Raw genomic sequence first — 288,358 nt, 5'->3', positions numbered from 1 at the left:
GTTTAAAAGGAGGGCTATAATTGTGAATGACTTTATGCGTGGGTTATGTATGACAAGTGGTGTGGAATTTGTGGATGTGTGGAGTGAGTTTGATGGGCGAAAGGATCTATATAAGATGGATGGCTTGCATTTGAATGGTTACGGTGTAAGAAGACTTGAGAAAGTGTTGCTGAATGTAGTGGATGTGCAAATTCAGGGAAACTAGATTTGTTAGGGGGGGGGGAGTAGAGATACAGTCCTTATGGAGGCAGTTGAATGTAAGAATGAATATAATATGCCAGAGCAAATAAGGTCAACAAATCTGAGTGGGATAGTTAATATAAGGCATCAAGGTAGGGTTGGGGCTAATGGGGGTCTTAAATTCATGTACACTAATACTAGGAGTATTAGGAACAAGAAGGAAGAGTTTTTGGCTATGGTTGGCACTTCCAGACCACAGGTTATAGGTATTAGTGAAACATGGCTGACTGTAGATGATATAACTAGTGGGATTGAATGTGATGGGTATAGTGTGTTCAGGAATGACAGAGAGAATAAAATGAGAGGAGGAGTATTGTTGATGATAGCTGATGAGCTCCAGCCAAGGAGAATAGAAGTTGAATTGCAGGATAGAGAAAAGAGTACATTTGAGGCCATTTGGTGTGAGATTGTGGCTAGCAGAACTAAATATACAATTGGGTGCTGCTATAGACCAGGTGATGGAAAAGATGGTGGTGACAGTATGCACAAGCAAATAGAAGAAATGGGTGGAAGGAGGGTGATTATTATGGGAGATTTCAACTATGGTCGCATTAATTGGAGTGAGGAGAGGACACACGGGAGGAAGGAACTGGATTTTATGCGGTTATTAAGGGATAACTATCTGCGACAGCATGTAATGGAAAATACTAGGGGTCAGAGAGTGCTTGACCTAGTAATTACATCTGAGGATTTGGCTGTAACAAATATGACCACATTGCCACCAATCGGTGAGAGTGATCATAGGGTCTTAACTTGGGAGGTGGCTAAAGGTGTAGAATTTTCAATTAAGACAGGGTACATGTGGAATTATCGGGCTGGAAAGTATGACAAGCTTAGGAGTTTGATTGGTTCAATGCCATGGCATGTACAACTGCAAGGACTAGAAGTTAATAGTGCATGGGAGGTAGTTAAGAAGTGCTTGCATGAAGCAATGGCTGACTGTATACCTAGAGTCCGAATAATAAATCAGGTAGGGGTTAAATGGATGAATAACACCATTAAGCTTGAGTTGCAAAAAAAGAAACAACTATGGAGGGAATTTAAGGAGAAGGGTGACCGGCAGGCACACGAACGGTATAAAGCGCAGGCCAGAAGGGTGACGAGTGTGGTAAGAAAAGCAAAAAAGGATTACGAAAGAACATTGGCCATGCAGGCTAAAGAGAATCCTAAACAGTTTTTTAGATATGTAGCAAGTAAAAGGAAAAATGTACATGGCAGATTGATTTTAAAGAATGCCGATGGTAGGGAGGTAACTGAATCAGTTGAGATAGTTGAGTTACTGAGTGAGCACTTTGCAAAAGTATATCATCCAGGTGGTGACATTGCAGAAACGAATAAACCAGTAGATTATACGGGAATTGTGGTTAATGAAGTGGAGGTGAGTAGTCTATTGCATAACCTCAATGTCAATACATCTGTGGGATTGGATGGTATACCAGCTCGTGTTGTATGAGAAGCAGCTAATGAATTGTCAGTGCCCTTGACCATTTTGTTTAATTTGAGTCTCGGGTCTGGGTTGGTCCTGAGCGGGTGGAAAGAGGGGAAAATAGTTCCACTGCATAAAGGTGGTTCCAAGACTGCTGTTGTAAATTACCGACCGATTAGCATATCAGGAATCATTGTCAAGGTCTTAGAGAAATTAGTCAAGAAAAGAATACAGGATTGGATAGATGAAAATGGGATATTGTATGGGGGACAACATGGTTTTGTGAAGGGTAGATCATGCCTCAGTAACTTTCTCACGTTTTATAACACAGTGACGGCTGAACTGGATAGGGGTAATGGGTTTACAGTGATACTACTGGACCTTGCCAAGGCCTTTGATAGGATACCACATGGAACCCTAATCAGTAAACTGGAGCAGATGGGTATAGATATAGGGTTGGTGAGATGGATAAGAGGGTGGTTGAAGGAGAGATATCAAAGAGTGGTTTATTCAGGAGTGGAGTCTAAAAGACGTCTTGTGACTAGTGGAGTGCCACAGGGCTCTGTTCTTGGACCACTGCTTTTCAATTTGTTCATCAATGATATTGGAAAGGATCTGAGAGGAAGTGTTCACTTGTTTGCTGATGATGCAAAGTTGGGTAGAGCAATTGTGAGTGCACAAGATGTCAAAATTTTACAGGATGATTTGGATAGTTTGGAGGACTGGGCTAGGAAAAATGGATGTCAATTTAATGTGGCAAAGTGTAAGGTTATGCACTTTGGGGTGAAATGAATAGCAGCAGTATATCGCATTGGTGGAATCATACTCCAGGAGATTGATGAGGCCAGGGATTTGGGAGTGTTGGTGGATAGGGAGTTGAAGTTTAGGGGGCACATTGCAAAAGTAACTAAAACAGCTCACCAAATCACTTGGCTTCTGAAAAATACTTTAACATGCAGAGACGAACAAGTTCTTGTTCCTCTGTATCGAGCCTTGATAAGACCCCATCTGGACTTCTGTGCCCAGCTATGGGCACCAGGGTTTCTTCGTGATGGGGAGGAAGTGGAGAGGGTCCAGAGACGAGTGACCAAGATGATAGCAGGTCTGTGGAATGAACCTTATGAGAATAGGTTGAAGATTTGTGGGTTGCAGAAATTGGACGATAGGCGAAGGAGGGGTGATATGATTGAGACATTCAAATTACTGAAGGGTTTTTATAGGATTGATCCAGAAGATATTTTTGAAAATATGACTGGTGGTGGGAGGACTAGGGGCCATGCATGGAAGCTGGGCAAGAGCGTGGTTGACAAGGGTGTTAGAGCTAGGTTCTTTACTTGGAGAGTGGTAAATGAGTGGAATAAGCTTCCAGAGTCTGTTGTGGGTGCTACGACCGTGAATGAGTTCAAGGCAAGGTATGATAGATACTGTGTGAATGTTGAATAGTTGTTCTTGACATGATGTTAGGGCCTCCCTCGATGAGTCTGTCGACTCCTTGGAGTTTCCCGGAACAATAATAATAATATTAATAATATTTAATACATAGTTTTTACAACTGTACTTCATATCAAAATAATAAATGAACAAATAAATATTAATAAACATAACTTGAAAGAAATCATATGAATAGCATATTATTAGTCTGATGAGCAAATTTGGCTTAGGGAATGGTAGATTATGTTGGACTCTGAATGAAGTATTAATAATTTCCAGTTCTCCTCATTCAGAATCCAACACTACCTTTTACAAATCCATTCTGTGCACCATACATTATTGTATTCCTATTGACCATTGTTTGATTTTACCTTTAACCAAACTTTTCCAATGCTTTAACTGTCACTCCAGATGTTAAAATTGGTTCTGTAATTTGCTACTTCTGTCTTGAAGCTGCCTTTATGTAATGGAACTATCTACTATCTTGCCCATTTTTTCCCACTCCCTTGGAACCTTGCCAGAGCTGAGACTTAAGATTAAGCAACTTCATCATAGGCACTGATGAAGCACTTATGTGCTATGTGAATGTGCAAGAGAACATGAGCCAACATGCCATCCATTTCTACTGCTGTGTTCATTCCCCCCTCCCTCCAAATTTGCTGAGCACCTCCTGTTCATCTATCTACTTCATTTCTGACATCAGTCTGTCACATCAGCAACTGCAAAATCCTCCACTTAGATGACACATCTTTGCAAAGTGATCACTCACCAACTCAACTATTTCTTTTGCTTCTGTCACTTTCCAGTCATCAGCATTGATTAGTCATTCTTCATAATCATTCTCCTCTCTTACTTACTACATAATGGATATAACTTTTAAATTTACTTTGGCTTGCTTAGCTAATTTTTTCTCATAATCTGATTTTGGCCTTTCTTGCCATATTAGTTAACCTTCTTGCTTGCACCTTGCACTGCTACTCATGAGTATGTTGATCACTGCTTTCTTTATCTTCTCTTCGTGTTTTTTTTTTTGTTTGTTTTTCCTAAGCTGTTGCTTTATATCTTTGCTCATCCACTTAACCTCCATTCGGTTTGTCCTCCTGACTGTGAATATTCAGTCTGATACTGCTTCTCTCAATCCCTGACCACTTCCCATGCACTACTCACATTGTTTTCTTGTATCTTCATAAGTCATTGCACTGCTCCAAGATGCCTCCTAATTCTTTCATAATTACCAGCTTTACAGCAACCCTTTCTTGACAGAGAATACACCTGGTCACCTCCATGATATGCTGTTTCCAGTGATTATCCCTTGGCAACTGTATAAATTCCACTTCCTTCCTGCCATGTCTCCCATAGTTGAAGTACCTCATAATCATTGCTTGTCTTGCACTCGTGTTAATTTGCTGATGCATGGTATCCACATCTTCCTGTGGACCTTCTGGTCTATCGCATTAAAACCAACAAGATGTTTTGTCTTGTTGACATCTATCTTGCACCAGATGGTCTCAAATGAATCATCTCATTTGGACCTAAAATCGTCTTTAACTAATTTTCTTGGTTGAAGTTTTTCAACTATCATCAGCAATACCCTACCTCCTGTTCTCATCCCTCTGTCTTTCCTGAAAATGCAATACTCTTTGCATTCTATCTCTGTAACTATCATTTTCTGTCATCTGGGTCTTATTATGCTTATACTTTTTTTGCTATTATTCATTTTCAAATTGCTTTTTTATGAATCTCCACGAGAGGCTGCAAAGTCTACAGCAAATCAGTGCTGTGTGTGTACGCAGTAGTCGAGAGAAAAGTAATTGCTTGTTATTCTTCCAGAGCTGGAGGTTGTCGTCTTTAGGGAAATACTTTGTTGAAGGAAGGTTGTTCCATAGAACACAAGTAAATGGAAGGATGAATGGGAGCAATGAATTTTGGCGATTTTTCTGTTGAACAGCACTTGTGGAAATATTTATAGAAGGGAGAGGTGGTGGTGGCGGCCAGAGAGAATAGCTATCAATCAGCTGAACTGCCCTCTTCTGGACCAGAATTTAGAGAGAGAGAGATTTTATCCCAAATGTGAGAGCAAGATTCTAAGGTAGATGTGTGTATTTAATAGTTAATAGTTGCACTTTGAAAGTAATGTCTTATGTGGAAAAGGTTATCAAGATTTTTAGAAGTGATGTGTTTGTGCCAGAAAAGGCCAGGGGGAAGTATCATTCTGAGAAATTGTCAAGCTGAACATCATCAAAGGTAGGCGAGAAGTAATTTAGGTTTTTTATTAGTGAGAGAGAAAAGAAAAATATTTTGGACACATTGATTGTGAGTAGGTTATGATCCACCCATTGAAGGATAGCATGGGGCTGACACTGTTATATATATATTTGTGTGTAATATTATAAGAGCACTTTTCACTCGTCCTACTTGTACAAAATCGTATGAGTAGGATAAGTGGAAAGTGCTCTTATCAGTAAAACTGTGGATGGAGTTTGAGGTTGGTGAAAAAATAGTCTTTATGTATACATGAATGAGAGGGGATGAGTGAAATAACAGAGGCCTGCATTAATAGAATCTGAAGAAAATTTCCTCTACCATTATGCAGTATAAATGGCCTGGCAGAAAACTGGCATTTCAATTAAAGACAAAAGCCAGACCATAAGATGGCAAGTTGCTGAGAAGCTTTCAGTGCCAAATACTCTCACATATCTTGGAAATGACTGCAACAGCACACATTTCTCCAAACCTATGTTATGGCTTCAGAGGTGGATGATATAGACGATTGGCTATGAATCCTGACTAATGGAATCTAGATCAATGGTAACTGATTAGTTGATTATTCTCTGGCTGTTGAAGATGACTGGCAGTGACTTTCTCCATTACCAGACGATATTGAGGAGAGAGCAAAGTTGATTGATGGTAGAACTTTTTTGAAAGCTCTGTGAGCTTGCTTCCATGATGTAGGGTGGATGCTAGCTGAGTATGATACACTATAGAGATAAAGAACAAATGTTAGTTCAGAGGTACATCTTTTGATGGGTACTATCAGGATCTTGAAGCTGTTTTTGGTATCCAGGTTGATCAAGGTTATGTCTTCACAGAAGGCTATATCAGGGCATGCAGTGCAATATTCCAGGTAAAATGGAAGATAATTTGCCTTATTTGTCTATGCAGGAATTGGATGAGAAAGGTTGGGGAAATGTATCATAGCCGATGTTGATTCTAAAAGTAGTCTCTCAAACTTATAGCGACTTCTATGCAGCGTAGATGTCTTCCATTTATGAGCATTAGTAATTTTGATAAATTCATTATATTTTTTTCTAATAACTATATTTACAGTTTAAGCAGAAAATCTAAAATGAGATGTAATAATTGTTATCAGGGAAGAATTTCATTTAAAAGAGAATCCTCACGAATGAAAAAAATATTTTCTCCTTTTATGAACTGAATGCACATTCATTCATCCATCTTCATTGAATCATAGAAAAACTCTGGGATGACCTACCATGATTTACAAGGATTGGTGAAGTTATTAGTAATGCCTTAGAATACCAAAGTATAACATTGGTATTCTAAGGCATTACTTGAAGACCTGACACATAACATATTTGCTTTGGAAAAAGTTTCTGATAAATCAGGGGTGGTAGTGAAGATTTTGGAAAAATTGATTAGGGCTTGCTTTCAGAAATGGGTTAACAGTGAATCTCTACTTTGCAATGAACAGCATGGACTTACTAAGGGAGGCATGTTTTCGAAACTTCCTCACATTCTATAATAATGTTACCATTGAACGAACTAGACAAGGGGAATGGATATACCATGTTACTTCTGGATTTTACTAAGATTTTTGACAAAATACAGCATGGAAGACTGTTGCATAAATTGGGAATATGGGTTTGGATTATAAAATATTAGCATGGATAAGAGGATGGCTGACTAACATATCAAAAAGTGGTATATGGGAGTGTGAGTCTACAAGATTTAAGGTAACTAGTGATGTTCCACAAGGATCAGTGCTTGGTCCACTGTTATTTAATCTGTTCATTGATATTGGAAAGAATTTGACAGGTGACATACAACTATATGCTGATGATGCAAAGAAGCAGGGTAATCAGGAGTGTTGCTGATATGCAGTACTTGCAGAATGATTTGAATAGGTTTGAATTGTGGGCATGTGCAAGTGGATGCCATTTCATCATCATCAAATTCCTGCCATGTACCCTCAAGGGGTGTACAGGATATGATAGTACTATATGAAAAATTTACATCATTACGACCTATCTACAATTTTCCTCCAAATCAGTCTTTTACTTGTCAAGACTCCAACATTACCAGATCTTATATTTCTATCGTCTAAGACATTTTGTACCGTATCAATTCACCTATATCTTGGTCTTCCTCTGGGTCAACATTGAAATGGCATCGAAAACTTGGATGCCATTTCAATGTTGATAAATGTAAGGTGTGATCAGATATCCAATGTTGTATTACGGTATGCCTACAGATATGAGCCCCCTCGACACTTCTGCATGTCAACAGAAAGAGAATCCATTCCGATAATAGGGCAAACAATCCATATTGTGGGATGAGTTGTTTATTATTACAAGTCGAAAAATTAACTTCTTTTATGAACATTGTAATTTTTAAAGTGGTAACTATTTTCCTTGTATAACAGTTGGAAAATTTTACCTATAAAGCACGTGATTTCGCGTGTTGGCAACCAATTCGTTCATCGCCTTATTTCTTTCTCCCCTTCAACATGAATCAACTATTCTTGGCACAAAGCCAAGCGAAGCTCTAGCAAGTGTGGGCGTACTATATATATATATATATATTGGTGGGATTATGCTAGAAGAAACTGATCAAGCTTAGGGATCTTGGAGTATTCGTAGACAGGAAGTTAATCATGTTCAAGGATCATATAGCAAAACAACTCGGAGAATAATTACAATGCTGAAACAAATCTTGACGTAAAGATAAGGAAGTCATTTTGTTTCTTTACAAGGCCCTTGATAAGTCTTCACTTGGACTATTGTGTGCAGGTCTGGTCTCCTGGTTTGTGTTATGATTCTGATACAATGGAGAGAGTGCAAAGGAGAGTGCTAAAAGTGATATCAGGATTCTGGAATATTGATCACGAAGACAGATTGAGAAATTGTAGAGTACAGACACCAGCAAACAGGAGAAAGAGGGGGTGATATGATTGACTTACAAACCTACTGAAAGGGTCATACAAGATTTCAGTTGATGGAATTTTTAATTTTATGGAGGGATTTAGCTGACCAAATTGTATTCTTATTGGTTAAACCAAAATACAAAATGATGGTACAACATGACAAAATTTCATGCCAGCTGGGGCGTCGCCCGGTTAAACAAAGCCCCCCCCCCTTTGTTTTTGCCAGGGAACCAGGGCGAACAGCGAAAAGTCAGCTATTTGAAGAAATCTGAAAATGCACCACAACTCAACATCACCAGTTTAAAGATCGGTACTATCAACATAAGAAGCCTGAATGACAAAGAAATGGAGGTAGCTGAGGAATTAGATAAGTACTTGATCGACATAATAGGGGTGACTGAAACAAAAAGGACAAAAACTGGTGAGATCTTTCTGAGCAATAAATACAAAATGTTATATTCAGGCAATGACAATCAAGGAAAAGAAGGAGTAGCCATAATATTCAACACAAAATACGAGGCTAATCTTCTTGAATGGCAGTCAGTCTCAAGTGGAGTAATGTGGGCAAATATGAGAATGGGGAACTGGACAATGAGACTTATTTGTGCCTATGGTCCCACAGAAGGTTTTACTAAGGTATAAGTGGAGGAATTTTTTGAGGCTTTAGAAAAAGCAACTGACACAATGATAGAAAAATTAGAACTCCATGGTGGACACAGGAAGTTAAAGAGGCAGTGAAGGAAAAGAAGAAAGCATATCAAAAGTTCCTGGCAAATAAGTCAGCTTGTGCTCTTAGAGAATACAGAGACAGATGTAAGAAAGCTAAACAGTGTGTAAAACTAGCTAAAGAAAAGTCATGGGAGGACTCTGACAAGAACATAGAAAATAAATATCAAGAAGGTGGCAAAATATTCTGGAGGTTGTTGAAAAAGCTTAGGAATGGACGAAAGAGTGCAGTAAAAGGAGTTAGAGATGATAAAGGTGACATGAAAACGGGAGAAAAAGATACCCTTGAGATATGGAGTAATTACTTTGAAAAACTGCTAAATGAAACAAGCAGTGATGACAGCACAGTGATAAAAAAAAAACACTGACCAGGCATGCAGTCAGGAATACATATCCATACTTGAAGTAGAAAAAGCCATCAAAGGCTTGAAATGTGGAAAGGCAGCAGGAGTAGATGATATTCGACCAGAAATGCTGACGTATGGTGGTATAAAAGTCTTGCAGTGGCCGCACTGCATAGTTCAGAATGCATGGACAGAGGGATGAATTCCCGATGTTAGATGATAGCTCTCATAGTACCCATGTATAAAAAAAGGGAAATAAAACTGAATGTGAGAATTATAGAGGTATATCACTACTGAGTGTTCCTGGTAAGATCTATACAAGTATACTTCAGAAACGGTTGAGAAGAATTGTAGAAGAAAAGTTTGGTGAAGAACAAGCTGGATTCCGGCCAAATAGAGGCTGTCAGGATCAGTTCTTCACTTTACGACAAATAGTGGAGAAATCATGGGAATATAACAAAGATCTGTATTTAAGTTTTGTCGATTTGGAAAAGGCATATGACAAGGTGCCAAGAGAGAAGCTATGCAATATGCTACAGTTATATGGTGCAATGGGGCATTATATCAAGCAATACTTAGTCTTTATTTGAGTTAGAAGTCAGCAATTAGAATTGAAGGAAGTACAGGAAGATGGCTTAATGTTAAATCTGGTGATACAACGATGTACATTATCCCCTCTGTTATTCATTTTCTATACAGATCACATTATGAAAGAAAGTGCTATTAAACGTGATATCGAAATTGGAGATGTTAATGTCAGCTCTTTGCTTTATGCGGACAATGTTATACTTCTAAATAAATCGTCTACTAGTCTGCAAGATTCTTTGACTAAATTGAATAACTGTTGTAATAGATATGATATGAAGGTCAGCAATAAAAAGACAAAGACATTGAAAATGTCAACTGTGTTGTGAATGGAGAACCTGTGGAACAAGTAAAACATTTCAGCTACTTAGGCACGATTTTTAGTGAAGATGGCAAATTAAATATAGAAATAGACAACAGAATCAACAAAGCTGGTATGGTAGGAAGTCAGTTGAATAAATTCATATGAAAAAAGATAGAAATTAGTCGGAACACTAAATTAGCTGTATACAAGACAGTGTTCAAACCAGTTTTAACTTATGGATCTGAGAGCTGGGTCAGAAGTAAAACCCTTGACCAAAGACTAGAGACCACGGATATGAGAGTCCTGAGAAAGATTAGAGGCATGAACAGATTGCATCAATGGCAATATCATATTAAATATGAGGATATTAGGAAAGAACTTGACATTGTCAACATCCAGGAATGCGTTAGCAGAGCTAATCTCAGGTGGTATGGTCACTTAAACAGAATGGATGAGGTAAGATTAGTAAAACAAGTGTTTTCTGCCATGTTGGCAGCAAAACGACCCAGAGGAAGACCAAGATATAGGTGGATTGATACGGTTCAAAATGCCTTAGATGATAGAAATATAAGATCTGATAATGTTGGAGTCTTGACAAGTAACAATCTGATTTGGAGGAAAATTGTAGATAGAAAGCTAGTAACGATGTAATTTTTCATGTAGTACTATTATATCCTGTACATCCCTTGAGGGTACATGGCAGGAAATTGATGATGATGAGTGAAAGGACAAGAAGGTGTCCTTGGAAGTTATGAATGAATGCTTCTAAGAGGGGGGGGGGTGACAGCTAGATTTTTCTCTCATAGAGTCTGCATGATTGGAATCGATTATTGTCATTAGAAGTTATGTATGCAAGCAGTGTGAATGAATTCAAGAACAAGTATGAAAGCTGGTGTGTGTGTAATATGTGGACTCGTTGATGAGTCCCTGACTCCATAGATCTCTCTTAATAATAAATCTTACAAATTAGACTTAGGTGTTGACATTTATTCATATTAGTGCTTTACAGTATAAACACCAGAACAAAATGTTTTAATTAAAAATTTGTTATATATCTTATTTAATAATATTGGTGGATTAACTAACATCTTTGGAGAGTGCAAATTATAGTTGTGAAGACACGCAGTACTCAGATTGTTGCATATTGTTTTTCTGTAGTAGTTTAATTATGCTGTATATGTCCTGCAGTTGTAACTTGTGCTCTAAAGATGCTGGTTTGAAATCCAACGAAATATTTATTTTGTTCTTCTAGTGCTTTATGTTATGAATGGGTGCCATTACATTAATTTCAGTATAATTTAATACAAAAATTATATTGAAATTATATATACCTTTAAAGTTGAAGAAATATTCTTTATACTGATAGTTTAAGAAATTCCTTTTAATTATTTAAATAGTCTTCTCTCACTGTAGTAAATTCAGTTTAGGTGGATAGTTTGTTTAATGAATTTCGTTCAGAATAATATTTTGCGGCTTAGTTTTGGTCTACATTTCTTGTTGAGCACTGCTGTCTCTGAGAAATTATTTAAAGTAAAAATGTCAGAAAGGAAGGTTTTTTTTTTAATCTTGTCTAATCATTATAGATTATCTGCATTAATTGGGTATTAAAGAATTATATGGTTGAACTGTCTGTATAGAAAGTGTGAGCAAAATAGCATGCATTACAACTATTGCCTGTGATATGTAACAGTAGATGAGCAAATATGAGAGCGGAAGTATATGGGGGGGGGGTATTGTTTATCCTCAATAGATTCTAAATAAATTCAAGGATTTTCAAGGAAGGAGTTTGCATAAATACTACCCAAAATTGGACCCCACAGGAGGCTGTGAACCTATAGTACTCTGCATGCCAAAGGTTAGATAATCCAGGCATCCTACTTTAGCAATTAAATATGCTTTTTCCAACTTACTTGAGCCTCGAATAAAGGTCATGGTCTCACCTGCACACTGAAATTTGTTTCAATAAATTTGTTTATTGCATCAGCTAATCAGGTTGCACTTTTTAGAATTGTTTGCTATTGTTTATTTGCCATCCTGTTTGTGTGGTCTTGTACTGATGGTGCCTATGATACTTAGGCGAAAATTCTATATTAATAAATTTTTATGTGAGTTTTCTTCCATTTTTATAATTCTTTTCACCAGGCACTAAACTCAACGAGTTGACTTCGTGAAAATGCCTAGTTCATACTAATATTGCAATAGTTTTAATAATTTTTGCATAAAATGGAAAAGAAAATACCAATCTAATTGCATTTTCTTGTTTTTTCCTCTTTTCAGTTTATATGACACTAAAATTGTTATTATGGCCCTCGGAATAAGTGCAAGTTGCTGTTTAGCCATTTCCATTTTCTCATGCTATTCAAAGGTAAGAATGTTTGTATAGTAGTTCGCAAAACAGATGATGTCCATTCAACTGAACAATTTAAATCTAAATTAAAGCATACAACACCATACATTTGCCATACCACTGGAATATATTTTTTACTAAATGATTTAAGGAAATTACAACGTCACCTAGGATATATATTAAAATAAATTTTAATATACTTCAATATTTCGGCAATGTCACGTTGCCATTTTCAAGAAACTTAAGAACAAGACACGTGCACGCAGGCACAGCAAACATTAAGTGAGGAAGAAGCAGGAAGCTATTATTTCTCCTAAAGTCCTAATGGTGCCCCCCCTAGCAGGCAATGTTGGTATTCTTGGGCGATTGGGCTGAGGTCTTCTGATGTAGGTTTCCCAAATTTGAGGCAGTCTCATGCAGCCAAATTTGTTGAGGTTTGGATTGTTTCTTAGGGCTGAAGCCGATTCCATGAAAAGCCTTTCATATTTGTATTTACTATGGTGTATTATCGTAGCTTTCTTCCACTGTATTCTATGGCAGGTATCCAGCGCATGGTCAGCAAGACCAGAGTGGCTGTATTGGTGAAACCGGATGTAGTCCTTGTGTTCTGAGATTCTGATATTGACTGTCCTGCCTGTTTGGCCAAAGTAGGACAGCTTACAGCTGCAAGGGACCTGGTATACACCAGGTAGGTTTAGAGGGGGAGGTTGGTCTTTAGTAGAGTGGATAAGGGATGCCAATTTTTTATATAGTCTGTAACAAGAAGTTAAGTCATGTTTTTTTAGGATTTTTGTAATTTTTTCCAAGGTGCCTCGGATATAGGGTATGGTGATGGATTTAGAGTAATCCTTGTTGTGGGGGGGTTACTGGTTTCAATATTTTTTTGGGGGGGTAGCCATTGGCTGAGAAAGTGTTGAGAATGTGGTTAGGGCATTGTCATTTGAGCAGATAAGTTTAGCCCTGTTGTGTAGTGTCTTAATGACTCCATATTGTTGCGAGGAGGGGTGGTGAGATTGTTGGTGAATGTATCTGCCTGACTGCATGAGACTGCCTCAAATTTGGGAAACCTATACAGAAGACCTCAGCCCAATCGCCCAAGAATACCAACATTGCCTGCAGGAGGCCATTAGGACTTAAGGAGAAATAATAGCTTCCTGCTTCTTCCTCACTTACTGTTTGCTGTTCCTGTGTGCACGTGTCTTGTTCTTAAGTTTCTTGAAAATGGCAATGTGACGTTGCTGAAATATTGAAGTATATTAAAATTTATTTTAATGTATATCCTAGTTGACGTTGTAATTTCCTTAAATCATTTAAAAAATGCATAACCAACGTCTAAGCCTTTCCACAAGAACCCCGGAATATAATCGTTTGCCAGAATATTTTTTAACTTTTGAGTGATCAGAACCTAGGAAGTGTGTCATTCCTAACTGCATAACATTGAATATCATTGAAAGCTGGAGCTGAGTCAAATGCTATCCATAGATACAAGTCGAAAATGTGCATTAACTCACATTTTCAAATGGTTTTTCATGCTAGGAATAACCAGCATGACAAATGCTCACATTTTATGTGATCTTCTTTGTTTCTTTATTTGGAATGCTGATACCATGCATTACTTATTTCCTGAAAGGAGGGAGGGAAAAAAATGATAGTCAAGATATTGTAGCATTTTTTGTTTAGGATCTAATTTTTTTAATCAAAAATCATTTGTTAAAACAGATTTTTAACTGAAAAGCAAGTTAGCTGATCACATATTGAGGTGACATGGTTTTTCGTTAAAATGAACAAACCTGAATTTTGATCGTCTGGTCCTGCTAACATGGAGTGAAGTGTTTAAGAGTAAGTGCATAATTTGTTTATAGTGGCACAATGACCAACATCAGTCAACATTATGTATTGGGGGTAGGGAAGAAGGTGGTATGATGAAATAACGTTTGAATAGATACATACTAAGTATGCAGAATTCTGTAATATCTTGTCAGATGCAGAAATCATTTGTAGAGAAAATAGTTATTGTTGGGTTTGGGAGGTTAAAGGAAATCAAGTATCTTGCACTTTACTTGAAATTTGTCTGCCCTACTTTCCTCCCCCACCACACACTTGGGGGGGGGGTTTCTCTTATCCTTCCCTGGCATCTACTAAAATTTGTATAAATTTTGCTGATACAAACAGTTATCATGTTTTGGTACTATCTAAAGGGAAGAACATCAAAAAGTACATAAGGTGGGACTTTCAGTTAATGGAAAAAAATTCACCTTCCCACACAAAATAGATTCAAGAGTCAGAGACTTTCCGAATCATAGCAGCTGACTAATGTTCTCTACCTGAACATTTATAGTTCCCAAAGCTGCTAGAAAATTAGGACAACCAAGATCAACAAATCGGAATGCTTAGATTGAGACTAACAAAAATGCTAATTATATTTTCGGCACATGGAAACTCTTGACTATGTAAAGTAATAGAATGTATAATGTTCTGATGTAAATGGGACATTATTTCAAGCAATACATGGTCTCTAAGCTGTAAGTAAACAGTTAGACTTGGAGGTACAGGAAGATGGTTTGAGGTAAAATCAGGTGTGCAAGAATGGTGCACATTATCTCCACTGTTATTCATTATCTGTATGGATCACATTATGATGGAAAGTGGTATTAAATCTGATACCAAAATTGGTGGTGATATATTTCAGAATAAATCAAGTATAAGTCTGCAAGATTCCCTGACTAAACTGAATAATTATCGTAATAAATGTATGAAAATCAGCAATAAAATACAATGACAATAAAAATAGGCAGAAACATTGAAAACATCAACTATATCCTGAATGTGGAACCTATAGAACAAGTCGAACATTTCAGCTATGTTGAAAGTTTTGAAAATGGTAATTAAATATGGAAATAGACAACAGAATTAGTAAAACTGGTATGGTAGGAAATCAACTAAATAAATTTATATGGAATAAGAAAGAAATTAGTCAAAACACTAAATTAGCTGTGTACAAGATGGTGTTCAAACCAATTTTAACTTATGGATTAATCCATAAGTTACAATTGGATATGGATATTATGGTTAGAAATAAAATACTTGATGAAAGACTGGATCCGTCTGATATGAGAGTTCTGAGAAGATTAGTGGAGTGAACAGATGGCATCAATGGCAGTATCACATTAAAAATGAGAATATTAGGAAAGAACTTGCCATTGTTAGCATTCAGGAATTATTTAGTAGAGCTAATGTCAGGTGGTATGGGCACTTAAATGGAATGGGAGAAAAAAAGATTAGCAAAACAAGTGTTCTTTTCCAGTTTGGCAGGGAATAGACCCAGAAGAAGACCAAGATGTAATTGATTTATTCAGTAAAAATTTCTTAAAAGATAGGAATATGATATTTGATATTGGAATCTTGACAGTTTACAGTTTAATTTGGAGGAAAATTGTTGATTTGAAGTTAGTAATGGTTGACACACCTGATAATCATAGTTTTATGATTGACACACCTGAAAAAAAAAATTCTTTCTTGTTCTTTCTAATCAAGAAAAGCCTTCTGTCCTCTTACAATGGTTTCCATGTGTAACTGCAAGGAAGAAAACACTTGCCACGTGGTTTTGATAGACTGGGATTTGAATTATTTATTCACCTTCAGCTTTGAAGCAAGGACTTTTCATTTGAAGGTGAGTTAGGCCTGTAGCATACAAAATCAGCATGCTTTTTCTTCTTGGAAAAAGGTTTTTATTGTTGCAAAAATAATCAAACTAGTTAAAGATCACATGTAATTCAGGCCAGTTGCTACCTTATGCCTAGGCCAATACTACCTTTATTTCTTTTACTATCCAAATGTTGTCTCCCTTTTTATTTGCAAAATTTACTCTTTCTGGGGGGAGGGACTTTCCAGGAAATGAAAAATTTGTGACAGCCACTACATTTAAAGCACTAACTCAGATAAGCTGTTATTCCTTTCTCGCTGTTATGCAAAACATAGTAACTTGTGTATAATACACAAATATAGGTTTGCTACCACTTTTATAAATCTCTTATAGTGATTTTGTAAAAATTCGATGCAACAAGAATAAATTTAGTATAACGAACGCATTGAGTTTTTACAGTTAGGCAGAACCCAGAACACCTGTAAATAGTCCTTTCTTTTAACATTTTTGTATTGTGTATAACATATGTACAGCCTAACGGGAATTAGCTATCTTTTTGAACAAAAGATGCAACACTTTCAAGGATAAGGGAAACACTCTACACTCTGAACGCCATTTGAAAGTTTGTTTACGAGTTCAACCCTAAGTGACCTCAAGGTCAATGCAAAAAGGGAGTGGCAAAATTCAAACGGATGTTCTGCTTACTGACTTAATGAGATTAGAACACAACGAAGACGGAGAAGAAAGGGCTTGTCGAAGGTTCCAGAAACCAGGAATCATATGACAATGTAAGGGGGTTCGTGTAAGTGCACGCAAGGAGTGCACGGGGTTTAGAAAACTGAACCTAGGGTCTCGAAACTGATGAAATATAAGATGGGACTTCCAGAAACACAGAGTTTTTTTTTTTTTTGGCACAGAGAAGAAACGAGCATAAGTGGAGACGATGTGATAGAAGGCCTGAGAGTGATGTCCTGACATGACAAGGAGGGAAGCCATGCCGCGAGCCGTCATTCAGCCGAGAAGCGTAGCTGACCAGGGGACGAATCAGCTGAGGTACTGCCGAACTTGTCAATGTGCTGTTCCGCTTATCTAAGTCCATGAAGGCCCTGACAATTTGCGACCCTTCGCCGGTGTATCAACACGCCGATAAATCGTCATCCACATCCCACGAGACAACCTGATGAACGGCCGGTATCCCAAGGATCTGAAGGAGGAGAGATCGAAAACACGAGACGAAGAAAAGAAAATATAGGAGGTCACAGCCAATGGAATCCGAGAGTGCAACCCAACAGAAGACAGCCCATGTGAGTTAAATTATTGTTTTGTTTTGACTGTGCGAAGCTATAAGAATAGGTTGTACAAATTGGAAAAATTTGCATGTATAGGAACGCGAATAGCTAGAATAAGCGGGAAACATTGATATAAATGGTAAGTGAGAAAAGGTCCAGGACTGCAAAGCAAACGATTAACTTGCGGACGATTAAGAGATTTTTGTTGTGGGAGATTTAATAACCTACTGGAAGTACTATATTTCTTGCACCATATTGAGGCATGGATGACGCAGTCAAAAAAATCTAAATAAATTTTTCCATTGCTCTCAGGTAGAAAGAGTATAGAATACAGAAGGTTGGAATCTACAGAAAAAAAAGAGGAACGTGTAAGATTAAGTGACAATATTATAAAATAAAATCCCCCGATTACAAAAGGCAAAATAAAAATCCAGGATAAGGATATATAAGAAAAAACTCATAATTTTACAATGGCGCAGTAACAACAGGATTAGATTAGAGACCCCACCATAATTTTACAATTTGATCTTAGAAGTACCTTTAAAATACCTGGAAAGTTTTGTTTCAGTTGCTTTGTTTGTTTTCTGATGATGTCAGATCTCAAAAAACAATAGCTAATTAAAGTGATAGATATTCTGCTGGATGATTTAAACAGTTTGATAGCATGGACACATAATAATGATTGTCATTTTAGTGTGTGATAGAGTGGGTTATGCACTTTGGGATATAAAGATTTTAAGCTATGCAGGGCATGTTCAGAAACTAAAGTTTTGATTATGCATACTTTGATGTTAGTCCAGGAGTGGGGATATGCCTTGCATAGTGATGTCATAGGGGTCAAGAAGTATTCATGTACAATGGATATCTTGTCAGTTTCCATCTGTTAAGTTTACTGTCATTTTTGAAATGAGTACAAAATCCAAAAATCCTGCCATTTGTGATATTACATTTCAGTGATTAAATTTTTGAATACCAAAAATTGTGTCTGGCTGAAGTTTATTAGTAAGTTTAGTGTATGGAGAGAATGCCATGAGTTGAGAGAATAGTGAGAATGTATCATAGGATCTTTTCTGAAGGAAAGATGAATTTATGAATGGCAGCATAATGGATCTTAAAAGGTAAAGATGTTAAATTAACGCAGACATTTTCCTCCAGGAAGATCACATGCACCATGTTATAGGACATGAGTTTTTGCTCATTGACTTTATGCATCAAGGAACAACAATAAATGCATGTTTACTGTGAGACTTTAAAAGGGGGGGGGGAATTGTAGCAGTGTGAGAGACCTTGTCTTTTGTTTCAACAACTCTAGAGTTGCTTTAATTCACAAGAATGCAAAACCACACAATGGTGCACGCATATGTGCCAGTTGAAACAGTTTGGCCAGGAAGTTTTCTAACATGCATCCTATAGCCCTGATCTTGCATCACTAACTTAAGTTTTTTTCCTCCACTTGAAAGATTTTTAATAGTTTAATAATTCAACAGCAGTAATGGTATGAAGATGGCCATGCAGGATTGGGTCAAAATGCTTGTGGCAGACTACTTTGACAAGGGGATACAAAAACATGTATCCTGACATAAAATTTTGGCTCAGTATAGGGAAGAATATGTGGAGAACTACTTGACAGTATGTGTAAACTTTTGATAGTAAAGTGATATTGAAAATGTTGTCATTTCATTTATTTACAACCAATTTGGAACTTGTCTTCTGGATATGAGTTGTATTTTGCTGAGAGAATTGGACTGCAGAAAATTGATTGTAGGTTGGACAAGGAGGCTGAACTTCAGATGCCATATTTAGATGGGCAAAATGGTTCAAAGGATCATTTGGATGTTAAAGAACACATTGACAAGTAGAGATGTGGAGGTTATTATTCATCTTTAGAGAAGAAAAAAAAATTTTTTTTTCTCCATATGGCTATGTCTTGACTGCTGTACATAGGTTTGACCACCTGAATTTTCTGCAGATGAGAAAGTGGTGGAGATGATCCAGGTGAGTGACTAGGATAGTGACAAGTCTGTAGAATGCTCCTTATGATGATAGATTGAAGGTAGGTAGATTACAGAGTTCAGCTGATAGACAGAAAAGAGAAGACATGATAGAAACATGATTGATCTAGAACCTTTTCACTGCATAAGTAGTCATAGAATAAGGGATAACTATGGGGTTATGGTAATATATTTTATATTGATCTCATACACGAGAAATCAAAGGGCCTATAAGCGCATTAGTGCTATGTTTTGTGGGGATACACGTAAGAACTGAGATAGAGGTATGCTGACTTTATCCCTTTTTTTTTTTTTTTTTTTTTGCTGAGTTGCAGGCTGTAGCTGTTTGAAAATACTTCATGAGGAAGGCTGTTACAGAGGACAGAGTGTTACATGTGCAAAAAGAGGAGAATCAAGTTCAGTGAGTTGCACTGAACATGAATGCTGTGTAGCTGCTGCTCTAGTATTAACAGGTGCAACAGTGGAGTAATGATGGTTACATAGAAGTACTCATAGAACAGACAGTGCTGAAAAATTTCACCTGTGAGATAGAGGTTGAAGAGAATCTGTAAGAGAGGGATCATCTGTGAGTTGAATTTGCTGTCCTCTGGACAACATCAAGAATATTAAAGGAAGTTCAGGTGCACCTGCCCCAACATGTGAGCAGTGTTCTAAGAGTCACTGATTAATGGGTAGATTTGGGATTTGCACGGAGATAAGAGTTGGGTGGGTGTAAAATAGCATCTTGAATGAAGGAGAATGACTAGTTTTGTGGATGCTGAGGAAGCTATTGATGTGATGTATGCCAGGAGAGATTAGAGGTAAATGTTAGTCTAGGCAAAGAGATCTGATCCTGTCTAGTAATGCGTGTATTACTGAGGGTAAAGGTAGGTGAACTGAGGTCTGTTTGTAGAAAGTTTATTCACTTGGTTATAAATTTAAATTAGACTGGCTAAGAAATTTATATTCTTCTTTAATCCTTTATCCAAGTGTAAGCAAACAAAGTTTGTGTGCGTGAAGTATTTTCATGACAAATAATGTGATAAACATTTTCGCTATTGTATGAGGAAATATGACTTGTGCATTACTTCTTCAGCCTTGGTATCTTTTCTGGGTCTGGCTCCCACTGATGAGACCTCAGTAAAGGTCGAAAGTGGCAGGTCTGATTAGTGTCCATAACGCATAGTATTATACATGTTTGAAAGAATGTTCTTTGTATTATGGAATATTAAGGTAATTAATTGGAAGTCATTAGCCTGTACATACAAGTCACTTAGTAATGGAGATACTTCACATGCAAACTCTATTTGTTTACACTTGAATAAAGGATTAAACAAGAATATAATTTCTTTGCCAGTTTAATTTAATTGAAATATCTTTTTCAGTTAAATAGATAAATTAAAAAAGACAAGGAAAAAAGGCAAGATTGCATTTTGAAGGCATTGAATGGTTCATAGATCAATGCTTAAGGCTCTTGATATTGAAGCCCGGGATGTCCAAGCACTGCATTGTTTGTCAAATGAGTAGAATGAATGAAGAGTACAATGATCTGTGAATATGATTAGTAGTGATTGCGAGTAGGTCATTTATGTACAGAAAGAGAGTAGGTGATAAGACAGCCCCAGGGCATGCCTGCATTGATGGTGCAGCTCAAAGAGCTGCACCATCAATGCAGCCATCCACCATGACATGCAGTGAATGACCAGAGAGAAAGCTATCCATTTACTAAGGGTCAGGTAGACCAAAGAATGGCAATTTGTTTAGCAGACCTTGATGTCAGGCACGATCTTAAGCTCAGGAAATGTCAAGACTGACAGCACAAGCTTTTCCATGTGTTCAGTGGTGGTGGATGTAAGTTATGAGGTTAGCTGTGAATCTTGAATGGCAAAATCCATACTGGTGGTCACTGATTAATTGGTGGACTTCTAGACAGTGGAGAAGTTTGCAATTGATGCTTTCTCCAGTATTTTGGAGAGAAATTAGGTGATATGATTAGTCAGTAGTTTGATGGTAGACTTCTTCCTTTCTTTTCTTTGGATTTAGCTGGATATTTGATTGCTTCTACACATTTGGATAAGTACGAGCTATGTATAAAAAGATTGTAAAGATGATACAGGACAGGTGTTAGCTCTTGAAAGTGTTTGAGAATAATTGGAGAGATGTCATTAGGACCAGAATTCTGATTTTTTTTTTTTTTTTTTTTTTTTTTTTTTTTTTTTTTTTTGCCACAAAATTACAGGAGTGATATGTTGTTTAATTCAGATATGGTAGAAGGTGATTTGCCTTGTCATCTGTGCAGGAGGTCGAGGAAAAGAGTAATGCTAGGTCAGCTTTATCCTTGGGTGAAGTAGCAGTGGTACTGTCAAGATGAAAGAGAGGTTGGAAGTGAGTGCAGATGAACAGAAGTTGCATCCAATAGTCTTAGCAAAGGACCAGAAGACATGGCTTCTGTTTAGACAGGAGGCAAGTTTTCTGTTATTAGCTTTATGAAATCGGATTTGTATGTTGACTGTTTTGCATTTGTTGCTTGCTTTATTTCTCTTCATATAGGCTGAGTATGAAGTTAGGATTCCTGATGCGAGACACCCATGGTTAACTATATCATTTTTTCTTGAACTGCTTTATGATTTCTGCTGAATGAGGACTTGAAAAGTGAATAAGGATTTTATGTAGAATGGGAATTGAATGCTTTCATACTAAGGATAATTTCTGACTCATTGGAAGCAGGTATTAGGGTCAGATGAGCGGAAGCAATATTCAGACCATGGAAAGGATGTAGAAATTCAAGAGGTCATCCCACTTGGCACCTCTGTGTAGTTCAGGAGGAGATGAGGTTGAGAGTTTTGAGGATGGATATTCTGTGACAGACCTTCACAAGATTGTTGTCTGAGTTGCTGAGAGGATAGGTAATCCCTATGGTGTATCTTGAAGGAGAAACTGGTAAAAAGAAATACAGAGTATTGGAAGTGTGAAGAGGGGTTATCAAGAATTTGTGTCGGTAGATGGACAGTTTGCATTAGGTTATTGCTTATAGCAAAAGCTTCTGCCTCTCCTCCAGTTTGGTTGGTGTTGGAAAAGGAGAGCCAGTTGGAATTGAAAATAGTCAAGTTGCCTAGGAAGATAATCTCACTATTTGGAAACTGGATTGCAGATGGTAGTTTCATGGAAAGTATAAAGAGGTCTTGAGTGGTTATCAGAGTTTGGAGACTGGTAAATGCAACAAATGAATGTTACTAAATGGAGCAAGGAAACCATGAGCCAGAGAAAGTCAAAAGCAGGGGATTCTAAATTAGTCATTCTCTGGCAAGCAGTGTGAGATCTTACCAAGGCACAGATACCACTCTTGTGATGAAATTGTGAAGTGTTTAATTTGAGCATTAAAAGTGGACAGTAGTAAATGTACCTGCAATCTGGGTTTTTGTCAGGAGTAAGATATCAGGTCTGGATGACTGCAAGTGACAGTGAATGTCATTTATGTTCCTGTTAATAATTCCACATAGTGAGCTTTGTGAGGAATGCCACAAAGTGAGATTAGTGAAGTTGTAAGACTGAACTTTATTTTTTTTAAGGGCAAAGAAAGTGGAAAGAGAGATGGTTGTAAGTTGTTTTTTTTTTTCACTCAATGAATTAAGGAGAGAAATGATAGGTGTTTTGTGAACAGCAGTTAGTGTTGGCCTCGTGATGAGTTTTGCTCTTAACCGAGATGCTCACATGATATAAGTGTGTTTTTCTCATGATAATTTCACCCACAAAAGGTTGAAAGTTAATACCATATGTTGAAGCTGAGGAAAAGTAATATAACATGTAGGCTAAGAATTAGATAATCTCAATCCTACTCTAAAGACCACACCTGATGCTGTTTTTTTCAAGCCACTTCAGTAATCTGATAAGTAGAGTGGCTGTCTCATAGTGGACAGTGAAAATCATGCAGTAAAAACATTTACAAATGTGTGGCACAGTGGGATTAGAATCTATGTCCCATAGGTTGGAGAGTAGACACTATCCACTCCACCACCAGTTCAGTAAGAATGTGAGCACATATTTATTGTAATCCTACAAGGTTTTTCGACCTAAAGTACTTTAGTGGTTGGACAGAAAATTGAAAAAAAAAAAACCTTTTTAGTAATGAAGGGGATACAAATCCTTTGATGTTTATCTGCCAGTAAGCGAAACTCTAAGAGCTAGGACTAAGATCTATGAGTTTCATGCCGAAAAACTATCGGCAAATCCAAGTGTAAGTAACCACTTGGTAGTATACTTGGATTTGCCGATAGTTTTTCGGTATGAAACTCATAGATCTTAATCCTAGTTCTTAGAGTTTCACTTACTGGCAGAATAATGAAGGGGATTTGTATCCCCTTCATTATTATTAAGGTTGCCAGAAAAATAGCCTTTTGGCTTTTATTCTATGTTATAAACCCTTTTAGTATTGGATTTGAAGAACTGCAGATTTTTACTTGTAGGAATTGCATAAAGAGATTGGTTAAAGGACCAACAGTAAAGGAAATAATTTTTTTGTGTGAATAGCCAGTTTCAGTTTTGATGAGACTAATTCTGTTTATGCCAGTCCTGATGAACAGTGATCTTGGAAAATTCTGTGATAAATGCAAGCAGAGGAAATTGATTTGTGCAGAAGAATGAATTATTTAAAGATGGGTCATTAATCAATCTAATTGCTGTATTCTACATCAATGAAAGAATTTTTAGGCTACACTTGTAATGGCACAACTGCAAATGTGAGAACAGTATTATATTTAGACAAATTTGTGATTTTAATTTATATGTAATGCCTGCAGTGAAAGGCAACCAAATTTTGATGCCAAGGTGTGCAATACGTGTGATATTTTTATATACCAAGAAAGACTGGAAGTTAGATTCATCCTAAAAAGAATTTGTCTTGCATATATTTGTTTGTTGTCCCAACTAAGATAAGAAGGAAGTGAGATAAGCATGCACACCACTATGATTTATATTCTATATATGGATCACATTATGAAGAAAAGTGGTATTATGCATAGTATCAGAATTGGAGATGTTAAATTGGCTGTTTACTTGATATCCAGATGTTATATACTCCTAAATAGCCCAGTACAGGTCTCCAGAATTTCCTTAACTGAACTCAACTCATTGAATAACTGCTAAACTGAATAACAAAAATGCAGAAGAGATTAGAATATAGGAAAAACCTTGCTTAACGCAATTAATCCATAAATTAATGTGTTCTAAGTGAAATTGCATTATGCAAATACAATAAACAATAGGAATAATTATAATTCATCCATCAGTAAGCGTAAATTTGGGAGATAAAAAATTACAGTATAAGCTTTGTTAGAGGATAAAATCATCAAAGTTAATAAAAATCAGTTGCTTAAATTTTTATTTAATGTCTAAATATTTGATCGTGCTCAACTTTTTCATCTTGTCATGCAATTTGCAATAGCTGGCAATTGCTTTATCGTGATTTCAGCAGACTTCAAAGCTTCATTCCATATCAGGATCAGCATCGAACAAAATTTCCTTGGCATACTCAATGTGATTGAAAACTAGCTCAAGTTCTTTTACAGTTAACTTCTTAAAGTCATAACATTCTCTTCTTGTTCGTACTCCTTATCTTCTTCATATACACTCTGTTCTTCTAGTTGAAGGAGATCATTCTCACTTAACTGTTCTGAATGGGAATCGAGCAAGTTTCTCACATCTTCATTATCCAGTTCATTAAATCCAAGTTCTTTTCCAATTGTGCTGGTTTCTTCAAAATGTTAGATCTTGGATTTGTGCACGATAAAGTAACATAGGCTTGAGTTTAAAGTCTCCTTCTGCATTGTCTCCTAATAAGAGCATAAGATGATCTTTTGATACTTTGTATTCTGGTTGAGATGCTTCAGTTTTAGCTAGGAAAGCTTTTGTTGGCATACACTTCCAAAAGAGACCAATTTTGTCGATGTCGAATATTTGCTGATCATTATAATCACTCTCCTGAATTATCCTTTGCAATTTTTCACAAAACTTGGCCACATAATCTTTATCAGCACTAGCAGATTCCCCAATTATTCTTATGTTATGCAGTCCAATTCGATTTTTAAAACAGTCAAACCATCCTAAACTCGCAGTAAAGCTTTCGCATTTCTCTAGAAATTTGGTCTCTTTCAATGAGGTAAAAATATTGAGAGCTTTTGCCTGAATATTCCCTGTACTAAGATGTATTCTCTTTTTGGTTATAATCCTCAATCCAGAGTGATAGAAATGCTCCATCTCGATCATTAAATGGCTTCTATTTCGGGTGATCTGCATGCTTAAAGAAACAGTAGCAACTTTTCCTTGTTCTTTGCTGTTATTTAATATAGTCCAAACTGTAGACCTGCTGTATCCCAGGTCTTGCACAATCATTGTATTACTAGCACTATTTTCGTGTCTCTTAATGACTTCCTGCTTTTCTGCTCTCTGCAGATTGCGACAAAAAATTTTGCATAACGTAAAAAAATCACATTAACTGATTAATCATTCACTTAAAGCAGGAAATAGTATCATTTCACTTAATCACACTAACTGATTATTGTGCATATTGAATTCACATTAAGCTGGGTTTTCCTGTACTGAATAATCAGCTGCATTCTGAATCAGGGAACCTCTAGAAAAAGTAAATCATTTGAGCTATTTAGGCACAATTTTTAGTGAGAGGTGGCAAATTAAGTATGGAAATAGACAACAGAATGAGCAAAGCTGGCATGGTAAGAAGTCGAAAGAAATTTATATGGAATAAGATAGAAATTAGCTATAGAATAACACGTATACCACAGTAAATAACTTTTTATTATGTAAATATTTTGTCTTTTGTATCATAAAACATCGTCAGTACATTCCTATTGAACAACAATAGGAATTGAATTCAAAAATCAGTAATGCACATGTGCTTAAATTGGAATCCCTCTAGGTATACACCTAAGTAGTCCAATAATTTTAATCATAGATTAAAATTATTGGACTGAAATTAAAATTAAATTATAGTAGATAAATTATTTAATATAATTGTGGATAACGATTTCCCAAACTTCTGGAATAGTGAGACAGTCATTCCAAATAAGATTAGGTCTATGAAGTAATGCTTTTTCAGCACTTTCTTTATTATAAACGTTCATGTTTATATATGGATCTATGTAGTAGCTTAGCATTTTTCCATTGGATCCTGAATATTCCATGTTGCACAAGGCCAGATTTGTGAGGTTTTGATAAGGTGGATGATACTTTGTATATGCCAGGTAGCATCATTGGTGAGTTTGTCTTTTGGAGAAGGTAGCAAGTTGTGAATTTGGTTGATAGGTTTTGTAGGTAGCAGTGAGTTGATATTTCTTCATAATTTTTGCTAAACATTCAGAGATGCCTTTAATATATCATATAGAAATCCTATGGGCTTCTTGTCTGGGTTGATTTGTAGGTTAACTATTTTTGGGGTTGTTATTTGATTATATCCATTTAGTAAGGCTGTTTTTTTTTTATAATTTCCAATTCTTGTTTTAGAGATTCTTCAGAAGAACAAATCCTGTGTGCTATGGATGCTAGAGATTTTATGATACCATATTTTTCAGATGGACGGAGAGCTGATGTATTATGGATATAACAACCTGAAAAAGTTGGTTTTAGGTAGACAGAAGACTTTTTCTAATTCTCTAATTTTCTGATTCTTTTTCTAATGTGAACTTGATATGAGGATGCAGGGTGTTGATTTTTTTTTTTTTTTTTTTTGTAGAAATGAGTAGAATTCAGGTTCTGTGTGATTCCAAACTGCAAAGATGTCATTGATGTAGCGTAGCCAAATTGTTGGTTTTGGGTCAAGAGCAAAAATTCTATCTTCTGGGCGTTCAAGAAAAAAGTTGACTAAGTTAGGTGATAATGGTGAGCCTATTGCTGTTCCTTCCTTTTGTTTATATATTTTATCTTTCCATGTGAGTAACCTGATGTGATTGCAAATTTGAATACTTTCACTCTGTCCAGTGGAAAGTTGTGGGTTAACAATTATATTGTCTCGGAGGGATGTTAGTGAAGAAAGAGACAATGTCAAAGCTTACTAACATGTGTGTATCTGCTAGTTTAATGTCTTTTATCCTTGTATGAAATTCTATGGAATTTTTCATCGAAATCGAAGTAGCTGAGTGGCCTGTGAAGGGATGGAGAAGGTTAGACAGAAATCTTGATATTTTATATGTGGGACTGCCTATAAAATCCATAACAGGTCAAGTGGACAGTTACTTTTATGTAAAATTCTATCCTTGGATTAAAACCAATAGTTTTAATCCATGAACACGTGACTGTATACCTAGAGAGATTCCAATTTAAGCATGATCCTTACAGTTTTTTTAATTGTTCCTATTGTTGTTCGATAGCGGTACTGATGATGTCTTACGAAATATTTACATAATAAAAATATTATTTACTTTGACATACATACTATTATATAGTTATGGATACCCCACAGGTTTCATTATATTAAAAAGAAAAGATAGAAATTGTTTTGGATCTGAGTGCTGAGCTAGAAATAACAGTTGACTGGAGAACTGCAAAAATGAGAGGTTTAAGGACAGTACCATCGACAGGGTGTAGCATAGAGGCAGCCTGCTTCACGGCACAGCGTAATAAGGGCACTCGTTCAGCCATATTGTGGTAGGCACCGTCGCTACACTAACAATTCCTTGAAGCATAGCAAGTGCGGAAAGAAGTTCTTCCAAGCCTTAAACTCGTTAAAAATTATTTGTGAACAGCAATGACCCAAGAAAGATTGGTTGGTCTAGCAACTATATCGATAGAGGCAGACATAGCTAATTTAGAAGAGCTTAAAAACAGTTTTATTGTGCAATATCCCCGTAGAGCAAATATTTAATTAATATTATTATGCAATCATTTTGCATTAATATTTCTCTTGTAATAAAAACAAAATAGCAATTGGAGATTTTCTTATATTTTTGTCTTATAATCCAGCGCTTCCCAAACTGTGGGCTGTGGCCCCCTTGGGGACCGTAGATTTTGTTGAGGGGGGGGGGGGCATGAAATAATGAAAACAAATTTAAAATCTTTTAAGACTAAGTAGATTTTTTTTTTATCTTAAAAGAAACGTATTTAATTTTTATTATTTTATTAATTCTTTTTGTTATTTTTTATATTTTAATGGAAAAAAATCACATTGGTGCGGGTTCACAAATTTTGCTTCCTGCGTATTTCAGCGCTTGATGAATATTAGTAAATATATTCTTATTCATATACGTTTCATTTCAAAGCAGAAATCTAAGATTGCAGTTTCAAATATTTCACCTGATATTGGTGTAGCATTGAAACACATCCAACATTAAATTGTTATTAAACTTCTTTAATGTTTTTAATTCTTTCTTTATTACTAATCCTTTTACTTTTCATGTGCTTGTACTGCAAATGTACAGTAACCATAAATCTATCTATATAAAAATATGAGATAATGTGCCATGTCAAATGTGTATGTAAGATGCTAAAAATGTATTTGCATTTGATTTTTGCAATATTCGCTGTGTATTGAATATAAATACGATAAATATTATAATAATATGTCTATTATTATGATTTTTTTTCGAGAGGGACCATGAAAATATTTCGATTCTTCCAAAGGGGGCCCTGACATCCAGAAGTTTGGGAAGCACTGTTATAATCCATTAGGGGCGATTTTAATTGTTTGTCTCGGGGTGCGATCTAATCTGATGACGGCCCTGTCTGAGGAAAACTAAGGGAGTGAAAATTCTACCATTTCATCATTCGAAGAATAATATTAAAAATGATATTAGGGAGGAACTTGACACTGTTAGCATTCAGAAATGTGTGAGCAGAGCTAATCTAAGGTGGTATGGTGGCTTAAACAGAATGAGAAATGTTAACAAAACAGGTGTTTGTAGGGATGCTAAGAAAAAGAACAAGGGTGTAGGTTGATTGATGCAGCTAAAGTGCATTAAAAGATAAGATCTGACAATATCGGGATCCTAACAGAACTAATTTGGAAAATTGTTGACAGGAAGTTAAACTTGTCATGTTGTATTGTGTCTCATGTGCATCTCGCGTGTGTGTGTGCATCCACACACATGACGTGCATGCATGTGCATATATCAAGAATGTGTTGAGATTCAAATGCCATAATAAACTGAGAAATTCTATAAAATAGTTACTGACATGAAAAAGATAAGCATCAAGTAGCCATTTGTCAGATAAAGGAAGAATGTTAAGCAGATGGGTAGAAAACACTTCCATGACTTAATGGGGGAAGGAGTGATAATGGAGTATTTTTAAATGCTCTTGTGCTACAGTACAGTAAATGAAATTGAACCTTCTGTAGATGGAAGTATCTGAAGAATTTTCAAGATGAAGAATAATTAGATTATGGTAGGTAGCAAGCAAAACTTTTTAAGAATGGAGAGTCTACTATGCAGGTTCTTCAATAAGTGGTGAATCCATATCAACCACATTGCGCATAATTGTGTTATATACTCTTTTTATCTATAATTTGTCCCTTTTAGTCTTTAAGGCTAGTTTATAGTTAACTCGTTGTTCTCTTAAATCTTTCCCCCTTCTTAACAAACAAAATCTTTGGCCGCTCTTAAGTTTAATCACGTGTAGGATTAGATCCCTAATCATTAACGTGTAGATCACGTTAATGATTAGGGCTTTGTCCTAGAATGAGACGCGCCCATTAACCATACCTTCTGAGACAGTCCACCTGATAAGCATTGACAAATTTATTTTTTAACTGTACCAGCCAATACCGAGAATAGATGAGACTCTTATCCAGGATGGCTCTCTCAGAGTGATACACAGTAACTAAACTACAGTAAGTATCTAACTTCTGTTCACTATATTCTTGCATGCAGTTGTGGTCCGCTTTTGTTAAATTATACACGTGGGTTCTTCCCGCTTAGTTCGATAATAATTTTATGAGTGGCTGTTTGAATTCATAAACCAGATCATGTAGGTACTAAGAAACATATTTATTAATTAAAGAAATGATACACGAAAGTCTTATTTCTAGATAATCTGAATCAAATTTTAGTAAGATCTCTGGTTCATTACTACTAATGAAATACATGAACAAATCTGCTTGGACCACCTCTATATGTAACCTAACATTATCTCATCACAAGTTATCACACATTCTACACTCACGTGATCACCAGTTATATCACTTAACACAACACAATTAATTCATACAAATTAAATAGAGCCCTTCTAGGCAGACAGTTCTCAAACAAAGATGGGTCTATGCCAAGTTGGAGACAGTTCCTAAAGTTCCATATAATAAGTCCACTACACAAATGTTCTTCAGAAAATGCACAATTCCTTAACCTTGAATATATAAGACGAGTCTACATTACCGTCTCTGAAATGATACTCGTTCCTTTCTTCTGCCTTGTCTGGGCATCAAGGCTTCTTCTCAGTCTGCTGCTCATCTGGTCACCTTCGATAACTGTACGGCTGGATTCTCAGTGGGAAGAGCGATATGGCTCAGGAGCATAGCCAGAACAGACTGCATCTACTTGGTTTTTCCCTCGCACGATATAGCATAGCTATCCTAGTCCAAGGAAATAGCTAGCCCTATCCCATGCGCTGCGGCAGACGACTCATACCCTCCACGGCCAGCTTGGAACTTCTCCGTTGGTGCAGACTGGACCAACGTCCGAGAGGTCAGGAAACAGGAACAAAAAAGCCTCGAGTGGGGGTTGCTTGACCTTTTTGTTTTTCATGCTCTTCCCGGCGTTTCTCGTATATCGCAATGCCCGCCAACGCGGTCACGTGGGTTTTCGTCACGGCATCCAGCTCCTTCCACTTCATTGCACTCGCTCTTGGCGTGTTTTCTTAGAAAGCGCGCTAGTTTCTCTTTCTCATAATTTCTCCTCCCTCGGCATACGTAACACTGGACGATCAAAAGGTGACCCTTGGACTCTGGCTTACAGATTTTGCTATCTTATGACACATAAAATGGGGTTCTTAAATTAATTCAATACATTAAATAATTTCTCTATCAGACCCTTATACATAACAGGTTAGGTCTTACAATTTTCTTTCATTTGTTATATAATTTCTTACTCCTATCTTAGTGTTATATACATATATATATACATTTCCAGTTTATGGCCAACACACCACATTCTCTGCCTATTTTCAAAGAGAGTTGTTCCTGAATAAAAATTAGTAATTCTTTTTCTTGGTTTATTCAGGACCCAACAATGGCACATTTTGTTGGTGAATTTTGGTAGCATATATCAGGGGAATCTGGAATTATACACTCTTACAACCCTCGAATGGTTTTGACCAGTTGACAGTAGGTGGACCAGTCCTTTAGCACAGTGGTTAGACTGTGTGTGTAACATTACTATCAATCATTTTTCAGGAAATAACAATGTATATTAAATATTAATTTTGGTGTAATTACGATATGAGTACGCAGGCAGTAACACTAGACAAATGAGTCTGAAGATTGGCAACTAAAATTGGGTCTTTAGAGTCCTCATGGCACTCCTAGTGGACTAAATTAGGTAATCTTGTCCATTGGGGTGAAGATTTGACTACAAGTGCTTCCCAAATTTGGGGCAGTTTGGTGCACGAAATTTGTTAAGGTTTGAAAAGTTTCTCAGGGCTAAGGCAGATTTGAGGAATTGCCTCTCAAATTTGTGTTTGCTGCATATTTGAGAGGCAATTCCTCTAATCTGCTTCAGCCCTGGGAGAAGGAGTGATAATGGAGGATTTTTAAATGCTCTTGCGCTACAGTACAGTAAATTAAATTGAACCTTCTCTAGATGGAAGTATCTGAAGAATCTTCAGATACTTCCATCTAAAAATAGTGCTTAACCAAGATCATCCAATTTTAGCCCACTAGCAGTGCCATTTAAGATTCTATGCCTGACTTGGGTTGCCTTTCTTCAGCCTCATTTACTCAGTGTTATTGACTCTGTGCACATATCATTGTTTTGTGATCCTTGTTGATAGCATGTAACTTTGCCAAAATATATGAAAGTATTAGTTATTATAATTAATATTTCGTATACATTTTTATTTCCTGAAAAATGATAGTTATGAATAGCCAATGCATAAACCTTTTTTACCAGAAGTTTTAACATTACTGTATCATTATACACTTTAACTACAGTAATATCTCGCTAATCCGAACCTCTTTAGTCCGAACCCTCCAGTAATCCGAACTGCGGTTTGAAAGAAAAAAAAAAGTTTTATTTATTACGTATTATTTTGTCTGCTATTATTTTTATTTAATAATTATTATTTTATCTATTATTATTTATTTTATTATTACAGTACAGTATTTTTTTTCATACTGTCGATTGTACGGTTATAGTGTAGGCCTATTTTGATTTATTGTGTTCACGTTTTCTTCGGAAGCCGTAGAACTTGAAGCAATTCAAGCATCATGGAAAAAACTGTGGCCTTCTAGAATTTACGAATATAACTACGGTGATACACAAAAAGAGGAAATTCGAAACGTACATAATTTGGTTAAAAATATAAATCCAGATGTTGAAATTTCACAAACAGATGTTACGGAATGGATTACAGGTAGAACCAAAAGTGAATTCGAAATCGAATCAGATGCTGAAATTATAAATAATGATTCTACAGGATGAATTAGAAGACGACGATGACGATAAGGAACTCAAAGAAAAAAAAAGTAAAACATGAAGAGGCAGTTGACAATTTTAATATGTGTGTATAGAATGGGGTAAGCAGAATGATACGCCATTCCAAATTTTATTGCTAATGCAGCTCCGAGAAGAAGCATTCGAAAAACGTTTATCGTCCAAGAAGCAAAAGAAAATCAGTGACTTTTTTACAAAGAAATTAAAAAAATTTTTCTTGTGTTATTTTGTGAACCTTTTTTTTGTGTTGTGTACAAGAAAGTGATATTTTGTATTAAGTTATGTTATGTACTGAACTATACGATTTTATTAAATCAGAATCCTCAACAATACAGTACATGTAAACTAAACGTTTTACTAAAATAAACTTGTATTATTTTTTTCTGTTTAACATTACGGTACAGTAGCTTTTTTTCTATAAGTTATTTCATTTATTTACAGAATTAAATTGATGTACCATTAGAATCTGATTATTTTTGTCTTTAGTGCTAGTTATTGTCTCTTGGGGGGAAAATTCGCTAATCCGAACGAGCACGGATTTTATTAGTTCGGATTAGCGAGATACCACTGTATTTGATTTTTTTTAATACTAATAATGCCTTACATTCTTTGTTGAAGTTACTTTTTGAAAGTTTTGAACAGGGTTTGAGAACATTCGGCTGAACATCGATGAGGAGGCTGTAGATATCTCAGTCAGCATCATGAATTTGTGGATGTTTCTAGGAAAAAATTGTGAAGTTTGCAGTTGTGACTTGGGACACACTAATAGCTTCTGCTTTGAGATTAGTAGAGGGGAATTGTTTGCTACAGTGAGTTTGGGTGATCCTCTTAGCATTGAAGATATCTGAGAATTATCCAGAAGCCCAGTATTCAGCATAACAGCAAACTTCTTTTAGGTACGGATCATTTCATTGTGTCAATCTATGATGCTAGTTTGGTCTCGCGTTAAACAGCAAAGTTAGTGCCCTAGTAAATGCAGAGTCCCTTGGATGAAGGAAAATAGTGCTTAACCTTTTGTGTTTTTAAAGATAAGGTTATAATTGCAGCATTTTAAAAAGGCTAGCTTGTTGATTGTTTCTTCAACAAGCTAGCCTTATGTCATCTCCCCCCTAAAAATGGCAGTATGAGTAATAATCAGTGTTATAAAAGCTTGAATACAAGACATCGTTATCCACAGATTCATTAGGACACGAAGTTCATCACTTAAGTTAGAACTAAAGTGGTATATGTAATCAAACTGTTTAATTTAAAATGGATTTTTAATTTTATAAACTTCATTTGATATTTTAAAAAAAAATTCTAAGCAGTTACTATAATTTCCCTTAATAAAATTTTATATAAAAATAATTTTTTTATTTATTTTTCAGTTTGATTTTACAATCTGTGGTGGATTTCTCTTCATAATGTGCTGGGTGCTCTTCATATTTGGAATTCTTGCCATCTTTACACACAATGACGTATGTATATCCATGAAAAAATAAGTGTGTGTGTGTGTGTGTGTGTAATGTCTATACACTGCTTGAAAAGAAGTCAGTGGACATCTCAATGGGCAAAGTGCATTGTGCCAAGTAATGAGTCACATAGTTGTAGCTTGTATAAGTTGGAGGTATATGATGCTCCTTAGTCAGTGCATCTGTGTCTGGGTGAAATGGTGGCGAGAAGGGAACTGATGGAGTTTGAAAGAGACATTACGTTAGGATGCCATGTTGCAGGCCAATCTATTCAGCAAATTGTTTACAAATTGGGCTTTCCCAGATCAACAGTCATTGACACTGTATTGAGATGGAAGCAGAGAAAGACAACTGCTAGTGCTACCCGTAGTGGACAACCCACCACTCACTGAATGTGACTATAGGGATATGACTTTAGGAATGTGACTATAGGGCTATGAAGGATAACATGTAAAAACCACTATTTGATTGCCAAATGCAGAGTTACAACATCAACTGGAACACAAATTTGCAATAAAACATTCAGAACCGAGGCTCATAACATGGCTTTCCATGATAGGACTGCAATATGCAAGTCCATGTTACCTGAATCAACATGCAGCATAGTCTTCAGTGATGCAAAGAGTGTGACAGTGGGGTATGGAAGCATAGAATGTTATTATTTTTATGGCTATTATAGCCTGTTTTGTTTAGGAGTGTCCCTAATTTTAAATACATTGGCTTTTTTCCCTCAAGACATTTTTAGGGTATTATAAGTGTATTTTAAAGGAAAATATAGCAGAATAATTTAGGAAGAAAATTTTGTACATAACTTGTTTAGATGCTAGGATGACATCATTTTCCATACTTCTACTGTTAAGTTGTTAAAAAGGGGGGGGAGAAAACATGGGGGAAGTGTTTGACGCAAGGCGGGAATAATAATTTTTTTCAAAAACCTGAGATTTTTTAAAATAATATATATATATATTATTGTACTTAAAGGCGCTTTTTTGGGGAAGGGTTTTATGGGAAAACTGAGTTGGGGAGAGCGTTAATGAGGTGCAAGCCATTTCGCTCATGTGACCATCATCGGAACATTTTCGGAATGGATGTAGGGCTATGTCACGACCGCATGTCTTTTCAAACACATGGACTATAATGAAAAGACATGCGGTTGTGACATAGTCTTACACCCATTCCGAAAAAATATATATTTTTTTCAAAATATATATATCATCATCATCAAATTCCTGCCATGTACCCTCAAGGGGGTGTACAGGATACGATAGTACTACATGAAAAATTTACATCACTACTAACTTCCTATCTACAATTTTCCTCCAGATCAGTCTGTTACCTGTGAAGACACGAATATTATCAGATCTTATATTTCTGTCGTCTAAGGCACTTTGTACCCTATCAAACCACCTATATCTTGGTCTTCCTCTGGGTCATTTTCCTCACAGAGAATACTTGTTTTGCCAATCTTTCCTCGCCCATTCTGTTTAAATGACCATACCACGTGAGATTAGCTCTGCTAAGTCATTCCTGGATGCTGACGATGTCAAATTCTTTCCTAATATCCTCATTTTTAATGTGATATTGCCATTGATGCCATCTGTTCATGCCTCTAATCTTTCTCAGGACTCGCATATCTGTGGTCTCTAGTCTTTGGTCAAGTGTTTTACTTCTAACCCAGCTCTCAGATCCATAAGTTAAAACTAGTTTGAACACTGTCTTGTATACAGCTAATTTAGTGTTCTGACTAATTTCTCTCTTATTTCATATGAATTTATTCAATTGACTTCCTACAATACCAGCTTTATTGATTCTGTTGTCTATTTCCATATTTAATTTACCATCTTCACTAAAAATCGTGCCTAAGTAGGTGAAATGTTTTGCTTGTTCCACAGGTTCTCTGGTCACAATGCAGTTGACATTTTCAACGATTTTGCCTATTTTCATAGTCTTTGTCTTCTTATTGCTGACCTTCATATCTATTACAACAGTTATTTAATTTGGTCAAGGAATCTTGCTGACTCGTAGTAGATTTATTGATAATTATAACATCGTCTGCACAAAGCAAAGAGATGACATTAACGTCTCCAATTTTGATATCATGTTTAATATGACTTTCCTTCATAATGTAATCCATATAGATAATGAATAACAGAGGGGATAATGTACATCCTTATCTCACACCAGATTTAACATTAAACCATCTTCCTGTACTTCAATTCTAACTGCTGACTTACAACTCAAATAAAGACTAAGTATTGCTTGATATAATGCTCCATTGACACCATATAACTGTAGCGTATTGAATAGTTTCTCTCTTTGCACCTTATCATATGCCTTTTCCAGATCTACAAAACTCAAATAGAGATCTTTGTTATATTCCCATGATTTCTCCACTATTTGTCGTAAAGTGAAGAACTGATACTGACAGCCTCTATTTGGCTGGAATCCAGCTTGTTCTTCACCAAGCTTTTCTTCTACAATTCTTCTCAACCGTTTCTCAAGTATACTTACATAGATCTTACCAGGAACACTCAGCAGGGAAATACCTCTATAATTCTCACATTCAGTTTTATTTCCCTTTTTATATATGGATACTATGAGAGCTCTATTCCAATCATCGGGAATTCGTCCCTCTGTCCAGTCCTGAACTATGCAGTGCAGCCACTGCAAGACTTTTATACCACCATACGTCAGCATTTCTGGTCGAATATCATCTACTTCTGCTGCCTTTCCACATTTTAAGCCTTTGATGGCTTTTTCTACCTCAAGTATGGATATGTATTCTTGACTGTATGCCTGTTGAGTGTTTTTTTACCACTGTGCTATCACTGCTTGTTTCACTTAGCAATTTCTCGAAGTAATTACTCCATACTTCAAGGATATCTTTTTCTCCCATTTTCATGTCACCTTTATCATCTCTAATTCCTTTTACATTAATCTTTCCTCCATTTCTAAGCTTCTTCAATAACCTCCAAAATATTTTGCCACCTTCTTGATATTTATTTTCTATGTTCTTGCCAAAGTCCTCCCATGACTTTTGTTTAGCTAGTTTTACACAGTGTTTAGCTTTCTTACATTTGTCTTTGTATTCTCTAAGAGCACAAGCTGACTTATTTGCCAGGAACTTTTGATATGCTTTCCTCTTTTCCTTCACTGCCTCTTTAACTTCCTGTCCACCATGGAGTTCTGATTTTTCTATCCTTGCAGACAACCTCACCACATGCTTCTCTGGCTGAATCAATCAAGGTTTTCTTCAAGACTTGCCACTGAATCACTAAAGTTTGGTTCCTGTTCTCAAACTCTTTAATTTTTTCTTCAATAATCTTTGTGTATTTTAGTCTACAGTTCACATCTGAGAGCTGCTCAACTTTTATTTGCTTTAAAACTTTCTTACATGTTATGCATTTCTATATGGATCACATTATGAAGGAAAGTGGTATTAAACATGATATCAAAATTGGAGATGGTAATGTCAGCTCTTTACTTTATGCGGATGATGTTATACTTCTAAATAAATCCGCTACAAGTCTGCAAGATTCTCTGACTAAATTTAATAGCTGTTGTAATAGATATGGTATGAAGGTCAGCAATAAAAAGACAAAGACAATGAAAATAGGTAGAATCATTGAAAATGTCAACTGTGTTGTGAATGGAGAACCTGTGGAACAAGTAAAACATTTCAGCTACTTAGGCATGATTTTTAGTGAAGATGGTAAATTAAATATAGAAATGGACAACAGAATCAACAAAGCTGGTATAGTAGGAAGTCAGTTGAATAAATTCATGTGGAATAAGAGAGAAATTAGTCGGAACACTAAATTAGCTGTATACAAGACAGTGTTCAAACTAGTTTTAACTTATGGATCTGAGACCTGGTTCCCCTGGTGAAAACACCGGGGGCCTCGTTTAATCGGGCGACGCACCAGCTGGCAAGAAATTTTGTCATGTTGTACCATCAAATTATAATTTGGTTTAAGCCAATAAGAATTAAAATTTGGTCGGCTAAATCCCAAATCGCCAGTCCGTCCTTGTTCGTTCATTAGCCAGGTAGATACCCAACAGAGTGCACCACGAGAAGGTGAGGATTGGACATTAGGTCAGAAGCCCGGGTCGGTTCTCCGCATTCCTTTAAAGGCGATGTGGAGGTCTCCTCTCAGTTATACAGCTTTGACCCTTAAGCACCCCATATATATATATATACACACAAAAAATATATATATTATTTTAAACAAACCTGGGTTTTCAAAAAAAATATTCTTCCTCCCTTGCGTGAAACATTCCCCCCTTTTTTAACAACCTAACAGCAGAAGTATGGAGAATGATGTCATCCTAGCATCTAAACAAGGTATGTACAATATTTTCTTCCTAAATTATTCTGCTATATTTTCCTTTAAAATACACTTATAATGCCCTAAAAATTTCTTGAGGAAAAAAGCCAATGTATTTAAAATAAGGGATACTCCTAAACAAAAACATGCTATAATAGCCGTAAAAATAATAGTTTTTTAAGAGGAGTAACATGGGAATTTTCCCAGAAATAAATACCTATATAGAATATTGTGTTATGGAGGAAGGAATCATACTACACCCTCTATTGAGCAGATGGATTGATGTGAGTGTGACAGATGCCTGGTGAATGTCTCTTACCAGTGTGTTTAACACCAACTATGAAATTCAGAGGTGGTGGTGGTGGTGATGATATGGTCCTGTTTTTCCTGGTTTGGCCTCGTACCTCTGTGGTGCCACAAACACTGAACTCCAAGAGGTATCTGAATATTCTAGAGTGCTTTCTTCTTTATGGCAATTCTACGGAACTGGCTATTGTTACTTTCAGCAATGCAATATACCATGTCATAAAGCTGCTGCTGTAACTGCATGGTTTATGGACCTGATCATCTCTTGACTGGCCTACACAGAGCCCTGATATCAATCCTATTGAACATCTGTGTGAAGGAGTGTAGGGTGAGGTCAAGGGATGTCTGCCAAACGAGTCCAGGCCCTCGCTACATGCCTGTAGGAAGAATGGTACAAAATTTGCACTGATCACCTATTATATGCTTGTGAAAAGTATGCAATGTAGAATTGATGCAGTGATCACAGCGAAAGGAATTCTGCATCTTATTGAGGTGGTTGCCATGGCTGTTTGTTCCTCACACTATGGTTTTTGTTGACTTCTTTCCAAGCAGTGTATGTAAATAAATATATATGTGCATATGTTTCAGACCACAAGCTAACATTATATCATGCATGAAATTGTATGGTTCACAGGTGGAAGAGAGCAAAGCATATGCATCATGTTTCTTTGTGACCAAGTATCTCCCGTCCTGAAAATGCTTCAGGTGTAAACTTTGTTTGCTTACACTTGGATAAAGGATTAAACCAAATATATAATTGGTAGCATAGCCAAGTGAAAAAACTTCCATCAAAAAAAATGATTTATTTTTAATATTGTAAAACAAAATTTATAAAGATACTATAAAATTTTACTTAATTTAAAAAATTTATCATCATTTGAATTGTATCCCACCATAAGCAATTTGTAATTGCTTATGGTAGGATACAATTTCAGTAAAATTTGGCTCTATAGTTAATTTCAATCTCAGATGCAGTTCGAAATCTATAATGCGGTTCTTCTTCTTCGTCTTAATATCTACAAGGGCTGAAAATCCAACTTCGCACAGATATGAACTTGGAAATGGAAAAATGAATCTTAGAGCTTTATCTGTTAATTCAGGAGATTCATTCTGTATTTGTAGCCAAAATGATGATAATATATTCTCATATTTAATTTTTAGGAAACCATCAGAAGCTAGTTCTAAAAGTAGTTCTTTTATTGGCGACAGACATTTTGGCGTGGATTTGTTGATATTGAAAGGGTATCTTGTCCACCTCAGGGAAATACTTTTCTAGATTCATTTGTAGGCTTTGTAAATGCTGCATGATAGTAATTTTCACATAATCGTCAATTTATTCATTTGAACCCGCTTTTGCCATAACTTCATATTTGCCAATGTGGCATTCGTTTTATCTTGGACATGAAATATAGAAATTTCCTTGTCTTGTAAAGACAATTAAGATTGTTTAATACATTAAATATATCTGCCAGGTATGCTAATTGACTGAGCCATTTCCAATTATGTAAATATTTTTTTAATTCAAGCTTTTCATCAAGAAAAACTTGTAGTTTATTCCGAAGTTCAAATAAATGAGTAAGCACTTTTCCATGAGAAAGCCAACGAACATTGGTATGGAAAAGAAGTTGTGTATGATTACTTCCTATTTCTTTGCAAAGTTGAAAGAAAAGTCTGTCATTTAGAGCAGCGCTTCCCAAACTGTGGGCCGCGGCCCCCTTAGGGACCATAGGTTTTGTTGAGGGGGCCATGAAATAATGAAAACAAATTGAAAATGTTTTAAGACTAAGTAGATTTTTTTTTATCTTAAAAGAAACGCATTTAATTTTTATTATTTATTATTTCTTTTTTGGCACTTAATGAATATTGGTAAATATATGCTTATTCATATAAGTTTTATTTCAAAGCACAAATCTAAAACATTAGTTCATTTTTAAAATCTGAGATAATGTGCCATGTCAAAAATGTATGTAAGATGCTAAAAATGTAATATTTGCATTTGATTTTTGCAATATTCGCTGTGTATGTTTTGTATTATTTAATATAAATACAATAAATATTATAATAATATATGTCTATATTACGATTTTGTTTCAAGGGGGGCCGTGAAATATTTTAATTTTTGCAAAGGGGGCTCTGACATCCAGTTGTTTGGGGAGCACTGATTTAGAGGATGGCCTTTAATGTAATTTGATTTTTACAGCTTCATCCAGAACTTTTCTTAGGTCTGTAGACATATGTGTAGCCAAAGCCTCCCTGTGTATGTAGCAGTGTGTCAACTTTGCATTGCAGCAGCTTGAATCCAGCCACAGATCTTGCTCCGTCCATGCTTATTCCGACACAACTTTTCTGATCAACCTTGTTTTGATGCATAAATGTATTTATATCGTTGAATATTTCTTCTCCTGTTGTATGTTATAGCAAACTTTTTTCCAGAATATAAAAGGTTGTCATAAATTTTTTGATTTTTTTTGTACCTAACGAACACTAGAAGATTTGCAAGATTTGTAATGTTGGTGGATTCATCGACCTGCAACGCATAACAACTCTTACGTATATTGGATAACAATGTTTGTTTTATATTTTCAGCCATTTCAGTGATTCTTTGATGAAGAGTACTATTTGAAATGCAAATCCAATTAAAAGACCTTCTTGCATTATCTCCAATCATTGCTGGCCTGGTTGGCTGAGTGTTAGCGTATCCGCTCTCCAGCTAAAAGGCTGCAGGTTCGAATCCTGCCATGGGCTTGGATGTTTGTGTTTGTCTGTGTAAATACTAGTGGTAGTGGTGGGCGGTAGATGGGGTTTTTGTAGTTGTGGTTCATTGTAGATATTGTGGGTGGTGAAGATAGTTGTAGAGTAGATGCCCTCCCTCGATCAGTCTTTGGACTCCCTGGAGGTGTCAAGTAATAATAATAATAATAATAATTTCTGCTATTATTTTTGCTGTAAGCTTGACCAAAGTTTCACCAATTGTTTCTGCTGCATCACTTTTTGCTATTAATAGCGACACACGATATGAAGCTTCTAAAGCCTTCATATTTTCACCTCCTGACACGTTCGACATCATTTTTTCCGATTCATTAAAAAATTTTTAGTTTATTTTGAAAAAATTCTACACTTTTGTCCTTGTTATTGATGTTTTGATTCAAAATGGCGATTTAAATTAGATGGTTTCTTACTCTTCATTTCCCATCCATGAAATTTCACTTTTCAAGTAATTCATATCATACTTACGAATTTTTTTCATCTTCTTCCTAGTTGGTTCTTTAGAGATGTCAGATGACACACCGTTATCAGTTTCATTTGATCCAGATACAATATCAATGTTTTCTTGTTGCCTTACAGCTACTTGTACTGCTATATTGCTTTCTTTTGTGCATTTTATAAATATAGTCCTTAACCAATTGATCCATATACTTAAGAATTTGAAAGCTAAAAAAATCACTATATTTACTTGAATATAACTCATACTTTTTTTCCCCAAAATTAAAGCTAAAAATCATTGTGCTGGCAAGATATATGCGGGGGTTTTCGGAAACAAAAGTTTTCAGGGGAAAAAAAAAAAAAGTATGACTTGCCAAGAAGCTCCTATTCGCTATCGCTACTTCCACCCTCGAGAGCAGTTTCCTTGTGTGTGCACATCAAAGTCATCCCAAATGGCATCATCTTTCTTCCCATTATTTCAAGTAATTTACAAGACTTGAGATACCTAATGAACAATCCTTCACAAATGACTAATGAAAGTGAAAGCAGAGCATGAAACAGACAGCAATGGTAGGCCAGTAGAGATAGATCAGCTATGAAGACGTGCATATGATCGGTGTGGTATTAACAAAAGATCACGCGATCCAAAGACAAGGTGACAATTGAGTTGAAATGCTAATTCTTTTCAACTGAATTCCATAATATCTTAAACACATTCACTACATATTTCTTAGTTTTAACACGTTCACGACAGGGTGGTGTCAAGCAAAACTATATGTTTGCCGGTTCAACATATGGTTTTGCTCGAGTCTATACAGCAGTTTCTGTGAGAGGGGACATGTGATTCATTAGTTAGTGCCGTTTTTATCTCAGTTGTCTCTAATTGCACTATTTGTTGAGAAATGTATTACAGTCTGAAAATGTCTCTGTATCTTATTCAGTGATACAAAAAAACAATTTGTTTTCAGTGTACGAGAGTACTCGTATACTGGCTGTTAGGGAGGGCATGTTGTTTACTGCAGAGAGCGAGTTACCTGACATGAACGTCGGGGCAATAGTAACTCCCAATTTGAGTAGGAGAATTCATACATAATATAATTTATTGAGATATATATACACATTTAAAATAATTCTTTTTTTTTCTTAATGATTCTATGTGTTAATGATGCATAGCCAAAAATTGCCACGTACCCCTGGGGTACGCATACCACACTTTAAGAAACACTGCCCTAAAGGAATACAGTGAAAAATGTAAGAGAGCTAAGCTTTGTGTAAAAGTAGCTGTGAAACCACTGACGAAGCAAGGTATGGTGCATGTGGAATGGGTCGAACTGCCCCACTGTTGTATTGGTGTGTGAGCTGTGTAACTGTTGCTGAGATACCAGTTGTGACACCTGATGCTCACCTCTAGGATCGACCATGCGAGGCTGACCAACATGGGCCCTTCTGCTGAATGGCTGTTCATGGTTAATGCAGTCCTGGTACACCCTTGATGCAGAGTAAGGAAGCAACCAAAAAAGTGCAGCTCCTTTCAAAATCCTGCCACCTGACTTCCCTGGCCCCAACTATCTGCCCATGATCAGATGGGCAGATAGTTGGGGTCACAATGTATGTACAGGGGATAGGTGTGCCCATTTATAGCAGCCACACATGACGTTGATATCATGTGGTACCTTGTTATCATGCCGAATATGTAAATCAGGGAAGGTGTTCCTAAATGCAAAACTACCTCAGGGTAGTTTCTTGTCAAGGGTAATATATATTCTGTCTTCTTTGAAAATACTGCATCATAAATTTCGAAGAATAAAGTCAAAACAACTTCATCATGATATTGGAAATTGTTAAAATAATGTATGCTATACTGTTAAGTATACCATTAATTTTCTTAGCAAACTAATTTGAATAGCCGGTTTATAGATATCTATAATAGCGTTTAAAAAAATGAATAATTATATATTAAACAATTTCTTGCAGATTTTGAATACTGTTTATGCAGCTCTGGGGGCTTTACTCTTTATGTTGGTGAGTGAATAATCATTCATATAGTTGAATTTCATATAATTTATTTATAGCAGATGCATAAAAAAAATTAGCATTTCAATAGGTATTTGTTATATACAATTATCTAAAATATTACCAGAAATATTAAATAGTTTTAATTATCTGACAAATGGGACTGACATATTGTTGATTAATACATAAATGGCAGATGCAGGATAAAAGTGCAAATTGAGTGGAAATGTTGGTTATTAATATAGTAACATTATACAACTACAGAACTTACCCAGCAAATGCATGCTTATGAATTACATTTTTAAGGTTTACTTTCTTTTACATATCTAACATCATTTTCATCATCCATTGTATTGATAAGCCTAAAGTCTTATAATTTTATTTATTTTTATTATTATTTTTTTAATCCTTCAAGTATACCCTAATTCATTGGATTCAAAGGAGACATTAGAAGGAAGAAAACTTGCAATAAGGTCATTGCCATATTTTAGTTTGTCCTTGTCAAGGTGAGATGGCAATTGGTTAATTAGTGGGAATCATTCTGGCAGAAAGCACTGACACATAAATTGCATGTAATTAAGCCTGAAATAAAGCATTTGCAGCTTAGTTTATATGGAAACGTAAGAGGAATTTGTACTTGCTAAATTCTGCATAGTTCAGTCATCTTACCATATGCTATGCTCTAGCACAGCATTTCCCAAATGGTGGGTCACGACCCCGGCACTGGGTCACGAAAGCTAAATGCCGGGTCGCCTAAAAAACTCTCGAAAATCTAGGTGTTCGTTTTTGGGTTTTCTTTTTTTCATGAAACTCTAAAATACAAGTAAATAGCGTTTAATTAATAAATTACTTGGCTTTAGTTTAATTTCTTTATATTTTTGTAAGAGTAAATGCTTCTTTGTTATAATAATAATAAATGAAAACTATGAACATTCAAATCTGTTTTATTTTACCTATTGGCCATAAAAATTTTAGTGGGTCACAAAGATGAAGTATTTTCCGGGCCACGGGGAAAAAAAAGTTTGGGAAACCTTGCTCTAGTGGAGTGCCAGCACTTTACTTAAGAAAGGAATGGTTTTATTTATCTGGCTGAGCTACATACATTCCAGTGGATCTTATCAGACTTGGACAAATTGCATGAAATGTTTGACTTTTTTTTTAGAAGCATTTATATAAACGAATTTGATCATAAATGCAGTTTAGATATGGAAGTACTTAAATTTTTTTTTATTACTTTATGTATTGCTGTAATCTTTGTATTGATCATAAGGATAACTAGTAAAAGGAGGAAAAAATAAGATCATACTGTAATCTCAGTATTACCTTTTGTCAATAAACCACAAACTAATCAATCATACACAAGTTATTTTACAAATGGAATACTGGCAATACATTCCTGGATTTGAAATGAAGTTTCATCACTTAACTTCCTCAATTTTTTCATTAGACCATCAAAGTGTCATCACACCATTATTGTTGTATTCAGTGAATATCCATTGGATGACACCTTTTGCATAAATAGCTCCAGTTTGTTGAATTCAGTTAGTTATTTGAGGCATATATTTTTGTGAAATATTTTTAGTCTCTATCTGCTCGACATCCCCCCTTGTTTGATATTTAAGCTTTAACATTAAACGACTCTTAATTAAACGTTTGCAGGTAAGACATAGATAGATAGATATAGAAAGAAAAAATATTTTCCTTAATCTTTGTTCAAATATTATGTCACTTTTATTATTAAAAGATCGTTTCTGGGGGTGGTAAAAATTTTCTCGTTCCATTCTTTACTTTGAATGTTTTCACTCCTCTATGTTTGTTGGTTCCCAGCATGTCAACACATGCATACACGATAGTAGAATTCATTCAGTTGTGGCATGACATGAAATAGACCAATCAGATTGCTGGTCATGTTAAGTTTCAACACAAAATAGCTGATAGGCATCAACAGTTATATGTAATATATAAAATGTTCATTAAAAAAACATAACAGCTACTGAATTAGGAACCTGTATGCAGATGCACGTAAACATCACTTACACAGTGTATATGCAAAATACTTGGTCACATGCATCATCTTGTGTTCTAGGTAATAATTCAATTATCAGTAATCATCAATAGTGTTGATCACAATAGGAAAAAACGAAGAATCTTGTGGAGTTTGATAAATGGCTTACTGTGGGTGCCCATCTGGCTGGAGCCATGATTTCAAAAACAGCAGAGCTGACTGGTTTGTCAAAAGGTGAGATATCCTGGGTGTTTAATCAGTGGAAAAATGACTCGCGTTGCTTGTCTAAGAGGCATACCTATGGTCTTAAGACAGCCTGTCAGAAACGAGATTGCCATCATCTCAGAAGGCATGTATGGACAAGCAGAACTTCCTGTGTGCAGCAATTGACCAAAACATTTAATGCTGGCTGTTCCCGATCCATATCTCACTAAACCATGTGCAGGAAATTGAAGAGGATCAGTATTGGCAATCATATGCCTATACGGAAGCTACTGATTTCTGCAAAGTTTCTAATTCAGTGGCCAGTATGTGTGTATATAATTTTCTTTGTTCTTCAGATTACTCATTATTTGCTGCCACTGCTCTTGCTCCTATGCATTGACAAATATGAGCCACATGCAAGTGCAGTAAGTTTCCTTTAGCTAGCATTTCATTTGAAAACTAAATTGCAAATGAAAAAAAAAGCAACATATGTCAAAATTTTATAATTAATGAAAGCATTTGACTTCTTTAATTGATTTTAGTGTACAACGTAAAAAAAGAAACCTTGCAAACATACCTGGTGGGAAAAAAAAATTGGATAATTTTACAACACCCCCCGGAAGGTATGTGTCAAGGAGTTACAATTTCTATTCTATTACAAACATCGCTCTCTGTCATTACAGGAAACTGTAGACATGTTATTTTCTCAAAGCGAGTGATGGCAACACTGCAACAATGATAAGTTCGTTAGAACAGTGCACATGTGCATTGACATTTTGGCTTGTGCCATGATATTGGCTCAGCTTTAAATAGCACGGAACGGTCCTCTTGGCCCACGGCATTTTAGAAGCTTTCTCCAAGAGAAACAGGTTGTTGCTTGCAGAGTATTAATTACTGTACGGCTGCTATTAAAATGTGTGGTTTTTCAATTCTCCTGTGGCCCTGTTGAACGTTGAAAATGCTGAAAAGTAAGTGTGATTATACAGACACTTTAAAAACTCAATTTCCGTTTTTAAAAAATCTACTAAATTGGGCAAGACTGATAAAGTGGAGTATATGGTTTGTGGTGGCTTGTTTAGCGTCGAGCATGGCAGAAAGTCCGACATTACCCAGCACATTGCTACGAAAAGATATAAATCTGCATCTCGAGATATTACAAGTGCAAAAGTCAGTGATTTCTTTACCAAGAAAGAGATGGAGGAAATGGAAAAGAATCTTGCTGCAACTTTTGCGTATCTCACGTGTTTTCACAACCAGAGTTTTCGATCAATGGATTGTACATCTAAAATAATATATAAGTTATATGATAGAAAATTTACGTGTGGGCAAACAAAAACACAAGCATGCATGGTAAGATTTACATAGTAAACCTTACTACGAACACACTTGGAAAGTTAAATCATTTTGTAAGATTGGTATATGTGATGGATGCTCATACTAAACTTTCACCCTCAGTCATAAGTGTCCCTTATTTTTTCCAATGTATCTGGGATCTCTACTGTTGGTATACTTGAAAACCATATTATAAAACCATGAACAGAAAGAGCTTTGTTTGTCTCTGAAGACGGATGCCAAAGCAGTCATTCTATTCTTAATCTTGATATGATATCATCTCCCCTCATCACTCTTGCTTGTTTGGAAAATAATGCCTTCATGTGCACAGTGCTTGGAGTGTGAGCAGCCTTGAAATGTGTCCAATCTTGTTTTTCCTCATCTTTATGTTTAGTACAGTTTAGTATATAGTAGCATATGGTTAGTTTAGATGGCATATAACACAGCATTCAGTAAATGAATTTTTTAAGCACAAAAATGTGTTATTGAAATTCACCACTGATTACAATTTTTTTTTATATTCCTTCCCATGACTTTTCTTTTTTGCAGTCTGTGCTTAATGATGCTATTCAGCCATTTAATTTGACAGAAAATTCTGTCAAGTGATTACAATTTGCTGAGAAGTCAGCTTGTAGCAGTGCCATCACATAAAGTTTGAAGGGAGAGATGTAGAGATGTTGGCAGTGCAAGGAAGATGGTCAAGGGATGTTTGCAGAAAGCAGTATAAGACTATATACAGAGTCAGGAGAATAAATAGTAGAAGTTAGATGGCTGAATAGCATCATTTAGCACAAATTGCAAAAAGGAAAAGTCGTAGGAAAGAATATAAAAAAAATTGTAATCAGTGGTGATATACTCCTTAACAGAAAATTCTGTGTATCTACAATCTTCCCAGTGAAGATCATATGATCACTTCTCTCCCCACCCACCCACCCCTCTAGTGGAGGTATCATGGCACATTCTCCCTTATGCAGAACATTGCAGTGATTGGTCACTGCAATGTTCTGCGATATGGACAGATCCAGCACTCTTGATCCTTGTGCATTCTCCATTACATGCTGTATCAAGTAATTCTCTTACTTGCCGTATAAATTTAACTTCCTTTCTCTCTCTCTCTCTCTCTCTCTACTCTAGGTCAGGCTATTAAATATTCTCCCTTATGTAGTAGCAAACAAATTAATCTGAAGAAGCCAAATTTTCATCAAGTTTTTGGTTTTTGTTCACTATTTTGGTCGAGTGCTGCTTATTTTAACTGTTTCTATGATGTTTATTAATAGTGTAAACAAGTGAACATTCATAGTGTGTTTGTTATTCATTTTTTGTAGTTATAAAATGGACACATCTCCAAGAAAGCATTCAAAAATACGTACTCTTTCTCAGCACACATTTATGACTCAAAGACAAATTCCCAATAAATGTGGTGTTGGTTTGGGTACTGTTAATGCAATTTTAAAGAGGTTTAGAGAGAGATGGGTACCTTTTTCTCCTGACAGAAAGGGAAAATGTGGGAGAAAATGGAAAACTACACTTACTCAAGATCGTTTACTAGTGTCCGAAAAAGCAAAATGAATCCAAGATTTTCTGCTGTATACAGGTAACCCTCGTATAACACGGTTTCGATATAACGCGGTCTACAAATTGCAGTAACCCTTGTTGAACGTGGTTTCAATATAAGACGGTCTACAAACTGTAGTAACCCTTTATCTTTTCATATATTTTTCAACACGTGACTTAAAAATCAAATTTTATCTTTGTTAAATTTGCGTCTTCCCGTATTGAGCATGTAGTTATAAGTAGTGAATTTATATTAGCGGAAATACCCCTTAGCGCACGCATGTACGTCGATTAGTATTTATTGTTGAAAATTGTCTTCGTTTTCTCCCAGGAAAGCACATTAAAAATCATAAGTGTGTTAATCTCAAGCTGAGCACTTTATTTTTTGGTTTTACAATATGTAATGTTTTGTTTTTTTTTATGTAAAAAAAATATTTTTATAGTAATGGCCATTTAGAGCACTTTTGCGATATCGTTGAAAACGAAATTAGTGAATTAAATGATGGAGAAATAGATTTAAATGAGGAGGAACTGGTACAATTAATAGATGACGTTGAACCAAATAGCAGGAAAAGTTCTGCCGAAGATTCTGATTATGATGAATCTGTTAAAGAATTCAGTTTAAAGAAATTAGAAGGATTGGACTTGGCAAGAAAGTTATTTTATGGATAATGATCTCCCAATGGAGCGCTCTGGAAAATTCATGAGATAATTGAATATTTGTTTAGCTCTGTATTATGAATTTAATAAAAAATTGCAGCATAGTGGTAAGCACGATCTTATTACTGACTTCTTGATAACTAAACCAACTGAAGTGTGCAATGAGAATTATACAAATGATGTCCAAGAGATTTCAAGTGATGACAACATTTGGCCACTTGTAAATAAAGAACATCTACGAAATGTTAGTTTTGAAGAGAGTGATGACGATTAAAATATACAATTTATTTTATTTTGCCTAAGACATTTATGTATTATGCGCAATGAAGTTTACGTACAATTTATAATATTTTATAATTTTATACTATGTATTTGTTTCATAGTTTATTTGTTTTCTTAACTTTAAATGAATTACCTGAATTAAATAAAAATATTTTTTGTTGGATATGTCATTGTTTATATAATCTTAAAAAAAAAAACGATTTCGGAACCTAACCCTACTTTTTCTATGTGATCTGAGTCTTGCATAACGCGATTTATATAACACGGCATTTTTGTGGACCCTATCATTCGCGTTATACGAGGGTTACCTGTACTTAAATAGAGACGGCAGCTACTGGGATTAATGTTTCTGATTTTAACAGCCCATTGAAGATTGTTGGAAGCAGGGAGGACTGCCCGTAGACCATACAACTGTTGACGAAGGCTATGCAGGACAAGAGGCTCCAATGAGCAAAAGTGTTCAGAGATTGGACTGTTGAAAAGTGGAACAAGGTCATTCTCTCATCTGAGAATGACCTTGTCCAAAGAAGCAAATACCATATGTTCGCAAATTAGCAGCTGAGAAGACTTCTGCCCATCTTCAACAAGCTCCTAAACACCCAGCTAAAAAGATGTTCTGAGGTTGTTTTACATGGTTCAGGATCACTTGTGCCTGTTGATGGTATGATGAAAAGTGACCAATACATAAAAATATTGAAGAAAAGAGTGGTTCACAGATCCAGAAAGTCAAAGAACTCATCATCCAACAGGATTTCAGTCCATGCCACACTTCAAAAAAGTTTTTTTTCAAAAATCACAACATGCAGTTGCTTCAGCTGAGAGGTAACTCTCCTGACATTAACCCAATAAGAAATTTGTGAGCCATAATAGTGAAAAAGACTTGGAAAATTAAATTCATACAAAAGATAACTTAATGCAATCCATTATATAAGTGCATGAGATGCAGAAATAAGAAAAATGTGTTCTACATTGGTCAAGTCCATGTCTAAGCGAATTAATGAACTTATTAGGAAGAGAGAAGCACATATAAATTATTAGGTAAAGTTGGAGTTTAATTTTTACTTATTTTCTTGCAAAATTAAAATTTTTCTTTACAATGTAAGTTTTCGGATTAATTTGTTCGCTGCTATATTCTCCTGGATTATAGCTGCAACCATCTTATGTGTGCCTCCATATGAAATTGGCAAACTCACCTTCATTTGGAAAGTCCATGTAAATAATCTCACAATGAGAATTGAACTCTGGTTTTTCCCATATTGTCCCTTCATTTTTCTAACTATGCTACAGTGGAAGAAATGCACCTCACACTTTGTGTGTGTGGGGGGGAGGGGGGATAGTTGTGATTCCTTCTTGTATTTAGCTCTTATGTTCTTGTATTTAGTAGTGGCAACATTTACTGGCATGCAATTAAAATACATAAAGAAACCTAATCAAATTGACCTATGTTTTGATGGAGGATATATGTTTTGAATGTTAAGACATTTTCTTTGTTTACAAAAAAATGTCTTAACATCAAAACATTTAATTGAAAACTGTTCACAGCGAAACAGTTGATTAAGTGTCACTGGAGAATGTGGTTTTTTTTTTTTTTTTTTTTGTATTGGTGAAATCATTTTTCTTATTTTAGGCTTTTTTGGTAATATTCATTCTAAAATGTACAAAAATTTTAATTTTGAATTAAGTAAACTGTTGCTTGTGTGGGGGAGCTCACTCTTCTCTTGGAGATAAACATAATTTCTACTTGTGTATTCGAATTTATTAAAAATTATGTCATACAATTCTTATATATTATCTTATTATAATATGAACACTTAAATATGTGTTCTGTTTTAGTGAAAATTTTAAAAGTTATGTTGATACTTTAAATTTTTGAATTGTGTTATTTGAATTATTTTCTAATAGTGTCTTATGGAAACTAGAAGCAAAGTAAAATTAAAGTGCAAGGTTTTCCAGGAAATTCTCAACAAGCGCTACTAGCTGTGTGCTTCATATGCTGCAATCTAATGGCAACATTGGGAAACAGCCTAGCAAAAACCACAATGCAATATTTTGCTTAGTTATTGTACTATGTCTGTTTGTGTCAGCATGTGTTTGGTGCGTCTGATTTTTTTTGTGTGTGTGTGTTTAAAATGAGTGATATTTTATGATCAACGAATTTGTGTGAAACTTTATGCCATATTGGGAAAATATTTCATGGAGACATTTGGAATGTTAAAAACTGCATTTAGGAATGAGGCTTTAGGCTGGACTCAAACTTATGAGTTGAGAAAATGTTTCAAAGATGTCTGAACTTCAGTCGAAGATGATCCCCGCTCAGAATGACTGTCAACATCGAAAATTGATGAAAATGTTGAAATGTTTGTGAAGTCATCAAAAACTCTGTCATGAGATTGTTATGCAAAATTTAGGCATGCCTTTTTTGTCTGACAATCAAAAACAAATTAGAGTTGATGTGAGCCAAGAACTTTTCAGTCAAGCTTATGAGGATGAAAACTTTTTAAAAAGCATCATTATTGGTGATGAGACATTTGTTTATGGCTATGACTTCAAAACAAAAGCTCAATTGTCACAGTGGTGAATGTTTTTTGATTCTGAGGGCATTGCTCACCATGAATCTCTTCCACAAGGCAAGACAGTGAACAAGGAGTATTATTTTGAGGTAATGCAATGTCTTCGTGGGCTATCAGAAAAAAATTGCTGATGCTTGGAAGGAAACTTGATGGATGCATTCACTATGATAATGCACTCACTCACTCACACACCATTACTATCCATCAGTTTTTGGTGAAACAGAAACAGTGGCCATCCCACAGTCTACTTACTCACTTGATCTCGTACCAGCAGACGTTTTTTTATTACCCGAATTGAAATTGACGTTGAAAGGCTGATGCTTAGAGTCCAATTGACTTGATAAAATAAAAATTGCTTGTGGAATTGCTCAATATCCTGAAAGAAGCTTCCAAGAAATGTTTCAAAGGATGAAAGAAATGCTGAAAGTGGTGTATACAGTGGAGGAGAGTACTTGGAAGGCAACAAGGCTTGAATAGCTTCTAAGTTAGACAGGAAAATTTTTATTTAAAAAGTTTGGAATTTCCTGGACAGACCTCATAAAATTCATTTAAATGCACATGTCACTGTTATTATTGACTGTTTTATATATTTAGATGCATATTCATTTAATTATTGTTTGTTGTGAATCATTTTAACTTTTTTTTTTTTTTAATTTGTTTCAGTTTTTGGCATTTGATACCCAAATGGTAATGGGTGGCAAGAGACACCAGTTGAGTCCCGAGGAGTATATCTATGCATCACTTCAGTTATATTTAGATGTAGTTTATATTTTTCTCTTTATACTCTCTTTGACTGGAAAAAAATAGACGCAAAGTGCACAAAACTTATTTGTTTTAATTTATATGACAAAAAGGAAATCACTGTCAAATATTAAACTGATTTTCACGATATCCTAAAGATCACCTATGGTGATTTATCTATTCAGTCAGGGCACAACAATCACAAAGCATGAAATGCATATTTTTCAAGTTTCTTGACTTGCACATACACAAATAGTAATCAAATTTATTATTATGTACTTGGGAGTTAGTTTTATTTTATTTTATTTTTTCATGGCCAGATTAGCTGAGCTAATGTTATGTATGTATTGTATTACCACCTAAAAACAAGAAAAATTGATCATGTAACATAGTAATATATATATATTTTGGTAAGGTATCTGTTTAGCATTGATATTTTTTTTTTTTTATTAACTGCCATTATTATGTCAGCTGAATGTTTTGAAAGATATATTAAATCATTTCTGAGTAGTCTTCCTATTTTAGAACAAATGCTACATATAATTTTTTTCATACTAGATAAATTTAGAAGCAGTTCATGTTTCATGATTTTAAAGTGAAAAATTTCTGTTAAGAAATTTACTGAAATACAGAATATTCTTAGAGCTACCACTAATACTTGAATATTAATACACCATATACATTGAAATAGTATTGATATCTCAAAATTGCATTGACTTATAAATTTTATTTTACAAGCAGATATATGAATCTTTTTAAATAAATACAAATCAACATCCTGACTTCTTTGATTCTGCTCTAGATGTTCAGCCAATCACAGTTTTTAAATCTGTGAATAATATATAACAGATATATTTCTAACACTGATTTTTCTGGACATAACTAATTTATGATGTTACACTTTACAAATTTTTCCATGTATTGAATTCCTTTATAAAAAAAAAATAAATAAATAAATAAAATAAAAAATTGATATAAATAGTATTGTGCACATATGTTAGTTACTGAATGTTCTTGTATGCAATTGTTTTTCATTAAAAAAAAAAGAAAAAGAAAAAAAAAAGAAATATATAACAGAAAATTGCACATATTCATATACACCACTAAATGGTTATTCTATAGACAAGATTTTATTTGTTGCAAATCTGTCTTATGAAATCTTATGTGTGTATATATATATATATGTTAAAAATTGTGATATATGAAAACACTTAGATTAATTGTTGTTGAAAGGTTGAAAGGAGGTCTAACAATTAATTGCATTTTTTGACATATTAAAGAATAACCTGTATCTTGATGTATAGTACTCAATATCAAATAAAATATTCAGTTGTGATATTTCTTTATTTCATAAAGTAGTGAGAATGAGAATTAACATTAGTCATTCGTTTAACTATGAAAGTTATTATGATAATTCCATCAAATAAATTTATAAGTGTAGCATTTTAGGTCATAGACGAGCTAACGGATAGATAATCCAGAAATCCTCTGCTGTAGACCACGTAGCGTATACACATTTTAAGCAACTTCTCCAATAAGCAGCAAGTGGTGGTTTCACACTAGGCAGCAAAAATCCCTATCACCTAAGTATATTTTTTGGTTGGCTAGTAGGTGGCGTTTTGTAGCATTTCCTGTGTCTAGAATTCCAAAAGCTAGGATGTTTATTTTAGAAAAACTAGAAATATAAGTCAGAAATTGTATTGGAAGTAGATTATTTTGTGGTGTTAAAACACTTAAGTTAAATTTTTTGTTAAATATGAGCTATTTAGTATGCTAATCATAGCATGTCACGTGGCACTTATGCAAAGCAGAACAATGGCATCCTAAGCATCATTCAATGAATTCAGCCAGAAGGACCAGTACAATGTCTGCAAAATATACTCATTACCAAAGATGGATGGACTTTGGTTTGAAAGCAAGAGTATTAAAGCAAGACTGAAAATGTTAAAGCAAGTGTTAGAAGTGTGGGCTATGTCAAGTGAGTGAAGTAGTAGACATAATAGGGAATATGTGTGAAAATGTGATGGTGCAGTGGAAGATAGGATTGAGAGAGAGAGAGTCAAAGTGATGATCAAAAGAATAGTAGTGTGACTGATGTGAAAAATTAAGTTTGCCATAATGAGGGAGATGATGTCATTATGCAGAGTGCTACACAGGACCAAGCATGAGCTACAGAATGCAGAAATGCAAGTTGTTCACCTGAGAACAGAAAGAAAGATGTGCAAGAAAAGAATGTTTGACTAAAAGAGAGATTAAAAAGACATTTGTATGGTGATTCTATTATAAGAGATGCTTGGTGAGATAATGATGAAATCATGCTTCCTGAGTGCAAAGATTAACAATGTTAGCCAAGGCTATTAGCAAGGTTCAGTGCTTGGCCCATTGCTGTTTAATTTGTTCATAAATGATATAGGAAGTAACCTGAAAGGACATATTCAGTTCTTTGCTGATGTGAAATTAGGTAGAGTAATAGTTAATCAAAGTGATGTGGAGAGTATAGGACGATTTAAATAGGCTATCAGTATGGGCAAAAAATATCAGTTTGATATGGAGAAATGTAGTTATGCATTTTGAGATGAATAGATTATGAGCTGTGTATCACATTGATGGCACTGTACTCCAGGAAATAGATGAAGCTATAGATTTAGGGATGGTGGTAGACAGATAAAGTATAGAGGACATTGCTAAGGTAGCCCATAAGATTATTTGGCTATTGAAGAACATTAACAAGTAGAGATAAGGAAGTTTTTATTCCTCTTTATAAAGCCTTGATATACCCGCATCTGGATTGCTGTGCTCAAATCTGATCTGCTGAGTATCTTGGGGATGAGGAAGCAGTGGAGAAGATTCAGAGGCCAGTGACCAAGATAGGAGTGGTCTGTGGAATGTTCCCTATGAAGATAGATTGATAGAGGGGATATGATAGAAACATTTAAGTTGCTTAAAGGCTTTTATAGATTGATGCAGGGGAACTGTTTCAGCACTTGGCTAGAGGAGTCAGAACAAGGGTTCATTCCTGGAAGTTGAATAAAGGTGTGGTTAGTAGGGATGCGAGGACTAGATTTTTTGTTTGGAGAGTTGTGAATGAATGGAATGGATTGCCAGTCAGTTATGAGTGCTTTGTCTATGAATGGATTCAAGGAGAGGTATGATAGATTGTGGGTCCCCACAATCTATCATATGGGTTCCCCACAATGAGTCTTCAGAGTGGTTTGCGTCCGTGTGGTTAGCCTAGTGGCTTTGCGCTTCGCAACCATATGCCTGGGGAAGGAGTGTCCTAGGTTCGATTCCCGTCGGAGACGCGAGGAGCTGAAGGATCTTCCTCAGCCATAGCCAAGTTAGGCAGTCTTTGGCGTGGACAGCAGGGTTTTTTCTGCCAGTTTATCTGGGGTTTTACATCCCGCAAGCAGGCAAACCGGCCCCGTGAACACACAGGGAGATACAGCCAAGAATACTTCGAGGCATGGGAGTGACCATTGTATCCTCGTATTTCAGTTACAAAATCCAAGCATGCTTGGAAGGTTGTGGGCCTTAAAGGCCTGTTAAAGCCATTGGGATAGGCTGGGTGGTTTGCATATCAGTGAATTTGGTGTCCAGAGTTTGGGAAATGTGCTAAGTGACATTAGATTTCAAAATTGGAGTTGGTAGAATATGCATATATTAGTGAGGCAGTTTGTATAGATGAGTGTAAGAATGTGCAAAAAAAAGTTAGTACCGCTGATTAACTAGAATTGGGATAGTTCGTATAAAGCATTAAGAACAGTGGTGGGCCTAGAGCATTATTGCATTTTGTCCCTTGGCCAGTGATTATTGACATCAGTGAGACATGGCTGACAGATCTGGTTATCAGAATAGAATGTGAAGATATAGTATTTTCAGGGAGGTTTAATAAAAAGAATTGAGGGGGATATTGATGATAGCTGGGGATGAGGAGGTGGAGAGGATCTAGATGCAAGTGACCAAGATGGTGGCAGATCTTGTGGAATGCACCTTATGAAGATATGCTGAAAATTTGTGGGTTACAGAAATTGGTTGATAGTTGGAAAAGATGTGATATGATTGATATATAGATTATATACAGATTACTGAAGTGTTTTTATCAGATTAATACACGGGGAATTTTTCATAACAGATCTAGTGGTGGGAGAACTAAGGGCCGTTTTTGGAAATTTTGAGCAAGGATGTGAGGAATGCTTGGATAGTGGTGAATGAGTGGAACTGTTTGCTAGCCTATTTTGGGCACCTGACTGACTTCAAAGTAAAGTATGATAGATATTGGCATAATGTTCAGTTCCTCAATGATTATGAATTCCATGGAGTTGTCCATATAGTGATATTTTTAGACAGGGCTCAACAAATTATGCAAAAGTCTATTTGCCATGTAAAATTTTAATTGTTCAAGATTTCCACCCCCCTCTTCTCCCTCATTTTATTAATGATATGTCTCATTAAGTCGATAGAAATTCCACAAAATTATTACTAGTGTTGTACAGTAGTTGGAGAAGTTTATTTGGTTTTATTAAAAAAAATTTTTCTATTTTGTCTCCAGCATGCAGCTGCTTGGCAACTAGTAAAATCTACCTGCTATGGAAGAGCATATTTGTCTCTATCCCTGCTTATAGGTTGCATCCATGCACCAACAAGATTTAAATCTTTATCTGTTTATTGGAAATCTGATACACTGCACTCAGCTGTTCAGGCTGGTATAAAAGCATTTCTCTTATTTCCCTGTGGGATTACTATTTTTGTTTTTACTACTTTTCTAGAAACATATTTACTGTATTTACATGATATCCAGTCTCCAAAAGCTGTAGTGGTTTTAACAGGTGAAAATAACTGGATGTTAAATGTCCTATGGTCTAGTGCGGAAAAAATGGCAACCTTGCTACGATCGAGTTAACTCGATATTTCCCCTGTCGGGGACTTTGGTACTAAATATTTTTTTCGCAGAAATCATCTCCCCATGCCTTCGAAAGTCTCAATATAAAATGTGGATACCTCCAAAGAGGGAAAGTTAATTTATGGCCACCCTGTAGATAAAGAAATTTTGCACACATTTTTTCATGATCTTATATAATTATAAAATATTTTATAATTGTGAAAATAACTCAGCATGGAGGGTCATACTGATCATTTAGTATCTCAGCAGTTAAAGGGTTAATAACAGTTGAAATTAATGAAATAATAGGGGAAAAAAATCGCATAAAATTATTAAAAATATAGTTTCTCATAAATTTAAGTGGCAAGCATCAAGAAGACCTTAGAAATTTTTCATCAGCGTTCACAGTTATATGTTGGTGCAAACCTGAGGACACAAACACTATTTCTTAAGATAAACTGCAAATTCAGACGAATCAGCTTATGCATAAAGGGGTCACATGGTAATTCAACAGGATAAAAGGCAAAAGACGGCTAAGCAAGTTGTGTGTGTGAAGGAAGATCTTTTCTTGAAGGAATAAAGTTGCAAACTTGAATGTATTGTGATGTCTCAAAGACATTTTCTAGATGATTACACATGGGGAAGAATTATTAGAAAGCTTGAAGGCTGCCGAATTACTGATATTGCCAGGGAGTTTGGAATCTCACATGATGTTGTATCCAGGCTGTGGTAGTGGTTCAAACCAATGAAATGTGTTCCAGACAAGAGGTCAACCTCTTAACAAACCATGGAGCATGAAGGCATATCTTTTGGTTATTAACAGCAAAATGTAATCGATGTCTGTTAAAGATCTGTTGCAAATCAGCTCCATTCAAGCACAGGTACCTGGATGTCTCGACAAACTGGTGAGACGTCTGTGACAAGTGGGCTGAAGGCCTGTAGTCTTGCATCTGCTTATCATAGAGCACGTTTTCAGCAGTGATGTATCCATAAAAAACAAGACACCAGTGAGCTAACGTACTCTTACAGATGAGTCATTTTAGTCTTTCCTCTGATTCTACGTGACAATCTGGCATGAAAGTGGTACTGCTTTCCATTGTGAGAATGTTCTTGAAAGAGATAGATACCGTTGTGTCGAGGTCATGGTGGGGGGAGTTATTATGCTTAGTAAATGCACTGAGCTACACTTGCTGGGAAAAAGGGCCTGTGACTAGTGAACAATATTGCAACGAGCTTCTTCAATGTCATGTTCGATTGTTCTGTGGTGATGCAGACGAATTCATTTTTATGGATGACACTGCCATACATCGTATGTGAGCAGTGGAGATATTTTTGGAGACCGAGGATATTAATTGTATTGAGTGGCTGGCGCACTCCTTAGATCTCAAACCCCATAGGACACAATAGGACGATGCATTGCTGCTCGAAATTCCACTCCAGAAAACAGACTTCTTATCCTTGCTCTGAATGAGAAGTGGGCCAGTTTGCCTCAAGAACTTCCTGAATCACTTAGTGCTAAGCATGGTACAGTGTGAGCTGCGTTGCAGTTTGGGGTGGACATATTCCATTCTGAAATGTTGGCACAGTTTTCTGTAAGCACTACCTTAATTCCTTAACTATGGGAAATTGGTAACTTTTGCAAATAAGATATTGCAATTTAATTTGTACGAAATTTATAGCACATTTTTTGTGTAAAATATAATTTATTGCCAGCATGCTAATAATATAATTTATTAGCATGCTGGCAATAAATTTATGTCCACCTTTGATTCGACATTGTGATCACACGATGGTGAATATGATAGAAGTGGAATAAATACAGGCTAGGACATGAGTATTGTGACAGAGAATGCTCCCCACTGCAAATCAGGGACAAATGGTCATCTTGTTGATGAGTCAATATTGGCATTGTCAGTGGAGGATGACATTGACAAAATTTATCCTTTTTTCCTAAGTAAAATTCCTAACAAATGCAAATATTTTATATAACAAAATCCTTGTTATTCCTGTATCTACATATTTGCAATCACTAAAAAAAAATCTGAACTCAATGTAATTTTTCAGGAAAATTAATTTCGATTATTAATAAATTCAAATATGAAATTAATTTAGGAACATATTAGAAAGTTATTAATTTTATATTCATGATCCTGTCACATAATGCAAATAAGTTTTCCCCTAACTTAACAGGTTCTATTCCCAAGCTCCTATGGATTTGGGTCTTACTATGCTATATGCATGAAAGTTAAGTTTGTATGTATTTGTATATGTGTGTAAAACTACAAAATATAGAATAAAGTTATATATATTAAAAAGATTAGTCATTTTATTCATTCACATTCATAACCTTAAAATATTGGGTTTTCTGGTATTAAATACAAGAAATCTGCAGAGGCAAAAGTCAACATATTTTAGATTCAAACAGAAAACTTTGCAAATCGTGTTCTGGAAATTAAACCCATGTTCCTCATCAATCCTTAGGTTCACTAAAGGAGCAGCAACAAATTTCCTTTGCACAAGGAAAATGACAATTATACCTGCATCTTTAACATTTGCTCTATTTCAAGCATTTTTAGTTTCAACTTTAAACCAGTCTAAAAAAAAAAACATTAACAGTTTACTCGTAAGATTCAGCTGTATCTTCTTCCAATCTTCAAACGAAAAACATAATTTGCAACAGTGAAGAGTCATCAAGATTCAATATCATGAATCCACAAAAAAAAAAAAAAAAAAAAATTCATTTCATATATTTTCTTTTATTTCCTAAAAGGAATCATTCACAACTCATTTTTCTATCCATTTTATTTTTTTACAACTGCTCTTGTATAATGTTACTGACTGGATGGGTGAAGCAAAAATGCTTTTCTTGTTCCCCTTTAAAGTGATTCAATGGATCAGGTATTATTGAGCTTTCTGCTCGCCCTCTTGGGGCATGAAGTTATGTTTTGTTTGTAGTAGAATTGATTTTGGTCTTTTATATTTGCAGTGTATTGCTTCACTGTAGTTTTTAGCTTGCTTGATCAGTGGATTTGAGTGCAAGTTTGTCTTGGAAAAGAATTTTTCAGCTGAATCATGGAGATGAGAGATGTAAGGGATGTTTACTTCTCCATAGATCTGGGAATTTCTTGTATATCATAGAGCATCCAGGATCATTCTTAGGCACTTATTCTGGATTCTTTGTAGTTTCTATATGTTAGTTTCTGAGGTATGGCTCCATGCTGGAGAAGCTTAGGTGATAACTGGGCGAATTACTTTTTTTTTCCCCTTCAAACATGCTGTATTTGGTCTCAAATATTTATGTTGCAAAACGAAAACCATCCCAAATCCATTACGAGCCACATTGCGAGAGAACAGAATATCTGTGGATACATTCAGGGTTGCTTGCAACGAAACTGCGACAAAGAATCCTCTAAAAATACCCCCCCCCATTACGGCAATCCCAAAATAGGGATTGCCGTAATGGGGGAAACACTATTTTACAGAGATTGTAAAATAATCCCTATAACCTTAGCTAAATTTAAGAAATTTGAATAATTCTACCAAACATTTCCTAAAAAAGTATGCGGGCAAGTTATTTGTGTAAAATAATTCTCAGTTTGTAACAAGCGGCACTAAACATGGTCAGAAGCGAATCTCTGTTGACGTCGAAGTTTTAAATTGGGTCATACCGTAGATATCCAAGGTACAATATACTCTTTTCCACACCACCTCCGAGGTAGAGTACGAGGCGCGCTTTTTTTAACGTGGTATCCCCCAGTAGGCCTATTCCACGAAAACATGAAATAAATTTAAATTTTGATGAAAAATTAAGTTAATTTTTCACATTAAGAATTTCATCTAATTTGTAAGCCCTTCATGGTATTGAATACGTAACGAAGAGTGAACGTCTTTCTTGCATGTGATAAACAAATTTCAACTTCTGCCTTTCGCTGATCTTGATAGTAAGACGAAAATGGAGACTGACTTGTAAACAAGTTCGTCGACATTATGGAGGAATGTGAGAACAGACTAATCAGGCTTAGTCATAGTAGCAGTGACCATGATAAGGGAATTTACATCCACTTGCGCCTATTCAGCAATGAAATTTTCTTCATCAAATGCTCCTCTCAACAGGCGAGAGAGAGAGACACGCCTGCGTTTGATTCACTTATGAGATATCTCTGGATCATCTTATGGTCGGGATGATTGTGTTCGTTGATAATTATTTCTGTTTAGAGAATCTCTAGAGAACATTCATTGGCCTTGCTATATTTGCACCTGTCTGTATTATCCAGTGACCACAAAACTGATGTGAATAGAAATTATTCATGAAAGATAATTTTCTTTTTTTTATGCAAAATGATAAACGTGGGTTTACATAAAGAAAATGTTATCTCTCGTATAATGATTTTATCATCTTAGATAGAATTAAAACCGATTAAATCTTTCCCAAGTAATGGAATTTTCTGTACTAACCGAACTTATTCACATCCCACTTTTTTTTTTTTTTTTTACAGAAAACAGTTTCATGCAATTCTGTTTATTGGTTTACCGCATATTGTTTTCAATAAGAAGATAGTAAAGGATTCCATTTGATTCTCCGTATTACTTTTTTTTTTTTTTTACATCAAAGGAAATTCAGCGGAAAATAAGCAGATTTACTGATATTGCGCCATGCATTTTGAAGAGGCTGATAATGAAAAGTTTTCATCATTAAAACTTTCATCTATCCTTTTAAAGTATGTCTCGAATGTCCATCTATTTGTGTATGCAATTTCTCATCAACCTCTCTAAAATCTCTGCAGTTAACTGTAGCGATGTCGATAGTTAACACATCACCCTTGTGCAATGCTATTATCATACATTTTTCCCATTCCTGTGGGAATTTTCCTGGGGTCAGAGTCAAACTACACAAAGGACCTAACAAATTCTGCAGAATATTCCTTTAGAGGACGTGCTGATACCCCCATCTCTCCAACTGGTGAATTCTTATCAGGTAATGCAAGTTGCAGAACCTCCTTCTCATGCACTTCTATCTCTTTATCTAATGCAGTGGTAGCTATGTGTACCATGTTACATACACTTTGGGTAGATCGATCTTGGTGGAGTGAAGACTCATTATTTGAGTTACCTTATCTGCTTCTGATACTAGGGTGCCGTCTGCATTCATTAAACTATACATCCACATTTATTCTTTCGTTTTCTTGTAGCATAACCATTAAATTCCTTTGGATTGCCTTTTTTTTCCATAGCCAATTTCTTTTCATACTCTAATTTAGCTTTTTCTACAATAATCGCAACATTTCTGCCCTTCGCTTTATATATTTCGTAACTTCTCGCAATTTTATTCTCACGATTGCCCTTGACCATTATGTTTAATTTGAGCCTCAGGACTGGGTCAGTCCCAAGGGGGTGGAAAGAGGGGAAAATAGTTCCACTGCACAAAGGTGGTTCCAAGGCTGCTGTTGAAAATTACCGGCCAATCAGCATAACAGGAATCATTATCAAGGTCTTAGAGAAAATAGTCAAGAGGAAAATACAAGATTGGATAGAAGAAAATGGGATACTGTATCGGGGACAGCATGGTTTTGTGAAGGGTAGGTCATGCCTCAGTAACTTGCTCACGTATTATAACACAGTGACGGCTGAACTGGATAAGGGTAATGGGTTTACAGTGATTCTGCTGGACCTTGCTAAGGCCTTTGACAGGATACCACATGGAATTCTAATCAGTAAATTGCAGCATATGGGAATGGACATAGGGTTGGTGAGATGGATAGGAGGGTGGTTGACGGAGAGATATCAGAGAGTGGTTTACTCAGGAGTAGAGTCCACTAGACGGCCTGTGACTAGTGGTGTACCACAAGGATCTGTTCTTGGACCACTGCTGTTTAATTTGTTCATAAATGATATAGGAAAGGATCTGAGAGGAACAGTTCATTTGTTTGCGGATGATGCGAAGTTGGGTAGGGCAATAGTGAATGCAGATGATGTCAAAATTTTGCAGGATGATTTGGATAGATTGGAGGTCTGAGCTAGGGAGAATGGATGTCAATTTAATGTGGCAAAATGTAAGGTTATACATTTTGGGGTGAAAAGATGGGAGGCAGTTTACTGCATTGGTGGAACCGTGCTCCAGGAAATTGATGAGGCACGAGATTTAGGAGTGTTGGTGGATAAGGAATTGAAATTTAGGGGACACATTGCAAAAGTGGCCAAATCAGCTCATCAAATCACTTGGTTGCTGAAGAATACGTTGACAAGCAGAGACAAGCAGGTTATTGTTCCTCTGTATCGAGCCTTGATAAGACCTCATCTCGACTACTGTGCTCAGATTTGGTCACCTAGGTTTCTTCTTGATGGGGAGGAGGTAGAGAGGATCCAGAGGCGAGTGACCAAGATGATAGCAGGTCTGTGGAATGAACCGTATGAGAACAGGTTGAGGATTTGTGGGTTGCAAAAATTGGTTGATAGGCGGAGGAGGGGAGATATGATTGAGACATTCAAATTACTGAAGGGTTTCTATAAAATTAATTCAGAAGATATTTTTGAGAACAGGGCTGGTTGTGGGAGGACTAGGGGACATCCATGGAAACTGGGCAAAAGTGTTGTTAGTAAAGGTGTTAGAGCTGGGTTCTTTACTTTTAGAGTAGTGAATGAGTGGAATGCGCTCCCTGAGTCTGTGGTGGATGCTGTGACAGTGAATGAGTTTAAGGCGAGGTATGATAGATACTGTATGAATGTCGAATAGTTGTGATGAAAATGATTTGGGGCCTCCCTCGATGAGTCTAATGACTCCCTGGAGTTGCCCGTAATAATAATAATAATAATAATAATAACCATTAAATTCCTTTGGATTGCCTTTTTTTTCCATAGCCAATTTCTTTTCATACTCTAATTTAGCTTTTTCTACAATAATCGCAACATTTCTGCCCTTCGCTTTATATATTTCGTAACTTCTCGCAATTTTATTCTCACGATATTCCTTTCACAACTTCCACTTAAGAATCTTTTTAATGAGATTGCACATCCATTTCACTCCCATTCTATTTGTTCTTCTAATTGTAGGGACACATTCAGATACTGCATCATTTAACTATCTTTTCAAAGCTTTTCATGCACTGCTAATATTCTTCCCATTCAGTAACTGATATCATGGAACCAAAGATAGCATTTTTCTCGGTTTTCATAATTTCCGCATTAGTAGTTTTGCACATAACCTGTCCTGATTGGACCATCCTTATAGTTGGCTACTTTACAGGCAATATATTATGGGATTCCTATTTTTAGGAATGATGGTTTTTTTTTTTTTTTTAGATTCCATTCAAGTTACAGCATCCTCTTCGCACTTTCTTCTTAGACTTAAATCTACATTCAACTTGACCTGTCGGGCAACTTTCTCTTTTCCATTCCAACACACTCAAAATGCCCGAACCCAAAGGTAGATACATACGTTCAGCCGATTCATAACTCATTGATACTCTTGTCCCTGCTACATCCACAAATCCCAGCTGAACTTGCATGTACATCCTTGCCGTTCTCGCAAGCTCGATTTCGTGACTCCTTGGTCAAGCGCAAATTTACTTATCGAATCACAGTGCCATTTGACTTCCTTTTTTCTTATATTTTATTTGACTTACCTTGTTACAATGCTATTGCATGTATATTTATATATTCTTATTTTTTTCTCCTAAATTCCCTTATTCTGTCTTAGTTCTTTTAAACGTTCTTATTCTTTCTCCAAGTAGGCCTGTGTAGCTCAGTGGAAGTGGTGCTTGCATCCTCTGTGCTTGGTTGCTTGAAGTCAGACTTAAGTTCAAGTCTAGTCGCCTACTGGAGGAACTTTTTCTAAGCCTTTCTTCGACCGATTCCCGAGTTAGTCGATCTCTGGCATGGGCAAGCGGGTTTTTCCTCCCGAAAACTCGGGTTTTTTTATCCCATAAACTCAAGAAAATCGACCGTAGTACCCACATTATTTCAGACAGTAAAATATCTTATTAGAGTTAGGTACCAAGAAATGGCAGCACTTGTTTGCCAGCCTCTCCATCGGCAGCTGCTATAATTAGTGATAGACATGGGCCAGCTATCTCTGATTGGCTACCGGTGGAGATTGAACTGCCCACTCTGTCTCTGAAAGCTAGATAGGGTAAGGCTTCGCCTACTCCCTATAAAGGGAATAAAAGACGTTAGCTGATTTTTTTATGATTCTTTCCAACCCCTCACTGATTTTCGAATTATTCCTTTTAATCTTCAAATTTCATTTGTTAATTTTTCTTCCTTTATGTCATCAGTATAAAAGTTCTCTTTACTTAGTCATTGGCACTTTCGACACTGCTACATTCTTTTGCTAGATTTCTGACACAATTTTTCAAATTTTTAAAAACTATCAATCCAAATTTCTCTTAAAAGATATTAATAAATGTACTGAATATAATAAAAACAGTAAAAAAAACAAAATATATAGGAAAAATACACTAAATACTCCAAAAATATTCAATAACCTTCTCCCACCAAAAAAAAAAAAAAAAAAATCAAATCACAGACGTCACACGGAATAACCTCGAACCAGACTCCAAGATTATATATATATACATATATATATATATATATATATATATACATATATATATATACATATATAAAAAAAATCAGCTAACGCCTTTTTATTCCCGTATACGGGAGTAGGCGAGGCCATTTAGCTCTATCTAACTTTTGGATACTGAGTGGGCCTGTGTAGCTCAGCGGATGTGGCGTTTGCACACCGCCGCGCTTGGCCGCACGAAGGAAGACTTGGTTTCGAGTCTAGTCGCGGACTACAGGAAATTTTTCTAAGCCTTTTTTCGACCGGTTCCCGAGTTAGTCGATCTCTGGCACGGGCAAGCAGGTTTTTCCTCCCGGAAACTCGGGTTTTTCGTCCTGTAAACTCAAGAAAATCGACCGTAGAACCCACATTATTTCAGACATTAAATATATTGTGTTAGGGTTAGAGACCACGAGATGGCGGCACATTTGAGCCGTCTCTCTTCACTGCGTACCGCTTAATTAGTGATAGCCTTGGGGCCATCTGTCTCTGATTGGTTACCAGTGGAGATTGAACTGCCCACTCAGTCTCCAAAAGTTAGATAGGGCTAAATGGCCTCGCCTACTCCCGTATACGGGAATAAAAAGGCGTTAGCTGATATTTTATATATATATATATATATATAATCTTAGAGTTATATACTTAGATTATATATACTTCTTTTTTCTTTTTCTTTACATTAACTGGTGTCTATCTGCAATAATGTTAGCTTCTGTACAATTTGTGACCAATCTTCGCAAAATAAACTAATGTTTATTTTCTTGGCATTACCAGCAACTTTCCAATAACCTTTGTTTTCGCAATGTAATCTTTTCACATTTGGTACGTTTATCCAGCGTTTATTATGCTACTCACGGATACATTCTTTCCGTTAGAGGTTTTATGCAAGCGTGTTTTCAGTCGACTCATTTTCTCGCTGGTAGGGATATTTTCAGCAACAAGTCGGAAGCATTCTCATAGCGACTATATTTCCCTTGTTCCCCTAGTATAATTAAGCTTATTTACGAAATCCATAATAATCTGGTTTCATGGACAGCAGCTAACAAGGATTGCCTTTAGTCTCTGCCTTTTTTTTTTATAATCTTGATCGTTGGCATGGAAATTGTCATTCATATCTTTATGCAAAAAAAAAAAAAAAAAAAAACAGTTAAAAAAAAGTTATGGAGTTGCTGTCTGAACACATATCCAGTTTTTTTTTTTTTTTTTTAAATTTCTTTTTGTCGTTGTTGATTTCTTTATCTCATCACTAGACACTTTCTGTTCATGAAATCTTTAATCGTATACTTTTGTGCAATCTTCTGACTGCGAGAGATATTTTGTTCATTCAATGGTCGGTGCTTCTTTCCGTTTGCCATCATTTTTAAATTTCCTTAATAAAAAAGATCTATTTCATTACTAATTCTAAAAAGTGATCCACAGAATTTCAATATAACTGACATCCTATTCATTATTATTATTATTATCATTTCAGGATTTAGACCCACTGGCATGTTCCCGTCTAATTCCATCTTTTTCTTGGTCGTTCCTGACTTCATCCTCCAACTGGGTGGTATCGAAGCACTTTTTTGGGTAATTTTAAACTGTCCACTGTTTCAATATATTGAATCCACTTATTTTGACATTCGCATGTGATTCCTATTCTCTTCTTTCCTCTGCAGTGTTTACGATCCATAATTCACTTCCGTCCCTTAAAGAGGGTTTTGCAAAACTTTATAATGTTATTCGTGTATGCTTTTGAACTTGGTTAAGTTTGAAAATACTATTTGATCATTCGCGTTATCTTTAGGGCGTTTGAAATTTTGATCTCAATGGCAACTTCTTTTGTATATGATAAAGCACATTCGATGTATTTGTAACAGTTAAGTTGCTCTAACATTTTATTTTCAATCATTATTTTACTTCTGATTGCAGATGACACTTTAAAAGCCACAATTTTTTTTTTTTTTTTTGGAAATTTTGTTTAAGGAGTCCATTTATCTGGAGTTCATCTTCGCGTCTTTCTATGATTACCTACTCATCTGCAAACAAAATGGTATTAACTATAGTTCCACGATCCGCTTTAAATGCTCGTTTTCCGCTCAATTTCTTTATCATTTCATCTACATAGATATTAAATAAGAGTGGCGGCATCGCATATCCTTGAGTGACTCCTCTCTTTATTGAATTTTGTTCTGTAACTTTTTCATTGATTCTTAGAGCTATTTGGTTGGTTTGATAGACGTTGCTTATTACAGTTGATTTGGAATGTTTAACTTCTTGAGTATGAACTCCAATTCCTTCCTGATGATTTTTTATCAAATGCTTTCTGGTAATCTACAAACTTAAATTTAAAATTCACAGTGCTTCTGCATTAGAATTTTAAATGAAAGAGCTGGATCAATCACATGATCGTTCTTATCGAAAGCCATTTTATTCTTCATAAAGTTTATCTTCTATATATGATTTAAGTTTTGAAATTAATATTGGTGCATGTAAATTATAAATAGTATTTAGGAGATTTATTCCTCTGAGTTTTCTCACTTACACTTATCGCCTTTTTTATATATTTAAATTATAATTGACTTATTTCAATTTTCTGGGATTTTTCTTGATGTCAGATATTGTTAAATAATTGTAAAAGTTATTTGACGAATACGATGCCTGCAGAATTAATAAGTTCTTTATTTATTCCATCTTCCTCAGGGAACTTCTCAGATTTACTTTGATGCATTTGCTTGTTGGATTTTAATGCAATATCATTTCTTACACTGTGTACTTATGTCAGTTTTAATTTTATTGCTGTCTTGCCGTAAGTTTTGAAAGACGTTCAACCAGGTTTTCTCTTTGCTTATTTCAAACTTTACTTTTTCTTTTACCTTTTGATTCATGCCTCATAGAATTTTGTGTGTATTTGGTCTCTTTACTCCAACAGCTCTTTCCAGTGTTGCTATAAAGTGATGCCATATTTCTCTGTTTCTTTTTCTGCATGTCTTTTTTTTTTTTTTTTTGCTGTTGCTCATTCTGTTTACAATTAAAATCATTATTAGCAGATATTAATTGTAAACACAATATCTCAAATTTATTTCTCAAATGATTTAATCATTTGAAAAATGATTAATTTCTCAAATCATTCGAGAAATTATTAAAATCGAAAACAGGACGTTTTTCGAGACTCCCAAATTAATCATGAAAGAAAGAGAAATGAGAAGGGATTTGGACGTATCTGAACATCAATCACTTTTATAATTAATTGCTGGGTATCTTACCGGAAGGAATTCATCTGGGAACACAATTGCCTTCTTAATTCCTCAAAGTCTGTCTGCATGTTCAGCTACCATCGGTTTTACGGATGTTTGTATTCTTGTTTAATTTGCAGAGCCTCCGTAGCTCAGTCAGTATAGACGAAGCCCTTTGGTCGGAAAGACCTGGGTTCGATTCCCGTCGGTTACATGAGGAACCCTTATCTGGTCTCTTTCGACGAAAGGTGAGTTATCCGGTCTTATTATGGCGGTAGGGGAATTTTTCACGGAAACTCGGGTTTTTGGGTCCCCAGAACAGGCAAACCGGTCCCGTGAGCACACATGGATTACAGTCATGAATACGTCTAGCCATATGCTGGTCCCCAGCCCGGATAAAATTGAGGGGGGGGGGCGCTTGGAGAAAGCAATGGTGAACTACCCTGTAAAAATCTCACCAGGAATACTTTGTGGGCGATGCCTGCAAGCACCTATGGTCGGAAACGCTGAAAAGGAGAATTAAGGGGGAAAAAAAAGCTTTTTTCCCCCTTAATTCAGCAATTATTGAGGCAAACCTTAGGAGGGGTTTTAAATATGTCGTCGAGGTTTTGTGAGTAATTCTATTATCAAATTCACATAACATGCTTAACTAAATATATCTCTTTTAAACGAACAAGCAAAGGTTTATCTAAACTACTTCCCAGAATTCCAGAGATTTGCGACTGTTGATGTTCATCCAGTTGTTGTTAACAAAGGCTTCTGTGATAACCGAGTTTTTAATTAAGGCGATTGCGATCTTTCTAGAATGTGAAGCGTCATTAGTTTGCTAAAAAATATAATAATAAAAAGACTCTTAAAGGAGTTCATTCGGATTGAACAGAGTTCTTCACAAATAGATATCACAAATAAATAAAGAAAATATGAATACACTTCGGAGAAAATGTATTTCTGGATTTCCTAAAGAATACTCAAGCTATTAATTTCTTATTCATTATAAAGATCATTGAGAAAATTTTCGAAGTAAAGTTTAAAAAATCATAATAATCATCAGATTGTTATGATTTTTTAATATAAAATATATTTTTATTTTAAAACAAAATAAAAATTTATAAAAAATGTTGCCTTTAAAATGACACAAAAATTAGAAAAATATGAGACAAATGATAATATTACAAGAGAAGCATATGAAAGAACTGATTCAAAAATATTGCAAAATCGTTATATAAAGTTTAATTTAATAGATAAAACTAATAAAGCAAAAAGATAAGCGATTGATTAATTAAAGAAATAAATGTGCTATGAAATTTATTAGAACCGAGAAAAATTATATAAATATAAAAGAGGAACGAGAGAAAGTATAAGAGAAATTTGCCTAAAACACCTAATAATGAAATGCATATCCAAATTATATAATATGAATGGTGAAAAGAAAAGTTTCTAAGGGGAGGAATCAATCGACCGTGAGATGCGGTGATTGATTCATTCAATCCAATACCCTTGGAGGGTAATGGATGGCAATGCTGTAGCTAATGAAGTTCTAACTGAGGCTCGGCTATTGCTGTTACCCTCCTGCCATGATCAGAGCTTTAATAGCTCAATAACACCTTATCCCTACACTGTCCTCTACAGATAACGGGGAAGATGAAAAGCATTCTTGCTTCGCCCCTTTAAGCCAGTCCTTATAAGGACTATATAAAAGTTTCTAAGTAGAGTCTGACAGTTTTTATGACAACCAGTGGTGGCTCGTGCATAGGCACTATGGAACTGCAGCAGCTCCAATTTTTCTCGATATTATTATTATTATTATTACACACTTCCATGGAGTCCAAAGACTCATCTAGGGAGGGCACCTACTCTACAGCTCAATCCACCAACTGACCGCAACTATACCAACACCATCTACCGCTGACCACCACCATTAGTATTTCCAAAAACAATCACAACATCCATGCCCACGGCGGGATTCGAACCCGCAGCCTTTTCGCTGGAGAGTGGTTGGTTACTTGTAATATTTAACTTTATCATCAACAATCTTATACGATTCTCTTATTTTGTATAAAAAATAATAAAAATTCATCTTGTAGCACTTAGGAGGGCGAAGGACGCTAGCAGCACTGTATTTACCACAGTGTCATATTGATACGCGTGCAAGCATAGTGAGATGCGAGCTATTAGCATAATGCGGCACTGTTCGTCACGCAGTTCCAGTGTTGTTTATATGCAGTTCGCACCAGTAGTAGAGTGTTCGTAGTAACACTCTACTACTTTTTACTCCGTCTCTTTAAATATTTGGACATTATAATTAAAGGATTTAATTGTAATGTCCAAAAATTGTAAATCCATTCTGTTGGAAGTTTATTTTGCACTTGGTTAGACTATAATAAATTTAGTTTAATCTTTTATCCAAGTGTAAGCAAACGAAGTTTGCACCTGAAAATATCTTCAGGACTGAGGTAAGGTGGTACATCCCTTGGAAACTCGTAGCAAAGGTGGACCAAGTCTGATCACTCCTTGTCTCAGTATCTCCCATAATGCAAAGCACATCTCCTTGCAGACATGTATACTGCCATGCATTGCTTTTGTCTTAATATTATTATTATTATTATTATTTCGGGCAACTCCAGGAGTCCTTAGACTCATCGAGGGAGGCCCTAAACATCATGTCCACACAACTATGCGATTACATTCTCACAGTATCTATCATACCTTGCCTTGAACTCGTTCACTGTAATAACACCCACAACAGACTCTGGCAGCTTATTCCACTCATTTACCACTCTAAAAGTAAAGCACCCAGCTCTAACACCCCTGCTAACCACACTCTTGCTAAGCTTCCATAGGTGTCCCCTAGTTCACCCACCACCAGTCCTGATCTCAAAAGTATCCTCTGAATTAATCCTATAGAATCCCTTTAGCAATTTGAATGTCTCAATCATATCTCCCCTCCTCCGCCTATCAACTAGTTTCTGCAACCCACAAATCTTCAACCTGTTCTCATATGGTTCATTCCATAGACCTGTTATCATCTTAGTCACTCGCCTCTGGATCCTCTCCACCTCCTCCCCATCAAGAAGGAACCGAGGTGACCAAATCTGGGCACAGTAGTCGAGATGAGGTCTTATCAAGGCTCGTTACAGAGGTACAATAACTTGTTTGCCTCTGCTCGTCAAGGTATTTTTCAACAACCAAGTGAGTTGATGAGCTGATTTAGCTACTTTTGCAATGTGCTCCCTAAACTTCATCTCCCTATCCACCAACACTCCCAAGTCCCTGGCCTCATCAATCTCTTGGAGTACAGTTCCACCAATGTGGTATACTGCTGCTAATCTTTTCACCCCAAAATGCATAACCTTACATTTTGTCACATTAAATTGACATCCATTCTCCTTAGCCCAGAACTCCAATCTATCTAAGTCATCCTGCAAGACTTTGACATCTTCTGCATTCACTATCGCCCTACCCAACTTTGCATCATCAGCGAACAAATGAACTGTCCCACTTAGACCATTCCCTATATCGTTAATGAACAGATTAAACAGCAGTGGTCCAAGAACAGAACCCTGTAGCACACCACTAGTCACAGACCGTCTTTTGGACTCTACTCCTGAATAAACTACTCTTTGATATCTCTCAAAGAGTAGTTTATTCAGGAGTAGAGTCCAAAAGACGGCTTGTGACTAGTGGTGTGCTACAGGGTTCTGTTCTTGGTCCAGCAGTATCACTGTAAACCCATTACCTTTATCCGGTTCAGCCATCACCTTGTTATAAAACTTGAGCAAGTTACTGAAGCATGATCTACCCTTCACAAAGCCATGCTGTCCCCTGTACAGTATCTCGTTTTCATCAATCCATTCCTGTATTTTTCCCTTGACTACTTTCTCCAAGACCTTGACAACGACTCCTGATATGCTGATCGGTTGGTGATTTGTAACAGCAGTCTTAGAACCTCCTTTATGCAGTGAAACTATTTTCCCCTCTTTCCACACCTTCGGGACTAAACCAGACCTGAGACAGATTAAACAACATGGTCAAGGATACTGATAATTCTTTAGCCGCTTCACGCAAGACCCGTGCCGGTATACCATCCAATCCCACAGATGTGTTCACATTAAGGTTCTGTAATAGACTATTCACCTCCACTTCATTCATCACAATTCCCGTATAAACTAATGGTTCCTTCATTTTTTCAATGTCACCACCTGGATGATATGCTTTTGCAAAGTGCGCGCTCAGTAACTCCACTATATCGACTGATTCAGTGACCTCCTTACCATCGTCATTCCTTAAAATCATTTTGCCGTTGTACAGTTTTTTTCTTGCTTGCAGCATATTGAAAGAGCTGTTTGGGATTCTCTTTTGCTTGCAAAGCTAGTTTCCTTTCATAATCCGCTTTTGTTTTTTTACCACACTCGTTACCTTTCTGGCCTGCACTTTATTCCGTTCGTGTGCCTGCAGGTCACCCCTTTCTTTAAATTCCCTCCAGAGTTGTTTCTTTTTTTGCAGCTCAAGCTTAAAGGTGTTATTCATCCATTTAACCCCTACTTGTTTTACTATTCGGACCCTAGGTATACAATCAGCCATAACCTCCTGTAAATGCTCCTTGACCCCTTCCCATGCTCTATCGACGTCCAGCCCTTGCAGTTGTACATGCCATAGCACTGATCCAAGCAATCTCCTAGGCTTGTCATACTTGTCAGCACGGTAATTCCACATATACCTTGTCTTAATCGAAAATTCCACACCTTTAGCCGCCTCCTAGGTCAAGACCTTATGATCACTCTCACCAATAGGTGGTAACATGGTCATATTCATTACAGTCAAATTCTCAGATGCTATTACCAGGTCAAGCACTCTCACACCCCTAGTATTTTCAATTACATGCTGTCTCAGATAGTTATCCCTTAATAATTGAATAAAATCCTTTTCCTTCCTCACATGTGTCCTCTCCTCCTTCCAATCAATGTTACCATAATTAAAATCCCCCATAATAATTACCCTCCTTCCACTCATTTCATCAATTTGTTTATGCATACTATCTCCACCATCTATTCCATCACCTGGTCTATAGCAGCACCCAATTGTATATTTTGTTCTGCCAGTCTCAATCTCACACCAAATAGCCTCAAATGAGCTCCTTTCACTATCCTGCGATATAACTTCAATTATCCTTGGCTGCAGCTCATCAGCTATCATCAATAACACCCCTCCCCCCCCTTTTATTCTCTCTGTCTCTCCTAAACACACTATAACCTACACATTCTATCCCACTAACTATATCATCTTTCGTCAGCCATGTTTCACTAAAATACCAATAACCTGTGGCCAGGAACAGCCAATCAATGCCAAAAATTCTTCCTTCTTGTTCCTAATACTCCTGGCATTAGTATACATGAAATGCAGATGTCCCTTTGTCCCACCCCTATCTGAATGCGTTATTCTAACTATTCCATTCCGATTTTTTGTCCATAGTGATGGCTCGGGTACATTATATACATTCTTACACTCATCTGTCTCAATGATGTCGGCACATCCACCCCCCACCTCCTTGGTAGTTCTAGTTTCCCTGGTTTTGCACATCCATTTTCACTTCATTCAGCAACACTCTTTCCAGTCTCCGCACACCAAGTCCATTCAAATGCAGGCCATCCATCTTGTATAAGTCCTTTCGCCCATCAAACTCATTCCACACGTCCACGAATTTCACACTACACCGTCTGCATAACCTGCGCATAATATCATTTGCGATTATGGCCCTCCTCCTAAACTCCCCTCTGTCATACCGCGGTAACAGACTCACCATTCTAACTCTGTCACTCTTTTCTTTCGCTACCTTTAACAATACTTTCACGTCCTCTCTCATAAAAAATTTATCACCTTTCAATTCATTCGTACCCGCCACAACTATTAATTCTTTCACCCTCTGTTTTTGCACTCTAATACTCGCACTTACATCCTGAAATTTCGCACCCGGTAAACACGATTTAGTTACACTGCCATCTATCACCCCTCTTAATAACGAATCACTATACAACACTCTTTCCTTCATTTCAGAAACTCTCTCATTCTTGCACTGTTTTTTTACGTTAGCCGAATCAATCTGGAAAGAGTTTTGCAGGTGCTGTAATTGCCGCTGCGCATTTTGTATCACTGCGCGCAACCTAGCGATCTCACTTCCTACAAATAATTCCTCATTTTTTTTTATCATTCAAACCATTTTCTCTATCTGTATGGTTTCTTTCACTCTTTCTTAGATCAGCGCTCTCATTGCCATCTTGTACATCGCAATTCTCTATCAAGCCACTATTTTCACTCACATTCTGGCAATTCTGGCTTTCTTCAACCATAACTATCGCACAACCTGACACATACTTCAACTCCTATCACCACTCTGGGTCTGCCTCTCACTGACGAGACCTCAATAACGGTCGAAACCGGTCTGGGTAGTGACCCTTCCCTTAATGCATGGCAGTATACATGTCTGCAAGGAGATGTGCTTTGTATTATGGGAGATACTGAGACAAGGAGCGATGAGAGCTTGGTCCACCTTTGCTACGAGTTTCCAAGGGATGTACCACCTTACCTTAGTCCTGAAGATATTTTCAGGCGCAAACCTCGTTTGCTTACACTTGGATAAAGGATTAAACTAAATTTATTAACGTAAACTCATTCCTTTAATTGTAATTAAAGGAATGGATTTTATTTTCAAATGAATTTTAATTATACCGAACTGTATAATTTTATCGATAATAAACAATATTGCTTCATGTTTAATTTTTTTTTTTAAATTTTTACCATAATTTTGATATTTTATCCAAACACGTATACACTCTACTTACGGTGCATATGTATATTTCGAAAGTTGCAGCACCCCCACGATTTCAAGCCACCAGCCGCCACTTGTTGTGCCAGGAGAGATCGGAGATGCAGGACAGTCCAAGACGAGAAATCTGATCGCGTTTGGATATTTCAGATGAATTACATTACGTAATTAAAATGAATTACGAATAAGTTTAAACTCATTCTTTATAAATAATTTACAGTCTAATTTGAACACTAAAATTATTCACGAACCTTTCAGATCCCTCTTTTATATTATTGTATAAAATAACTGTTATAGTAAGTAGTTAACAGAAACAATTACTCACCCCATTAATATTTTGATGAGACAGAAACTCAGTACGTTCTGGTGAAGTCTGGTATTTTAGAAGAGAATCAATTTTCACACGAATAATGACTCCAATACGTTAATAATACACAATCCTTAAACTATAAATTTCTACTTGCGGATAATAACAATGGATAGCAAGTTATTCGACATTATTTGAATCTAACAATGAAATTATTCTGATTGTGCATTGCAATAGTCTTGTCATCTGCTAATAATAATAGCTTACATCTTTAATCAATTGCATTATGGAGATATTTTAGGGTTGTTGCTTATTTAGAGGAAGAAAATCCAGATTTCTCTCTTTGTCTAAGATAACTTTGACTTATTTGAAAACTTCTAGAATGTGCCTCACATCAAATATTTCATCCTGGGTCAGAGCTTTAGCAAGGATCTCAGACATTACTTTTCGCATTACATTACATTAAAAAAAAAAAAAAAAAAGAAGAAGAAGAAGAAGAAGAAAGATTAGAGAGAAAAAAAAAAAACATTTAAGTAATACCTTCCTTCAGTGAGCCTGGCTAACTCACCTTTAATTGAGATACGGGTTCCTCACGTCATGAATGCGAATCTAACCCAGGTTTTTCCGACCAGAGGGGTTCGTCTTTATCGACTGAGCTACGGAGGCTCTTATCACCAGCTTATTTACGCTTTTGTGAGAACAAATATTTTTATTTGGAAAGGGTTGCTTATCTATATAATCATTTAATATTAAAAAATTTGGAATTTTTTGAGAAAAAGCTGAAAGTTTTTCACAGGAAAGGCTCTCTACCTTGCGCTATTTAAAATGAACGAATAAAATGACAGAGAGAGAAATTTAAGATTTCATTATTATTCTTGAAAGACAGGATAATAAATAATTTTCAGTGTCGTTTTGTGGCTAAATAACAAACCAATGTTTGCCTTTGAATGCAAGAAAGTTTCGAAAAGAACGGAAATCATTTACAACAACAACAAAAAAAAAAAAAAAAAAAAAAATGCAATTTTAATTCTATTCAATAGCCCCGCTTTTTATATTTCAATAGCAAACTTAATTTTGTTATTGGCTAAAAACTATTTTGAGCATTTATTATCCTTTCTTTTAATTACCAAATAAATAAAAATCTTTAAATTAAAAAAATCCGAATACTGCACCCTTGTTTGCAGAGCATTTTCTTTGTGTGAGAATTATTCCAATGAAATATATTTGTTTAGTGTGAACCTGTTCGCAGCTGGCAAAATTAACTCTTCAAGTTAATTTTGTCAGCCGAATTGGAGTGCGCGTTTGTCGACGAGCCTTGCCCGGATACTGCACGTACATTTTCCTTGAATTTTTTTTCTAAAACAAGGAAATCAAAAATACAAAAATTATCTTGATATACAGTATTCACTTTGAACTTCATCATTGTATATAAAGAAGAAAATACTTTTATATAAAATAATGCTGGATTTAATATCCACTTGATTTATATAACTATCCTAAAGTGTTCCAAGCCACTGACGATGGGAAATAAATGCCGTAGAGCCTTAACAGGCGTTAAAATTTACCTCATGCAAATGAAAATGGCTGAATTTCTACTAAGATTACTTTAAAATGGTTTGAAAATTCGTAATTTGTATGCGCGCGCGCGTGTGTGTGATCCTCCAGCACATTACGCATGTGTAGTCTTAACGGAAAATTACAAAGTTCTCAAACTGCACAACTGTTCAGCTTATTCTAGAGTTGAACTCCAGTAGAAGAAAATGTTAATGCAGTGTATTTAACGCCCGAATGTATGTCACTTATCCAATCCCCAAACCGGGGAATATTATGCTCCGTGAAGACAAAATCGATCAATTATTGTGAAGCATTTGTAAGATGTCTTAAATGCTACTAATCTTTTAAAGAGTTGCAAAGAGGGGGGAGAAGGTCCAACCGTAAACACTAATTGGAAAAATTCTGACATCAGTTGTAGTTTGTCTTCAGGACCGGCTTAACAGGGTAAGCAGGCGATACGTCGCATTGGGTGCTTTGAAGTGAGCAGAAAAAAAAAAACGCATTTTGATATTAGCGTTCATTAAATATGGATATATGGATACACACTAAATATATTGTAATAAATACTGCGACTTTTAATGACATTTAGCCAAAGCTGCAAGTTTTTTTTCGCTATGATATATGGGTACCAATACATGATACCAATACATGATACCCATGATCCCCTTTGGCCCGGCTCGGGCAAACGAAGTAGCGCTCGGTCCGTCGGAGCAATACTTCGCCTTGCGTTCAACAGCGGCCGTGATTCCCGAGAGCTGTAGGGTATTCCCACCTTATGTGACCGCTAATTCATAAGTAGTATAGAAATGGAAGACACGACACAACATACATTTAAAAAAAAAATCATTTTAATTAGGAAAAGATTTTTGGAAATTTTTCTAGTGTTTTTTCCTTTTTCTTTTTTTTGGGGGGGAAGGGCCCCTTGGCCCCCTCCCTGGGTGCGTCACTGTGCCTGGGAGCCTCGTAACAGGGGCGCAGTTCCTTATCGATTTTCTTTCTTTTTTTACAAGCAGTGGGCATTCGCCTGTTAGGACGTGAGGCGCGCACGTGTACTTGGCTTAGCCTCTATTACGAAGTGATATTTGGGCATTGTTTGTAAATCATCGAATTGTTGATTGCTAAACACACAGGGAATGTGTAGTTAATTCACACTGATGTAAGTAGATTCAAAATTTAACCTAAGGCTTTACAAATCAAAGAAAAATGTAACCATTTCTTTAAGTATTTATTTTTATTTTTTATCTTACCAAATTTTTTGTTCACTACAATTTTATTTAAGAATAGAACTCCTGGAACTGAATTATAAATAACTACTCTATCTAATTTTTTTTCTACTGGTTTGAAAGTTTTCACAGACCGTATTCAACGTCTATTATTTCATGAAAATTTCACTTTTATTATCGAAAACTTGTCCAGGTTATTTAAGAAAGAAATATTTGAATTAAAAAAAAAATAATAGGTGCATAAGTGTTCAGCTTTTTTTTGGGGGGGGGGAGAAGAGGACCCACCTATTCATCCTGCTGATGTTTGAAATAATTTATGTTGCAAACGCAACGCAACAGTTTGGGAGCATAATCATACAATTCTAGTTTAAAATTGAAGGCAATGTATAGCTACTTTGCCACCTATCTAAACCAGCGGTAAATGTCTTTTCCAAATATGCGGTGATTTCTTCTTTGTACTAAAATGAAATGCCAGATAATGATGATGATAAGAATAGTAAGAAGAAAAATACGTAATATTTTCTTTTTCACTGAGTGGAGATTTCAAAATGAAGTGCGATTTGTAATGTACTTTCTTTGTATGTTTTTTGAAAAGAAATTGCATGTGATTATTTTCTTGCTATTTTTGTCAACTGAATATCGGAAATAATGAGAATGACTAACAGTAGCGGATTAGAAACGTTTATGACCTCCAAGAATGAACCTGTGTTACCTGGACTTTTCTCCATTAGAAATTTCAAGTCAACATTTTGGTTGTTTCCAAGATACAGTATATATACTCGTATATCAGGGGTCTTCAACGCATGGCCCGCGGGCCACCTGTAGCCCGCGGAGCTCTTTCCGTACACCGCCGGCCATTTTGAAAAATTAACTACTTAACATTAAAACGCGAATAAATAAAAAATAATTTCAATGAAGCCCGCAGGCCACTTAGCTATACCGCGGTATTTACAATTGTAAGATGCTTTCCAGATTCACAAGGAACGCTATGCATTTGATACTTTACATAAAATCCTATAAAAATAAATATTAAATAGACATGCTTCTTCGGCCATCTGCGAGCGACAAGCGGTACTTAAGTACTGGTACTAACGTCGCAGGTAGATGGCTAAAGGAGTAGTTCGTTGGAGTGCGCTGTCTAGTGCCTTCCAGATACATCTTGAAGGTTCTCGATATTTCGTTATTTTCATATAAATACAAGAGGATTTCATCCACAGTCAGTCAGTCGTGAACAGTGTGATATTCGTGTATAACAGCATGCAAGTTCATCGTGTTTAGCCATAGCCTATTGTGGGTTTATATTGCCAGACATTTTTCATTAGTGTGAGACAGATTCAGTGGATAATAACCGTTACACGGCCATTTTGGATAATTTTTTGGGTTCACCTTCCATCACTATGGCGTCTACGAGTAAAAAACGTAAATCAAGTGATTCTTGTCGGGTTTTTAATGAAAATGGACCAATTTGTACTTTTTTGTGCCGATCGACGATAAGCCAGTGTGTTTAATTTGATGTGAGTCAGTATCAAAAGAATACAATATAAAATGACACTATGAGACAAAGCATGCGTCAAATTTCGAACACCTTCAAGGGGAGGCTTTGTGCGGACAAAGTGAACAGTCTCCAAATTGATTTAAAATGCCAGCAGAGTACGTTTAAAAGGCAGAGGGAAGAAAGCGAAGCGTGCGTCAAAGTAAGTTATATAATAGCTAAAAAAAATCAAAAGCCTTCTTTGATGGCGAGTTTGTGAAAGTGTCTCATCACTGCTGGGGATATTCTGTGCCCAAATAATAAGGAAGTGTTTAAAAAACCGAGTTTGTCTGGGGTAACTGTAGCACGACGTGTCGAAGAACTTGCCAATGACATTGAAGGAACTTTAAAAAAACTGTTGTCCGAATTTACTTGCTTTAGATGAGAGCACAGATGTGAAAGATGCAGCACAACTGGCTATCCGTGGCATTGATCAACAATTCAGCGTGACAGAAGAACTGCTACCGCTCCTACCTATGAAGGGAACGACGAAAGGCACTGATATTCTTGAAGCGGTCAAGAAAACGCTTCAGCGTTTCGATCTCAGCTTAACCAACCTCGAGGGTGTGGTAACTGATGGTGCCCCTGCTATGGTGAGAAAGAAGAAAGGGTTTGTTGCGCTTCTACGGAAAGAACCGGAATTAGAAAGACAAGATTTCGTCCATTACCACTGTTTAATCCACCAGGATGATTTGTGCGCGAAAACAATTGGATTTGAGAATGTCGTGAAAGTTATTGTGACTGTCGTCAACATTATTAGGACAAGAGGATTGAATTATCGTCAATTCCAAGAGTTTTTGACCCAACAGTGCGAAGTGAATCACAGCGATGTGATTTATTATAGTGATGTGCGGTGGATGAGCAGAGGAAAGGTTCTTAAAAGAGTCTTGGAGCGAAATACAGCAGTTCATACAAACTAAGGGGAATCCGATTGCGGAATTTAACAATCCGATGTGGATGACAGACTTTGTCTTTGTGACCGACATCTCGTTGCATATGAATGACCTAAATATAGGCTACAATCCAAAGATCAACTGGTGCACACTCTGATCACATAAAAGTTTTTGTGGCCAAGCTCAAAGTTTGAGAGGCACAACTCGCAAAAAAGACTTAACCCACTTTCAGCTGCTCGCTGAATCCAACTGTTCTTCTCTTAATGAATACGCTACAAAATTAGCCGTGTTGCGAAGTGAGTTCGAAGAGGATTTAGTAATTTTAGTAACCAACAGTCTTCTTTAGATTTATTTTCAAGGCCATTCAGTGTCAATGCTGCCGAAATGCCAGGCTCAGTACTAATAGAGCTGCTTGAACTCCAAAACAACTCTTCTTTGAGAGAAAAATTATTCAATGGGCCCTTGCTTACATTTTACAAAGACTACATTTCTGAGGACGCATTCCCCAATCTTCGCCGACATGCTTTGAAGATGTGCTTTGTTAGGAAGCACATACTTATGTGAGCAGTTCTTCTCCAAAATGAAGCATGTGAAGTCAAAGACAAGAACTCAGATTACGGACCAACATCTGGAGAATACTCTGCGCATAGCGATTGCAATTGCAATTGCAACCAGACTCATGGCGAGTCTGGCTGTAATTGGTTGAATGTGATAATATGGACACTGCGTTAGATCGCAGTGTATTTGTTTTGTAATCTAAAGCTTTAATCGAACAATTCCAATTATTAACTATTCAGTCAATGTCGATACATAAGCTGTAACCTTTAACATTTTGTATTGCATTTATATAATGTTGTAAGCATTATTATTATTTATAAACACAAACAAAATTTAATTTTGTCATTTTTTCCTTGGGAATGCTGCAGTGTAGCAGTGCTTATGTACGGGCCGCCAATGGTCTATCCAATGTAACAAAAAGCCCAGTTACCTAACATAGAACAAGGGACTGCGTTTCTTGCTATAGGCAACCGAGACGGAGCTAAGATTGCGAGATAATCTAGTTCAGTGTTTTCCTTAGCATGAAGGATTACGCATCTTCTAATGGACATGGCGGCCAATTGCACTTCTTTATCCATGTTCTTCTTTCAACAGACGCATGCACCATATCCAGATTTTGCTGGACGTATATAGACTTCCTCGTCAGTTGAGAGGTTAATATATGTTTTTCAAAGTACACATTTTTTACATAAAAATATGTTTTGATTTTTTAACCTTTAAATTTTAAGTGCATTTTTAAAAAAGTAAGGGGCACTCAACTTAAAATTGCATAGGGGCGCTAGACCCCTAGAGCCGGCACTGGTGCTAAGCATAGCACGACGTTGTGAAATTGAAATGTCTCTCCGCACAGTTTTCTGTAAGCACTGTACCGTAATTCTTTAACTACGTCCTTAGGAAATGTGTAACTTTTACCAAAAACGTATTGCAATTTAATTTGCACGAAGTTTATAATGCATTTTTTGTGTAATATAATTTATTACTATGCACAATAAATTTGTCCACATTTTGCTATCTGTAGTCATGAAAATTTTTTCATATAAAGGTAAAAAGGTAGTTTGTCCTTAGCTTTTGGACACTAGTGTATGGAAGCAGTAACTTTTAGATTGATGAATTAAAGGATTATGGAAAAAATTTTGCTATAAAGTAGTATAACATTAGACAATGAAAATTTTCAGTCATTGAATTTTGCTTAAATTTATCAATCTTTTTAGTGTCATGATTCAGTATGAAGATATCCCTATCAACATTATTATTATTAAAATCTGACCTCCATGGAGTCAGAGACTCATTGTGGGAAGTAAACACTATTACACACAATGCTCATCTAACCGTGTGTTCAACTGATTCAATGTATCTACATTCACAACACACTCAGGCAATGCATTCCACTCTCCATGCAAAGAACCTTTTCCTCACTCCTCTGCTCACACCCTCTTTATACAGTTTTCAGTAATGGCCTCTTGTTCTATTCCCCCTCCCATTCTATGAAAAATCTCTTCCATTTCAACCTGAAAACAACCCTTGATTATATGTCTCAATTATAGCCCTCCTCTTCGTGTTCACGATACTTTGCAACTTACGTTCTCTCAGTCTGTCCTCGTACTACACATTTCAAAGACCACTGACCACCTTTTTGAATCTTCTCTGAACCCTTTTCGAAAACCCAGCGACCAAATCTGTGCACAATAATCCATATAAGGCCTTACGCCATGGCATCATGACCTCTCTATTTCTGCATGTCAGGGTAATCTACATCATTGCCATTATTGAATGTGATGTCTTCACAACTTGTGCAATGTGGCCCCCGAATTTCAGGTCCTTGTCCATCATCACTCCTAGATCTCTCATCTCCTCTACTTCCTTTCAAGTTTCCCCACCAAGTGTATACTTTCCATCATTGCTTACCAAATTTTAAAACCTTACACTTTGCAACATTGAATTGGTAGTTCCATTCACGCAATCTATCTTACAACTTCTCCTGTAGGGCCATAACATCCACTTGACTCTGCATTCCTCTCCTCAATTTTGGATCATCTGCACAGACCCGTTCCATATTGGGGTGCAACGAACCCAGGCTGCACAATTTAGAGGCGGTAATGTAACATGTTATTGTACTTTGGGATCTTTTAATTTTTAATGGAAAGGGGGGGGGCAAAAAATTTTGCACCCAGGCGGCGCAAACAAACAGAACGGCTCTTCATCTGCAAACAGCTGCATATCACTAGTTGAACCCATCCTAATATCATTAACATACAAATTGAACAACAATGGTCCCAAAACTGACCCTTGTGGCACACCACTAGTGACCTTCCTCTTTCGGGATACTGCACTCCCATATACAACTTTCTGATACCTATCTGACAGCCAGTCACTGATCCAACTCAGAAGTCTATTATCCAATCCCATCTGTTTCAATTTATTTAACAGCTTATCGTGTCGCAGTCTCTCAAAAGCTTTTGCAAAATCCAAGTATACCACTGTATATGCATCTTCCCTTTCCAAGGTATTTGTCACCTTGTTATAGTACATAAGCAAGTTAGTAAAACATGATACCCCTTTAACAAACCCATGCTGATAACCACAGAGAATATTGCTGTTATCATTCCAATTCTGTATTCTACTTCTCACCAATTTCTCTAGTATCTTCACAACTCTACTTATACATATTGGCCTACAATTTGAAGCCACAGATCTTATTATTCGTGACACCAAGAAGTCCGAAGACTCATCGCGAGAGGACAACTTTCGTCACCACCGAACCTCTACTACCAATCATCTCCATCTATCACCCACCACAACTAGTATTTTTGTGTGTGTAAATTGCGTGTGTTCTGAAGGGCCGATTTGTCTGTATGCGGGATGAAAAACATGAGTTTCGGGAGAAAAACCCTGCTACCTCCGTATGAGATCGACTAACTCACCTTCGATTGAAAAAGTCCATATAAAGATTCCTTCCGTCACGACGAGAATCGAACTTAGGCCTATTCCAGTCGAAGGGCGCCATGCACCGTCGTTCTTCCAATTGCACTACAGAGGCTGTACCACCACCTTTATGTAGTGGATCAATTTTACCTTATTTTCACTCCCTTGGAACTTGTGCTGTTGTAAGACTCTTACTGAACAAGCATGCTAATGCTACTTCCAATTCCCTGGAACCTTCCCTTAAGATGCATGGTGATATGTCATCAAATTTTATCGCCTTATTGACATGAAGATTATTTCCTCAAATACGTCCTGCTCACTCACAATTAAGCCATCCTCTCCTATGTCATTTACACTTAAATCCCTTATCATTCCACCACAATCAGGATGAAACATCCTTATAAATTGATCACTGAATACCTCAACAGCAATTACCATTTTCATTCATTAACATCATCTTACCTGGATCATTTTTCCTTCTACTTGCCACATATCTAAAAAACTCTCTAGGGTTTTTCTTCACCTGGTTTGCCAATTTCTGCTCATACTGCATTTTTGTTTTCCTTCCTGGCTTGTTTTGTATACTCTTCATGTAACTGATTAATACCCTTATTCATTTTGTACTGCCTCCAAAATACCTTGTTTTTCCAGATTTTATGCTTAAGCCCCTCATTTATCAATTTAACACCTGCTTTATTCAGCATTTGGCCTTCAGAATACATACACACATTGATGCTGTTATGTATTTCTTTATCAGTTCCCATGCAGCATTTATTTCCTTACCACTCAACTCCTCGTTCCATGCTATAGCTCCAAGTTGTCTCCTAAGCCTGTCATAATCACCAGCCTGATAATTCCACATATATCCTTTCCTCACAGCAATCTATGTATGTTCAGCCACAACCCAGGTGATCACTTTCACCAACTGGAGGAAAGTGTGAAACCTCACTCACAGTTACATCCTCTGATGAAATGATCAGATCTAAAACTCTTGATGCTTGCGTGCCCTTCTTTATGTGCTGCTTGAGATAGTTATCTCTCAAAATCTCAAGAAAATAATTTCCCTTATTCCCAGATGCTATCTTTTCATTCCAATCTATACCCCCATAATTGAAATCACCCTTCCTTTGTTCACTAATTGACATCCATCCAACTAAATGACTTCCTGTCAACCTCCACATCACACCACACTGCCTCATAACCATTGCCACTATTCCCCTCTTTCATGTCTACCTTATGTGGATATTATTCCCCTGCTATCCAGCACTCCCTCTCTTTTCTTGTCCTTTCTATCATCACGAAAAATACTGTATCCTCCCATTTCTATTCCTGTTAGAATATCATCTTCATTCAACCATCTTTCACTTATAAAAATGGTTTTGGTGCAAATGAACTCAATTAGTGAAACCATTTCATCTCCTTTGGTATTTGCAAACTAAGACAACAATTCATTTTGAGGTCTATGACCAGTCCTATCCAAGCCACTTATTTGTTGAGATTTCCCTACCACATCTATCACTATTGCAAACATATTTGCTCAGTCTCAACCACTGCCATAACTAGCTTTTCTTGGGCCCTGTGCAAGATTTTATTTTTGGTCCCCTTTTTTCCTTGGAAAAATATCTTCATAAACATAATATATGTTTATGAATTGGCTGCTACAGGAGCAAAATTTAAAATGAAAATATAATACTCATTATTTGATACCCCATTTCAGGACCCCTTCGTCCCGGACTCTGTGCACCTGCCTAGTTACAGCACTGGTCTGAACTTCCCCACCCATATCGTCATCTACTCCATCTTCATACATTCATTCACTGCTACTTTCAACATCCACTCTCCCTGTCCACCCAGGCTCCGTTTCCCTCTTCCTCTTGAGATAGTTATCTCTCAAAATCTCAAGAAAATAATTTCCCTTATTCCCAAATGTTATCTTTTCATTCCAATCTATACCACCATAATTGAATGTCTCTTCAATACCACTCGCGTGATTTTTCACATCTCATCTTGCATATATCACACACCGCACTTCCACCAGCAACACTTTTCCCAGTGCACTCACTCCAAAGCCATTCAAATGCAACCCATTATTTAATCTAAATGCAATCCATTTTCTTCACACAGCTCCACTAGCATACCATTCATGATTTTGGCTCTCCGTCACAACTCATTGTCATACCTCAGCAACACATACAATCTTTCCCACTATGCTGCTATCTTTCACACTTCTCAATAACCTCCTGATATTTGTCCTCACATGCTCCTTATAACATAGTCAAACTTTTATTTCTTGTCTTCCCTTCATGTGAATTTCTGAAAATCTTCATCTTAGAGTGTTAGTAATGAATCCGTATCCTGAACAGAAATCCAGCATGTACTTAATTATTGACTTTGCCCTTTTCTTCAAATGTTTCAGCAAACATTTCTTTATACCTGGAATTCGTATCTTACTATGTTCTATAGATCTCCAAGGACTACCTTTTTCCTTTTTCTTTGTCAGTTTCCTTCTTTTAATTACTCAAATTACTGCACTTCTTTATTAGAACCCTTCCATGGGACAAGACTCAAATCAGCCTCGTTATCCACTTCTCTGTCAATCTACTTGAAATTGCCTGACATTCATTTAAATTTTATTCATGCTTTTTATGATTCCCACTCATGAAAGGTTGTAAGCCTATAATACGTTATAGGCTTACAACCTATAACGTATCATGCCTTTGTACCGTGACTGGGCTATGGATTTGTTTAAAAATTAATTTTTATAATATTTTATTTTTATGTAGTCCAGAAACCCTGCTCTAAAGACCAAATATGGAACTTTTGGTAAAAATGGTACCAAAAATCGATAACATAGCTGGCATAAAAAAAAAAAGCAAAGGCTGGTGACAAGAACATTGACCCCACCCCAAATGCCATTATATTAATAATAATATATTAAGATACAGTAATCTTCCGTTTATCTCACAATTCAATTATAAGATCAAATATTACCTGAAAGGTCATATAATTTGACCTTTCATATAAAATATATAATTTGCTTTAAATGTTAAGTGTTCTTGAATTGGGAAATCTGTTTTTATTTTTTGTATTATTAATACCATTTACACACCAATTGAGAGCCCACTTAAGTAAAATACAACTCTTTGACATTGGCTTGCTTTGGTACTGAAGAAGAGTTTTTGCCCTCTTAACATTTCAGTCTGGTTTTTGATGAGAACCAGCTTAAAGCAGCTGGCAAGCCATTGAAACCCTTATCAAAAGCACTAATAAAAGATGACTACAGACATCTGGGCAGTACTTGTCTTTATAATAGGGTAAGCTAATAAAGCAACTTGAATGCCAAAGATTATACTTGTATTCTTCTGAGCTATCTGGTTAATTTTTGGAAACTTCCAAAGTTTGTGTGTGTGTATGCATGCATATATATATATATATATATATATATATATATATATACACCTTCTGCCCAAAAAGAAAACCGAACTTTTCGAAAATAGGACAGATCTTCATTAGTGTTCTGTCAACTGTTTATGACATTTCATTAGAAGCCGAGTTATAGTGCCAAGAGTGACAGTGTGTTTTGACGAACGATCGGTCGTCACGATATTCATGCCGCACGCGACGAATTCTCCTATCAATCGCTTCAAAACTTCGAGATAAAACTCATCATTGACCGTTTGGCCAGGAACAAATTCTTTGTGGATAATGCCCTTGGAATCGTAGAAACAAATCAGCATTGTCTTTACTTTTGACTTCTCCAAGCGACTTTTTTTTCGGATGCTCTTCTTCTGGTGGTTTCCACTCAGCACTGTTTCAGGCTCATACTCAAGACACATTTCGTCACCAGTAACAATAATTTCAAGGAAGTTTGAGTCCTTACGAGCGGTTTTAATGAAGTCCTTGCAGTGTTCAATTCGATTTCGAGTTTTCTTTGATGAAATCACGCATTTTTCGATGTTAACTTTGCTCGGTCCAGCTTTTGGATGGCCTGGCTTTTCATCGTCCTCAAGCGTCTCACGACCACTTTGAAATCGCTTAAACCACTCGTAAACTTGAGTATGGGAAAAGCATTCATCACTGTGCCTTTTGAAGCATTTGATGCATTTCGGTAAAACTTTTACCAAGTTGAACACAAAAGTCAATCGCAGCCCTCTGTGTGAAACTCATTTTCCGGCCGTTCGTCAAAACACGCTGACTGTCACTCTTGGCATTATAACTCGGCTTCGGATGAAACAAATGTCATAAACAGTTGACACAACACTAATTAAGTTGCTACTTTCGATAACAAATAGACACAATAGGTGGCGCCACGTTTCTTCTATTTTTGAAAAGTTCGGTTTCTTTTTGGACAGAGGGTGTGCGTGTGTGTATATATATATTTTTTTTTGCTATGAAATAAGGATGGATATTTTTCTATTTAACATTGCTGAAATGAAGCCTTGGCATTTTATTTATTTTTTTGAATATACTATTTGTACAATTACCACACCCATCTGATATCATGAAATTTGTATTTATAGACAATTAAATACTTTGATGGTGATTGCTGTTGCTGCATATGTGACTGTTTCAATTATGCAAATAACAAGAAATTTTGATGCCGCCTTCTGTTGGAAGAGGATAATATATATGAATCACTGGATGATTCACAAAAACATGTTTAGCTATTAGATAAGTCTTTAAATTATTCTATTAAAGCTGCCCAAAAATTTTGTCAAATTAAACAAACAAACAAACAAAAAAAGCATACTGAAAAGCTATTTTTTTTTTATATGATATACATTATCTATAGAACATGCTTGCTGCTAAGTGAAGTTGCAAGTGTTTATCCTTATGATAATTAGGAAGCTAAAATTTTGCACAGATCTAGTTTGGTATGAATTATGGAAAAAAAAAATCTCAAACACAAATGTTTTCAGTAGTCCTAAAAGTTCTTCAAAAAAAAAAAAAAAACTTTTGAAAAATAAGTTTAATATCAGCTACCATTGCAGAGCACGAAACTATAAAATTGCATAATTTGGGAGGAGGGGGGGGGATGTTAGCAGAGAGAAATAAGATAAGATAAGAGAATTACATATAAAGTAATTAAGTGACACACACTATTTACACAAAGGGATCTCTTAATCAAGAGTCATGACAGTGAATCTAAGCCAAATATTGTAGCCTTCAATGATGACTCTTATTACAGTAGCCACTATGGCCAAAGTTTGATCTATGATTTTCATCAACAAAAATATTCAGCAAGACATGGCACACCAGATTTGAAGCAGGAAATCAAATTAATAAGAAAAATAAGGGAGCACTTTGAAAATAGCACCTCCCCCAATCCAACAATAATAATAATTTTCCTTCCCCCCCAAAAAAACATGATTCAAATGATTTTTTTGACAATATTTCAAATAGCGTTTTTTTTTTTTCACACACTGCTAAGGAATGTTTAATAATTCAGCCTGATTTGAAGGAGATCTCAGTTGTTTTTTCCCCCTCAGACAACTCTGCAAGTTGTATATTGTTAAGTATACAATGTGACTCATATATCATTATATATCCTCTCTGATCAAAAATATCTGGACATCCCTTCATAGTAGTAAATATGGCTATATACATCACAACCATGGCTTATACAGGAATAAAAGAAAACGGTCTTAAATCTTCATAGACAAACATAAACAAAAAAAAAATTAGCAATGCTGAGGAGCTCAGTGACTTTCAATTATCAGAGGATGTCCCTTTTCAAATGCCCCAATCAACTAAGTGATGTTACCATAAAGTGGAAAAGCCTAGGAGTAACAACATAATTGCATAGGCTACATAAAATCACAGAGTGGGAATGCTGAGTGTTGAAGGATGAGGCATGAAAAAATTGCCAGTCCACAGTTGAAACACTCCCTACTGAGTTCCAAAATGCCCTCTGAAGCAATGCCATCACTATAATTGTTTGTCTGGAGCTGAAGAACATGGGTTTCCATTGTCATACATAAGCCTAATATCAGCAAGGGCAATGCCAAGCATCATGTGGAGTAGTGAAAAACTGGAAGTCAGATGGTCAAGTTTGGGTTTGATATATGCCAGAAAAATGCTACTCGCTCAAATGTGTTCTGTCAACTTTGAAGGTTCAGTGGAGAAGGCATCATGGTCTGAGGTCGTCGTTCATGGTTCAGATTTGATCTCCTAGCTGCAGTGACAGGGAATCTTAACACTGCACCTATAGCAATTCCAGACAATTCTGTACTTCCAACTTTATGGTAACAGTTCAATGAAGGCACCTGCATCCATCCACAAAACAAGGTCTGTGCAGGAATGGATTGATGAGATAGGTGTTGAAGAATTTTGGCTGGCTTGCACAGAGCCCTAATCTCAATCCCATCAAACCCCTGTAGAATGAACTGGAACCAAATGTGAGCCAGACAATCACCTGACATCAGTGACTGCAGCAATGTAAAAATATCCAGTGGAAAGTTCCCCAAAGACTGTCACAGCAGTAAAGGGTGGACCAACTCCACATTAATGTCTTTTATGATAGAGTGAGAATTGGGATGAGCAAGCATGTAGATATTTTTAATCAGATGATGTGTGATCAACCAATTTTGACCAAATTTGGAAAAATACTGTTCTTTCCTACATTGATAAAGGTTTGATAAATAAGCTGATTAGCTAAACTCGATGAGATTAAAATGAAAGGGGGAGGGGGGGGAGAAGATTTGCAGAGATGTCTTTTCTCTGCAGACATCTCTACAGGTCTGCATCATTTAACCAAAATGATGCAGTTGTTTCCTAAGTTGTTTAAGCCCTTTTCCCTAACAGTTTCTGTGCAAATGGACCAAATAAAGGATGAGGTTATAAAGGAAGGAGAAGAAACTACATTACTCAAAGATGTTCTACAGGTCATATCATTTAAATAAGTTCAATCATTTATTCCTCAGCAGTTTTACCTACCTGCTTCATCAGTAGTTGGCTTGAAGATGCTTACTGATGAGATACAGACAATACTACAGTCTCTGAAATAACGAAGTTGACTCTGATGATGACAAACAAACTATTGAAAAATCGTGACCAAAGCTCAGCACAAATACTATGCTGAAGGAATTCACTAAAGTGAGTATTGATTATATTAGGAATTTTAATAAAGTCAGCTTCTTATCATAAACAAAAGTGACTAATACTCATGCATTAATTTATTGAATAGGTTATACTGTCATAAACGTTTCTCGAAATTAATGTTTCATAGTAAGTATTAGAGAACAGCAATCCATATAATACATAAAACACTAATTTCCAAATTACAAAATATCTTAATTTTACATATTCTAACCACGATAATAGCTTGATGTTATGACTGAAATTTTGTATTAATGTAACAAACCAAGAGCACTAATATACTGATATAATGATAATGTACGTTAAAAATAATCATTCACACAAAAAAAAATTCCTATTTATTGCAATAAAAGTTTAATTTTTTTTTAAACTTTACAAAACACATTTGAAGTACTTAATCCTCAATATCCTGCATACTCTATATATAAATACACATATGATTAATTATCTTATAAAAATTAATCAAATATATCAATATGTTCAGTTTAAGTGAAAACATTTCATAAATGTATAGAGAGGATTAGAAAAACATTTAACGTTTTCTTTTTTTTTTTTTTCATATAAATATGACTGTACATAACCAACTTACATAAGTGAAAGCAACGAAGTTTTTCATATCAAATTTACATACAAAACAATTATATGAACTAGGCAAAGTAAAAAAAAAAAGTAACATCCAGAATACCCAACAACAACATACATAAAAAATTATTATAAATAAGGCAAGGTATAAACAACCTAAAGTAATATGTACAAGCTTTCCCTCAATGGCACTATTTCGATGTATTTCATAGTTGCATTGCGCTATTGGTTCAGAACTTTGGATTGTAACAGTAATTTTTCTAATTAATTTTAAAACATAGGAATTACTCCAACACCCACTCCACCTTCATGAGCACACATGGAAGCAACAAAGTTCCATTGATTTATTTCAGGATTATAGAATTCTACTGTACTCAAGTTTGTTACTCCATCATATCCTCCAATAGCATAAAGCTTGCCACAATTTGCAACTAATGCTACTCTACTACGCATAACATTCATAGGAGATATATAACTCCACTGTTTTAGCATTGGATCGTAAACCTCTGCTGTGTGTAAGAAAGTAGAGCCATCATATCCTCCACAGACATATATTTTACCATTCAGAGTAGCAACACCAAGTCTACATCTCTTGGTCAACATTGGTGACATGGGAGTCCATTGTCCAGTCTGTGGGTCATACCTTTCAACCTAAGAATAAAAAATTTATAATTAATCCATAAAGCGATTTATAGAAATTAAATACAGTATAGCTGCATTCAAAACTAGGCTTTAAGCTAATGAGCAGTTACAACAAAAAGTATAAGAAATATCTCACAGCAATTTTTTACATAAGCATTCTGAAAACAAGAGGAAGTGGTGCAACCAAACAGGAGAATGGCTAAATTTTTAATGAGTGGCTAGTAACACACTCATTGCAGAAAATAAAATCGATAAATTATCTATTCTGAAATGTGACAAGACATCAGCCTTAGCAATGAAGTTATTTAGTAATGATAAATGTGCTGAATTTTATTTTTCAAATCAGTATAATGGAATAAGATAATTTATGTTCTTTCATTTTTACTGACAATATTACAGAAATTATTTTTATGCTATCTTCAAATGCTTATATTGAAAATCATTATGTTAAATATATTCAATTAAAAATGTTTCAAATAACATTTATTGAAATAAATATTAAGTTTTTTTTTTCTTTCCTTGGATGCTCATTCCAATAATATCAAATGCTTAACAACTGTATGTAAGACCCTGTACAGATTGATTCAAAATTTTTACTCATTTTGAAGGTTTCCAATTGTATCCTTCCCTTTGCTCCAGGGAAGGTGCTAATTTTCTACTGGTTTAAAAGTTTCACGGAGTATTCAAAATCATTTACTTCAGTTTATCATTATGACAAAAGAAATAAGGTGGTAATATGTTGTGTCTGTTGAAGCAGGTACTTTTAAAATTGAGGTATTTCTTTGCAATCTTACTATTTTAGTCACCACTTTCCTGTCCATCACTGTCTGTTGAAATTATCCTAAGTTTTACAAATACAGGCAGTCCCTGGGTTACGAATGAGATACGTTCCTGAGAATGTCTTTAAGTCGGATTCGTATGCAATTTGGATCCCTGATGATCAGTGCATGTGTGGTAATAATAATACATTGTAATACCATAATAATAATAATACCCCTGTACTGCAATCATAAGTTACAGAAACTATTGTGCTCTTTCTTTTAATTCAAACAAACAGAACATAAAAACAAACTCATACAAAAAGTTTAGATAGGAGATAGGAGAAATTTCCAAAAAGAATATTAAAGGTTGCATCAATGTCTTGCTTACTGGAAGGGGCATTTCTGAGGCAAGAAGGAGGTAGGGCTAACATTAATCGGAAGATAATGATGGAGATGGTGCTGGAGAATCAGGATTTGATTCTGTTTCTGGAGAAGGGGGACCTTAACACTGAAGTCAGTTTCTAGCAAGTCAATGACATCATTTTCATTGATGTCCAATTGCAGTGCATTGCCACTATCCACCACAGCTTTTCTGGCTTCAGCGATGCCTTCTGTAAAGCTGCAAAAATCATCCCAGAATTGAGGGCACAGTTTGTTCCACGCCACTTTATTGATTGCTTCACTTCCTCCCAAGAATCAGCAATGTTTTTAATGCATCATGGATGTTATAATTATTTCAGAACTCTCTCAAAGTCATCACACCATCTTCTGTAGCCATGACTGCTTGCGGGAATGTACGCCATAAGTAACAAGCCTTAAATGCAGAAATGACTCCCTGGTTCATTGGCTGTAGTAACGATGTAGTATTGAGTGGTAAAAATACGACTGTTACATTTAGGGTGAAGGTCATCTAAAGATGTTTGATGTCCAGGAGCATTGTCCAGCACAAGAAGAACCTTAAAGGAAATTTTCTTTTATGAACAACAGTAGAAATAAAACAGTTCAAGATCCAATCTTCAAACATGGCAAGTGTGACCCAGGTCCTTAAATTTGACTTCCAAATAATGGGAAGAGCTGCTTTAATAATGTGGCAAAGTGCGGGTTTGTTTACATGAAAGAAACTAGTTCCTGAATTATTAATTTAATTATCATTATGGGGAGCCTGTTCGTGAATACAGAATGACGTAAGTCAGAATGTCCGTAACCTGGGGACTGTCTGTACATTTCACGTTATATTTTCACCACATAAAAATCATTTATAGTTATACAAACAAGAAGTCCAGTAGTGTCCCAAAATCCTAATATTACTACTTCTACTGCTGCTGGTTGCCATTTCTGAATTTTTTAAGGGTGCTACCCAACTATTCAAACTGTAGAGATTCCAAATTATAAGTTATTTTCAAACTGATCACAAGACAATTGAAAACCTAAATCACTTGGGCAGCATATACTTAACAGCAAATTTTTAAATAAATAACTGATTATTTATGAAATAATTGTTTCATGAAATTACTTTCAATAAAGTTTTTTGAGAATGAATAAAAAAAAAATGTTTAGTCATCTAACTGTAACTATGCAAAATTAACACAAAAACTGGTTCTGCCATTTTTGCTTTCTAGGCTGATACAAGATTTACATGTAAGAATTGATTGTAAACCATTTTCTGTATACATCGACGGCATTTTTTTACCTATGGGGAGGAAAAAAAGAAGAGAAAGTTTCTCTTATTTTGTCCTGCATAGCAGACTATAATTATATGATAAAAGGATTAGCAATATAAAATTATATTGCATACTTTTAGTCTATACTCTAAAATTGTAGCCACACTGCATATAGTATAAGGAACTACAAGTTTCATGCTGTTTAGTTGTGCTGACTTTGAGATGCAGGAATAAACTAAATCCAGTTAAGTCCTCTCTTGAGTGTGAAGGATTATCACACCTCTTAATGATGATAACTGATGGCCAGCACTTATTATCCATGTTTTTCAAAATCACATGCTTCACATCCACATTTTGGTTGATGTAAAAATATGTCAAGACCAGTAAAGGAGGTTAAAGTTTATTCAAATATAGATGAAAATGTTGAAATTACTTCACATGAATAGGAAATCAGCTGGGAAAGATATATAATCCCAGCCACAAAAAATTGTGAACCTGTAGTACATTAGTGTCATTGGTGGGCTAAGAGAATTTTTTAAATCAACTGATTAATTTTTTGTATACTTTTAATTTTTTACATAATTTGGAAACCCTGCTCTAGAGAACTAAGGAACACAGTGCAATATGCATGTAAATATCACATTGTACAGTGTTCCTTGATGATGGCAATTTGTCCTTGCCAAAATATAAGTTAATTCAAATAATAAGTGCTAATTAAAGTTATTGTAATTAATATTCAGTATATATTGTAATTTCCTCAAAAAGTGCAGTTATGAAGATCTAATATATATAAGCTTTTCCACCAGAATTACCATAACCCGTGGAGATTTCATAGCACACAAAGTTCACTGTTACAGTAAGTGAAGCATACGAGACAACTGAACAGATTAGTCTTTCCAAAATGCTGCCAGGATAATAACATCATAAATCAAAACACCAGTTTAAATCACCAAAGGCTCTCCACACATACAGACACACCTTGCTCTTTTATGGGAACAAATCGGTGTCACTTGTGTTCTCCTTGGCAACATGAATGAAGCTATTTGTGTGCTAGTTGAGGAACTCGCTGCTATGCTGAATGCTGACCTTTGGATGATCCTATCAGGCATCTCTAATGCTTCAACAGCAAAAAACTGGGCACATCAGCAATGCTGGCCTGGTTGGCCAAGTGACTAGCATAACTGCTCTCCAATCAAGGTTGCAGGTTTGAATCCCGTCATGGGGATGGATGTTTGTGATGGTTTTTAGGTGGGAGATTAAATCACCACCCTGCTTATCGGAGGCCTGAAGTGGCTTGACAAAGTACCATGTTTTGTCTTTAGAGCAGGGTTTTTTGACTATGTAAATAATACATCAAAAATAAAAAGATGTATAAAATTGGATAAAAATTTTAAAAACGTATCTTTAAGTCCACCCACAGTACAAATGTACTATAGCTTGGAAATTAAATTTTCATGGGTGGGAGCAAGATAAAAAATTTTGCCAGTCTATTAAAAAACTCAACTTTCAAGTGTCAACCACGTCAGGAAAACACCATCGTAAACTTGTCATTCTTTACCCTGAAGCTATAGTACATTTGTACTGTGGGTGGACTTAAAGATACGTTTTTAAATTCTACGTTCTAAAAGATACGTTCTTAAAATTAGTGCACTCGTTAGTGGCCACAACTATAAAATTATGATCCAAATAGAACAAGGTATTCTCAACCTTCCTACCAGTGTGCTCATTTAGGTCGGACTTATGCAACCTGTGCTACAAAACTCACATCAATTTGACTATATGATTACATTTTTATTGATGTATGAATCCTTTCCTTTATGGTTACATGGTGATCAGCATTCATTATTCAAAATTATGGAAATATATGATTACATTTTTATTGATGTATGAATCCTTTCCTTTATGGTTACATGGTGATCAGCATTCATTATTCAAAATTATGGAAATAACTACTACAGTAAAACTTCAGTTTAATATAAATCAAAATAATCACATGACATTTCAACCTTCATATCAGGATCATCATCTGGACTCCAGATGTGTGTGTGTGTATATATATATATATATATATATATACACACAAAGAACTAAGCTACATTACAATCTATATGGTATGCTCAAGTTACAGTACTTTGGTCAATTACTGGCCTGACCTCTGGTTAAAAAAAAAAAAATAAATAAATAAATAATAATAAAAAAAAAAAAACAGAAAACAAAATCTTACTACATCAAAGCTAGAGTCCTGTTATTATTATTATTATCTGGGAGTTTTCCCAGAAAAAATACATATTATTATCTATTTTTTTTTACAAATAATTAAGCTAGAGAGCAACATGCTCTTACATAGTTACTCATATAAGTACTCATATAAATTAGAACAAAACAGTAGAGATGATGGCTAATAAGAGCTGAAATTATTGCTTAGAGTCCTAAAACTTGAAGAACTTAAGTGGACTGAATGTGTGCCATCCAAATTCTCAGGATTTTTATGCCACATTATTGTTAAGATTAGGATGGTTGATTGAAAAAAATTTCAATTTATGAGTACTTATATCAGTAATTAGGTAAGAGCATGTTGCTCTCTAGCTTAATATATCTCAAAAATAGATAATAATAATAATAACAGGACTCTAGATTTGATGTAAGGTTTTTTTTTTTTTTTGCCAGAGGCAGTAGTTGTAATAGTTGACCAAATTACTGTAACTTTAGCATACCATGTAGTTTGCTTCTTTGTATACTTAAATGATGACCTTGATATAAAAGCCAAAACATTGAGTGATTTTTTTTTTTTTGGTTTATATTAAACTGAAGTTTTACTACAACATGGTAGTTATTTCCATAATTTTGAATAATGAATGATGTATGTTCGACTAATCATACAATCCATAAAAGCTCTGGCAGAAAACAGGACCTTTCAATAGATCATCAACACTGTTTCCCATTGCAAATATGGGCAAAAAAGTTAAATTACTTGTCTATATCAATGTCCTAAACATGTCAGTTTACGCATGCAAAACATGAAACTCAGAAAACAAAAACAGCAACTCATGACAAATGACAAAGTTCAATTGGATTAGTTGACACAATAACCAATCACAGCCACTGATTTCTGGGTGCTATTGTCTCAGCGCACACCCTGCCTCGCCTTCTGAGTGGTTTAAAACCATTGGAATGCTAAGAATTTGACCCACTGTGCCATCTGTACATCTTTTCAAAGGTGTCCAATATTTGTGGCTGCACACCTGGGCTATTAATGCGAATGTGATGTAACGTTTACATGTCGAAAAGTGTCATCTTCACGACGCATCAGTATATTGTGTTTAATTTTTGGAGTCTTTAACAGGAATAAATGCAAAAATATAATATCAATGATATTGCTATTCAATGGGTGTACAAACTAGCACCCCCCCCCCTTGCTTCCTACCCACATTGTCAATAATATCAGACAGGATGTAGCCAGTATGCTTGACCATGCAAAAACATTGAAAACGCTACCTCTACTGCTGGAAATAAAAAAACAACAGTAGAATAGTAATCAGGACCGCCCCGTGCAGTAGCATATTTTGCTGCCCCTTCTCCCTTATTTTTTGTATAGTTTATGCCAACTCTGCTGTCCCCATGCAAATGCATCTTGCACCGTCGGTAGAGCCAGCCCTGATAGTAATTATGGGTATCCGGAGAGTTCATCAAAAGAGGCAATTTATTGAATGAAGAATTCATTGAAAATGCAATTCATAGAAAAAAACAATTCACCAAAAATTTTAACTTTTCGAAAATGCTATGATAAAAGTGATCCATTTAGAACAAATACTGAACCATGCAGAGTGAGAAAGCAATGCAACTTTAATAGGGAATAATTATAGAACAATATGGTTTCTTATTGTCTTTCTTGTCCGATAACTGTTTCATGTCTGTTCATGGGACTGATTTGCCTGTTTCCAGCAGGAAAAGCCCAGCATACACAGGCTCCATTATTATTATTGTTACTAGTAGTAATATGCGACTTCAATACAGCAATTATTATGGGATGAATAAAATTCATCCCATAATAATTCAAATAAATTATTATGGGATTTGAAATTTTTACAAGAAAATGTCGAACCGTTCCAGTTTTCAGTTCAGCTATATTCAGAGCAACAAAGAAATAACGTGTCCAAATTATGTATTACAATAACTCTCTGCATGGTTTAGTTTTTGTTCTAAATGGATCACTTTTATCATAACATTTTCGAAAAAAAGTTTCGAAACGATATTAGCAATTCTGCTTTGGCTGGATCAATTTAATGAAATTTTAGTTAAAAGTTTCAATGAATTGTCTTTTGATTAACTGTTTTTTCAATGAATTTTCATGGAATCGTAATTATGAAAGCAAATAAGGGAAATGCCACTGCAGTTTTAAATCAACAAGACTACATACGTAAACTTGCCTCTTTGCTTAGAGATTGCTCTATCTACTTATCTTACACATCAGCATGATGGATCCCATCAATATAGATTAGAGCACTTCACAGGCTCACTGAAAAAGGCCTGTGGAGATCACCAACAAACTAAAACAGCACAATTCTAGACCACCCAGATATATGGGCTACCAAAAATCCACAAACAAATTGTGCCATTACATCCCCATTTTGGATGGCACTGATTCACCCACATACAAATTAGCCAAAGTGCTCTCACCATATAGTGGCAACACTCCCTCACACATAAAAAAACTCAGTCCATTTTAAAGGCAGCATATCAAACCTCACATTCCAACACAATAACTTTATGGTTAGTTTTGATGTCTCCTCTGTGTTCACCAATGGCCCACTTAAAGATACCAAAAAAATCATTTAAGTTTATTTTATTTTTTCCCAATATCTCAGCTCTGTTTCAGTTCACCATGAACTCTGGCTATTTTGTCTGGCAACGAAAATTCTATAAACAGATAAAGGGAACAGCTGGGTTCCCCACTCTTTCTCGGCCAATTACTTCATAAAGAGAAAGCCTTTGAAGAGAAAACCTTCAACTTTTTCCCAAACAAATCCACTGTCTGGTTGCACTACATACATTATGCGTTCCCCATTTAGCCACATGGCATAGATGCTCTCAACATTTTCTTAACACATTTAAATAACCAACTTTCCAGGATTCAGTTCACCTTAGAAAAGAAATCAATAACAGTTTCCCCTTCCTACACACTTTGATTACACACCAGCATGATGAATCTCTGGCATTCTTCATTAGAGAAAGCACACGCGCATACACACACACAAACACACAGGTAGATTGTGTGGATTATAAAAATCCTATATAACTGAACTTGATCACATTCTCAACATTTTTTAGCTAATGGCTACAGTCCACACCAAATCCAAAAAATAGTAAAATCTCATTCCATATATTGAGAGCACATCAGAAAAATTAACAAAAATCTTAAAGAAATACAATCTTACAGACCATATAAGAAATTGTCATCCCTTATCCATCTAGACCGGCCAGGACAGCCAACATCAGAATTTCTGGACATGTGGACTACATCTGGTTCCACCACTACTCCTCAGCAGCAAATACAAATATTTGAGAGGTCATTCCTGGAATCTGCCTCTGCCCTAAGAAACTTCCCAAATTTGGGAAGCACTCCTCAGTCAAACAGTCAAGAGCACCTATTTTAGCCGACTAGGACTTTAGGTGTAACTGTGGTTGCCTTGCTTCAGCCTCAGTATTAAGTGCATGCATCCACATATCGTATTGTACTGTGTTCACTGATGATGGCAATTTGGCTTTGCTAAAATATCAGAGTAACCATTAAAGTTATTGTAATTAATATTCAGTACATGTTAGAATTTCCTCAAAAAGTAGTTGTGCCATAAAATTTAAAGTTAATATGATAACACAAGGAAAAGAATGATGACCTGTAATTTTTGCACTGAAATATTTGACTACTAAATTTATTATTCACTCTTTTTCTTGCATTATCATGTTAATTTGTTAAAATGAAATTAGATTAAAGTTACTTTCATTCCTCTATATAAAATATCAGTTGTATACATTCAGATCAATGAAACCACTGCACCTACCACCGAAAACAATTTTGCCAATCTTAGCTGCATATAAGATTTTGATGTGCCTATGGCATTGGTCATATAGATAAACAGGCAAATCTGAAGAAATAAGAAAGCATGAATACATCAAAGATGTAGGAAAAAGAAGTGATCAAAACTTGGGACAGTCTTTCCATTGCTAAGGGAAAAACAATGTTATCTGGAATGAGACAAAAATGTCCTACATTTTTAATGACAGTCATGTAAGAAATTCAAAACAGCTGAAATGATTCATATTCCACTCTCAGAGGAATCTAATGAATTAAATATGGTCTACTTTAATTAAGCAATTCAGACATAACAGAAAGGGATATAAAAAATGTTTACCAATTAAGCATGCTCATAACAGTATGCAAACAGGTTGTGTCTTTCAAGTATAAGAACAATTCTTATACTTAAAAATAATAACACTTCAGTCCAACATAACTGTCTAATATTTTTATTGTTAAATAAGTTAGTTCTTTCTTTTGCAATTGTTATTAGTATGAATAATCATCTACTGTGGATATACTGTGCCAATATTTTCTATTCTTTGTGTGTGTGTGTGGGGGGGGGGGGTTGTAGGTTTGTGTCCTACATAATCATCTTGAAAGATGTGAGGATTATTTTTTTAAAATGTTTTCGATAATTTTTTTTTTTGCTTATCTGAGTTAAATGTACATGATAATTCAGTAGTTGAATCATATACATATTCTTATTTTCTGTCTAAGAAAGGGAACATTATGATTTGTTTCCTTACTTTCAGATGTCACTGGCTTCTTATATTTGCCCAGGTTGAAATCATTCCTTTTCATCAAACCAAAGTTTGGCAAAGAAAAGTAACTTAAATAAAATTTGTTCTGTTTTATGCAATATATTTTGCCAAATAACTTTAGTGCTAGTTTGAGCTCACAATAAAATCATATATAAACAGCATATAAGGAACCTTTTTTTTTTTTTTTTTAAATGAAACTCCATCAAACAAGGATTAGATAAAAAAAAAATTCTGCTCTAGAAATAAATCTTTCCTCTCTGATTCTGTTTAAGTGACACTTAAGATTAGCCCTGCTAACACATTCCTGGATGCTAAGAATGTCAAGTTATTTCCTAATATTCTTGTTTATAATATGATATTGCCATTGATGCCACTGGTTTTATGCAATTTCAAGCCTTCGATAAACAGATAGTAGTGTTATCACACAGAAGCTAAAAAAGGCATTTCAGGGAAAAGAGAAAATAAACAAATAAATAAATAAATGACACAAAACGTTTTCAAGAAGGAAATCAGTATGTAGTCTTAAAGATAACTAGCAAAACTGTATGGAAGCAGATTTTACATAAAAGTAAAACAATCAATAAAACAGTGAAAAATAAGTGACAATGTTACTGGAAAAAACAAAAAACTATAAAACTGAATAAAATAATCTTGACTTTCTGCAATCCAACTATCCAGGTTGTGAAGTCATCCACCTAGGCGATCTTCATCGTACCCTTGAGGGTACGTGTCAGGAATTTTATTTCTAAACACGGAAATTTTATTTCTAATAGTGTACAGGATAAGATAGTACTACATGAAAAAATGACATCATTACTAACTTCCAAATCTACAATTTTACTCCAAATCAATCAGTTACCTGTCAAGACTCCGACATTATCAGCTCTTATATTTCTTCGTCTAAGGCACTTTTTACTGTATCAATCCACCTATATCTTGGTCTTCTTCTGGATATTTTTTCTTCCAACCTGGCAGAAAACGCTTCTTTTGCTAATCTTTGCTCTCCGATTCTGTTTAAGTGGCCAACCAGCTAAGATTAGCTCTGCTAACACATTCCTAGATGCTAAGAATGTCAAATTCTTTCCTAATATCATCATTTTCAATATGATACTGCCATTGATGCCATTTGTTCATGCTCCTAATCTTTCTCAGGACTTTCATATCTGCAGTCTCTAGTCTTTGGTCAAGTGTTTTATTTCTAACACAGCTCTCAGATCCATAAATTAAAATTGGTTTCAACACTGTCTTATATACAGATAATTTAATATTTTGACTAATTTCTTTCTTATTCCATATAAATTTATTCAGTTGACTTCCTACCATACCAGTTTTGCTAATTCTGGTGCCAATTTACATATTTAATTTACCAATTTCACTTAAAATCATCTCAACAATAAGTAGCTGAAATGTTTTACCTTCTTCTATAGATTGTTCATTCACAATGCAGTTGATATTTTCAATGCTTCTGCCTATTTTCATTGTCTTTGTCTTGTTATTGCTGACCTTCATACCAAATCTATTACAACAGTTATTCAATTTAGTCCAGAATCTTGCAAATTTGTACCGGATTTATTTAAAAGTATAACATCATCTGCATAAAGTAAAGAGATCAGATGAGATTAACATCTCCAATTTTGATGTCAGGTTTAATACAACTTTCCTTTATAATGTGATCCATCTAGATAAAGAATAACAGAGGGAATAATGTACATCCATGTCTGACACCAGATGTAACATTAAATCATCATCTTGTACTTCCTTCAGTTCTAACTGCTGACTTACAACTCAAATAAAGACCAAGCACTGCTTGATTATAATGTCCAAGTGACAGCATACAACTGTAGTGTTTTGAATAGCTTTCCTCTAGGCACCTTGTCATATGCCTTTTCCACATCTACAAAACATAAAGATAGATCTTTTCCCTTGATTTCTCAACTATTTGACATAAAGTAAAAATTTGATCCTAACACCTTCTACGAGGGCTGTTCAATAAATCCATACAAAGTCAAATAGATGGCGCCACCTGTACGTATCGAAGTTATTTTTAGTTGCTGCAACTGTTGGAGGATCACACACTAAGTTTCAGTCAGACAGATCTATTACTCTGAGTTTGGTGTTCATTTGAATTGATCAAGTACTGTGATTTGTGAAAAATGGATGAGAAAGAATTTCGTGTAGTGATTAAACATTACTTTTTGAAAGGCAAAACGGCTCAGGAAACTGAAGCTAAGCTGGATAAACATTATGGTGAGTCTGCACCTTCGATTAGAATGGTTTATAAGTGGTTTAGTAACTTTCAAAGTGGCCATATGAGCACAAGTGATGCTGAACGTTCTGGAAGCCCTGTTGAGGTCACTACTCCAGAAATTATTGAAAAAATCCATGATATGGTGATGGATGATAGAAGAGTGAAGGTGCATGAAATTGCTAAGGCTGTGGGCATCTCAAATGACCACGTACATAATATTTTACATGAACATTTACATGTGAGAAAACTACGCAAGATGGTTGCCGCGTTTGCTCAAACTGGGTCAAAAGCATCAACGTGAACTGTTGCAAGGACAGCTTGAAGCTGTTTCAACAGAATCTAGAGGAATTTTTGTGTCGTTTCGTAACAGTGGACAAAACATGGATTCATCACTACAGCCTGAGACCAAGGAACAGGCAAAACAATGGGTTTTGGCTGTTCCTTGGTCTCAGGAACAATGGGTTGCAAGCAGGGAATCTGCACCAAAGAAAGTAAAAACTGTTCCTTCAGCAGGAAAGGTTATGGCCACCGTCTTCTGGGATGCTCGTGGAATTATCTTCATAGACTTCTTGAAAAAGGACAAAACAATTACCGGAGTGTATTATGCATCTTTGCTGGATCGTTTAAATAATGAAATAAAGGAAAAATGACCACACTTCGTGAAAAAGAAGATTCTTTTTCACCACGATGATGCACCCATTCACTCTTCTGCAATTGTTACTGCAAAATTGTTCAATTTATGCCACGCAGTTTCTTTCATGAAAAAAATGGCTGGCAGGAAAGAGATTTTCATCAAACGATGAGATGATTCCCGAAACAACTGCTTATTTTGAACAGTTGGACAAATCATACTATATGGACGGGATCAAAAAACTCAAGCATCGTTGGACTGAGTGTATAGACCTCAAAGGAGACCATGTTGAAAAATAAAAAATGTTTGTCCCAAAAAAATTCTTTTCTTAATTTTTGCACAGGCTTATCGAACAACCCTCGTATTTGGCCTAGCTTGTTCTTCACTAAGTTTTCCTTCCACAATCCTTCTTACCATTTCTCAAGTATACTTGCATGCATCTTACCAGGAACACTCCTTAGGGAAATACCTCTGTAATTCTCAAATTCAGTTTTATTTTCTGTTTCATATATGGGTACTATGAGAGTTCTAATCCAATCATCAGGAATTCATCCCTCTGTCTGGACTATTCAATGCAGCAACTGTAAGACTTTTATACCTCCATACTTGAGCATTTCTGGATGAATATCATCTACTCCAGTTGCCTTTACATATTTCAGGCTTTTGATTGCTTTTTCTACTTCAAGTATATGTATTCCAGATTGCGTGCCTGTTGAGTGTTTTTTTAACATTTTGCTGTCACTGATCGTTTTATTTAGCAATATTTTGAAGGAATTACTCCGCACTTCAAGGATATCTTTTTTTCCTCCCATTTTCATATCACCTTTGTCATCTGTAATTCCTTTTACAGCACTCTTTCTGAGCTTTTTCAACAACCTTCAGAATATTTTGCACATTCTTGATATTTATTTTCTATATTCTTGCCAAAGTATTTCCATGACTTTTGTTTAGCTAGTTTTATACAGTGATTAGCTTTCTTACATTTGTCTCTGTATTCTCTATGAGTACAAACTGACTTATTCTACAGGAACTTGCGATATGATTTCTTCTTTTCCTTCACTGCCTCTTTAACTTCCTGTGTCCACCATGGAGTTCTGATTTTTCTATCCTTGCAGAAAGCCTCACCACATGCCTCTCTGGCTGAATCAGTCAATGTTTTCTTTAGGGCTTGCCACTGAATCTCCAAGGTTTGGTTCTTGTTCTCAAACTCTTTCAGTTTTTCTTCAACCATGTTTGTGTATTTTAGTCTGTGGTTCATATCTTAGAGCTGCTCAACTTTTAATTGCTTTAAAACACTTTCTTACATGTTCTTCTTTTCAACATGAAATTCAATTTTATCATGCTCAAGACTAAATGATCACTTCCAATTTTAAATTCTCTGTACACTCTGGTTTCCTGCACCAGGGAGAAAATATCAACAATAACATTGTCAATGAGACTTTTCTTATTCCTTGCCTCTTCTCTCCATGTGAATTTGTGCACATTTTTATGTTGGAACATTGTTTTAGTAATAAATAGTCCATGTCCTGAAAAGAAATCCAACGGGCATTTGCTATTAGTATTAGTTTTGCTTTTTTTCTCCCCAAATTTTCCCAAATTATTTTTGCATGTCTTATGATCATTTCCTATTCTGCTATTTAGATCCCCAACAGGACCAACTTTTCATTTTTCATTGTGTCAATTGCTTTCTCTAAAGCCTCAAAAAATTCCTCCACTTCTACCTTAGTAGAACCTTCTGTGAGACCATAGGCATAAATAAATATCATTGTCCAGTTCCCCATTCTGATATTTGCCCACAACACTCTATTTGATATTGCTTGCCATTCAAGAAGATCAGCCTTATATTTAGTGTTGAATATTATAACTGCTGCTCCTCTTGAATTGCCTGAATATAACATTTTGTATTTATTGTTCAGAAAGATCTCATTCATTTTTGTCTTTTTTGTTTCGGTCACCCCTATTATATAGATCTGGTACTTATGAAATTCCCCAGCTAGCTCCATTTCTTTCCCATTCAGACTTCTTATTCAGACAGGATTTGTGTGGTGTTTTCTTAGTCTAGGGGGATCTTGATGTTCATAACAACCAAACTGGCTTTCCTTGACCAATGTGTAAGTATTTGTCATAAGGAATGATTTGATGAAAATACATCTATAATCCTAAATACCTGATAGCTCTCTTTACCTTCCCAATACCTTGTCTTTAATTAACCAGTTCCCTTTTTAATTAAATGTTATTTATTCTATTAGCAAGACTTATACGTTGGTTAGATATAACTGGTAATTAGTTTACGGAATTAACAACGCATATAAAGTATATTAATTAAAGGTAACTTTAATGAATAACTTCTATATTTCGGCAACGTCACATTGCCATCTTCAGGAACATAAAGATATGGTATGTGCACTCAGGAACTAACACAAAGCAAATGAGGAAGAAAGCAAGAAACTAATATTGTTCCTAAAGTCCTAATGGTGCCCTCTTGCGGGCTAATTTGGTAGTCTTGGCAGTTGGGCTGAAGTTCTCATAATGAAATCCCAAATTTGGGGCAGTTTCATGCAACCAAATTTGTTGAGGTTAGGAACGTTTTTTAGAGCTGCTGAAGATTCTTTGAATAATCTTTCGTATTTAAACTTGCCGCGATGAATTATTTTTGTTTTCTTCCAACGAATTTTATGGTGGGTATCTAAGGCATGGTCTACCAGCCCAGAGCGGCTGTACTGGTGAAACCGGATGTAGTCTTGGTGTTCTGAAATCCTGATATTTGTTGTTCTGCCTGTTTGGCCAAAGTAGGACAATTTGCAGCTGCAAGGGACCTGGTATACACCAGGTAGGTCTAGGGGAAGTGGTTGGTCTTTGGTAGAGCGGATAAGGGATGCCAACTTTTTATATGGTCTGTAACAGGAAGTAAGGTCATATTTTTTGAGGATATTCGTTATTTTCTCAGAGGTGCCCTGGATGTAGGGGATGGTGATAGACTTGGTGCAATCTTTATTGTGGAGGGGGGAGGGGGGCTGTGGTTTACAGGTTTTAGTATTTTTTGGATTTTTTAGGGTTATAGCCATTGGCTAAGAAAGTGTTGAGGATGTGGTTTAGTTCAATAGTCAGGGCCTTGTCATCTGAGCAGATTAATTTTGCCCTGTTATATAGTGTTTTTATCACCCCATATTGTTGGGGGGGGGGGGGGTTGCTAGTGAATGTATCTGCCAGTGTGGGTGGGTTTTCTGTAAACAGAGAAAACCAAAGATCCATCAAGCTGGCGGGTGATTAAAGTGTCTAGGAAGGGGAGGGTGTTGTTTTCCTCTTTTTCTAAGGTGAACTGGACTCTGGGGTGTTGGTTGTTTGAGTGTGCTAGGAAGGAGTGGAGTGTGTCTGAGCCATGTGGCCAAATAGCAAACACATCATTCACATAACGAAGCCAAATAGTGGGTTTTTGTGGGGTGGAGTTTAAGGCTTTCTCTTCAAATGTCTCCATAAAGAAATTGGCCAAGGGTGGGGAAAGTGGTGAACCCATGGCTGTCCCCTCTATCTGTTTGTAGAACTTTCCTTGCCAAACGAAATAGCTTGAGTTCATTGTGAACTGAAATAGGGCTGAGATATCGGGAGGAAACTTGGCTAGGATGAGCTCAAGAGTTTCTTTGAGTGGGACATTAGTGAATAGGGAGGAGACGTCAAAACTGACCATTATGTCAGTGTGTTGGAGTGTGAGGTTTTCTATTTTCCCCCCTGTTATATAGTGTTTTTATTTTTGATAAAAACACTATATAACAGGGCAAAATTAATCTGCTCAGATGACAAGGCCCTGACTATTGAACTAAACCACATCCTCAACACTTTCTTAGCCAATGGCTATAACCCCAAAAAAATCCAAAAAATACTAAAACCTGTAAACCACAGCCCCCCCTACCCCCCCCTCCTCAATAAAGATTACACCAAGTCTATCACCATCCCCTACATCCAGGGCACCTCTGAGAAAATATCCAATATCCTCAAAAAATATGACCTTACTTCCTGTTACAGACCATATAAAAAGTTGGCATCCCTTATCCGCTCTACCAAAGATCAACCACTTCCCCTAGACCTACCTGGTGTATATACCAGGTCCCTTGCAGCTGCAAATTGTCCTACTTTGGCCAAACAGGCAGAACAACAAATATCAGGATTTCAGAACACCAAGACTACATCCGGTTTCACCAGTACAGCCGCTCTGGGCTGGCAGACCATTCCTTAGATACCCACCTTAAAATTCGTTGGAAGAAAACAAAAATAATTCATCGCAGCAAGTTTATTCAAAGAATCTTCAGCAGCTCTAAAAAACGTTCCTAACCTCAACAAATTTGGGTGCATGAAACTGCCCCAAATTTGGGAGACTTTCATTATGAGAACTTCAGCCCAACTGCCAAGACTACCAAATTAGCCCGCAAGAGAGCACCATTAGGACTTTAGGAACAATATTAGTTTCTTGCTTTCTTCCTCATTTGCTTTGTGTTAGTTCCTGAGTGCACATACCATATCTTTATGTTCCTGAAGATGGCAATGTGACGTTGCCGAAATATAGAAGTTATTCATTAAAGTTACCTTTAATTAATATACTTTATATGCGTTGTTAATTCCGTAAACTAATTACCAGTTATGTCTAACCAACGTATAAGTCTTGCTACTAGAATCATGATCATCCATGGAGATGCAATCGCACGAAAGGCCCGTCAATACGGCAAATTGAGGTTGAAGATATCGAGGCAAATAAATCGTCTGACGTTCCTAAAACGCTGCTATGGGATAACAAGGTGATCCCTAATTGTGTCAAAATGAAGCACCGTTTTACTTCCGAGAAAGCTGTACGCATTTATAACCGCACTAGTTTCGCCCTGTTAAGAGAACAAATTACCACGACGCACGTTCTCCTTGCCGATGAAAACAAAACCTTACGGGCGCTGGAGGAAGAGCTTTCGAATACACTCGGCCTTGATCTATGGTCTATACTTCATGACATCTCATGCGCATCGGCAAGAAAGGAATTCGAAAAAACACGTAGTCGGCACGTGAAAAAATACGAAAACCTGACAAAGACTTCTACTTCCATACCTCAGCCACCACTCAACACTGTAGTCAACCTCTCGTCGGCAGTTTTAAAGCCTGAAGCACTCACCGCACTTTCACGTGGTTACAATTTTGCCCTAGCTCCTAAAAGGATACCTGCTGAAGAAATCATGATCCAAATAGAGCATGGAATTCGCAACCTGCCTAACCATATCGCCAACAACGTAAGACTGGATGTAGTCGGTGTTCTCACTAAAGCCAAACCTCCAAAATCCAACTTATCCAAAAACGAATATACAGCCCTACAAGAATTGAAAAACAACAAAAAAAATAGTAATCACCAAAGCTGATAAGGGAAGCGCCACTGTGGTACTCAATCAAAAAGACTACAAAGGTAAGCTAAATTCTTTAGTACTAGACCGTACTACTTACCTCCCCATTGAATATAATCCGACCAGCTCTCAGATAGAACTATCCACCGACTCCTTAAGAAAGTCACTTCTTGGCTTGTGGAAGTCACCAACAAACTTAACCCTTATAACTCTAGACCCCCCCCCCCCCCAATTATATGGACTCCCAAAAATACATAAACAAAATGTGCCATTGCGTCCCATAGTGGATGGCACTGATTCCCCCCACATATAAATTAGCCAAACATTTAGCCAAAACGCTCACACACTACACTGGCAACACACCATCACACATAAAAAACTCAGCCCACTTTAAAGTCAGTATAGAAAACCTCACACTCCAACACACTGACATAATGGTCAGTTTTGACGTCTCCTCCCTATTCACTAATGTCCCACTCAAAGAAACCCTTGAGCTCATCCAAGCCAAGTTTCCTCCCGATATCTCAGCCCTATTTCAGTTCACAATGAACTCAGGCTATTTCGTTTGGCAAGGAAAGTTCTCCAAACAGATAGAGGGGACAGCCATGGGTTCACCATGGCTGTCCCCTCTTCAAATGGAGACATTTGAAGAGAAAGCCTTAAACTCCGCCCCACAAAAACCCACTATTTGGCTTCGTTATGTGGATGATGTGTTTGCTATTTGGCCACATGGCTCAGACACACTCCACTCCTTCCTAGCACACTTAAACAACCAACACCCCCAGAGTCCAGTTCACCTTAGAAAAAGAGGAAAACAACACCCTCCCCTTCCTAGACACTTTAATCACCCGCCAGCTTGATGGATCTTTGGTTTTCTCTGTTTACAGAAAACCCACCCACACTGGCAGATACATTCACCAGCAATCCCCCTCCCTCCTCACAACAATATGGGGTGATAAAAACACTATATAACAAGGCAAAATTAATCTGCTCAGATGACAAGGCCCTGACTATTGAACTAAACCACATCCTCAACACTTTCTTAGCCAATGACTATAACCCCAAAAAATCCAAAAAATACTAAAACCTGTAAACCACAGCCCCCCTCCACAATAAAGATTACACCAAGTCTATCTCCATCCCCTACATCCAGGGCACCTCTGAGAAAATAACCAATATCCTCAAAAAATATGACCTTACTTCCTGTTACAGACCATATAAAAAGTTGGCATCCCTTATCCGCTCTACCAAAGACCAACCACTTCCCCTAGACCTACCTGGTGTATACCAGGTCCCTTGCAGCTGCAAATTGTCCTACTTTGGCCAAACAGGCAGAACAACAAATATCAGGATTTCAGAACACCAAGACTACATCCGGTTTCACCAGTACAGCCGCTCTGGGCTGGCAGACCATGCCTTAGATACCCACCATAAAATTTGTTGGAAGAAAACAAAAATAATTCATCGCAGCAAGTTTAAATATGAAAGATTATTCAAAGAATCTTCAGCAGCTCTAAAAAACGTTCCTAACCTCAACAAATTTGGGTGCATGAAACCGCCCCAAATTTGGGAGACTTTCATTATGAGAACTTCAGCCCAACTGCCAAGACTACCAAATTAGCCCGCAAGAGGGCACCATTAGGACTTTAGGAACAATATTAGTTTCTTGCTTTCTTCCTCATTTGCTTTGTGTTAGTTCCTGAGTGCACATACCATATCTTTATGTTTCTGAAGATGGCAATGTGCCGTTGCCGAAATATAGAAGTTATTCATTAAAGTTACCTTTAATTAATATACTTTATATGCGTTGTTAATTCTGTAAACTAATTACCAGTTAAATGTTATTTAATTTTAAAAAAAAGAAGTCGGAGTGTGTTCTTAATTAATGGCAGGCAAAGTGAAATAAATATTTTATATATATGGGGGAATCTGGAAAGTTGTAATAAACACATAGAACAAAATGATATTAAAGCAACTAAAAATTTCTAGTAGCAGAGTTATGAAGGTAACTTCATCATCATCATCAAATTCCTGACTTATTAAGTCCTGATATGTTTCCTCATAAGATTAACAAGATACTATGATAGTACATAATTAACTTTATGTTTTTAATAGATTTCTATCTTCTGAATTAATCTGTTACTTCTCAGGTATCTACTACTGTTAGATTTTTAATGTGTTTCTCTCATTGATGCCATTTATTCACTCCTCTAATTTCTCTCGGATCTCTCACATTTCTGGTTTCTAGTCATTGATAACATTTATTTCTCACACAGTTTTCAGATCCATACGATAAAATTGATGTGAAGATTGTCTTAGATACTGCTGCTACTTTGGCAAATGTTCTGGCTAATATTCCTCTTTCCACATAATCTTAATTGAGTGCCAATTTGCTGTCCTCATCAAAATTGTGCATAATTAACTTAAATATTTTACTTGCTCTATAAGCCTGCTATCAGGAAGCCTGCTTGCAAGCTTCCCAATAGCAGGCTTATACAGAAAACATGCAGTTCATGTTTTCTGTATTCCTGCCTATTTTCACAGTTTTCTCCTTTATTGCTGATTGCATACCAAATTTGTTAAAGTAGTTATGCAAATTAGTTTGAGTTCTGAAGACTTTTACTGTATCTATTTAGAAGTATTTTAAAGAACTGCATTTAATATTACCAATTTGATATCAGGTTCAATGTAATTTTTCTTTATAATGTGATATGTACAGATGATGAGTAATAGTGGAGACAGTGTGGATCCTTGTTTTACGTCTGATTTTACATTAAACTAACTTAAGTACAAGCTAAATAAAGCTTTTGTAATGTCCTATTTACATCATATAATTTGAAATGTTTTTTCTCTTGGAACCTTATCATGCTGCCTTTTTCAGACCTATAAAAGTTAAATACAGAAGCACTATTTCCATGCTTTCTTCTTAAAGTAGAAATTTGACCTGAATCTAGTTTTGGTTCATTTTTACTTCTAAAATTTTCTTAAATTCTTCTCAAGTATGTATAAATTTTACCCAGAACTCTCAGCAGGGAAATTTCTCTAGAATTCTGTTGTTTTATTTTCCCCTTTAAAGATGAGCACCATGAAAGTTCTACTCCAATCATTCAGAATTTGCCCATCTGAATTACTGCAGTGTAACTTTTATACCTCCGTATATGAGCATTTCTGGTTAAGTATCATCTTCTCTCTCTCTCTGCTTTTCTATATGTGAAAAGGTTTAGATGGCTTTTCTATCAGGTATGTATTCTGCATTTCTCATGAATATTTTCAAGCCACTTATTCTCATTTTCAATTATCTTCAGTTTTATCATCTGATTCCTTTTCTGAAGTAATTTTTCCTCCCATTTCTAACCTTTTTTAAATAACCTCCAAAACATTTTGTCAAATTGATCATATTCTTCTTCAATATTCTTGTCCACTTCCCATGATTTCTGTTTAGCTGCTTTTAAAGATTAACTTTCTTATTTTTAATACTTTTACACAGCATAGCTTTCTTTCATTTTTCTATTTATTCTTCGAAGGCACCTGTTGACATGGTTGTCAGAAACTTTTAATACAATTTCTTCTTTTCCAGGACTTCCACTAACTTCTGAATCCAACACCATGTTCTGATCCCCATTCCCTAGAGATAACTTGTTTTCAAATTCTTCATATTTTCTCAAATAATATTTGTATAACATGTTTGCACTTCACCTCTGACTGATTTTGATTAATTTTAAAACCATCTATTTTTAACCTACTCAGAACAAAATGAACACTTTCTATTTAAAATCCTTATATACTCTTGCTTTCGGACTAGTCTGAAGATTTCACTATAGACAACACAGTTAATAGGACCTTTTTTTTATTTTGTGTGTGCTCTTTGTGTGTGAATTCATGCACATCGTAATGCTAATATGGTGAGTAATTACTTCTCCATGAACAGAAATCTAGCAGTTAGTAAGCATTATTATTATTAGCTTTGCTCTTTCCTCCAAATTTTCTTACAACAATTTTATAAATATAGGATTCATTTCCTACTCTGCAATTAAGGTCTCCAATAAGAACCATTTTTTTTTCTTAATGTCAGCTATCCTCTCTAATGACAAAATTTTTTTCTGCTTCTTCCCTACTTGAAACTTCTTTGGGATCATAGGCAAAAATAAGGCTCATTTTTCAATTTCCTTTGAAGTTTGCCCACACCACTCTACTTGACAATGTCTGCCATTCAAAAAGGATATATCTGTATGTATATATACTGGTGATCAAAATGCTATTAGTGAGCAATTTGTGAGCTTTATTATTATTATACAAGAATTCAAAGACTTGTGAAAAGCCCATAGTAGCAATTATCGAATATCATGTATAGCTCTCTCTTTCTCCTCAAAGTTGTTCGCTGAAAAAGCACTCATGACCACCTTTGGCAATCTATTTCACTCATTTATGACTCTCTAAGCAAAAAAATCCAACTCTTATATCTCTGCCAACTACATGCCTCACATGGGAGATCCCTCCTCTCTATTCATTCCTTCTTCTTCACACAATGGAAAATTTCTTCAGCATCTATTCTATAAAATGTCTTAAAATAGCTTATATGTTTCTATCAAATCACCTCTTCCACCTATTAGCTAAATCTTATAGCCTACAAACCTGGAATCTATCCTTACACCACTTGTACATTCCAAGAAATCTGGGTGGACCCAAATCTATGCACAGTAGCCCAGATATTGTTGTATCAAAGCCTCATAAAGAGGAATAATAATTTCGTTATTACTGTTTGTGTCAGTATGCTTCTTAACATTCAAGTGATTCTTGAGATATTTTGCCAACTTCTGAATATGTCCTCAGAACTTCAATTCATAAATCCCTAGCCTCATTAATTTCTGGCAGTTCAGTTTCATCTATGCAATAATACAAAGCCTGTAGTTTTTTCATCTCAACAGTGCATACACTGAGATACATTACAGAAGCGGTCTTTACCCAAATTATGTTTATTTAGATCATCCTATAGGATCTCTACATCACATTTATTATTTATTGCTCTTTAGTTTAGTACCAGTAGCAAACAACTGGATATTTCCCTCAAATGGTTTTTCAATATCACTGATGTACTAATTATACAGCAGTGGCAGTATAGAGACCTATGGCAGCACACAGCTGATCATCTACCTTCTCTTTGATTTAACCCTACCATATACTATTCTCTGATGTCTATTCATTAGCCACCATCTTATCTATGTCATAATCTTCATGTCTAAACTTATTTACATAACAGAGCTCCATGCAGTATCCTGTCACATGCTTTGTGAAGTACAACAATATTATGGTGTATCCATTTACTTTATTCAACTTGGCTGTCACTTTATTGTAGAAAGTGAGTAAATTACCAGGACAAGACAAGATCCTCTTCCTTCACAAATCCATGCTGTCCCCTATAAAGTATCATATTCTTATCCACCCATTTCTGAATTCTGCCCTTAACCAACTTCTCCAATTCTTTAACCAGTACTCCTGAGATATTAATGTTCTATCATTTGAAACTTCAGTGCTGGAACCCTTTGAATAATAAAACCATTTTACCCTCTTTCAAAAACATGGAACTTTACCAGTGCTGATAATTCAAACAGTCGGATTAAGTGTACTTTCTCTTTCTCATACTTTCTCTTCCACTTTTTTGTGTCTGTGTGGTTAGCCGAGTGGCTATGCGCTTCGCAACCATATGCCAGGGAAAAGAGTGTCCTGGGTTCGATTCCCATCGCCGACATGAGGAGCTTAAGGATCTTTCTCAGACATAGCTATGTTAGCCAGTCTTGGGCATGGACAGCAGGGTTTTTCCTCCTACAAGCAGGCAAATCAGCCCCATGAACACATGTAGCTATAGACATAGGACTAGCTACCTTATCCTCGGGGCGGATACGGCTTGGAAGGGCTAAAAATAGTTCCGTAACAGGCCACTAGGCCCAATACCTGAAGGGAAGAAGAAGACATTTTTGTGAAAGACAAGTTGATATCTCATCCAATCCCATAGTTGCATTTACACTGAGATTTTTCAATATCCTAAACACATCCAGTTCATATAGCTCAATTCATGTCTTCATCTCTGTTGTATTAACTCAGTAATTCAACCATTTCTTCTGCTACTTTCTTACTATCACATTCATTAAAGCTATCTTTCCTTAATCATCATTCTTTCTTTTGCCTGCCACACAGTGCAAAAAAACTCTTTGAGATTTCCCTTGGCCTGATCAGCTAACTTTCTCTCATAATTTGATTTGCTCTTCTCACCTTTCTTGCTTGTGCTTAGTACTGCATGAGTCTGCTAATTGCATTTCATCTTATATACCCTCCATAATATTTTCTTCTTTTGCATCTACTACTATGCTCTACATTCATTTAACACTCAGCTGATGTATTGTCCTAACTGGGTATGCAATCTGATACTGCTTTCCTTAAATATCCCTTGACCATTACTCATGCAATACTAACATCCTTTTCTTGTGATTTCATAAGCCATAGCAAACTGCCTCTTGCATTGGTCATAATCGCTAGTTTTGTAGTCACACATATAACTCTTCTTAATTGAAAATTCCATATGCTTAGCCATTTTTATGTCAAGACTATATGATTACTCTAACCAGTAAGAGACAAAATGGTTGCCTTCATCAGGTCCAATACTTTTAAAAACCCCATGTACTGTTAGATATTGAATGGAGAACTTCTTGACAAGTTATTCATTCAGGATCTAACATGTAAGCTTTACAAAATAACAAAGAAATTTGCACAATACCTGCTTATCAGCAGAAGGTGAGAAACACCTAAGTTGTTGTATGTGAAAGTGTATATCAGCATGTGTAATGTACTGGAATTATTTATTGTCAAACGGAAAGCTAAAATCAAGAATTATGTCAGATTAGCAATTCATGTAAAGGAATAATGGCTTAATTTATGTATTATTAAGCTATCAAAAAATCGTAAGTTGCCAGGTAAGAAATAACTAATAGGATCAACGGTCACTTCTAAGCAGCAAGTGCCTGTTGTAACACCGAAGGCTGCAGCTTACGGGGAAGGCTGACGTAAACACCTTTCCTCGAAAACAACACCTAATAGTAAGGACGGAAAGCAAGGGATCAACCTGAGGATGATGTAAGTTATGGATCGTGTGAAAAAACAATACAGAAAAAGAGGGTGCTGAGAAAGAATATTTAAGGCAATATGCGCCAAGCTCTAGGCTTTTTTTTTTTGTTTCTTCTGGGATTTTGGAGATCGAGGACTCTCGATGAGTGATTGGAGATAGGACAAGCCAAGGGTGCTGCTGAGTCGACGGACAGCCGGCCATATTCATGACTTGAACCGAGAGGTATTCCGCAGAGACCTGTACAAGAACAGCTCATGCAGAATGGTGCCAAACACTGAATGACCAACCCGAGCGAGCGGAGAAGGCTCGTAGTTCCAGCCATTTCCTGATTTGTGTCCGGTAGCAGAGAATGAAACAACTCAGTCAGTCACAAGACCTGACCCAGAACCAGCCAAGATGAAGGATGACCCGAGCAACATGTGGCAGCTAACAGACCTTCGGAGGGACTTGGTAAAGTAAAGATCCTTTCATTGTTTTATATCTTGAGATTGTTTGAAGGTAGAATTTGTAGCTTGATAAAGCAAGACTGAGGACATTTTAGAGAACTCTGACAGGATAGAGTAATTAATACAGCCAATTCTATTAAGAATTGTATAGGATAAATCTCTAACTTGTATATGATTGAAGTAGTGAAAACCCTTTGTTAATTGAGTAAATTTAACTAAGAGAGAAATGAGTTGTGAAATATCTATTTAAAGTAAATGTGAATGAAGGAACTTGACTTGAGTGTGACATTGTTTAATTATCCATTTGTATTACATGATTTTGCATATCAGTTTATGTAAGAAGGTTAGATTAGTATTGAACAGTTTGTATAGCTTAGCATAAGACATTCACTTAGCTAGCAATTCAGAAGTTTTGATAACTTAATACAAGATTTAATGTATTTTAGCATTAATAAACGTTTTGTTACTTGAACCTGAGTCTTGCCTGAATTCGAGGTGTCAAACTACCACTTGTGAAAATAGAACCAAATAGAGGGAAGGAGTTTAGATAATTATATAATTGAGATTAGATCTAAGGTCACGACTGCAAGGTACCAAGATCTATATACTTGCATGTGAATTCTAGATTAATTTCTATGCCTAAAACCTAGGAATATTTCCCTGAGCATGAATTATATTCTTGTTATAGGAAGCTGGCTGGTGCATTTAAAATATACATTTGCCACTTTCTGAAGAGGAAATATCCCTAGGAGCCAAACCGGGTTATATATTAAGGAGAAAGATATAAAATTAAGGTAGAAGGATATAGAGAGAACTGGATCATACTAAATACATACTCTAATAAAGAAACGAAAATACAGAGATGTAACAGTACCTTCCTTCACATGCTGTTTTAGGTAATTATCTAGTAATATATGCATAAATTCCAATTCCATCCCTCCAATCCATGTCCTTTATTGCTTCCAATCTATGTTTCCCAAAACTGATTATTTGTTCTGTGCTCATTAAGCTAATCTGGAATTCATATCAATATCCCCCCACAGCAGATTATGTATTTTGTTTTATTGACAAAATTTTATCACACATTGCATAATTTCTAATACACTTCCTCCCCTCAATTTTATCTTCCTACTCAACTTCTTGCTGGTTGCAATTCTTCTGCTATCATCAGCCAAACCCCCCCCCCCAAAAAAAAAGGGTACTGTGTGAATAATGGGTCTCTTGTGATTAGTCTTCTAACTTCATGGAGAAAGCCATATAATAATAATAAGGTAAAAAGTTCTATGTACATATAGATTCATATGATTCATAGGTTAATGATGATGATATGCATCTACTTTTACACACACTTGTCAAAGATATTATGAATTTAAACCACATAATGTATGCATTTCACATTCTACCTTTCAATATTTACTTTAAATTTTATTATAAATAAATAACTAAATAACTTACTGAGTCAAATATTGAAAGTCCATCATGACCACCAAGGGCATAGATGTGTCCTTCAAATGCAACAACACCTGCAGCACTTCGATGTTTAGACATACTTGTCACCATATTCCACCTAAAACATTTCAATTTCAATTCAAGACATGAAAAGTTTTAATATAAATTCTACATGTATCAAAACCAGAAGTGAGATGTCCTCACATCTGAAATGAGTTAATGAAACTCTTATAAAAAAATTACCGTATTTGCTGGCGTATAAGACGCACTCTCTTTTTTGTACACATTTTTTTAGGAAAAAACCTTTATCATTGAATATTATAATGAATTTACAGTATTTCAAATATAAAGTAATAAGTAGGTGTACTTTCAACAAATACCTAATCTAACTAGGAAAGATTACCCACCTTTTAATCTTCTTAATCATTAATGACGAATCAATGAACAATAATTTTTTCTTCATATTCAGCTGGCATCTTTTGTGATATTTCTGTTTTAGTCCGCATACATAGTTGGTTTTTCTTCATGAATCTTGAACACCATGATGTTGATCCAGTAAAGTTGGCAATCCCTCTGTTAGTGGCTAACGCTTTCGCTTGATGAATAATAATTTTTGTAGACAATGAAAGTCCCACTTTTCTGTGGTCAAAAATTCAAGTTTTCAATTTTGCCTCAAGTTCTGGCCATTTTGCAGTTCCACTCTGTAGGTTATGTTTACTGTGAGTTGCTTTTTTCAGATCCTCTTCTTGATTCTGCAAATTTCTCAGTTGGGGGTGGCCCTGAAATGCTTCTTTAAAGACCTGTTTCCATGTTTTTTAGCATACGCAATCACATGTAGCTTTAATGCAATACTGTAGCAATGCCAACGTTTTTCAGCCATAATTTGCCAAGAAATTTAGGCAAGTCACTAGGAGAAGATAATATAAACACAGAACTTATTAAATTTGCAGGTAAAGAATTTAATACCAGATTTCTAAAACTTATAAATCAAATATACAAAGAGGGAAAATTCCCAAAAAGCTGGGGTAGAGCTCTAGTGATTCCAATTTACAAAAAAGGACAAAAAACAGATTGCAATAACTATCATGCCATCAATCTCCTCAATACAGGTTATAAAATCTATGCAAAGATGTTAACAAACAAATTAATATCCTATATAGAATCACAGCTGGGAGAAGAACAGAATGGATTCCGTAAGGGAAGATCATGTATAGACTCTGCTTTTATTTTAAAAATAATTATAGAAAAACATAGAGAATACAAGATTGAAACACACATAGCTTTCATTGATTATATAAAAGTATTTGACAAAATTTTGAGAAATAAACTATGGGAAACTCTAAAGGAATATCACATTCCAAACCAACTATACAATGCTAACGGCTAAAATTTTTCACTGGTCACAACAACCGCGACAATTGGAAAGTTTAAACAAACAGGAACACAGCTATGATCGTCGATGAAAGCACATGCGCATCCACTGAACTCTACATAACTGGAATGCTCCCACACACCACAAGGAAGCAAGAAAGAAATCGCATAACTCGGAACAGAGAAAATTTCCAGAAATGAAAGAAATAAAAAATTGAGTATCAGCGTATAAGACGCATCCTGTTTTTCAGACCTATTTTCAAAGGAAAAAAGTGCGTCTTATGCGCTGTTCTCTTATATGTTTCTGGTAAGATTTATGCAAGTATACTTGAGAAACAATTAAGAAGAATTGTGGAAGAAAAGCTTGATGAAGAAGCTGGATTCAGGCCAAATAGAAGCAGTCAGAATCAGATCTTCACTTTACAACAAATAGTTGAGAAATCATGGGAACATAACAAAGATCTGTATTTAAGTTTTGTCGATCTGGAAAAGGCATATGACAAGGTGCCAAGACCGAAGCTATTCAATATGCCACAGTTATATGGTGTCAATGGGGCATTATATCAAGCAGTACTTAGTCTTTATTTGAGTTGTAAGTCAGCAGTTAGAATTGAAGGATGTACAGGAAGATAGTTTAATGTTAAATCTGGTGTCAGACAAGGATGTACATTATCCCCTCTGTTATTCATTATCTATATGGATCACATTATGAAGGAAAGTGGTATTAAACATGATATCAAAATTGGAGATGTTAATGTCAGCTCTTTGCTTTATGCAGAAGATGTTATACTTATCAATAAATCCGGTACAAGTTTGCAAGATTCCTTGACTAAATTGAATAAATGTTATAATAGATATGGTATGAAGGTCAGCAATAAAAAGACAAAGACAATGAAAATAGGTAGAATCATTGAAAATGTCAACTGTGTTGTGAATGGAGAACCTGTGGAACAAGTAAAACATTTCAGCCACTTAGGCACGATTTTTAGTGAAGATGGTAAATTAAATATAGAAATAGACAACAGAATCAACAAAGCTGGTATGGTGGGTTGAATAAATTCATATGGAATAAGATAGAAATTAGTCGGAACATTAAATTAGCTGTATACAAGACAGTGTTCAAACCAGTTTTAACTTATGGATCTGAGAGCTGGGTCAGAAGTAAAACCCTTGACCAAAGACCAGAGACTGCAGATATGAGAGTCCTGAGAAAAATTAGAGGCATGAACAGATGGCATCAATGGCAATATCATATTAAAAATGAGGATATTAGGAAAGAACTTGACACTGTCAGCATCTAGGAATGCGTTAGCAGAGATAATCTCAGGTGATATGGTCACTTAAACAGAATGGGCGAGGAGAGATTAGCAAAACAAGTGTTCTATACTAGGTTGGCAATAAAACGACCCAGAGGAAGACCAATATATAGGTGGATAAAGTCCTTAGATGATAGAAATATAAGATCTGATAATGTTGGAGTCATGACAAGTAATAGCCTGATTTGGAGGAAAAATTGTAGATAGGAAGCTAGTAATGATGTAAATTTTTCATGTAGTAGTATCATACCATGTACACTCCTTGAGGGTACATGGCAGGAATTTGATGATGATCCATATTCATAATAGATACCACAGAGGCTGTAAATATAAAAATGATGCAAGTCTACAGAAAAACGTTCATGTAAAATATATGTACATCTAAACCTCTTTATGTAAATTTTTTTTACGAGAATTGAAATGAAAAGTAATTTTTTTTATATGCGATTTTTATTCACTTTTACGCGACCAACCTAAAGTCTTAAGTTGGGAAAAAATCCATAATTCAAGAAAATTTTGAAGAATTGCATTCTCGTTTCAATTAAGAAAATTCTAAATTCTAGAAAATTCTGAGAATTTTGTAGATTTTATAATTTTAGAAATGAGAATTGCATTCTCATTTCAATTAAGAAAATTCTAAATTCTTACGAATTTCATTTATTGGGAATTCCCCGAATTACATAACTGAATGTGCATAAAAAAGCAGTTCTTAGCAGTTTGAATAGACAACACAGTTACTGCATTTTTTGCATTTGCATTTTTTAAGTGAAATCAAAATAAAAATCATGTTATAAAATTAATAATTTTGCCAAGAAATAATAAATGGTAAGCTATAATTTTCAAACTTTCATTTCATTAACCGAAGATTTTAATTCAGCCCTCTTGATGTTGCCAATAACCAAAAAAAAAAAAAAAAAAAAAGGAAAGCAGTTTCCTTGGATATGAAAATTCAAATTTTAGATCATCTTCAAACTGGGGAAGGTTCGACAGCCGTGGGTAAGCATTTTGGAGTCCGTGAATCAACTGTCAGATCTATAAAGAAAAATGAAGAGGCTTTTAGAAAAGCGGTATGTTCGGTACAAAATCGAGTGTGAAATTATCATCATACACAAGAGATGTTCTAGAAAAGGCCGAAAAAGCTTTAGTGATGTGGATAGAAGATAATGTACAATAAAGAATGCCAGTTGACGGAAATTCTATCAAGCAATCAGCATTGAGATTTTATGAACAGATTAAAAAACTGCAGCCAGATACTTCATCTCAATCAAGGAAAAAATATGAATTTCATGCAAGCAATGGTTGGCTGGCTAAGTTTATTAAAAGACATGCTCTTCATAATATAAAAATTAAAGGTGAAATGGTTTCTGCTGATGAAACAGCTGCTAAAGCATTTCCACTAAAACTTGCTAAGATAATTGAAGATGGAGGTTACACTTGTGAACAAGTTTGGAATATGGAAGAAACTGGCCTTTTCTGGAAAAAAATGCCAAACAGAACTTACGTATTAAAAATGCAAAAAACTGTTGGTGGATTCAAAGCAGCAAAGGATCGCATAACACTCCTATTTTGTTCGAACAATTTAGGAGATTGGATGTTAAAAGCACTGCTCATAAATCAATCATTAAGACCACGGCCAATGAAAGGCGTAGATTTTGTAGATTTTCAAAAATTGCCAGTTCATTGAATGGCCAGCAAAAAAGCTTGGGTAACCATTGATATTTTCACTGAGTGGTTCCATAAACATTTTGTGCCAGAAGTTAGACGCTATTTGAATGACAAGGGTCTCGAATTTAAAGTGCTTTTGATTCTTGATAATGCACCCGGTCATCCTGCCACAGAACATTCAAATGTTTTTTTTTTTTTTTTTTTCTGCCGCCCAATACCTTATCATTGCTACAACCTCTCAGGGTATAATCAGGGTATAATTGCAACTTTTAAAACATGTTATGTCAGACGAACATTTCAGTACATCTTGAACAAGTTAAATGATGATGAAACACTGTCGGTTATGGATGTGTGGAAAAAATTTTCAATTATGGATTGTATAGATCAGGTTCGATTATTGTTATCTGAATTGAGACCAGAAACTATGAATGCATGCTGGAAAGCTATTTGGCCTGCATGTGTTAAAAAGAATGCTCATGTTCCCTTCAATCATATTGCAGAATTCCCCAATATAATAAGTTTGGCATGTGAAATTGGCGGAGAAGGATTCGATGATCTTACGTCAGCAGATATTGAAGAATTGTTAATTGATAAACCTCTTAGCGAAGACGAAATAGTGGAGATTATTTCTGAGACTCCTGAAAGCGAAGAAGTTAATGATAATGATCAAGATAATCCTACTTTTACTGCTGATATAATTAAAGAAGGTCTTAAATTAAAGAAGGCCAGTAATTTAGGCAATTATTTTGCCCGACATGATCCAAATGAAGAACGTGCTGGGAAGTCTTCACGTGAGCTTAAGTTGTTAATGTCTTCATACAGAGAATTATATCGCGACTTATCTAAAGCATCAACACAGTGATTAATAACTGAGTTCATGCCTAAAACTACCTAAAACAACCAGTGGTACTTTTGTTCAAGACATGACAAGAAGAATTCCACAAGTTGAGGCGGAAGTCGATGACGATAATACCATATCTAGTAGTTCTAGCGATCTCATTTTCGTGAGACTAGAACTACTAGTCTCACGAAAATGAAAGCTTTCGCGTTTATTGTCAGAAACTGATAGTGAATAACATCATTTTTTTATAGAATCCTTAGCAAACAACTGAAATGAATGTTTTTTTTTAAGTTATTAAAATTCATTATATGTATGTGTGTTCTCCATGAAATGTAAATAAAAATCTTATGATCCTAACGAATTTAATGTTTGTTTTTTCATTATTTTGCTTATATTTCAGGTTTGGAACCAATCTTCACTTTTTTTATGGAGTCAGTAGTTCTTTTTAGGCGAATTCTATTTACACATAATTTTTAGGAACGTATCTATCGCGTAAAAAGAGGTTTAGGTGTATATTCATAATATGAAAACAGAAGACAGGAACTGGCTGAGATTAGGACTCTGTACAGGCCAGTCAGGTTCTTCAATACCCATTTCATCAAATCATTCCTGCACAGATCTCACTTTGTGGACATGGGCAATATTGTGTTGATACAGGAATGGGTCTTCCCTAAACTGCTGCCATAAAGTTGCAGACACAGAACTGTCTAGTATCAGTATAGGCCACAGCATTAAAATTCTCTGTCACTGGAACTAGGGGATGAGTCTGAACCATGAATGACAATCTCAGACTATGATCCTCCTCCACCAAACTTCACAGTTCACAGAATGCATTTTCCTGCATTGGACAAACCCAAACGTCTATCTGACTGCCAGATGATGAAGCATGGAATATCACTTCAGAGAATGTTTCCACTACTACCGAGTCCAATGGCACCACTTTACACTGCTCCACCTGATGCTTGGCATTGCCCTTGCTGATGTTAGGCTGGTGTGCAGCTGCTGCTTAAAGAGGCATTTTGGAACTTAGTAGCATTTCAGCAAAAGACAGCAATTTTTTCATGCCATGTGCTTTAGTACTTGGCAGTTCTGCTCTGTGATTTTATGTGGCCTACCAGGTTATGATTGTGGTGTTGCTGCTCTAGTAATTTCATCTAACAATAACATTACATTTGATTGATGCGGCTGCAGTAGGAGACATGTTTCTGAACTGAGTTGTTGCGAAAGTGGTATCCTATAATAATGCAGCCTTGAGTCACTGAGCTCTTCAATATGACCCATTTTACTGTTAATGTTTGTCTGTGAGGATTACAAGAGCAAGTGCTTCCTTTTATACTTGTATGAGCCATGATAGTGATATATATATATATATATATATATATCACTTCGTAGTAGTGGATAACATCCACTACTACAAGGGTGGGTGTCTGGATATTTTTGATCAGATAGCATATTTTAAACTGTCTAGGCACGTTTAAAATATTGAAGATTTTAAACAGTCTTCACAACATTCTTATAGCGAAAGCAGTTCAGTATTCTGAGGATGCCACAAAATGATTACATGCTTTATCCACTTAGGATGGATGATGGTCAACTGCTTATGTAGGTGTAAGTATCTTCCAGTGTGTGTCATTTTCTATAAACAGAAAAGAATAATGAACCATTAAACAAACAAACATAAAAAGTAAGCTTTATAGTAATGGAGATTACCTACATTTACAACCTGCAGACTTAAGATTAATGATTTATTTATTAAATTTTTTTTTTTTTTTAAAAAAAGGTTTGAATTGGAAAGTGTAACAAATCAGACATATGGATATATGTCTGATTTGTTACACTTTCTGCAGATCGTGGATGATGGTGATATTTAGTGCAGAATTTAAAATTAAGCCAAAAAATAATGAGAGATGGGAAATCAATGAGGAAAATGAAAATCAAATATGTGAGCAAAGATATATCAAAAAAGCAGAAATAAAAGCATAAATAAAATGAAATTAAGTAGACGAATTTAGAGATCATGAATTTTTTTAGATGGATAATGACCCACTTGGTAGTCACGTAACTAGTGCGTCTAGGAAGAAAAGATAGTTGTTTCTGTCTACAGTGAACTGTATAGACTTTCTATACAGTTCACTATAGAAACTGAATCTTATTAAGATTTTAATAATCTTCTGATGTCTGAATCTTCTTATTAAGGTTTTAAAGTGAACAGAATTTTTCATGAAAGAGTGATATGCCCAAGGGGGGGGGGGGTGCTCTGTTTATTGAATGGCAAGTATGTAGGTGGGAACTATCTATATTATCATCTACTAGATGAAGAGGACTATTGGATTTGTGAATTTTTGGAACTATATATATATATATAAATATATATATATATCCAAGGCTGTTTAACATAAGGTTTTAGTTTTTTGGTAATTTCTTTGTGCCCAGATTATTTGTTTGAATGACACAGCTCTTGCCGATGAACTCAGGCACACCTTTGCAATGTCTCTTTAGCAAATTGTTTACAACTCTTTTAAAATACACAAAAAGACTACATGCCACTCCCATCTTTCATATAATACACACAAGATCACAGCAAAAACTAATAATAATAGCTAAAGTTCTTCACATATCATCTCCATTCCACTTTTAAACCACACATTCAATTAGAAACCATCATAGGTTCTTCAATGGATTAGCTTCATCCTTTTCACCTCCTAGAGTGTATGTAAAGATCCTTGTGCTTGCAACTTATCCTACTCTAGACAGACTGGCAGATCTGTCTAAAAGCAATATCCACTATATTCTGTACAACAAGCCAGGACTGGCAGTAATACTCTGGATATTCTTTCACATAGAATTAAATGTAAGAAGACAACCACGATGCATAGAAGTCACTATAGGTCTGAGAAACTATTTTTGAATTCAGCACTGGCTATGAAAGACTCCCCTAAACTCAACAAATATGGCTGCATTAATTCACCAAAGATTTAACCAATGGGGGTTACGTGGATGAGTTGCAACATACAACAGAAGCTACAAAAAAGGAAACACTAAAAATAGAATACAAAGAAAAAAGATGATCAGCAAACTCATGAACACTACATAGTGCAGGCAAGAAGAGTGACTAGTATAGTAATAAAGCCTAAATAAGATTATGAAAGAAAATTAACTAAGCAGTTTAAAGTAAATCCAAAGAGTTTTTTTCACTATGCAGCAAGTAAGAGGAAGAATGATTATGGAAGAACAATTTTAATCAATGCTGATGGCATGAAGGTAACAGAAGCAGAAGAAATAATTCCATAACCAACTAATCACTTTGCAACGGTGCACCATCCAGGTGGAGATTTTGCAGTTGCTGATGGGACAGAGGATTATGTGAGAATTGAGGTAAATGAACTGGAGTTGCTCAGCACACTGAAAAATATGAATGTGAATGTAGTTGTGGGAATGAATGGCATGGTGGCCTGTGTGCTACAAGAAAGTACAAGAGAATTGATAGTGCCTCTGATGAAGTTGCTAAATCTCAGCTCTGGTAAGGTTCCAAGGGAGTGGAACAGAGGATAAGATAGTTCCATTACATCAGGGGTCGATATAACATTGTTAGGGGTCGATTCGGGCTCAGGGGTCGATAGAAAAATATAAGATATCGTTGTATGGGTAATATTTAATTCGGCTAATTTGGATTACCTCCATCCTGAATGACAACGCAATTAAGAGTGAATCGTGGGAACAGTGACATGAATAGGACCTGTAAGATGTAGCAAGGTCATGAAAATAGTTACGGAAGCCAATCAAGTAGGCCAAAATGACATATTTACCAATAAACGGATGTTTGTGTTTCCCGCTCAGCCGGCGCGGCAGGAGCGAGATTGCAACACATGCGCGGTTGCTTATTTACTTATACTTACACGTATTTGAACCCAGTCTCATTTTTGTGCATCGACATACAAGTGAGCATTAATGTTCTAAAATTCATCAACACACATATTAGGTAATATTAAAATTACGTAATAGTAAAATAGAGGGGGTCGATAAAAAGTCAAGAAATTCTTGAAGGGGTCGACGGTCAAAGAATTTCGGCGACTCCTGCATTACATAAAAGTGGCTTGAAGACAGAAGTAGCAAATTACAACCAATTAACATTTCAGGGGTGATAATTAAATTATTGGAAAAGTTGGTTAAAGGTAAGATCCAGCAAAGGGTGAATGGAAATAAAATACTCCATGGTGGGAAGTATAGCTTTGTAAAATGTAGGTATTGACTTAGTAATTCACTAATGTTTTATAATAAAGTGACAGCAGAAATAGATAAGGAAAAAGGTTACAGCAAGCAGAGATGTCACGAGGAATTTTGGTGCCTATAGCCAGGAAAGAAAATTTGCACTGTTCTAAAAAAAAAAACTTTAAAAATCTCAATTTTTGTGCATATGTAAAATTAGCACCTATGGCCAGGGCCACATTGGCCATAGCCTCACTATGCCTCTGACAGCAAGATACTGCTGGACTTTGCAAAGGCATTTGAAAGAACAATGCATGGAAAACTACTACAAAAGTTAGAACAAATGGGAATGGATAAGAAGCTGATAGCATGGATAGGGGGGGGGGGGGGGAGGTGGCTGACTGAAACACCAGAATCTAGATATGGAGTGGAATTTAGGAGAATGAGTATGACTAACGGAGTGATGACTCAAAGCTGTACACCAGTCTTTAATTTATATATTATATAGGGCAGGCCTGCACAACATACGGCCCACATGCTATTTATTTTGGCCCATCTGCCTGATTGAAATTAATTAATCATATGGTGGAATATGAAATTAGACGATTTGAATTAAATTTTTACTAAGACTCTGCAGGTTAACGTTCATGCAATTAATGTCACAATCATGTTTCTTTCAACTTGTCAATAAATTGCATTTGGAGTTATTCCCACTGTCGTATTTAATAACAAATTATTACAATTGTTTCGAGGTTTTGTTAGTGCTAGTGTCACTGTGGGGAAATTCAAAGTTACATCTCCGTGATAACGATTTGATGTCTATGAACGAGAACAAATCGTATTACACAAAGTTGGCCGTGCTTTGTAGCAATACATTACATAACTGTTATCGTAACCTGCATTATTGTGAGTTTTTCATCATTAGTTTTTTTGTAATTCATATTGTCAATCTCAACACAACATGCTTAAGTAAAAAGCGTAAAATAGATTCGAAACATTGAGCATTTAATCCTGAGTGGACAAAGTTTTTTTTTATGTTGTTTAAGGACAAAATAGTGTGCATTGTTTGCCGGGAATCTATCGCTGTGCCAAAAGAGTACAATCTAAGACATCATTTTGAATCGAAACATCCTAACCTTGGCAAGTAGAATGCAAGTGAAAAGCAAATAAAAGCAGCAGTTATTGAAAGTCCTTAGCAGTGAGCAACAAGCCTTTAAAAAAGTGACAACTGCAAATGAAGTTGCCACAAAGGTAAGCTTAAAAACATCACAAGAAATAGTTTGTGCTGGCAAATCATTTACTGAGGGAGAGTTGATAAAAAAAAAGTGTCTGATGACGTTTCCGAATTGTGTCCTGATAAGAAAAATAATTTTGAAAATATCAGTTTGTCCCGTATGACTGTTCAAGCACAGGGTGGCTGATATTACCGAGGATCTTAAAGATAACCTGCCTGCAAAAATTGGCTAGTGAATTTGTCTATTATTCACTTGCTATGGATGAAAGTACTGATGTGAAAGATACCGCACAGCTTTTAATATATGTAAGAGGCGTTAATAAGAATTTTGAGGTGACAGAGGAGCTTGCTGGTTTGTGTTCAATGAAAGGAAGAACAACAGGAAATGAGATCGCAGAAAATGTAAAGATGTATGTAACTGAAAAACTATCCTTAAATTTTAAGGTAGCAGTTTGCACTGATGGTGCCCCATCTATGTGTGGAAAAGATGCTGGTGCTGTAACATTTATTGAACAGTATGCAGGTAAACCATTGACAAAATTTCACTGCCTAATTCATCAGCAGGTATTATGTTCAAAGGTTTTGCAGTTTGATCATATGATTAAAGTAGTATTTGCTCTGGTCAACTATATTCAAGCTCAGGGTTTGAAACACAGAATGTTTCAGGTGTTTATAGAAGAAAATGATGCCGAGTACAGGGACCTACCATACCACACTGATGTACATTGGTTGAGCTGCGGTAAAGTTTTGTCACGTTTTGTCACTCTAAAAAATGAACTAGTTGAATTTTTGGAATCTCAAGAAGATATAGAAAAATTCCCAGAAATAATGGATGAAGAATGGAATCAAGATTTATTTTTCTTGTGTGACATTTTGGGTCACTTGAATGACCTTAACTTACAGCTTCAAGGAAAAAATAAGTTTGTTTTTCAGTTAATGTTTCTTATAAAGGCATTCAAAATGAAATTAAGTTTGTTTGAAGGGGGATAACTTGCTAAGGGGGATATGTAACATTTCTTAACTTGTTGACAGAATATTCCATCAAAATTTTCCCAAGCCTGACAGCTTGGGAAAATTTAAAGAGATGATAAAGCTAGAGTAAATATTTTCTGTTTTTTTGTTCAGGAGATGGACTGGTTATTACAAACACATACCTGCATAAAGAAGTGCCTAAATTCATGTGGACAGAATGAATAAATAAGAAAAGTTTTGGACTACAATAACATTATTGTTGAAAGGGATAATTTCAGACTGGTTCAGGATACAAGAGTATACAGAGTCTGAAACAGAAAGTGATGATCCCCATTTAGTGAGCAGGATTATATATAAAAACGTATGAAAGTTGTAACAAGAGTGAACAAGTTTGAAAAGAAAAACCAAACCTTAAAGACCTAATTGGCAAAATATAAAAAAATAAAAATGAAAGAATTAAGGTTTGGAGAAAGGAAATAAATACCAAGTCAGCCAGGAAAGCATGTTGCGAATTTTATTGTGAAGATAGCAAAATTGTGAAATTAAAAAGGCAATTTTTATTTTTATTTTTTAAATTAATTAAAAAGAAATTAGAGAGGCATCCCAGAAAAAGAAAGAAGGTTCTCTGGAAAAACTCACAAAAAGAGTTAACAGAATAAGCAGAACTGATATGGTGGGAAACTAGGTGCATAACTTTATATGGAACAAGACAGAAATTAGTCTGAATATCAAATTAGCAGTACAAGGTGTGAAAATTTGGAGTGATGTGATGTGAACATGACATCAATGGCAGAATCATATTCAAAATGAATATATATATATATATATATATATTCATTTTTAATATGATTCTGGTATGAAAGGTGCTCATCTTAAATCATCTGTATTCAAGGATGTGTGAACAGAAGTAACATCAAGTGGTATATTCAAGTAAACAAAATGAGAGGGGGGGGGGGAAATGCAGTAAATGCCAGCCTGGTTGGCTGAGTGGTTAGCGTATCCACTCTCCAGCCAAACGGCTGCGAGTTCAAATCCCACCATGGGCATGGATGTTTGTGATTGTCTGTGAAAATACTAGTGGTGGTGGTGGGCAGTAGATGACATTGGTGTAGATCGGTGTTTCTCAACCTGTGGTCCGCGACAATGGGACAGGTGATCCCCAGGCAGACTTAAATTAATTAAATAAATATTTTTTTTGATTATCCAAACAAAACAAATTAAAATTGAATAAGTAAACATTATTGAAATCAAATGGAGACTTAAAAAAATCAACAAATAGTATCAGAATGTTCAAAGGTAGAAGCAATAAAACTATATTGTTGTTCACTTCACCCTCCCTTGCTGTTTTGTCAGATTTGAAGTGAACATGTCTAATCCACATTTAAACCAATTGCTTGTTGTTTATTGATTTTTATTATTGAAGGTTTCCCTCCTTCAAGCAAGGCTTAGTATATCTTCAGAAGTGCTAAGTGATACTTGGACAAAGTGTGTTGTGAGTTAACCCCAGTATTTATATATTTTTTGGAAACATTTTTTTAATAATGGAAAAGTGGCTTAGAACTAGGACTCTGAAAAGAAAAGCAAATGAAACAGGTGATGCTAACTCTAATTGTAATATATGTATTGTAACGGCGAGTAAATCTGATACTATTAAAGTAGAAGAAACAAACAGTTCAAAGAAAAAATACAGTAGGAAATATAACAGTTCATATTTGGAATTCGGGTTTGCTTGGTGTGGAGATGAAAGTGAAGAGAAACCTCAATGTGTGTTTTGTGTTATGAAGTGTTGTCAAACGAGTGCATGAAACCTGCAAAACTCTGACGACATTTAGAAACTAAACATTGTGATGTGAAAAATAAACCAATTGAATTTTTTCAGCGACGCATGGGAAAGATATAGTTTCGGCCATAGGTTCCATTAATAGAAAGGCACTGGAAGCATCCCATCTCTTAAGTTTGCACATAGCACAAACAGGGAAACCTCATTCTATCGGGGAAAATTTGCTACTTCCAGCTATAAAAGATGTGGTAAAAACTATGTTTGGCAACAAGTTACTAAAAGATGTTCATTTGATTCCTCTTTCAAATGACACTCTCGGTTGCAGAATTAATGACATGGCAGGTGACGTAGAATCGCAGTAAATCTAAAGAGTTAAGAATAGCCCTCATTATGCATTACAAATAGATGAGACTACTGATGTTACAAATGATGTGCAGTTAATATGCTACATAAGATATGAGCATGATAACATTCATGATGATATTCTGTTTTGCAGAACTTTGCCATTCCGAACAACCGGAGAAGAAATATTTCACGCTCTCAATAATTACATAACACACAAAGGGATCCAATGGGAAAAATGTATAGGCTTCTGTTCAGATGGACTCGCACCCTTACAGGCAGGAATAGTGGGGTTGTTTCTATGGTCAAGTAAGTAGCTCTGGATATGAATTGGGTACATTGTTTCATACATAGGGTAGCTTAGCCTCCAAAGGAATGCCACTAGAATTTAAAAATGTGGTATACATGTTGTAAAGCTAATTTTATTAAAGCTCGACTCTGCGATGAAATGGACAGTGAATATATACAACTTTTGCTTCATTCTGAAATTCGCTGGCTTTCCAGTGGCAAAGTATTAACAAGATTACTTCAATTAAGGCACAAAGTTTTATTGTTTGTAAATGAAAGTAATTCTGATTTTGCATCACTCCTGTTGACAAAACATGGTTATCAACACTATCCTATCTTTCAGACATTTTTTCGAAATTAAATGAACTAAATCTCCCCCTTCAGGGAAATTCTTTAACTGTTTTTGATGTCTACGATAAAATAAAGGCATTCGAGAAAAAACTGGTGTTATGGATTAGTTATGTAAAAGACAAACAATTTGCACCTTTTTCAACATTGGAATCCTTTTGTGGAAAATGATATTTTTGTTGATTCTGAAATTCTGGAAAGGGTTTGTGACCACCTCAAAACTCTGAAACAGAATTTTGAAACATATTTTCCAAATAACTTTTATAAGAAATTTCTGTGGGTTTGCGATCCATTTCAGGCTTGCAGTCATGAGAATGACCTTGCATTATCGAAAAAGAACAATTAATTGAGCTTTCAAGTGACAGCGGACTTAAAATGCAATTCTGTGATCTTGGTTTGGCTCGATTTCTCGCCCTCGGTGAGAAACGAATTTCCCGAATTATCTGAAGAAGCACTGAAAATCGTCAACCTATCTTTGTGAGAAAGGATTTTCATTGCTCCTTCAAATAAAAACAAAATAGATATCGTCTTAGTGCTTGTGCCGATCTACGACTGAAGTTGACCATTATTGAGCCAGATATCCAGAAACTCTGCAAGGGTCGAGAAGCTCAACCATCTCATTAAAAGTAAGTAGTAACATAATTATATCGTATTATTTATTTGTTTAATAAAAATTAAAACTTTGTTCAATGACGATACTTTTAATCGTTTACTTCCAATTTAATTATGTTTCCATATGTATTCAAAACATGCTTTTAGATTTATTATGTTATAAAGGCACAGTTTTTCTGAAGTGTTGGTAATTCCTACATAGATTTTTAAAAAAATTACAAAAAGTCAAAACAACGTATAGGGAAATAAATTAAAAATCATATGTTTATTTTTGAAGCAAAACTTTAATTCCAACATTTTAAAATGCTATTTTTCTTGCTTTTCTGTTCACAAAACATCGATGATGACATTGTCGAAGTCTATTTCATCACTTGGTTGCTGCTTTATAGACAGTATGGCAAGATTTCTTAAACGTCATAAAAGTGCCGCCCAGGGAGGAACCCCCCCCCCCCCCCAGATAAGCCTCTGTAACTTAGTGGTCCGAAGAATTGTTTTAGGCATTTTACTGGTCCTTGGGCTTAGAAAGGTTGAGAAACACTGGTGTAAATGATGTGGTTTGCTGTAGTTGGTGAATTGAGTGCCCTCGATCAATCTCTGGACTCCTTGGAGATGTCACGTAATAATAATAATAATAATAATAATACTTGTTTTTGGTGATGGGATTGATACAGGGGACTAAAACATAACATCCGGTGATAATAGATAGCAGACAATAACATAAACTTAATTATATGGTACAAACATTGCACCTGTAATATACTCAAGAGATTTTTTGTTTTGTAGGATAGAACAGTGAAAAGCACAGAAAGTCACTTCTGGAAGCTGAGAAAAATCTGGTTAGTGGGAACTAGATTTTCACTTTGGAAAGTGAAAAAGTGAAATGGGCTACCAGAGGTGAAGAATGTATTATCAGTGAATGGGTTTAAGGAGGGGCAGGAGAATGCTGGGTACTATGTCAATAGTTAGCAGTGGACTGTCCATAATGACTCTTATGGCTATTAAAAATGGCTAATTAATAATAAAACTTTCTTGCAGATTCATTTTTTTAACGTAATTACAGTTGTATTCCTTTTGTAAATATAATAATTTCAAAATAATAACAATCACTTACTGATTAAGAAATACTTACTCATTTTTCTCTAAATTATAGCACTCTACAGTATTGAGAGAAGAAACACCATCATATCCTCCACAAACATACAAACGATTGTAAAGGGCTGCTGCTCCAACTGCACTGTAAACAAATATATTATTATTATGCTTTTATTATCAACACAGAGTGCAAAACCCACAGCACATCAGTGTCATCTGTGGTCAAACTTAGGTAAGTATAGTAAGTTACTTTACTTACATGTGGCAATTTATTAGTGACCACATATAAAGTGTATTGGTGTACATGCTACACCAAATAATTTATTATTATTACTGGCTCTTTCATGGTATTCATTACAGGAGTTCACTATTTATATCTAATACATAACAGCTTATATATATTATAAGTTATTATATTATTGATATGCATTAGAATTAATTCATATCAACTTATTCATATGGTTATACAACATATAGCAGTAGTGTTCAACCTTTTTTACTATGCGAGCTACTTTTCTATAAAAAGTTATTCGGCGATCTACTCTCTTATATAGATCATGTTCCTCCAACCTGATATCTGATTACACACAAATAAACAACTAAAAAAAAACACAACTAAAAACTTTAATTGTGTATTTAAAAATTTATTTATCACTTTTAATTATTTTAATACAACAACAACAACAACAAAAAATATATATATTGGAATAAAATATTTCTCTATTTTGGAAAACCAAAGTTAGAAAAAACAATAGATTGATTACAAACTCGCAAGTTACAGGTAATGCTGGTTGATTAAAAAAAAAAAAAGAAAAAAAAAGTTAATGTGAAATTTGGCACATTGTTTGGACCTTGCAATATTTTCATAGTCAAGTTGATATGAAGAAGTGGTCAATCGCAGACAATCATCCAAATGATCATTTGTAATTTGGTTTCTTAATTGATTTTTTATGACGGTCATATTTGAAAAAGCAGATTCTGACAAGTACATCGATCCGAAACACAATAAAAAATCTGCATATTTGTCATCGTATTTACATAATGAAATGAAGCCTGATTTATTACTTATCATTGCAGGAGCACCATCAGTAGTATTAGACACACATTTAAAAAAGCGGAAGTTTGTGTTGTTTCACAAATTCATCAAATGCCGAAAAAATGTCTTCTCCCCTAGTCCTTCCCAATAATGGTATAATTTTCAAAAGTTCTTCTTTACTTGAATAATCTTGAAATACCATGTGAATAAATACCATTAACTGAGCAATATCAGTGAAGTTGTTTGATTCATCAAACTGTAATGAAAATGTAACACACTGTTGAATGTCTGACATTAACCTGGCCTGGAAACTTTTCTCCGGCAATTAGAACTCTTCCTTTCAGCAATTTGAAACCTTCTCTGCAGCCTAGAAGTAGTCTCGAACCGAGAAGCTCCTTTCTGGAAGGGGGGGGGGTACTCCTCTCTCAAGCAACGTGAATCCAGGCAGTCTCTCTGATGGCGACTCTGGACCGGGCAGCCTCCTCTCTGACAGCAATTCTGGAACCGGGACCCGCTTTCTGCTTGCTTCAGTCCCATTTTATTAGGCCTCCTCTGAGACCTCGCATGAAGTTTGGCAACACCCAAAGAATCGGTATGAGTCTTTCATCTTAAGTTTCAAGTTCGGCACGCCTTTTGTTCTCCTCCGCTTTCTTTTGATTGTAAGTTGCCGGCCATCGGAAAGTTGTTTGAACTTTTTCTGACTGACTTCAGAGATGTTTACACTTAGAGACTGCAAACCTTTCTCATACATACAAGTTTCAATAACAATCTTTCTAATGCCGCCATGCACAGCTTCGGCGACAAAAACATTGCCTTTGTTTTTAATACGCTAACATATTCTTATTAAAGCAGTATATAAAGTTAACTTCAAAAGAGTTATTTACAAAATCATCTAATACAAACTATACCAAGAAGACAAACAAAGTTTATTTTTTTGCAATATTTACATAGGACTTAACCTAAGTAAAAAATCGATGTAATGTGCTTCGGAATATTTAATATTTAAGCTAAAATCGAGTTTTTACACTTTGCTTATAATTGTATTCACTCGGCTCACTGTTTGACTTCCACTGATCCAAATCAATTCATTTACCTGGACTTATAAGAAAATTACTGATTTGACAATTTTAACGAAAAATAAATAAACAATAGCAATAAGCTTAAAGCGAATTAAAAATAATACAAAATAATGATAAATAAAATATTATGTTTTCAGTTTTAATTAAATTTGTAAGTAAGGAGAAATACACAAGAGATCAGCCAAAAATTGCTCTGCGATCGATGGGTTGAACACCCCTGACATATAGCTAACATAGACCTTCAAGGCATCTTCCTATCTCAGGTTTCTATTAACAGTCATTCCTCAGATTAGATTACTCTTAACCTTACATCAGGTCACCCCGCAACCTGCAAAAAAAAAATATATCCAGGAAGAAAATCCCCTGCCAGTTTCATATAAGACTCATTGATTCACCTTTAAAACTTTATCCCAAAGAGTTTCTTTCATCAGTAATGAGTGATAACCTAATCAAGGAGACTGCAACCAGAGCACAAGATGCATCCATCCATCCAAGCTGAGCTGCAGAGGTACTACTATGGCTTAAGGTACTATACAGTTTATTTAATCTCATTTGTAATATATAATTTTGTATAATTTTTAAGCATTTCTTACAAACTAATATGATAATAAAAACATAATTATTCAATGAAATCCAAAACCCTTAATAAAAAAAAATTTTTTTTTTAAATCTTTTGGAGGGCTAAATTTTCCCTAAAATATATTTGTTAAGATATTTCTGTCCAAGATAAATATCTTAACAAATTTTTATAAGAATCCCAATATATCAACTAGCTTATTAGCTCTTTATACTTAAGTAGCTATACAGAGTTAGAGAACAGAGAAAAAAAAATAATGTAAGAGGTGCCTGTGAAATTTGTGAAGTGCAGCTATAACATAATGATTGATGATAAATATGAGAGGGCCAGGGGAACGGTCGTGTTTTCAGGGAGCTCCCGAAAGCTAAGTACAATTTTGAATGGAAATTAGAATATATGTTAAAAATCATAATGTAATATTGTCTAAATTTGGTAGCTTGTTGTGTCTGTGTGATTTTGGTGTAAATTCCGTAAATTAATTTAGTCTTTAAGGATACGTTTCATATATTTGAATATGGCGCCAATGCGACGTAAGATAATGGCGGCCAAAAATACGACGGCATTGTTCAAAAACTATAATATGAGAGAATTTATCCAATGTGATGTGTGTGGAATGTATGCATTCCCGAATGAGGCTGGAGTATGGATTGAAAGTGATAGTGGTGGAAGAATGTGTAGAAAGTGTATGCAAAGTGAGGAGTCGAAGTATGTGTCAGGTTGTGAGACAGTTATGGTTGAAGAAAGCCAGAATGCGAGTGAAAATAGTGGATCGATAGGGAATTGCGGTGTACAAGATGGCAAAGTGAGCGGTGATCTAAGAAAGAGCGAGAGCAATTATACAGATACTGTAGAGAAAATGGTTTGAATGATAAAAAAAATGAGGAATTATTTGTAGGAAGTGAGATCGCTAGGCTGCACGCAGTGATACAAGATGCGCAGTGGCAATTAGAGCACCTGCAAAACTCTTTCCAGAGTGATTCGGCTAACGCAAATAAACAGCGTGGGCGAGTTTCCGAAATGAAAGAGAGAGTGTTGTATGGTGACTCGTTATTAAGAGGAGTAATAGATGGGAGTGTAACTAAATCGTACTTACCGGGTGCGAAATTTAAGGATGTAAGTGAGAGCATTAGAGTGCAAAAACAGAGGGTGAAAGAAATAACAATTGTGGCTGGTACGAATGAATTGAAAGGTGATAAATTTTTTATGAGAGAGGACTTGAAAGTATTGTTAAAGGTAGCGAAAGAAAAGAGTGACAGAGTTAGAATGGTGAGTCTGTTACCGCGGTATGACAGAGAGGAGTTTAGAAGGAGGGCCATAATCGCAAATGATATTATGCGCAGGTTATGTGGACGGTGTGGTGTGGAATTTGTGGACGTGTGGAATGAGTTTGATGGGCGAAAGGACTTATACAAGATGGATGGCCTGCATTTGAATGGACTTGGTGTGCGTAGACTGGAAAAAGTGTTGCTGAATGAAGTGAAAATGGATGTGCAGAACCAGGGAAACTAGAACTACCAAGGAGGGGGGGAAGTGGATATCCAGACATCAGTGAGACAGTTGAGTGTAAAAATGTATATAATGTACCTGAGCCAGCAATAAGGACAAAAAATGGGAATGGGATATTTAGAATAACGCATCAAGATAGGGGTGGGACAAAGGGAACACTGCAATTCATGTACACTAATGCCAGGAGTATTAGGAACAAGAAGGAAGAATTTTTGGCCTTGATTGGCTCTTCCTGGCCACAGGTTATTGGCATTAGTGAAACATGGCTGACGGAAGATGATATAGTTAGTGGGATAGAATGTGTAGGTTATAGTATGTTTAGGAGGGACAGAGAGAATAAAATTGGGGGAGGGGTGTTATTGATGATAGCTGATGAACTGCAGCCAAGGAGAATTGAAGTATTGCAGGATAGTGAAAGGAGCTCATTTGAGGCTATTTGGTGTGAGATTGATACTGGCAGAATAAAATATACAGTTGGGTGCTGCTATAGATCAGGTGATGGAATAGATGGTGGAGATGGTATGCATAAACAAATTGATGAAATGAGTGGAAGGAGGGTAATTATTATGGGGGATTTCAACTATGGTAACATTGATTGGAAGGAGGAGAGGACACATGTGAGGAAGGAAATGGATTTTATTCAATTATTAAGGGATAACTATCTGAAACAGCATGTAATTGAAAATACTAGGGGTGTGAGAGTGCTTGACCTGGTAATAGTATCTGAGAATTTGACTGTAATGAATATGACCATGTTGCCACCTATTGGTGAGAGTGATCATAAGGTCTTGACCTGGGAGGTGGCTAAAGGTGTGAAATTTGTGATTAAGACAGGGTATATGTGGAATTACCGTGCTGGCAAGTATGACAAGCTTAGGAGATTGCTTGGATCAGTGCCATGGCATGTACAACTGCAAGGGCTGGACGTCGATAGAGCATGGGAAGTGATCAAAGAGCATTTACAGGAGGTTATGGCTGATTGTATACCTAAGGTCCGAATAGTGAAACAAGGAGGGGTTAAATGGATGAATAACACCATTAAGCTTGAGCTGCAAAAAAAGAAACAACTATGGAGGGAATTTAAAGAAAGGGGTGACCTGCAGGCACACGAACGGTATGAAGTACAGGCCAGAAGGGTAACGAGTGTGGTAAAAACAGCAAAAGCCGATTATGAAAGGAAACTAGCTATGCAAGCCAAAGAGAATCCCAAACAGTTCTTTCAATATGCTGCAAGCAAGAAAAAAAACTGTACATGGCAAAATGATTTTAAGGAATGGCGATGGTATGGTAAAGAGTTCACTGAACCAGTCGATATAGTGGAGTTACTGAGCGCGCACTTTGCAAAAGTATATCATGCAGGTGGTGACGTTGAAAAAATGAAGGAACCATTAGTTTATATGGGAATTGTGATGAATGAAGTGGAGGTGAATAGTCTATTACAGAACCTTAATGTGAATACATCTGTGGGATTGGATGGTATACGGGCACGGGTCTTGCATGAAGCGGCTAATGAATTATCAGTGCCCTTGACCATGTTGTTTAATCTGAGTCTCAGGTCTGACTTAGTCCCGAAGGCGTGGAAAGAGGGGAAAATAGTTTCACTGCATAAAGGAGGATCCAAGACTATGGTTGCAAATTACCGACCGATCAGCATATCAGGAGTCGTTGTCAAGGTCTTGGAGAAAGTAGTCAAGGGAAAAATACAGGAATGGATTGATGAAAATGAGATACTGTACAGAGGACAGCATGGCTTTGTGAAGAGTAGATCATGCCTCAGTAACTTGCTCAAGTTTTATAACAAGGTGACGGCTGAACTGGATAAGGGAAATGGGTTTACAGTGATACTGCTGGACCTGGCAAAGGCGTTTGACAGGATACCACATGGAATTCTAATCCGTAAACTACAACATATGGGAATGGATATAAGGTTGGTGAGATGGATAGGTGGGTGGTTGATGGAGAGATATCAAAGAGTAGTTTATTCAGGAGTAGAGTCCAAAAAACGGCCTGTGACTAGTGGTGTGCCACAGGGTTCTGTTCTTGGACCACTGCTGTTTAATCTGTTCATTAACGATATAGGGTAGGGTCTAAGTGGGACAGTTCATTTGTTCGCTGATGATGCAAAGATGGGTAGGGCGATAGTGAATGCAGAAGATGTCAAAGTCTTGCAAGATGACTTAGATAGATTGGAGTTCTGGACTAAGGAGAATGGATGTCAATTTAATGTGACAAAATGTAAGGTTATGCATTTCGGAGTGAAAAGATTAGCAGCAGTATACCACATTGGTGGAACTGTACTCCAAGAGATTGATGAGGCCAGGAACTTGGGAGTGTTGGTGGATAGGGAGATGAAGTTTAGGGGGCACATTGCGAAAGTAACTAAATCAGCTCATCAACTCACTTGGTTGTTGAAAAATACCTTGACGAGCAGAGAAAAACAAGTTATTGTACCTCTGTACCGAGCCCTGATAAGACCTCATCTCGACTACTGTGCCCAGATTTGGTCACCTCGGTTCCTTCTTGATGGGGAGGAGGTTGAGAGGATCCAGAGGCGAGTGACTAAGATGATAGCAGGTCTATGGAATGAACCATATGAGAACAGGTTGAAGATTTGTGGGTTGCAGAAACTAGTTGATAGGCGGAAAAGGGGAGACATGATTGAGACATTCAAATTGCTAAAAGGATTCTATAGGATTAATTCAGATGATATTTTTGAGATCAGGACTGGTGGTGGGAGAACTAGGGGACACCCATGGAAGCTGGGCAAGAGCGTGGTTAGCAGGGGTGTTAGAGCTGGGTTCTTTACTTTTAGAGTGGTAAATGAGTGGAATAAGCTGCCAGAGTCTGTTGTGGGTGCTATGACAGTGAGCGAGTTCAAGGCAAGGTATGATAGATACTGTGAGAATGTTGAACAGCTGCGTGAACATGATGTTTAGGGCCTCCCTCGATGAGTCTAAGGACTCCTGGAGTAGCCCGTGGTAATAATAATAATAATAATAATTGATTTAGGTTAGGTCTATTGCGTTCTCCAGTTGATGTTTTCTATGTTCCTGTCTATTTTTCATAGTATTGGTCTTTTTATTGCTGATTTTCATGCCAAATTTGTCATGGCTGTTATTCTTAGACTTTTGCTCGATTTGTTTAGGAGTACAACATCATCTGCATAATGCAAAGAGCTAAGTTTTATATTTCCAATTCCGATATCAGGTTTAATCCCACTTTCTTTCATAATGTGATCCATATCGATGATTAATTTTCTAACTGCTGACTTACAACTTAAATATAAATTATGCGGTGCTCTGTATAATATTCCACTTACCCCATATAATTGTAGCATTTTGAAAAGCTTTTCTCTGGGCACCTTCTCATATACCTTTTATCTATAAAACGCATGTAGAGATCCTTGTTAAAATCTCAAGATTTCTCAAGTATTTGTTATAAAGTGAAAATCTGATCAAATCCATCTCTATTTGTTCTGAAGCCAGTTTGTTCTCCAAGTTTCTCTTCCACATTTTTCCCAAGCCTCTTCTCAAGTATGATTGTATAAATTTTATTTGGAACAATCAGTAGAAAAATAATTTTATAATTCTCTCATTCTGTTTATTTGCCCCCCCCCCAAGAGCTCTGCTCCAATCATCTAGAATTTGACTCTCTGACCAGGTCCTCTAAATTATGCAGTACAGCCACTTTTATAATCATCATCAAATTCCTGCCATGTACCCTCAAGGGGGGGGGGTGTACAGGATATGATAGTACTACATGAAAAAAATTACATCATTACCAACTTTCTATCCACAATTTCCTTCAAATCAATTTGTTACCTGTCATGGTTCTAACACTGTCAGATCTTATACTTCTATCTTCTAAGGCACTTTTAACCATATTAATCCACATGTATCTTGGTGTTCCTCAGAATCTTTTTCCTGCCAACATGGCAGAGAACAATTGTTTTGCTAATCTTTCTACTCCCATTCTGTTTAAGTGACCATACCAACACCTGAGATTATCTCTGCTAACGCATTCCTAGATGCTGACAGTGTCAAGTTCTTTCCTAATATCCTCAGTTTTAATATGATATTGCCATTGATGCCATCTGTTCATGCCACTAATCTTTCTCAGGAATCTCATATCTGCGGTCTCTAATCTTTGGTCAAGTGTTTTACTTCTGACCCAGCTCTCAGATCCATAAGTTAAAACTGGTTTGAACACTGTCTTGTATACAGCTAATTTAGGTTCCGACTAATTTCTCTCTTATTCCATATGAATTTATTCAATTGACTTCCCACCATACCAGCTTTGCTGATTCTGTTGTTGTCTATTTCTATATTTAATGTACCATCTTCACTAAAAATCGTGCCTAAGTAGCTGAAATGTTTTACTTGTTCTATAAGTTCTCCATTCAAAATGCAGTTGATATTTTCAATGCTTCTGCCTATTTTCATCATCTTTGTCTTGTTATTGCTGACTTTCATACCATATCTATTACAACAGTTATTCAACATAGACAGGGAATCCTGCACACTTATAGCAGATTTAATTAAAAGTATAACATCATCTGCATTAAGCAAAGAGCTGATATTAACATCTCCAATTTTGATATCAGGTTTAATACTACTCTTCTTCCTAATGTGATCCATATAAATAATGAATAACAGGGGATAATGTACATCCTTACCTGACACCATTTTTAACATTAAACCATCTTCCTGTACTTCCTTCAATTCTAACTGCCGACTTAAAACTTGAGGATGGGCTGGCAATTTGGGATGGGGGGACGTTGCCCGGTTAAACAAGGCCCCTGTTGTTTTTGCCAGGGAACCAGGCCAAATAGCAAAAAGTCAGCTACTGAACAAATCCTAAAACCCACCCAAAATCAACATCACCAGAGTTCAAGATCGGTGCTATCAACATAAGAAGCCTGAATGGCAAAGAAATGGAGCTAGCTGAGGAATTGGATAACTACCAGATCGACATAATAGGGGTGACTGAAACAAACAAAAAAAAAGACAAAAACTGGTGAGATCTTTCTGAGCAATAAATACAAAATGTTATATTCAGGCAATGACAATCAAGGAAAAGAAGTTGTAGCCATAGTATTCAACACTAAATCGAGGCTAATCTTCTTGATGGTAGGAAGTCTTAAGTAGAGTGATGTGGGCAAATATGAGAGCTGGGAACTGCACAATGAGACTTATTTGTGCCTATGGTCACAAAGAAAGCTCTACTAACGTAGAAGTGGAGGAAATTTTTGAAGCTTTAGAGAAATCAACTAACAGAATGAAAAAGGAAAAGTTGGTCCTTTTTGGGGATCTAAATAGCAGAGTAGTAAATGATTGTCAGACATACAAAAATATTTTGGGAAAATTTGGAGAAAACAGTAAAGCTAATAATAATAATTGCAAATATCTGTTAGATTTCTGCACAGGACATGGACTGGTTATTACTAACACAATGTTCCAACATAAAAATGTGCACAAATTCACATGGAGAGAAGGGGCAAGGAATAAGAAAAGTCTCACTGACTATGTTATTGTTGATAAGTGCAGGACACCAGAGTGTACAGAGGATTAGAAATTGGAAGTGATCACCATTTAGTCATGAGCAGGATAAACTGCATTTCATATAGAAAAAAATGACATGTAAGAAAGTTTTAAAGCGAATAAAAGTTGAGCAGCTCTCAGATGTGAACTGTAGACTAAAATGCACAAAGATTATTGAAGAAAAAATGAAAGAGTTTGAAAACAGGAACCAAACCCTGGAGATTCAGTGGCAAGCCCTGAAGAAAACACTGATTAATTCAGCCAGCAAGGCATGTGGTAAGGTTATCTGAAAGGATAGAAAAATCAGAACTCCATGGTGGATATAGGAAGTTAAAGAGGCAGTGAAGGAAAAGAAAAAAACATATCAAAAATTCCTGGCAAATAAGTCAGCTTGTGCTCTTAGAGAATACAGAGACAAATGTAAGAAAGCTAAACTCTGCGTGAAACTAGCTAAACAAAAATCATTGAAGGACTTTGGAAAGAACATAGAAAATCAAGATCAAGAAGGTGGCAAGATATTCTGAAGGTTGCTGAAGAAGTCCAGAAATGGAGTAAAGAGTGCTGTAAAAGGAATTAGTGATGATAAAGGTGATATGAAAAAATTAAAAGAAAAAGTTATACTTGAAGTATGGAGTAATTACTTCGAAAAATTGCAAAATGAAACAAGCAGTGATGACAGCACAGTGGTAAAAAACACAGACCATACATGCAGTCAGGAATACATATCCATACTCGAAGTAGAAAAGGGCATCAAAAGCCTGAAATGTGGAAAGGCAGCAGGAGTAGATAATATTCGACCAGAAATGCTCAAGTATGGAGGTCTAAAAGTCTTACAGTGGCTGCACTGCAAGAGATATATAAAAAGGGAAATAAAACTGAATGTGAGAATTATAGAGGTATTTCCCTACTGAGTGTACCTGGCAAGATCTATGCAAGTATACTTGAGAAATGGTTGAGAAGTATTGTGGAAGAAAAGATTGGTGAAGAACAAGCTGGATTCAGGCATAATAGAAGCTGTCAGGATCAGATCTTCACCTTACGACAAATAGTTGAGAAAGCATGGGAATATAACAAAGATCTGTATTTAAGTTTTGTCGATTTGGAAAAGGCATATGACAAGGTGCCAAGAGAGAAGCTATTCTATACGCTACAGTTATATGTTGTCAATGAGGCATTATATCAAGCAATACTTAGTCTTTGTTTGAGTTGTAAGTCAGCAGTTAGAATTGAAGGAAGTGCTGGAAGATGGTTTAATGTTAAATCTGGTGTGAGACAAGGATGTACATTATCCCCTCTGTTATTCATTATCTATATGGATCACATTATGAAGGAAAGTGGTATTAAACCTGATATCAAAATTGAAGATGTTAATGTCAGCTCTTGGCTTTATGCAGATGATGTTATACTTCTAAATAAATCTGCTACAAGTCTTCAAGATTCTCAGACTAAACTGAATAACCGTTGTAATAGATATGGTATGAAGGTCAGCATTAAAAAGACAAAGACAATGAAAATAGGCAGAAACAGTGAAAATATCAACTGCATTGTGAATGGAGAACCTATAGAACAAGTAAAACATTTCTACTACTTAGGTACGATTTTTGGTGAAGATGGTATGGAAATAGACAAATAATCAACAAAGCTAGTATGGTAGGAAGTCAACTGAATAAATTTATATGGAATAAGAGAGAAATTAGTCAAAACACTAAATTAGCTGTATACAAGACAGTGTTGAAACCAATTTTAACTTATGGATCTGAGAGCTGGGTCAGAAGTAAAACACTGGACTAGAGACCACAGATATGAGAGTCCTGAGAAAGATTATGGGCATGAACAGATGGCAATATCATATTAAAACGAAGATATCAGGAAAGATCATGACATCGTTAGCATCTAGGAAAGCATTAGCAGGGTTAATCTCAGGTGGTATGGTCACTTAAACAGAATGGGAGAGGAAAGATTAGCAAAACAAGTGTTCTCTGCCAGGCTGGCAGGAAAAAAACCCAGATCAAGAAGAAGATATAGGTGAATTGATACAGTGAAAATTGCCTTAGAAGACAGAAATATAAGATCTGATAATATTGGGTTGTTGACAGGTAAAAGACTGATTTGGATGAAAATTGTAGATAAGAAGTTAGTAATGATCTACAATTTTCATCCAAATCAGGTCTTTTATTTGACTGAGTACTACATGTAAATTTTTCATGTAGTACTAAATACCCTGATAAGTTGGAACATAAAATATTTCATCTTATCTTTGTATAACAGAGCAAACACACAATAAGAAACATTATACCATGCTTGCCTCTGAGTATTTTAATACTCAGGGGGGGTGAAGTCCAAAGGTCACGGAGCAGCAACGCGAAGGAGCGGTTCGCCCCAAGCAATCGTGTGCCGTCAGCGCACGTGGGATATAGCGGAGAAATAAATTATATTATTGTAATGTTCTAATTCTATTCGAAAGTTGGACGCCGTGACGTGAGTCCACGTGAATGCTTTGGGTGGACATCGCGGAATGCGAGAATAACCGAGAAAGAAAGGTGAAAATATAAGGGTCTAGCATCCCTGAAAAAGAGCCTTTTGTTCCTGGATCTCCTGGTGTTCGTCTCGCGGTGTCGTGAGCAGGTGAAGGGTGGCAGTGCCTCCATTCTGGAGGGTTTCCATAGAGGTAGCGGCGGAACTAGACGTAGTATTTCCGTGGAAGGAATAACCACGGCCGTCCATAGAAAGCCAGATTGGAGCACATGGACATTTCGTCTAGGGAGAGGCAGATTCTGATAGACCTTTGATGCAACGCAGAACCATCATCATCAAATTCCTGCCATGTACCCTCAAGGGGTGTACAGGATATGATAGTACTACATGAAAAAAAAATTACATCATTACTAACTTCCTATCTACAATTTTCCTCCAAATCAGTCTGTTACTTGTCAACACTCCAACATTATCAGATCTTACATTTCTATCGTCTAAAGCACTTTGTACCGTATCAATCCACCTATATCTTGGTCTTCCTCTGGGTCGTTTTCCTGCTAACCTGGCAGAGAACACTTGTTTTGCAAATCTTTCCTCATCCATTCTGTTTAAGTGACCATACCACCTGAGATTAGCTCTTCTAACGCATTCCTGGATGCAGACAATGTCAAGTTCTTTCCTAATATCCTCATTTTTAATATGATATTGCCATTGATGCCATCCGTTCATGCCTCTAATCTTTCTCAGGACTCTCATATCTGTGGTCTCTAGTCTTTAGTCAAGTGTTTTACTTCTGACCCAGCTCTCAGATCCATAAGTTAAAACTGGTTTGAACACTGTCTTGTATACAGCTAATTTAGTGTTTCGACTAATTTCTCTCTTATTCCATATGAATTTATTCAATTGACTTCCCACCATACCAGCTTTGCTGATTCTGTTGTCTATTTCTATATTTAATTTGCCATCTTCAGTAAAAATCGTGCCTAAATAGCTGAAATGTTTTACTTGTTCCACAGGTTCTCCATTCACTACACAGTTGACATTTTCAATGATTCTGCCTATTTTCAATGTCTTTGTCTTTTTATTGCTGACCTTCATACCATATCTATTACAACAGCTATTAAATTTAGTCAGAGAATCTTGCAGACTTGTAGCGGATTTATTTAGAAGTATAACATCATCCGCATAAAGCAAAGAGCTGACATTAACATCTCCAATTTTGATATCATGTTTAATACCACTTTCCTTCATAATGTGATCCATATAGATTATGAATAACAGAGTGGATAATGTACATCCTTGTCTCACACCAGATTTAACATTAAACCATCTTCCTGTACTTCCTTCAATTCTAACTGCTGACTTACAACTCAAATAAAGACTAAGTATTGCTTGATATAATGCCCCATTGACACCATATAACTGCAGTGTATTGAATAGCTTCTCTCTCTTGGCACCTTGTCATATGCCTTTTCCAGATCGACAAAACTTAAATACAGATCTTTGTTATATTCCCATGCTTTCTCGACTATTTGTCGTAAAGTGAAGATCTGATCCTGACAGCCTCTATTTGGCCTGAATCCAGCTTGTTCTTCACCAAGCTTTTCTTCCACAATTCTTCTCAACCGTTTCTCAAGTATACTTGCATAGATCTTGCCAGGAACACTCAGTAGGGAAATACCTCTGTAATTCTCACATGCAGTTTTATTTCCCTTTTTATATATGGGTACTATGAGAGCTCTACTCCAATCATCACGAATTCGTCCCTCTGTCCAGGCTTTCTGAACTATGCAGTGCAGCCACTGTAAGACTCTCATACCACCATACTTCAGCATTTCTGGTCGAATATCATCTACTCCTGCTGCCTTTCCACATTTTAAGCTTTTGATGGCTTTTTCTACTTGAAGTATGGATATGTATTCCCGACTGCATGCCTGGTCAGTGTTTTTTACCACTGTGCTGTCATCACTGCTTGTTTCATTTAGCAGTTTTTCAAAGTAATTACTCCATACTTCAAGGATATCTTTTTCTCCCATTTTCATGTCACCTTTATCATCTCTAATTCCTTTTATAGCACTCTTTCCTCCATTCTTAAGCTTCTTCAACAACCTCCAGAATATTTTGCCACCTTCTTGATATTTATTTTCTATATTCTTGCCAAAGTCCTCCCATGACTTTTGTTTAGCTAGTTTTACACAGTGCTTGGCATTCTTGCATTTGTCTCTATATTCTCTAAGAGCACAAGCTGACTTATTTGACAGGAACTTTTGGTATGCTTTCTTCTTTTCCTTCACTGCCTCTTTAACTTCCTGTGTCCACCAGGGAGTTCTGATTTTTTTATCCTTACAGACAACCTCACCACATGCCTCTCTGGCAGAATCAATCAATGTTTTCTTCAGAGTTTGCCACTGAATCTCCAAGGTTTGATTCATGTTCTCAAACTCTTTCATTTTTTCTTCAATAATCTTTGTGTATTTTAGTCTACAGCTCACATCCAAGAGCTGCTCAACTTTTATTTGCTTTAAAACTTTCTTACATGTTATTCTTTTCAATATGGAATTCAATTTTATCCTGCTCAAGACTAAATAGTGATCACTTCCAATTTCAAATCCTCTGTACACTCTGGTGTCCTGCACCAGGGAGAAAATATCAACAATAACATGGTCAATGAGACTTTTCTTATTCCTTGCCTCTTCTCTCCATGTGAATTTGTGCACATTTTTATGTTGGAACATGGTGTTAGTAAGAACCAAGGATAGATAAGTAGACTTTATTTGCATTTTGCTGATTGTGAATGAAAGATTTGTGCCACGTTGTAAAAACAGAAGAAGGAACATTAATGATATTAATTACGACTGAACTGCTGTGATCTAGAGAGGGTTACCTAAAAATCTTATTGTCTCTTATTGTGATAGAGTTACACAATATGTTCTAGGAAGTTAAGAATGTTTAAAGTAAGGAATTGCTTTCAAAGAAGGGATTGTAAAAGATATAAATGCTATCTTGTGTGGTTTGATTGAACTTCTAAAGAGAATAGAGAGTTATTGTGATAATCATGCATGATTAAGGTATTTAAAGGTAAAAATGTAATGTTCTAATTCCATCTTGACTGTCAGGAACTCCCTTTATGTGGGAATTAAGCTTATTGTATTGTATGTACATATTTATGATATCTAATAAACCTTGCTTTTGTACCCAACTAAGACTATCTGTGATTTCTGGAATCCAATGCATTGCTTATAAAAAAGTACTACGAACCTAGGCAGGAGACTAGAATAAGGATAGATTTTGGCCACGTCTGCGAAATTACAAGGTATCACTTAAGTACTGTCTTGGGATCACCTCTTGATTAATAATATTGTTTAATATAAAAGCGCTAAGTGGCGCAGTGAAATATAAATTTCTTAGTGTTTTACGAGGGGTTGATCTCAGACAATCTGATACTCTGGTATTGGCTCGATCTCGAGGCAATTCCTTTGTCCCTCAGAGGTACCACGTGACACCCGAATGAGAGTTAACGGTGATTTGACCCAAAGACTTAAGAATAGATATATGAGTAGAAAGAAAGACACAACATAAATCGGCAAAGACGCTCTAGAAATTAACTATGTTGGTGTTAGGCAGACCATGATTAACCCTTTTAGGGAATTCAGGCCCAGAAAGAATGCAAGGTTTGTCCCCAGAGGATTGAGGGAGAAGCAAAAATAGCTTTTATAAAAAAATTAGAAAAACTTTTTTTTTATAAAAAAAAGGGGGCCTTTGTTAGATCCTAAATGAAGGAATCTTGGAAAGAAATCATTCATTTGGAATCTAACATATAAAACTTGCTGACAAAGAGAAATACCTGCACATCAGCTGTAATTAAAAGTGAAACTTCTTCACTGTATGTAAAATTTGTATTCTTTATTTCAAGTGCCTTATATTTAAGCTGATGTGATTATATTAAGATTTCATTTTAAATATGTCTAAAAAGAGAGATAATCTGATTTAAATGTAAGCCTCACTTAAGCTATGTAAAATTTACTGTGAGTCATCTAAAAAGTTGCTAAGTAATAATTCCTGGAAGGCATAAAGCTATATATGTACAGCGTAATGCTAGTAGCTATAGCTTAATCGGAAAATTACGTTGCCATGTATTCTGTGAATCCAAGTATAACAGCGTCATAAAAGTGAAGAACGAACCCAAAGGGGTGAAAAAATAAGGGCCGTGTGCAAAAAGGGAACTGAGTAAAGAGGGTGCTCTATAGAACAATATAAGGAGTTGAGCCCGTATTGGAACATTCTCTCTGGTCGTAACGTTTTCCTGATTTGGTGGTTCGGAAGTTAGCGGGCAGTTTCGCGTAAGGGGGTGGGTGAAGTCTGTGATAAGATGTCAGACTGCGAGCATTCTTAAAATGAAGTAGGATTCTATGCAAAACTGAAGGAAAAAATTCCAGTCCTAGCAGAATCAAGCCGTCGCTGAAAAGTCCCATCAAGTTGTTCCTGAAAAGCAAAGATTTGAGTCCGTTTTCAGCAGAAGGGATGAAGATAGCGTATCCCCTACGTTGGCGTATGGACAGCCAATAGATGAGAAGTATCCAGACATACACGCGGTGCAGAACGACACGGAAAAAGCTGGGTAAGGTGCAATTGCTCTAATTTTGTGTGAAAGTTCATTAGATGAGAGAAGATTGTTTACGAATGTGAGATTAAGAACTGTATTCTAAAGAACTCTGTGGACAGTCTCTATTTAGAAAGTTAACCTCCTTTGAGAGTAAGAAGAATTGTTTGGAAGAGACTTTTGTAAATTTTTGTATGTGATAGGATTGACTTGATGCGATAAGAATAGTAGAATTTAGTATCTCAGTAACATTAGAATGTTTGTTAGTTTTCTCTTGCGAGTAATAATACTGAAAGGTATTTAGCTTAACTTCATATCATTTGCTATCTATCCTGATGTGCAGTTACTGTGTTTAGCATGCCTTATAAGATTTAATTAATTTAGAATGTGTTAATCTCTTAGTTCAAGTTTTATTTAGTATTAAGCATAATTGAGTGTATGAATTTTGTATTGTGTTTTAGATATTCCAATAAATATGTTATATTTACTTGACCTTAGTCATGCCTGATTACAATTCCAACTTACCACTTATAAAAATAGAACCTATTTTGGCAGGAAAGATTTAGAGAGTGAATATAATAATAGATTTAGGTTACGACCGCAATAATCTGAATCTATACGGCAGTTTAAATAAGATATTGTGTAAGAAAGCTAAGAATCTAGTATTGTCTCCCTGAGTAAGGATCTTTTCTATTATAGGATACTGGCTGGCGCTGCAAAATATAAATTCGCCAGTATCCGAAGAGGAAACAAGCCTAGATATAAGAGTAAGATTAAAGTAAGAGAAGAAAGAATAAATAATGAAAGGTAAATATATAACAATAGAGCAGCAGGTAGAATTTTGATTGTATAAGGTTTTAGGTAAGAAAGGATAGATTTAAGTAAACAACTAATTAACCATAAATCATATAGTATAGATAGGAACATTAATATAACACTATCATATCCTCTACAACCCTTGAGGATATATATCAGGAATTTGATGATGACTTATAACTCAAATAAAGACTAAGGATTGCTTGATATAATGTCCCATTGATGCCACACAATAGTAGCGCTTTGAATAGTTTTTCTCTTGGTATCTTGCCATATACCCTTTTCAGATCCACAAAACTTAAATACATCTTTGTTATATTCCCATGATTTCGCAACTATTTGTTGCAAAGTGAAAATCTGATCCTGACAGCCTCTATTTGGCCTGAATCCAGCTTGTTCTTCACCAAGCTTCCACAATCCTTCTCAACCGTTTCTCAAGTATACTAGCAGAAACACTCAGTAGAGAAATGCCTCTGTAATTTTCACATCCAGTTTTATTTCCCTTTTTATATATGGGTACTATTGAGAGCTCTACTCCAATCATCTGGAATTCATCCCTCTGAACCATGCATTGCAGCTGCTGTAAACTTTTATACGTCCATACTTGATCATTTCTGGCCGAATATCATCTACTCCAGCTGTCTTTCCACATTTCAGACTTTTGCAGGCTTTTTCTACTTCAAGTATGGATATGTATTCCTGATTGCATGCCTGATCAGTGTTTTTATCACTGTGCTGTCATCACTGCTAATTTCATTTAGCAATTTTTCGAAGAAACTACTCCATACTTCAAGGATATATTTTGCTCCCGTTTTCATGTCACCTTTATCTCTAATTCGTTTTACAACATTCTTTCCTCCATTTCTGAGCTTCTTCAACAACCTCCAGAACATCTTGATATTTATTTTCTATGTTCTTGTCAAAGTCTTCCCATGACTTTTGTTTAGCTAGTTTCACACAGTGTTTAGCTTTCTTACATTTGTCGTTGTATTCTCTAAGTGATCACGGACAATTCATCGTGGGAAAATCTGTCGAGCGGAAAATTCATCGCAGAAAAAATTCGTTGAAAGCATTATTCACTAGAAAATTGAAATGATATTACATTGATAAAGAAAGTAAATGCATTGCAAGATAAATTTCACAAAATATAGTTTTTTATGTATGTATTATTTGTTCAGATTTTAATTAGATTTTCATAATATTTTTATTCTTATACAATGAAAGTAATATATTATTGATCGGTGAGTTATTTTTTTTCGTCTTAAAAAGTTGTAAATATTTTTTATTATTCAATACTGCATTTTTTGCTGATGTTGATGTTGTGCCTATAGTCTCAGCAATTTCATGCACTTTGACTTGTCGGTCATCCAATACCATACCGTGCACTTGAAATGTTAATATTTACAAAACTGGAATAGGCATAGGGAGAAAGGGCATCACATTTAAGAATACTTATTCTGTGAACCGTTCGTTATATTTCTGCACACTTAGACACCCATCCATATGTAATACTCGTATATATATATATGAGGGTGGAGTGAAAATTTCTTGGCCTAACAATGAAAAAACAAATTTATAATTTCTAAATTATTTTCATTTTTCAACATAATCTCCCTTAAGACTAATACATTCATTCCAGTGATGCTCCAGCACTATTATCCCATCCCTGTAGTGGTTCTCAATAAGATCTGCAAAATACCCCTCTACAGCTGCAATCACCTTATGATTCGACACAAAACGAGGAAGATTTTTAGTTTTGGGAAGGGATAGTGGACAGGTGCATTGTTCTAATGAAATATGATATTTTTATTCTGCAAACTGAGTCTTTTTTCATGAATTTTTCCGTCTAGTGTGGTTAAAAGATCGAAATAATATCATCATCATCATCATCAAATTCCTGCTATGTACCCTCAAGGGGTGTACAGGATATGACAGTACTACATGAAAAAATTACATCATTACTAACTTCCCATCTACAATTTTCCTCCAAATCAGTCTGTTACTTGTCAACACTCCAACATTATCAGATCTTATATTTCTATCATCTAAGGCACTTTGTACCGTATCAATCCACCTATATCTTGGTCTTCCTCTGGGTCGTTTTCCTGCCAACATGGCAGAGAACACTTGTTTTGCTAATCTTTCCTCTCCCATTCTATTTAAGTGACCATACCACCTGAGATTAGCTCTGCTAACGCATTCCTGGATGCTGACAATGTCAAGTTCTTTCCTAATATCCTCATTTTTAATATGATATTGCCATTGATGCCATCCGTTCATGCCTCTAATCTTTCTCAGGACTCTCATATCTGCAGTCTCTGGTCTTTGGTCAAGTGTTTTACTTCTGACCCAGCTCTCAGATCCATAAGTTAAAACTGGTTTGAACACTGTCTTGTATACAGCTAATTTAGTGTTCTGACCAATTTCTCTCTTATTCCATATGAATTTATTCAATTGACTTCCCACCATACCAGCTTTGCTGATTCTGTTGTCTATTTCTATATTTAATTTACCATCTTCACTAAAAATTGTGCCTAAGTAGCTGAAATGTTTTACTTGTTCCACAGGTTCTCCATTCACAACACAGTTGACATTTTCAATGATTCTGCCTATTTTCATTGTCTTTGTCTTTTTAATGCTGACCTTCATACCATATCTATTACAACAGCTATTAAATTTAGTCAGAGAATCTTGCAGACTTGTAGCGGATTTATTTAGAAGTATAACATCATCCGCATAAAGCAAAGAACTGACATTAACATCTCCAATTTTGATATCATGTTTAATACCACTTTCCTTCATAATGTGATCCATATAGATAATGAATAACAGAGGGGATAATGTACATCCTTGTCTCACACCAGATTTAACATTAAATCATCTTCCTGTACTTCCTTCAATTCTAACTGCTGACTTACAACTCAAATACAGACTAAGTAATATTATCGAAATAATATTACCCAGTTATTGTTTTACCCTTTTCAAGATAATTAATAAATAAAATGCCCTTAGCATCCCAAAACACCGATGCCATGACCTTTCCTGCTGATGGAACCGACTTTGTCTTCTTTGGCGTTGAACAACTGACTTCTCTCCACTGTTTTGAGTGCTGTTTGGATTCTGGTGTGTAATGGTGTATCCAAGTCTCATCCATAGTAATAAATCGACGCACAAAATCAGTTTTATTCTTGTTAAAATGCTCTAAGCACTGTTCAGAGATTTTCCTGCAAGTGGTTTTTGATCTACTGTGAGCAAGTACGTCACCCATCTTGCACAAACTTTGCATTTGCAATTATTCATGCAAAATATATCCTACACGATCTTTTGAAATGCCTATAGTCTCAGCAATTTCACGCACTTTGACTTGTCGGTCATCCAAAACCATATCGTGCACTTGATCAATGATTTCTGGTGTTGTTACACCTTTTGGATGTCCTTCATGTGGATCATCTTCAAAGCTGGTACGGCTACGTTTAAACTTGGCAGCTGATTTCTTTAATGTCGAAAATGAAGAAGAGTGCCAATAAACTTTTATGAACTTCGAATGAATTTCTTCTGGCATTAAACCTTCTTTTATAAAGAATTTTATAACTGCATCATACTCAATATTATCCATTTCAAGGGATACATATAACACTTTTGCCTCATACATCTGTATAAAACAAACTACTTGACAGAATGACTTGAATTTCACATGGATGCTTATGATAGATGTATCAACTTAGAAAAAAAATCATACCGATAGTGTTGCCATCTGTGGTCGAGGACGTTTTAGACCACCCTCGCATAATCGAAATATCATTATTTGATACCTCCAGGGAGTCCAAGTATTCATCGAGGGAAGGCACCTGGTCAAGAACTCTGTCTTCAAGATTCAATCACCAACTGACTGCAACTACACCAACACTATCTACTGCCGATCATCGCCTGTATTTCCACAGATGATCACAAATATCCTTGTCCATGGCGGGATTCGAATCCACAACATTTTGGCTAGAGAGCAGATGCGCTATCCACTCAGCCAACCAGGCCGGCTATTTCTTAATTGTTTTCTAAAATATGTCTCAAATTTAAAAAAAATTATTTCTTAAATTTAATTTTTTTAAAAATATTTCTTATATGAGAAATATTTCTTTTTTTTTTTCACATATATCTGCGAAAAAAAAAATTATCGATGAATAACTTTATATAGAATAAAAATTTTCAAAAAGATAAATATAATCGATTTATTAAATAATATATAAAATATTTCTTAATTCATTAAAATATATTCTATATTTTTAAAAAATATTTTTTTAAATATTTCTTATATGGGAAATTTTTTTTCACATATATCCGCAATGAATTTTCATGCGATTAATTTTCCTCACAATGAATAGTCTCCTCGATGAATTGTTGGCAATCAATTTTTCCACGATGAACTGTCAGGACACGTCTCTAAGAGCACAAGCTGACTTATTTGACAGGAACATTTGATATGCTTTCTTCTTTTCCTTCACTGCCTCTTTAACTTCCTGTGTCCAATATGGAGTTCTGATTTTTCTATCCTTGCAGACAACCTCCCCATGAGAACAGGAATCAAGGTTTGATTCCTGTTCTCAAACTCATTTTTTCTTGAATAACGTTTGTATGTTTTAGTCTACAGTTCACATCTGACAGCTGCTCAACTTTTATTTGCTTTAAAACTTTCTTACATGTTCTTCTTTTCAATATGAAATTCAATTTTATCCTGCTTTTCTTAGCCACTTTTCTAACTTTTATACCTCTATATTTGAGAATTTCAGGTCAAATTTACTCCAGCTGATTTCAGGCTTCTGATAGTTTTTTTTACACCTCAAGTACTGATATGTACTTCTTTTTTTTTTGCATTCCTCCTGAATATTTTCTGCTGTTTTTTAATTAACAGTCTGAAAGTAATTATTCCAGACATCCAAATTATCTTTATCTTTAGTTTTCATGTCACTTTTGTCATCACTGATTCCTTTTGCAGTTCTTTCCTCCATTTCTAAGCTTTCTCAAAAGCCTCCAGAATATTTAGACATTTTCATGATGTTTATTTATTTTCTATAATCTTATGAAATCTTTCTAGAATTTTTGTTGGGCTACTTTTACCAGTAGCTTAGCTCTCTTGCATTTTTCTCTGTATTCTTTAGGACATCTGCCAACTTATTTGCTAGGATCTTTCAGTATACTTCCCTAGCTGAATCAGGGGAAAGTTTTCTTCAGAGTTTGCCATCAACACTCCAAGGTTTAGTTCTTATTTTCGAACTGTTTCATTTTATCTTGACTAATGCTCATATAGTTGAGTCTGCAGTTTACCTGTAAAAGCTACTCAACTTTAATTCTTTTTAAAACTTTCTTAGATATGGCTCTTTTCAACATGATATTCATTTTTATCCTGCTTAGTACTAAGTAATGTCACTTCCAATTTCAAATCCTCTGTACACTCTTGTATCCTGAACTACTGTGAAGATATTTCTATCAACCATAAGCATAGTCAGTGAGGCTTTTCTTATCTCTTGTATCTTTGCTCCATGTGAGTTCACATCATCATGTTGAAACATAACATAGTATTATCATAACTAGTTCATATCATGAACTCAGCATGTACTTACTACTATTAGCCTTGCCCTTTTCTCCAAATTTTTCCCAAACTTTTCTGAATACCTGGTGGAATTCATCTCCTACTCTGATATATAGATTTTCAAAATGGACAACTTTTTCATTTACTCTGTCAGTTGTTTTTTCTCATGACTCAAAAAATTCTCCACTGCTCTTAATATTAAATGTATATATACAGTAAATAGCACAATGATTTAAGAAATAAGCATTTTTAATGGTATAAATATTTTCATTTAAAAGGCATTCTGGATAATTTGTATAAATGCCACCAGATATGGTTACTGCTATATAATGTTTTATTTATTTATTTTTTATCTTTAAATATTTATATGGGGTGTCCCAAACTTCACGCAAGATTTAAATTTAGTGCCATTTGTGCAGTAAAGTGTTGCCAACGAGAAAAAAAAGACAGCGTGACAGCTGACAGTTCAGGGTTATTAAAAATGGAGTGCTACATGAAAGAACAACGCATTTTCATTGTTGAGCAATATTTTAAAAATAATGAAGGTTTGGCAGCTACAGTTCGCAATTTTCGTACAAAATATGGTCGGAATAGTGATTTAACTTCATCAACTGTGAAAAAATTAATTAAAAAATTCAAGGAAACTGGATCAATTAGTGATCTTATACACTCTGGCCGTCCTTCAACAAGTCGCTCAACAGAAAACATCGAAGCAGTTCGTGAGAGTGTTGCTGAGAGTCCAAGAACATCAATTCGGCACCGTGGTCTTGAATTGGGCATTTCAAGAAGCTCTCTACAGCGTATTCTCACGAAAGATTTGCATCTTTATGATTACAAAGTTCAATTGACTCAAGAACTGAAGCCTACTGACCACACACAGCGAAGAGAGTTCGTTGAATGGATTATGGAACAACAACAAGTGGATGCTTATTTTTTGAACAAAATCATTTTCAGTGATGAGGCTCATTTTCATCTTGATGGCTTCGTTAATCGACAAAATTGTCGCATTTGGGGTTCAGAAAATCCACGAGTGATTGTTGAGAAACAAATGCATCCACAACGTGTCACTGTTTGGTGCGGAGTTTGGGCTGGAGGCATCATCGGTCCATTCTTCTTCGAAAATGCGGCTGGTAAGGCAATAACAGTTAATGGTGCTCGCTATCGGGACGTGATAATCCAGTTTTTTGTGCCTAAATTGCAAGATATGGATGTGGACGACATGTAGTTTCAACAAGACAGTGCCACATGCCATACAGCCCGAGAAACAATTCAATTACTGCATGAGTCATTTCCTGGTTGTGTAATTTCCCGTTTTGGTGATCAGAATTGGCCGCCCAGATCATGTGACTTAACGCCGTTGGACTTTTTTCTTTGGGTTTTTTTGAAGTCTAAGGTTTATGCCAACAAGCCCACGACTACCCACGCCTTGAAAGAGGAAATTGAGCACTGTATCAACGAAATTCAGCCACATTTATGCAAAACGGTCATGGAAAATTTTGACAAAAGAGTGCGTATGTGCCAGCAAAGCCGTGAAGGCCATTTACTCGATATGCTATTCCATGCATAACCCTATACTGTATACTTTATGAATCAATAAGAAATTACAATTTTTAATTAAAAACCTGTGTTTTCTATCAAAATTACTTCTTGCATGAATTTTGGGACACCCTGTATATTGATGTATATTGTAAACATGTTAGATTAACCACTGTACATGTGTGTGATAGACTATTTAAGGTAACCAGTTGATAAGGCATGTAAATCAACCCTAACAGAGATTGGTTGATTAAAAGCCGAACCACATCCTGCAGTAAGTTGATAATGCGGTTTCTTCAGGACACATGTTTAAATATTATGGGTTAGAATTATTTTTTAAAGAAATTTTCAAAGAATTAATCATCTCTTTTTTAACTTAACTATTTAATGTTGTAAATACTTTGAAGAAAACCCTCTATAGTGCAGTCAAGTAGTGGCAGTGTCCTTGGTGTTCACTACTGGTTTTGTCTGATTGAAAAGACCTAGGTTCATATCTCTGCTACTTCCATATAAGACTAGAAGTGGCAGCTTCCTTCCCAAAAACTCAGTTTTTTTTTTTTTATGGTAAGATCCCCCCCCCCCCCACACACACACATACATGTAAATTATGGAGATAGGATTAGCTGGTTATCATTATTAAATGGTTTACAGTAAGCCAAGCTACTTGGCTGTATAAGCTTAATATATAAAAGGTAGATCAGTATAGAAGGTTACTTCAAATTCTACACACACACACACACACACACACACACACACACACACACCATACTCATATTAACCTATTAACCTTTTCATCTACTATAAATGAATAAATGTTGAAACGAAAGAAATATACTGATAAACTACTTTATAGCCTATAGTGATGGAAATGCTGCAATGTATGGTAATGGTTAGCTAATTTACCAATACTGTACAGGTTTTTGTTGAAAGTTTTTCCAGTTGGTTATACTATAAATTAAAAATGCCAAGAAATTATATTCTTGGTTTAATCGTTTATCCAAGTGTAAAAACAAAGTTTGCACGTGAAGTAACTCCATGATTGGGCAACTTGTATATAGAGGCTAATGACTTCACATCACTTGCCTAGTATCCCATAATGCAAAGCACACATCCTTATGGACATGTATAATACTATACATTATGGGAAAGGTCACTACCCAGATCGGTTTCGATCTTAATTGATGTCACATCAATGGGAGCCAGACCCAGAAGTTATGTTTGTATACAAAAGGTGTCACACCTTCTTACTAAAATATTCTGGATTAGAGGTAGACATTGAAAGTTACTTGGTAATACTATAAATTAATGATACCAAGAAATTATATTCTTGGTTTAATCCTTCATCCAAGTGTAAGCAAACAAAGTTTGAACATGAAGTAACTTCATGACTGGGCAATCTGTATATAGAGGCTAATGACTTCACATCACGCCTTAGTATCCCATAATGCATTACTTCTGCATTATTTCAACCTTGGTATCGCTTCTGGGTCTGGCTCCCACTGATAAGACCTCAATAAGTCTGGGTAGTGACTCTTCCCATAATGCATAGCATTATACGTGTTCGTAAGGATATGTGCTTTGCATTATGGGATACTAAGGCAAGTGATGTGAAGTCATTACTCTCTATATATGAGTTGCCCAGTTGTGAAGTTACTTCTTGTGCAAGTGTTTGCTTACACTTGGATAAAGGATTAAACCAAGAAAATAATTTCTTGGCATCTTTAATTTATTGTATAGTTTTGTCTTTGAGAATTTTTAAAGGGTAACTGAGATTATGCAGTTGCCCATTTGTGTATTTGCATCCAGTAACAAAATACTCTGCTTTGCATTTTTTTGCAAAGTGATAATGCCTTGGTAATTATTTCTAATGCACTAACCCTTCTAAACACTAAATCTCCCAAACTGTGTGCAAGCTTCTCAGTGTCTTAATGTGATTATCTCACCTTCAATTGTCTTCTTTTGCTGTAATATTTTTTTCATGAATGATCACAATACAGACAAAAATGATATTACAACCACTTCCTTCCTGATTGTGAGCATTATATATTGTAATACACATCCCTACAGAAGTCTTTTGTTTTGAGAAAATAAGAGAATAAATTAATAAGAGTTTTAAAAGAGGCAGTTCTAAAGTTTGATGGCAGGTGAATATCTGATAGTTTGGCATGTCAGTAAAATAGTTTGTTTGCACGTCTATTTATTACAGTTTATCCATCTCAATTTAACTAGGTATGCAAAATGGCAAAAATTTTCTTACTAACATCCAGCATTAAAAAATACAATTTTCCTATTTTGTTTTTTTGTTATGAGCAACAAAATGCAAGTTTTAGGATTATATTCAACAATAATGTCAAATAGCATTTGCCAGCCTGGTTGCCCAAGTGGTTAGCATGTATATCTCCTCTCCAACTAACAGGCTGTGGGTTCAAATCCTGCTATAAAAATTTTTGTACTTTTACTTATTTATGTTTATGTTTTCTCTAGGAGACAGACCTATCTTACAGTTATCGAACATAATTATCAGTTTACCAGCTACATAAAAACAGCCTTTATAAGCCTGTTTCTATATAACACACACAAATTCCACAGCCTCGACATGCAGGCTGAAACATATGTGTAATAATTTATTTTTGTTAATGAATTTTTATTCTGTACAGCAGTTTAATCTGCATGTTTTTTACTTTAAACACCAAAAAATTCAGTCACGTATAAATGTTAAAACTATTACCTCCTCTTGCAGTTCATGGATGCTGCTTTAGTCCATGTGCGAGTATCTGGATCAAATACCTCCACTGTGCTCAGTCTTTCACTACCATTATAACCTCCAATAGCATATAATTTATTGTGCATAACAGCCACTCCCACCCTACTTCTCAACATTGTCATTGCTTCAGCCATCTGCCATCGTCCTACCTTGGGATCATAAACTTCTACTGTACTGAGAGAGTCTCCTAAGAAATAAAATATTTGCATGTTTACAGCATATCACTTACACAGTATGAAGAGTGAAAAAACATCCTTTAGCAAAAATGTGAGTTAATGTCCATTCTGTAAATTTATGTAAATTAGCTACACCTACTATTTATTAACAGCTATATATATATATATATATATATATATATATATATATACCGGTTTCCATAAATTAAGGAACAAAAAGGAATATCAAGATAACTCAGAGGGAAAAGGGGAAAAAATGAAAGGTAGGTATATTACGTAAAAAGCGATGCTGAGTCTGGTTATCACATACAAATGAGTGACATTGTCAGCAGTATATGCAAATAAGCCACAGCATAAAAGTAGCGTTTTGAAGTAGTTTTCCATTTTATGTCTGGAATGAGAACAAGACATTTCGGGATAGCAAAATTCTTGGATATGGCTGAAAGACATCATTTAACTGAATTCAGGTGGCGAGCTATCATAAGACTATAGGCTGGCCAAAGTCAGGCAGAGTTAACCAGATGGTTGCATGTGATTTGTTCTCACATGCATCCATAATGAGATGATGTCAAAGCTGACCAATATGTCTGTATTATTTAAAGTAAGATTTTCAATTAAGTTTTAAAGTGGGTAGAGTTTTTTACCTTTTTTATATAATACAGACATATTGGTCAGCTTTGACATCATCTCATTGTTTATCAATATTCCCCTAATTGACACCTTAACACTCTTAAAAAACGTTTTTCCTTCTGATATCTTAGAGCTCTTATTATTTATTTTTAGTAACTTACTGTATTATTTAAAGTAAGATTTTCAATTAAGTTTTAAAGTGGGTAGAGTTTTTTACCTTTTTTATATAATGCAGACATATTGGTCAGCTTTGACATCATCTCATTGTTTATCAATATTCCCCTAATTGACACCTTAACACTTAAAAAACGTTTTTCCTTCTGATATCTTAGAGCTCTTTTCCTTTGCCAAAAACTCTGGTAATTTTTCTTGGAAGAACAAAATCTACAAACAGAGGGAACTGCCATGGGTTCCCCCTCTTACCAATTTTTACATGGAAAATTTTGAAAAATGAGCCATAGACTATTCCCCTCTAAAAATATGTAGATATGTAGATGATGTGTTCTCTATTTGGCCTCATGGCCCAGACACATTAGATTCCTTCCTCAGTTACCTCAATAGTCTACATCCAAGAATCCAGTTTATGATGGAAAAGGAAAATAACAATAGCTTACCCTTCCTAGACACCTTAGTAACACGCCTTCCGAATGGTAGCCTTTCTTTCTCTGTATATAGAAAACCTACTCATACAGGCAGATACATTCACAAACTCTCCCACCACCCCTCTCAGCAATATGGCATTATTAAAACTCTTACCAATAGAGCCCACAATCTTTCGAGTGAAACTGCCCTTTCGACTGAACTCAAACACATACACAACACCTTCCTTTCCAATGGCTACAGTGAATACAGAATTAAAAAAATAATCAAGTCCTTCCCCATTCCCTGACCATCTCTTCAGAAGGACTTCAGAAATGCCATCACCATACCTTACATCCGTGGTACATTAGAAAAAATAGTCAGATCATTAAAAAAGTACAACCTCCATACAGCTTTTAAGCCCCACCGTAAACTTGCTACCCTTATCCGTTCCACCAAAGACCAGCTCACTCCTCTCTCAGTGCCTGGAATATATAGAGTACCTTGTGCCTGTAAACTGGCTTACTTCGGACAGACAGGCAGATCAGCAACCATCTGGTTAGAAGAACACAAGTCATACATCTGCAATCACGATTATGGTCAATCTGGCCTTGCAGACGTTTTGGATACAATCCACAGGATCTCCTGGGAAAAAACCACCATGCTCCACCATAGTAAATTCAAAAAAGAAAGACTATTCTTTGAATCTCCATCTGAACTCAGGAATCAACCAAATTTAAACAAATACGGTTCAATTAAACTTCCCAAAATTTGGGAAACATTAATTATCAGAGATCCCTCTTTACATCCTAGGCCACCTGCCAATGCCCATAGAGGGCACACCACCTAGATAGGACTTTAGTTTCACTCACTATTGTATTATTTTTGTGCGTGTTGTTACAAAAAGTTTTTTTGTAATCCCTGAAGATGTCTCTGTGATGGAGATGAAATACTGGAAGCATTAAAATTAGTTTTAATCCTTTCTCAGTGCTGATAATATTCCATTAAACCTCCAACATGAATTCTTCACAGCACTTAAGCCTCAACACACATAATCTGTATGCTAGTTGACAAGTAGTCTCAGTGCCCCATCCCCACATCACAGAAGAGAACATTTGAAATGGACTATGCTCCATGTCAACTGGACCCAAGATCAATGGAGATTGATACTGTTTATAGATGAATCGAAATTTGTTCTACAAAACAATACTAGACATGTTAAAGATACCAAGTAATTTTATAACCTTGGTTTTAATCCTTTTCACCAAGTAAACAAACAGACAAGTTTGCACCTGAATGAAGTTCAAGTCTCACGGTTGTGCAACATCAAGGCAACTTGTGGTAAAGGTGGAGCAAGCTCTGATCACTATCCTTGATATTTCCTATAATGTAAAACACATCTCCTAGGAGATGTATGATGTTATACATTATGGGTGGGGGGGTCACTACCCAGACCAGTTTCGACCTTTTTTGAGGTCTCATCAGTGAGTAGGCAGATCCTGAGATGCCAAGGTTTTAGTAATACAGAGCTTATCAATTTTACCTATGCAAGTTGCCACAAGGTGCTTTGACCTTATTAAGTAAGAATCTCCGGATGAGAGAAAGATGCGGCAAGTTTGTTACCTTGGGTATAATATATGTTAAAGATACCAAGTAATTTTATAATTTTATATTATTATTATTATTATTATTATTATTTGACACCTCCAGGGAGTCCAAAGACTCATCGAGGGAGAGTGTGCCAACAGCATCGAACGATTGTCCCCCTTCCAACTACTAACCACGCTCAAACTTACTTAACTGAGCCATTAGTAGCAGAGGCTCTACCAACTGACCAACCTTTGCCGGCATATATTATACCTAAGGTAAAAAACTTGCTACATCTTTCTCTCATCCGGAGATTCTTATTTAATAAGGTCAAAGCACCTTGTGGCAACTTGCATAAGTAAAATTGATAAGCTCTGTATTACTAAAACCTTGGCATCTCAGGGTCTGCCTACTCACTGATGAGACCTCAATAATGGTTGAAACCAGTCTGGGTAGTGACCTTCACTCATAATGTATAACATCATATATCTCCTAGGAGATGTGTTTTACATTATAGGAAATATCAAGGATAGTGACCAGAGCTTGCTCCACCTTTACCACGAGTTGCCTTGGTGTTGCCCTACCATGAGACTTGAACTACGTTCAGGTGCAAACTTGTCTGTTTGCTTACTTGGGAAAAAGGATTAAAACCAAGGTCATAAAATAACTTGGTATCTTTAACATATATTATACCTAAGGTAAAAAACTTGCCACAAATACTAGACATGTTCTGATCTAGAGAGAACTAGAGAAAAGGAAACCATCACACTACTTTTACTTATACTAAAGGGGAGGCATCATGTTGGGTGGATGCAGCAACCTGTATTGCATCCTAGCAGAACTATGAATTCTTCAACGTAGAGAGAGAGGTCCTGGACCCCTATGGTCATCCATTTGTGTGTGCATTAGGAGAGACATTTTTCTTACAATAATGCTTGGCCTCATCAAATGAAGCTTGTGGACCAATATCATAAAGAAGAGACCATTGTATATATGGACTGGCCATCCTGGTCTCCTGACCTTAATCCTACTGAGTATGTCTAGGATGCTCTCTCACCCCCCCCCACCTCCCAAACTGAGGGACTTGAGAGAACTTTGTAAGAGCAATGATTGTTATTACTGAGTTCCTGGACACCATTATAAACAGCATGAAACATCATTGTGAGTGCTGTATTGCTGCGAGGGGGTGGCCACATTCCTTATTGAGGCACTTTGACAATCTCATTTTGAACTTTTTTTTTTTACTTGTTGTCATCATACACTCATTTGTTACTAAATTAAAATATTTATTTATAATTTTTGTGGGTGTTTCTTTCACATCTCATATCATACTGCTTTTCAGCAAATTGCATAAAAATTCATTATACAGTTTTTGAGTTATCATTTTTTCTTTGTTCCTTAATTTATGAAAATCAGTATGATGTTTCAGCATGTCAGTGACTCATCAGGAGCTCAGTAGGGTTACTTCATCAGATGCACAGGAAATCTATAAAAATAAATAAATAAAAGTCTTAACCTGGAACTGTCCTGATCTTAACCTTTATCATTAACCTCCTCCCCTCAAAAAAAACAGGAAATCAATCAATTAGCTTAAAATCCTATACATAAGCTGAAGTAATCTTGATCATGGGTGAAAGCATATCCTTATAGTTAAACCAATGAAGATTTAACATCAAAATATTTTATAAAAAATACTCTCTAGAAACAAGGTGTATGCTTAATCATATGAAATGATAGATTTAGAATGCTGTTCTACATTAGATGAAGGTCAGTAATCGATGATGATTTCATCATCATCAATGAATGAATAATTCTCATCAATGACTAAAGAAAGTTGGTTCTATTCATTGAATAAGAGATCATGATAGGATAAAATAACAACTCTGATGCTTCTAATAAGAAATAGAGGTAGGGTGGGTAAAGTGAGACGGTATAATATGTATGTGAACAATTTCATGGAGTTATTTTTTATGTAAATTTGCGTACTTAATTACTAGTACTGCTAGTCTTCCTTGAAGCATCTTTCTAGACAAAATTTGGGAAGTATTCAGTGTGGTTATTGCATTGGGCACCATCTAAAAACCACAACGAATACAAAAAGACAGTCATCATCCATATTTCAAGGGTTTCAGACAAATTAAATTAGCAGGGCCATTAAAGAAACTCAATCAAGCGTTTTCAAACATCTTATAAAAATTTCAATATCAGCAGCTATAAATATCAAATTCTTCCCTATACTATAGAACTGGACCATACAACTGCAGTCCAATTTGCCTTCCCCCCCCCCCCCCCCAATTGTGCGCTTGTCCTCAGAGGAATTTAAGTATAATAAATTTAGTTTAATCCTTTATCCAAGTGTGAGCAAACAAAGTTTGTGCCTGAAAATATCTTCAGGACTGTGGTAAGGTAGTACAACACTGGGAAATTCGTAGCAAAGGTGGACCAAGCTAACATCACTCCTATCTCAGTATCAGGAATTTAACTAACACGGCAACATCAGTATTAATAACATTATTATTATTATTATTATTATTACGGGCGACTCCATGGAGTCCTTAGCCTCATCGAGGGAGGCCCTAAACATCATGTCCACATAACTATACGACATATTCACAGTCTCTATCATACCTTACCTTGAACTCACTCACCGTCATAGCACCCACAACAGACTCTGGCAGCTTATTCCACTCATTTACCACTCTAAAAGTAAAGAACCCAGCTCTAACCCCCCCCCTGCTAACTACACTCTTGCATAGCTTCCATAGGTGTCCCCTAGTTCTCCCACCACCAGTCCTGATCTCAAAAATATCCCCTGAATTAATCCTATAGAAACCCTTTAGCAATTTGAATGTCTCAATCATATCTCCCTTTTTCCGCCTATCAACTAATTTCTGCAACCCACAAATCTTCAACCTGTTCTCATATGGTTCATTCCATAGACCCACTATCATCTTAGTCACTCGCCTCTGGATCCTCTCCACCTCCTCCCTATCAAGAAGGAACTTAGGTGACAAATCTGGGCACAGTAGTTGAGATAAGGTCTTATTAAAGCTGGGTACAGAGGTACAATAACTTGCTTGTCTCTGCTCGTCAAGGTATTTTTCAACAACCAAGTGAGTTGATGAGCTGATTTTGCTACTCATTTTTTTTATCATTTAAACCATTTTCTCTCTCTGTATAGTTGCTTTTACTCTTTCTTTGATCACGCTCTCGTTGCCATCTTGTACATCGCAATTCCCAATCAAGCCACTATTTTCACTCACATTCTGGCTTTCTTCAACCATAACTGTCTCACAACCTGACACATACTTCAACTCCTCACTTTGCTTACACTTTCTCCCACCACCATCACTTTCAATCCAAACTCCAGCCTCATTCGGGAATGCATACATCCCACATCATTAAATCAATCCCAAGGTTAGTTTAATGCTAATGATCACACGTTGTGGCAGTAGAAGATTAAGAGATATTCTAATGTATTCTTGGATTTCTTTTTGGCTGGCAAGCTTGACATTAACTACTGATGATGAAAATATCATAAATGCCAAAACATCACCTGTGTAGTATTAATAAATAGCTGTTATTCAATCATTATCAGCCATTTTCTGTCAGCTGCTGGACAAAGTCTTTCCTAAAGCCCTTTGTCTGCTTGAGTTCTTTCTATGCAACTTAGTTCCAGCTATCTCTTTAATCCCCTCTCCCAATGTCATTTTAGCTCTTTCCATCTCTGTGATACCATTCAGATATCAACTTGGTCAATTTTTTTTTAGTGTTACTTCTTGCGATATGACCCACCCATTGCCATTTGGATCTTTTAATGGTTTGAGCTCTGACTCAAATATTGTACTTTCTATCTTAAATGGTAATACCAAACAGCGATATCTTTTCATATTCCTCTGGGTAGGTTGCAATTTGTTGGTCAGTTTTTTAGTAAGTCCTGATCAGAAGTATACTACTGTTGAATATTTTTCTTTAAGGAAGATTGGGATGTTGCCTTCATGATACTTTGCAAGAACTAACCAAAGCATGTGGAAAGGCTCAGGTGTCATCGATTATTTATAATAGCACTTCGTGTTATAAACAATACAAGATACATTTATTAAACTTACTAATATTTTGCTGGTTTTCTACCCAGTATCTTCAGAGCACAATTATAACTGTGACAAGCATATATCACTGAACTAAACAATTTATGGAAAGCAATTATTATGGTTATCTGGCCCACAGGGGCATCAGTTCTGTTTTCATTTACAATTTGAATTGTTTTCCACAATTATTTAGTTCAGTATTATGTGCTTGCCACAATTATAATTCGTGTGCTCTGAAGCTGATGGGTAGAAAACCAGCAAAATATTAGTAACTTTAATAAATGCATTTTTTACTCTCCTGGTGTTGTTTATACTATAAAGTGCTATTATGAAGGCTACTCAACCAAGCTGAATTAAGTTTAATTCTTTGTATAACTTCTTCACAGCTTCCTTCTACAGTGATCTATTGCCCTAGTTAAAGACATAGGAAGTTTGTATGGGTGATGTATTTATTATACATTGTTTATATTTGATCCTTTCTTTTTACTTTTTCATTTGATTCATTGATTATTTCTTGAAGTTCTTCTAGCGAGTTGTCTAAAAGAACAATATTATCAGCAAATCATAGGCGATTTAGCTCTTTTCCACTTACTATGATTCTGCTATTTTTTTCATTCCAGATTTTTAAAAATTTCTTCTAGGGAAGCCATAAATAGTTTAGACAAAATGGTATCCCCTGATTAAACCCCCTCATTTTTAGGATATTCCATATTGGTTCCTGATTTTATAAATGCAGTTGAATTTTCATATACAGTGTATTCCAGTTAAATGGGACACATTGGGACTAGAACACTTTGTCCCAATTAAGTGGCTACCTCAATAATGCAAAATTTTATGGAAACAACTAAAATATCACAAAAAGTTAAAAATAGACAAACTTTCATTATACCTTTGTTAACCATGTTTTGATTTAAATTAAATATTTGATAGATACACAGGTATCTATCAAAGAAGCATATTATCCCTAACATTTATTTTGGAGAAATTTATTGAGTGTAGTCTGACATGTTCCCTTTCTAGACTGCAAATGAACAAAATCAGCACAGGTATCTAATTCAGATAAAGGACTGCCTTCATGCATAAAGTAGCATCATAATTCAGCAATAAATTTCTTGGCTTCCTGGTTAGTCACTCATTCATGTTCAGATGTGTCATCTTCATTACTTTCTTTGTCTTCTGGGGTCTTTAGGAGTTTTGTTGTAATTTGTTCAATAATGCATCCTCACAAATTTCATTTTCATTGTACCACTGAAGTAAAAACTCTTCGTAGTTTCTATTGTTGCAGTTCCAAAATGATTTCATTTTCATTATCAGTCATATCTGGCATTTCCTGGTCTGAATTCTTAAAATCACAATAAGCAAAGAAGTCTTGAATTGTTTTGCTGCTTATTTCTTGCCAACTATCTCCAATAAATTGTAATACCTGCAAAATGGTAACCTTTGCCATTGAAGATAACGTCAGTAGATTTTCTTCAATTGTTTGAAGGATGTACTGTGCCAACCTTCCACGATATGTCTTCGAATTTTTTTATGTCCAGTGGCTGCATCAGGGATGTGGTGTTAGCAGGAAGAAATCCAAGTTGAATGTTTTTCAATCTAACTGAGAGTTGACAGTTATCCAGAAGCAGAAGAATTTTCTTGAATTTCATTGCAGTTCTGCATCCCTCATTAACCATTCCTGAAAAATAATAGAAGTCATCCATGCATTTTTGTTGATATAATACTGAACTGGCGAACTGTCCATTCTAAGTCCTTTAAAGCATCGAGGCTTGGCGATTTTTCCAATAACCAACAGCTTCTGTTTTGTCACTTCCCGACATGTTACAGCAGCACAACATGGCAATGCGATCCATTCCTTTTTTTGAACTTGCCAGTGCTGCAAGTTTATAGCTCAGGGAACCATCTGATGTGGCATGGTAAAACAGACCTGTTTCGTCTGCATCATATATTTCATCAGGACTAAACTTCTGCAACAATTCGGGTAGTTTAGTTGATTTCCATTGTTCAGAACTGTCCTTCTCACTGTGTGCCTTCTTAAATTTATGGGAATCACGGTCACTATATCATCATACACTAATTAATTAATTAAATTTTATTTCGTGTCTGGTTTACCATTGCAATAACCAATCACCTGTGGCTTTAAAGCTCACATGTCTAGCTTCCTAGCTAGGTCATGTGAACCTCTTCTGATTTGTGGTTAAGAATTTAGGGAAACACAACACATGTTAAAATAATTCTTCTTCTGGTTCCCATCTGCCATACGGCTGGGGGAGGGTAGCTATATGCTACCATTCTAGGGAGAGATGATTATGAGCAAGGTGGTTTCCCGTTGCCTTCCTTGCCGTAAATATTTATGACTGTAACCTGTGTGTTCACGGGGCCGGTTTGCCTGCTTGCGGGATGAAAAACCCCAGATAAAAACCCTGCTGCCCACACCCAAGACCGGCTAACTTGGCTATGGCTGAGGAAGATCCTTAAGCTCCTCACGTCGTGGACGGGAATCGAACCTAGGACACTCCTTCCCCAGGCATATGGTTGCGAAGCGCAAAGCCACTAGGCTAATCGCGCAGACCTTAAAATAATTACTTTAGAAATACACTTTTATTAATACAGACCAGTATTTTACAAATAAATATTTATTAAAACCTACCAGTTTCGTCAGCAAATAAATAAATAAATAAATATTTATTTGTAAAATACTGGTCTGTATTAATAAAAGTGTATTTCTATCTATAAAAACGACCAAAAATGTATACCTTGAATAATTACTTTACTTAATATTAGATGTTTAGACATTAGACATTTGATGTTTCGATCTCTGTATTGAGATCATTAACAGAATACACATGTATAAGGAGCAAGCTAGATGCTACTCCACTTTACAAAGGTAAAATGAATCTAAGCTGCTGCTTATTAATCTTTTATCTAGCCTGATGTCTAGTGGGGAAAAAAATAATATTAAAAAAATATAATAAAATAAAGTTTTTTTTTTTAAAAAAAAGTAAATATAAAAATAAATTAAAAACAGAACTACATTAAACATTTCTATAGTCTTCTCGTATTGAGATATTGGACTTGTTCCGGTTGCTATAGGGGTTGCAGATGGGTCTTCCACATTCTTAGAAAGATTAGTCAGTCATTTTTTTTCAGGTTTGGATTGTGTTTTAGCATTTCACAGTCTTATTTAAATTTTCACTCAAACCACGTTTCGGCAAGGTGTAGGAACTTGGTGCCTTTCCAGTCAATTCTACGATACGTTGGGAATGCGTGGTCTGATAGGCCTGTTTTTCCACAATGGAGGTATTTAATGTGTCATTTTTTCTGATTGGGATAGTGCATCCTGTAGGTTGTACATTGGATTTTGTAAACCCCTGGGTGGGCCAGGTGTTGAAGAGGATCTTTGGAAGAACTAAGTAAATTTCTTAATTTTGTCGGGGGTTTGAAGGTAGTCTTGATGTTGTATTTATGTAATGTTCTGTCTATTTTTTCTGAGATGCCTTTAACATATGGTATGGCTATGGCATTCTTATAATATTTTTGTTTTTAGTGGTATTTTTATGGAGGATCTTTTTTTATTACAGTCATTTTTTTACAAATGTATGGTCAACAATTTCAGATTCTTGGTTCATTAGATCAAATAGTTAGTGCTCTGTGTTTGAGGGTGCTTATGACTCCTAGTTTTTGTGTTCAGTGGTGGTATGAAGTTTTGTGTATGAACTGGCCTGTGTGTATAGGTTTGCGGTAGACCAAGAAGGAGAGACAGCCTGAGCTAAGATGTGTGCCGAGTGTGTCTAGAAAAGAGAGTTGCTGTTCTCGATTTCAATGGCGAAATCGAGAACAGGTGGCTAAGGAATGTATTTAAAGTTTCGTGGCTGTGGGGCCTAATAGTGAAAATATCATCAACATATCTAAGCCAGATTTTGGGCTTTAGGTTGGCCGAATTTAGAGCTCATTGCTCAAAGTCTTCCATGTAAAAGTTAGTTATTGGGGGGAGGGTGAGCCCATGGCCATACCTTCTTTTTGTAGGTAAAATTTTTTTGCCACACGAAATACCTGGAGTGGAGTATGTGGCCAAAGAGGGCTGTGTTGTCAGGCAGGAATATGTTCTGTAGGAGAATAACAGTATCATTGATCGGGACATTGATGAAAAGGGCAGTTATGTCAAAGCTGACTAATAAATGTTGGTCGTTGAGTGTAATGTTTCTAATCTTGTTTATGAAGTGTTGTGTATTTTTTATGTAAGAGGGAGAAATGACCTACCAACTCCTTGAGTGTGGCTGCTAATTTCTTGGCTAAGTGGTAATTAGGACTGTCGATTTCTTAACTATAGGACGTAGTGGTGTGTTTGTTTTGTGTATTTTTGGCAGACCATAAATTCTGGGAAGCAGGCATAATGAGGTATTAGTTTTTTGGTTGTTTTTTCTGGTCAAGTGATGACGATTTAATTAATTCTGTTGTTTTCTTTTTGATGCATTTAGTGGGGTTGTAGTTCACCATTTGGTAAGTGTTGTGGTCCAATACCAAATGGTTCATATTTTCTAGGTATGCTGTCTGATCGAGGACAATGGTAGCATTATCTTTATCTGCTTTTTGTGATTATGATGTGTTTGTTATTTTTTAAGGATTTGATGGCCAATTTTTCTGTCTTGTTTAGGTTGCAACTTAGTTTTTTATTTGTTTAATATGTATGATGTTTCCGTTTGTATTTTGTCAGCTAGATTAGAGGGTAGGGATCTTAGACCTCTTTCCATATGATAAATGAAATGTAATTTGTTAACTGACCTCGGTGCAATGGAGTAGTTCAGACCTTTTTCCAACAGAGAGAGTTCTCCTTGGTTGAGGTTGTAGCTTGATTTGTTAATAACTTGTCTATGGTCTGTTGGTGGTTGGTTGCTCTGGACTTCGCTTGTGGGTGATTGGTTGCTCCTAGTGATGTTGGTTTGTTATTGGCTGTTCCTCTGGATATGGAGTCCTGATTGTCTGTTGCTTTCTTGTTGTTTTAATGCTTGGAACTTCGGTACTAGTTTTTCTTCATTTTTAAGTAATATCTGCTTGGCTGAGTCATCTGTAATCTCGTCTAGAATATCCCAAATATCGGGATTAATGTAGCTAGATAGCTCTAATTTTTGTTCTAATACATTCAATTGGGTAACTGCTAAGCTTTTGCAGGCTTCGTGGATCTGTTCTCTTAACAAAGCTTTTTCCAAACAGGCATAAATACAGAGCGCTTTAGTTGAAGTAAACTTCTTTTTTAGCTTAATGCAGTTGGGTATTATATTGCTGTCTCTACATCATTTTAGAATATAGTGAATGTAAATTCTAGTAGCAAGGCTTATACGTTGGTCAGACATAACTGGTAATTAGTTTACGGAATTAACAACGCATATAAAGTATATTAATTAAAGGTAACTTTAATGAATAACTTCTATATTTCGGCAACGTCACATTGCCATCTTCAGGAACATAAAGATATGGTATGTGCACGCAGGCACTAACACAAAGCAAATGAGGAAGAAAGCAAGAAACTAATATTGTTCCTAAAGTCCTAATGGTGCCCTCTTGCGGGCTAATTTGGTAGTCTTGGCAGTTGGGCTGAAGTTCTCCCAAATTTGGGGTAGTTTCATGCACCCAAATTAGTTGAGGTTAGGAACGTTTTTTAGAGCTGCTGAAGATTCTTTGAATAATCTTTCGTATTTAAACTTGCTGCAATGAATTATTTTTGTTTTCTTCCAACGAATTTTATGGTGGGAATCTAAGGCATGGTCTGCCAGCCCAGAGCGGCTGTACTGGTGAAACCGGATGTAGTCTTGGGTGTTCTGAAATCCTGATATTTGTTGTTCTATCTGTTTGGCCAAAGTAGGACAATTTGCAGCTGCAAGGGACCTGGTAGGTCTAGGGGAAGTGGTTGGTCTTTGGTAGAGCGGATAAGGGATGCCAACTTTTTATATGGTCTGTAACAGGAAGTAAGGTCATATTTTTTGAGGATATTGGTTATTTTCTCAGAGGTGCCCTGGATGTAGGGGATGGTGATAGACTTGGTGTAATCTTTATTGTGGAGGGGGGGGGATATAGAGAAGTTATTCATTAAAGTTACCTTTAATTAATATACTTTATATGCGTTGTTAATTCTGTAAACTAATTACCAGTTGTGAATGTAAATGTAGACCAGATCTTCTGATTTGGTTTTTAACATTGGACCATTAACATGCATGACTCGTCCAGTTACAATAAAGAACCACTGATTGAGAGCCTCCCTAAACATCTAGATCTTTGCCTTCTTGCTTCCGTTTTTGGGATTTTCCACTTGTTGTCCATCACACGATGCTCATTTTTCTCGCAATTTGTCCTACTGGCCTAACAAGCATGTGATTGTAGATTTTGAAACACCAGTTATCTCTGCCAGCTGATAGTGACTGGTGTTAGACAACTGGTTTTTATTTTGTCAAGTAAGATGATTTATCTGTTAATGTTTGATCTTTCCTTGGCATCTTGACATGAAAAATAAAAATAAAATAAATCGCTACATTGTTTTTTATGCTTTTTACTGAAAACAACTGTTTTAATCAAAAGTACACTACCTAGCAGTCACTGTAAGCAGAATCATTACATTGTCAAAATACACATGTCCTTTCTACTCTGCATCCTGGTGCTGACTGACAGCAACACTCTCTATGCAACTCACTATACTATACATGCACCTTGCACAACCACTGTCTCAATAAGGTGGCCCAAATAAGTAAAGCAACTTTCGGTTATATTCTCGATTTGTTTCTGTTATTCAATATTTGTTCCAAATAAATAGCTGTCCCAATTAATCAGAAACTACTGTGTATGACTAAGTATATCAATATAAGATTTTAAATTCCTAGATTTTTTTTTAGGGCTTCTAAAATAGATAATGCTGAAAATAAATCAAATGTCTTTTCAAAATCAACAAAACCCACACCTAAGGGTGTTTCATATTGATTTGTCTTTTCAATGTTTTATCTTATTATTCAATAAGCGTTGCTAATTACCATAAACCTATACCATGAATGTTAAACTATGTTTAAACACTATTACAAAATGAGTAAATGCCATTATAAATAAACCAAATGGCCAGTTTAATGAATACACCTAACTAACAGCAAGGAGTCACTTCAGAATAGTTTCAAGACTATTAAATTATTTAAGGAATTTACAATGTATACTGGAATATTAATTAAAAGAAACTTTAATAAATACTTCCTATATTTCAGCAATGTCACATTGCCATCTTCATGGGAACATACAAATATGACACGTGTATGCAAGCACTACAAAAAGCAAATGAGGCAGAAGATAAACTATTGTTGTTCCTAAAGTCCTAATGGTGCCCCCTAGTGGACTATATTAGGTTGTCTTGGCCGTTGGGCTGATGTTCTCATGATGTAAGTCTCCCAAATTTGGGGAAGTCTCATGCATCCAAATTTGTTGAGGTTTGGAATGCTTTTTAGAGCTGAGGCAGATTCTATGAATAATCTTTCATACTTAAGCTTGCTGCGGTGTATTGCTTTGGCTTTCTTTCAACGTAGGTCTTTCCAGAGTGGCTGTACTGGTGAAACCGGATGTAGTCTTTGTATTCTGAAATCCTGATATTCACTGTCCTGCCTGTTTGACCAAAAGTACGACAGTTTACAGCTGCAAGGTATACCTCAGGTAGGTCTAGGGGAAGTGGTTAGAGCAGATAAGGGATGCCAATTTTTTTATATGGTTTGTAACAAGAAGTCAGGTCATATTTTTTAAGGATTTTGGTTATTTTTTCCGAGGTGCCCCGGATGTAGAGAATGGTGATAGATTTGGTGTAATCTTTATTGTGAAGGGGGGGGGGGGATTGTGGTTTACTGGTTTTAATATTTTTGGATTTTTTTGGTGTTGTAGCCATTGGCTAAGAAAGTTTTAAGGATGTGGTTTAGTTCCATGGTTAGGGCATTGTCATCTGAAGAGATTAATTTTGCACTGTTATATAGTGTTTTAATAACCCCATATTGTTGTGAGGGAGGGAGGGGGAATTGCTGGTAAATGTATCTGCCTGTACAGGTGGATTTTCTATAAACAGAGAAAACCAAGGATCCATCAGGCTGGTGCATGATTAGAGTGTCTAGGAAAGGGAGGCTGTTATTTTCCTCTTTTTCCAAGGTGAACAGGATTCTGGGGTATTGGTTGTTTAAGTGTGTTAAGAAGGAGTGGAGTGTATCTGAGCCATGTGGCCAAATAGCGAAGCCAAACAGCATGTTTTTGTGGGGCAGAGTTTAAGGCTTTCTCTTCAAAAGTCTCCATAAAGAAGTTGGCCAAGGGTGGGGAGAGCGGTGAATCCATGGCTGTCCCCTCTATCTGTTTTGTAGAATTTTCCTGCAAGGGACCTGGGGTATACCAGGTCCCCTGCAGCTGTAAACTGTCCTACTTTGGCCAAACAGGCAGGACAGCAAATATCAGGATTTCGGAACACAAAGACTACATCCGGTTTCACCAGTACAGCCGCTCTGGGCTTGCAGACTATGCTCTGCAAGCCCAGATCTGTAGACCTGCCACAGAATATGTTGGAAGAAAGCCAAAGTAATACACTGCAACAAGTTTAAGTATCAAAGATTATTCATAGAATCTGCCTCAGCTCTAAAAAACGTTCCAAACCTCAACAAATTTGAGTGCATGAGAATGCCCCAAATTTGAGAGACTTACATCATGAGAACATCAGTCCAACAGTGAAGACAACCCAATATAGCCCGCTAGGGGGCACCATTAGGACTTTAGGAACAACAATAGTTTCTTATCTTCTGCCTCATTTACTTTTTGTAGTGCCTACATGCACGTGTTATATTTGTATGTTCCAACAAAGATGGCAATGTGACATTGCCGAAATATAGGAAGTATTTATTAAAGTTTCTTTTAATTAATATTCCAGTATTTAATTCCTTAAATAATTCAATAGTCGTGTTGCCAACATATAAGCCTTTCTACAAGGATTACGATCATCCACGGAGACTCCATTACACGCAAAGCCCACCAATATGGCAAACTGAAGTCGAAAATATCTAGCCTACTAAATCATTTGACCTTCCTAACGGGATAATGAGGTAATCCCAAATTGTGTTAAATTAAAGCACCGTTTCTCTTCACAGAACGCGCTCCAGATTTATAACCATGCTAGCTTCATCCTACTATGAGAACAAATTACTGCTACATGCGTTCTCCTAGCCGACAAAAACAAAACTATTCGGGCGCTAGAGGAGGAGCTTCCAGGCACGCTGAACCACAACCTTTGGACGATTCTCTATGATGTCTCGTGCGCTTCGGCAACAAAAGAATTTGAAAAAATACGTAGTCGGCACATCAAGAAATTTCATAACTTGAAAAAGGACTCTACCTCCGTACCACAGCAACCACTCAACACAGTAGTCAACAATGTCAGACTAGATGCAGCCGGTGTTCTCACCAAACCAAGACCACCAAAAACCAACATATCCAAAGGTGAATATAAAGCTCTACAGGAAATGAAGAAAAACCAAGAAATAGTAACCACCAAAGCAGATAAGGAAACGTCACTATGGTTCTCAACCAAAAGGACTACGCAGGTAAGCTTAATGCTTTATTATTAGTTTGGGCTACCTACCTTCCTATTGAATATAACCCCACCAGTTCTCAAATTAGAACACTCCATAAGCTCCTTAAGAAGGTCACTTCTTGGCCTGTGGAAGTTACCAACAAACTAAAACCTTTTTAACTCTAGACCCCCCCCCCCTGAATATATGGACTTCCAAAAATTCATAAATAAAATGTGCCATTACGTCCCATAGTGGATGCTATTGATTCCCCCACATAAATTAGCCAAACATTTAGTCAAAGCGTTCACACACTATATTGGCAACACACCATCACACATAAAAAACTCAGTCCACTTCAAAGCCAGTATAGAAAACCTCTCACTCCAACATACTGACATAATGGGCTCCTTGAGTGAGACATTTGTGAATAGGGAGGAGACATCAAAACCTATTCACAAATGTTCCACTAAAGGAAACCTTAGAGCTCATCCAAGCCAAATTTCCTCCTGATATCTCAGCCCTATTTCAGTTCACAATGAACTCAGGCTATTTTCGTTTGGCAAGGAAAATTCTACAAACAGATAGAGGGAACACCCATGGGTTCACCACTCCCCCCACCCTTGGCCAACTTCTTTAGACCAGTAAACCACAACCCCCCCCCTCCCCCTTCACGATAAAGATTACGCTTAATCTATCACCATTCCCTACATTCAGGGCACCCTTATCCACTCTACCAAAGCCCAACCACTTCCCCTAGACCTACCTGGGGTATACCAGGTCCATTGCAGCTGTAAACTATCCTACTTTGGCCAAACAGGCAGGACAACGAATATCAGGATTTCGGAACACAAAGACTACATCTGGTTTCACCAGTACAGCCACTCTGGGATTGTAGACCATGCTCTGGATACCCACCACAGAATACGTTGGAAGAAAGCCAAAGTAATACACTGCAGCAAGTTTAAATATGAAAGATTATTCATAGAATCTGCCTCAGCTCTAAAAAGCATTCCAAACCTCAACAAATTTGGGTGCATGAGACATCCCCAAATTTGGGAGACTTCCATCATGAGAACATCAGCCTAACAGCCAAGACAACCCAATATAGCCCACTAGAGGGCACCATTAGGACTTTAGGAACAACAATAGTTTTTTTATCTTCTGCCTCATTCGCTTTTTGTAGTGCCTGATTGCATGTGTCATATTTGTATGTTTCCATGAAGATGGCAATGTGACATTGCCGAAATACAGGAAGTATTTATTAAAGTTTCTTTTAATTAATATTCCAGTATACATTGTAAATTCCTTAAATAATTTAATAGTCATGAGTTGCCAACGTATAAGCCTTTCTACAAGAATAGTTTCAAATCACAGAGAAATGAGCTCCATAATATACCAAAACTGTTCAAAAAGGATGCTAGAACATGTAGACTAGTTGTGAATAGTGTGTTCTACCTTATCCCACAGAAGTTTAAATTGGCTGAAATCAGCACATAAACAAGTCACCCCCCCCCTCCCTCAGAACATACCTGAATGATCTGTACTTTGAGACACAGTTTATAATTCCTGAAAGTAACCATTATTCAGGTGGATAAACTGTGAGCATGAAGGGATGCACTAGTTTTCAACAAAGTTTAAGTATGCTGTGCACATACAAACAATGCTCCACTGGTATTGGCAGGTCTTAAGTATGTTAGGACCAGTATTTGTGGTAAACACACAAAACTACAGTAAAGAGAAACAAATTTTAATAGATATACATGCTAAATTTAAAGATATTTTGCAATAAGTATCCGAAAGCATCATCACCATAAAGAACCAGTCAAGCAAAAAGCAACAGAATACTTTGCAAAACAATTCAAAGGCTCACCTAACCATTATTAGGGATCTCATGAAAAATAAATAAATAAACAGAAACAGAAATAAAATAACTCTCCAGTTTTAAAAGGTGACGTTAGACATTGCTAATCAGAAGGAAGTGCATGTCTTTGTAGTTTTTCTTAAAGACGTGTTCAAATTTGAAGCTGCACTTATGCAAAACATCTGTAAACCCAATGGCTAGTAGCAAATCTGCACTAGGCTAAGCTAAAGTTTTCAGGTTGAAGGAAACGAATGTAGTCCTGATTTTGAGAAATTCTTATTTCTGTTAAATTATCTGCACTGCTAAACAGTGTAGATCATTTAACATTGAATGAAGTTTGTACCTGTAATTTCCCTAAGTATGCTGGAGATCCATTCAAATACAGGTGGATACTGCACCGACATCCTTTTCTTATTGGATAAGCTGGGAGTGAAAAGCCTGCATAAGACCAACTACTTTTTCATAAAATTATGGTTATGAAAGCTAATCTGGGCAAGTCATGGACATTAAGGACATGAAAGTATTAAGGACTGTTATTATTAAGACTAACCATTCTTGAAGATGGCACTTCTGTCTGCTTCCTTTTGGAGTAATATTTCAGAGAAGCAGATAGGATAAGAATGAGTATTTTTTTTTCTCTAGAAATCATTTGGTCTTTCATTCTTTACAGGAATCCTAACAGTTTCATCTCTACAGCAATAAGCATGGACCTGAAATGGCAGCTGACTATTAAGAGGGTCAGTTCCATTGTCTTTAACTTAACTGTTGATATTGACGAGAATGAGCTTGGATACTAAATAAAAAGCACTTGTATAATTTTATGATATATTAGACAATAGAGATAATTTGTTTTTACTTTACTATGGTTCTATGTGTTCTAAAAACTATGTCCTATTCATAGGTACAGGCAGTCCCCGTGTTACAAACGAGATAGGTTTTGAGAATGTCTTTAAGTTGGATTTGTATGTAACTCAGATCCCTGATGAACAGCTATTATTATCAATAATAATAATAACAATACTATAATGGCCCATTCGTAAGTACAGAATGGCATAAATCAGGTCATCCGTAACCCAGGGACCGCCTGTATTTCACTTAGAATGTGCATCAAGAATAATCACCACCATCACCACATTAGTCTCCAAACTTTAAATGTGTGGCCTGTAAAATTCATAAATCAAATTACCCAAGATTTATTCATGTCAAATTATAAAATTACCCAAGACTTAGCTAAGTCACTTGCTTCCCCTTGTAAAATTCAATGCAACGGAATTTTATAAAAAAATTTCCGACATCGATTTTTACAGAGGTCATAAATCACGTGTAAAGAACATAATTGTAAATTTCTGTATTTTAAAGGAAAAGTGCTGATTGTAAACTTGTACAGCTAACTAACAAAAGAAATGATATAGAAATGTTCACAAATTATAAAAATATTGTAAAGGTTAAAATTGTGCATTATGTTGGTTTGATGTAACAAAATGTTAAAAGTAATTCTTTAAGTTAAAGGAATTAGACAGGATTATGTTGGCGACTTAAAAGTAAAGAAAGGTATTAAGTTTTAAAAGGTATACTGTGAGTAGACATATCGATACAAAAGAAAGGTATTGAAGGTCATTCAGATATAGAGATGGTTGTCACCAAATCTGAAGGTCAAGACAACAGTGACGTCAGTTATTTACAGAAGATTTGGGGGTCTCCGACCCTATGAACAAGTAACTTCTGAATCATATAAAAGCGGTTCTGAGAGTACGGAGTTCTGAAGAGTTTTTTTTTTTTGTCTTGCTGCAGTTTGCTGGATCATGACTCCTAGATACGGGGGAAACCAGGAGAGGCAGATCATTATATGGAGATGTATTTTCAGTAGCGGAACATGCCACACGTGACAAGATATGCACCACCGACAGTAGATTCCAAAACTGACGGTCAGGTATGCTACAAATCCTGGACAAGGACTACACAAGGATGATTGCCAAAGGCTAGGAAATAGGACCAAGGAAAGCAGTCAGCAGAACCGCCACAAAAAATCTTCAAGACTGGCAGGACTGTATATGTTTCTACGAATTTGTGAGTAGATTCTAATATATTAATGCTGAGATAGGGATTAAGAATTGTATGTCCGCTGAATGTAGCTTTGTTAAATTAATTGTATATGTCGCTATAAGAAGTAACTGAGGCTGAAAATTAGCTAGTATATTTGAGAAAAATGTTAGACAATGATATTGATTGTAACAGCCAGTAATTGCCTACAGTTTGTAATGCTAGTTATTCAAGCATTGTGAATTGTAAGTCTAAATTGTAAGGTTACGATTTAAGTTAAAAACAGGCATTAGAGAGAAATTGTTTAATGTGTATTACGTTGTAGAGTGCTTAAGGTAAAATAAACATGTTTTATTTGTTTAAAACTATCGCCTGATTTTTGACCAATGCACAGTCTCACAAAAATAACCGAACCTGTGTACTTAAATTAGAGAAATTGCCACGACAACTATTTAAGGTATTATTTTAGAAAGTGATCTATTCTATAAGTGTTATAACTACTCTTCCCATGCTATAACATTAATTCAGAGTGGCGTATTCGAAAAAACAAATAAATTTCCCCTGAATTATATTGCGTGGGAAATAGTTAACTGTAACCATAAGTTGCCTATTTTAGAGGCCTTTTCGCTAACACTTGTAGGAAGTATAAAGGATTACAAGCGAGGACTAAATTAATTGGCTTAAGTTAGAACACGGTAAAGAATACTTAACAGAAAGATTTAACTGAGTAGAAATAATACAAAGGCGAAACAGCCGAGAAATATATCGACGAATAATAGCGCAGTCCGACATAAACATAATAAATTAAATAATTAACATAATATAACACCCTCACAGGTAACTCCTCTATTTTTACAAGAAAATCTGTTCATTTTAAATTAAAGCATCACCTAAGGGTTGCTAGATTACTACGAGATTGCCACATAAACTTTAAGGAATGAGGCAAACCAATTAGGACTTTTGATCTAATGTTCAATCCTCACTTTTACATGGTGCACACTGTTAGTAGGCATCCAGTGAATATTGAATGAATGAAGATGGGCTGGCAAACTGAGGACTTAGCTGACCAAATTATATTATGTATTGGTTTAAAACCACAAACAAACAAACAAACAAACAAACATGCAGTATGAAGATAATAAGATGAAATTTCATGCCAGTGGAGCATTGCCCAATTAAACAAGGCTTCTGCTGTTTTCAGGAAACCAGGGCAAATAGCAAAAAGTCAGCTAGTGGGAAAACACACATCATCAATATACAAGGTATCACAGAAAATAAGTCAACCTAGCTGAATATTTAGAGAAGCACCATATGGACATAACTGGATATGTCCACATGATACTTACTAAGATAAAGAAGACTAAAACCGGTAAGATTCTCCTAAATAATATAATAAATATAAGACATATTCAGAAAATGATCAAGGAAAGAAAGGCGTAGTAATAGCATCAACATGAAACAAACTTCTTGAGTGGCAGGTAATTTCCAGTAGAGTTATGTTGGCAGTTATATGTTTTATGTTCATTTTAAGTAAAAAGTTCACATTCTTATTTACTGACCTACCACTAACAGACAACCTTGATTTAATCAAGTCAACCTTTCCAAATATCCTTGAATTATTAAAGTTTACTATGCATGCCAGTTAATTTACTTGGCATGTTTTTTTGTTTTTTTTTAACATGGAACATTTTGAGAATATAGCGCTTAGCACAGCAACTTTCAAATCTTCAGTATGTGCTATGTACACAATAAATTTTCCATTTGGCTCCAACAGACAAGACACTATGGATTAATTTGCAACTCACCTAAATCAGCCAACACAAAAATGCACTTCATATTAGAAAAAAATCAAATAACTCTCTGCTATTTCTTGACACATACACATATGCCTTTCAGATGGTCCACTCTTTTTCTATTTATACAAAGCCAACACAGACTGGAAGACATCTATATAAAGAATCTCATCATTGTTGTCATACAGCCCAACAGTATGGAATTCTCAAAATGCTAACACACAGAGCCAGGGCTATTTGTTCTAGTGATGCAGCCCTTGCTACAGCTCCTACAAAATAGATAAAATAGTACATGCACACCTACTTCCAACCTCCTCAAACACACAAGAGCAAAGTTCTACAAGATTAGGTAAAAAATAAAAAGTGCAATATAGAAGTCATTACAAGTTGGAGACTATTTTTTGAGTAAGCAATGGATATGAAAAACTCTCTTAAGATCAACTTGAACCTAGAAACTGCTGCAAAAACTTCTTCCATACAATATTAGATGCCAAATTAGGACTTTAGGTCCACTATGATTTGAAGTGTTTCACATACCCATTGTCGCGTGTCTATTGTAACAAAAAGCTGTGCCCTGAAGATGCCGGTCTGAAATCCAAAATAATGTAAGCTAGTTAATAAATATCTTTGTATGATTTATTGTTTTTTGTTTTGTAATATTATGAAATAAAGAGATGAATAACATTTAAAACGTAAGCTTATCTACAAAGTTTTCTCTCTGTTCATGCAAGATGAGCTTGATGCAAACATCTTGATGGAGACTGAGGCAACATAGAGAGGGGGAATAAAGTAGGATGAAGGCAATAAAACAGGATTATTTTTTGATAGTATTGAAATTCATTAAATTATCTCCACTCCACTTAAGGAGATCAGTATTTAAGAGTGTTTATGGAAGATCTTGAAACTCAAATGGGAAACAGAGGAGGAGGAATGAAGAGTACTGTCACTAGAAAAATTACGGAGAGAGAGAGAGAGCTCATTGATATATAGGAGGAGAAGCATGGGTGAAATTATTATAGAACCCTGGGGTACGTCAGTATTGAAAAAGAAATCAAGTGAGAAGTCATCCACCATTGTGGTCAATGAACAACCATAGAGGAAACTGGCAATCCAATCACACAAAGGGTAGAAGGGAGAAAATAAGATGGTAGCTTGGTAAGAAGACATCAATGCTAAGCCCAGTCAAAGTCTTAGAGATATCAAGAGCAATCAGTGTGAGTTTCTTCAAATCTGCATGGCCTGTGTCCTTTTACCATCCTTACCTGTCCAAAGGCAGGTAAGGATGGTAGGAGGACTGCTGCAAAACAAGATTAAGAAATCCATATTGGTGATCACTGCTTAACTGATGAGTTTCCAAGGTAGTGAAGCAGTTGGTCATTGATGATTTTCTCCATAACTTTCAAGAGAACATTAAACAAAGGCAATGAAATAATAGTTTAGTGTTGATTTTTATCTCTCTTTTTAGGGAAAGGTTGGATAAAAGCTTGCTTCAATGCTCTTGGACAGAAACCAGATGAGTATGTAGCTTATATAGTTAGTACAGAATGGGCATTAGTTTGGCACAAGTTTTTAGCAAAATTGGAGCAATACTATCTGAACCGTTAAACTCACCAGTATCATGTCTACTGAAGATCTTTATGATGTCCTTCTGGCTGCCAGAAGATCAAAGGAAGATGCAGGATTTGATGTAGGATTTCTTTTCAGTACTTCACATCAAAAGTAGATGTTAAAACAGAAAGGAAGCTTTGTATAGTTATAAATACTCCTATGTAAAGAACCAAGGTTGGAATTTATGGGAAATTGAGCTTTAGAACCAAGTTCCAAAATTTCAGGTGCTCCAGTGAAATAAAAATATTCAGGCAGATGAAATCTGCCTGAATATTTTTGACCTGAATGACCCGAGATGAAATGATACATCTCTCAAAATTTATTGCAAATAATGACTGCTTTCATACAAGACTATATGAAAAGAATTTAGCACAAACTTGCCTATTTATGCTAATATGAAATGTGATTTTCAAAATGTCTACCAATAATAAACTTGCATGAAAACAACATTCTCCTAACTGGCTCAAGATCAGGCAACTGTATTTTATAAGTCCTATGCAACTCTTATCTACAATATATGCCCCTTCTTTTATTTTTTAAATTTATTTTAGCATTTTTTTTTTATCAAGCAAGAAACTGTTGTGTATCATTCAAAATATACTAAAAAGATCATATGGACTATCATTAACAATCATTTCAATAACATTTAAACAAAGCACTATAAATAAGTGAAAATTAATGAAAATAAATTTTCAAAATAAAGATAAAGATTTCAAAATAAATATTCAGAATCTTTTATCACCAACATCATTACTGCCTCAAATACCTATAAAGAATATAAGAACTTCTTTCATTAAAAATATGGTATTTTAACATTGTTTATTTATTTTTTAATTTTCAGCAAATAATTATATTAAGTGGAATTTTCTGAAAGGAATATTAAATATTGTATTTTATAATTCACTGAAACAGAAAAATATAAACAAAAAGATTAAAGTTTTTTCAAGTTACCTTTAGAATTAACTTATCATACCTATCCCGAACTTACCTGCTTTTGTAAGGCCTCCAACAGCATAGATAATCCCAACAATATCAGGACAACAACGAGGTCTAGTCCTAAAACTTTGAAGCAGTGGTCGCCTTTCAGGCATAAGATGATAATCCTTAGCTTCATCTAAAAGGTCCCTACACCTGTGAGATGTACGAATCAATTCTTCTGTTGCTACACGATCTGTTAAATAATGAGGTGTTAGAAGTGGCATCCGTACTTTGGTTAAAAGTTCTGCTAATACTTCTTTCCTTGATTCAGAATCTTTTTTTACCCACATCATTACTGCCTCAAATACCTATAAAGAGAATAAGAACTTCTTTAATTAAAAACGCATATTTTCGCATTCTGTAAGTGAAATTTATCAGCTGATCAACAGTCAGGAAAATATATCAACAACAGTTCAAAGCAGTGATTCATGATATAACATCAGAGGGACAAAATACCATAATTTGTTCCTCTGATAAAAACAGGAGAGCCTCTGTAGCTCAGTCAATATAGACAAATCCCTTTGGTCAGAATGACCTGAGTTCGATTCCCGTCCATGACAGAGGACCTTTATCTAGTCTCTTTCAACTAAAGGTGAGTTAGCTGGCCTCATACAAAAGGTAGGGATTTTTTTCACCCAGAAACTCAGGTTTTTCATCCCCCAGAACTGGCAAACTGACCTTCATGAACACACACGGATTACAGTCATGAATATCACCCTTAGAGAGATGCAGCAGAAGAGTGACGAACCAGCTGTATTAATTCATCATAAGCCCCTCATTGGGGGGGGGGGGGGGGACTCAACCTGTCTTAAGGGACAGATGGAAAAGATAGGATAGGAGGATAAAGACAGGTGAGGGATTTGATGTGTTGTTTCAAACCAGCATCTTTTTGTATAAACATGGAAGTCCTATTGCCATCCACAAATGGCATCCCTCAATCTCAAACCAAAGATTCTAGAGACCTGACACCACCACCATAGTCACTCTTCTCTGAACCTTTTCCAATATACCATGTCCCCTTGAAAACCAGGTGAACAAATCTGCATACTGTAATTCATATGTGGATACTATTAACTTGATCTGATCTTCCCTTTCCGTCATTTCCGACCGTAGGTGATTTTGTAGGTATTGCCCACAAAGTATTCCTGGTGAGATTTTTACAGGGTAGTTCACCATTGCTTTCCCCAACCCCCAATTTTATCAGGGCTCGGGATCGGTTTGCCTGTTCTGGGGGATGAAAAACCCGAGTTTCCGGGTGAAAAAAGCCCCTACCTCTGTATGAGACCAGCTAACTCACCTTTAGTCGAAAGAGACCAGATAAAGGTTCCTCACGTTGCTGATGGGAATCGAACCCAGGTCTTTCCGACCAAAGGGCTTCATCTATACTGAATGAGCTACGGAGGCTCACTATTAATTTACCTCACTTAATTTCCTTCCAACATGGTGAAATGTCAAGTCATGTTCCCTCACCAACATTGAATTTAAATAATTTCTCACACATTGCCTGTTCATTCACTCCTGGTCCCTCTTCTGGCATTCCCTGTCTCAAGATCTGCATGATGTCAAATTTACAAGGATTATTATTAAATGGACAACTACATGGAGTTGGATGACTCCTCATATGAGGATCACACTTTATTTTTCACAGTGCCTATCAACAGGTGATGTAGATATATGGAGGATGACTTAAATATGCTGGCGGTATGAGCAAAGGTAAATGTGTTAGTTTAACATGGCAAGTGTAAGGTGATGCACTTAGGAGGTGAGATCACATGATGTACTATATTAATGAAATTGAACTGCAAGAAGTTGATGAGACAAGGGACTTGGGGGGGGGAGGAGATTGTGGACAGAGAACTTAAGTTTAGAGGGTATATTGCAAAGGCGGCCAAAATAGCACATCAAATTACATGGTTGCTGAAATACACACTGAGAAGCAAGGATAGGGAAGTTATTGTTCCACTTTATAAGACATTAATAATGCCACATCTGGACTCCTTGGTGATGAAAAAGTGGTGGAGAGGATCCAGAGGCAAGTGACAAAGATTGATGAAGGTCTGTGAAATGTTTTCTATGAGGAAAATTGAAGGTTTGTGGGCTCCAAAAACTAGCTGATAGGTGTAAGAGAGGAAATATGATAGACGCATATAAGGTGTTTTATAGGATTGACACTGACTTTTTTTCTGTGCAGTGCAGGAAGGGAGAGAACAAGGAGTCATCCCTGGAAATTGTAACAGTGCGGTTAACAAGGGTGTTAGGACCAGATTTTTTTGCTCGGAGAGTGATGAATGTGGAATGATTGTCAGAGGTGGTTGCAAGTGCTTCATCTGTGAATGAGTTTAAGGAGAAGTATGACAAGTATCATGTGAATAATGGTTAGTGTGTCAATGTAGGGTCTCCTGCGATGAGTCTTCTAACTCCATGTTACTGTTATAATATTTATAGTAATAATACTTTCTATAAACTTATTCATCAAAAAAACACCCACGACTACTTCTGCTAACCCATCCACTTATTCAATACACCCAAGTATAAAATCTAGCTTGAGTTAACCATACCCTTATACAACTCTGGGGATGGGGGGGGGGTAACCCTTATTCTCTCCTGTCCTGTCACATACTGAAACATTTCTTTAGTATCTATTCTATTAAACCTCCTTATAACTTAAGTTTATATTCTATCATATATTCTCTTTTCTGCTTATTAAATAAACTTTGTTTAATATACACAGTAATCCAGGTGTGATGTGTCAGATCATTATCAAGAAGTGATAACCTTCTTATTCCTGCTTGTCTATAGCCTTCACCATCCAAGTGATCTTTTGAGCTATTCTACCCACTTCTGCAGTACATGTTCTGAATTTTAATACCCTGTCCATCATCACTCCCAAATTCCTAGCCCCAATAGTTTCTTACAGTGCAGTTTCATCTGTATAATCCAACAGCTTGTTAGATTTTCTTACAGTGCAGTTTCATCTGTATAATCCAACAGCTTGTTGGATTATACAGATGTCTTTCATTATAGAGTGAATAATCATACACTTTGTCACATTAAAATAGCAAACGTTATACTATCAGCCTATTAAAATCATTCTGAAATCTCTACATGATTTTTATTATCTTTCGGTACCAGTTTTACATCTTAAGCAAACAACTTAATATTACTCCTCAACTTATTTCCTGTATCATTCATGCACAAATTAAATAGCAGCATCCCAAACACAGAACCATGTGACACAACACTGATTATCCACCCTTTCCTTGATTCTACTCTACCGTATACTAATCTTTCACAAGTTTCATATCCATCTCTGTTTACTTCATTTGTGGCTCCCACTTTAAGATGTGACTCAGCTATTAAAATCCTACCTGATTTATTTTCTTGACCATGGGCATGCTGTCTGATATTGCTTCTTTCAATAATCATCAGTTCCACACATATATCCATTCTTAGCTGAAATTTTCATTTGTTCGGCACTCCCAATCTCCCAGCTAAAGACTACCATGATCACATATATGGTATCCTGCTGAACTTTGCAAAATACAACAATATCACCTTCTAGCCATTTTTTTAAACTCTACATTAACTATCACTTTATCATAGAAAGTAAATAAATTACTATAGCAAGACCTACCCTTAATCAGCGATGAACCTCTTTATACAATGGAACTGTTTTATCTCTTTCCAGTTTCTTCCATTCTTCTGCTCAAAGGCATTTCTGATTCTTTTGCACATTCAAATACTACGCAGACTATATTCCACTTAATCCATGGCCATATTTGAATTAAATTCCTGCAATATCACAAACACCTCCAGTTATTCTACTTTTATTTTACATTATTCCCTGTTGCTGCAATATCTCCAACTGATTTATACATTCTTGTGAAGTGATCACTCATTAGATTTGACTATTTCTTCTACTTTTGTTACATTCCTACCATCAGCATTCATTAAAGTTATCCTTCCATAGTCATTCTTTTTCACTCATTACACAGCAAAAGAAACTCTAAGGATTTCCTTTAACCTGTTTGACTAATTACCGCCTTTAATCTGATTTCACTTTCTTATTATGCTGCTCATCCTTTGTACTGCTCATTTGTCTCTTCATTTTGTGGCTTCTGCTTTGCAGTGTGACTCATCCATTCAACTCCTACCTGATTTATCTTCCTGACCCTGGGTATACCATCTAATATTGCTTCCTTCATTAGATGCCAAGAAATTATATTCTGGGTTTCATCTTTCATCCAAGTGCAAGCAAAAAAGTTTGCATGTGAAGTCACTTCACGACTGGGTTACTTGTATATAGACGGTAATGACTTCACATGGTTGCCTTAGTATCCCATAATGCAATGCACATATCCTTACAGACATGCATAATGGTGTGCTTTATGGGAAAGGCCACTGGCCAGACCAATTTCAACATTTATCGAGGTTTCATTAATAGGAGCCAGACTAAGAAATGGCACCAAGGTTGAAGTAATAAAGAAGTCATATTTTTATATACAAGTAGCCAAAAGGTGTCACACCCTATTACTAAAATACTCTGGATTAGAGATAGATGCTGAAAGTTTTTTTCTGCATTACTTCAACCTTGGTGTCACTTCTGGATCTGTCTCCCACGGATGAGACCTAATAAAGGTCGAAACCAGTCTGGACAGTGGCCCTTCCCATAAAGCATAGCATTATACATGTCTCTAAGGATATGTGCATTGCATTACATGATATTAAAGCAATTGATGTGAAGTTTGGTTTGGTTTATAGTTTATTTGGCACAAAAACAACAAACGTCATACTACACCATGATAAAAGTTAGAGCTATACACAAACAAGTTTTAAAAGAGGTATACCGTGAGTAGACATATCGATACAAAATTAATAACGAAAAACTCACGTACAAAGATTATTTAATAGTATACTTTTCACCTGTGTGTCACAATCATCTTCAGTACATTTTAAGCTCAAATTAAACAATAACTGACAATTCCAAAAATGTGCATAAACAGTTAAAGAAAATTGTAAACAATATGCATGTACAAAAGTTGTTGGAAGTTTTTCCACTTGGTTGAAAAAGGAAAAGTTGGTCCTTATTGGGGATCTAAATAGCAGAGTAGGAAATGATTGTGAGACATACAGAAATATTTTGGGAAAATTTGGAGAAAAGAGCAAAGCTAATAATAATGGCAAATATCTGTTGGATTTCTGCTCAGGACATGGACTGGTTATTACTAACACCATGTTCCAACATAAAAATGTGCGCAAATTCACATGGAGAGAAGAGGCAAGGAATAAGAAAAGTCTCATTGACTATGTTATTGTTCATAGTGATGTTTTCTCAATGATGCAGGATACCAGAGTGTACAGAGGATTTGAAATTGGAAGTGATCACCATTTAGTCTTGAGCAGGATAAAATTGAATTTCATATTGAAAAGAATAACATGTAAGAAAGTTTTAAAGCGAATAAAAGTCGAGCAGCTCTCAGATGTAAACTGTAAACTAAAATACACAAAGATTATTGAATAAAAAATGAAACAGTTTGAGAACAGGAATCAAACCTTGGAAATTCAGTGGCAAGCCTTGAAGAAAGCCCTGATTGATTCAGCTAGAGAGGCATGTGGTGAAGTTGTCTGCAAGAATAGAAAAATTAGAACTCCATGGTGGACACAGGAAGTTAAAGAGGCAGTGAAGGAAAAGAGGAAATATCAAAATATCAAGCATATCAAAAGTTCCTGGCAAATAAGTCAGCTTGTGCTCTTAGAGAATACAGAGACAAATGTAAGAAAGCTAAACACTGTGTAAAACTAGCTAAACAAAAGTCATGGAAGGACTTTGGCAAGAATATAGAAAATAAATATCAAGAAGGTGGCAAAATATTCTGGAGGTTGTTGAAGAAACTTAAGAATGGAGGAAAGAGTGCTGTAAAAGGAGTTAGAGAGATGATAAAGGTGACATGAAAACGGGAGAAAAAGATATCCTTGAAGTATGGAGTAATTACTTTGAAAAATTGCTAAATGAAACAAGCAGTGATGACAGTATAGTGGTAAAAAACACTGACCAGGTATGCAGTCAGGAATACATATCCATATTCGAAGAAGAAAAAGCCATCAAAGGCTTGAAATGTGGAAAGGCAGCAGGAATAGATGATATTCGACCAGAAATGCTTCAGTATGGTGCTATAAAAGTCTTACAGTGGCTGCACTGCATAGTTCAGAAAGCCTGGATAGAAGGACGAATTCCCAATGATTGGAGTAGAGCTCTCATAGTACCCATATATAAAAAGGGAAATAAAACTGAATGTGAGAATTACAGAGGTATTTCCCTACTGAGTGTTCCTGGCAAGATCTATGCAAGTATACTTGAGAAACAGTTGAGAAGAATTGTGGAAGAAAAGCTTGGTGAAGAACAAGCTGGATTCAGGCCAAATAGAGGCTGTCATGATCAGATCTTCACCTTATGACAAATAGTCGAGAAAGCATGGGAATATAACAAAGATCTGTATTTAAGTTTTGTCGATTTGGAAAAGGCATATGACAAGGTGCCAAGAGAGAAGCTATTCAATACGCTACAGTTATATGGTATGAATGGGGCATAATATCAAGCAATACTTAGTCTTTATTTGAGTTATAAGTCAGCAGTTAGAATTGAAGGAAGTACAGGAAGATGGTTTAATGTTAAATCTGGTGTGAGACAAGGATGTACATTATCCCCCTCTGTTATTCATTATCTATATGGATCACATTATGAAGGAAAGTGGTATTAAACATGATTTCAAAATTGGAGATGTTAATGTCAGCTCTTTGCTTTATGCGGATGATGTTATACTTCTAAATAAATCTGCTACAAGTCTTCAAGATTCTCTGACTAAATTGAATAACTGTTGTAATAGATATGGTATGAAGGTCAGCATTAAAAAGACAAAGACAATGAAAATAGGCAGAATCATTGAAAATGTCAACTGTGTTGTGAATGGAGAACCTGTGGAACAAGTAAAACATTTCAGCTACTTAGGCACAATTTTTAGTGAAGATGGTAAATTAAATATAGAAATAGACAACAGAATCAGCAAAGCTGGTATGGTGGGAAGTCAATTGAATAAATTCATATGGAATAAGAGAGAAATTAGTCAGAACACTAAATTAGCTGTACACAAGACAGTGTTCAAACCAGTTTTAACTTATGGATCTGAGAGCTTTGTCAGAAGTAAAACACTTGACCAAAGACTAGAGACCACAGATATGAGAGTACTGAGAAAGATTAGATTCGTGAACAGATGGCATCAATGGCAATATCATATTAAAAACGAGGATATTAGGAAAGAACTTGACATTGTCAGCATCCAGGAATGCGTCAGCAGAGCTAATCTCAGGTGGTATGGTCACTTAAACAGAATGGGCGAAGAAAGATTAGCAAAACAAGTGTTCTCTGCCAGGTTGGCAGCAAAACGACCCAGAGGAAGACCAAGATATAGGTGGATTGATACGGTACAAAGTGCCTTAGACGATAGAAATATAAGATCTGATAATGTTGGAGTCTTGACAAGTAACATACTAATTTGGAGGAAAATTGTAGATAGAAAGTTAGTAATGATGTAATTTTTTTCATGTAGTACTATCATATCCTGTACACCCCCCCTTGAGGGTACATGGCAGGAATTTGATGATGATGAGAAATTAAATACTTGGTTTAATCCTTTATCCAAGTGCAAGTAAAAAAGTTTGCACCTGAAGTATTTTCAGGACTGGGGCAACTCATAGATAGATCCTACCAGCCTTATTGACTGAATGGTTAGCGCATTCGCTCTCCAGCCAAAGGCTGCGGGTTCAAATCCTGCCGTGGGCATGGATGTTTGTGACTGTCTGTGAAAATACTAGTAGTAGTGGTGGTCGGCAGTAGATGGTGTTGGTATAAATGAGGAAAGTAGTTGCAGTTGGTGGCTCGGTGGAGATGGAGAGTTGAAAAGTAGATGCCCTCGCTCGATGAGTCCTTGGACTCCACGGAGGTGTTATGTAATAGTAATAATAGTAATATTTGAGCCTTTCTGGCCAAATCTCATCTACTCCTGTTGTCTTTCACATTTCAGGTTTTTGATGACTTTTCCCACTTCAAGTATGGATATGTATTCCTGACTGCATTCCTGTTTGGAGTTTTTCTACCATCATGCTGACACTGCCTGTTTCATTTATCAGTCTTTCAAAGTAATTACTCGAGATATCTAGAATATCTTTATTTCATTTTTATGTCACCTTTATCATCTCTTATTCTTTTTACAGTAAGTTTTCCTCCATCTCAAAGCTTTTTCAATAGTGTCCAGAATATTTTGCCACTTTCCTGATATTTATTTTCTCTGTTCTTAGCAAAGTCTTCCCATGACTTTTGTTTAGCTAGTTTTACACAGTAATTTGCTTTCTCACATTTTTTTTCTGTATTCTCTAAGAGCACAAACTGACTTACTAGCCAGGAACTTTCGATATACTTTCTTCTTTTCCTTCACTGCCTTTTTAATTTCCTGAATCCACCATGGAGTTCTGATTTTTCTATCCTTACAGACAACCTCATTTCTCTGTCTGAATCAATCAATGTTTTCTTCAGTATTTAAGGTTTGGTTCTTGTTTTCAAATTCTTTCATTTTTTTCTTCAATGATGTTTGCACATTTTAGTCTAGAGTTCACATCTGAAAGTTTCTCAACCTTGATTCATTTTAAAATTTTCTTACACACTCTTCTATTCAATATGAAATTCAATTTTATCCTGCTCAAAACTAAATAGCGATAACTTCCTATTTCAAATCCTCAGTGTAATCTTGTGTTCTGAACTAGTGGGAAAAGATCACTATCAAACTATAACATAGTCAATGAGACTTTGCTTATTTCTTGCATGTGAATTTAGGCAGATTTTTAAGTTGGAATATGGTGTTAGTAATAACTAATCCATGTCCTGAACAACAGCAGGCATTTACCAATTATTAGCTTTATGCTTTTCTCCAAAATTTCCAAAAATATTTCTATATGTCTGGTAATCATTTCCTAATCTGCTGTTTAGATCTCCAATAAGGACCAACTTTTCCTTTTCACTGAGCAAGCTGCCTTCTCTAATGCCTCAAAAAAATTCCTCCATTTCTTCCTAGGTAGAACCTTCTGTGGGACCATAAGCATAAATAAGTCTCGTTGTCCAGTTCCTCATTCTGATATTTGCCCACATCACTACTTGATACTGCCTGCCATACAAGAAGATTATCCTCATATTCAGTGTTGAATACTCTGGTTACTCCCTCTTTTCCCTGATTGTTATTTGCCAGAATATAACGTTTTGTATTTTTCGCTTAGAAAGATCTCACCGGTTTTTGTCTTCTTTGTTTCAGTCACACTTATTATGTTGATCTGACACTTATCCAATTCTCCTGCCAGTTCCATTTCTTTTCCACTGATACTTCTTATATTGATAGTATTGTTGGATTCTAAATAAGGAGAAATTTAAATTATTAATATTCCTTACAGAATCCAACTTAATTCCACCATACCAAGGGCTTATACTTGTAAAAATTATATGATATTAATCCCATGATTGTAAACTATTATTCATGTAATTGCCTTGAGTTTATTTATTAAATTTTATTAATTAATCTAAAATATGTGTTAGTAATGATAGGACCTTGTATTGAAATATTATTCTGTTTATTTTGATTATTCCTAATTTAATATTATGAGGAATTGTATATATAAGTTTAAAATGCCTTATGTGAATTATAATATTTTCATTTTTATTTATCACTACCACTGTAGCCATTGGAGAGGGTCTCCTCTCCAATGGCTACAGTGATCACAGTATCAAAAAAATAATCAACTCCTCCCCCATTCCCCGTCCGTCTCATCAACAAGATTTTAAAAATGCCATCACCATACCCTACATCCGTGGCACATCCGAAAAAATAGCCAAGATACTAAAACAGTACAACCTACACACAGCATATAAGCCCCACCGCAAACTTGCTACCCTTATCCGTTCTACGAAAGATCAGCTCCCTCCCCTCTCTCTGCCTGGAGTTTACAAAGTACCCTGTTCCTGTAAGCTGGCGTACTTTGGACAGACAGGCAGATCAGCATCCATCCATCTAGAGGAACACAAATCTTACATCCTCAAACACAACTATGACCATTCAGGCTTGGCTGACCATGTTTTGGACACCACCCACAGGGTATCATGGAAGAAAACCACCATGCTCCACCACAGCAAATTCAAGAAAGAGAGACTTTTCTTAGAAGCAGCAGCAACTCTCAAAAACCAACCAAATCTCAATAAATACGGTTGCATTAAGCTTCCGAAGATTTGGGAAACACTCATCACCAGAGTTCCCACCTTACATTCCAGGCCACCTACTACTGCCCTTAGAGGGCGCTCTACCTAGATAGGACTTTAGTGTCACCCACGTGGTTGGGCTTAGTATTGTTTGTTATTTGTGTATATGTTACATTAATTGTTTTTGTAATCCCCATAGATGTCCTAGTGACTAGGACGAAATATAGGAAGTATTAAATTCTATTTTAATTCTTTTTGAGTGTTGTAAAAAATCAATTAAGCCTCCAACATGATGTCCTCACAGCACTTAAGCCTCTACACACGTATGCTTTGTTATTAATCAGGGAGAGGTCATGATTGTTGAGCATTCACTCAATCATATGACTTCCTCTATTCATCTTGGTACTATCCCACAGAGTGTTATGTCCTTTAAAGTCATCCATTAGGAATATGGGCTGAGGCAGTTCATTATGAGATTATCAAGTTCCATTTCATTTACTTCAGAACTTGGTGGTAAATATATATTGAGCATACTGTGGTTAGATACCCCAGAAATAGGTGAATTGCTACTGCTTCCAGAGCAATATTTATTATTTGAGTAGTACTTATATTCCTGATGGTAGGATCCTCATGGAAACAATAGAGATCATATAGCAAGAAAGAAATTGAATTTATACACCTATTGAGGGATAATTACTTGTGAGGAAGCATGTGCTAGAGGTGACTTGGGGTGCAAGACTATTGGACCCGGCCACAGAATCAGAAGTATCCATAACCAAGGCAGTATCCACAAGAAGTATCCATAACCAAGCACATTGCTTCTGATTGGCAAAAGTGACCATGGGATCTTAACTTGGGAGATTGTAAAAAATGAGGCTGTCAAGAAGGGGTATGTGTGGAACTATAAGCAAGGTGATTATGACAAGCTTAGGATTAAGCTTCAAGCTGTGCCATGGTATAAATACCTGCAAAGCAAGAATGTTAATAGTGGAATGGAAGATAGTTAAGAGGCATCTAGAGGAAGCAAATGTCAAAATGTATATCTAAGGTAAGGAGAGTTAATCAGGTAGGCATTAGATGGAAGTAGTATCATTTAGTATGAGCTGCAGAAAATTAAATTGTAGTGGAGGATATATAAGAAGAAAGGTGACACCTTACATACATACATATGTATGTCATAGAATACAGTGTAAATACATAAATGTAAATACCGTTGTGGGATTATGGGATATCAGCTCACATTTTGCAGGTATGTGCAAGGAAACTGGCAATTAAACAGCCTCAGACTAGGCTGTTTAATTTCAGTTTCAGTTCTGGTAGATTTCCAAGGGAGTGGAAAGAGGACAATATAATTCCCTTGCATAAGGGAGGCTCTAGGACTGCAGTAACAAATTATAGACCAATCAGTATCTCAGGAATGGTGGTAAAAGTACTGGAAAAAATTGGTCATAAAGAGAATTCAAGAATGGGTGGATAGCAATATGGTTCTCTATGATGAGCAACATGGCTTTGTGAAATTGGTCTGCCTTAATAATTTACTATAATTTTATAATGGGGTGACAGCTGAGTTGGATAAGAGAAACGGATACACAATGATTCTGCTGGAGTTTGCAAAAGGCATTTGACTGAATACTACATGGATCTCTTTTATACACAAAGAACAAATGGGGATGGCTATGGCACTGCTTATGTGGATAAGAAGATGGCTGCTGAACAGATATCAAAAAGGGTATATGGAGGAGCGGAATCCAGGTGAAATCTGGTGACTAGAGGCGTGCTGCAAGGTTCAGTGCTCAATCATATCTCGCTCCTCTTCATCTCATCTTCTATCCACAAAATTCTATAGTCTACGTGCCTTCAACTTATCCTTATAACCAACACTGTACAGTCCTGATATCATTTGTTATCCATCTCTTCACCTTCTCTAAGATTATTTCATCACTTTCAAATCCTGACAACCAGATCTGACAGAAACCAAGATATAATCTGATCAAAGCTTTATACACTGGGTCCACCACCACTCTTTTATCTCTCATGGTCAATGTTCTCCTCAACAATGCAACAGCTTTTTGAGTTGTCTTCACAACCTTTGCAACACATCTTCTGAACTTCAAATTTCTATATACAATCACCCCTAGATCCCCTTGCTTCCTCCACCTCTTATAGTATGACTACAAAGTGAGTACAAAGCATCACATTTGACACTATTTTAATTTTAAATACTGACGTTTTCATTCAATTCAGGAGTCCTGATTTTAAATGGTTATATCCTATAATCTGAATAAAATATATAATCTCTATATAAAATAAAAAAACAATATAGCCTTACCTGCTCTTCACTGATCACATGTAGCCCATCTCGACCTATAATTTCTTGCACATCAGAAAATGGTAATACTAAAAATTCTTCTGAATGAACTACTTCAATAAAGTGCTTCTGAATAAATCTATTTGTTGCGTCTACTAAGGATGAGCATCCAAGAGTATCTGCAAATGCTCTAATACCTAACACATTGTTTGGATGCAGCCTATGAAATTAAAAGTAAATAAATATCCTAACCTGAATATTCACAAGATATGTACTATTTTTTATTCCCAATATGTTAATTTTATAAGTTCATTGCAATTAAACTAAAATTGTAAGTAATTTAAAAATATAATTTATAAACACCTGTACATAACCATTCCAATAAAAGTTACTGGTATAATTGATTCTGACTACAGAAAAGCCATTTACTATAACAAACTACTGAATGAAAAGTTCTGGCCAGGGTGCCCAGTGGGTACAATGATAAGCAACCTAAAATAAATTCACTATCTACCTAAAGATAAGGCATCACTAGACACAATCTAGTGATGCCTTATCTTTAGGTAAGACGTCCAGTGGATGTTTCATTTTGGGTATCCTTATTTTATGATTCTAAATTTTTTGACTGTTATCACAACTTCACAAACAAACTACATTTCCAAAATCTATTATAGTTAAATATTAAAACTGTTGCTTTTAATCTGGGTATATATCTAGCTAATTTTTACAACATTAGATAATCAACATATTCATTATAGACATACCAGGACATAAGACACCTTAGGTTCAAGACCACCATGGCAGAGTCAATCACTATTCCCCCCCTACACACAAACCCATACATGTAAATGCATGTAATGGTTTAATAATATTTTTAAGCATAGATTGTTATATACAGCATGTGCATGTACAAATAAAGCTTTTATTTATGTCATTTCTGTAAAAGAACACAATCAGAATAACATTTGCAAACTAGAAGTTAGAAACAGATAACTGCAGTTAAGGATAACTATTGTATGTTAGAATTGTAGATAATTAATGTACAGGTGAATTCATTTAACTACCTAGGATGTACAATCACATATGAAAAAGAAAAAGATAAAAACGTAAAAATTGCAAAATATTTAAAAATAACAGGTGTAATTAACTCTATATTTAAACCAAACCTAGTTCAAAAACCAACCAGGCTAAAAGTATACAATACATTAGCTCTACCAGTCTTAATGTATGCAAGCGAAATCTGGACAATAAAACAAAAAGACAAACAAAGATTAACAACAGTAGAAATGAAGTTTATGAGAAAAACTGCAAAGTATACCCTATTTGATCACAAAAGAAACGAAGATATTATGAAAGAATTAAACCAAGAACCAGTAATAGAAAAAATTAAAAAATATAAACATAAATGGATGGAACACATTCAAAGAATGAAAAGAGAAAGATTACCAAAACAAGCCATTAGGAAAAAGAAAACCAGGACGTCCTCTTAAACGATTCAACGATGACTTCTAAGGCCGGAACAAGCCATGCTAGGCCTAAATCCTTGATACGCATGATGATGATGATTAATGTACTATTAACTGGTGTAGCACTTTTCACTTCATTAAGAACTTTGTTTTTAACAACTGTAACAACAGCTATGTGAAGTAATTAGCCTGCGGCTTATCTCAGTGTTCGATACACCATCATCATTATGTTGGAGGTTTAATGGACTTTTTACAACACTCAAAAAGAATTAAAATAGAATTTAATACTTCCTATATTTCGTCCTAGTCACTAGGACATCTACGGGGATTACAAAGACAATTAATGTAACATGCACACAAAAACTTACAATACTAAGCCCAACCACGTGGGTGACAATAAAGTCCTATCTAGGTGGAGCGCCCTCTAAGGGCAGTTGTAGGTGGCCTGGAATGTAAGGTGGGACCTCTGGCGATGACTGTTTCCCAAATCTTTGGAAGCTTAATGCAACCGTATTTGTTAAGATTTGGTTGGTTTTTGAGAGCTGCTGCTGCTTTAAGAAAAGTCTCTCTTTCTTGAATTTGCTGTGGTGGAGCATGGTGGTTTTCTTCCATGATACTCTGTGGGTGGTGTCCAAAACATGGTCAGCCAAGCCTGAATGGCCATAGTTGTGTTTAACGATGTACGACTTGTGTTCCTCTAAGCGGATGGATGCTGATCTGCCTGTCTGTCCAAAGTACGCAAGCTTACAGGAACAGGGTACTTTGTAAACTCCAGGCAGAGAGAGAGGAGGGAGCTGATCTTTCGTAGAACGGATAAGGGTAGCCAGTTTGCGGTAGGGCTTATATGCTGTGTGTAGGTTATACTTTTTTAGTATCTTAGCTATTTTTTCCCGATTTCAGATACTAAAAAAGTATAACCTACACACAGCATATAAGCCCTACTGCAAACTGGCTACCCTTATCCGTTCTACGAAAGATCAGCTCCCTCCTCTCTCTCTGCCTGGAGTTTACAAAGTACCCTGTTCCTGTAAGCTTGCGTACTTTGGACAGACAGGCAGATCAGCATCCATCCGCTTAGAGGAACACAAGTCGTACATCGTTAAACACAACTATGGCCATTCAGGCTTGGCTGACCATGTTTTGAATAAAAAACAACCAAAGAGTATCATGGAAGAAAACCACCATGCTCCACCACAGCAAATTCAAGAAAGAGAGACTTTTCTTAGAAGCAGCAGCAGCTCTCAAAAACCAACCAAATCTTAACAAATACGGTTGCATTAAGCTTCCGATGATTTGGGAAACAGTCATCGCCAGAGGTCCCACCTTACATTCCAGGCCAATTACAACTGCCCATAGAGGGCGCTCCACCTAGATAGGACTTTACTGCCACCCACGTGGTTGGGCTTAGTATTGTAAGTTTTTGTGTGCATGTTACATTAATTGTCTTTGTAATCCCCGTAGATGTCCTAGTGACTAGGACGAAATATAGGAAGTATTAAATTCTATTTTAATTCTTTTTGAGTGTTGTAAAAAGTCCATTAAACCTCCAACATAATGTCCTCACAGCACTTAAGCCTCTACACAAGAACACCATCATCATTTTAGTATCTAATGTCAAGAAGGTGGCAAAATATTCTGGAGGTTGTTGAAGAAGCTTAGGGATGGAGGAAAGAGTGCTGTAAAAGGAATTAGAGATGATAAAGGTGAAATGAAAACTGGAGAAAAAGATATCCTTGAAGTATGGAGTAATTACTTTGAAAAACTGCTAAAAGCAGTGATGACAGCACAGTGATAAAAAACACTGACCAGGCATGCAGTCAGGAATACATATCCATACTTGAAGTAGAAAAAGCCATCAAATGCTTGAAATGTGGAAAGGCAGCAGGAGTAGATGATATTCGACCAGAAATGCTGAAGTATGGTGGTATAAAAGTCTTACAATGGCTGCACTGCATAGTTCAGAAAGCCTGGACAGAGGGACGAATTCCCGTTGATTGGAGTAGAGCTCTCATAGTACCCATATATAAAAAGGGAAATAAAACTGAATGTGAGAATTACAGAGGTATTTCCCTACTGAGTGTTCCTGGCAAAATCTATGCAAGTATACTTGAGAAACGGTTGAGAAGAATTGTGGAAGAAAAGCTTGGTGAAGAACAAGCTGGATTCAGGCCAAATAGAGGCTGTCAGGATCAGATCTTCACTTTACGACAAATAGTCGAGAAAGCATGGGAATATAACAAAGATCTGTATTTAAGTTTTGTCGATTTGGAAAAGGCATATGACAAGGTGCCAAGAGAGAAGCTATTCAATACGCTGCAGTTATATGGTGTCAATGGGGCATTATATCAAGCAATACTTAGTCTTTATTTGAGTTGTGAGTCAGCAGTTAGAATTGAAGGAAGTACAGAAAGATGGTTTAATGTTAAATCTGGTGTGAGACAAGGATGTACATTATCCCCTCTGTTATTCATTATCTATATGGATCACATTATGAAGGAATGTGGTATTAAACCTGATATCAAAATTGGAGATGTTAATGTCAGCTCTTTGCTTTATGCGGATGATGTTATACTTCTAAATAAATCCGCTACAAGTCTGCAAGATTCTCTGACTAAATTGAATAGCTGTTGTAATAGATATGGTATGAAGGTCAGCAATAAAAAGACAAAGACAATGAAAATAGGCAGAATCATTGAAAATGTCAACTGTGTTGTGAATGGAGAACCTGTGGAACAAGTAAAACATTTCAGCTACTTAGGCACAATTTTTACTGAAGATGGTAAACTAAATATAGAAATAGACAACAGAATCAGCAAAGCTGGTATCGTGGGAAGTCAATTGAATAAATTCATATGGAATAAGAAAGAAATTAGTCGGAACACTAAATTAGCTGTATACAAGACTGTGTTCAAACCAATTTTAACTTATGGATCTGAGAGCTGGGTCAGAAGTAAAACACTTGACCAAAGACTAGAGACCACAGATATGAGAGTCCTGAGAAAGATTAGAGGCGTGAACAGATGGCATCAATGGCAATATCATATTAAAAATGAGGATATTAGGAAAGAACTTGACATTGTCAGCATCCAGGAATGCGTTAGCAGAGCTAATCTCAGATGGTATGGTCACTTAAATAGAATGGGAGAGGAAAGATTAGCAAAACAAGTGTTCTCTGCCAGGTTGGCAGGAAAACGACCCAGAGGAAGACCAAGATATAGGTGGATTGATACGGTACAAAGTGCCTTAGACGATAGAAATATAAGATCTGATAATGTTGGAGTCTTGACAAGTAACATACTGATTTGGAGGAAAATTGTAGATAGGAAGCTAGTAATGATGTAATTTTTTCATGTAGTACTGTCATATCCTGTACACCCCTTGAGGGTACATGGCAGGATTTTGATGATGATGATGATGATGTAATGGTTTATGAGTTGTCTTCTATTTTCACTCCATTTGAACAATTAATTAAAAAATAATTATAAACAGCTTATAATTCACAGATGAACACAGAGAGATACAGCAAGAAATGCAAGAATTATTAGTAGAAATTAGTAGAATTATAAACAGAAAGGGATCCACTGAACCTGTAAGCTTTGCAGCACATGAAAGTAGATAAATTCATAAACTTCATTATGGTTGCAACTTCAAACTCCAATAAAAATATACGCTTTATAGAAAGTATTTTACCTTGAGTATAATAAATGTTAAAGATACCAAGCTATTTTAAACCTGGCTTTATTCCATTTCCCAAGTAAGCAAACAGACAAACAAGTCAAGTTTACGCTTGCAAGTGTTGCAAGTCTAGCTGATCCTACGCGTAGTGCCAGACCAAGGCAACTCATGGTAAAAGTAGAATAAGCTCTGATCACTAATCTTAATATTTACCCTTAATGCAAAGCACGTCTCCTGAAGGAGATGTATGATGTTTTGTATTAAAGGCAAGGGGGCCACTACCCAGACCGGTTTCGACCTTTATTGAGGTCTCATCAGTGGGAGTCAGGCTAGAAATACCAAGATTTTAGTAATACAGAGCTTATAAGTATTTTACCAGAACAAGTTACCATAAGGTGTTTTAACCTTATTAAATAAAAACACTTGCAGGCGCAAACTTGACTTGTTTGTCTGTTTGCTTACTTGGGAAATGGAGTAAAACCAGGTTTAAAATAGCTTGGTATCTTTAACAAAAATATAGGCTGTTCTTAGCAACAAGTATCTTAACAACACTTTTATTCTCCACTGCACAAGTTTCTGAAATTCCAAGTCAGACTGAGAGGTAGATTGCAATTTGACTCACTGTTTTAAGTTATGCACAGTGCTGCACTATGAATACAAGTTTTGACATGAATCAGTGTTGCTGCATGTACAAAGGAACTTTCACAGAAGCTGACAAAGAAAGAGTGAGATGATAACAAAACTAAGAAAAAGAAAATTTAAATTTTCTGTAATTGCATATTATATAATTTTGTAATTAACAAAATTATTTTCTTATATTCTGTATAGTAATTTTAACTGCACAATTTTTTTCCCCAACACTACATTAGAATAAAGTGTGCCCTAACATGATTCAATGTTTTTCTCTGACTTTGGTTGATGTAATCTCAAAGGGTCCTAAGTTTAATGTTATAAATGCTGTAAAACTTGAGAGCACTACTAAAAAATAAATTAATATACATATACAAAAATAACATAAGCAGTACAGTAATGGATGAAAAAGAGGCAAATTCACTTTGAATTATTATTTGCTTTATCATTATAATTATAAAGCAGTAATGGGTTCCATAATGTGAAATAGCATGAACTCAATTTATTTGGTATGAATCAAAGCTGAATTTTCCTGATCATTTTTTGGCAAGTTGAAAACACTATATCTAATCAAAATCATTTATCCAGAATAGCAATCACCATTCCTCACCTGGTGTTACTTCATTCCCAAAATATTAAAATAAAATATGATAGAGTGTCCTCCTGCAATGAGTCCTTGGAGATGTCAAGTAATAATAATAATAATATTTTACAACTGACTAAGCCTTGGTAAAACATTGCATATTATTATAAAATATTGCTTTCCTTACTATACAGTTGTGCAGTCCTGTGGAAATGGTGTTTGCATCCAAAGTGCTAGCCTACCTGAAGAAGGACCATCAGGGCCGCATTTACCATATGGTGCATTAGGCGCAAGCTGGGGACTCACTCTCTATGGGGCCATATTTTAAAACTTTACTCCTCAAAAACAACAATATAAAAAACAGCCTAGTTATAGTTGTAAAATAAAATACTTATTTTTAAATATTAAATTCATAATATAAACACTAGAGGCTGCTGAAAAATTTTGTGAGGCCTCCCAGCTCCATTTGAATTACATTGTTCTTTCCTTAGAATATAAAACTAACAGGAACAGCTGCATTCCATAAAATTCATGTACATGAGCGTACCGCCAACAAGGCAAAAAACTATTGGGCTAATAACTATTTTGTTCCCTATATCTATATATTTCACACAACTGTAGAAGAGTGAGAATAGAAACAGAATTATACAATGTTTTTTTTTTAGCTTATCGCTGTTCCTTAGTTTTCTATTCTAAGGTTCTATCGCATGGCTGTAACCCAAAGTTAAGTCATTAGTACGCGTGCGTGACAACTGATAATTTAGCTACCGTTATTTGGTTAGTATTTGTAAAGCAGTATGCACGTGTATATACCTAATTTTATGGTTAAAGTAGTTGCTGCAATTGGTAAAAATATATTTTTTAATGAATTTATTATTCTAATTTTACTGTTACTCATTTATTTTAACTAAACCAAGATACTACTGTTTATATTTTTGTATTTTTTTTAGCTTTTAACGTAATTATTTATTTATATGTTTATTTTGGATTTAATAAATATTTATTTAGCTTTCGATAGTATAATACACATAATGATTCCAAGAAAGTTTGAATTCAGAGCTAGTAAAAGAAAACAACTCAATGACTCAGAGAAAAGGAAAAACAGCTAAATAGTCAAAAGGGAGCAATTTTGTCTTTCTTATGTTCCTCTGAAAATGAAGGAAGTGAAGAATTTCATAGAACTGAAGTACCTCAAACTTCTCGGAATGAAAGCGAAACATTGGTATCAGGAGGAGATGAAAGTGAAAAATGAAGAACATCAAAATAATGTGGAAAATACAGAAGGAGAGAAAGAAGTAAATGAAACAAATCAAGAGGGTTTTGAAGAAAATTTTCAATCGGAGTCTGTACTACTTACCAGCAAGCAATCTATCCTACCAATATAGCAGTGTGGCCAATTAGTATTAATGAACAATTTATTAAACATATTTTAATAAATATGCCTCAAAATGTTGGTAAAATCGAAAATTAAAAAAAAAAAAAATACGCAGGACGCAATAGAATATGTCAGAAATGTAAATGAATCACACTTTTACTGTAGAAAAGGTGAATGGCTAATTTTTTCAGATTAATGATGGAATTTTAATGACTTGAGAAATATAACACAAACTTATGTGATCATGAGCACTCTACTGAGCATATAGAAGTGATGTGCACATATTGTAAAAGAAAATCAAGTTCTGTAAATAGTCAAATTGATTCTGAATTGATGAAACAAATACAATCTGAAGAAAATTATTGGAGAGAGGTTTAAAAAGAATAATAGCTACCATTAAGTTACTGAGTAAACTAGGGCTAGCATTTAGCGGCAATACAAATGATATTTTTCTGATTCTCGGGGGAATTATTTATCGTGTTTACATTATTTAAGTGGGGTGGAAGGGGTGGTGAAGTGCAATACATAGCCTCTCCCACTCAAATGTCAATCTCACCTTCCCGTGATCCATCCTGTTCTAAAAGTACAAACAAGGCACTGGCGACCGAGTATGGGCAGTATAACCCTAACAGAGTAAATGCTGTTAGATCTGCTGTCCAGAGGCGTTAGGTAGCAGCACAACCACTGGACTTACCCAGCGACAGGTTAGTAACCTGCCCTGGGGAAATTCAAAATACTTTCAAGTTTCATGCAAAGAAAAGACCACAATCCAGGAAACGGTAAATGAAATTGGAAAAAGGAACACATAATGAAGATTGCAACATGGAATGTGAGAAGCATTGCACACAAAGAAGAACTTGATGAACAACTAAACCAAGCTAACATAAAGATATGTATAGTAACAGAAACAAAGAAAAAACAAAAAGGTACAAAAGAAACAAACAACTACAAACAAATCTACAGTGGGGTAAAAAAAGAAGAAAGAGCAAAAGCAGGTATAATGATTATGGTACATAAATCCCTAAAGAACAATACTGTATATTACAACTATTTGAATGAAAGACTAATAGAAATTAGACTCAAGACATTAAGAGACCACATAACAATAATTGGTGCATATGCACCAGAAGAGGGAAAAGAAGAAGACAGTAATATATTTTATAAAGAATTACAGAATGCCATAGATAAAACAAACAAAACTGACTATTTACTACTAGCAGGAGATTTAAATGCCAGAATAGGAAACAAAAAATACAAAACAGACACATAGGTAAATTTGGCGAAGATACATGTAATCAAAATGGTCGCGGATTGCACAATTTTGTCATTTATAATAATATGAGAATAATGAATTCAATGTTTAAACACAAGGAAATACATAAATATACTTGGTTAGCCAGAGGATACAAATCAGTAATTGACTACATGATCACAAATTTTAAATTAGCAGAGTTAATTTTAGATGTAAGAGCATATCGAGACTTTGAATTAAACTCTGATCATTATATGGTATCAGCAAAAATTCGATTTAAACCAAAGTGGATAAAAACACATAAAATTGAAAATTCATACCAGCCAAGCTACAAAATTTCTTCATTACAGGATCCTCAAGTTAGACAATAATATCAAAAATGCACAAACTTAAAAACAGAAACCACACATGAATCAAGTGACATAGAAGATGAATGGGAAAATTTGAAACAAATTCTCACAAAAGCAGCAACAGAAACCTTAGGAATAAAGCACAAATGGATTAGAAAAAGAGGACTACGAGACTGGAACAAAGAAATACAAAATATAATAAAAACAAAAAAGGATAGTTACCAGAAATGGCTAAATTCCAAAACAATAGAAGCAGAAATAGAGTATAAAAGAAATAGCGCAATTGCAAAATGAGAAGTAAGAAAAAAACAGAGAAAGATGGAACAATTTTGTAACAGAACTAGAAAAGGATTTATTTAAGCCACAACCCAAAATCTATAAAGTAATAAAATACATGAATAAAGAAATAAAAGAAAAGATAAATATACAAACAATAGATTTAGAAAAATGGGTGACCTATTTCCAAAATCTCTGGACAGATGAGAACAATGAAATAAAATTTTATAAGACAAAGAATGACCTAAAAGAAAATATCACAATGTTAGAACTGAAAAATATAATAAAGAAGATGAAAATATGAAAACACCAGGAGAAGACAATATAAATATAGAACTATACAAAAATGCAGGTGAAAAATTTAATGAAAGACTTCTGAAATTTTTTAATATGGTTTGGATGTCCTGAAAAACTCCTAACTCTTGGAAAAAAAGCACTGGTTATCCTAATCTATAAAAAAGGAAATAAAGACGATCGCAATAATTATAGGGCAATTAGCCTGCTGAATACAGGATATAAAATATATGCAGGAATATTAAAAGAGAAACTAAGCAGCATTGTAGAAGACAAATTACTAGAAGAACAAAATGGTTTCCGAAAGGTCGATCCTGCATAGATCCAATTTTTACTTTAAAATTATTAATAGAAAAGAGAAGAGAATTGCAAAAAGAAACACGCATGGCCTTTATTGATTATGAAAAAGCCTTGGACAAAATTAGTAGACAAAAACTGTTTAAAATATTAATCGATTTAAACATACCAAACCAACTTTTACAATCCATTCAAGAAATATATACAGGAAATAAAATAGCAGTTAAATTAGAACACACCTCAGAATGGAAACATATATTAAGAGGAGTACGACAAGGATGTACCTTCTCACCTCTGCTTTTCAATAAATCTACCCTATAATATAAAATGATAAGTCTTTTTTGTAACGTTTTTTGTCAAGTTAATTGAAACGTTTTGAAACTCACGGACTACCCTGAGTGTCGAGTCTTCAAAATTCGAGTCATCAGAATTCAAGAACTGGCCTACCAGTCCAGAACTCAGGGGGTTGGGAGGCAGAGGGTGGGGGGGAAGCCCCCTTTGAGTCTTTAAAATTCATGGAGAACTGGCCTACCATTCGGGAACTGGGGGGATCAGGCGTCAAGGGAAGCGAATCCCCCCTAGTATATAAATAAAATTAAACAATCTGGAAACAGTATAACCCATTTGGCATACAAATGACCCCACAAATGAAGATAGACACACACACACTACTATTTGCAGATGATCAAATAGTATTAGCTACATCAGAAAATGACTTACAAAGATCATTAAAATCATTAAATGATATCTCAAAACAATATAATATGACAATATCTAAAGAAAAAAAACAAAAATAATGGCATTCAAAGGAGAAAATCCAATAAGAAGTAAAATAGTGATAGATAATAAAATACTAGAACAAGTAAACACTTTCAGATACTTAGGATGTGATCTATCATACGAAGAGAAAAAGACATAGACACTAAAATATCAAACTTTGTCAAAGTAAATGGCATAATAAATAATATATTTAAGCCATCCCTAGTACAAAAACATACTAGAATCAGACTATATAATGTCTTGTCAAAACCAACTCTACTATACGGAAACAAAACATGGACCATGAAAAGGAAAGATGAAAAATGAATTCAAACAGCAGAAATGAAGTTCACAGCTGGATATACTAAGTGGGACCACAAAACAAATGAAGAAATCTTGCAATCCCTGAAAATAAAACCAATTAATTACTGCATAAGACAGTATAAACAAAAATGGCTAGAACATTTAAATCGAATGGACAACAGCAGACTACCACCAAAAATATTATTCAGATACAAAATAAGTTGAAAAAGAAGAATCGGAAGACCAAAAAAGAGATGGTATGAGACTGGAACAGGCCACTTGGCCTAAATTCCATGTAAGGAAGAAGAAGACATTATTTAAGTAAATTTGATGATTTTTTTAAAACATCACATGAAAATGTATGCCAACTGTGGTTCTGGCAGATCAAATTATCTTTCTTGCCACACTTGTGACGAATTCATAGCGTTAATAACTAATAAAACAAAAGAAATATTAATATCAGAAATTAGGGAAGCTGCTTATTTTGCAATGATACCCAATTCAACACCAGACATTGCCCATAATGATCAACTAGCCATTATATTTAGGTATGTTAAAGCAAATTCTGACATTAGAGAAACATTTATCGGGTTCTTTCTTTTAGTGTTGCACGGTGATCAGCATTCATTTCAAAAATTATGGACTACAACCGTGTTATAAATAACTCTTTTAATTTCCTGACGTTTTGATCTTCATATCAAGATCATCATCTGAAGCATATACAAATATACAGGACAAACTGAGATACATTAGCTAGAGAAACAATGATTTGATCACAGGTTAATTCTGCTGGCATGACCTCTAGTGAAAATAAAATAAAATTACAAATTAATTAATTATTTAGAAACCACATCAAGCTAAATTCTATTTATGATAACATGAGCAAACATTCTTTCTTATAGATAGTTTTCTTTCAGTAACAATGATGTCCTATTTTTAGCATTACATTGTTCATGTGAGAAGAGGGGCAGAATTGTCAACTGACCACCACTTTGTTGTGTGCACTCTACGGTTTCAGAAACCAGATGCTACCATCAACGCTGGTAGGCCTAAGCAGCTATACCGCGTGAAATGGGAGACAGGAAAATGAGGCTGTGAGGAAGAATTTTGCAGATGACATTTCCTCCAGGGTCAAAGAGATTCCCAAGCATACTGCAGATGTTGAGGAGGAATGGAAGCTGTTCAGAACAGCTGTCACTGCCTCTGCACTCTCATGGTGTGGCAGAAAGCGGCTCGGCGTGGTAACAGGCAGTGAGAAAAGGACACCTTGGTGGAATCAAGAAGGTCCGAAAAACTGTCCGGGCAAAAAAGGAGTCCTACCTAACATGGCTTAGAGTCAGGTCACCTGATATGCGTTTACGGTTCCTCTCTTTTGGATTTTAAAGGAGATTCCTCTCCTTTAAAATCCAAAATCCTGTTTATCAGAAACCGACACATACTGGCCAATATATACAATAAACTCCTATCACCACCCAGTGCAAAAACTAGGTGTCATTAATACTCTAAAACACAGGACTTTGAAGATCTGCTCCAATGAACATGCACTCAAGACGAATTTAAAATTATCAGCAATACTTTTCTAAAAAATGGTTACAGTGAAAACAGTATTAACAAAATTCTCTACAAGACCTCAATAAAAAACAAAGATAAACCAGACTGCAATAAAACTATAACCATTCCTTATAGTAAAGGGACATCAGATAAAATAAACAGAATACTACAAAAATACAACCTCAAAGCCACCTTTAAACCTCCTACAAAATTAAAAAGCTTACTCAACTCATCCAAAGACCCACTACCTCCACTGACCCACCCTGAAGTATACCATATTCACTGCACCATATATACAGGGAAAACAGGAAGCACAATTCCTATCAGACAAAAAGAACATAAACGACACATTAAATATAACTATGGTGAAGCTGGCCTTTCTGATCATGCCCTGAACACCTTACATAGAATTGACTGGCACCAGTTGTTTACATCACACCAAAACATGGTATGAATGCAAATTTAAGGAGGCCTGTGAGATTATTATCAACCAACCCAATCTGAACAATAATGATGGTCTAAAAATACCAAACATATGGAAGGCACATATTCGACCCACTGAACCTTCTTCTCTAAGAGTAACTATAAACAGGACTGTAGCTAATCCAGGATCCTAAATCAAAAATAACAATTGTAATGCTAAAAATAGGACATCATTGTTACTGAAAGAAAACTATCTATAAGAAAGAATGTTTGCTCATGTTATCATAAATGTCATAGTATCATGGTATCATAAATCTTGATGTCGTTTCTAAATAATTAATTAATTTGAAATTTATTTTTTTTTCACGAGAGGTCATGCCAGCAGAATAACCTGTGATCAAATCATTGTTTCTGTAGCTTACTGTATGTAATTTAACTCAGCTTGTCCTGTATATTTGTATATGCTCCAGATGATGATCTTAATATGAAGATCGAAATTTTGGGAAATTAAAAGAGTTATTTATAACACGGTTGTAAAGTTTCATAATTTCTAAAATGAATTTATCGGGTTCATCAGTATTATACAACATAATTCCTTATATTCAGAAGAGGAAGTATTAACCCCGTGGAGTTCATGGTCGAAAAAATTGCAGCTTAGGCCGCATGTATCCGAGGGATACATTCATTACTAATATGTGCCGAAATGTGATAAAAAATTTAATAAAAAAAAAAAACACTGCAAATATAATACATGACAGTTTATTTATTTTAAGTTATAATCTAGAAATTATTGAACAAAGAAATATAAAGAATAAAAACTTTTGTTACAAAATAACGCAAACATGGATAATGAAAGAAAATAAAAACTAAACAAATGCATTTAACATTAATTAATCAGAATCTTCAATAGTTGGATTTACAAAACGTCATAACAGTCATCACAAACAAGATTGCTATGCTCAAGGCATAAATATTTTTTACAACACTTGCAAAAATATTTTGATAAGTGACTCATTTTGGATGTGTAGCACATAAAACATCTTTTTTCTGTTTGTTGAGGGAGCTGTATCTATGTTGTTGTTAGAATTTCCTTCGAATTGTGTCTGAAATTGAAGAGTCGGGTGTAAAGGCTTATGCACACCTGTAGAGATTTCTGAATGCCTTTTTATTTGGTCTGACACTAATTGCGTTATGAGATTTCTAGTAAATATTCTGCGCCGTATTTTTACATTGCTGTTCAGCATGAATAGTCTGAGCATTTATTCCTGCAATATTCAAAATTGTGTAAAATATAACCATGGGCCATCTTTTGGTATTCTTGGCTACATTATATGTACCAATCATTTGGCCCACTGTGTCAACTCCTGACTTAGTTTGATTGTAATATTCTATTATGTCAGGCTTTTGGGAATCTAAATTCACAGTGTTATCAAAGTTCATACTTGAAACTAAAATCACATTTTTTCCCTTTTTTTGGTATATGATATACAAGTGTGCAATCTGCACACTTTTATTCTTACAAACAGTACCTACATATGAAAGTTGCTCCTTTTTCAAGTCGGCAATGAGATTTATATCAGTGAACCAATTATCGGCTGTAATATTACGTCCTGAAGAGTAAATGGGTTCTCAAGTCCCTTGATAACGTCTACTGGTTTATTACTAATCAAGTAAGGTCCTTTGGGCTGTTTATCTGAATATAGTTCAAGATTTCCTATGTAAAATACTTTCGAATCAACCATAGCAAAAATTATTATTCCATATTTACTGGGATTTGATGGAATATATTGTCTAAACCCACATTTGCCTCTAAACCCAGGTAACATTTCATCTATTGTTACATTCTGTCCCGTAGAGTAGTATAATTTACCATTTTCTACAAATGGTGAGAAAGTGTCTCTCACAGCTGCTAATTTGTCAACTTTCAGGCATTCTAAGCTGGTAAGTTTGTTATCAAACCTGATACAATTGTGAATAAATCTAAATCTCCATAAAGACATCGTGAGTCTAAAAAGTTCAATCCCACTACCATCTGTAGCCCATAAATCCAGCAAATTTAGCCAATTGTTGCAATGTAAACCAATTAGATATAAGAGGGAGGCGTAAAAATGCTTTCAATTCTATTTTGTCTATTCGTTTAGCATCTTTTTCTCTTGAATACTGGTTCGAAATAAAATCAATGTATTTGTTTAAGTTAAGGGATATTACATCCCATATCATTTCTTAGCCGAATAAGAAACTCAAAGAGTTTCATGCTGAATATAGTAGAAACTATATAAAGTTCGGCGATTCCAAGCGTAAGCAAATACCTGGATACTGCAGCAACTAACCCTAAAGGTAGTGCAAGCTGAGGCAAATCATGTCTAAGGTGGAGCAAGCTCCAATCACTATTCTTGATATTTACCCATAATGTGAACTTAGCTCCTAGGAGCTGTATTTCTGTTCTACATTATGAGAGAAGGTCACTACCCAGACCGGTTTCAACCTTTATTGAGGTCTCATCAGTGAGTATGTAGACCTAGTTAATATCAAGTTTGTAGCGAACAGAACTTACAACCCTTCTATGAGTATTGCTGAGAGGTGTCCTAATCAATTATTAGATATATGAAGATCGGAGCTTGCTCCACCTTAGACATGAGTTGCCTCAGCTTGCACTACCTTTAGGGTCAGTTGCTGCAGTATCCAGGTATTTGCTTACACTTGGAATCGCCAAACTTTATATAGTTTCTACTATATTCGGCATGAAACTCTTTGAGTTTCTTATTCGGCTAAGAAACGACACGGGATGTAATATCCCTTAAGTCATTTGTCGCCGAATTGAAGCCTTTGGCTCTTCACATATCTAATAATCTATCAATGTATTTATTTGTATATAATAAGATTAGATCTAAAATATCATCTGTGATAAAGCAATTCCAAGTTTCAAGTTCTGTCTTGGCATTTTTTGCATTTGGCTGAACTAACAGAAGTTGACACAAAATATTCTGCGGCTGTCTTCTAATTTGTCATCTTATTGGATTTTTCCTCCATTTTGGGTCTTTATCCTTTTCAAGAAAATACTCTCCATTCGTGTCTAATTCATTTTCACTAGAAATATCTTGTTCAGTATCTAAATCTTCTGAACAAACTTTCACATAATTACCATCTTCTAAATCACTTTCATCTTCGCATTCAATACTATCATTCTCATCATTGGACTTGAGTAACATTCGCTGAATCTCTTCAACATCGGATGGATTCATAAGAAAGATTCTGGTAATTGGACCACATGTTTATTACGATAAATAACAATAAAAAACAAACCCGACAAGTTTCGTAAGTCGTATGACTTACATCTTCAGAGGTCAAAGGCAACTAAAAGTTTAAACACACGAAATGAGAAATTACTCAAAATAGTTCATTTTATGCAGTTGTCTAACTGTTCATTAAATTGAATATCCAAATGTATGAACAGTTAGCCAACTGTTCATACATTTGGATATTGATTAATGAACAGTTTTCAACTGCATAGAATGAACTATTTTGAGTAATTTCTCATTTTGTGTTTAAACTTTTAGTTACCTTTGACCCCTGAAGATGTAAGTCATATGACTTACGAAACTTGTCGGGTTGGTTTTTTATTGTTATTTATCGTAATAAACATGTGGTCCAATTACCGGAATCTTTCTTATGAACTGATAAACCACAGAAACCTTCGCATACAATCAAATGGATTATCCAATTGATATATTTTTCCAGCCATACTGACATCAGAGTTCGTAGTATTATTATTATTATTATTATTATTATTGTTCCAGGAAACTCCAAGGAGTCGACAGACTCATCGAGGGAGGCCCTAACATCATGTCAAAAACAACTATTCAACATTCACACAGTATCTATCATACCTTGCCTTGAACTCATTCACGGTCGTAGCACCCACAACAGACTCTGGAAGCTTATTCCACTCATTTACCACTCTCCAAGTAAAGAACCTAGCTCTAACACCCTTGTCAACCACGCTCTTGCCCAGCTTCCATGCATGGCCCCTAGTCCTCCCACCACCAGTCATATTTTCAAAAATATCTTCTGGATCAATCTTATAAAAACCCTTCAGTAATTTGAATGTCTCAATCATATCACCCCTCCTTCGCCTATCGTCCAATTTCTGCAACCCACAAATCTTCAACGTATTCTCATAAGGTTCATTCCACAGACCTGTTATCATCTTGGTCACTCGTCTCTGGACCCTCTCCACTTCCTCCCCATTGATACTAATACTAATATCATTAGTATTAGTATCAATACCAAACTGACGACATAAAATGTGCAGAATCTCACTTATAATATACAAAAGTGCAGCTAGTCATGACCTCCAAGCTATATGCTGGATATGTGTATGAATATTTATATTAAAACAATTTGTTTGTATCTGCCGGATCAGCCGCAACCTCTGCAGGTTAAAAAAAATTAGAATAATTATCTTTGGAGATAAAAATGTAGTATATATTATTATATTAATATTACTACTGCTGTTACTATCACTAGTAATATCAATGGTATTACTAATGATATTAATATGCTGGTATTAATAAACTACTGGAATTACTACCAGCCCTTCTCAATTCTTCAACATAGAGAAGTTTAGTTCGTGAATGAATAACGATTGAATTATAATATGTATGTTGATGAATTTTAGAACATTAACTCTCGCTTGTATGTCGATGGCAAAAATGAGACTGGGATCGAATACGTGCAAGTATAAATAAATAAGCAACCACACGTGTCGCCATCTCGCTCCTGCCGCGGCAGCCGGGTGGGAACCACAGACATCCATTTATTGGTAAATACGTCATTTTGGCCTACTTGATTGGCCTCTGTAACTATATTTCATGACCTTGCTCCATCTTACAGGTCTTATTCATATCACTGTTCCTATCATTCACTCTTAATTGCATTGTCATTCAGGATGGAGGTGATCCAAGTTAACCGAATTAAATATTACCCGTACAATGATGTCTTATATTTTTCTATCGACTCCTGAGCCTGAATCAACCTCAATGTCATATCGACCCCTGGGGGTCGATATGACATTGTATTTATGTATAAACAAATGAACAAAATAAAGTTTTATAGTGAAACTACATTAAACACATCTCTACACTCATCTTATATTAAGGTTTTCTTGTGTTGGGGTTCTGCCATCGTGTTCTGGATGCTATATAGGCTGCAGATAGGTCCTCCATATTCTTGGAATCACTAATCCATCATTCTTGCTGAGATTCAGATGCTTCGGCATCTACAAGCTTCCTTGCACTTTCTTTCAAACCAGGTTTTGGTGTGGTGTATGGACTTGGTACCTTTCCAGTTGATTCTGTGACATGTTTGAAGTGCATGGTCTGACAGGCCTGCTTTACCATAGTGGAGGAATTTAATGTGCCATTTATGTTCATCTTTTCTTATTGGGATGGTGTGCCCTGTTTTCCTCTATGCAGGATAGGTTGCATATGCACTAAATTTTGTAAACTCCTGGGTGGGCAAAGGGAAGGAGATCTTTGGATGTGCTGAGTATACTTTTTCATTTTGCAGGAAGTTTGAAAGTTGCCTCCCTGGATAGCCCCTCTCCAGCCACTGTTTTGCAAATGGTCATCTTCCTTATGATGTCTCTTCTGCAGAATATTTTCATATTTCCATGATGATAATTCTGCTATTCTAGATTTATCTCCTATCATATCCCTCATTTCTGTTAAATCTACAATAACACATGCAACAGCTTCTTCCCATAAACTCTTTTCCAAAAGATTACAACTTTCAGATCCTCAAGATGAATATCAACATATTATGTTTTTTCATGATCCCTCTTTCCTACACTGATTTGATATAGGCTTTACAACCTCCCATGTGTGGAGTGATTTTTTAAAAAAAATGAAAAGTTAATTTGTTGTTTTAAGGATACTTGCGACATAAGACTGAATGATATAATCACGTAATCACAAGAAAGATATTTATTTAACCAAATATTTCGGTCTGGAAATAGCAGACCACCGACGATGGTCTGCTATTTCCAGACCGAAATATTTGGTTAAATAAATATCTTTCTTGTGATTACGTGATTATATCATTCATGAAAAGTTAAGATTTAATTGTTTATATAAATAATATCGATAAATATCACTTTATCACAATAAAGTGATATTTATCAATATTATCAAAATTTTCAAGCTGCATGACAGAATAATGCACAACAAGGGAAGGACCAGATTTATCAATATTGAGTTCATATGCAAAAGCATCCCCATGACTTGCATTTAGGTCATGCTTCACACTGTTGCTATTCGCCTACAGATAACAAATAAGAGTATAGGAGATAAATTTTCTTTATAACCATCACTAACTTAAATAAATAAACAGTGATCACAATGCAACATTTACCTCTTTTTAAGAAATTCGCAGCAAGCTTCTCTAACTTTCTGCAGCTGAAGAAATGATGCTCCTACAAGTAAGGACTGAACATTAGTTGTATTAATTTTCACTTTTCCACTGTATGCAAAATTAATAAGGTCTTCTAGAGCCCTAAAAAAAAAAAGTTAAATTTTTATAAATATATATATTGTATCAACTGTTATTTGTTTATAACGAGAATATGATAGAAAAATGTATATACAGTAGTAAATGCTCACTATAGTAAATGTGGAGGGAGAAAAAGTGATCCCCCACTTCATTCTCAGGAACAAAGGATAAAAAGGTGATAAAAAAAAAAGTCATACATCATGTATAATAATAATGTGAAATAATTTAAGGAAATGGCAGAAGAACAATTTAAGAAATTTGCAGAAATGGATTCCAGGAATGATATTAAACTATATATGGATAGCACTCATTCATGAGTTACATGTCGGACATAGGTTATGAAAGAAGTTATATTAATTTCACTAACAACAGAGCCACATAAAGATAACATGCATAAATATACATCCATTGCCAACAAACTAATGCAAATGTTGCATGAAATATTGTACATAGTTAATCATTCTAATTGCATTTTTATGTGTGTGCACTTTATAATTACAATTACAATAATGAGAAGCTGACCACAGTACCAAAGAAATGTATTGTAAACATAGTTAATGAATGTAATAATGGTTTATGCATGTAAATAGAGAAATATATAGCTGTTATTTATCTCATCTCACTTTTCACAATATCACCAGAGAATGCTCAAGTGAACAATAATACATTTGAACAAATGTGACGATAAATGTGTTTATTCCCAAATAAGCAGCTGTAGCACCATAAGCAGAAGAATGTCCTACTGTTGACTCCCATTACAGCAAACTCTGTTATAACAAACTCATCCACTATACTAGTAAAAAGTCCCTACTAATGTTGCATAAGCATGATGCTATGCTGAAAGAAATGTATTACAGCTATAGCTTGTGGTCCCTATGAGTCTGCCATAGTAAAATTTGATTATTAACATTCAATGCATAAGAAACAGGAATGAAAATATAATAATAACATATCATTTAAAAAAAAACTATAACAGCAGTTTGGAGCAATTACCTCTCATATCTTGGAGAGTGACATGACAATTTAGGGCACACTAATACTCATACAATTCAGGTTTGGTGTGCTGCAGAATGTTTCACAAGTTCCATAAACAGCCTATACAACTGTAAACTGACTTCTAGCATTTTAGTTTGCTCCTAAAATTTTGTAGCTGGTAGAGAAGGTAAAAAAGTCATGAGCTTCATCAAGATATCCAAAACAATTTATATGCTTTTCAATTTTCACCTCTCCAGAAGAGCCTGCCTTGCAATAGTAACAAAACAAAAATTAGACTTGCTAAATTTCTGGACTAAATTTCTGGATCTATAGTTGAGGTATAAAATGCACCAAATTTTATTAGTCTCTGGTGAAGTTTTACTACAGCATTAGTAGGGACTTTTGTAATACAGTGGATGAGTTTGTTACAACAGAGTGTAATGGGAGTCAACAGTAGTACATTCTCCTGTTTATGGTGCTACAGCTGCTTATTCGGGTATAAATACATTTAACATTAATCTCTACAAATTTACATAGCGCATTCTGAAGTTTCTTTACAATAATTTAAGTAGTAATTCTGTAGTCTACAAGAAGAATGGTTTAGATATCAGAATTTGTGTTGTTCATGCTGTATACTGTGTAGCACAAGGTTTGTCAAGTGAGGAGTGTGGTAAACTGTCATCAACAAAACTGTGTCTTGGACTGGTCAAATGGAGTAGTTTGTTGATATGTAGAATGCGGTGAGTAGGCAAGAGAACACAGCATTGTAGAAGCCCAGCTTAATTGCATAGTTATAAGATAAAGAACCATCCATTGACATGCATTGTGTGTGTGTGTGACTTCCCACTGTCCTGTGATGACTTTTGCAACTGGCAATCCAGTTGCAGAAATCATCACAGGACAGATCAAATGATGGGAGCAGCTTACTTAAAAGATCCTTGTGCCAGACTCTGGCACAGGGTTCTATTAAGTAGGCCAAGTAGCTTATGCAGGAATAAACATCTAAGCATCTATTAAGCATGTATGAGCAAGTTGATCAACAACACAGCAGATTCCATACTGGTGATCATTTGTTAGATGAGTGGCATAGAAGTTGTGCAATTTGCTATACCAGTGGCATAGCAAACCTTGGGCCCTAAAGCTTATATATATATACATATATATATATATTTCTCTATTGACATGAGTAAACTATTCAGTTACTTTTTTACTATTTAAAATAACTGAATAAAGAACATATGGATAGGTGCTATTAATTACAAATAGAAATATTTGTAATTAATAGCTTCCACCTTCACATCAACCCTTGGTGGAAACTACCCCAACTGTTTACCCCTGTTTATAGATGACAAAAACTAGTGTCACCATGCCAAGAGAACAGCTTCTATTACAACACAGAAATAGAAGACCAAGAATACCCTATAATGTGAGTAACGTCGTTTGAAACAGAAATCCATTAATTTACATTGGTTATGCCCTGCTGAGCCAGGAATTAAACACTAGTGATCAAACTTCTGATTGAGGTTGTGAAAAGAGGAAGACGTGCAGAAGTTGGAGCGAACGATTTGCAGAGTAGTGTAAATAAGGCAGCATGGAATTTGAGAATGTTACAAGAAACTGTGATAAATATGCTGACAGGTGTGGGATTGGGAATGCAATGACAGGGAAACTAGAGCTATTAGGGAAGGGTACATGCAAGCACCAATAAGACAAATGAGCATGCGAAAAAAATTGGATTTAGTTTGTGAGGTAACAAATCAGAATAGGAGAGTAAGTACAAGGTGTAGAGGAAGTCGTGGGCCCAGAAAGCAACTAAAACTTATTCAATATTGGCAATGATGGTTGACCGTAGATGAAGTTTAGAGGGCATATTACTAATGTAGCAAAGGCTGCACATCGTAGTGCTGCTGATAAGAAGTGCTCCATGTAGGGATAAGGAAGTGGTTGTGCAACTGTATAAAGCACTGGTCACACCACACTAGGTCTATTGTGATCAAATCTGGTCATCTGGTTTTCAGTGTGATGTGGAGACATTGGAAAGGGACATAAGACAATATCAAGACTTTGGACTGCTGGCTATGGAGAGAGAGAGGATAAAAAAATGTGGATTGTAGAGTTTAGTGGATAGGAAGAAAAGAGGTGATATGATAGAGACATTTAAGTTAGTGAGAGGATTTTATCAGATTAATCCAGATGAGATTATAAAGAGTAGGAGGCAAGAGTGAGAAAAACCAGGAGTACGTGTCAGTGAGTAAAAAGAGTAAGTAAAAACCAGTGAGGAGTTGATTTTTTACATGGAGAATTGTGTGAATGGAATGCATTACCAGAATGTGTTGTTAATGCAAGGAGTGTTAAGGATTTTAAGATTTGGTATGATAAATATGTTGTCATTTGAATGAACCTTTCATGATGAGTCTGCCGACTCCATAGAGATGCAATAATAATAACTTTATGTACAATAATGCAAGAAGCATTCAGAACAAAAGGAAGTTTTTGGCACTCGTTAGCTCTTCTAGGCCAAAATTATATGGTATTAATAGGATATAGTTTTATTAAAGAAACTTTCATGGCATATGCATGTAACAAAAATTATGTAGAATTTATTCAAATATATATTTCATCCAATGTTATGTGGGCATCATGAGGGAGATAAACTGTTAACTACATTCAAAAGATGAATCCAATTAATGAGTCATAAATCATGCATATACCAGCCTGTGTCTCGGTCCTGGCCGAAATATATGATATTGCACTATTAGAATTCAAAGGAAAAATTATAGTAAGTTGGGTAGATAAAAGAAATATAAAAAATTAATTAACACAATTATTAATTAAAAACTTATCATCATCAAATTCCTCATATATATACACTCAAGAGGTGTACAGGATATGATAGCACTAGATGAAAAATTACATCATTACTAACTTCCTATCTACAATTTTCCTCCAAATCAGTCTGTTACCTGTCAAGACTCCAACATTATCAGATCTTATATTTCTATCGTCTAAGGCACTTTTTACTGTATTAATCCACCTATATATTGGTCTTCCCCTGGGTCTTTTTCCTGCCAACCTGGCAGAGAACACTTGTTTTGCTAATCTTTCCTCTCCCATTCTGTTCAAGTGACAATACCACCTGAGATTAGCACTGCTAATGCATTCCTGGATGTTTCTTTAATAAAAGAAAGATCCATGAAAGTTTCTTTCATGGATGTTTCACTTCATACACTCCTGGGTGTGTATGAAGTGCCTTGTGACTGTGACTTGGCTTATTATGGGCAAACAGGAAGATCAGTGAACATCCGCCTGGAAGAACATGAAAGATACATTCGCTACTATTACTATGGCAAGTCGGGACTGGCAGACCACGCTTTGGATACTCCTTCACACAGGATTAGATGGAGGAAAACGAACGTGCTATTTAGGAGTCGTTATAGATCTGAAAGATTATTTTTTGAGTAAGCAATGGCTTTGAAGAATTCTCCCAACCTTAACAAATATGGTTGCATTAATTTGGCAAAAATTTGGGAGACGGTTATCCTAAGAAAAACTCCTGGATAGCTGCTGGTTTTTTTTTTCGTTAGAGGGCACCAAAAAATAGGACTTTAGATCTTTTGTCTTTTACAATTATATTGTTTCACTCACTCACTGTTGCGTTTACAAGTGTGTTGTGCTCTGATGATACTGAGTTGAAAATCAGCGAAATATAAGCGTTAATAAAACATCTTTGTGATAAAAGTGTGTGTGGTGTTGTTAATACCGTGAAAAATAAGTCATGTATACTGCAGCAAGTACAAGTACAAAAGATTACTCCTTGAATCAGTCTCAGCTCTGAAAAACTTTCTAACCCTCAACAAATTTGGGAAGCTTACATTCTATGATCATCAGCCCAACAGCCAAGACAACCCAATTTAGCCTGCTAAGGGGCACCTTTTAGGACTCCAGGATTGACTTCAGTTGCCTTTCTTCAGCTTCATTTGTTTAGTGTGAGTGCCTGTATGCACATATCATTGTTTTGTGATCCCTGAATATGGCATAACATTGCCAAAATATAGGTAGTTATTAATTAAAGTTTTTATGATTAATAATTTAGTTTACGTTTAACCTTTAAAAGTACCTGTGGCATAACTATAAATAATAAATTACACGATAACCACAGTAATTAACAGTACATCATTAGTGTAGGCAACAAGCAATTCAAAAGAATGGAATACAAAATACATAACAAGCGGTGGATTACCAAATAAAAACTGTTAATTTACTATGTGATGATTACCCTCCCGATATTGCAAAGATTTTTAATTTGTTATACATTCAGGATATTTCAGCTGAAAAAAAAGATCTATAAACAAGTTGAAGGTACTGTCATGTGTAGCACTCTGTCTCCACCTTTAGCAAACTATTTTTTAAACCATCTGGAAGACACCTTGTTCTCATCCATTCATCCCCAACCCTCTCTTTGGTTTTGTTATGTTGATAATGTCTTTGCTATTTGGTCACATTCAGAAGAGGAACTAACTACTTTCCTACAACAGATCAATAGCCTTCATCACGCATTCAATTCACCATGGAAAAAGTAAAGGCTGGTTTACCATTCTTGGACATCCTTCTTACACACACAGCCTCTGGTAATTTATCAACCAGTGTTTATCGGAAACCTACCTTTACTGGCAGATGCATTCACCAAAAGTGTGTCCATCACACCTCTCAAAAAACTGGTGTTATCAAGCCTTTAATTGAGCACATAAAGTGTGCTTCTCTCTCCCTCAAGCTTACAACAAGAACTTTTCACTATCAAAACGTTAATGGAATTCAATGGTTACAACCCTAATCAAATCCAGTAGATAATTGACTCCTATGTTCCAACACCTCAGGACTCTTCAACAGACTGCAGGGTTCCAATCCCTTATATTTCTGGCATCTCGGAACCGAGTGGCAGAATTTTGAAGAAGTATCATCTCATTCTCACATAATTTCCGATCAACAAAATTTCTCACCTGTTGCCATCTACAAAAGACAAACTGGCATCTCTATCACTAGCTGATGTTTACCAGATACAGTGTGAATGCAACGTAACATACTTTGGATTAATGAATAATCCAAAGTATGTTAATGAATAAAGAATTAATGAACATCAATATTACATTGAATACATGAAACCTCAAAAGTCTGGTCTGGCACAACATAGTATTGACTCTAAACACAATATCCAGTGAGATAAAGCTCATCTTCTCCATAGATGCAAGCTTAAATATGAACGCCTTTTCAAAGAAAGTTGCGAAGCCCTTTTACATTGGCCAAATCTGAATCGAAACGATTGTCTCTCTCTCCCAAAAGTTTAGGAGAGTCTTATCTTATGTAACCATCAAAAAAATAGTTTTTAAGAATAATTTTAATAATATTGTTTATTTATATTAATTTCTAGCACACGACAACAGTTTTTAATTGGTAATCCACCGACTGTTATGTACTTTGTATTTCATTCCTTTGAACTGCTTGTTGCATACACTGATGATGCACAGTTAATTTCAGTACAAAATATCTGTATTTTTATTTCATTAAAGTTAATTACTGTGGTTATCATGTAATTTATTATTTTTAGTTTACAGTGTCATATCCTTAAAAAAACAAAACAGAAAGAAAGAAAGAAAAAAAAAAGAAAGAAAAGAATTACATGTATTCCTAAGTCCACCACAGTCTCCTTGTGAGTGCATGCACTTTTTTTTTTTTTTTTTTTTTTTTGGAACACAGTTATGATTAGCATGTTCCCTGAGCAAAATCTAATAGCAGACAGCATGATTATCAGAGTCTAGATCTTTTTTCCAAATTCTCCCAAGACACCTTTCTGCACCTAAGATCCATTTTCTATTCTGCTATTTAGTCATCTTTCCTTTTTCTTTATGTCAGTTACACTTATGACTAGAAACATTTCTCTATCTCTTCTGTATACTAGACTCTCCATGGGACCACAGGCATAAATAATCATATCAATTGATGTCCATTTTCCCAACATGAAACTGCCTCCCATTTAAAAAAGTTAGTAGTAAATCACTGAAAATGAGTATTCCTGAATAAATACACTTATTCTTTAGAATGATCTCATAAATAAATAGATAAAAACAGGACCTTAGACTTCAGATTTGAGAACAAGTGATCTTTCTGCACCTAGACAATTTATACTACATATTTTACTAATATAGAAATAATCAAGCAGCTCCCAGTTTTAAGAGTTATTTGGCAATTTGTATAGCAAGTAAGTTTACAAAAAAATTACATACCCAGCATCAATTCCTTGAATAGTTATCTCCTTCTGTTTACTTTCCATCATATCATGTGTGAACATTGCATGAAAATATGGAATGGTGGCAGCTAAAATAATACGATGAGCAGTGAAATATTGGTGGTCCACCTAGAAACATGTTTAAGAAATGCAAATGTAATAACAATAATATACAGGTAGATAATACTGCACCACCCTAATCTTAATTATATAAAGAGAAATTTCAGATATTTAAAAACAAGTTTTACATTTTCTATGATTATTTCAGAGATGTCAAATAAGAATAAATAAATTAATTTAATTTAAATTAAATAACAATGAGGAGAGTGATGAGGAATCAAGCAGATGTTGTGGCCTTACAAGAGGACTTGAATAGATTGTATGAGTGTGCAACAGTATGGAACTGTTAATTCAATGTTAAGTGTGAGATTCTAAAATTTGGTAGGTCTGACTAAATTGAAGTTGAGGAGATAAGAAATCATGCAGCAGTGGTGGACATCATTGCCCTAATTCAATGTGAGGACATCACATTGAATTAGGGCAATGATGCAGAGGATCTTAAATTGCAGAAATAATCCATATGAGGCCTTGATCAGGCCTCATATGGATTATTGTGCACAAATTTGGTCCCCTTGTTTTCATGGTGATGAGGATATGTTGGAAAGTGTCCAGAGAAGACTGACTTCGTAACTGGTTTTGGGATGTGGGATATCAGCACAGATTGAGGGAATGCAGTTTGCAAAGCTTTGTGAATAGGAGGAAAGAAAGGATATGACTGAGACATTTAAGTTGGTAAAGGATTGTTATTAAATTAATGTAGAAGAAATTTTTCATAGAATGGGGGAAGGAGGTAGAACAAGCAGACATACCTGGAAGTTGAATAAGAAGGGTGTGAGCATAAGGAATAGTTTTTTTGCATAGATAATGATTGATCAGTGGAATACTTTGCCTGACACTGTGGTGAATGCAGATACACTGAATGAGTTTAAAGCATGGTGCGATGGTTTTGTATGTAACATTGTTTGCCTCCCATGATGAGTCTTTTGAATCCATACAATAGAGTGGATAAAGAAAATTTGGAGGAGCCCCCTCACCAGGAAAATTCTGATTTAGAACTTCCTCCACTTAGGCATGAAGTTGAACAGCAATAAGGCCCCAGGTGCAGATGGAATCCCAGCAGAGTTAATTAAGAACACAGGGAATCGAGGGATAAGAGTGTTGGACAGGTTGATTACAAGGATATGGGAGACAGAATGATGGCCTACAGACTGGAAGAAGTCGGTTTTCATACCACTACATAAGGGAAATATGAAAGCATGCAAGAACTATAGAACTAGTAGTTTAATATCTCATGCAAGCAAAATTTTATTGAAGATCGTGCTAACTAGGATTGGGGCCAAAGTTGAGGCAGAGATGCCTGAGGAATAAGCAGGTTTTAGGAAAGTTAAGGGCACCAGAGATCAGATCCTTTGCCTTAGACAGATCACAGAAAAATATAAAGAATTTAGACTCCCTCTGGTAATGTGTTTCTTAGACTACTCTAAAGCTTTTGACTGTTGAGCACCTGGAATCCATTATTAATGTGAAGAATTGCTGTTCAAAATATGTCCGAAGTAGTATAGGAATGGCTAAAACAAGTCAGAGAGTTGTCCAAAATCTGGAAGGATGGATCTATCTCCATGGGAACAAAGTTGAGGATTTCAGATGCAATTGTTTTTCCAACAGCGACTTATGGATGTGAGACTTGGAACCTAAAGAAGTCAGGTAAGAAAAGGATAGTTGCTTTTGAGATGTGGTGCTACAGAAGGCTGCTGAGGATATATACTGAAAGTGTACAAATGAATGGGTGTTAGAAAAGATCGGTAGAACTTTAAGGCTTCTTAAGAATATTGACAGAAGAAAGCTAAAATATTTTGGAAACATTGAAGGGATTGAAGGAGGACTTCTCAGAAGAGTAATAGAAGGTAAAGTTTCTGGAAAAAGAGGAAGGGGTAGACCATCAATGAGATGGATGTGTGTGTGTGTGTGTGTGTGTGTGGAGTGACTGATCTTTAGAGAGTTGAAGCCTCCAGAAAAGCATACAACAGGACTACATGGCAAGGGCTGGTGGCACATCACCAAGCATTGGAGTGACTATACGGCATCTGTGGATGCCCAGTGAACAGATGGATATGAAAGGTGAAAAAACTCACAGACGAACTGCGTAGCTCGGAAATGTCAAAAAAATTAATAAAAAGTTAGGTATATCATGAATGCATAAAATATATGTAGATACTAGTCCATTTGATAATTTACTACCAATAAATATCAAATCTATTATAAAAAGTTAAAATTTATCAAACTTACACACACACACAAACACTTACATACTGTACATGGCACAATTTGCATTCAAGAAATGTACACAAACATCAAAGCACAAATCCTTCCCCTTCCCCAAAAATTTCTATTTTCACCCCCCCTCCCAAAGAATTCTCTGCCCACCTTTAATAATATAAAAAAAATCCGGGTTTTTCAAAAAGTTCACATACCCCCCAACCTCCCTTCCTTCCTTTAACAGCAGATGAATGTCTATATATCACCACACACCGGGATGCCACTGAATAAGAAGATAACCAGCAACATCCTGCAAAGGTATGTCCGAATTATTCCTCCTATATATTCTTCATATATCTGTCTATATAAAACATCAGTAATGCCCTAAAATTTGAGTAAAAAGCCAATGACATTATAAAGGGGCAATTCTAAACAAAAATATGCTAAATAGCCTTAAAAGTAATATTTGCTTAGAGGAGTAACATGGGAATTTTCCCAGAAATAATACCTATAAAAACACAGTATAAAATTATAAATGCATAAAATTAACTATTATTAGTAAGTTAAATTAATTAGCATAAAATAAAATTTTTTATGATTCATTCATTAGTGTATAGGCTAGGCTACTGCAAAGCAATCGTATCAATTGCACTATTCTACCATAAAACCTAGAAATTCTAATGCAATGTTATACCTGTAAGTAAATACAGCAATCCCTCGATTAATGTGCTGGATGGATCAATGAGATGGATGGATGGATGGTGTGTGTGTGTGTGTGTGTTGAGTGATTGATCTTCAGAGTGTTGGAGCCTCCAGAAAAGCATACAACAGGACTACATGGCAAGGCCTGGTGTGGCACATCACCAAGCATTGGAGTGACTTTAAAATAGGCGAAAAATGCACTAATCGAATATAGTAACCTATGAGAAAATGTATAATTCGTTCCTCAGATTTCTTTTTTGACCCTTAAGATTTTTTATAAAAGAATTAGAGTATGTCTCAGGGCCTAGTTAAAGGAAAACCATGAAGCTGAAAGACAATAAAACATATTCAGAATATAGATTTATTATTCGCTTCTTAACAGAGAATTAAGCTAATGTAGTTTGGCAGGCATTCTGTTTCTTTTTTTCATACAACTGACGGTATGGCCCTACTGCCTCTTCTGCATATTTTACTGGTTCTCTCTTCACCAGGGTCAGTCTCTAAGCATTGCTGCTTAAAAACTTCAACTGTACGAAAACTATTTTCAAATTGTTTCTGTGAAACCTCTTTGGCCTTGTCAGTGATTAAATTTTCTTCATATTCTTCAGGATCTTCCTGCTGTGCATCTAAATTTAGCAGGTCAGAATCACTCAACTTCTCAGAATGAGATTTAATTAACTTAGATTCATTTGAAAAGCCTCTAAAATCGTTTGCACAATGTGGAAGAATGTGCTTCCAAACGGCTCACATATTGATGGCAGTAATTTAATTCGACTTTGCGACCTTATAACCAGGCTGAGATTTCTCTGATTTGGTTAGAAAAGTCTTAGAAAGAATTCGTTTCCAAAAAAAGCCAGTTTCATCGACATTAAATATTTGTTGATCGCAATAGTCCCCCCCATACACAATTTTCTTCAAAATCTCTGGATATCTCCTTATCTGCAATTGCAGCTTTGCCTGTGATTAGAACATTATGTAGGCAATTTCTCTTTTTGAATTGCTCAAATCACCCAGCATTAATGGAATTCTTCTTCTTTTCCATCATTGATAACCCTTTCTTTCTTTCCAGGTTACAAAGAGACAATGCTTTTGATTTAATAAGGCCAGTGTTTAGCAGGATCCGTTTTCGGTTACAATCTTTGATCTATGTAAAAAGAAATCTCTCTAATTTAATCATTATAATTCTTTGATTTCAAGTGCATGCAGGATGAACTTGAAGCAGCCTTACCTTTCTCTTTGTATTCAGCAGTTGATTCACCCATTTTTGTGTTCTTGTTCTATCTTTGCTCTGGATTCGCCTTGTTCATTTATCTTTATTATTTCAAGTTTTTCTTCCAATCAGATTACTTTTCGAATCATTTTCACACTTCTATTTTTTGCTCACTAATTCTTTTACTCATGATTAAAGGTTGCGAAAATAATTTAAAATAAAAAAGTAAGGAAAACAACTGCATGAGATATGATCAGCAAAATGCTATATAAAGCGACATAAATTTTGGCCTAAACTTGGAACATAGTATACATGGAAACAGTGTAGTATGCCATTAAAAAATAACTTGGTAAAATGTTTCAAATTGGTAACTAAATTATTTCATCCTGTGAGTGAATTTTTAAAATGGTTAGCCATAAAAAATGTATAGATAGAAAATTTTTAAAATCTTTAATATTTATTTTTAAGATGTATATAGGCGCACTAATGGAATTTGGGTATCGAAAAAAAATGACGCACTAATTGGGGGCGCATTAATCGAGGGATTGCTGCATGAATAATTTCTTTTTCACATTATCTTTTAATTTTTGATATCTAGTATTAGTAATATGTATAACATTGCAGTGTTTTCTATCATATAAGACAATATTGATGTAACTGACAGGTATGATTCATCTTGTAAATAGACAATGTAAACTTATGGTACCAATAAATACAGTACAGAACTGTGAAATGTATTTTCACTTCCTTATGATTTTCTTTAATAACATTTTCTTTTCTCTAGCTTACTTTATTGTAAGAATATAGTATATAATACCTACATATATATCCATACCATACAAAATGTGTTAATCAACTGTTTATGTTATCGCTAAAGCTTCTGGTCAACAGGGGCTATTAGTAGTTAAGTATTTGAGGAGTCAAAAGTTGCACGCAGATTTTTGAAAAACACAGGGAGTTGGCAACCCTAACCTCCATGTTGTACGTTGTTCAAGGGTCAACTGCATGTATGTATGTATATGTGTGTGTGTGTGTGTGTGTGTGTGTGTGTGTGTATATATATATATATATATATATACATAAAAGCAACAAAATAGTAAAAAAAAATTCTTAGTCTATGGTGCCCACAGACCTCTTTGTGAATGGGAGTCTGTTAGAACCCAGCCAAAGGAGCTAAATAATTTGATGACCGAGTTCTACCATAATCAAAATTAACAGCAACATAAGCAACAGCAGACCCATCTAACTAAAGAAAAAGAAAATAAAAGGACAAGACAGGACTTTGAAAAAAAGAGAGGGAAAGAAAGAAAGAAGGACAGAATGCGGTGTGAACAAAGTACTAGAAAGGAGGAAGCAAGAAACCACAAGAGGAAGAAGTCAGCAGTAAGGAGAGATACTATGGAAGAAGTCACTTAATCTTGGAAGTCAATGCTACTGACTGACAGGTAATGAAATGTTCATAAGTACAACAATTGATTATTCCAACATATGGTCTATTTTGTGTAGCATAAAGCTATGAAAATCCATAGTGATGCATGTCTGACATCGTGTGTAGGAAATGATGTGTTAAGAAGACAGAATGTATGAAGGACAGCTCATGAGACTTTTTTTGAAGTCAGCCCATGGAAAAACCTAAACTCTCCCTACTTGTTGTGTGTATTTATTTCCTCAGTTTTATGTGACTCTAAAGACAGAACTGTAGATGCCTTATAAATTAAAGATGCCAAGAAATTATATTCTTGGTTTAATCCTTGATCCAAGTGTAAGTAAACAAGTTTGCATGTGAAGAGTAACTTCATAACTGGGCAACTCGTATATAGAGGCTAATGACTTCACATCACTTGGCTTAATATCCCATAATGCAAAGCACATGCCCTTATGGACATGTACAATGCTAAGCATTGTGAGAAGGGTCGCTACCCAGACCAGTTTCGACCTTTATTGAGGTCTCATCAGTGCGATCCATACCCAGAAGTGATACCATCATCTAGCTCTAAACCAGAGCATTTTAGTAATAAGGGTGACATCTTTTGCCTTGTATATGTGGAAATGTGACTTTTGCATTACTTCTAGGTCTGGCTCCCACTGATGAGACTTCAATAAAGGTCGAAACTGGTCTGGGTGACTGGTTTCGCAGCAATGCTTCCCATAATGCTTAGTATTATGCATAAGGACATGTGCTTTGCATTATGAGATATTAAGGTAAGTGATGTGAAGCCTCTATATATATGAGTTGCTTAGTCGTGAAGTTACTTTATGCACAAATTTTGTTTGCTTACACTTGGATAAAAGATTAAACCAACATTATCATTTCTTGGCATCTTTAATTGATAGCATAACCAAGTGGGAAAACTTTCAAATGTAGATGACCTGTAGATGCAGCATAATATAATTGGTAGAAATAAAATGCATATTGTTGAAGCACATGTTACATGAATAGTATTAATTATCGGAATATATATATATACACACACAAGGGAAGGTTTTGATAAACACCTAGACAAACATGATATTAAAGCAAGTGATATAACCATAAAAAAGAACATACGAAGATATAAGAATATAAGAACATAAGTTACCTTCATAACTCTGTATGTTCTTTCTTCTGGTATCTCTCTCTCTCTCTCTCTCACACACACACACACGTATATATATATATATAAGCTGTGTTAACCTAGTCAAGTTGTGCATTCGACACTTATGAGATATTGTATATATGTAAATAAGCTATATAACCAAGTTAAACTATATGTTACAAAATGATGTTAATTAAACTTTTTTATATTAATGAGTGTCTTTCCTGAACCTACCTCACACATTAATGCTAGTAATCAGAATCTCACTAAAGGAATAAAACCTTTATTAAAATCAGGATGCAAACTTAGTGTTCCTTCCAATTCCACTCATGACTCTGCGCGGCAACAAAAAAAAAAATAATAATAATAAATAAAATAATAATAACACATATTTCATGATGAGTATCTCATCACATCATTAGAGTGAACACAAATGAAATGAAAAAAATATTACAAGGTGCATTCTTTCTATCTCCATCAAGTAAATGATACTATTAGAAATAAAATGTAAACACAGCAGAAAGGCAACAAAACAAAAAGGCTTCCCATATACAAACATATAACACTTGTTTGTTACTATTATTATTATTGACAATGAAAGGTCACCATTTTACAAAATTTGACATTTTTAAATCATTACTGCAATTTGAATTAGGCTGACTACAAAAGCAACATTCTTTGAAGAGTCAGAATTGAAAGGACTTGTGTGAAGAATTTTTGTAATGCTGCAAAGGAGCTTTTAGTTAGTCTAGTCGAAACTTGTGTTCTACAAGACCATATTTCTTAGGTTGGAGAAAACAATGTAACAGGTTCTGCCTGTCAGATATCTACATCCAGTGGCCTGATTTCAGTTAGATATCCAATCACAAAGGATTCCTAGAACAATACAAAATTCTTCATGCAAGTCCTTTCAAGTTTGAGACTCTTCCAAGAATGCTATGAAGTTTTTCACAGTAAACCTCATTTAAATCAATGATTTCAAAATGTCAATGGGAAATAGTAACCTCGAACTGTCCCTAATAATCTGATGAATATTTTATGTGCATGCAATAATTTATTAAAAATATAAATATATACATATATTACACAATTTTATGTAAATATTTCTGTGTACCATTGCCTTTTGGTTATGTTTTTATTTTAATAACTTGAAAATAAAAATAAAAATAATAGTAAAAATATCTTCAAATGTTCCTAATAATATTGTAATGCTGGCTGAGAGTGGTTCCATTCTTCACTAATATATATATATATTAAATACTTTATTTCATCTTTACGTAGTTTATGTGTGTATGTGTCTATATATATATATATATATATATATATATATATATATACATATATATATACATATATATATATATATATACATATATATATATACATACATATATATATATATACATACATATATATATACATATATATACATATGTTAAAGATACCAAGCAATTTTAAACCTGGTTTTACTCCATTTCCCAAGTAAGCAAACAGACTAAAAGTCAAGTTTGCGCCTGCAATTGATGCAAGTCTAACTGATCCCACAGGTAGTGCAGGACCAGGGCAACTCGTGGCAAAGGTGGACCAAATAGATCATTGTAGTGTTCTTTTCATATTCACAAATTTCCTGATTGAAGAAACGTTCCCATTTTATGAACTTAACTTAATACATATATATATATACTAAGTTAAGTTCATAAAATGGGAACGTTTCTTCAATCAGGAAATTTGTGAATATGAAAAGAACACTACAATGATCTATTTGGTCTTATTAATAAAATAGACTGTTTATTTAATATAAGTCCCCCAATGATTCGTTCTAGCATATCAACTAAAAAGCAACTGGAAAGAGGAGCCAAAAAATACCTTCAGTGTAACATCACATAACTTTCCTTGGTGTCGTATATCTTCAAATATAGGAAAACTTGTTAGTGCTAAATCATTCTGACAGAAAACAAAACTATCATCTGCAGCCATATCCTTAAATATATTCTGCTGGCACTTGGCTAGGTATTACATTTGTTCGAAAGATGCCTAACAACATACAAACATTACATGTTCGTAACAGTTTCCAATGTAAACTTGTTACATTCAATGTATACCGCCACCTGCCAATAATTTTATTGGTGCTATTGAACAATCTCGTGATGCCTATGAGAAAATGTCTGAAATGGAATAATAATAATAATAATAATAATAATAAGGGCGCTACTTTTACTTTTTCCTAGTGGAGAGGCCTACGTATCCTGAGAATGCTAAAGGTTATGCTGCCACCACTCTCAAAGAGACATTATTATTAGCCTTTCTTTCTCTCCTCCCAAAACGACAGGCAGCAGAGAAAGACCAAGTGTGCCTGTTTTAAAAGACTAAATATACTTTATGTGAAAGGAATATCTGCTGCAAAATATTTAAAACCTTTCAAATCCCTGTGAAATTTTGTCCTGACTGTAAAAATCTTCACCTTTCTATCATCTCCAAATGACAAGCTTCTTACACTTGGTTTTATTAGTGTTTACCAGATTTCTTGGTGTGTAGCTCGTCTTATCGTGAAAAATCTGGAAAGATCTACTTTTCTCCATCACGAGGAACATAAATCTTATGTCAAATATCATGAACCTGAACAATCTGGGCTTGGTGAACATACCATTTTTACAAAGCACAGATGCCTCAGGGATAAGACTAAAATCCTACATAAGAGCAGATTACTTGTGGAAACTTGCAAAACATTACTTCATTGTTGCCAAAATTTAAATAGATCTGATGATATACATTAATTTCCTTTATAATATACAGTAGTATTTCAATCTGATCATCTTTCCTAGTTGTTTAATTAATGGTAGATATTTTGAAAATAATTAGAAAGTATAAACTGTTTTGCTACCTTATTGTAGCTAATATGGTGGCGTTTTTTATAATATTTCTATCATTTGTATAATTTGTGTTCCATTTCTGTATACTAAAGATGAAGTGAAACAGTATTATTATTATTATTATTATTACTGAGTGTGCTTCACCCAATTTCAAATTGGTAAATACACGAAAGAAACCATCCATATCGAATCACTCATCCCCAGGATTAACAAGAACTAGGTTTTGTGCTACAGTTGTGCATCTGACAATGAACGAGCTATGAGATTCTATCACCTTTACAGGGTACCCAGGGCAAGGAGATGTTTAATGATCGGAAGGACAATTAACACCGGGAAAAATAAATAAATAAACAGGACATTGATCGAAAACTAGATGATCATGTACACCGATTACGAATCGAATTCAGCTTCAAGGTAATGCGTGGAAGGAATGAGAGTATCCCAGTTCATTGGCGCACCCAGGGAGGGGGACAAAGGGCCCTGGTCCCCTCCAAAAGAAAAAGAAAAAACACTAGAAAAATTTCCCAAAATCTTTTCCTAATTAAAATTCTTTTTTTTTTTATTTTATTTATGTTGTATCGTGTTTGCTTTTTCTATGCAACTTATGAATTAGCGGTCCCATAAGGTGGGAATACCCTATAGCGCTCGGGAATCTTGGCCACTGTGAACGCATGGCGAACGAAGTAGTGCTCGAGCGCTACTTCGTTTTCCCGAACCGGGCCAGAGGAGATCACGGGTATCATGTATTGGCGATCACTGCAGATGCTCAGTCATAACTCGTATGCAATGCGTAGTGTGTATTCTCAAATCGTCTACTCAACTCCCCGCCAGATTAAATCTTGAGTGCTCGGCCCTCTCTAAGATTAAATCCTGAGTGCGCCACTGTTCCGGTTAGTTATGTTATGGGCATAAATGACTTTCAAGATGCAAAACTTACGTCGAAAGGAATTTTATGAAGTTGTTCCGGTAGGTAAAAAATCATGATAGCTGGGAAAGTATTTAATGTTTCCTCTAAGTAAAATAGTAGTGAGTTAAGAACAGTGGTGGCTGGTGAAAATTTTAAGTGGGGGTGCTGCATATACAAAATAAAAAATTAAAAAAATATTTTTTTCATAATCAGTAACCAATTTATTAATAAATAAATTTGCAGATTAAAAAATTTCTCGATTAAAAATATTTCACCCTCACCACGAACAAACACCAATAATAAAAGTTTCATATCTCACAGAAATGACGCGCGCAAGCATACGATACAGTACCGAAACGAGCAGTATCGGAATCACTTGTAACGTGCAATGACAAGCGTAAACGATTATCGGCGAGTCTAGCTACAATTGGCGCGATAATTCTTACACTGCGTTAGATCGCAGTGCATTTGTTTCGTGTAACGATAATTGAAAAATTATAATTCTTTTCATATTTTCAACAGTGACACTCGTCATAATTCAGCCTTGTATCTATAATAAATAAATAATTATATGTTATTTTAACAAAATAAAATAAGATTTACAAAAAATAGTTCACCCTCAACACGAACACGCACCAATAATAAAGTTTCGAATCTCACAGAAATAATGCGGGCAAGCATACCATACACTCCCAAACGAGCCGTGTCGGAATTACTTGTAACGTGCAATGAGAACCGTAAACGAATATCGGCGAGGTTAGCTGCAATTGGCCTAACGATAATTCTGACACTGCGTTAGATCGCAGTGCATTTGTTTCGTAATCGAACAATTCCAATTATGAACTATTCAATCAATGTCAAAACATAAGCTGTAACCGTTAACATGTTGTATTGCATTTATATAATGTTGTAAGCATTGTTATTATTTATAAACACAAACAAAATATAATTTTTTAATTTTTTCCTTGGGGGGGGGGGGTACTGTGGTGTCGCAGTGCTTATGTACGAGCCGCCATTGGTTGAGAAGGAAATCAGAGATAAAGAATATGACAACTAAGCTGCATATGACAAAAGTGCTATTCTCCTTGACTCAGTGGGTCCTGCAGCTGTACTAAATGTGTATTGTTTTATTAGCTATCATCGTCATCCATCTCATCTTGTATAATCCCCAACAGAATATATTTAAGGACTCCGACCCAAAAAAGATTGTAAACCTATAGTACATTAGTACCATGGGTGAGCTAAAGATATTTTGTCTAGTTTTGTCAAGTTTATGTATATTTATTTATTTTTCTATATAATTCAAAAACGCTGCCCTAGGACTCGCATAGAATTTTAAGCCACTTCAGGCATCCAATAAGTGTGGCTTTGGTCTCACACCAGGGGATGAAATATATCGTCCACCTACACAGAGTTCCAACATGTTCACAGCAGGATTCAAATTCAAACCAACAGCCTGTTCATTGGAGAGAGTATTCGCTACTCATATGGCCGACCAGGCCAGAAGATAGGAAAATATCAAAAGAAGAGTGGTGTTCTCTTAATGATTACCCATTCAAGGCAGAGGTGAAAAAAGACACTACATGCGACACCTTCGAGAATTTGCTATGAAGCCTTTTCTTTTATCGCTGGAAACTGGCTGCAAAGAGTATGGTCCTTCTTGGGTAATCATGTCCATGTATTTAGTATTAATCAGAATATGCTTATCGGAAAGTAAGTTTTATTACAGGATTAGATGTGAAAGAACAAAAGTGTCCAGACTAATAAGTAGGCTAGATGCTGTTTGGATATATGGTATCGTCGTATTCTTAGCGAAAATGTGCAATAGATTGAAGGGGCTGCGCATTTGATTTCTATGATTAATGAGCGTTATGCAACAGAGAAGATTTCAAAAGACACAGACGAAGATAAATTCGTTCGCCTGCAGGAGAGTTGAGCTGAGGTAAATGTTTTCATTTCTAGTTTGCATAAGGGCTTTATATGAGCTTTTTCTCTATATAGGCATTTTCAATTAAAGATGAGTTAGCCGATCTCATACGGAAGTAGCTGATTTTTCTCTAGCAAACTCGGATTTTTCATACAATATGAAGACGAATCGACAGTGAGAACAAAGGCATTTACAGAGAAAAAATACTAGTGCTGGTGGTAAGCAGTAGATGTCGTTGTGTGTTGTTGATGATGATAGTGGCGTTTTGTGTAATTAGTGAATTAAGTGGTGGAGACGAATAGTTTTAAAGTAGAGTTCCCTCCCTTGATAAAACATTGAACTCCTTGGAGGTGTTATGTAGTAAAAAACCAGCTTAAGCCTTTTATTTCAATATAGGGAATAGGCGAAGCTGAGTTTTAGCCCAATCTAACGTTTGGAGACTAAGAGAGTCAATCAATCTCCACAGTTAGCCAATCCGAGATAGCTGGCAAAAGACTATAACTAATTATAGATGGCTTCTGGAGAAGAGAAGATGCTGGGTGCCGCCATCTCGTGGTCTCTAAACGGAACACATTTTTACTGTCTGAAAATAGTGTGGATCCTACGTTAGATTTTATTGAGTTTAAGGGACGAAAAATCCAAGTTTCCAGGAGGAAAATGCCGCTTGTCTTGCTAGAGATCGATTAACTCGGGAACAGGTCGAAGAAGGGCTTAGCTTAGAAAAAATTCTAGCCTGCGACTTGAACTAAAGTCTATCTTCAGGAGATCTAGTGCAGAACATGCAAACGTCACTGGCACTGAGCTATGATGGTCATCAAGTACGAATCTTACTTTCAAAATATATTTGCATTTTATGAAAGAAATCATATATACACGATAAGCAACACTAATGCATAATGATAATTTTGCATTGTGAAATTTAACTTCGCAGATTAGCATATGATAATTTGATGTACTACTTTAAGAAACCAGGACTGATAATAAAGTAATAAGATAATAGAATAGCTGTGTGACTTAATCACGTGAAAGATTTTTTCTAGAAAACGTAACCGATGAGTGTTATAGGATTCTGTTCTTAAATCAGCAGCGCTTAACTAATTTGATAATGATTTTTTCTTGTAAATGGTCTAATTATAGAAATTCAGTTGTTTTTTTTTAATGCAAACTGGAGGAAGAGATATAAGGAATAATGCATCCCCTGATTAGCGAACAAGGATACATTTTGTCCTTTTGGCTAGTATCTCTCACCAGATTGCCTGAATGCATTATTTTTACTGACCTCCAGCTGAAATCCTGCTCTTTATGGCTGTGGTTCATCAGCTGTCATTAACAATATATCTCCATTGTTTTCCCTCTACCCTCCATGCTACACTCTACCCTGATATTCTTTCCCAATTATTATTCGTTCCAGCTAAAACAATGAACTCTTTCAATCCCTTTTGTATTCTAATAGCCTCGCCAACATCGTTAAACTTTACGCCCTGGAAGCACAGTTTCATCACTATCGCCAAGCATAGCATTCCTGCTATAATGGCAACCTCATATAACTTTCTCTTTTTCTCTCTTTTCTTATTTTTCCTTTCTCGTTTAGAAGAGCATTCTTTCCTCTTTTCTTGCATCTTTTTCTTTTTTGTTCTAAGCAAACAACTCCAAAGTCGTTCCTGCATTCGCTCAAGCTCAAACGTTCAGTTTACAAAGCGGAAACAATGATTGCTGTAAAAGAAAACTATTATATTAAGTTTCCTGTTTTACATAGAGATGATTATTGAAACAACAGACACTGCTGATGATACAATAAAAGCAAGAGACCTTACCACTGAACTAAATTCATTCGATTACATCTTCATATGATACTTTCAATCTCTGTAAGGTGGCAAAACTAGATAAGGGTCTTCAAGCTCGAGGATTCAACTTAAGGACATGTGCAAAGCTGCATTAAGGAGAGGTCCAAATTATTTTAATCTCTTTTTAATGGCTGTGTGAAAATGTTTGTAGGGGAGGATCATATATCAACTCATTTAGTATAGGAAAGAAATTTTCAATTTGCGTTTATGATACATTTGAGTCCCGGAATCTCTTTGATACAAAAGAGGAACAGAATAATTTCATTACACCCATTCCAAGACTCAATGATTGCCAGTAGATATGAGAATAATTTCAAATTTATTAGAAATAATTCTAATATCTACCCTAGAATTCGCTCAGATATTGGTATCGAATCTTGTAAATTGTAACTATAGTGAAAAAGCTGCTGATCTTAGAGAATTGTAGGGTAGATATGAGAGTAATTTCTAATAAATTTAAGGTTGTCCTTGAATGAGTTGAAAGTCGAAGTTAGAAGGCTTCGGAGTTATAACAGATCTGTTCTTAAATGGAGAGTACAATGACCAAGAGCTCATAGTTCACCAAGGGAATGGAAATATCTGATTCCCCCCTATCTAATTTTAGGCCTTTTTAAAATCTGTTCGGATTTTAAAAAGGCCTAAAGTATGACCTATTACAATGTGTTTATGTGAAATAGTCTTTGAAACTAGTGCAAGAAAATCAATCTAAGAATTATAATTACATAACAGCACATCGTATCCTTCATGATTTTATACAATGAAAAGGAATCGGCAACGTCAGTTAATTGCGAGCATTGACCAGTTAATGGATATCGAGATTTGTAAATTGTGATTATAGTGAATAAGCTGCTAGCCTTAGATAATTGTAGGGTAGATATAAGAATAATTTCAAAGAAATATAAAATTGTCCTTGGATAAGTTATAAGATGAAAAAAAAAACATTTATTTAAGTTGGTCAATTTAATTTTGATCATTAACTGGTTAACAATAAATGCAATGGTAGCTGATTCTATATTTGTATATGCCTAATTATCAGCACAGCACCAACTCGATTTTTGGTGTCATTTTTTTCTCCTTTAAGTTTGTAATTTTATGTGGTTTAGTATGTATTAACTTAAAAAAAAGTTTAGTGCAGGCTTGTGCACCTACGTGTAAATGGTGTTTGCTTCCATAGCGTTAGGTATCCAAAAGAAAGACGGTTAGAAATTAAATTAGATAAATCAGAAAATAGAATTAGATATAGTTCCTGATTAGAGAAAATTTTTGTCTTTCTTCGACAAATTCCCGAGTCAATGGACAGCGGGTTCACTGCAAAATCAATTGTGGAATTCATACTAATTCAGAACGATCTAATTTTGGAATGACTGGTTCCAAAGTTAGTCGGGCTAAAATGATCTAGCCTACTTTCTTTTGGTAATTAAAAAAATATTCGCGGATTGGGAGGAAGTGGTATTTACACTCCACAAAGACAGAGCATCACGAGTTCGATTCTAGTCGACGATTACAGGAAGTTTTTTTAAGCCTTTTTTCGACCGGTTCCAGAGTTAGTCAATCTCTGGCATGGGCAAGCGGATTTTTTCTCCAGGAAACTCGGGTTTTTCGTCCTGTAAACTGAAGAGAATCGACCGTGGAACGCACACTATTTTCATACATTAAAACTATTGTGTTAGGATTAGGGACCACGAGATGTCGGCACTTAATTAGTGATAGCCTTCAGTTAGCTATCTCTGATTGGCTACCAGTGGAGATTGGACTGCCCACTCAGTTTCTAAAAGTTAGATAGAATTAAAACGGCTTCGCCTACTTCCATGGAAATAAAAGGCGTTAGCTGATTTTTTTAAAAAAATAAGCTTAGTTAAATTGTAATTTTAGTTTGGAGGAATAAAATTAATGTCCTTTCCAATTAAGAATTTCATAAATGTTCTTTGAAAAATAAAATTCTCTGGGTGCACACCCTAACGAAATGAGATGTGTATAACTCCGATATACTAGTTAGGATAAAAGTATTGCCTCTTGTCTAGCATGCCTTGGAAATGTACTTAACCTCCGAGAAGATAAATGGAAATGGGTTGGTATGATTTATTGGTGTAAGAAGAGCAAAGGTCAACTGTGTTGTAACAAACGTTTATAACAGTATGCAAGGTCAAAGGTTACAGCAATAGATAATAGTCAAAAATTCATAATTTTTACTGATTTATTAAAAAAATTAAGTTAAGCAATGCAGTATCTACATTACAGAAAAATTTATAGCGGTACATAAATAGTCAAAGACAAAGTAGTAAATAATTACGTTAAACATATGAACAAAATTACAATGATATGTTTTTGTACAAATTAATTATTTGTAAAAGATTAAAAACATTATGCAATCTATCGGAGTCTCATAAACATCTGCCTCATTGTATTTTACTTGGATAGGTAAAAATTTCATTTCATTCTCATGTAAAGTGCTGGCACTCCCCCAAAATATAACAAACAGTAGGACGCATATTGCTTTTTTTTTCACATCCAGGAGGGTCATGAGCCCTCAGTCAATAAGAATATGTAAGATGTTGTGACCTGTGCTGAGTCTAGCAAAAACAACTTTCTCTCTTCTCCTTCTACGTTGACTACAATTCCAATGCTTAATTTCAGACTTAATGTCATATAATATGTAAGTGGAAAGATTTTAATATTTAGGTAGTTGGATCTCAGAGAAAGAAACTTTAGAGTTGGACATTAGAAATAGAATAGGCAAAGCTAAATCGGCATTTATGAGAATGAAGAGAATTTTAATAAACAAGAACACTAAAATAGGCGTTAGAATTGGAATAGTTAAAGCAACAGTTTGGAGTATTGCAAGTTAGAAGTGAGTCATGGATACTCAGAAAGAGAGATATGGAAAGAATTAATGCATTGGAAATGTGGTGTTATAGAAAGATGGAAAAGATTAGCTATACAGAAAGAATATCAAATCAAGAAATTTTAAGACGAGTTGGGATGGAAAAAACACTGTTAAAGAATATTATGCAAAGAAAGACCAGATTTGCAGGACATCTTCTGAGAGGTTCTTCGGGACACCTGACAAAAACTATATTACAAGGGAAAGTTGAGGGGAAGAGAAGACGTGGAAGACCAACTAGAGAGTGGTTTAATGACATCGTGGAATCGATTGGTTTAAGAATGATGGAAGCGAGAGACAGAGAGCAATGGAGAAGAGCTGCTCATCTGCTGCAATCCTCTTGCTAGAGGATGCTACCGGACGACGACGAAGAATTTGTTTGTCAATGTTTCCTACCAAGAAGGCCGCCATTGAGCAATTAGCTGTGATCTTATAGACTGTCAGTAGTCTGTATATGATACGGTGAAACAGTATGTGGAGAAAGTATGAGCTGATCTTGCAGCTTCATCTGCAGTCTAATTTCCCTTAATTCCAATGTAGCTGGGAATCTAGCACAAACTAACATCAAAATTGAGGTTTTCATTTTGTACAACAGGTGTAGTACCTCATACAGCATTTTGGATGTGGATTATACATAGGAGAGGATATAGCCTATAAAGAGCTCAATGAATCTGTATAAATTACACATTATAATATATAAATTACAAATTATACAGTATATACATAATCTCTTATATGCACAAGTACACATGCTGAAAGGTATGCAACTCTGCTTTATAATTACTGCAATCCAGGAATCTGGTTGGAGATAGCAACGTCAGGAAACATAGCAGCACAGCCAACATATGAGTCAGTTCTTGAGTCATCAGCATAGATGGGCATGAAATCAAAGTGGCCTACTCCGTGTGCATTAACAACTGCAGGTAGACAGATGATGGAGTATGAAACTTCTGTAGCTGAAAAAAGTGAGAGGTTGCAGGATGGAGTGCAAAGCCCTCCATGGAGGGATGCTATTAGATTTGGTACAGGCAGTGTCATCAACATTCATGTCGAGTTTGCACAGTCTCTTTAACACGTATGGCAGTCTGACGTGTGAGATATTAGGCTTCCCAACGCAGAGTAATGAAACTAGTTTATGCATGATGATCTGGAAGAGACGTTTATCTTTAGGGCATAATTAAGAGATAACTGTTTCCGTCTAAGTGATAAAACTGTTTCATTAGCTTCAACATAAAGATTCTGTGCGTGAAGCGCTAAAGACAACAGTAGCTATTCATATACTCTGATGATGGATGGGATCCAAACATCGCGGATTATTATTCCTTACAGACTTCAGACTCATAATCCAGTTTTGAATATAAGCGTAAGTTGGATATTTATTGCTACCAGCATTTCCCAAAGAGTGGATTTATCTCTCCTGAAGGATAAGTAACATTTTCCTATTTTAATTGATAATGTTGGTCGATTGGTAGAGCCTCTGCTACTAATGGCTCACGCAAAAAGTTAAACAAGTTTGAGCGCGGTTAGAATCATTCCATGCTGTTGGCACACTCGCCCTGGAGGTGTCACATAATAATAATAATTATATTAGGTTACCTTATTGTAATTTTTGTTTTAGATGGATGTGGGATTAACTGACCTATTAATTTGAGTAGATAAGCTTTTTTGTTTGTTTCATTTTTGTTTAAATACATTATTGTCGGCATGACACCAATGAGTGGAACAACAATGGCGGCAAAGACCACGCCGTCGAGCGATTTGAATTTGCGGGATTTTATTCAGTGTAGTATGTGTGAATGTATACGTCGAAAATCTTAAAGTATACCGTATGTGGAAGGAAAGAGAGAGAGAGAGAGAGAGAGAGAGAAGAGAGAGAGTGTGTGTGTGGTTGGGGGGGGTGTATTAAATGTTTCAAAAGTCAGTGTCTGTTAGGTAACAAGAATGCCGAAATGTTAGTAGAATGGAAAATGATGTTATTTAGGTCAAAAGTGCGGCCAAGGAAATAGAGGAGAACAAATGGACATTAATAAAGAAATAGCGTACTTGAATATTATCCTTCATAGAACATAGCGCGAAATTGAAAAACTGCAGAAGCGGCCAGAGATTAGCAGGGCTGAAAAGAGAAAGAAACGAGTGTTCCGAAGGAATAATAAAGACCGGACAAACAAACAAGAAAAACAAGTTAAAGGGAAAATTATATAAAGGAGACTGAATGATTAGGGGAGGATGTAATGAAAGTGTGAAAAATCCTGTTTCCCCAGGTACAAAAATTCACGATATTAGCCATGCCATCCTGATGCAAAATATAAGTCGAAGGAAATAATTTTCTTAGTTGGTACAAATTACTTGAGAGGTGAGAAGTATTCTATGAAAGAGGAAGTAAAGAATTTTTTAAAAGAGGAAAACTGAAGAGCGAGAATGTGAAAACTGTAAGTTTCCTACCACGTTATGCTGATGGACAGGGCCGTCCCCCAGATTAGATAGCACTCTGAGGCAAACAATTAAATATCACCAATATATATATATATATATATTTATGAAAAAATTGAATGACTAGAACCGAGATTTAATTAAAAAGGTTTTAATATAAACACACTACTAGATTCGGCCTGTAACAACATTCTTCAGGTGACGTTATAAAAGAAAAAACACTAAACATTGAGGGTTAAAAGACTATGAACAACATAGACAGTCTTTATACATAATTATCATGAAAACGTTGTAGTTGTATTTGAAGCTGTTTTTTCATTTGTTGCATTGTTGGGAGAGTGCGTGCTTGCTGCATCACGTGAACGCCAGTACATGATTGCAGCTGAATGACTATCTGGGAGGTTGTAGCTTAAGTTGTTATTTAGATAAACAGGATTGAAGATGATTTCTCTCGATTCCACAATTTTTCTCTCTATTTCGTCACTGCAACGGAAGATGTTTGTAGATTTTTCCCAGCAGACTTTGTGACTTTGGTTATCATCATTAGGATTAGCCGAGAAAAGGATATGACTTGATAATGCACTTGGTCGCTGTCTCTTGTAAGTAATGTCTCTCATGTGTTCTTCCATACGCATTTCGACAGATTTGTCTGTCTGCCCGAAATAAGGAATATCGCAGTCACATAATATTTTATATACGCCAGGGAATTTGAGTTGATGATGACAAGGTTTTGGGTGGCTAATTAAGGAACGGATCTTTGGAAGTGGAGTGAACAAGGTTCTGATATTGTATTTTTTTAGAACTTTTGCTAATTTATGTGAAACAGCACTTATGTAAGGAATAGATATATTGCTTTTGAATCTATTTGTTTCTTCTGAGTGATGTCTAGGAGGATTAAGAAGGAATTTGTTAATGATTTTCTTGGAATATCCATTAACTTCGAAAGAAGTTTTGAGATGGTTTATTTCTGTAAGCAGTTCATTTGGATCATCAAGAAGAGAACGGGCTCTATGTGCCAAGGTGGAAATTATTCCAAGCTTATGAGGAGGGAAATGATGGGACTGACTGTGCAGATATCTGTTGGTATGTGTGGATTTTCTATATATCGATATTTTTAGTTTACCAGAAGAGCGAGTCAGTTTGACATCAAGAAAAGGCAAGGAATTATCCATTTCAAGCTCAGCAGTAAATTTAATACTTTGATGTCGGCTATTGAGATGTTCGAGGAAAACCATAAGGGATTCATGTCCATGGCTCCAAACAATGAAGACATCATCCACATAACGTTTCCAAACTTTAGGTGTTAAAATAAAGGAAGAGATAGCCTTGGTTCCAAAATCTTCTAAGTAAATATTTGCAAGAACCGGAGATAAAGGATTACCCATAGCCACTCCATGATTTTTTGGACTGCTTTATTCACCAAGTACGTTGGAGCGCAAATATAGGAAAACTTAAGCAATTAGGATGGAAACAAGTGAGTTTGTGAGAAAGAACATGAGGCGAGTGAGTATGAGAATGGCAAAGTGCTGAATCTAGTCTCTAAAGCAAAAATATTGAATAGGGTATTGAATTCAGTAAGCACAGGTGGGTGGGGCCGAGAAAGATGCTGTCGTTTCTATATACTAATTCCAGAAATATCAGGGAACAAGAGAGAGGAGTTTCTGGCATTGATTAATGCAACTTACCCAAAAGTTATAGGCATTAATGAGACTTGGCTAACAGCAGATGATGTAGTTACAGGGATTCAATGTGAAGGGTTTAATATTTACGGGGAAGATAAGATTGGGGATATATTACTGCTGACGAGAGCAGAAGAATTGCAGCTAAACATAATAGATTATAGGCAGGTGGGTGGGTTTTCATTTCAAGCAGTCTAGTGTAAAATTAAGCCAGTAAAACAAAACATACAGTTGATTGTTTTTAATAGCAACAACCTGGCTTATAGCCAGGAAGTTCCACAGATGATCTGGAAGACATGCATTGAAAATTAGTACAGTGAGTACATGTCGAGTGATTATTATGGTGGATTTCAACAATAGAGATGTAGAGTGAAAGAGGGCCGCAGTCTAGGAAATTTGTCGTCCTGTGCAGCAGCATATTTTGCCGCACCTTCTCCTTATTTTCCGTATTGTTTATGTCCATTTTGTCGCCCCAAAAAAACTTGCAGCCCCATGAAAATGCAGATTTTGCACCATCGGTAGAGCTGGCCCTGACTGGAAGGAAGAAAGATCACATGATAGGAAGGAAATAGAATTCATACACCTACTAAGAGATAATTACTTAAGGCATCATGTGATAGAGGCGACTAGGAGTAGAGAATATTGGACCTGGTCATAGGATCAGAATTGCTATCCATAACCGAGATTACCATATTGCCTTCAATTGATAAAATTGGACATGCGGTCTTGATGAGAGATTGTAAAATATAAGGAATATTCTATCAAGAAGATGTATATGTAGATATAAAATTCAGGTGATTATGGCAAGCTTAGGAAGAAACTTAAATCCGTGCCATCAGTGGCGTAGCTAGAGCAGTTTCCGCCTGGGGCATTCCCTGAGTTTACCGCCCCTCTCAATACACACCAAAAATACACAAAAGTGAAAGCTACGTGTAGGGAAATTAATTAAAACACTTAGTTTATTTTTGAAGTAAAACTTTAATTTCAACATTCTAAAATGTTATTTTTCTTGCTTTTCTGTAGCAAAATCGTCGATGACATGGCGAAGTATATTTCACAGTAATATAGGTAATTCTTAATCAGTTTTATTTAGAAAAACTCCTCTCACAATTAGCAAAATTTACTGCAATTGTGAGGAAAATTCGCAGTAGTATTAAAATATTTGGAACCGAGTCCTCGAGACTGTATTTTAGAATTAATTGCAAAAGTTCAAAAAAGTTAAAAGTGCCACCCGGGGAGCACCTCCCCTCCCCCAGCTACGCCACTGCATGCCATGGCATAAAACACTACAGGGTAAGGTTGTTAAGTGCATGGGATATACTTATGGATCATCTAGAACAAGGTTTCCCAAACTTTTTTTTCCGTGGCCCGTTTATTTTAATACTTCATCTCCGTGACCCACTAAAATTTTTATGGCCAATAGTTAAAATAAAACAAATTTGAATGTTCATGGAGTTTTAATTTATTATTATTATAACAAAGAAGCATTTATTTACTCTTACAAAAATATAAAGAAATTAAACTAAAGCCAAATAACTTACTAATGAGAAGTGTGATGATGTTGTTTGTTAACTAGAAACTTCAGGTTTGGAGGAAAAAATAACTTTATTCTTAAATCCGGTTCGACTTCCAATCGGTTTCTATATTTATTTTTCAGAAAAACCAATGCTGAAAAGCCTTCACACATAAAGGTTGTGACAAAAGGCATTAGAAATTTTATCGCTTTTTCTGCTAAAATCGGGTTCTCCTGACAGCAAGACAGTCAAAAATCTATCAGTGGTATTATTACTATTATTATTATTTCGGGCTACTCCAGGGAGTCCTTATACTCATCGATGGATGCCCTAAACATCGTGTCCACACAACTATTCGACATTCTCACAGTATCTATCATACTTTGCCTTGAACTCGCTCACGGTCATAGCACCCACAACAGACTCTGGCAGCTTACTCCACTCATTTACCACTCTAAAAGTAAAGAACCCAGCTCTAACACCCCTGCTAACCACGCTCTTGCCCAGCTTCCATAGGTGTCCCCAGTTCTCCCACCACCAGATCTCAAAAATATCCTATGAATTAATCCTATAGAATCCTTTTAGCAATTTGAATGTCTCAATCATATCTCCCATTTTCCGCCTATCAACTAGTTTCTGCAACCCACAAATCTTCAACCTGTTCTCATATGATTCATTCCATAGACCTGCTATCATCTTAGTCACTCGCTTCTGGATCCTCTCCACCTCCTCCCCATCAAGAAGGAACCGAGGTGACCAAATGTGGGCACAGTAGTCGAGATGAGGTCTTATTAAGGCTCGGTGCAGAAGTAGAATAACTTGCTTGTCTCTGCTCGTCAAGGTATTTTTCAACAACCAAGTGAGTTGATGAGCTGATTTTGCTACTTTTGCAATGTTCCCCCTAAACTTTAACTCCTTATCCACCAACACTCCCAAGTCCCTGGCCTCATCAATCTCCTGGAGTACAGTTCCACCAATGTGGTATACTGCTGCTAATCTTTTCACCCCAATATGCATAACCTTACATTTTGTCACATTAAATTGAAATCCATTCTCCTTAGCCCAGAACTCCAATCTATCCAAGTCATCTTGAAAGACTTTGACATCTTCTGCATTCACTATCGCATTACCCAACTTTGCATCATCAGCAAACAAATGAACTGTTCCGCTCAGATTCTTCTCTATATCGTTAATGAACAGATTAAACAGCAGTGGTCCAAGAAAAGAACCTTGCGGCACACCACTAGTCACAGGCCGTCTTTTGGACTCTACTCCTGAATAAACTACTCTTTGATATCTCTCCATCAACCACCCACCTATCCATATCACCAACCCTATATCCATCCCCATTTGTTGTAGTTTACGGATCAGAATTCCATGTGGTATCCTGTCAAACGCTTTTGCCAGGTCCATAAGTATCACTGTAAACCCATTTCCCTTATCCAGTTCTGCCGTCACCTTGTTATAAAACTTGAGCAAGTTAGTGAGGCATGATCTACCCTTCACAAAGCCATGCTGTCCCATGTACAGTATCTCATTTTCATCAATCCATTCCTGTATTTTTCCCTTGACTACTTTCTCCAAGACCTTGACAACGACTCCTGTTATGCTGATCGGTCGGTAATTTGCCACCATAGTCTTGGATCCTCCTTTATGCAGTGAAACTATTTTCCCCTCTTTCCACACTTTCGTGACTAAACCAGACCCGAGACTCAGATTAAACAACATGGTCAAGGGCATTGATAATTCCTTAGCCGCTTCACGCAAGACCCATGCCAGTATACCATCCAATCCCACAGATGTATTCACATTAAGGTTCTGTAATAGACTATTTACTCCACTTCATTCATCACAATTCCAGTATAAACTAATGGTTCCTTCATTTTTTCAATGTCACCACCTGGATGATATACTTTTGAAAACTGCGCGCTAACTAATTCCACTATATCGACTGGTTCAGTGACCTCCTTACCATCGTCATTCCTTAAAATCATTTTGCCATGTACAGTTTTTTTTTTTTTGCTTGCAGCATATTGAAAGAATTGTTTGGGATTCTCTTTAGCTTGCATAGCTAGTTTCCTTCCATAATCTGCTTTTGCTGTTTTTACCACTCGTTACCCTTCTGGCCTGCACTTTATACCGTTCGTGTGCCTGCAGGTCACCCCTTTCTTTAAATTCCCTCCACAGTTGTTTCTTGTTTTGCAGCTCAAGCGTGATCGTGTTATTCATCCATTTAACCGCTACTTGTTTTACTATTCGGACCCTAGGTATACAATCAGCCATAACCTCCTGTAAATGCTCCTTGACCACTTCCCATGCTCTATCGACGTCCAGCCCTTGCAGTTGTGCATGCCATGCCACTGATCCAAGTAATCTCCTAAGCTTGTCAAACTTGCCAGCACGGTAATTCCAAATATACCCTGTTTTAATCAAATATTTCACATCTTTAGCTACCTCCCAGGTCAAGACCTTACGATCACTCTCACCAATAGGTGGTAACATGGTCATATTCATTTCAGTCAAATTGTGAGATGCTATTACCAGGTCAAGCACTCTCACACCCCTAGTATTTTCAATTACATGCTGTCTCAGATAGTTATCCCTTAATAATTGAATAAAATCCATTTCCTTCCTCACGTGTCCTCTCCTCCTTCCAATCAATGTTACCATAGTTGAAATCCCCAATAATAATTACCATCCTTCAACTCATTTCATCAATTTGTTTATACATACTTTCTGCACCATCTATTCCATCACCTGGTCTATAGCAGCACCCAACTGTGTATTTTATTCTGCCGGTCTCAATCTCACACCAAATAGCCTCAAATGAGTTCCTTTCACTATCCTGTGATACAACTTCAATTCTCCTTGGCTGCAGTTCATCAGCTATCATCAATAACACCCCTCCCCCCATTTTATTCTCTGTCCCTCCTAAACACACTATAACCTACACATTCTATCCCACTAACTATATCATCTTCCGTCAGCAATGTTTCACTAATGCCAATAACCTGTAGCCAGGAAGAGCCAATCATTCTCCCTTCTTGTTCCTAATACTCCTGGCATTAGTATACATGAAATGCAGAGGTCCCTTTGTCCCACCCCTATCTTGATGCGTTATTCTAAATGTCGCATTCCCATTTTTTGTCCTTAGTGCTGGCTCAGGTACATTATATACATTTTTACACTCAACTGTCTCACTGAAGTTTGCATATCCACTCCCCCCCCTCCTTGATAGTTCTAGTTTCCCTGGTTCTGCACATCCATTTTCACTTCATTCAGCAACACTTTTTCCAGTCTCCGCACACCAAATCCATTCAAATGCAGGCCATCCATCTTGTATAAGTCCTTTCACCCATCAAACTCATTCCACACCGTCTGCATAACCTGCGCATAATGTCCTTTGCGATTATGGCCCTCCTCCTAAACTCCTCTCTGTCATACCGCGGCAACAGACTCACCATTTTAACTCTGTCACTCTTTTCTTTCGCTACATTTAACAATACTTTCAAGTCCTCTCTCATAAAAAATTTATCACCTTTCAATTCATTCGTACCCACCACAATTATTAATTCTTTCACCCTCTGTTTTTGCACTCTAATACTCTCACTTACATCCTTAAATTTCGTACCCGGTAAGTACGATTTAGTTACACTCCCATATATCATCCCTCTTAATAACGAGTCACCATACAACACTCTTTCCGTCATTTCAGAAACTCTCCCACTCTTACGCTGTTTATTTACGTTAGCCGAATCAATCTGGAAAGAGTTTTGCAGGTGGTGTAATTGCCGCTGCGCATTTTGTATCACTGCGCGCAACCTAGCGATCTCACTTCCTACAAATAATTCCTCATTTTTTTTATCATTCAAACCATTTTCTCTACAGTATCTGTATAGTTGTGCTCACTCTTTCTTAGATCAGCGCTCTCATTGCCATCTTGTACATGGCAATTCCCTATCAAGCCACTATTTTCACTCTCATTCTGGCTTTCTTCAACCATAACTGTCTCACAACCTGAAACGTACTTCAACACCTCACTTTGCTTACACTTTCTGCACATTCTCCCACTATCACTTTCAATCCAAACTACAGCCTCATTCGGGAATGCATACATTCCACACACATCACATTGGACAAATTCTCTCACATTATAGTTTTTGAACAATGGCGTCGTATTTTTGGACGCCATTATCTTACGACGCATTGGCGCCATATTCAAATCTATGAAACGTATCGTGAAATACTGAATTAAGTAACGAAATTCACACAGACACAACAAGCTACCAAAATGAGACAATATTGCGTTATGATTTTAACCTATATTCTAATTTTCATTCAAAATTATACTTAGCTTTCGGGAACTCCCTGAAAATACGACTGACCGTCTGGCCCTCTAGCGGCCAACCAATTGTGTATTGTGTTGAAGATGTCTTTGAGTGCCGTATGACACGATAGTTCAATTATAGATTCAATATCTGAATCCGGCAATTCTGTCTCAGATTATGCGTTCACTGTAAAAGGGTTCCTTATTATTATTTCCCCAAGTCATCCATGCTTTGTTGCTGTTGATTGGCGGCGGGGGGGGGGTGTATTCCTTCAGACTTGCCTGCAGTCCTAGCATATGTTCCTTGATAACAGCTGAAATTTCATCCGACATGGAACTCATATTATAATCTTTTAATTCTGTTAGCTTTGTAAAAGGTTTGTAATTCCCTGCGTCCACCTTCTGTTGCAATATAAATACAGTTACATCGCTATCTTGTAATGTCAGATTTAAATTATCCAAAAAATCAAATATGTCACAAAGGTAGCCAACCTTGATTAACCAACTGACATCATGAAAACTGTCCTTGAATTCAAATATTACATCCCTAGCCGTTGGGGAATGTTGGTGTAAGAACATTAAAACTTCATCCTTCATTTCAATAAGTCTTCTTAAAAGATTTCCTCTTAACAGCCATTGCACCTCGCAGTATAAAAGATGTTCATGTTCACTTCCCATTTCTTTGCACAACGCTGAGAATATTCTTGAATTCAGTGGATGAAATTTAATAAAGTTTATAAATTGTACACACTCTTGCAGAGTTGCATTTAAAAGCAATGACATTCTTTTGATGGCCAAGGCTCCTCTGTGAATGCTACAATGCACCCATACACAGTCTGGTGCTATGGCTTTGATCTTCAGAAAAAGTCCAGTACGTGCGCCTGCCATTGCGCGGTATCCATCGCTACTCAGTCCCATACATTTCTTCCATTCAATGCCCCAACATTCCCCATTGATGTAATTTGCAAGCAAATTAAAAAATTTCTTCAGCTGTTGTTCTTGTTTTCAGAGGTTTACAAAAAAGAAATTCTGTGTGAGTTGTTGTCACAATCGTATCTCACAAAATACATTAAATTGGCATTGTCCGATATGTTTGCATTTTCATCGACTTGCAAGGAAAAATAAAGCACTCTTTTAAGTGACCTACGACAGTTTCTTCGATATTATCTGCCATCTCCATGATTCTACACTTTACTGTGTTATTTGATAGTGTCAGCATATTTACTTGGCTCTCCTGTTTTTTTATCAGATATTCGAGATGCTAACATTTTCATGAAACTATTAATTTCTCGGCAACTGTGTGAGATAATCAGTTTCAACAATTAATTTTGATATTTCATAAGAAGCCATTACAAGGCTTTCAGATTGAGCTCCCTGAGAAAAATTCGAAGACATAGTCTTATTGGTAGCTATTAGTTCTCTGTTTTTATTTATCAAGAAATCTATTGGACTGTCGGGTCCAGTACATCTTCTGTTTTGTAAGAGTAGTAAACAACACATTGTGCGGCCGTTTGTTAGTGCTGTTCTCAGAATTCGTACCGGACTGTACGTCACTCGATTGTTCATTGGTGCTAATCGAAGAGTTTGTAACCGGCACATTATTTGTTTGTTGTTTTATTAGCTATTTATTCATCGTTAAATGGGTAATGGCAAGCGATATGAAGAAAGAATGAAATACATTATTTAGAAACAATTATAATAATTACTGTTGTTCAGCAGAACCCACCAGGCAAGGTACACGTAATCAGTAAATACAAAAAAAATATTCTCTCTCGATGCTTAACTCAAACTGAACAAGCAAAGTGAGTACGTGGCGTGCGAGTAAAACAAACGCCAGACCGCCAAGTGATTCGGCTTGTGGCGCGGTTGCCGCCGCGCAGCCTCAACATTAGAGCTACTTTACCGAGAACAGACTGTGAAATGACGAAGCGCGTTTTTCGTCTCTATTAATTAAATTATTTATTCATTAGTCCCGATTAAACGCTATTTACTTGTATTTTAGAGTTTCGTGAAAAAAAGAAAACCCAAAAACGAAACACCAAGGTTTATCGAGAGCTTTTTTAGGCGAATCGGCATTTAGCTTTTGTGATCAGTTGCCGGGTCATGACCCACCATCTGGGAAAAGCTGATCTAGAGAAAGCAATATTAATTGCATACTTAAGGTAAGGAGAGTGAGTCAGGTAGAGTTAAATGGATGAGTAATATAGTATCATGAGCTGCAGGGACGATCCCAGAGTATCTGACGCCCCTATTCAAAGAAAATTTAGGTGCCCCTATACTTTGTATGAATTGTGTGATGTGAATTGACTGTATGAATTGTCTCTCTCTCTCTCTGTATATATATTGTCATACTCACACAAGCACACCTACACATGTAGATATTTATAAAAATAATATCGAGAAATATTTGTATAGCAAGAAAATTATTTCATCTTAAATACAAAAATTATGAAAAATTAATCTTTCGGGCTTTTTCTTTGGCAAAGTTTTGAATTAATTCATCTATATTGATTGTAGATGCAATTTCATGCTCTATAGATATTATTGCTAGACCAGTGAGTCGCCATCGTAGAGCGAGTGTCGATTTTTGTAAGTTTTAATTTCGAGAAACTCTTTTCTGAATTTGCTACCGATACTGGCAATGTCGAAAAAATTCTCAGAACAATAAACACATTTGGAACACTATTTTCAAAATTATTTTAGCATATGTATGACAGGACATCTAACAAGGAAGTATTTTCTGGAATTCGCCTTGCTATTATTTATAATTCACTACATAAATTCTGTTCCGTCAGTATCTCTAGAATTATCATGTGTTAAATAATTTTCCAATATCAAACATTTTTTAAGCAGTTCTGCTGAAGTAATTTTTTGAAATTGATATTATTATTATTATTATTTGACACCTCCACGGAGTCCAAAGACTCATCGAGGGAGAGTGTATATATATTTAAAAGAAAACTAAACTTTTCGTTAATTTAAACATGTGCTTGAATTTTTCATCAACATATGCAATTGCGGTATCAATAATTTTATTAAAAATAAAAATCTACCTTAATTTTTTTGTTTAAAATCTGTTATGAATTCATCCTTTGCTTCATACACAAATTGTTTCTTTCTTTCTTTCTTTTTTTTCCCCTAAGTCTAATTATTTCGTTCAAAATTAGGCGTTACACCTTAACATCTTTTCAAATTCATCCTCATTTCGGATTTTCATTAAGAAATTCTTTGTATCATTAATACAATTTGTGGGATCATTTATATCAAGGCTTGTATTCTGAAGTTGTTTACTTGTAAAGTTGATTTCAAAACGTAAATTATACCACATTACTAGGATGCGATAAATTTGAACTTCCTTAAAGTTTTAAGCAGACTAGTTAGCATTTCCACTTAATCCACATAAACTATCATCTTGAGATATTTCTTGCAGTGCTCGCAGACATCGGACAAATTATAACTTAGAACTTCCCCGTTAATCTTGAGACAGATGCCAGGAGGAGGAAACATCTCTGCACTTGAGGTTAAGCATACAAAGAGCAGGGGAGTGGAAGAAATAGAGAAAGACGAAAATAATGTAGGATCATCAGTGAGCACCAGGCCGATTTGATTTATTTCAGTTTTTTATTATTAATCAAGGTTTTACTAATTTTTTTGAAGATTGTATTTTCTCCCAAACTATGTAACAAAATCTGGCTCCCTGAAATCTTAGCGTCCCTAGGCAATTGCCTAGGTTCGCCTAATGATAAAATCGGCCCTGATGAGTTGCAGAAGTAGAAAATGCTGTGGAAGGTATACAGAGAGAAAGGTGACCAACAATGTCATGAATAGTACAAGGCTCAGTCAAGCAAGGAAGGCAAAATCAGATTATGAGAAGAATCTAGCTGAGTAGGCCAAAGGAAATCCCAAAGGTTGTGACATGTAAGAGGAAGAACGACTATGAAAGATTAATCCTCAATGAGTGATGGTCAAGAAGAGACAGAATCAGATAAAATAGTTGAGTTACTGAGTGACCATTTTGGAAGGGTATACTATTGTAGTGAGGTCGCTGCTTTAACATATGTGATAGACACTGGTATGGGAACAGAGGTGTATGAATTGGAGGTGCTTAGGATTTTGCAGAATCTTAATGTAAATACAGCTGTAGGATTAGATGGGTTATCAGCTAGAGTTTTACGAGAATGTGCGAGAGAACTGGCAATGCCTCTGACTGGGCTCTTTAAGTCTCAGCTGTTGTAGAGTTCAGTGGAATGGAATGAAGAGTTTCTAAGACTACAGTAGCAAATTATAGACCAATCAGTATCTCAGGCATGGTGGTAAAAGTACTAGAAAAATAGGTCAAAAAGCAATTCAAGAAAGGGTAGATAAAATAGAATTCTGTAAGAGGGTCAACATGACTTGTGAAGGGCCGGTCATGCCTTAGTAACTGTAACTATTTATAGTAGAGTAACAGCTGAGTTGGATAAGGGAAATGGCTAACGATGATGTTGAAAATGCATTTGATAGAATACTGCATGGATCTTTGTTATGCAAATTAGAACAAATGGAAATGGACATGACATGGTTAAAGCTATGAGGGTGGCTGCTGGACAGATATCAAAAATTGGTATATAGAGGAGCAGAATCCAGGTGAATGAAAACTGGTGACTAACAGTATACCACAAGGTTCAGTGCTGGGACCATTGCTGTTTAATTTGTACATAAATTATATACAAAATAACCTGAAAGGAAATATTCAGTTGTTTGCTAATTTATTATTATTACGGGCAACTCCAAGGAGTCATTAGACTCATCAAGGGAGGTCCCAAATCATATTCATCACAACTATTTGGCATTCATACCTCGCCTTAAACTCATTCACTGTCACAGCATCCACCACAGACTCTGGCAGCCCATTCCACTCATTCACCACTCTAAAAGTAAAGAACCCAGCTTTAACACCTTTACTAACCACACTTTTACCGAGTTTCCATGGATGTCCCCTAGTCCTCCCACAATCAGCCCTGTTCTCAAAAGTATCTTCTGAATTAATTATAGAAACCCTTCAGTAATTTGAATGTCTCAATCATATCTCCCCTCCTCTGCCTATCAACCAATTTTTGCAACCCACAAATCCTCAACCTGTTCTCATAAGGTTCATTCCACAGACCTGCTATCATCTTGATCACTCACCTCTGGGTCCTCTCAACCTCCTCCCCATGAAGAAGAAACCTAGGTGTCCAAATCTGGGCACAGTAGTCGAGATGGGGTCTTATCAAGGCTCGATACAGAGGAGCAATAACCTGCTTGTCAACGTATTCTTCAGCAACCAAGTGATTTGATGACCTGATTTGGCCACTTTTGCAATGTGCCACCTAAACTTCAACTCTTTATCCACCAACACTCCTAAATCTCGTGCCTCATCAATTTCCTGGAGTACAGTTCCACCAATGTAGTAAACTGCTGCTAATCTTTTCACCCCAAAATGTATAACCTTACATTTTGCCACATTAAATTGACATCCATTCTCCTTAGCCCAGACCTCCAATCTATCCAAATCATCTTGCAAAATTTTGACATCATCTGCATTCACTATTGCCCTACCCAGCTTTGCATCATCTGCAAACAAATGAACTGTTCCTCTCAGATCCTTTCCTATATCATTAATGAACAAATTAAACAGCAGTGATCCAAGAACAGATCCTTGTGGCACACCACTAGTCACAGGCCGTCTTGTGGACTCTACTCCTGAATAAACCACTCTCTGATATCTCTCTGTCAACCACCCTCCTATCCATCTCACCAACCCTATATCCATCCCCATATGCTGCAATTTACTGATTAGAATTCCATGTGGTATCCTGTCAAAGGCCTTAGCAAGGTCTAGTAGAATTACTGTAACCCCATTACCCTTATCCAGTTCAGCCGTCATTGTGTTATAATACGTGAGCAAGTTACTGAGGCATGACCTACCCTTCACAAAACCATGCTGTCCCCGATATAGTATCCCATTTTCATCTATCCAATCTTGTATTTTCCTCTTGACTATTTTCTCCAAGACCTTGATAATGATTCCTGTTATGCTGATTGGCTGGTAATTTTCAACGGCAGCCTTGGAATTACCTTTATGCAGCAGAACTATTTTCCCCCTCTTTCCACCCCCTTGGGACTGACCCAGACCCGACGCTCAAATTAAACAAAATGGTCAAGGGCACTGACAATTCTTTAGCCGCTTCACGTACGACACGAGCTGGTATACCTTCCAATCCCACAGATGTATTGACATTGAGGTTCTGTAATAGACTAGTTATCTCTACTTCATTCATCACAATCCCAGTATAAGCTGTTGGTTCTTCCATTCCTGCAATGTCACCACCTGGATGATATACTCTTGCAATGTGAGTGCAAGCAGAGTGAATGAATTCAAGAATAAGTATGATAGCTGGTGTGTAATATTTGGCCTCCCTCGATGAGTCTCTGACTCCCTGGAGGTCTCTCTTAATAATAATAATAAAAACTTCTTTATCTGTACATGTTAATGTGTTCTTCAATAGCTAAGTAATTTTAACTATCTATTTCCGAGTTTACAGTGGCATCGATATGGTACACGACTTTTAATCTATATTTCCCCAAATGCATAACTTTACATTATATAATGATGCGAAATTGTGTTGAGTATTAATAAAGGCGATGTAGAGAGCTTGCACGATGATTTAAATAGGCTGTCAGTATGGGCAAAAAATAATGGGTGTCAGTTTAATGTCAAGAAATGTAAAGTTATGCATTTTGGGAAATATAGATTAAAAGTCGTGTATCATATTGATGCTACTGTAAACTTGGAAATAGAGAGTTAAGATTACTTAGCTATTGAAGAACACATTAACATGTAGAGATAAAGAAGTTTTTATTATTATTATTATTAAGAGAGACCTCCAAGGAGTCAGAGACTCATCGAGGGAGGCCAAATATTACACACCAGCTATCATACTTATTCTTGAATTCATTCACACTGCTTGCACTCACAATGTCTAATGGCAATCCATTCCAATCACGCACCACCCTATGAGAGAAAAATCTAGTCCTCACCCCCCTTCTTTGTGGCCTTTATTCTCAGTTTCCAAGGATGCCCTCTCGTCCTTTCTCCACCCTCCACAAGTTGAAAAATTTCATCAATTGAAATCCTGTATGACCCTTTCAGAAGTTTGTAAGTCTCAATCATATCTCCCCTTTTTCTCCTATCTGCTAATGTCTGCAGTCTACAAATTCCCAATCTGTTTTCATACTCAGTATTCTATAATCCTGATATCATTTTTAACACTCTCGTTTGTACTCTCTCCAATATATCAGAATTACAACGGAAACTAGGAGACCAGACCTGTGCACAATAGTCCAAGTGAGGTCTTATCAAGGCCTTGTAAAGAGGCAAAATAACATCCTTATCTTTACATGTGAATGTTCATTTCAGCATTGCAATTATCTTTTGAGTTGTATTTGCAATCTTTGCCACATTACCCCTGAATTTCACCTTCCTTTCTATTAACACCCCAAGATCCCTAGCCTCATCCACCAATATAATATGACATTGGATATCTAATCACGCCGATGTGAATGACTTTACATTCGCTGACATTGAACTGACACCCCATTTTCCTATGCCCACAATTCCAGCCTATTCAAATCATTCTGCAAGTACTGCATATCAGCAGCATTCCTGATTGCCCTACCTATCTTTGATTCATCATCAGAATAGCTGTATGTCGCTTGTCAAATCCTTCCCAATATCATTAATGTACAGATTGAATAACAGTGGACCAAGCACTGATCCTTGTGGTACACCACTAGTTACCTTAAATCTTGCAGACTCACATCCCCCCCATATACCACTTTTTGATATCTGTCAGTCAGCCATCCTCTTATCCATGCTAATATTGTATAACTCAAACCCATTTTCTCCAATTTATGCAACAGTCTACCTACCATGCCATATTCTGTCAAAAGCCTTAGCAAAATTCAGAAGTATCATGGTGTATCCATTCCCTTCTCTAGTTCAATGGTAACATTGTTATAGAATGTGAGCAAGCTGCTGAAACATGACCTTCCCTTAGTAATCATGTTGTTCATTACAAAGCAGAGATTCACTGTCAACCATTTCTGAATGCAAGCCTTAAGCAATTTTTTCAAAATCTTCGCCACCACTCCTGAGATACTGATTGGTCGATAGTTGGATACATAGGTCTTTGCACAACTCTTGTGCAATGGAATTACCGTATATTCCCTTCATTCCTGCGGAATCTTCCCTGTTCTGAGACTCATTTTAAACAGCCTGGTCAAAGGAATGGCCAGCTCAGCTGAACACTCTTTTAGCACACATGCTGATATCCCATCAGTCCCTATTGCTGAATTCTTATTCAATTTGTACAACAGCTCTAATACCTCGTCCTCATACACCTGTGTTTCTTCATCCAGTGAAGAGGTAGCAATGAGCTCAATGTTCCATACACCAGGTTGATAGCTTTTAACACGTTCATTGCCAAGCTGAAAATTGGAATTTCGTGTGGCGGCCAAATATTTTTTACTTGATAGCGACGTGCACGTGATAACGCGTGATTGGCCGACCGATGAGAACTCGCATCACACGATATCGCGTGATTGGCAATGAACGTGTTAACCAAATGGGCACTCATTAACTGAACAACCTCTTCTGCATCTGTAACCCTCACGCTATCAGGATTTGGAAGAGTTATTCTCTGATATTCGTTCTTTCTTTTACTTGCAGCATATCGGTAGAATTCTTGTAGGTTGTCTTTAGCATGCAGAGCCAGTTTCTTTTCATACTCAGACTTTGCTTTCTGTACAACATTTGTGACTATTCTAGCCTGCTGCTTATAATTCATAACGGATGTCATCTTTATGCACACAGTATTCCTTCCACATTGTCTTTTCTTATGAATTTCTTGCTTAATAAGATTACACATCTGTTTGACTCCTACTCTATTTATTCTTGGAACTCGCAGGACACATTCTGATGTTGCATCATTCAAGTGCTGTTTAGATGCTTCCCATGTACTCTCAATATTCTTTCCATCCAGAAACCGATCCCATTACACTGAATTCAGTGTACTCCTCAGTTGATCATAATTCCCTGCTTTGTAGTTCACCATGTAACCTTTTCTGAATGGAACATTCATAAATTTAGTCACTTTCCAAGTGAGTATCGCATGATCACTGTCACAAACCGAAGGCAGTATAGTTACATCTCTAACTGAAACATTCTCTGACACTATAATCAAATCTAACACTCTTTGCCCTTGAGTTCCTTCTGTCACATGCTGCTTGAGGAAGTTGTCCCGCAACAGCTCAATAAATGCATTTCCATTCTTCTCATGACATTCTACGGCTACCCAATCAATATTTGGATAATTAAAGTCTCCCATTATGATTACTCTTTTTGTGATCTTCTTTTCTATTTGGTGATGCATTTCTTCATCACTAGGAACTGATCCACTATGTAATTAGTCTTGTGAGATCGCACCTCACACCGATGGCTTCAAACTCGCTCCCACATGAACTATTGTTAGCAGTATTACTACAATCACTCAACTCTAACTGGATTCAAGTCATCCTATATCATTAGCAGCATGCCCCCCCCCCTCTTCTCCTATCCTGCCTAAAAATGCTGTACCCTTGACACTCGATACCAGTTAGTAGGTCTGATTCTGATAACCAGGTGTTACTAATACCTAAAATCTGAGGTTGCAGCATATTGTCTAAGGCAACAAACTCTATCCCTTTGTTTCTGATACTCCTAGCATTCATGTACAGATATAATAATCTACCTATTTGTTCTTTTGTATTGTCCTGTCTGCAGTCTGCCTGACACAGTTGGACAGCTTGCAGATCTCTATTATTTTCTAATGCCTTACACATGTAGACATCTTTGCACACATATGATGGGTCAAAGCCGGACGAACACAAAACCGAAATCATTCTCTCCTCATCAACATATCCATGACAAACCCCATTCCCGTCATTAACACAGTTATATAACATTGTCGCTCTTACACTCACATTCACACCATTCTTCCCTTTATAATTTCTTTTCCATGACTCTTTGTGTGTTAGGTCTCATACCGGTTATTAGTTTTTTTAGACTCCTGATTACCAAACACATTCAGGTGTAGGACATCCCTCTTATACAAATCCAATCTTCCCTCAAACTCACTCCACACATCCAAAAACTCACATCCATTCCTTCTACATAGCCTATTTTTATTCCTCTTTATAAGGCACTGATATACCCCATCTTGATTATTGTGCTCAAGTCTAGTCTCCTGGATTTCTTGGGGATGAGATTCAAAAGCAAGTGATCAATATGGTGATTGGGCTGTGGAATATTCCCTATGACGATAGATTGGGGATGTGTGGATTGCAGAAGTTGGTTGATAGGAGAAAAAGAGGGGATATGATAGAAACATTCAAGTTGCTTAAAGGCAGTGATGAACTATGGAAATCTGAACAAAGGGCTCGCATCGTCAAGCAAAAAAAAAAGCCGCATTTCACACATAAACTTATTAATACAGCTTGTGTACAAATGCCAATCAAAAAGTATGAGGAGACAATCAACCTGTAAAGGCTATTATTTTTAAACAAATATTTCATGATCTAAACATGAAATATTTGCGCACAATCATCTGTGTTATCTTACACAAGAAAAACATTTTTTAACAATCAAAATATAATAAGAATAAAATCTTTTATAATCACACATATGCAATAGTCTGCATTTTTTATAAACAAAATAAATTTGTTTTGTTTGCAATAGAAGTTTTTATGACAAACAATCTATAAATAATAAATAAATATTATCTAAACACAATAATATTGAAATAAGTTATATTTCTCTTCTGATTTTATACTTCATGTGATAATCAACAGTACCAATCAAGGGGGATTATTTTATAGTCCTATTTATTTATATGTGATTACCAAAAATGAATTCTTATTTGTAAAATGGTAGTAACAGTAACTATAATATTTTATTGAATAAAATCACTTTGTTAGGTTACCATGTAAGTTTGTTGCTTAATATATTTCAAAAAGTTGTTTTTTTTTTTGAAAAAATTAAAAAGTAAACAATAAGAACATGGGACTCGTAAATTTGAGAAAAATTTATCAAAGGGCTTGGGCGAGCCCCTTATAGCTCACCACTGCTTAAAGGGTTTTATAGAATTGATGCAGGGAAAATATTTCAGCACTTGGCTAGAGGGACCAGAACAAGGGGTCATCCTTGGAAATTGAAGAAAAGTGTGGTTAGTAAGGTGTGAGGACTAGATTTTTTTGCTTCGAGAATTGTGAATGAGTTGCAAGAGTCAGATGTGAGTGCGTTGTCAGTTAACCACGTTATCAGCCAGGACGTATATATACATCCACATTTCCATGGATGCGAAGTGCATATTAAAATTGTAATACCATTGATATTGCATTAAAATTTATGATGGATACGAAGCTTTTGTGGGTGCATATTTGATCTTTAATGGCCAGTAAGGTGGTTAATGGGTTCAGAGAGAGGAATGATATTCCCATTTTCTGCCAATTTCCTTAGCAATTCAGAGTTCTGCACCTCACATTTGAAATTAATTCTGATTAATTATTTGAGTTTAATTTTGATTCAAAGAATCTTTACAAGGACAATTTCAAAATTAGAAGGTGAGTTAAGCAGTTTCACATAAAGGTGAGTTTTTATTCTCAAAAATTGGTTTTTCATCCCAAAAAACAGTCAGTCATCAAGAGGTACCAATGATCTTGTCATAAATTGAAAATGTTGTAAGCTGGAAATAAGTATATAAACTATCAGGATATGTTACAGTTAACATGCCTCGATGCAAAAATGTGCAGATTTGTTTTTGTTATATTTTTAAAATAATTTTACTTGTGTTTATAATGAATTAATAGAGTATAAATTATAAAATTACAGTATACAATACTGCACTGTAATAATGAAATATGCATGAACACTGTTTCTCTGCATCATTATTGAAGTTTAATGGACTATGTACAGAACTGGGAAAGGATTTAAAAACTATTTTAATTCATCCAATATTCCATTTCATTCACTGAGACATGTTCAGGGAATACAAACTAACACTTGTAACACAATACTAAATGAAACACATGGAAATAACACTAGAGTCCTATCTAGATGGGGAAGCCTCTATGGATGTCTGTAGAAGGCTTAGATTGTAAATTAGGATCTCTAAGATTTAATACATACATAAGTAGGTAGCCTTTCCTTCATGGTTACATGGTGATCAGAATTCATCATAAAAATTATGGAACAACTACTGTGTTAAGTAAAACTTCAGTTTAATATAAATCAAAATAATCACTCGACGTTTCGACCTTCCCATCAAGGTCATCATCTGGAGTATACATATATATACAATGAAACAAGCTGCATTACAATCAACATGGTATACTAAAATTACATTGATTGGGTCAACTGTTAAAACTATTGGTCTGACCTCTGGTGAAAAAAAACAAACAAACCTTACTACATCAAAGATCGATTCCTGTAATTATTATCATCTATTTGGTTGCAAAAATAAATTAAGCTAGAGAGCAACATGTTCACACAAAAGTTACTCAAATAAATACACATCTAAATTAAAACAGTATGGTGGCTAATAAAAGCTGAAATAATTGCTTAGAGTTCTAAAATCAGGGTTTGCTGGAAAACTTGAAGAACCAAGTGGGATTAAATAAATTAACCACTTAATTTATTTAATCAAAAATTCACAGGCTTCTTTAAATTTCCATTCATACCAAGTTTTTGTATGATGTAAAGAACATGTATTTTTCCAATCAATTTGGTGTAGGAAGTTAGGAGTGTGATCTGAGAGGCCTGTTTCACCAAAACTGTTAAATTTGATGTGTCGTTTTTTTTTTTTTTTTTTTTTTTTTTTTTTTTTTTTTTTTTTTTACAGATAGGGATTGTATGTTCAGTTTCACCAATATAAGTTAAGTTACAGATGCAACAGAATCAAAATTTCAGAGGATCCTCTGAAATTTTGATTAACCATCCTAATCTCAACAATGGCACACATTCAGCTCACTTAGTTCTTCAAGTTTTCCAGAAAACCCTGACTTTAGAACTCTAAGCCATTATTTCAGCTTTTATTGGCCACTATCCATACTGTTAAAATTACATTTTTTGTTTTAACTTATATGTATACATATAAGAGTAACTTTTGTGCAGACATGCTGTTCTCTAGCTTAATTTACTTTTGTAACTAAATAGATAATAATAATTACAGGAATCTAGCTTTGATGTAGTAATTTTTTTTTTTTTCCCACCAGAGGTGAGGCCAATAGTTTAACGGTTGACTAAATCAATGTAATTTTAGCATACCATGTAGATTGTGATGCAGCTTGTTATTATTATTAAGTAATACCTCCAGAGAGTCCAAAGACTCATCGAGGAAGGGCACCTACTTTACAACTCTCCATCTCTACCAATCCACCAACTGGAACTACCCACATCATTTACACCAATACAATCTACCACCAACCACCACGACCACTAGTATTTTTACAGATAATCATAAACATCCATGCCCACGGCAAGATTCGAACCTGCAGCCTTTTGGCAGGAGAGCAGATATGATAACCACTCAGCCAACCAGGATGGCAAAAAATATAATTATTATTACATGAAGGAGTTGAAAGACTCATTGAGGAGAGGGCACCTACTCTACAACTCTCCATACAAGGAGCAAGAGTTGTGGATTTGGTCATAGCATCAGAGGATCTGATTGTGACTGAGATGACATACTTGCCCACTGTTGGTGAGAGTGACCATGTAGTCCTGACTTGGAAGATGAATAGGCATGGGGAGGTATCAAAACAGAAGGAAGTTATGTAGAATTATAAAGCAGGTGCTGTCATAGAGTTAGAAACTACTTGCATCAGTACAATGGATGAAAGAATTTAAAGGAAGAGTTGTTAATGCATGGGAGATGACAGCAATGACAGATTGTATACCTCAGCTGAAGAAGATAAAGCAATTTGGAGTCAAATGGATGATAAAAGGAATAAAAGGGGAAATACAGAAGAAAAGAGATTATGGAAGGCATATAAAGAGAGCACTGGGAAACAGTTGCATGAGGAATTTAGGGCTGAGACTAGGAAAGGGACTAGTATTGTAAGGAGAGAAAAATTAGAATATGAGAGGAGACTGGCACTGCAATTCAAGGAGTTTTTTTCACCATGTGGTGAGTAGGAATAAAAATGATACTGGATGGATGACCTTGCTGGGTGGAGATTGAAATTGGATGACCAAAGTAAATGACATAGTTTAGCTATTTAATGATCACTTTATTAGAGTGCTTCATCCTAGTACTACAGGTTGTATTCCTAGAAGGATTTTACTATTTATTTAGTGTACAATGATACAATGGCCACGAGGCCCCTTTTACAGGGAAGTATACGACACAATCTCAATTACCCCCATTTTTATCCGGGCTTGGGACCGGCATATAACTATTAAATCAGGTCTATAACTGGGTCTTAAGTATTTCTGACTGTAATCCATGTGTATTCACGGGGCTAGTTTGCCTGTTCTGGGGGACAAAAAATTTGAGTTTCTGGGTGAAAAAACCTCCAAACTCTGTATGAGATTGGCTAACTCACCTTTTGGCGAAAGAGACCAAATAAAGGTTTCTCACGTCACGAACAGAAATCAAACCCAAGTCTTTCCAACCAAAGGGCTTCGTCTATACTGATTGAGCTACGGAGACTCTGCTAGAAGGATAATGAGTGGTGAAATGTTAGAAGAGAATGTATTCCAAATACTGAGTTAACTAAACGTCAATAAGGTAGGGGAACTAGATGGAATTTCACCACATATTGTAAAGGGATTTGTTGTGGTACTGACCATGCATTAACTTGAGTGTTTAATGAAAGTCTTGAAATGGTAAAGGGTGCTGGAGAGCAGAAGGAGGATAAGATAATACCATTGCATAAGGGAGGTAAAATGGAGGTTTCAAACTGTAGGCCTGTTTATACTTCTTCTGTGATATGGAGAGATAATCCTAGAAACATCTAAAAAGGAACAAGTTTGGATTGAATACATTAAAGCACTATTTTTTGATAACAGACAAGACTTAACAAATTCAAAGAATATAGTCACAGGCCCACCTATCTTGAAGTCTGAAGGAGTAAAGATCATCAAATTATCAAGAAATGGTAAAGCATGTGGACCCAATGAATTACCAGCAGAAATTATTAAACTAATCAATGACAGTAATATTGATAAAATTGTAAAATGATTCAAAGGAATTTATGAAACATGGTAAACTACCTCTGACTGGATAAACTCAATCTTCATTGCATTGCCTAAAAAACCTAATACAAAAACTTGTGATGATTTTAGATTGATTAGCCTAATGAGCCAGACTCTTAAAATATTCTGGGATCCTAAAAAATATTCATAACAGAATAAACCAAAAATGTGTTGATCTCATTAGTGAAACTCAGTTTGGTTTCAGAAATGGCCCAAGAACAAGAGAAGCACTTTTCTGCTCACGTATCTTAGCACAAAGATGCAGAAGAACAAACTGACCTTTATATTTGTTTTATTGATTTCAAAAAGACTTTTGATAAGGTCCAGCATAATAAACTCATAAACATCTTAGAACAACTAGGCCTAGATGATAAGGATGTTAGAATCATTAAAAACCTCTACTGGGAGCAGACTGCATCTGTCCTAACAGACGACATCAGGACAAGTAATATCAAAATTGAAAGAGGCATGCGACAAGGATGTGTAGTATCTCCACTTCTGTTTAACATATACTCAGAAGCATTATTATAATTTTGCAAGACCTTAGAAGGAAGAAAGGAAGGAATAATCATAAATGGCCAATTAATAAATAACTTACACGATGCAGATGCTGCCGCTTTAATTACAACAAATATTCAAGATCTTCAACTACTTCTAGAATTTGTCAATAAAAAAAAAAGCACAGAAATGGGCCTAAAAATTAACATTAAAAAAAAAACTTATGATAATAAGCAACAACCCTTCGATAACAGCTGACTTCGATGGAAATAAAATTGATGAACAAATTCGAATACCTGGGATCCTGGCTAAATGAAAGTTTGGACTGTGAAATTCAGATAAAATCAAGAATTAAAATTGCAAGACAGTCCTTTATCAACATGAAATCCATTTTATGTAACTAGACTTAAACATTAAAGTTTGAGTGCGAATGATGAAGTGCTACGTAAGGTCAATATCATGAAAAGAAGAAACTGCTTAGTTAGGCAGTTTTCTTCTTTTTTTTGGTTTCTCTAATGAGAAACTATAAATATAACATTATTATTATTATTCAGGCCTCCATGGAGTCAAAAGACTCATCGCTGGGGGTCCTTCCTAGGAAACACAAAGTCTATCAAGACTCATCATGGGAGGTCCCTCTTAGGAAACACAAAGTCTATCATACTACTCCTTAAACTCATTGACTGTTCTCGCTCTCACCACTCCATCAGGCAACACATTCCATGGTTCAACCACCCTCCATGCAAACCAACCACTCCTCACCCTCCTGCTTACAGTTTTCTTTTGTAACTTCCAGGGATGGCCCCTTGTCATCACTCCTTCACGCTGTTCAACCAAGCGAAAGAACTCCTCAGTGTCAACCCTGTAACCACCTCTCAACAGCTTAAAAGTCTCAATCATATCACCTCTTCTATCCACCAAACTCTGCAGTCCACATTCCCTCAACCGATCCTCATAACTAACATTGTACAGTCCTGAAACTCTCAACAGCTTAAAAGTCTCAGTCATATCACCTCTCCTTCTATCCACCAAACTCTACAGTAAGATTACCTCAACCGATCCTCATAACTAACATTGTACAGTCCTGAAACCATCTTTGTTATCCACCTTTGTACCCTTTCCACAGTTAATTTATCCCCTTCAAATCCTGGGGACCAAATCTGTGAACAATAGCTAAGTGTGGTCTGATCAGAGTCTTATACAATGGAATGATAACTCTTTTATCTCTGCTGGTCAGTGTCTTTCTCATTATTGCAGCAATCCTCTGTGTTACCTTCATCACTTTGTAATATGTTCCCTAAATTTCAGGTTTCTATCAATCATAAACCCCAGATCTCTTGTCTCCTCTACTTCCTCCACTATACCTCCAATAGAGTATGCAGTGTTCCATCGATGTGGCCCAAATCTCAAGACCTTATATTTTGCTGCATTAAACCAACACTCCCATTCATTTGCCCATCTGTCTAGCTTATTCAAATCCTCTTGCAGGGCTACCACATCTGCACTATTACTAATAACCCTTCCCAGCTTCACATCATCCACAAACAACTGAATATCCCCTTGCAATCCACTGACAATGTCATTGATATATAAAGGTTAAATAGCATTCTTCAGGTAATACTGGAAGGTAAAATCAACCGAAAGAGAAAACCTCAAAGAAGAAAAATATCATGGCTAGGCAATATAAAATAACTGGACAAAGTGACAAAACTGAACACAGAGCTCTTAATTAGAGCCACTAAAGACAGAATTAAATTTGCAAAGGTGGTTGCTGAACTCCATTAGGAAATAGCACTTAAAGAAGATGAGGCATTTGACAAGTGCCACATGACAAGTTGATTTTTAACTTGCATCATATGGATTTGGATATCAGGTTAGTGGATTGGAATGGTTCCCTGATAGATATCAGAGAGTTGTATATGGCAGAGCAGTTTCAGGGAGTAGATTACAAGTGTAGTTCCACTAGGGGGCTTGAGAGGCTAGGTCATCAACAATATTCTTCAAATTCAGGAATTGCAACAAAGCATTTTGATGATGGTTTGCCGTATGCATAACTGATGTAGGTTTAGGTGACAGTAGGAACAAGTTTCAATAAAAATATGTAATTAGGTCAAACCTAATCTGCAGAATTTTTCTTTACTTTTCTACATACATTTCTCTGCAGCAAGCAAGTACAACTTGCATCGTTCTGACTACTTTATTATGTTAGAGTTTTCAAATTTTTTTGCTGTAAGCTTTTTTTTTGTGTGGAGGGCTTTTTCTTCTTCTGTTGCCTTTCTCCCTATCTTTCTTCTGCGATGTTCAGTGATTCCATCTCAGTAAATTCTTCATTTGAGAGTTCTTCTTCCATAGCTTTCACTAACTGCTTAACTTCTTCAATGTTAATCTCCAGATCAAACTCTTTAGCTAGCAGCATTATCTTGTCACTATTCTCTCGTAAGGCCTTGCTTTGTTGAACTGCACGTGCTGCTGTCACCTGAATTTGCACTGCTTCTACATTCTTTGGACAATGTATTATTTCGTTCGATATATTAGGACGAAAAGTCTCAGACGGTTTTCTCATCTGTTGGAAGTTTTTCTACTTGAAAACTTCCAACAGCTAGCTATCTCTAATCCAGAGTTTTATAATAATAAGGTGTGACACCTTTTTACAACTCATATATGAAAATATGACTTCTGCATTACTTCAACCTTGGTATTACCTCTGGGTCTGGCTCCCACTGATGAGACCTCAATAAAGGTCGAAACCAGTCTGGGTAATGACTCTTCCCATAATGCATAGCATTATACATGTCTGCAAGGAGATGTGCTTTGCATTATGGGATACTAAGGCAATTGATGTGAAGTCATACCACCTTTACCACGAGTTGCCCCAGTCCTGAAATACTTCAGGTGCAAACTTTGTTTGCTTACACTTGGATAAAGGATTAAACCAAGTATGTAATTTCTTGGTATCTTTAATTTTTAGGATTTGTCATCTTAAGTAACATCAATAGCCAGAGCAAAAGTATTTCTTAAATAACATGCCTTGAAGTTGTTAATAATGTAATAATACCCTAATTTATGGGTTGCAAGACAGGTATTATTCAAGGAACATGTTAATGGGATAGCTCTCATAAGTGACATACATAATAAATCAAGGACTGACTGTATACTTAATTCATAGCTAGTATAGGAGAAATCCAACGAAAACAGTGTCCTCAGTATTTCACCTGTACAATGCAGAGGCGAATCAACAACTCAACCTTTCTTTCTGTTGAAAAATGGTAGAACACGAGCCTCACCCAAAATACCTTGGAGTGAGCCTGGACAGAAGCCTAACCTATAAAAGGCACATCATCAACCTCTCCAATAAAATTAAAACCAGAAATAACATCATTTCAAGGCTTGCTGGAACATCCTGGGGTTGTGGTGCAGAAGTCCTAAGGTCATCTACACTAGCCCTCACATTTTCTGCAGCAGAATATTTTGCCCCTGTCTGGGAAAGAAGTACACACACACACACTAACATTATCAACACCCAGCTGAACTCTACCATGCACACAATTAGTGGGATAGTAAGAAGCACCCCTCTCTCCTGGCTGCCTGTTCTATCTAACATTGCTCCACCACACATATGGAGAAGACAAGCTTCGATTAAGGAATTTAATAAAGCAATGAGCAACCCACTCCCACCCCTACACAGACTCTCATAAATCCACCTAGTCTTCGCCTCAAATCTAGAAAGCCTCTCTGGTCCATGGACGAACACTCTTCAGCTGCGCTGCCATCAATATCTGACATATGGAGAGAATATTGGTCCAACAATCTCCCAAAAACGAAATCCACCTAGTCTTCGCCTCAAATCTAGAAAGCCTCTCTGGTCCATGGACGAACACTCTTCAGCTGCGCTGCCATCAATATCTGACATATGGAGAGAATATTGGTCCAACAATCTCCCAACAAATGGCTTCCTGGTAGAAGATCCCTGTGCTCTGCAGCCTGGTTTTGGTCTTCCTAGGAAGATTTGGTCATCCATAAAGGATCAGAACTAGTCAGGGCAGATGTGGCTATCTTCTACATAAATGGGGGCTGTCAGATCACCCTTATTGTGATTGTTCTCCCGTGGCTCAGACGATTACTCATATTGTGAACGACTGCCCAAGGCACCAATTTCATGGTGATGGCCTACAGGACAGGTGTTTATTTATTCTAGCTAATTTTTTCCACTTGTTAGTTCTTGTTTTTTTGTGTGTGTGTTGGTATTACAATTTTAACATTGTATTCCTGATGATGCCTTTGTGACGAAATACTGAAATTGATTAAACCTGTTGTTTAATTATTTATCTTTATTATTATTATTATTATTATTATTATTACTTAACACCTCCAGGGAGTCCAAAGACTCATCGAGGGAGGGCACCTACTCTACAATTCTCCGTCTCCACCACTCTACCAACTGTAACCATCTTCTGAGGTGGGATTTGAACCTGCCTGAGGTGGGATTTGAACCTGCAGCCTTTTGGGTGGAGAGCAGATATGCTAACCACTCGGCCAACCAGGCTGGCCGAGTGGTAAAAGTGCAATATGAATGTAAACTAGCACCTATGCCTGAATACTCATTTATAGTGGTCACATTTTGATTGCCTAGATTTTTTTAGGAATGAGGAAGTGGTGGAGAGAAACAAGAGGCATGTGACTAAGATAATGAGAGATCTGTGGAATGCTTCCTGTAAGTATAGACTGAATATTTATGGATTACATGACTTGGTTGAAAATTGGGAAATATGGTAGGTTACTAAGATGATTTTATATCAAAAATGCAAACAAAATTTTTCAGTCTCTGACAAGATAGACTAGTTGAAGTAGCCATCCTTAAATATTGAATAAAACAAGCAGCTTTGCTGATGATAGTACATTCCATTCATCCTTCTCATCTGACAAACCATGCAGGTCTCAGACATCCCAAGCTTTAAAATAATCTTCAGCCAGTGACTCAAACACTGATCTCAATAATAACATTCTTCAATGATCCGAAGATAATCTGGTCACCTTTAATGCAGCCAAAATCTCTTGCAAAAAAGATTTCAGGTCACTTACCCTTACAAATCTTAAAACACACCCAAACTCAACATCACCAGAGTTCAAGATTGGTATTATCAACATAAGAAGCCTGAATGGCAAAGAAATGGAGCTAGCTGAAGAATTAGATAAGTACCAGGTTGACATATTAGGGATGACTGAAACAAAAAAAGACAAAAACTGGTGAGATCTTTCTGAGCAATAAATACAAAATGTTATATAAAGGGGTGCTTAAGGATCAAAGCTGTATAACTGAGAGGAGACCTCCACATAGCCTTTAAAGGAATGCGGAGAACCGACCAAGGCTTCTGACCTAATGTCCAATCCTCACCTTCTCGTGGTGCACCCTGTTAGGTATCTACCTGGATGCTGAACGAATGAGGATGGGCTGGCAATTTGGGATTTAGCCGACCAAATTGTGTTCTTATTGGGTTAAACCAAAATATAAAAAATGATGGTACCCTTACCATCAGTAATATACAAATCAGCAGACAGGATCAAATTGTTTTCCTTGGGCAGACATTTACTGCAGCCTCTTTTGGCATAAACACATCAGTGGCTTCCTCAGCCTCTAAAAAATTAAACAATGTTTTCCTTAAGAGCTACTTTTTATATATCCATCTAGCTATTAATCCTATACAAATCTTAAATCCACTTATCCTCAGAATACTGTTCATATGTTTGGGATGGTGCACATCTAAAACCTCCCTAAAAATTCTAAATGCTGTCCAGAGGAGAGCAATTTAACTCACAGATGATCCTCCCTCACTAACTCACTTCAACCTCTATTCTCACAGATGTCCTATTTGAGCTCTGTCTTTTCTATATATACTTCCATGGACAGTGCTCCACTGAAATGGTAACCATCACTTCTTTGCTTTCTAGTAGGTTTGTTAAAAAGTGGGGCTAGAAAAATGCTGATAAAAATTTCTTTCTTGCACCCCTTCATCCACAGCACTGATATCTCACATGTATGGGAATTGGTATATATATATATATATATATACAAGTGTATGGAACTCTCTTAGGCAAACTGCAGCATATTACAATGGATATGAAGCTGGTGATAGAGATAAGAGGATGAATGATGAACTATGAATGAATAAAATCCAAGAGAGTACAGATGAACAGCAGTTTACTGTTTTTTATTGCTGACAATAAATATTTCTTATTCAGCTCCATACATTGCTGATAACTCTCTTTCTCTTCAAATTCTGATATCTATGGAACTGCTCCATGCTAATTTCTAAGACTTCATCTGATTTCTATTATAATCACCTACCTTATAATTTTACATAACTTCCTTTCTCCTTGATAATTCTGCATATCTATTCATACCCTAAGTCAAGACTACATGGTCACTCTCACAAACTTAGGGCAAGGATGACATCTCAGTTACAATCAGATCTCTTGATGCCAGGATCAAATCCAAAACTGCTGAGCGTTTTGGGAATGAGGAAGTGAGTGACCAAGATGGTAAAAGGTTTGTAGAATGCTATGAGAATGGATTGAAGATTTCTTGGTTACAAAATTTGGTTGATAAGCAGAAAAGAGGGAATAGGACAGAATTGCATAAGTTATTCAAGAGGATTAATGCAGAAGAAATTTTTCAGTGCATAACAAGAAGGAAGAGAACAAGGGATCACTTCACTCGTGGAAGTTGTATAAGACTGTGTGTGTGTGTGTGTGTGTGTGTGTGTGTGTGTGTGTGTGTGTGTGTGTGTGTGTGTGTGTGTGTGTGTGTGTGTGTGTGTGTGTAGACTAGAATTTTTGCTTGGAGAGAGAGAGGACAAAAAACTGAGAAAATGGTGAACGAGTTGCCAGAAGCAGCTGTACATGCTATGCCAGTGAATGAGTTTAAAGAGAGGTATATAGGTATTGAGCAATAATGACGAGGCTTCAGATGCCATGGAGATGACTGTATAATAATATACTATCATTTATTTAATTCCACTGAAGGGAGAGAACAAGTGGGTCACTTCACTCGTGGAAGTTGTATAAGATGTGTGTGTGTGTGTGTGTGAGGATGATAACCGCACTAATATACATGTTAAGGAATATAAGCAGTAATAGTAATATACTATGTTAAGGAAATTAAACAATGTAGTACACTTTACATTTTTACAATGTACATGATTAAAATAATAGCATATTTTACATATGATTTATTTTCATAAATGCAAAATACAGTCAGCTATATTTACACATTTGTAACTACAACACTGTCTTATAAAAAAGTGGCTCAATTTAAGCAAGTTCCTTCCTCTGGAAAATTCACTCATTTGGTTACTTGTTCTAATCCTAACATTGAAATATTTATTCAAGACATTCCACATTATTTTTAGTAAGGCAATGCAGAGCAGAATTCTTCAATATAATGAAAGGATGGAACAATAAGTTATATACAATATATGCAAAAAAAAGAACAAAAATGTGGAATGAAAGAAGTAAAAGTCGTGTTTTGGTAAAGCTATTCACACCCATTCAGAAAATGAACAGAATACTGAAAGGAACAGTGCCTTGGAATTATTACAAATATTTCTTTCATTAATTCTAGCTAGCTCTAATTATCTAGCTAATCTAGATTATTTAGCTTAATCTAGCTAGCAGTAATTTTTAAAATAATAAGTTAATTAAATAATATTTGAATGGTATCTCCAGATATGTTCCATGTATTTTTTTTTCATATGTACTTTATATATGTAGTAAATTCAGTATATACTTTCTTAATTCATAGATGTACCTTCTTTCAGCCAATTTTAGAGTTATTATTAACCAGGGGTGGCTCATGCATAGGCACTGCTGAACTGCAGCATCTTCAATTTTTCTCGATATATAAATATATTTATTAATTTATTTATATTTGCTTCTAATATTTAATTTTATCATCAACAATCCTATACAATTCTCTTATTTTGTATAAAAAATAATAAAAATCTATCTCATAGCACTTAGGAGGGTTAAGGATGCTAGCAGCACTGTGTTTACCACAGTGTCATATTGCTAGTATTTGCTATGCGCACAAGCATATGTACGTCATAGTGAGATGCGAGCTATTAGCGTAATGTGGCACTGTCCGTTGTGCAGTTCCACTGTTGTTTATATGCAGTTTGCACCAGTAGTAGAGAGTTCATAGTGCTTATCGTGTTTACTCCATTTCTTTAAATATTTGGACATTACAATTAAAGACATAACATTTGTTATAGTTTTTATTTTAGAACATTATTGGGGTTATGATAATGGATTTTATTTTTAAGTAATTTTGAGTTATACTCAACTGTATAATTTTATCAATAATAAACAATATTTTTTCATGTTTAATTTTTTTTTAAAATTTTTACCAGAATTTTGATATTTTATCCAAACACGTATACACTGTACTTACAATGTATACGTGTTCGGATAAAAATATACATTGTATGTACATGTACAGTTCGAAATATACATTGTATGTACATGTACAGTTCGAAATATACATTGTATGTATATTTCGAAAGTTGCAGCACCCCCACGATTTCAAGCCACGAGCCACCACTGTTATTAACAATAACTTGACTATTTAATAAACTGATAACAGTCTCATTTTTAATGGATCAGAACTTTAGATGAATTAGTCAAATTGGCATTATGCTAGTACTAACTGTAGTATTATTATTATCAACAATAGTGTTATTTTCCCAATTAGGAAAGTTATGCACATCAAACATGGAAACTCCAAGGGTATTTATCATTAGCACGGTTACACCAAGGCATAAAACCTTCATCATTATTCCAGGAAGGGCCTAGAAATAAACACATACATATATATAAATTACTATAAAAATTTCTGCATAACTTTTATTGATTGAAATGTGAATCAATTGTTTTTATCTTCCAATATAATCAAATCCTACAGAAATTATTCTGAACTGTCCCAAAAAGTTTCTAAATGCATTATAGTCAATTGTATAATATATATAACATTCCCAAACTCTGACTTAACATATGAAAACAGATTGTCTTTTTGATGTCCTTTATTTGTAGTTTTACCAATGCGTGGAACATCAATCTCTAACTGACATCAGAAAAGACTGATAAATGATTGTTATGATGTAAATCATTTGCAAGTTTGTTGACTAATAAACCATCACACATTCTAATATCTAATTATTCCAAACTGACTTCCCCCTTCTCCAGAATTGAGATCAGCTGTTAATGTAACACGGTAGATTTAAACTTGGTAGGTGATAGCAAATACAAATGCTAAGTTAATCTTTTTTTTTTTTTTTTTTAATGTGAGTTTTAGTTAAAATTTTCCCTTAAGCTGAAATCTGCTTTGAAGAAATCATTGTCATTTAAATCAAAGTATAACTTTTGTATAAATTCAAATTGCTGAAGGGTTTCTACAGAATTAATTCAGAGGATATTTTTGAGAACAGGACTGGTGGTAGGAGGACTAGGGGACATCCATGGAAGCTGGGTAAGAGTGTGGTTAGTAAGGGTGTTACAGCTGGGTCGTTTACTATTAGAGTGGTGAATGAGCTGCCTGAGTCTATTGTGGGTGCTATGACAGTGAATGAGTTCAAGGCAAAGTATGATAGATACTGTGTGAATGTCAAATAGTTGTGATGGACATGATGTTTAGAGCCTCCCTCGATGAGTCTAAGGACTCCTTGGAGTCGTCCCTAAATAATAATAATAATAACTTTGAAAGAGGGTGGAAAAGGATGAGGCAAATGGGAAAGAGAGGAAATGAGAGAGAAGTTGAGAAAATGCAGGAGTAATGGAAAGAGAGATTAGAGGAAGATGGGAAAGGGGCAGCAGAGAGAGAGAAAGAGAGAGAGTGAGAGAGAGGGAGGGATGCCAGTGAAAGCAGAGTGAATGAAGTTGTGAGGAATGTAATGTACAGAAATTTAAATTTGAAGTGTGCAGAGTAGAATGTTAGAGATTCTTGCAGGTGTTAACTTCACCTGGATGATACATTCTTACAAAGAGATCTCCCAATTTTATTTTTCCTGTTCTGTCACCTCTCTACTATCATTATTCATCAAATTTATTTCCTAAAATCATTCTTCCTTTCTTCACTATACAGCTGACAGAAATCTTTGAAATTTCCTTTGACCTTTTAGCTAATTTCCTCTCACAATCTGATTTTGCCTTCTTCACCATGCTGGTTACCCTCCTTGTCTGTTCTTTGTGTTGCTCATGAGCTTGCTCATCAAAATTCTCTTTATATTCCCACCACAATATTTTTTTGTTTTGAAGCTCTTTCTTGATAATGCTTCACATCAATTTAACTCTCATCTGACTTTTTCTTTTAAACAGGGTATGAAGCCTGACACTGCTTTCAGAAAATATCTCTAAACCATTTCCCTTGCACTGTTAGATCTTTCCATTTCAGTTTCTTATGTCATGGCATTAATCCAAGATGCTTCCTAAGTTTGTCATGAGCTGCCATTCCCTAACTAAACCCTTGTTCTCCAAAAGATGTGCCAAGGCTGTAGAAATAAAAAACCAAACATCCGTAATAACTGGCTCAAATCAAGAACCCTATGCTTCTTTAGAGCTTATACTGAAGCTCGAAACAGATGCAAAAAACAATCAATGCTTCCAAAACAGAGTTCTAAAGAGCAAAAAGCAGGAAACTAGCAGCCTGTCCAAATGGCAGCTGAGCCCTTCAGTTTCTCGCAAAGGAAATTGGCCATAACTTCTGGCCAACACCATTCCCACCCCAATCATACCCAGATGGCTCTATTGCATCATCACCCACAGAAAAAGCCAATCTTCAGGCTTCACACTTTGCTTCCAATGCATGCATAACTGACAATAGTAAATGCTCCCCAGTCATTCCAGATGCCCAATATACTGTCAGAAAAATACTGTTCAAATTAGATCCAAAAAAGTCTCCTGGCTATAATGGCATTTCTCCATTGTCCTGGAAATTTGTGCATCAGAACTGACTCCTATTCTATGTCACCTATATGTACTCTCTTACTTCACTGGTATCTATCCCACAATCTAGAAACTGGCCTATATTCAACCCATTTCCAAGAAAGGCGACAAGTCACTGCTGTCCAACTACCGCTTATCTAGCTTACCTCAGTCCTATCTAAAGTAATGGAAAAAATCATCAATTCCCAACTCCTACACTACCTTGAAGGCATCCACCTAATAAACGACCGCCAGTATGGATTCCGTCACTGCTGATCAACAGATCTGCTCACATATGTCACCCATCCTAGGACAAATGCCATGGAGAAGTTTGGTGAATCTGAAGTGGTTGCACTTGATATCTCCAAAGCTTTTGACTGGTGTAAAGGCTTACTAAGCAAACTACCATCATTTGGTCTGTCTCACGACTTCTGTAGTTGGATTGCCAGCTTTCTGTCTGGATGCACACTGTATGTGTGTGTGTGTGTGTGTGTGGTGGTGGATGGTTCCTTATTCTCTCACCATTCAACTAATGCCGGGGTTCCACAAGGTTCTTTCCTCTCATCAACCCTCTTCCTGCTATATATCAATGACCACCTACTTTAGTTGACCTCCAATCCAATACACATTATATAGCGGGTTTTATCCTTTATCCAAGTGTAAGCAAACAAAGTTTGCACCTGAAGTACTTTCAGGACTGGGGCAACTCGTGGTAAAGGTGGTATAAGTTCTCATCACTTGTCTTAGTATCTCTCATAATGCAAAGTACATCTCCTTGTATAACAGACATGTATAACGCTATGCATTAAGGGAAGAGCCTTTACCCAGACCTGTTTCGACCTTTATTGAGGTGCTGTTTAAGTAAAAACCGCTCTAAAAATTAGGCGGTCCCCCAGACCACTCCCTACGAGTGACCAAAGGGCCATCCAACTTAGCAGTGGCTCCACTCAGTGACAGGCTCACCCCATCACCAAGAATAGTCATAATCTTAGCAGTGGCCCACTCAGAGACAAGCAAAAACCTATCTCCGAGCAGCAAATACAAAAAACCCCACTCAGAGACAGGCAAAAACCTATCCACAAGCAGAGCCGCTCACTTCTCAGGGAAAGCAACCACTTCTGTGCAAAAGCACATTAGTGGGAGCCAGACCCAGAGGTAGTAACACTAAGGTGAAAGTAATGCAGGAGTCATTTTTACCTATTCGAGTTGCCAAAGGGTGTCACACCCTATTATTAAAATTCTCTGGATTAGAGATAAGTTTATGGAAGTTTTTTTTCACTTGGCTATGCTACTAATTATATAATGGATTTTATCCTTTATCCAAGTGTAAGTAAACAAAGTTTGCGCCTGATGCATAGCGTTATACATGTCCACAAGGAGATGTGCTTTGCATTATGGGGGATGCTAAGGCAAGTGATGAGAACTTATACCACCTTTACCACAAGTTGCCCCAGTCCTGAAAGTACTTCAGGTGCAAACTTTGTTTGCTTACACTTGGATAAAGGATAAAACCCACTATATAATTAGTAGTATAGCCAAGTGAAAAAAACTTCCATAAACTTATCTCTAATCCAGAGAATTTTAATAATAGGGTGTGACACCTTTTGGCAACTTGTATAGGTAAAAATGACTTCTCCATTACTTCCACCTTAGTATCACCACCTCTGAGTGTGGCTCCCACTGATGTGCTTTTGCACAGAAGTGGTCCCTTTCCTCTTGAGGTATGAGAGGCTCTGCTTGGGGTACGTTTTTGCCTGTCTCTGAGTAGTGCCACTGCTAAGATTATGGCTCTGTCTGGTGGTGGGGTGAGCCTTCCACTGGGTAGAGCAACGCTGAGAAGTTCTTCTCAGTGATGGGGTGAGCCTGTCTCGGAGTGGAACAACACGGTGTTGGATGATCTTTCGGTCACTAATAGGGAGTGGTCTGGGGGATCGCCTAATTTTTAGAGAGGTCGTTACTTAAAGCACCTCAATAAAGGTCGAAACTGGTCTGGGTAGTGGCCCTTCCCTTAATGCATAGCGTAATACATGTCTGCAAGGAGATGTGTTTTGCATTATGGGAGATACTAAGACAAGTGATGAGAACTTATACCACCTTTAACAAGAGTTGCCCCTGGCACAAACTTTGTTTGCTTACACTTGGATAAAGGATAAAACCCACTATATAATTAGTAGCATAGCCACATGAAAAAAACTTCCATAAACCCAATACACAGTTTTGCAGATGACAGCACATTGCACTCCTCCCTTTCGTTTGATAAACATTACTCTATACAACTCACCTCAACCTACAGAACATCAACCACCACTTCCTTCAATTCTGATCTCTGAGCCATCCTCCAATGGGGTTCAGATAACCTCATTAATTTCAATGCTAATAAAACCCAGTTCTCTCCTATTTCTCATAAAATATACCATTTTTTCTCCAGTATTCTTTTTGATGATACCCAAATTTCCAGACAATTTGAGATTTCTCTTCTTGGAATTAACCTGACATCAAATCTCCCCTTGCATAAACACATCGCAACCATTGCATCCTCAGCTTCTAAAAAACTTGGATTTCTCTTTCGATCAAGATGTTACTTCATGCCTGAACTGTTAACATTATACAAATCACAAATCCGACCAGCTATTGAATACTGCTCTCACATATGGGGTGGGGGCCCCTAAAAGCTCCCTCAAAATGCTTGATTCAATACATCTCTTACCAACTCACTCCCCCCACTTTTGCACAGTTGTTTGGTTTTCACAATATGTATATTCTACAAATGTTTCCATGGGAAATGCTCATCTGAAATAACATCAATAATTCCCACACTTAGTAAGCTCATTGGAATATGTGCAGCTACTGTTCAATATCCCTTCACAGTGTACCTTGAAACAAACAGAACAAGTTTCTTTTCCTCTCCCTTCATTCCTGCAACTGCTGTATTATGGAACAGTCCCCCCCCCCCACCATTGTGTTTCCCAAGGAATACAATATACAGTTTTTCAAATCAAATGTAAACAAGTTCCTTCTTTTGCGACCCACTGCCCATATATGGTTCTAATGTACTATAGGTTGATCAATCAACCTCTTGTGTATGGGCTCAACATAAAAAAAAAACTTCCACACACACTGTGCTTCCATCCAACAACACTTTCTCCAGTTCACTCACTCCAAAGCCATTCAAATGCAACCCATCCCCATCACACATGTATAATTTCATTCTTCCATCAAACACATGCAATACATCCACAAACTGTATTCCCTTCTCCTCACATTGCTCCACTTATTGATGAAACTGACAACCTTTCCCGCTACATTGTTATCCTTCACTCTTCTCAATATTTGTCTTTGTTCTGTATTTATTATAGACCTGTTATTTTTATATATCTTTTTAATTAATTCTAACATTTGTTTTGGTATTTTTCTCATTTTTAACATGGTTATTATGCCTTTAACAGCACTCTATCAAATGCTTTAAACAAGTGGTTCTAAAACGTTTTACCTCTGAGCCCCACCTGACAAGAGAAAACACTCCCCCCCTCTGCCAGTTTTATTTATCAAAATAGAAGTCATACTAAGTTTGACGTTTTATTCAGTTTATTTTGTGTTTTCTACATACTATTTAACAGTTTTTGATACAAAATAATTAAAGTATCACAATATTAGGCCTACAATAAAAATTAGTTTTAACACTTGCAATTAACCAAAATATGTATTGAAATGAAACAATATTTAACTAACAAGTATTTAATTTTTCTCTGTAAAAATAATCAAACATTTAAATGAAAAAGTCTAAAATTTTTCTCTGTAAAAATAATCAAAAATTTAAATGTCAAAAATTCATCAGAAATGGCCACTCTAAGTTCTTTAGCAATATTTAATCTTGAACGATACTTTGACTTCATAGCTGCCAAAGCAGAAAAGCCTTTCTCACATAAATAAGTTGTTGCAAAAGGAATAAGGATCTTCAATACTTTTTGGCTTAAAGTTGGGAATTCCTTGCCAATATGTATCCAGAACTCTGACAAAGACAATTCCTTAAATTTACTTTTTAGTGAAGTATCACTAGTGAGATCGATGAGTTGTGCTTGCTCATTTACGTTCAAAGATGATGGCCCAGGTGCATTTTCAAAATGAACTTTCAACATTATGGGATGATCAAGTATCAGAGGAAGACCAAGATATAGGTGGATTGATACGGTACAATGTGCCTTAGACGATAGAAATATAAGATCTGATAATGATAATATTGGAGTCTTGACAAGTAATAGACTGATTTGGAGGAAAATTGTAAATAGGAAGTTAGTAATGATGTAATTTTTCATGTAGTACTATCATATCCTGTACACCCCTTGAGGGTACATGTCAGGAATTTGATGATGATGAAGTAGGCAGCTTTTTCTCTCCATTGGAAGCACTGGATTATCAGTGTCTTGTACCATTGACACTAGAGTAGGGAACATGTCTAGCATGTCACTTTCCATACTGTGTCTCCAGAGTTCTAATTTTCTCATGAATGCCTTAACTTTGCCATTCCAAGAAAGTACAGTTGCCTCATTCCATTGAAGTGAATTCAAATTTCATTCCAATTTATTCCAATGAGATGTCATTAAGTCGCTGCTTTTAGCTGCAATTGTATAGTGCTGCCTGGAAGAGGATGCGGCCACTGCCGAACTATCAACATTGCCTCTGGCACACGCGTTTTATAAGTGTGAATGAAGAAAATAATTATTCGTTATTTTGAAATTCACGATAATTAAGATCTGTATCATCAAAAGTTTTTCTTTCTGTATTTTTATATGCTGTTATTTTTAAAACTGATTTAGGACAGTTTTAATTTTTATCTGTAGGAAAGTATGCCGCATCCCTCCCCCTTTCAAGCTATTCGCACCCCCCTGGGGGGTCATGCCCCACAGTTTGAGAACCACTGCTTTAAATCAATAAGAATATGTGTAGAGGTTTACTGTATTCCACTGATTTCTCTTTGTTATTTGCTTTTATTTGCTTTAATATAAATATTATATCTACTGTTGATCTATTTTTGCCACCATTTTTAAAAAAATGGTGGCAAAAATCTTTTTAATGCTGACCTTCATATCTTGTTTCAATGCAACAAGAGAGCTGCATTGAAATCTAAAACCAAAGAACAAAAGAGTTGCATTGAAAGCTAAGGGTACTGTGGAACCTAGT

General features: G+C 35.8%; 3 protein-coding genes across 6 annotated transcripts in view; 1 reads left to right on the top strand and 2 right to left on the bottom strand.

Moving 5' to 3' along the window:
* Positions 1 to 55,125, top strand: part of LOC150093822 (protein lifeguard 2-like) — a 355,713-nt gene extending 300,588 nt beyond the window's left edge. For all 3 annotated transcript variants that reach the window (XM_090413186.1, XM_090413185.1, XM_090413187.1), the window contains 4 exons: positions 12,498 to 12,585; positions 34,507 to 34,596; positions 44,403 to 44,450; positions 53,712 to 55,125. In XM_090413186.1, the coding sequence (XP_090269312.1) occupies positions 12,498 to 12,585; positions 34,507 to 34,596; positions 44,403 to 44,450; positions 53,712 to 53,855 (370 nt within the window). In that variant the 3' untranslated portion in view covers positions 53,856 to 55,125. The remainder of the gene's footprint in view (positions 1 to 12,497; positions 12,586 to 34,506; positions 34,597 to 44,402; positions 44,451 to 53,711) is intronic.
* A 38,589-nt stretch (positions 55,126 to 93,714) lies between these two features.
* On the bottom strand, positions 93,715 to 238,072 carry KLHL18 (Kelch like family member 18). 2 transcript variants are annotated; one of them, XM_090412819.1, is made up of 10 exons: positions 237,883 to 238,016; positions 236,251 to 236,351; positions 229,211 to 229,341; positions 221,820 to 221,960; positions 202,196 to 202,394; positions 189,586 to 189,883; positions 164,640 to 164,862; positions 137,200 to 137,304; positions 121,102 to 121,213; positions 93,715 to 94,582 (listed from the first exon to the last, which is right to left on the bottom strand). In XM_090412819.1, exons 2-10 carry the CDS (start codon positions 236,257 to 236,259, stop codon positions 94,202 to 94,204), a joined length of 1,599 nt encoding a protein of 532 aa, XP_090268945.1. In that variant the 5' UTR covers positions 236,260 to 236,351; positions 237,883 to 238,016; the 3' UTR covers positions 93,715 to 94,201. The 2 variants fall into 2 exon arrangements, with proteins under 2 accessions (XP_090268945.1, XP_090268944.1); XM_090412818.1 differs by lacking the exon at positions 236,251 to 236,351 and having other exon boundaries at positions 237,883 to 238,072.
* Positions 238,073 to 279,474: 41,402 nt separating this feature from the next.
* LOC150093820 (Na(+)/citrate cotransporter-like) overlaps positions 279,475 to 288,358 on the bottom strand; it is a 221,918-nt gene continuing 213,034 nt past the window's right edge. Inside the window, exon 13 of the mRNA XM_090412651.1 lies at positions 279,475 to 281,052. Within this exon, the coding sequence (XP_090268777.1) occupies positions 280,885 to 281,052 (168 nt within the window). The 3' untranslated portion in view covers positions 279,475 to 280,884. The remainder of the gene's footprint in view (positions 281,053 to 288,358) is intronic.

This window comes from Typopeltis vanoorti, chromosome 23, assembly GCF_054136105.1.
Source record: "Typopeltis vanoorti isolate ZY-2024b chromosome 23, IOZ_Tvanoo_1.0, whole genome shotgun sequence".
Lineage (NCBI taxonomy): Eukaryota > Metazoa > Arthropoda > Arachnida > Uropygi > Thelyphonidae > Typopeltis > Typopeltis vanoorti.
Note: the sequence above shows the minus strand (reverse complement) of the source record. Positions and strands in the feature narration are given on the sequence as shown.

Coding starts and splice junctions, on each gene's coding strand:
- KLHL18 (XM_090412818.1), bottom strand. CDS start 237,993: ATGGCTGCAGATGATAGTTTTGTTTTCTGTCAGAATGATTTAGCACTA. Junction 229,342..237,882: donor TATGTGATGTTACACTGAAG/GTATTTTTTGGC, acceptor ACATGTTTCTAG/GTGGACCACCAATATTTCAC. Junction 164,863..189,585: donor TGGAGGCCTTACAAAAGCAG/GTAAGTTCGGGA, acceptor TTTATTTCTTAG/GAGACTCTCTCAGTACAGTA.